This window comes from Dreissena polymorpha, chromosome 4 (assembly GCF_020536995.1).
Source record: "Dreissena polymorpha isolate Duluth1 chromosome 4, UMN_Dpol_1.0, whole genome shotgun sequence".
Taxonomy (NCBI): Eukaryota; Metazoa; Mollusca; class Bivalvia; order Myida; family Dreissenidae; genus Dreissena; species Dreissena polymorpha.
In genome coordinates, this window is record NC_068358.1 from 58,053,442 (window position 1) to 58,340,140 (window position 286,699).

General features: G+C 35.6%; 11 protein-coding genes and 2 long non-coding RNA genes across 36 annotated transcripts in view; 8 read left to right on the forward strand and 5 right to left on the reverse strand.

Annotated features, from left to right (window-relative positions):
• Positions 1 to 8,093: 8,093 nt before the first annotated feature.
• LOC127876439 (probable protein phosphatase 2C T23F11.1) lies at positions 8,094 to 72,885 on the forward strand. 8 transcript variants are annotated; one of them, XR_008047856.1, is made up of 13 exons: positions 24,907 to 25,302; positions 30,664 to 30,702; positions 32,883 to 33,069; positions 33,688 to 33,771; positions 35,822 to 35,857; positions 44,073 to 44,138; positions 46,719 to 46,784; positions 55,282 to 55,355; positions 58,659 to 58,800; positions 59,568 to 59,651; positions 62,341 to 62,486; positions 64,653 to 68,465; positions 68,611 to 72,885. XR_008047856.1 is itself a non-coding variant. In XM_052421722.1 (12 exons), exons 3-12 carry the CDS (start codon positions 32,967 to 32,969, stop codon positions 64,839 to 64,841), a joined length of 990 nt encoding a protein of 329 aa, XP_052277682.1. In that variant the 5' UTR covers positions 24,907 to 25,302; positions 30,664 to 30,702; positions 32,883 to 32,966; the 3' UTR covers positions 64,842 to 72,885. The 8 variants fall into 8 exon arrangements, 5 of the variants coding, with proteins under 5 accessions (XP_052277684.1, XP_052277686.1, XP_052277682.1 ...); XR_008047855.1 differs by having other exon boundaries at positions 64,653 to 68,166; positions 68,312 to 72,885; XR_008047857.1 differs by having other exon boundaries at positions 64,653 to 68,166; positions 68,458 to 72,885.
• LOC127878448 (craniofacial development protein 2-like) lies at positions 21,873 to 22,721 on the reverse strand. The gene has a single exon (XM_052424973.1). The coding sequence runs from the start codon at positions 22,719 to 22,721 to the stop codon at positions 21,873 to 21,875; it is 849 nt and encodes a 282-aa protein (XP_052280933.1).
• A 1,618-nt stretch (positions 72,886 to 74,503) lies between the features above and the next one.
• Positions 74,504 to 82,417, reverse strand: LOC127878906 (GH3 domain-containing protein-like). Of its 4 annotated transcripts, none has more exons than XM_052425444.1 (7): positions 82,366 to 82,417; positions 80,635 to 80,871; positions 79,182 to 80,088; positions 78,730 to 78,857; positions 77,452 to 77,597; positions 76,901 to 76,977; positions 74,504 to 75,910 (listed from the first exon to the last, which is right to left on the reverse strand). In XM_052425444.1, the coding sequence occupies exons 2-7, from the start codon at positions 80,859 to 80,861 to the stop codon at positions 75,680 to 75,682; spliced, it is 1,716 nt and encodes a 571-aa protein (XP_052281404.1). In that variant the 5' UTR covers positions 80,862 to 80,871; positions 82,366 to 82,417; the 3' UTR covers positions 74,504 to 75,679. The 4 variants fall into 4 exon arrangements, with proteins under 4 accessions (XP_052281404.1, XP_052281402.1, XP_052281403.1 ...); XM_052425442.1 differs by lacking the exon at positions 82,366 to 82,417 and adding an exon at positions 82,113 to 82,359; XM_052425443.1 differs by lacking the exon at positions 82,366 to 82,417 and adding an exon at positions 81,972 to 82,113.
• A 7,573-nt stretch (positions 82,418 to 89,990) lies between these two features.
• LOC127879227 (fucose-1-phosphate guanylyltransferase-like) lies at positions 89,991 to 97,631 on the reverse strand. Its single transcript, XM_052425948.1, has 3 exons — positions 97,504 to 97,631; positions 92,928 to 93,101; positions 89,991 to 92,561 (listed from the first exon to the last, which is right to left on the reverse strand). The coding sequence occupies exons 1-3, from the start codon at positions 97,550 to 97,552 to the stop codon at positions 90,916 to 90,918; spliced, it is 1,869 nt and encodes a 622-aa protein (XP_052281908.1). The 5' UTR covers positions 97,553 to 97,631; the 3' UTR covers positions 89,991 to 90,915.
• Positions 97,632 to 99,348: 1,717 nt separating this feature from the next.
• LOC127877834 (beta-1,4-mannosyltransferase egh-like) lies at positions 99,349 to 109,412 on the reverse strand. 9 transcript variants are annotated; one of them, XM_052424105.1, is made up of 4 exons: positions 108,905 to 109,163; positions 104,729 to 107,008; positions 104,242 to 104,387; positions 99,349 to 103,943 (listed from the first exon to the last, which is right to left on the reverse strand). In XM_052424105.1, exon 2 carries the CDS (start codon positions 106,936 to 106,938, stop codon positions 105,529 to 105,531), a length of 1,410 nt encoding a protein of 469 aa, XP_052280065.1. In that variant the 5' UTR covers positions 106,939 to 107,008; positions 108,905 to 109,163; the 3' UTR covers positions 99,349 to 103,943; positions 104,242 to 104,387; positions 104,729 to 105,528. The 9 variants fall into 9 exon arrangements, with proteins under 9 accessions (XP_052280065.1, XP_052280060.1, XP_052280066.1 ...); XM_052424100.1 differs by having other exon boundaries at positions 104,090 to 104,387; XM_052424106.1 differs by having other exon boundaries at positions 99,349 to 101,465; positions 101,635 to 104,387.
• A 4,417-nt stretch (positions 109,413 to 113,829) lies between these two features.
• Positions 113,830 to 114,449, forward strand: LOC127878449 (prostatic spermine-binding protein-like). The gene is made up of 2 exons (XM_052424975.1): positions 113,830 to 113,918; positions 114,143 to 114,449. Exons 1-2 carry the CDS (start codon positions 113,830 to 113,832, stop codon positions 114,447 to 114,449), a joined length of 396 nt encoding a protein of 131 aa, XP_052280935.1.
• A 923-nt stretch (positions 114,450 to 115,372) lies between these two features.
• On the forward strand, positions 115,373 to 128,417 carry LOC127875928 (heat shock 70 kDa protein 12A-like). Of its 2 annotated transcripts, none has more exons than XM_052420684.1 (7): positions 115,373 to 115,419; positions 123,591 to 123,732; positions 124,458 to 124,652; positions 124,874 to 125,092; positions 126,192 to 126,342; positions 126,661 to 126,772; positions 126,864 to 128,417. In XM_052420684.1, exons 1-7 carry the CDS (start codon positions 115,388 to 115,390, stop codon positions 127,813 to 127,815), a joined length of 1,803 nt encoding a protein of 600 aa, XP_052276644.1. In that variant the 5' UTR covers positions 115,373 to 115,387; the 3' UTR covers positions 127,816 to 128,417. The 2 variants fall into 2 exon arrangements, with proteins under 2 accessions (XP_052276644.1, XP_052276645.1); XM_052420685.1 differs by lacking the exon at positions 115,373 to 115,419 and adding an exon at positions 123,457 to 123,485.
• LOC127875932 (heat shock 70 kDa protein 12B-like) lies at positions 115,885 to 119,821 on the forward strand. The gene is made up of 6 exons (XM_052420690.1): positions 115,885 to 116,069; positions 117,934 to 118,128; positions 118,260 to 118,478; positions 118,972 to 119,122; positions 119,358 to 119,469; positions 119,587 to 119,821. Exons 1-6 carry the CDS (start codon positions 115,959 to 115,961, stop codon positions 119,819 to 119,821), a joined length of 1,023 nt encoding a protein of 340 aa, XP_052276650.1. The 5' UTR covers positions 115,885 to 115,958.
• On the forward strand, positions 119,956 to 121,039 carry LOC127875933 (heat shock 70 kDa protein 12A-like). The gene has a single exon (XM_052420691.1). The coding sequence runs from the start codon at positions 119,956 to 119,958 to the stop codon at positions 120,532 to 120,534; it is 579 nt and encodes a 192-aa protein (XP_052276651.1). The 3' UTR covers positions 120,535 to 121,039.
• A 1,792-nt stretch (positions 128,418 to 130,209) lies between the features above and the next one.
• LOC127875929 (heat shock 70 kDa protein 12A-like) lies at positions 130,210 to 240,628 on the forward strand. 3 transcript variants are annotated; one of them, XM_052420687.1, is made up of 6 exons: positions 130,210 to 130,454; positions 131,675 to 131,869; positions 132,180 to 132,398; positions 132,642 to 132,792; positions 133,087 to 133,198; positions 239,554 to 240,520. In XM_052420687.1, the coding sequence occupies exons 1-6, from the start codon at positions 130,344 to 130,346 to the stop codon at positions 240,503 to 240,505; spliced, it is 1,740 nt and encodes a 579-aa protein (XP_052276647.1). In that variant the 5' UTR covers positions 130,210 to 130,343; the 3' UTR covers positions 240,506 to 240,520. The 3 variants fall into 3 exon arrangements, with proteins under 3 accessions (XP_052276647.1, XP_052276646.1, XP_052276648.1); XM_052420686.1 differs by lacking the exon at positions 239,554 to 240,520 and adding an exon at positions 134,380 to 135,556; XM_052420688.1 differs by lacking the exons at positions 130,210 to 130,454; positions 131,675 to 131,869; positions 132,180 to 132,398; positions 132,642 to 132,792; positions 133,087 to 133,198 and adding exons at positions 235,066 to 235,248; positions 236,458 to 236,652; positions 236,964 to 237,182; positions 237,426 to 237,576; positions 237,871 to 237,982 and having other exon boundaries at positions 239,554 to 240,628.
• Positions 168,707 to 186,363, reverse strand: LOC127875936 (uncharacterized). 3 transcript variants are annotated; one of them, XR_008047521.1, is made up of 9 exons: positions 186,302 to 186,363; positions 185,726 to 185,863; positions 181,569 to 181,705; positions 175,969 to 176,203; positions 173,074 to 173,150; positions 172,375 to 172,497; positions 172,093 to 172,214; positions 171,454 to 171,558; positions 168,707 to 171,302 (listed from the first exon to the last, which is right to left on the reverse strand). It is a non-coding gene; the product is annotated as an uncharacterized LOC127875936 (long non-coding RNA). The 3 variants fall into 3 exon arrangements; XR_008047520.1 differs by lacking the exon at positions 171,454 to 171,558; XR_008047519.1 differs by having other exon boundaries at positions 168,707 to 172,214.
• A 16,672-nt stretch (positions 240,629 to 257,300) lies between the features above and the next one.
• LOC127875935 (uncharacterized) overlaps positions 257,301 to 286,699 on the forward strand; it is a 94,791-nt gene continuing 65,392 nt past the window's right edge. Inside the window, exon 1 of the long non-coding RNA XR_008047518.1 lies at positions 257,301 to 257,319. This is a non-coding gene — a long non-coding RNA (uncharacterized LOC127875935). The remainder of the gene's footprint in view (positions 257,320 to 286,699) is intronic.
• On the forward strand, positions 267,980 to 281,824 carry LOC127875931 (heat shock 70 kDa protein 12B-like). The gene is made up of 6 exons (XM_052420689.1): positions 267,980 to 268,183; positions 278,301 to 278,489; positions 279,840 to 280,058; positions 280,181 to 280,331; positions 280,953 to 281,064; positions 281,264 to 281,824. Exons 1-6 carry the CDS (start codon positions 268,073 to 268,075, stop codon positions 281,685 to 281,687), a joined length of 1,206 nt encoding a protein of 401 aa, XP_052276649.1. The 5' UTR covers positions 267,980 to 268,072; the 3' UTR covers positions 281,688 to 281,824.

The following is a 286,699-nucleotide window of genomic DNA, read 5'->3' on the forward strand; positions in this document are numbered from 1 at the left end:
CGTACACATGAAAAATAGTTCGCAAGTAAACAACAAACAATCAAATTTAAACGCAAATAAGTTAACAAAATATAAAAATAAATCCGAGAAATCGATACTTAAAATTACAATTTCTGCACTAAAAACATTTTTGAGAGTCATTAAAACACATAATATCGGAAGTATACAACCAACAATCAAAATGGCTGCCAATGAACGTTCGAAAAGAACGCGAGAAAGTATTTACAAAATAACATCATCAAAAATGATTAAAGTGAATGCTACTTCGCCGTTTTTTACATAAGTATACGATCTATTGAAAAACACTAGCATTTGACATAAACACACCCGTGGATATGGAAATAGACATCACGCGGCTCCCGCATTTTGCCTTGTGTACGGTTGTTCAGAAAACTTGGTAAGTGTCATTGTGTTCTTGAATTTGTCCGATGAGTTGAATTTTATATTCCATTACCATACGAGAAAGTTTTCAAACACATTTATTTCTTACGAAACTTACCTTGAAAAATAAACAACACAAATATTAGTGGCACGAACTGATAGTGGAACGAAACGACAATCAACCGTTAAAGTTCAAGGGCATAATTTGAATGGAAATACATGTGTTGAATATTGGATAAATTAATTGTTTTGCCGTTAAAAGGGTAAGTTTTTTTGGTTTGCTTTGCTTATTTTTTTTTATCAAAACACAAGTTTTATAGTTTGATTTCTGTACAACAGTTCAGTTAACGTTATATCTTGAATTTATAAATATCAAACTAGATGGCGGAGTTTGCACATTTCGGACGTTGCTATGCAAGTTAGTTCTCGATAGAATATACTGTTTTACCTTTTCGCATACAGTTGTGCAGCTGTTTTTCCATGTAATGATGCAATGTTTTACGTCTGGAATACCCCCTCGATGATTATAAATCATTAACTTCTCAAATTATAAGCATCGTCAACTTGACAAGGTTCTGTCAAGATTTAATATTTTTATTTAATTAATAATTACTAAATTAGTAGAATATGTAAAGCTGAGTAACATTAATTCAGACTGATGTCTGATTAGGGCAGTGGTTCACCTGATTTTCTCATAGGTTGACCACACCACAATTTATATCAGTACAAAAACAAATAGCTTGTAATTATAATATAATTGATAAATGTGAATGTTTAATTTATTTGTTTGCAACAATTTGGAACCTTTTGGTTTGAGCATTGTAAGCCTAGTGTATAATTGACCAGTCGCCAAATTATCGATCGCTCCGCCCACATAGTCACGTGGTCTAGTGATAAGAAAACTCCGACAAGCAGATCGCAATTATAGCGGATTACGTGAGCGAAATACTATATTTGTAACGAGGTATCATGCTTTTTTCTATAATATAAATTATTTAAAGCCGCACAGTAAACTAAACTGCTTTGTAAAACTTTAATACAATCATAAATGCATAGAGAAAAATGGCGTAATCAAAATAAATGAGTTAACGGCAGACTGACTATCAGAAACGTTTCTTATACATTATATAGGAAGTTGATAAAAAATCCGTTGTAAAAATGAGCATTCATTTTATATTGATTTTGAACTTGTATTAAATCGTCTGACAGTGAATCCGGTGGCTATTCATATATAATTTTGAAAATATTTTTTATTAAATGCAAATGACACATCAGGGGACAAAAATATTTATAAATGGCACTCGTCCTGCAGGACAAGTGCATTAAAATTTTCACTCGTCCTGCAAACACATGCACTTGTCCTTCAAATATGTGTGAAAGAAAGATTGCAAAGGACTGATATGACTAACAATGTTTCCTAAATCACTGCTAAAATGCTGCTTACTTAGTTATTCATGCCAGCTGATCACAGAAGAAATGTCAACTTACTTTATTTATGAGGAACACAAAATAAATAAATGAAGACAAATTTGTTTTTTCCTTTTTCTAATGCTTGCGTGCTTTCCATTTCGGATGGTTGAACATCGCTCCTGCCCCTTTTAAAGAACGCTCGTATGTCAGACATTTTTCAGATGAAATTCAGACTGGTTTAAAACCGTACTTCGCGGTAAAATAATTCTTTAAAAAATCAATACTTACAGTGAATGAAGTCAGATGGTTCCCTGTCAACATGGACGCGCAAAGTTTACCCCAAAAAGCCAATATTTACTCGGGACACTGTCTCGCATAACAACGCGCACCTGCTGTATGAAATTTACAATTACGATTTCCGGTTCATTCGCGTTCTACTTTCGGAATAGATATGCTTTAAGAAATGATTTTATTTAATGAAAAAGAGTCTTACTGGTCAGAAAATACATATTTTAACATCTTTTTTTTTCACTCGTCCTGTAGGACGAGAGCTTTAGGGAAATCCACTCGTCCTTTCAAGATTTCACTCGTCAATACGAGCGGACGAGTGGAATTTTTGTCCCCTGCACATCCATATCATGATGGGGTTTTTGTTTATTACAAATGTTTAGATCTTTGTTTTATTGTGTTATTTTTAAAAAGACACCGATTTTTAGCTCATCTATTTTTTGAAAAAAAATTATGAGCTATTGTCATCACCTTGGCGTCGGCGTTGGCGTTGGCGTTGGCGTTGGCGTTGGCGTCGGCGTCCGGTTAAGTTTTGCGTTTAGGTCCACTTTTCTCAGAAAGTATCAATGCTATTGCATTCAAACTTGGTACACTTACTTACTATCATGAGGGGACTAGGCAGGCAAAGTTAGATAACTCTGGCGTGCATTTTGACAGAATTATGTGCCCTTTTTATACTTAAAAAATTGAAAATTTTGGTTAAGTTTTGCGTTTAGTTCCACTTTTCTCAGTAAGTATCAATGCTATTGCATTCAAACTTGGTACACTTACTTACTATCATGAGGGGACTGGGCAGGCAAAGTTAGATAACTCTGGCATGCATTTTGACAGAATTATGTGCCCTTTTTATACTTAGAAAATTGACAATTTTGGTTAAGTTTTGTGTTTAGGTCCATTTTATTCCTTAAGCATCAAAGCTATTGCTTTCATACTTGCAACACTTACTAACTATCATAAGGGGACTGTGCAGGCAAAGTAATGTAACTCTGACTGGCATTTTGACAGAATTATGTGCCCTTTTTATACTTAGAAAATTGAAAATTTGATTAAGTTTTGTGTTTAGGTCCACTTTATTCCTACAGTATCAAAGCTATTGCTTTCATACTTGCAAGATTTATGAACTATCATAAGGGGACGGTGCAGGCAAAGTTATGTAACTCTGACTGGCATTTGGACGGAATTATGGGCCCTTTATACTTAGAAAATTGAAAATTTGGTTAAGATTTATGTTTTGGTCACTTTACCCCTAAAGTATCATAGATATTGCTTTCATACTTGGAACACTCACAAACTATCATAAGGGTACAGTAAAAGGACAAGTTGCATAACTCTGGTTGTCATTGTTACGGAATTATGGCCCTTTTTTGACTTAGTAACTTTTAATATATGGTTAAATTTTGTGTTTCGATCCACTCGAAGTATCAAGGCTATTGCTTTCAAGCTTCAAATACTTACATGCTATCATGAGGTTACTGTACCTGGCAACTTGAATTTTACTTTGACCTTTGAATGACCTTGACTCTCAAGGTCAAATTATTAAATTTTGCTAAAATTGCCATAACTTCTTTATTTATGATTAGATTTGATTGATACTTTGATGAAACTACTCTTACCTGACATACCACAATAGACTTCACCCAAACCATCCCCCGTGCCCTCCCCCCCCCTCCCCCCCCTCCCCCCCCCCCTATTTTTTTTTTTTTTTTTTTTTTTTTTTTTTATAAGATCATCTCACAAATGACCACCACACCCTCACACTATACCCCCACCCCACCCCCCCACCCCCACCCCCCCCCCCCCCCAATTTTTTTTTTTGATGTTTTTTTTTTTTTTTTTTTTTTTTTTTTTAAGATCATCTCACAAATTATCACCACACCCTCACACTATACCCCCCCCCCCCCGATTTTTTTATTATTTTTTTTTTTTTCGCTTTTTTGGAAGATAATGTAATAAATGTCCACAACCCCACACTATACACCCCTCTTCACTCCACTCCTCCCTCCTTTGTGATTGAAAATGAGAGTCCCTTCACCTTTGAAAAGAAAATAGATGAGCGGTCTGCACCCGCAAGGCGGTGCTCTTGTTTTTATTTAGATATAAATTAAATTTTGATTGTAACCATAATTTAATACAGGCCTAATTTCGTGGTTTCATTAACAGATAGTCTAATATGCATTTTATTTCATTTATTTTTAATGCGAACCTGTTACATTTCACTATCGAAAAATGAAATGTTTGTATCACGGTGCTGTTCACGAACATTCGAATTGAATACATTTAGCATATAATGCATGTCTTTATTTATAACAAGATGGCCCTTATATGTTAATTGCAATTTTCACATTTCTCCCCGTATCAATATATGTTGTATTATAAATGTTGTTATTGTATTATAAGCCGTACATTTTACACTTGAAGTCGCTTTAAGCTGGCTAAGCCGCGTTGAAATCACCTTTTTGTTGTTTTTACTTTAGTTAAAACAATATTTAAGTTAACAATTTATAATGATTTCCCTTGTTTATGATCCACTGAAAATAAATATATAATTGGAAATCATTTAAGTAATTAAATAGTTTTCTTTTCTTGTGTACAGTACCTGACAATGCCATAATGTTCCTTCATTCTGAGATCCACGCAACATACTGTCATTTATTAATCATCGACAATTACGCTGAGATTAATTAGCACGTGTGGCAATTATTATGTTGCCCAAACTGCTTAATAATATTGTGCATCAAACGGTATAACAGGTTTTTATAGAACACACGATTTATTGTGTTTGATTTCTCATTACTCGTTCATATGTTCAATAAATAAAGATAAAATAATAACCTAGTATGTATAGCACCTACAATTTTGAGTAATGATCGAACAGTTATGATCATGCATTTGATATAAAATCTGTGTAAACTCTTAAAAATTACATCCATTCCATATGAACGACACGCTTTGTTTGTCGGACAAAATGGCGGCCAGATAAGCGTTGCTGAGGGGTGTGTGAAAAATCGATATCTGATTGGCTGATCGACAAAATGTGGGCGGAGTTGGCGACTGGTCAATTGCCCCTTTGTTCAGCACACATGAATTGATATGAAATACAGCTATATCTCGTGTGGCGTATTTTCATTTATACTCTGGATTTTAATGACTACAAGTCAGTCGTGCAGTTAAATATGTTTTACAGCATAGAAAGAATCCAAAATTATTTTGGATTTTGTGTTTGCCATGCATAATTTTAATTTTCATAGGAATAAAATAATTTACAGCGACAGGATTACGGCTTTGTTATGTTAAGCATTTGATACAAATGTTATTAAGAATTAGTGTGGTTGTAAATAAATTTTGAGAAATGGAACGAAAAAAAAATCACAGAAAATGGAAGTGCGTGCATGTTACTGTATCTTGCAACTTTATTGTTTTAAGAATTGGATTAAAGTTTAAATTTAGGTAAGCGTGTCGCTTATACTAAATTTAGTTCTTTGTGTCTCCTTTGCTCTTATATGGTATGAAATGCGTATCTCGTGTAACGTAATTTCATTCAAACTCTGGATTTTAATGACGACAAGTCAGACGTGTTATTTTATTTAACAGTAAAATCTTTTTTAAAGCCTCAAAAGATTGTAAAAATATTTCCGATTGTATTTTTGTCATGCATAATTTAATCTTCCATAAGAATAAAATAACTCGCGTCAAGATTTCGGTTTCCTTTATCATGTTTTAGGTAAGAATGGTTAGCATTTGATACACAAATTTAAAAAATAATAGTGTGGTTTTTAATTAATTTTGACAAAGAGAAGGATGACCAAAATTGGAGGTTCATATCTTTGTAACTTTATTGTTTTAAGCAAAGGATTAAAGTTAAAATTGATGTAAATGTAAGCCTGTCGTTAATACTAAATTTAGATTTTTTTATGACTCCTTCGCTTCTGTATATACAATGTATACACTACGTGACCTGTGATTGTTGCCTAATTTGCGGAGTCAAGGCGGACAGTTTGCTTTTTGAGTGGTAAATCACCGCGATTTCACGTGATTCGCCACTCTGCCGTCACGCGAGAGCAAGAAAATCTTCGCCCTGATTCCCCTCAGTTTTGTGGTGATCGCCGTGATTGCAGTGGATATCGGTGACATCGATGATTCAGCAATTCATGCATATAAACCGAATTGTATCGATAACTGTCTAATGTTCACAATTATCAAATCATCCAACATAATTACAACCTCACTTACGAAAAAAATAATCTTAAACATTTATGTCGGTAAATATGCTTGAGAATTTCATTAACACAACCATATGACTACGCCATTTTTCAGAAGTGTAAAGAGTACAGTGCATAATGTGGGACGAGCGTATTTAAAAAGCTTATATCATATTTCTCGTAAATTACCGAATTATAAGTTTTGTCTAAATCAAATACCATGTATAGAGAAACAACAGGGTTCGCACAGGGCTTGAAAAGTGCTTGAAAACGAGTCCTAGGCTTGAAAAGCCCTTGAACAAAGGTTGGCCTTGAAAAAGTGCTAGAAAAATACTTATTTCATGTAAAAAAGCCTTGAAAATTTTTATTTTGTTCAAAATTACTTTTATCATCGCCATAAACTTAAATCGTTCTTAAGGAAAATATTACGAAAATTTATCATAAATTCCTTCGCGCAAAAAATGTGTACCAAAATATAAGTTTCGTACACTATTGGGTACGAAACATTAAGTGTACACGTCACAGATTATGTGTACTACGTCAGAGGTTCGCCATTGTGATCAATTTTCGCGAGTAAAAATTCAGCGATGGGGAAGTGTCGTTTCAAACCAGAGTGGTTAACTGAATATTCCTGGCGCTACTTTCTGGTCATAAACACCGATGATATGCAGAAAAATGCTTAAATAATTACAACTTATACGATACGTCAACATTCTTTAAACATGAATATTCATGGCGCTATTTTCTGGTCATAAAGAAGTTGTCAAAATGACGTTTGTCGTTATGTTTTGCGCGAAACTTATGAATGTTCATCGGAACAGAAAACAAATGACATTTGAAAAGCACATTGTTGGGTCTATATAAAGACCATTGGTGTCGGGGGGAATGGGTGAAAGCGCTTTGAAAAGCCACGATAAAGGGGAAACCCACAAAGAAAACATGAAATTGAGAAGCAAACAGGGGTCCTGCATTGTGCTTTTTGGTGAAACAGGAAGGTGCTATCGTTAAATCTGTGCAATCTAAAACAGACATTAACAACAACAGCTCTGTGAAATACAAAATGTTATAGTAACTGACTTCTGTTTAAATGAAATGAACTAGTCTGTTTGATGTGAGCATATAAAGAGACAGTGTGTTTGTTTGTAATAACTTTAAAAAGTAAATACATATGTGAGACTCATTGAGTTAAGGATGGATGACATTTATGTGTATGTAATAATTAGAAATAACACAAATGATTTATTGTGAAATTAGTTTAATGTGTTAGAGCAAATAAATGGTATATACTGTGTTAATCTGGCTTGAAAATACATTTTTTAAAGGAAACTAACATACGGTTCTCGGCCTTGAAAATGAAAATTTGGCCTTAAAAAGTCATTGAAAAGTGCTTGAATTTAGGTTTGAGATTTTTGTTTGAACCATGAACAAGGTATTTATAACCGACCAATGACGAAACACTATGCAACTTTCAATTTAGACAGTGCTACATGTATATGGCAACAATATGGAATTTGAAAAGTGGTAGTGTATTCGGGCCTGGAATATAATTAAATAATGTTTACATGTTATGTTCAATAATTATTGCATGATCATTCTGCGCTGTTATATTAATTTGGAGCCGTTAAAGCTTCCGACATTACTTCATCAAATTCATGTCGGAACGGGAGTATTTTAGCTAATACGCCCATTGTATACAACAACAACAAAAGCTTTATTATTGCAATGTATAATGTAAATGTATACATATATGTTACATGTACATGCGGTGATGCGAGAATTGCAGCAAAAATCACGGGTCGCGTAGTGTAGTATGAAATACATATCTCGTGTAACATAATTTCATGTAAACTCTGGACTTTAATGACAACAAGTTGGATGTACGGTTTCCTATATTGTGTTTAAGGTCAGAATGGTTAGCATTTAATACTTTTATTATTAAAAAATAGTGTGGTTTTAAATAATTTATGAGAAAGGGAAGGAAGAACAGAAAATGGAAGTTCATATCATTGTAACCTTATTGTTTAAAGCATTGGGTTAAAGTTAAAATTGAGGTAAGCGTGTTGTTAATAATAAATTAAGTTTTTTATGTCTCCTTCGCTCTTGTAAAGTATGAAATACGTATCTCGTGTATCGTAAATTCTTTTAAGCTCTGGATTTTGTGATCGCCTTTTGTCTGTCGTCTGTTGTTAGTCGTCAACATTTACCTTGTTAACACTTAAGAATGTAATGTATTGCAGATTCAGAGATGTCTGTTCTGTTTTGAATGTCATGTGAAAAATAAACATATGGGCTGTTTGCATATTTTAATAACATATAAATATTGTTCAAATCTATTTGTTGATAGATTTAAAATAGCTAACTTTCCTCTTACATGCCCTTGTATTTCAAGATAGAATACTTTCCTTCACAGAGGAAAGAGGTCTGAGTTTGAATCTCAGTGGGGGCTTCAGAGGATGATTTATTTTTAGAAAAATGATTATATTTGCTCAACTTTGTAAATGACTTAAAGGGGCCTTTTCACAGATTTTGGCATTTTTTAACTTATTCATTAAATGTTTTATATCGATAAATGTAAACATTGGATCGTAAAAGCTCCAGTAAAAAAACAAGAATAAAATTAAAAAAAGGAAAAGAACATTGCCCGGACCAGGTTTCGAACCAATGACCCTTGGAGTCCTGCCAGAGTCCTGAAGTAAAAACGCTTTAGCCTACTGAGCTATTCCGCTGTGTACACATACTGAACGTATTTTATACCTTATATAAGCAATCTTCGTAGTTTCACAAAATTTAACGACAAAATCAGAACTCTCCAAATTATTCAATCGTTTCGCGTTGCAACGCTTTATAATTTTTAGGTTTTAAAATCGTCAAAAGATGCATATAATGGCTATATTAGACCATGGTAAATGTTCAGTATTACTGTTTCCTCACAAATATCATAACTAAAACGAAAATTTGCGAATCTGAAACAACTTTTTTCAATTTTGTCAATTTACCAAAGCGTGAAAAGATCCCTTTAAAGCCACACACCTAAAAATTAACTGCATGGCATAGTAAATTTATGTATAAATAATAAACATATTTTTATCTTTGCCATTTAGAATATATCTGGTGATTACAAGGTAGAAATCAATCTTTTTTGCGCTTTAAAACTTAAAAATAATTGCATTTGTCGAAATAGACGTATATGTCTACAAATCCTACTTTCGGTTCCATCCAAGCGGTACCATTTAAACAATAATATATTACTTTCTAACTAGGCTATAGATTTAATTTTACTTATGCCAATTAGAATATACACATGTAAGGCTATACATGTAGATTTAATGACAATTTTGCACACCTTCAAATTGCATCTTTATGTATTGATTAACATGTATTTCATTTCAAAGTGTGTGGCTTTAACCAAATAACTTTGAAAATTTCTTTTACAGAATGAGGTTTCTGAAAATTCAATCATTGAAGAAACATTTATAATTTGAGTGTACAATAAGACAGCAAACTAAGAATAGACATCCATTTGAGTTTTTTTATCAATTGAATATGCAAAGAAGAAATTAAATATCAGCAATACAAAAGCCTGTAATATGTGCAGGGTGTGGTTTTTCTATCTATCTACAGTACACTCCACGCGTTTTCCCCAAAAAACGCGCTCCCTCCGCGGGTTTTTTCTGCTAGCGAGTGTTCACGCGGCGTTGGAAGAGCGAGGTGAACTCGATAAAACGCTCGGCGTTACGCCGCGTTCGCTAATTCCCGCGGCGTGTATTACTTTAGGCTTGTCGGTAAATGCAGACACTTTCCGTTCTTATCAGTGATCGCCGCGCAACGCCGCGTTAGCAGTGTGCTACTGGGCATGCCAAAAAATAAAAACATTGTTATAATAAATTGTTTAAATACTGTAGTACATGTATAAAAAAGATAATTGTATAGAAAATTAATACGTATAAAAATCATGTTTTTTAATTCACAGGTACGTCTACAATATGAATGAATATAATACATTTGACAAATTAATATTTAAATCATAACATATATGACACAAGAATAAATGTTCCGTAAAATTTCCAAATGAGAATAATAATTAGTAATCCGAAACACACTACGATTTTTAATTGTTAACACGACGTTTACAAATGCTTCCAATATACAGTTACACGTATATTTCCCGACAAAAGCGCGCGAAAATTATGCTGCAATGTACAAGGTCAAGGTACAATGTATACTCCTGCAAAGCGTGCGTGTATTGATTTTTTTTATACAAACTTTGTAGCGCAGAGAACATTGAATTTTGTTGATTTCGGTTAAAAGTTTCTTTAGTATTTATTAACGAAATTATATCGCGAATAAGTTGATATTTCCTCTAAAATAATTTCAAATCGAACACGCCGAATCTTTATCGTTACGGTATTTTAGTAGAGTAATTATTTAAACACTTATTGTACTGTAAACTGAATAAAGAAGACATCTGGGCGGAACTGGATTTTAAGTGTTTGACGTTATGAAAACACGCAAAGCTTGTCTACTGACCTATTGTGTAGACTGCTGTCTGCGATGTTTTGACAAAAGGGATTAACATGTGTGAATGTCACTCTGCCGATTTGGGCCATAATTACGTGTAAACATTGTTTAGAATGTCGACGCAACAAGAAGACAACTGTGAATATTAAATGCAATTATCAACTCAATAGTTACCACCTTTTAGCAATCAATGGAATAACCTGCAAACAAATATTGTGGCAATGTTCAACCACTTTGTGATCTGGAAAACCCTCAAATATTATTATTTTGTTACACAAACATATTACACATCTGTGTATTCCTTTTTCTATAATTAATATATTAAAATAGTCCTATTTGGATTCAATTTTTTAAACCACAGATCACAAAGTCTAAAGACTCCAACAAACCCATTGCAGTATATACTGAACAGTGGGTCTGGTAATGATGCTGCCACATACAACAGTATGTGTGTTTTCACCATCTTTACTTATAAAAATTGGGCTATTCTTTCTCTCTCTCCTCCTTAAAAAACAATACAAAGAATAACATACAATAACAACATCATATGAATGATATAAATTAATAATAAGTACAGTATACTAAAAAACAACTCCATGTTCTTTTGGATTAACTCATTCTTTTTCTTTCATTTATATTTTTGCATATAAACCATTATTGTTTACTTTTTCTTAAAAGTACAAAGTCAGCCGTGGGAAAATCTATTTTAAAAACGGATTGACCTACTGGCAATCCTTAATAAGAAATTTCGGCCAACCAGCGCCATCGTTGTATAAACGCATCAACCAATTAAAGGGATCTTTTCACGCTTTGGTAAATTGACAAAATTGAAAAAAGTTGTTTCAGATTCGCAAATTTTCGTTTTAGTTATGATATTTGTGAGGAAACAGTAATACTGAACATTTACCATGGTCTAATATAGCCATTATATGCATCTTTTGACGATTTTAAAACCTAAAAATTATAAAGCGTTGCAACGCGAAACGATTGAATAATTTGGAGAGTTCTGTTTTTGTCGTTAAATTTTGTGAAACTACGAAGATTGCTTATATAAGGTATAAAATACGTCAAGTATGTGTACTCGGCGGAATAGCTCAGTAGGCTAAAGCGTTTTTACTTCAGGACTCTGGCAGGACTCCAGGGGTCACTGGTTCGAAACCTGGTCCGGGCAATGTTCTTTTCCTTTTTTTAATTTTATTCTTGATTTTTTACTGGAGCTTTTACGAACCAATGTTTACATTTATCTATATAAAGCATTTAATGAATAAGTTAAAAAATGCCAAAATCTGTGAAAAGGCACCTTTAAAACGCCGCTTTTTTAACCGCGTTAGGCCTATTCACTGTATAGCACTGCGTCTTTTTAACGCTTCATATAAAGGTTATATATTTTTAAACCAATAGATTTTTATTAAGGCACCGCACCAACACTGCAAAGTTTTATATTTATACCAATGGTACAGCCCAGTAAAATCGGGCTGTCCATTTTATGGCCGTTTTCGGCTTTTTATGCAGAGTTCTATGTTAAGCAGTGTGCTCGGGCAATGGTTTTTAACCGAAGTCCCGAGGGTAAATAACCCCAATAGTCAGCCTACAAACAAAGAGAAAATCAATGCATTAGCGAGCAGAGAATTAACTTTGTTCCGACAATTAAAACCATTCCTTATGCATTCGTTGAACGTGTTTACTTGAGTAAGTTATGCCTTTAGACAGGAAGCGGCTTTTCTATGATTACGTCAAACTGTCAATTCACACAGATTTGCGAGATTTGTAGGGTCCTTGGTCATTTGTATACATGTTCAGTATAGAAAATCAGCTGCTAACATGAAAACTTTGGATTAAATTATCAAAATAAAAACAATGTTGCAAACTGTGTTTATATTAATAGGTAAGTATTAGTTAAAAGACGACGTTTTGTGTGTCGTAAATCAACGAGTTTTCTATACAACAACAACTACTTCTACAACCACGTCGGGATCGATCTATCTTGTTTTTTTTTAATTGTAAATATTATATTACATGTACATGTATGAACTTGTAATAAATGTAATTTTATTTGAAAATCAGGAAGTCAAACAAAATTAAATTGATCGTTATCTCGTAAAACGCGGAGTTTCCCCCGCGTTGCCAACGCCGAGGGCCGCCGCGTCGGCTTATCAGTTTTGCCGATCGTTTACCGCCGCGTCCAAAATCATGCAAACGCCGCGTATAGCGGGATTTTCTTAATCTCCCTCCAGGTCGAAACCCGCGGAGTATGGAGGGAAATTGGGGAAAACGCGTGGAGTGTACTGTATATATGCTCAGTCAAATTCAAACTAGGCAAATATTTACTGGACAGAAGGTCCTGTAAAATGGGAAAAAATACAGGACCCGCTCTTTTTTTATAGGACCTACTGGCTACAGAATATAATAGTTAGTAAAATAACTTGGTTTCATTGCCGGGATCAAGGTGTTTATGATATAAAATGATAAAATTATTGAATAGGTATTAATTTTAAGGTCACACATTTGTATCTGACGTTAAATAATAATACACGCCATACATGGTACTAGTCTTGTTGAGAAAAAAAAAATTTAAATGCTGAACGCATGTTAACAGTTAATATAAACAGGAATCGCTTCTTTGTAATATCTTAAAAACAATTTCCAAAACAAAAGTACTTTATACTTTTTTAACTAAGCTATGCTTAGCGCGCATGTCAGGTATGAGTCTGGTCAATACAGCCTAAACTTACAACCGCCTCGATAAATGACAACCGGCCTGTTTCACGCGTGGACATTGATAGCTAAGATAATAACGGTTTGAATTACAATGATCATTATTATACATTACTATTGCTATTAAAACCACACAAATTGATATCTGCATCATTTAAATTGTAATAATCAGATTTATGATTATCTTGTTAAGCCACTAGGCCGTCATGGATTTGGACCGTCCTGACCCGCATTTGTAAGATGCACATAAATAGACCAATCAGGTGCCCTCGGAAAATTCCGTCAGCAGAAAGAGCGTTGGCATGGAAAAGCACATGTATAAAGACGCTATTGCTATTTTTGCACCTCAGAAAATTTTCAGAGCCATAAACAAACCTATGAATTTGTTTTTGTTTTTTTTACCGGACAATCAGTCCTGTAAATTTGACAGACAGGCCGGACCTTACACAATTTTACAGGACGTGTCCGTTGGTCTGGCCATGTTTGGCCAAGACTGTATACTGTCTAACTCCCCTTTCGGGTATTATTGACAGGTAATAGATATGACAGAATACTCTGTAAGTATAATTGTGCACTCAAATTTTTTATGACAAGTTGAATTATTAGTATTGTATATACCATTTCCATGCGATAAATTTTAGAAACCCATTTATTTTTCACAAACTGGATTGAAAAGTAAACAACAACGGGGTTTGATTTTACATTCATGAGTTTTTTGGGGTGTTTAATACATGTATAGTCATTCAAATTACTAATGTTTGATAAGGTTTTATTAATTTTGGGTATAGTTAAAAATGTTCTGTCGGTTTAAAACCATGGCCGTTGAAGGCGTAGCAGTTTTCCTTATATGGGCCAATGGCTGTAGTAAAATCTTGTTACCACTCTAGAAATCACATTTACTGTGCATCCTTCAAGAAACTTGGTCAGGTCATTTGTTCTTATGATGTCTTGGCTGAATTTGAAAAACTGTTTCGCTTTCTTTAATTTATTCTCAAATCTTAATGAAGTTTGGTCAGAAGATTTGTATAAATTAAATCTCAGCCAAATTTGACACTGGGTCATTTGAGCTAACAAAATTGGTTAATATATTAAATAAACAAAATGCATGTTTATACCACAGAAGTCACACTGTTAGTCTAATCTTCATCAACATCGGTATGCATATTTAACTTCAAAACAAATATTGGACCAGGGATTTCAATAGAAGCAGAATCCTGCGTTTTGACGCGAGCAAATTAAAAATGACTCATTTTTGACGCAACCCTTTTTTCTGCCGTGCGTCATTTTGACGCATCGAAAATTTAACCCGTGTGTCAGTCAGTTAACATCTCCAGTTCCATGGTAATAAATCCCCCTGTGCTCCTAATCAAAATTAATGTTGCTACGTCTGACCTTTGACATTGTAAATGGCGGACGTATTGTAAATTAACATTAAACACGCGTTCAATTAAAAAATGGCGATTCAAACAACAACAACAATTCAAATTACAAGTAATGGTGATTCAATAATGGAGATAGCATTAACTGGATTTAACAAACATTAAATAAGGTTTGTTAAACCAGATAACAACAAGGAAATTTTGGATTAATAAAGTTAAACTACTACTGGTAAGGCATTCTTAAGTGTATATATTTCCGACATGTATAGTATTCGGATAAACAGTAATAGATATACTAGATGTTCAATGCATTTAGATTGTGTTTTTGTACAAAAGCTATCATAGGGATGATGATAATATAAGTTTTATAACAAGATAAATATGTGATGAAAAGGTGCTACAGGTACATATCTTAAATTACTTAAATGTGTTATGATGAAGTAGATTTTAAAGGTGCCTTTTCACAGATTTTGGCATTTTTTAACTTATTCATTAAATGCTTTATATCGATAAATGTAAACATTGGATCGTAAAAGCTCCAGTAAAAAATCAAGAATAAAATTAAAAAAAGGAAAAGAACATTGCCCGAACCAGGTTTCGAACCAGTGACCCCTGGAGTCCTGCCAGAGTCCTGAAGTAAAAACGCTTTAGCCTACTGAGCTATTCCGCCAAGTACACTTACTTAACGTATTTTATACCTTATATAAGCAATATTCGTAGTTTCACAAAATTTAACGACAAAAACAGAACTCTCCAAATTATTCAATCGTTTCGCGTTGCAACGCTTTATAATTTTTAGGTTTTAAAATCGTCAAAAGATGCATATAAAGGCTATATTAGACCATGGTAAATGTTCAGTATTAATGTTTCCTCACAAATATCATAACTAAAACGAAACTTTGCGAATCTGAAACAACTTTTTTCAATTTTGTCAATTTACCAAAGCGTGAAAAGATCCCTTTAATGAGCATTTATTGTTTTAACAAATAAACATAGTATAGTGATAGAAATAATAAAAGTTGTAAAATGAACATGTTTTGTTTTTGAAAAACTTAAAGTCGATATTGTTCGCACAAATTATTGATATTTTGTCCTTATCTTTGTGTACCAATTCATTAAAATATGTTGTGTTATGTATCATGGTATTTTTATTTAATAACGCAGTATTTTTTTTTTAGATATTGTGTAACTCTTGGAGCATGTTTTTATCTAAAAAAATTGAATAATACAGAAAAAACACAATTAACGCGCTTCAAAATTGACCCCAGAATTTTTCAATTTCACTCCTCAAAATTTCAGTCCAGGGGTCATTGACTCCTGGTTTTTATGGAATGAGTGCTATATTGACGTCATCATTTGAGGACGTTCAATTGAACAAATGATAATGGCGACTAAAATTCGATAAGCTCCAGCGTATAGCAGCGATTTGAGAGTGTTGAAACTGGCCCGACACTTGTGCTGAAATTTCTCATGTACATGGCGTTTTCGTCATATCTGGGAAAAATCCAGTTTTTGATAACATGACGAAAAAGTGGTGTTTTTTATTGCGCATTCACTATAAACACGTGGATAAGCCGGAAGTACATGTAGTGTTAATAGCAACCCCAAGACAATTCACCCCCACAAGACGATTCACCCGCTAGACAATTCAAAATTGATTTTAAATAAACAAATTCGTACCAATAATATTTCATACCCATATTTTTTTCGTACCTATTTTTTTGTACCCTTTTTTTTCATCCTCAAATTTTTGTGTACCCAAAATTTTTTTTCGTACCCATTTTGTTCGTACCCAAATGTTTTTTGTACCCTAATTTGTTCGTACCCAATTCTTTTTTTCGAACCCAACAGGGTTCGACACTAAGGCACGTCCGACAGACATTGTCTAGTAAGATCGGTGGTCGGGCTAGTAAAACTGTGGGCTAGCTTGTCCGACTGGTCAGACATAGCAAATCTATACTGATTCATATAACTATACCTAACCGAAAACCTTTTTCTCTTAATGTGTATAATAACTCTCGTATCCGTTATTTACATCAGAACAAAACTAGCGTATATATATAAACGCGGAGAATTCACATGATTCATCGCTATTTTTAGACGCGAAGGAGAGCTTCCCGCAGAAATTGCTTGTTTCCATTGGTCAAGTTGTCATGAATATTAATGATTTCCTGAAGTGTCTTAGAACTTTACATCATTTTTTTACGACTTCTATTGACAATCGGTATCATCAATGTAAACATTTTGGCGTAGCAGACGAGAGAATGTTATTTAAAGAATGGCTTTGTTCAAGATTGGATTTTCATCCGACAAATAAGTTAATAAAGAAGAATCCGACGGTAAAACTGACACAGATTATGCTGGAAAAAGGGCTGTGGTTGCATGGAGCACAGTGGTCAAGGAGGCCAGAATTTTATGACCTTGAATAAATGTCACCTGCTGTACAGACATCATTTATTTAACTGGTGATAAACAGTGAAATTATAACAAACAATTTATGTTGTTAAATAGTTTTATTTTATTTTTTACTCTTTGCATCAAAATGACTTTCTTGTGTTCACTAATTATTTACTGATAAATAATTGATTAAACAGTTACACGACACAATTGTGTTTATTTGTTATGTCATTTATGGTCTAGTAGACATCATATTCGGGCTAGTACATTTTAAGAGGAGCTGGTCCGATGGTCTGGCTGTAAAAAAAGTTAATGTCGAACCCTGCCAAATGTTTTTCGTACCCAATTTCTTTCGTACCCAAATTTTTTTTGTACCCAATTTTTTTTTTAACCATTTTTTTCATACCCAAATGTTTTTCGTACCCAAATTTGTTCGTACCCAAAAAAATTCGTACCCATTTTTTTCGTACTCAAATTTGTTTCGTACCCATTTTTTCGTACCAAATGTTCTCCGTTCCCAATTTTTGTCGTACCCAATTTTTTTTTCGAACCCATTTTTTTCATACCCAAATGTTTTTCGTACCCAAATTTGTTCGTACCCAATTTTTTTTTCATACCCATCTTTTTTGTACCCAAATGTTTTTTGTACCCAACTTTTTTCGTACCCAAATTTTGTTTCGTACCCATATTTTTCGTACCCAAATTTGTTTCGTACCCAAACTTTTATTCGTACCCATTTTTTTCGTACCCAAATAGTTTTTTCGTACCCTAATTTTTTTCGTTCCCTATATTTTTCGTATTCTAATTTGTTTTCGTATTCAAATTGTTTTTTTTTCCTACCCACATTTTTTTCATACCCATTTTTTTTCGTACACAAAGTTGTTCGTACCCAAATTTTGTTCGTACCCATTTGTTCGTAGTCAAATTTTTTTCGTACCCGAATTTTTTCGTACCTAATTTTTTAATTGGTACCCATTTTTTCGTACCTAAATAGTTTTTCGTACCCTTATTTTGTTTGTACCCTTTTTTTTTTACTCAAATTTGTTTTCGTGCCCAAATTATTTTTTTTTCATACCCACATATTTTTTCGTACCAATTTTTTTTCCAATTTGATTTGATATCTCCACTCATTCCATCACGCGAAACCCTTAAGGTGTCGCAACTCTAGTATAAAAGTAATCAGGGTCCACATTAACCAACCCATTCTTAGACTTAAGAATTAAGAAGAGACTTAGAAAAAGAAATATACAAACAGCGTTGGAATATATGTCGTCTACCAGTAGTAATTATGCCATTTAGAAAATGTTCTACATGAAGAATTAAGTGATAGAGTATGTTTGTGGCATGTTTGACTTAAAATTAAAGCAAGTTTTGATAATTTCAATTAAAAACATTCTTTATTCCATGACTTGAGTCTTAGAATTGTTTGGTGAATGCGGGCCCAGGAAATGTTTCATCAGCATTTTCCTGGACGGATCTCTGACACAATATAGCATATACATGTAATAAGTTCCATTTTACATGACATTTCCTCTTAATACGATATTCGTGTCTTAATTTTAAAATGACGTTTAATATCGTTTGGAGTAAATAGATATGTTAGTTCCTACTAACCCGACCACCCAAACGTTTTAATGCCTCAATATGTTTGCGATCCTACCAAAATTGACACTGTTATCGTTGTTTCTGAAGAGGAATCCTTCTCCACATCGGGTGAGCGGCGCTCCCTGGCCATCGAAGTAGCCGTTCTTAGACAGGAAGCCGGTTGTGAGCGGGACTTAAGCAGCGTCACCGTAACTCCGCCGTCACCTGATGGAAAGGCGACGCCCTCTTTGGGGACTGTGAATCAGAATGTATCCATAGAAGGCGACACATAGGACCTTATGATCTAGCCGGTGTTGGATGATAAATCGGTTTTGGTTTTCCTTGTTGAGTTTTCGATAATTTTTCTAAATTCACTAAAATAACTATTTAGAAAGTAATCATTTTTTGCTACAGTTGATCAAATTCAATAAATTTCATTAAAAAAACAACAACAAATGTACACTACCGGCGTACTGCGCTTTATTTTCATGTATTATACTTTTGTAAATAAATACAGTTCAATTAGCCATTACGTTACTGCGTACATCTGTTTAAAGTTGAACGTGACACGTATAAGATTCTGAAATACCCTTTGGCTTGGACAAACAAGGATGCAGAATATCAATAAAAAATAGTAAGCAAATTATTACTCTACGATCAGACATTCAACAAACATAATTTAAAATACGTGCATGCGCATATCAATCGTGTTTCTAGCGAGCGTCGCTCTCGATTTAAAATCGTGTGTGAAAAAAAATATAGCTTAAAATATTGGCAGCATGTTTACTCTGACATAGTCTGGTTTAGAATACCTTTTTGGTGAATGTAAGTCGCATTAAGAGGTTTGAAAAAAAATGCGTATTCACTTATTATAAGTGGTTAAATCACACTACCACACTGAACATATAATTAATGTACCGCAAACAGGTAAACAACAACAACTAAAATCTCAAAGCTTAATATGTTAACGTTTGTAATTCATGAGTTTGCTTGTTTTATGTTTACCTTTAAAGGCTGCCGATTTTTACATCAGTTAGTTTTTTTTTAAATATTAATTATCGTGCGATCTTACGTTCTAGTCATATCTATGGAATTCACTAAACTAACTCAGTTATAAATACTAACTTACTTATTCCCTTGAGCTCCTTGTGGAGCATAGGGCCTCGGCAACAGTCCTCCGGGGTACTCTGTTTCGGGCTGCTTTCTTTAGCTCTCCCCTTGACATTTTACAGTTCTTCATTTCTTCCTCACATGATCGCCTTTATGTGGTCTTAGGGCGGCCGACTCGTCTTTTGCCCTGGGGATTCCACTGTAAGGCCTGCCGGATGATGTCTTCTGGAGGTTTTTGCAAGGTGCGACCAATCCACCTCCATTTCCGCCTTGCGATCTGTTGTCCGATGGGATCCTGGTTTGCCTGTTTCCATATGTCGGTGTTCTTGACTTTGTCTGTCCATAGATCTGACCTTTAGGATGTTTCGGAGGCACCTGTTAATGAAGACTTGAATCTTGTTGGCCAGAGTGTTGGTGACTCTCCAGGTCTCAGAGCCGTGGAGGAGGACAGACTTGACGTTGCTGTTAAAAATCCGGAGTTTAGTGTAGATAGAGAGGGATGCTGCTTTCCAGACTGGCCTTAGAGTGTTGAAGGTATATCTGGCTTTTCCGAGTCTAGCCTTGATGTCATTATCAGAACCGCCTGTTGCTGACACAACGCTGCCAAGGTAGGGGAAGGAGTCCACCTCCTTGAGCTCTTTGTCCCCTAGGGTAATAGGCTTCTGTTGTTTCTTGTTCACGGCCATGGTCTCTGTCTTTTCGAGGTTAATTTGCAGTCCGGTTTTTGCTGCTTCTCTGGCAAGGTTGTCTGTTTTCTGCTGCATGTCTTCGTGGCATTGGGACATCAGGCACAAGTCATCTGCAAAGTCGAGATCTTCCCGGGTCTGTGTCAGGGTCCACTGGATTCCGGTCTTACCTGTTTTGGTTGTCTCCCGCATGACCCAATCAACCACAAGCAGGAAGATCATCGGTGACAGCATGCACCCTTCGTGAATTCCTGTAGTTACCTCAAAGTTCTCTGTCAGTTTGCCATTGTGTATGACCTGGCATGTGGCACCCTCGTATAGTTGCTGAATCAGGTTGACACATGTTGGCGGTATTCCATAGTGATGGAGAAGTCTCCAAATGGTCTCTCTGTCAACACTGTCAAACGCTTGGCCGAAGTCAACAAAGTCTAGGTACAGCGTTGACTGCCACTCCAGGGACTGTTCAATGATGACTCTGAGCGTTGCGATCCCGGTCGGTGCACGACTTGTCTTTTCTGAAGCCAGCTTATTCTGGTCTGAGTCTTTTGTCGACTGCATCTTTAAGTGGCTCCAAGATGATGCGGGTTAGTACCTTGCTCGGCACTGACAGTAACATGATGCCTCGCCAGTTTTTGCAGAGTCCGAGGTCTCCTTTCTTTGGAAGTTTCACCAGGTGTCCTTTTTTCCAATCTGCTGGAATTCTTACTTCTGCCCAGATTTTCTGCAGTAGGGGCAGCAGCATGGTTTCCGTAATAGAAGAGTCTGTCTTTAGTGCTTTTGGTGGAATTCCATCTGGTCCGGGTGCTTTGTTGTTTTTCAGTGCCTTCAGGGCTTTCTGTATCTCAGCTTTTGTTGGAGTGTTGGTGTTGACTCTGAGTGGAGTGTCTGCAGGAGGGATATCTGGTATCTCTGAGGGTCGTGGTCGATTTAAAAAGTCCTTGAAATGTTTAGCCCATCGATGCCTCTGGTTTTCCTCCTTAGTAATAGTATGTCCCTCGCTTTCTTTGACTGGTATGTTTTGGTTGGACGTCTTGGTAGAGAGAGTTCTGGTGATCTTGTACAGAGTGCTGAGGTCTCTCTTTCCAGCTGCCTGTTCTGCTTCTGTTGCAAGGGTGTCAAAGAAGACTCTCTTGTCTGTCCTGGCACTTTTCTTTATTTCTTTGTTCATGCTAGTATATTCTTCCTGGAGCACTTTCTTTTCATCTTCATTCTTGGTGTTGTTGTTTTTTCTGTTTGATGTCTCGCCTGTTTTGTATCAGAGTCCAGGTGTTTCCGGAGAGCCATTCTTTAAAAGTGTTGGCTCCTTTTCCCAGGACTTCTTGGCACGAGTCTTTCCATGTGTCCCTCAGGCAGCTCCAATGTTCGTCCAGTGGCATTTCGTCTGTCACCATACCTAAGGCATCAAATCTGTTTTTAAGAGAAACTGAGAAGGTATCCTTGAAGCCTGTTTCTTTGAGTCTTTGGATGTTGGATCTAGCCTGAGGTCTATCTGCTGTGTCTCTGAAGGCCCGTAGCTTGATCTTGATAACTCCCATCACTAGTTGGTGGTCTGAAGCTACGTCGGATTCTCTTTTGGAGACTGTGTCCTGCAGGCTGCGTCTACACTTTCTTGAGATAGTGATGTCGTCTATCTGGTGTCTTGTCTTGCCATCTGGTGATATCCAGGTTACTTTTTGGATGTCTTTGTGTTGGAACGTGCTGCCGCCAATGACCAGGTCATTGAAGGCACAAAAGTCTGTGAACAGTTCGCCATTTTTGTTCATATCTCCGATGGCCTGGGTACCCATGATCAATTCCTTACCTGTGTTATCTTTCCCTATCTTGGCGTTCATGTCACCCATCAGAAGCGTGATGTCTCTCTTGGGTAGTTCGTCTACTTCTGTTTGCAGTGCGTCGTAGAATGTTTCCTTGGTCTCTTCATCTGCATCGTTAGTGGGGGCATAGCACTGGATAATGGTCACCTTCCTCCCTTTAGAGTTGAATCTTGCTGTCATGATTCTGGAGGAAACTGGCTGCCACTCCATGAGTGCGTTAGCGGCTGCAGGGGACATCATGATGGCAACTCCTTCTGTGTGGTCATGGTTCTGTTCGGCGTGTCCCGAGTAGAGGATCTTCTCTCCAGTTGCTAATGTGGTCAGGCCGGATCCATTCCATCTACTTTTTCATATTCCTATTACTTGGATGTTGTAGCGCTTCATCTCATTTGCTACTTGAGCTGCTTTCCCCGTTTCATTCATAGTTCTTACATACTAAGTCAGGGCTTGAATTACTTTTTTTTTTCAACTCGCAAAAAATTGCTAGTTGTTAATATTTCAACTCGCATTTTTTATTTCCAACTCGCAATACAAGTTTTCATAATAATGCATCCTTTGGTTGATAAAAAGTGATTGGCGATGTTCACTAAGCACTGAAAGGATGGACCTATGTTTATTTTAACTAAAAACTTCAAAGCAACATTGTAACACAATTGAGTGTAAAGAGTATTTTTTTTTATATCAGTTATATCATCCAAAGTTAATGCCTCGGTCCATATGGGGCGACATCTGGCCTTTTGCTACTGTTGCCACTGATCCACCACCTATTCACAGCTCTGCGTGGCTGGAACCCCTCATTATCTCTGATAGAGATTCGCATTAATTGGTCCATCCTTTCAGTGCTTAGTGAACATCGCCAATCACTTTTTATCCTTTTCATAACAGAAAAGCATCTTTCACACTCAGCATTGCTGAGGGGGTAGAGACCAATCAGATGAATCGCAGAACATCTTACACACATTGCCGTCTTGGTCTCTCTCCGTGTTCAAAGTTATTTTTAGCTCGTCTTCCCATTTCTTAACTGTTTTGGCATTTCTTTTTATCTGGTTCGGCCTCGGCTTTTTTGTCTTCCACAGAGGAGACGGAGGAATTCGCCACAAAAAAGCTAGTTATTTTTTTAGTAGACGACATTTTTGAGTTTTTAAATCGTCTGCTAAACGTGTTCCGTCTATTTATAAGAATGAGGAATTAACGAAATGAGCTTCGTTTTAAAAAAAACTTCATACTGAATAACTATCGCCAATTTTCACTTAAGAAGGGAATAACATACTTTCAATTGCAATAATATAATTTTCAATGTTCTTTACTAACTATATCGGCAGAAAGATACAGTGCAGAGCGTAAATATATTTTAAAAAATATTTCGTAAAATTATTTCTGCTAGAACGGAAGTAACCGCTGAAATACATTATGCAAATTAGGGTAATTCCAATTTTCAGATCTATTTTTAGATCGAAACTAGACGGGGTTTAATTATTTTCGTACTTGGTCGGAAGACTTTCGATCGGCGAACAAATCTTGTATTTAATCCAAGATCTTTAAGCACCTTGTTTGTTTTTTCCCCAACTCGCAAAAAATGGCGAGTATCTAAATGTTGCACTCGCATTTTAGACGTGTTTTTTAAAATGTACTCGCAAATGGCCTGTTTGCGAGTGCTTAATTCGAGCCCTGTAAGTTCCTACTTTTGTTGTTGCTTTCATCAAAAGAAGTTGTGTCGGCAGGCTGGCTTCCATAAGGCTTTCACCAGCCTGCGCCATAGGTCTCTCTGCAGAGGCATCTTCCTGAATCGAGCGCTGGTTTATATTTACTGTTGCTTCGGTTTCTGTAGCGGGGTACTTTTTTCCGGGGTGGGGTTGCTAGCCCCACGCCCAACCTTCCTCCTTTTGCAAACTGGCTTAGGACCGTCTATGGCGGAGTTTCAGTTATAAATTATGAAACACAATCTCAGGCGTGAAAGGAACGCATACAATTTGAAAAACACAAACTTCTACACTTCAACTACTACAACAACTACCACCACCGCCGCCGCCGCCGCCGACACCACCACCAACGCCGCCACCACCGCCGCCACCACCACCACCGCCGCCGCCGCCGCCGCCGCCGCCACCACCACCACCACCACCACCACCACCACCACCACCACCACCACCACCTCCACCACCACCACCACCACCACCACCACCACCACCACTACTTACTACTACTACTACTGCTACTACTACTACTACTACTACTACTACTACTACTACTACTACTACTACTTCTACTACACCACTAACAACATCACCACCACCACCACGACTGGGGTTTTAACGTTATGATTTGCAGTCAAAAATGAAATTCGGTATTGGTAATAATTAGACAAAACAACATTATTTTGTATTCGTTCATTATCACGTGATTTGCAATGATTGCGATGGTTCAAACAGGGACATGTTCAAACTTTGTAGAGGTCCCTGGTCAAAACTAGTCGGTGAATTCTGCGCACAGTTTGACGCAACCATTGTATGTCGTTTCTCTCGAACAACAATTATGCATGGAGATTGAATTTGACATTGTTTAACCTTCGCGCAGAGATTTGACTGGAACTAGCATAGCTGGATCAAATTGTATGTGAGCGCAAGGATCGACAGCTCTGTGTGGAGATTGGACTTTGTTAAAAAATACAATTCGTATACTGTGTCCTCGTTTGCGATTATTATAACACTTATTTTCATTTTAAACCGAAAGTTCCACAGCGCCGTCTACTTCCTGTAACCATCGAAACATTTTCTTTCACCAGAATATTCAGCTGTTATGTGAATTAAACCGTCTTAGAAAGGTAATGCTATATGCATATAAGTAAGCTTTATATGATAATATTTGCAACGTGATTCACATATAGATATTCAATTAACAGACTGCTTGTAAATGCACATTCATCATTACAAATGCTGTGTTTCGTTTTTCACTGGATCTTTGCCCGATCTTAAAGTGTGATGTTTTGAAACGCGTTGATCAGATATAATTCCAATATTTATCAATGTTTATGTTAAATGTAGATATGTTAATAAGCTGACAATCAGTCATGTGTTTGATATCATCACTCAGAGACACATTGTTCTAGTTGCAATAATTCAACTCTCAGCTTTATAACCCAAAGGGTTGGGCCATCCTTAAAAAATTGTTTGTTTGGCATAACCCGACCCAGGTAAATTTGGGTGGGTAGGTAGGAAGGTAGTCCAAATTTTTGACGCTCTTAAATATTAACCTACTTTTTATATGGGTAATATTTGGAGCATACAAAGGGTGAAAGACCAATTAGGCCTAAATTAAAATTGAGTTTGTTTGCCCTTTACCGACCGACCCACTTTTTACCCCCCGACCCAAAAAATTTTATTGCGATTTCTGAAAACGTATTTTTTTTATTTTCGTTTTTTTTCGACGATGATAAAAGAGCCGAAAGCAATATTTATTCATGCGCGTATTTATATCCCTGGCTATTATTATCGCCCCTGACCGATCTAGGTCGCTCCGATGGTTGGAATTTCATACGCCCCAGAATAGACAGTAATGCAAGCGTCTATAACCAGCATCGCGATCGGCGGTGTTCCGTGAAAATGGCCGAACGACATCATACTTAACCATTGGTTCGCGAAAGTAGTCGGACATATACGACTTTACGTTCGTTGTACACATGTTGTTAACGTGATCCAAGATGGCGGACAATTAAAAGAAATAACGATGCTCAGCGAGAACAAATAACTATCGAATTTACGACGGACATCATATAATTAGTATCGATTAATGAAAAGAGCGTGTCATTCTACGATGGAGCATAGGTTTTAGATACAAATAAAACTCTCTTTTTTTTGCAAATGTATGAACTGAATGTCACAGAACAAGTGATGAAGTGTTTGAAAATTGGAATGCAGTCTACTCGCAAAGAAAAATACATCTAACAGTTACAGGATTTTTTTTTTCGAAAATGCAAAATAAAAGACAAACATGATTTGATTTATATGCAAGTGGATCTGTGTTTAATCAGATTCATGTGCATATTCTGCTTTATTATGTTTGCCACACTGAACAGTTTACTGTAATGGCATGTTAGTGAAATGGATATGTAAAGGTAAATTTATTTAATTTATTAATGTCTCTTAGCTAAATACATCGACAACACTCAAGTATATATGTTTAAAGCGTTAGTATATCCACAAACTGAAACTAACACCCTTAATTTATTTCCCCAAATCAAGTTTTCATGCTTATGTTAGTTGCAATAATACAACTCCCAGCTATTGACCCTCTGAGCTGTACGTATGTACTCATAAAAGCTCAGAGCATTCAAGAAAAAATAATGCTTTATAATAATGTTCAGTTTGCCCTTTTATGAATTTACTTTTCCATGCTGAGACTATGCACTAACCGGTCAAACACTTAAAATTGAGGCCTGTAAAAACTTCAACAGGCCTGTGAATTGTTTCTCCTGGTAGGCAAGTCTGGCCTGTAAAATGTGATGGTCTTTCGCCACGTCTGAATTTTTCCATTAAAGGCTTTAAGCTGTCTTTCTACACTCCTTCAATGCTTGTTGCATGCTAATTAAGCCCAATTTAAGGGAAAGGTTTAAGTTAAAAATAAAAGCTGTCTGGCTGTTAAATAATTACAGATGCATTTGAGCAATTAAAATCATATAATGAACAAATATTTGATGTAATAACACACAAGCATGCATTTGATATTAATATATGCAAGAAACAGCAAACAAGATAATGTTAAGCTACATAGGGCTTCGTACACTGCAACAGTTCTTTAATAAAAGTGTTTTAAATATTCATAGACTATTAGTGTATTAAAAATATAATTTCTCAAATAAAATAAAATAATTTTCCTACCTACCTACCCACCTGTAAAATTTAGGGTCGGTAAAGGGCAAACCAACAATATTTTAATTGTGGCCTTATGTGGTGGGAATTTTTTGTTCTTTGTCTATATTGTTGCGCAAGGAGTTTGTGCGCAACATTCAAGCCCCGATATAAGACAATAACAACGGATTGCAATAATATTTACATACCTGTGTAGATAATTCATTTCTCGATAATGTTCCGTAAAAATTATGTAATGACACTTTGAATTTTGCATGCCTGAGCAATTTAAATCCAACCACTATTCAATTTTTCAATATCTCTCGATTCGCTCGCTGTGTAGATATAAATCGATAACACAACCTCGATGTAAAGCATCTGGTTTAAAGTGGAAGAATAAACAGCGTAAAATACAGTTTGCGTTCGTCTGTTGTGGTGCAGCGCGTTACATAGTAAACCGATGTTATACTTTTCTGGATTAATTTAGCATTGTTTTTTTTTCTAAATTGACAATTTAAAAGTTCTGAAATAAATTACATCTTTTATTTTTATACTGTTCATAAATAATATTGATACAGATCGTACAGTATACCGTCCTTTGTAACGTAGAATGTAAGTACATAAAACAACACAGACAGATGTGCGAAAAAGACATGCATAAACACTTCCTGAAACTTAGAACAGTGAATAGAAACTGCACCATATCTGTTTTGAACATATGCTTATTAAATTGACAAAGTTTAGCATACTAGATCTAGTTACGTCAAAGTCGGTGTTAAAAGCTCATGTTAAATAAAATTACGCGTACACGTTACACCGTAATGCCTTCTTCTGATTGGTTCATATTTAAATCAGTTTCATGACATGGCTACAGGTCAGTGATTGTTTTGCGATTTAAGCAGAAGTTTAACTGAAGAATTTATGTCTTTCTAACTTCGAATCGACGATATTTGATGTAAAAATGAACTTCTGAATTAAAACTGAATGAGTTGGTAATGTTATTTTGCAATTTTACGCAAATTGATGAAAATTTAAACTTTCTGGTTTACACCACAAAAAAGGTCCTTCAACGATGAGACGTTCCAAAGAATTTAGCCCATATAAAAAGTATCTCTAAATTCTTTGCGCGTCTTATAAATGAGACTAGTAGGAAGGGATTTTATTTTTTTTAGCAATTTTTTTTTCTGACATTGAACTCCGACATATACCAAACTGAAAGGTAATTATCAAAAAAAGCTCCAAGTCTTCTGCCTCATTAAAGGAAATTGGTAAAGATTTTTCTGCACTGTCCGTATCACCGCACATGAGTCTATTTTTTTCTATAATGAACATCGAAAAATATTCGATGAAAAATACTTTATCCGAAAACGACAGTCCGAAAAATTGTACGCCGTTTGCACATGAAATAAAATGTGCATATCGTTTGACTACAGAATATGAAAACAAGTAACCTAGCAAATACTGACTACAGAATATGAAAACAAGTAACCTAGCAAATACGTCATTAATATACTATTTGGTTGACATATTACTTTATAATAGCATAGATTGTGAGTAAAAAACAAAGTAATTATTACATTTTAATTTCAATCAAGAACAGAAAGGTGCAACATCTTCGACATGTAACTATAAATTATTTAATTATCATCCTTTAATTCAGATCGATAGTCGGTAGAAATTTGTAAAGTGATCAGCTTAAAAATAATTTATTGAGTGTTACGCTTCTTTTCATTTGCTTATTTTTTATGCGACTTTGCCATAGGCCGTTACCATATGCGCTTCAAAACGTTCATGAAAACAAAGAGAAAAATAGTAAAAAAAACCACTATGGATTAAAATGGAGGGTGTTTTCAATGAAATTTAACGAGATTTAAGCATATTCGCTAATTATATTTTTCTAGAGCCAAATTCGCTATACTTTCGCAAATGGCGAATGACAATGCGAGCATTTATTCCAATAATAACACATTCGCAATGCTCGCTCTGTCGTTAACATTTGAGTCATTTGCGAAAATTTTTGAGAATTTGGCTCAAGAAAAATCTAAATTGAGAAAATGCGAAAATCTAGAAAAATTTCGTTGAAAACATCCGCCATTTTAATCCTGACTGGTTTTCTATATTTGTCTCTTTGTTTCAATGAAAGTGTGCGCAATTCGAACAGTTAACGAAACCTGGTCTGTACCCGATTAGACATCGCTTGACCTTATTGTTATTGAAGTGCACATGGTAGCTGGCCAATCAGCATTGAGCTCACTTACACATGACATGACGTTGTCAAATAAAACGTGAGATCGGATAATATTGGGTCATTCATGCGCAGATGTTTTATAATTTGAATACACATTAAATATTGCCGTCTGCCTCCAAAATAGCGACCGGTCGCAAAGTCGTATAAAGAGATAAGCAAATGAAACAAAAACGTGACAATACCAGGCAATAATATTTATAAGCTGACCACTTTTTATCTTTCTACCGAATATTTACCAATCTGAATTAAAGAGTGATAATTACATCATTGGTTATATGGCGATAATATTACACATCTCTGCCAATTGCCGAATTAAATTGAACGGTGATAATTAATGAATTTGTTTTTTTACCCTCAAACTATCCTGAACGACAGCAGCGTATTTTAATTAAAAGGATACGAGGAAAACAGGAGCGGTTTAATTGCATTTAAAGTCTAATTAATCGCATATGCATACAATGTATGTCAAATCAATATGCGACTCAAATAAATACGGGTACGTGTTTTGTTCATTGCTATTCTAGATATCCTTGAAAGAGCATTCAATTAAATGACGCAAATAACCGGAAAGGATAAACAGCGGAAAGGAAAAATTTAGCGGAAAGAATTTTCGGCGAGCAAAAAAATTTTTTTTGGAAAGTAACAAAAAAAATTCAGTTGGGCCGATTTTAGTGGGTTGGTCGGGTTATGCCAAACAAATGAATTTTTAAGGATGGCCTTGTTGAGAGTCGCAAAGCGCTGTCTTTTGTCCAAAGGTGCACAATTTTATCACCACTGAAAATGCTAAAGAACACTGATACTGCAAAAACGTATCAATGTCTAAAGCACAAACTCATGCAAATGGTACCATTAAAGCAAGAAATAATTGCTTTTATTAATTTTATTATTCTTTCATACACTCTATCCAACCATATTTGGAAACTATCATAATGTTGCAGACAAAAAGTGAGGCTATTGGTTAGGTCGCAGAACACCAATCTTTTGCATATTGTGATAAGTCAATAACGATGTTGAATATTTAAACTGTTCCAAATTTCAAAATGAAAATGTCAGCAAGAATAGTGTGTTGAAACATCGTCGTGTTTTTTAGGTTGCATGCAAAGGATAACATCTGTAGGCTGCCATTCAGGTAAATTTAATGTGTTTTTGAAGTTTATTCATCACTTTCCTTCCTTCCTTACAGACAACATCTGTTTATAGTGAAGCGCACAAAATCTGTGCGCAGAACTGCGATTGTCAGTATGAATAGGTGCATGTAATGTACTCCCAGAGCAGCCATAGCAAAATTTATAAAAGGCTCTGGGAGTGCGTTTATATGGACTAGTCTAGACATTGTTCTAAATAAGGTGGAAAATCCTCTGCAATTGGAGATTTAAGTCGATAACCATTTTCTAGTATTAAAACTGTTCCAAATTTCATCATAAAAACCTCTTCCATAAAGAGCTAGCACAACAACAAGGCTGTTCATGTGAGCTTATTTCACTACATTCATACCCATCTTAATGTTTCAAGGCCTAGAAATGTCTAGTACAAAAGCAGCACTACACAAGCGACAACCACATGGCCCTGAAACCATTACTTACCCAATTGCATATTAACAGTTTGTGTTTGCCTCGTTGCCATTAAAGTGAAAATTCCTATACTGCAATGAGGGATTAAAGTTTCATTAAACCCGGGTCTCCAAAGTGATAGTCTGACACTCTAACCACGTTGATAAAGAGCTAGTCCATCAACAAGACTGCTGGGTGTGAGTTTATTTCATTACAGTTCTAATGACTTTGTGATCAAATTTATTCAGTTGCTGAGTTAGTTGCAATACTCCAACTCCCAGCTAATGACCCTCCATGTCTCCGGGAGTTGCAACTAGGAAAGGCTTTATTATGTAAACTTGCAGCCTGAAATTAAGACAGCAATTTAAATGGTTATATGAGCATAATTAACTGTTCATGTCATAAATAAACACAAAAATAATATTATTCTGTCCAAATCAAAACAACTTACTGTGTGCTTGCAGAAAAATCAAACAAATCCTAGTTTCAAAAACGTAAACTTTTCCAGAAAATGTCTACATTTATGCAGTTGAAAATGCCAAGATATTCCAAACTTAACAAATTGAAAATGTTTCAATATACAGTAGAATTGCAATAACTCGAGCTAGCGATTTCTCGAAAACTGGCGATTACTCGAGCATTAAAGAAAGTCCCAAGCATTTTCCTTTAATGTCTATATAAAAATACCCGCGATAACTCAAACATGCGATTTTCGATAACTCGAGGTCGTGTGCCGGTCCCTGAAAGGCATTTCACACCTAATTAACTGGCAATTATTCGAGGACCCTTTCTCGTCTGGTCGGTGCTACAAATATTCTAGTTGTGAAAACAGCGCAATCAAGCAGACAAACGACGCTCGATTAGGTGTGAAGTTAGTTGCAGTTTGAGAAACACTGCAAATTGTCATCCTTTGAGAAGCAGATCAAAGCTACACAGTTTTAATGATAATTAAATAATTACCAGCAATCGATAATTATCGCGAAACGTCTTCCGCCATCAGTTCCGGGAAGCTAATGGGTTGCTACAATCTTCAATCATTAAATTTGCGCAACACAAGTCTGACTAATGTACATAAAATGCAATGTGTGCAGTGAGTATGTTTCAGTGTGGTTTTTTTTTTCATTCGCATGTACGTACCTTGTGTGCTTTTTAAAATAATTATGCTACCTGTACAGTGAATATTGATGAGATTTTTCTGATTATATTTATGTTTTGTGTGTATGTTGAAATAACTAAATGAATTTACGATCATCTTAATTGTTTTGTTTATTATACTGTAACCTTAAGCGATTTTTACAAAGCGTTTTTTCTCTAGCACCGTCTTACATGTAAATATAGCGTTTGTGGTCAGAAGTTATCATTATCAACCGAGACAGTGAAAAAAAATAATACCATGGATTACTCATAACCTGCGATTACTCGAGCATCGATGTCGGTCCCGTGCTTCCTCGAGTTATCACAGTTTTACTGTACATGTATTTAACCCAAAGGAAAAACTGCAGCTATATATTTTGTGCGGTATTTCATCACCATTTACCATTAAATCTTTAGCAATGAAATTTCTGCCATAGTTTGAAGCCTAAAAAGTCTAAATGCCAGTTTGTGTATGCTATTGCTACTGTGTTAGATTTGTGAAATGCTACATGTCAAAATTGTGAAATGGCCATCTGTAACCACTATTATAGAAGGAAAAAAAGCTTGGTTTAACAGAGTCCTTTATATTGTTGTCATAATTGATTTTCATATGTTGTCTTTTCAGTTATTTCAGGAATACAAATATTCAAATGAGGTTAAAAAGAGGTTGAGATATAATTCTGCATCCAGAAACCACATCCCATGAGGTATGGGTCAAACACTCTCAGAACCAGTGACCACAAAGGAAACAACCAGCTGTCAAAATGCCGCAGTCAGGGTTGGAGCTTCCTGCATGCAGGGATGGAGAATCAGTATCCTTGTGCTTGAATCAAATAATTGAAATGTGGACAGTGGTGGGAACGATAGTTCACAAGTGAATGTTTCACTGTGCTTTTTATGCCCCAGGATCGAATGATCTGGGGGTATATTGTTTTTTGCCTGTCTGTCTGTCTTTCTGTCTGTCATTGAACATGTATGTGTGTGCCCCAAAACTTTAACCTTGCTCATAAAATGAAAACTCTTGGGTCTATATTCTTTAAACTTCATATGTGCATGCATCTTATTGAGATCTACAATCAAACATGGTTTGAGGTCACTAGGTCAAAGGTCAAGGTCACTGTGACCTTAAAAATTAAAATATAACCTTGTTTCTAAAATAGCGCATGCCGTGGGGCTTCAAAGCGCAGTAGGGGGCATTGTGTTTACACAAACACAGCTCTTGTTATAGTTAAACTTGTATGCAGAATTTTCTCTAGGAATTGTGTCAGTCGCAACATCTAGGCAACAAGGAATTGGGTTTGTGCTGCAGGGGGTTGCACCCATTTGCATGTAGATCGTTTGTTGCATTCTACTTGTCAAAATCAACAGGAGTAAAACCCTAAAAAACTTTTAACCCCTGTTATCATAAATGAACCTTAACTGCTGGTAAGACATGGAAGATGCTCACACTCAGCTGCTCACACTACCAGGCGACAAAGACGCCATGTTTTTTGGAGTATTTGATGGTCATGGGGGTAAGTTTGTATATTCTTAAACAATAGCTTCTGTGTGTTTTTACCACATATGTAATCGCAGATTGGAATGCATGATACAATGGGGCATCCATTTTTTTTATATTAAATGTATACCTACCATAGTTATTGTCAATTTTCAGACACTCTGGACAACCTTCAAAAATATTCATTGTGTGGTGCCTTGTATTTCCTGAAAGCTTAATTAACTTACTTTAGGGACACCCAGATTTTCGCCTTAAAGTATTGACTTTAAATTCTCTATTGAACAGTTTGTTTTTACGAACATTACATTTGGCAGATGAGTGCGAAAAGTCAGCGGACCATTTCATTTGCGTAATTAGGATAAATAAACACTTACACCAGTGAAAGACAATGGTTTCACATGAAAGCTTAATGTGATCATCCAGTTGAAATGATAATAGTAAGGAACCATTATGTTTTGCATAATTTACTCACATTAAAAACCAAAACAATTTCAGGAACAACAGTTGAATGTAAATAGTTCCAATTATGATTATCTGGTGCATGTTTCTATTCAAAATTAGTGTTTTGTTTTATAATTATTTTAGTTATTGAGTTATTAAATATTTGAAGTGTTCCAAGAACAACAAGCATTTAACAAAGTAATTACACATGTTGTTTTAGTTTCATTTCAATAATAAAAGGTCTATACTACATTCCTATATCTAATGCTTATCTTTGTGGGAAAATAATAGCCTTGGCCATGCTGAGCCTTAGAGTACATTTCCATAGAATAAAATCAAATATATGAGTCATGTTCTGACAAAACTGGGTTTAATGCATGTGCGTTAAGTGTAGTCCCAGATTAGCCTGTGCAGTCCGCACAGGCTAATCAGGGACGACACTTTCCGCCTAAACTTGATTTTCGGTAAGGAGGGACTTCCTTGAAACTAAAAAAACCATAAAAGCGGAAAGTGTCGTCCCTGATTAGCCTGTGCGGACTGCACAGGCTAATCTGGGACGACACTTTACGCAAATGCATTAAGCCCAGTTTTGTCAGAACAGGACTCAAATATATGTAATGATAAAAAATTAACTGCAAACATATCTAAATGTTTGTCTTATATAATTCACTGAGGCATGTGTCATTAGAGAAAGGAAAGTAAATTAAATAGGGATATTGTCAGGGTTCCTCAAAATTTTTGGACACATTGAATATTTTTATGTCCCCTACAATAGTAGTTGGGGACATATTGTTTTTGCCCTGTCTGTTGGTCTGTTGGTTTGCGCCAACTTTAACATTTGCAATAACTTTTGCAATATTAAAGATACCTTGATATTTGGCATGCATATGTATCTCATGGAGCTGCACATTTTGAGTGGTAAAAGGTCAAGGTCATCCTTCAAGGTCAAAGGTCAAATATATGGGTCAAAATCGCTCATTTAATGTACACTTTTGCAATATTTCAATATTCAAGATAGCAACTTGATATTTGGCATGCATGTGTATCTCATGGAGCTGCACATTTTGAGTGGTTCACGGTCAAGGTCATCCTTCAAGGTCAGAGGTCAAATATATGTGGCCAAAATTGCTCATTTGATGAGTACTTTTGCAATATTGAAGATAGCAACTTGATATTTGGCATGCATGTGTATCTCATGGTGCTGCACATTTTGAGTGGTGAAAGGTCAAGGTCATCCTTCAAGGTCAAATATATTGGTCAAAATTGCTCATGTAATGTCACTTCTGCAATATTGAAGCTAGCAATTTTATATTTGACATGCATGTGTATCTTATGGAGCTGCACATTTTGAGTGGTGAAGGGTCAATGTCAAGGTCATCCTTCAAGGTCAAACGTCATATACGGGGACATAGTGTGTCACAAACACATCTTGTTGTGTCTTTAAACACATTTTAGCGTAGATAAAATAAATAATTTTCTAGTGTCTGAATAGAGTAGTTATGGTATATGCTCTGACCTGTGCCATGTGGTTTGATGCCAGTATATGCCTCAGAAGTTTAGACAAATCAGTTCATGTTTTAAAGGCTGTGTTTTTGAGATAAGGCTCAATTTTTACATCATTTTAGAAAGCACCCGTCCTAAAGATGGGATGTACACAGGCGGTATGTATTAAGGTCCTGGGAGAGATCCATTAGAATGTATTCATACATGTGCACCTGTTATAATTCTATAACCAGTCAGTGTTCCCACTGCTTTTTCATTAACTAGAAGGGGGCAAAAACAGACCTGAAACCTTGTGTGCCCCCAATCTGAAAGGCAATTAGCAAACATTTAATTTGTATGGGGCTTTTGCTTTAAATAAGGTATTATTTGTCAAAAAATGGGGGTTAATACTCCCCAAAATATCTTTTTGGGAACACTGCAAATCTGCGAATATATTTAGTTTCTTACATTTACATTTGTGTAGTGTATTTTTAACAAACATACCGTAAGTGTTCACATGTTTATGTGTTTGTGTTTTTTCAATATACAATTAGGTAGAAATGTATTGATATTTCTAATGATCTGCCAAACTTTCATACAAATACAAGTGAGAACATTTTTGTCATTTATCAATCATTCTCATGGTGTGTACTGGATTTCGTTTTAATATTTAAAATCAGTGTGTCACAATTTGTGATTTGCTAAATTGTGTGTTTTAAATACTTTAAGGAAACTTAAATGTTTGACACATTAACATAGTTTACTGGTCTCATACATTAATGATAATAGACTTTTACACTGTCTGAAAAGGCAGAGATGGCAAAGAAAGTATTTTGATTTTTTTTCATTACATGTACATTTGTTATACATATTTTGTTTTCTTATAATATTCATGATATTATTGTCGTAATAAGTAAATTGTAATTTTTTATATTGCGCTCATAAAAGAAAGGGAATTTTATATTATAAAGGATCTGCATTCTTGGATGAGGTCGGGTACTATTTAATTTCAACATATGTTGATTCATACAACTGTAGATTTTATTTGATTAACATCATATTTCAGTAATACTACATGTACATCTGTCTTCTCCCTCTTCTCTTGCTCTTAATAGTTTCTTGATTTTTTTGGCAGTAAGATTTGTCTGTAACTTTTTGGAAACATGTTTTGCATTCACAGCATTAATTTGATTTATTTCATGTTTACAGCATTGTTAACAGGACATTGTATTGATTTTAACAAGGCATTGTACTGATTTTAACACACATAGACTGCACTGTATACTGGACATACTAGTTAAAGCTTTAACACCTAACGTAAAGCCACAGGTAGTCAGCTTGCTGACAGCTAGTGTATTGAAGCCTTGGGTCCAAGTCCCATGAATATCATTTAGAACCTTCTGAATCTATTAACTATAAACCCTGTCGTGCGAGAACAGGTCTTAGGCCAGATGCAGCCAGGGTAGCTCCATATCAGCCTGTGCATTTGCTCAGTCTGGTCAGGAGCTACCCTGTCCGCTATAAAGTTACACAAGGTTTTGTGGTTTCACAAAATTACCTAAAAAGCAAAAAAGTATCCTGTACAATTTACATGTCAGATAAGGCTGTTCTGGTGCTACATGTACATTTGAACATGTATGCTGGCTGCGTATGGCATAAGATCCATTTTCAACTGACATGGGTTATATTATTGTCCTTAAATGTACATGTATATATATATATATATATATATATATATATATATATATTATATATCAGAGCTTAATATATACATGTACAAGTCATACATATTAAATGTAGGTGCAGTACTTGAAACTTACATAGGCTTCAGTGACAATTAACATTAAACCTGCATAAATAATGATTAGTTATTGATGTAGTACTAGCGTGATCAATAGGTGCATCAACGTACTTGCATGACTTGAAGTCAGTGCTCTATCCTAAGATCTTGCTGCCCTCATTATCCATGATTACTGGTCTAGACAAATCTTCAATGCAAAGAACAATGGTACATATTCTGATGGCGTAGATTGTTTATTTGTGTCTGGCTCAGTTTCTTAACTCTTTCAGTGCTGAAACCGAATTTTGAAGGCCTTTGCAAACAGTTTGGATCCAGATGAGACGCCACAAAACGTGGCGTCTCATGAGGATCCAAACTGTTTGCTATTCTGATAGTATTCTTTGAAAAAAAAATTGAAGAAAATGCTAATTTGAGAAATTCAGCAGACAACATTTTAGCAGATGACAAATTACCCAGCATGCAGAGGGTTAAATGTGGTCAGTGGTAAGATGCTTTTCATTCCGACGCGAGATCAACACTATTTTGTTGAGTTCAGAGCTGATATAACAGATATATGGGAGTTATGTACTTCAAACATTTTGCCTCAGTACTTAAAAAATTACAGTCAACAATTTAGCAATCATCAAAGTATTAAGACTTCAGAAAGCTTACGACATGCCATATCCAACATTTGAGAGGATTTCAAAGCTTTTCATATAAAACTACACACATTTGTTAGAATAATAATTCTCAGTATACAATTGGTCTGGAAATTAACCCTACATGAAAATTAGACTGTTATAGCTATTCAAAACGTCTAAAATGAATTATGTGAAAATTGTATTGAATATGTTTGTGCCGAATTATATTGTCAAGCATATCAAATCAAAACTTCCAAAATCAGAGGCCAGTAAGTTCAAACTTCCAATTTTGATAATTACAATAGTGAAATGAAAGCCCCGCTAGTTGCAAGTTACATTTCATTATTACTCATGATTATTTAATATACTTAGCTTTCTAAAAAGATAAACAACCCAAACACATGATTTGACTGATTTATGCCAAAAATTATCATTGCAAAGTGCAGGTTTTCATTAACTAGGTTTTAGCTGTTTTTGGAAACATTTTATGGAAAGTTTTGACTATGAATAAAAAATTCACACATTTATTCGCAAAAGTATTATATAGCAATTGTGTTTTAATACAAGTTATTGGACCTACAATGTGTATGCGGGCTGATCACTTCTATTGGAAGTGCTTTTAAGATAATTTATGTCCAGTTCATTATCGTTTAAAGTTGATGTTATACATTTATTAGAGCCACGCTAAGAATTTTTTTAATGCATCTTGGTATTGTCTCAGATTAGCCTGTGCAGTCCAGGGATCAAGCTAGACTCCAATTTTTGGGAGAAGTCACTTCTCCCTCAGCTCTGGAGAGGGAGAAGTGAGGCAGGTTTAGGGAGAAGTGGATCTTTTGCGATCACCAATGGACCAATGTGAACCATGACCCAGGGGTTTCACTGGCCCAAAAAAAGTTGTTGCCACTTTTTCTCAGTGTGAAAACTGGCTGTTATTCCAACCTTATTAATATGAACAATCATTTAGGACAATTATTGAAAGAAACCTTACTACATTACATTAATGTCATTGATTGTATTATCACTTGAAAAAGTATGGTAATACATAAAAAACTATAAGTACCTTCATAAGTCATACCTTCATAAGTCTTAATAAGCTTTATTTGTATTAAAATAACTTTTTTTCATCTTGATAAACAACACAGATAACCAAAATAATATAATAATGTTAACATCAATGTAACAGTATGCTGCATAAATGTTTAAAAATTAACTTTTTAATTTTAAACATAGAATCACACCAATTTACATCATTTGAAAGGGAACAAGAAAACATCAGAAAATAAAGCATCTCACTTCATATTGTTAAACAGTTATATTTGGTCATTTGGACATGATATACATCAGCTTTGACAGCTTCTGTTGTTAAAACGTTTTCTGTAAGTGGTGGATGATTTCTAGGCTCAAATAAATGAATGTTTTTCACGCATATTTCTTGACAGAAAGGCCCAGATAATTGCCACCATCCATTCTAGTTGCCTGAAATATCATAAAACATAGTTCTATAAACTATCAACAAAAAACCAACACATAAATGTCCCTATCTTAAAATGTCCGAATTTTTAACATATATGAAATATAGTACAACTAGTGAATGGTATACTTTTTATTTCCGAAATTGTTGGTTTCATAATCAAACTTTACCTTTCCCAAAATATTATAATAATGAAACTATTTAACAGAAATGCTCACAAATTCCTGTTGAAACAAGATTTCATGTGTTTTTGTGGAGAAATTGTTTTGTTAAATGCTTTTGTCTGGCCCATGGTATTGACAGTCACTATTGATTAAATGGTAAAGAAATAGCGGCCCTAATAATCGTTATAATTTTTTATCGTGGTGAGAGTTTGTCACAGTGTTACTTTATTTATTGCTCACTATCATAAAGGCGCCGTTCATTCGATTATAACCCCCATAAAACTTGACAACAGCAGTAAAAACACCATTTGTAACACTTACACGCTTCAGTGATTTCACTCTGCTTGGTCAAGAGATTCCTGCCAAATACCCGAATGACGAGTGCTGTGAATGGTTGCTTATCAATTTTCAATAGGTAATTAACTACGCCATTGGGCAGAGTTTCGTCGATTCGGTCAGTTGATTGACTTTGGCGTGTATTCGGTAATAAACAGAAGCCACTTACATAGCGCTGCGGATATGATAATTGCCAGATTTTAGGGTGAAGTGATATCGCTGGTGCTTTTGATCCGTGCGATTAAAGGGAAGCCACGGCGATATAATCACCCAAATTGCCCAGTTGCTTGATCCCTGCAGTCTGCGCACGCTTATCAGGGACAACACTTTCTGCCTTGACAGGATTTTTGTTTTAAAGAAATTTCATTTTAAACAAAAATTCCATAAAGCAATATGTGTCTTCCCGGATTAGCCTGTGCACAATCTGGAGAAAAACTTAATGCAGATTTTTTTTGTGGCAAATGGTTTTTAGCTCACCTGATTGCTCAGGTGAGCTTTTCTGACCGGTCTTTGTCCGTCGTATGTCCGTCCGTCCATAAACATTTGCTGGTAAACACTCTAGAGGCCACATTTCTTGTCCTATCTTCATGAAACTTGGTCAGAAGCTTTGTCCCAATGAAATCTCGGCCAAGTTCGAAACTGGGTTGTGCCGGGTCAAAAACTAGGTCACTAGGTAAAAAAAAATAAAAACTTGTAAACACTGTAGAAGTTACATTTTATGTTCAATATTCATGTAACTTTGTCAAAATGTTTGTCTTAATGATATCTTGGTTGAGTTCAAAAGTGGTTCCGATCCGTTGAAAAACATGGCCACCAGTGGGCGGGGCAGTTTTCCTTATTTGGCTATAGAGAAACCTTGTAAACACTCTAGAAGTCACAATTTTTGCCCAATCATCATGAAAGTTGGTCAAAAAATTGGTTCAATTGATGTCTCGGACAAGTTTGAAAATGGTCGAGATTGGTGAAAAAACATGGCCGCCAGTGGGCGGCGCATTTTTCTCTATATGTATATAGTGGCAGTTTTCCCTATTTGGCTATAGAGAAACCTTGTAAACACTCTAGAAGTCACAATTTTTGCCCAATCATCATGAAAGTTGGTCAAAACATTGGTTTTATTGATATCTCGGACGAGTATGAAAATGGTCGGGATTGGTGAAAAAACATGGCTGCCAGTGGGCGGGGCATTTTTCTCAATATTTATATAGTGAAAACATATGAACACAGTAGAAGTCACATTTTTGGCCCAATTTTCATGAAATTTGCTCAGAACATTTGTTTCCTTGAAACGGGAGTTGAGTTCAAAATTGGTTCCGGTAAGTTGAATAACATGGCTGCTGGGAGGGGGGCAGTTTTCTCATTATGCCCCCCCCCCCTTTCGAAGAAGAGGGGGTATATTGTTTTGCTCATTTCGGTCCATCCGTCCACCAGATGGTTTCTGGATGATAATTCAAGAGCGCTTATGCCAAGGATCATGAAACTTCATAGGTACATTGATCATGACTCGCAGATGACTCCTATTGATTTTTAGGTCACTAGGTCAAAGGTCAAGGTCACGATGACCCGAAATAGTAAAATGGTTTCCGGATGATAACTCAAAGACACTTATGCCTAGGATCATGAAACTTCATAGATACATTGATCATGGCTCGCAGATGACCCCTACCGATTTTCAGGTCACTATGTCAAAGGTCAAAGTCACGGTGACCCAAAGCAGTAAAATGGTTTCCGGATGATAACTCAAGAATGGCCTAGGATCATGAAACTTCATAGGTACATTGATCATGACTCGTAGATGACCCCTATTGATTTTCAGGTCACTAGGTCAAAGGTCAAGGTCACGGTGACCCGAAATAGAAAAATGGTTTTCGGATGATAACTCAAGAGCGCTTATGCCTAGGATCATGAAACTTCATAGGTACATTGATAATGACTCGAAGATGGCCCCTTATGATTTTCAGGTCACTAGGTCAAAGGTCAAGGTCGGGGTGACATGAAATAGTAAAATGGTCTCTGGATGATAACTCAAGAACGCTTATGCCTAGGATCATGAAACTTCATAGGTACAATGATCATGACTCGCAGATGACTCCTATTGATTTTCAGGTCACTAGGTCAAAGGTCAAGGTCACGGTGACCTGAAATAGTAAAATGGTTTCTGTATGATAACTCAAGAACGCTTATTCCTAGGTTCATGAAACTTCATAGGTATATTGATCATGACTAGCAGATGACCCCTATTGATTATCAGGTCACTAGGTCAAAGGTCAAGGTCACAGTGCCAAATAACATATTCACACAATGGCTGTCAAGGTCATGGTGGTTTCTGGATGATAACTCAAGAATGCTTACGCCTAGGATCATGAAACTTCATAGGTATATTGATCATGACTCACAGATGAAATAACGATGAAACTTGACCAGGATGTTTGTCTGGACAATATCTAGGTCAAGTTTGACATTTGGTAAAGATTGAATGAACCGACTCCTCTCAGGTGAGCAAACTAGGGCCATCTTGGCCCTCTTGTTTAAAGTGTCTCATGTTTATTTTTAAAGGGAAAAATTTCACAATTTTTTTTACCTGAGCACAGAATGTTTATCTTGACAATATCTAGGATAAGATTGAATCAAGGTCATGTGTGTCCGCATACTGGGTCACCAGGTAAAATCTTGTTACCACTCTAGTGGCCACATTTATGACTCAATCTTTCTGCTTCGTGGTCAGGATGTTTATCTTTACTATATGAAGGCCATGTTTGAATCTGGGTCAAGGATGGTAAAAAATTAGATCCCCTAGTTAAGTCTCAAACAATTTGCTTCTGTGAACACAGGTCAGCGCTTAAGTGCCACTATGGCCCAACTGTCAGTAATAATCTAATGACTTAACGCTGAAATATGATTTATGGTAACACTGTCCAGGTTTATGTGGTTGGTCGTCTGGTGGCCATCTTGTTGTTGTTTTTATATTTTTTATTATGTCCCCCACCCACTATAGTGGGGGACATTGTTTTTGCCCTGTCTGTTGGTCGGTACGTTGGTCAGTAGGTCTGTTTGCTCCAACTTTAACATTTGCAATAACATTTTCAATATTCATTCATGCATGTGTATCTCATGGAGCTGCACATTTTGAGTGGTGAAAGGTCAAGGTCATCCTTCAAGGTCAGAGGTCAAATATATGTGGCCAAAATCGCTCATTTTATGAATACTTTTGCAATATTGAAGATAGCAACTTGATATTTGGCATGCATGTGTATCTCATGGAGCCGCACATTTTGAGTGGTGAAAGGTCAAGGTCATCCTTTAAGGTCAGAGGTCAAATATATGTGGCCAAAATCGCTCATTTTATGAATACTTTGGCAATACTAAAGATACCAATTTGATATTTGGCATGCATGTGTATCTCATGGAGCCGCACATTTTGAGTGGTGAAAGGTCAAGGTCATCCTTCAAGGTCAGAGGTCAAGTATATATGGCCAAAATCGCTCATTTTATGAATACTTTGGCAATATTGAAGATACCAACTTGATATTTTGCATGCATGTGTATCTCATGGAGCCGCACATTTTGAGTGGTGAAAGGTCAAGGTCATCCTTCAAGGTCAAGGGTCAAAAAATAATAATTCAAAAAAGCGGCGCAGAAGAGGACATAGTGTTTCTGACAAACACATTTCTTGTTCAGTTTCAGGGTTCAGCAGATTTTTGTAAAACTTAAAACATATTTTAAAATAAGCATTAATCAGAGAATTAAGGGCACCTTTAAATGATTGAAGTAAACTAAAATAAATAAAACACTAAAAGTTTTGGCATAAAGTTTTACTGGTGTTCAAAAAATACATGTCCTTGGTAATTATAAACTGTGGGTTTCTATTGTCATCTTTCCATTCCTTAGTATTAATTAGTGTAGAAAGGAATGTTAATGAGGAATGTACTGACATTGGTGTTGAGGTGTATATTGATCATAGGGCACAGCTAAGAGTCATACAGAGGGCTTGCTGTTCTATTTCAGGTGCCAAGGTTGCACACTATGCCAGTATGAACCTTCACAAGAAAATCATCACACAACCTGCTTATGGTGAGTCACCTGTGAAGGATCCGGAAAAAATGATAAGATTATGTTTGCATATGGTCTTGTTCTGTCAACTTTTTGTAAAGCTGTGATATGCAAAAGCAAATTAATTAATCAGTAGTCTCTTCACAGTCAATGAAACCTTGAGTGTCCACAATGTACTGCATGCAATTCACCGTCAATGAAACCTTGCGTGTTCACAATGTACTGCACGCAATTGCATGCATGCTAACAGGCACAACTCACAATGCCTTATTAACCTGCAATAACAAGTTCATGGATACATTTGTTTGACGTTTAAGATATTACTTATAATGTGTCTGTATGGTGGCTCCTGGTAGAGTGATAAGACCTGTTCTGTGTTGCATGGTCTATGTTACTGATGATGTGTGTGTCCTTTACTGCTAGTACAAGGCAGAGAGAGAAAAAACAAGGTTTCTGTTGAGCATTTAATTTAGTCGTGTTCTGAGAAAACTGGGCATAATGCATGTGCATAAAGTGTCATCCCAGATTAGCCTGTGCAGTCCACACAGGCTAATCAGGGACGACTTCGTCTAAACTTGATTTTTCGGTAAGGAGGGACTTCCTTGAAACTAAAAAAACAATAAAAGCGGAAAGTGTCGTCCCTGATTAGCCTGTGCAGACAGCACAGGCTAATCTGGGGCGACACTTTACACACATGCATTAAGCCCAGTTTTCTCAGAACGCGACTCAATTTATTGACTCAGATGCAATAGTTTTACACGCTACATAACTTCGCCTCTGCCTGTTCTTATCGAACATCAAACAAAGGAGCCATGCTGTATTTTCACAGTGTACAATGTGCAGTTCACAGGCGAAATCAGGGAGGACATTTTCCTGTCTATACCAAGTGTCATCCCAGATTGACCTCTGTGGACTGCATAGGCTAATCTGTTACAACACTTTAGGCTCATGCATTTAGGCCAGTTTTCTCAAGGACCCTCTGAAATAAATTAATGTGATGTTTTAAGAGGTATATCACTAAGCAAAAAGCTCTTATGATTTGTAAATTTCAGTACATTCTATTCATTTTCTTTCAATCTTTCTCATGCCCTTTATTATAGGATCATTTAAATCATAAATGTCATTTTGTTGTGAGCAAAAAGTTCAGTGGTAACTTTAATTTGTTGTACAATGTATGATGTTTGTTTAAACAGGGCCTTGGAGATTAAAAAAGGTGACTTTTAAATTCTAGTTGTACATTCAAACTTGTGCACACAAAAAAGAAAAATCAATTGTTTCTAAAAACCTTTATTAAAGCAATGTTACTAGTTTGAACAAGATTAAGAGTTGGCTAATGTCAATTGCAACTGTAATAGTAATTAAGGATACACTGTAACATTTATAACTGTGCCTGCTTGAATTGAAGTCCTCACACATTGTAGACATTTGACACATGTTTTTACAAGACATTGCCATCAAACAGTTGTAGAACAGCTTTCTGTAGAGACCAACACATTGTTCATTTCTGAATATCACAATACTACTGAGTTCATATCTGACTATCGCAATACTACTGAGTTCATATCTGACTATAGCAATAGTACTGAGATCATATCTTACTATGGCAATACTACTGAGTTCATATCTGACTACATGTATAGCAATAGTACTTAGTTTATATCTTGACTATAGCAATATTACTGAGTTCATGTCTGTCTATAGCAATACTACTGAGTTCATATCTGACTATAGCAATACTACTGAGTTCATATCTGACTATAGCAATACTACTGAGTTCAATCTGACTATAGCAATTCTACTGAGTTCATATCTGACATTAGCAATACTACTGAGTTCATATCTGACTATAGCAATACTACTGAGTTCATATCTGACTATAACAATACTACTGAGTTCATATCTGACTATAGCAATACTTCTGAGTTCATATCTGACAATAGCAAAACATTCATATCTGACTATAGCAATACTACTGAGTTCATATCTGACTATAGCAATACTACTGAGTTCATATCTTGACTATGGCAAAACTACTGAGTTCATATCTGACTATAGCAATACTACTGAGTTCATATCTGACTATAGCAATACACCTGAGTTCATATCTGACTAGAGCCATACTGAGTTCATATCTGACTATAGTAATACTACTGAGTTCATATCTGACTATAGCAATACTACTTAGTTCATATCTGACTATAGTTATACTACTGAGTTCATATCTGACTACAGCAATACTACTTAGTTCATATCTGACTATAGCAATACTACTGAGTTCATGTCTTACTATAGCAATACTACTGAGGTCATATCTGACTAGAGCAATATTACTGAGTTCATATCTGACTAGCAATACTACTGAGTTCATATTTGACTATAGCAATACTACTGAGTTCATATCTGATGAAGCATAGTTTTTTTAAGTAAGATCTGGTTAATCAGAGCAATTACTTGTTTTATCACTTGCATGTTTTGCTCTTATTTTACAGCAAGATATCTTTTATTGAACATTGCCATGAAGTTAGAATGCTTGTGAAAGCTTTTGCTGTCAAGCCGGTTACGCGATTCAAATATGTCATTAATTTGTTTGCTTGTTTGCAGCACAAAACCGAATAAGTGAAGCGCTCAAGGGGGGTTTTCTGCAGCTAGATGAAGATATGATAAAAGGTATATACTTCATTGATATAAAACAATATTAATTTGTTATTATTGCCTGCTTGCATCAGAATTTCCTTTATGAATATGAATAGGCTCATTGGTTTTGTCATCTTTGTCTTGGTTAGTGAGGTTAGGTCAGGTTAGTTCAGTCAGCGGGAAAGAAAGTGAGTTTTGCAATAAAATGCTCATTATCAAGATATTGAAATCAGTTATAAACAGCCATGATATCATGACAGCCATGTCTCCTCTTGGGTGTGAGTTAATGTGTACATGTAACTTTTTCCTGCACACATAAGGCTTTCTAAAGGTGAAAACTTCCTTGATTTTGATGTGTTGTCAGCTTCTCAGACATGAAATGTAAAATAAAATATAAATAATAGTTTTGTTAAAGTTCTGTTTTGTCATTAGGTGATTGTATTCCAAATTGCCAAAATTTCCTTTTTATGTCCCCCACCACTATAGTGGGGGACATATTGTTTTTGCCCTGTCTGTTGGTTTGTTTGTATGTTTGTTTGTTTGCCCCAACTTTAACATTTTCAATTCTTTTGCAATATTGAAGATAGCAACTTGATATTTGGCATGCATGTGTATCTCATGGAGCTGCACATTTTGAGTGGTGAAAGGTCAAGGTCATCCTTCAAGGCCAAAGGTCAAATATATAGCTTCATAGCGGCGCAAAAGGGGACATAGTGTTTCTGACAAACACATATCTTGTTGGTTAAGGTAATATATATACAGGAGTAACTTTTCAGTTAGGTTTTTGGAAAATCATCAATATATTATACCCTCAATCTTGTATTAAGAGACCACTTAATGGAGTAACTAAAAGTGGTCACTTAATAAAATTGTCTTTAAAAAAATAAACCATTCTGCAAGAATGCAGACCTTCCATTTTAATCCACGTACAATTGTCTCTTTTTGCCACAATGATTTCAACTTGTGTTATCAAATGTAACTAAATATATGATGCGAGCATTTGCCATTTTGTGTATATGACTGCATTGGTTCCAAGGTCGGCTGCAAAAACTATAAGTTACTTCCAGACTTCCTTCATTTCAAACCCTGTTCCAACTTACACGCCTGGTAAACCAACTTATGAAATCCCAATAGGGATACGCTTAAAATCATAAGTTGTACTTCTGGGGATACATAAATTGACAGGAAAACTGCAAAAATGGAGCCTCAAGAGGTGAGTCGTTTTGATTTTTCACATATTTCCTCTACTTGGAGACCTTTTCTCCCAAAAAGCTCAATGCTATTCGACTGCACACACATTATTTATGGTAAATTTGTACTGCCTATAGATTATTCTTTTGAATTCGTCCCGAAATCGCTTTCCTAGTGGTGACCTAGATAGACAATGGGGTAAGCATTTCGCATTTTCATCGAAACTCTTATTTGTAACAGTCGGACATTGTATCCATTTTGTTATATTTTGAACATTTCATATTGCCAGCGACATCAGAATCTTCTCCTTTGTCGCAAATCGTTTTGGAACGGCCACAACTCACCAAAATCTAATAGGGATACATAAGTGGTATTAGGATACATAAGTTGTATTCGTAGTCAACATATCTCTTGCTCGTGTGAATTACTTTGGGGGTCGAGTTCAGAAAGAAATAACGGTTATTAGGTTTACTCGTATATTCTGATACTATCAGTGATGGCTACACCATCATTATTACTGCTGAAATTATTAGTTGATGGTTTGATATTTCATTCAAAATTTGTTCGTTAAAATCAATGACAATAAAATTTAAAAAAATGCGTTATAAATAGGCTGCAGTTACTCTACCTTTAAGATTAGCAAAGCTCAAGAACCAGTCAACGCTATGAATTAGCGCTGTGTGGTCTAACAATTTTCAAAAGTTACTTCCCTTGTAAGTAAAGTTGCTTCTTTAAGCGAATGTTTGATTATACCTCGACACATTTTATCGGAAATGTCTGAGGCCCGATGTCTTTCGCATGGGTTGGTAAATTTTTCCACTAATCCTAGTTTGGATGTGGTATCCGACTATCGATAGGGGGGCTGCTGGTTCCATGTGACTTTTTTTGTCACACAAGTAAACACGTTCAACCATCATAAGGAGTTTGTTTTAATTGTCGGAACAAAGTCGATTCTCTGCTCACTGATGCATTTATTTTCTCTTTGAAGGTAGGTTATTCCATTGATTGCTAAAAGAAGGTGGTAACTATTGAGTTGATAGTTGCAGTAAATATTCACAGTTGTATTCTAGTTGCATCAACATTCAAAACAATGTTTACCAGTAATTATGGACCAAATCGGCAGAGTGACATTCACACATTTTAATCCCTTTTGTCAAAACACCGCAGACAGCAGTCTACACAATAGGTCAGTCGACAAGCTTTGCGTGTTTTCATAACGTCAAACACTTAATCCAGTTCCGCCAAGATGTCTTCTTTAATCAGTTTACAGTACAATTACTGTTAAAATAGTTACTCTACTAAAATACCGTAACGATAAAGATTCGGCGTGTTTGATTTGAAATTATTTTGGAGGAAATATCAATTTATTTGCGATATAATTTTGTTAAAAAATACCAAAAATACTTTTAACCGAAATCAACAGAATTAAGTGTTCTCCGGCTACAAAATTTGTATCAAAAAATCAATACACGCACGCTTTGCAGGAGTATACCTTGACCATGTACATTGCAGCATAATTTTCGCGCGCTTTTGTCGGGAAATATACATGATGACTGTATATTGAAAGCATTTGTAAACGTCCTGTTAACATTAAAAATCGTAGTGTGTTTCGGATTACTTAGTATTATTCTCATTTGGAAATTTTACGGAACATTTATCCTTGTGTTACATGTATATGTGTTATGATTTAAATATTAATTTGTCAAAATGCTTGACATGTCGTATATTCATTCATATTGTAGACGTACCTGTGAATTAAAAAAACATAATTTTTATACGTATTAATTTTCTATACAATTATCTTTATTTTTATACAGTAATTAAACAATTTTTAATGACAATGTTTTTATGTTTTGGCATGCCAAGTAGCACACTGCTAATGCGGTGTTGCGCGGCGGTCGCTGATAAGAACAGAAATTGTCTCCATTTACCGACTAGGCTAAAGTAATACACGCCGCGGGTATTAGTAGTGTTTTTCCCAGGCCATTTTAGCGTGGCGAAAAGCCACGCCGCCCTCCCGGATCGCCACGCTGCCCTTTTCAAAGGCAAATTTCGCCACGCGCCCTTTTTTTCAAAGGCAAATTTCGCCACGGGCCCTTATTGATAACATCTTTATTGCCTTACGATCTAACTTGGTCTGCAAAATCAGCTTCCTTGATTGTCTGTGACGCTCCGACTGTGCTTGATTTACTCGAGAGACGTCAACGTCTAATCGACTATATTTAATTGAGCAGATTTAATCTATAACAGTGCTCGATTTATAGGTAGGTCTTACTGACTGCTCCAAAGCTGTGAATTAGTCATGCGTGAATAACCCCGTGTCAGTATCAATCGATAATGCCGGAGGCTGTGTTATACCAAGCGCACTTTTCGCTCGGCAATGTGTACTCCTCCACGATATAATCATTTCTTCGGAGACTTTTGATGAAAAACTCGATGTTATTCTCGTGACAATTGTGCTTTGCATGCATTATTCAGTTAGATCTATATCAAAACATATATTTTTTTACGCATAATTACATTTAAATTCACAAACTTTATCGTTTTCGTCTTTAAGATAATTAGATCTAATTATTGAAATAATTACTGAGACGTATACCAATTTCACAAATGCGAATCGCGTATACGATTTAACGTTGCTATGCGCACCTGTCGCTTACATCATTTGACATTTCATCAACATGGCGGACTATACAGAATTATGGTGGACGAACCAGTTATCGAACACCTAAGAAATTACCTTAAATTATGTTAACATTGAAACACTTAAAATGACAAAAACATTTTGTTTTAACAAATGACTAACAGTTTAATCATTAAATAACTTATCTGTAAAGTTTTCCAGCAAATATCCTTCAAGAATTCATAACAATGATTCCCTGGTTATTGTCACCTCTAGCAGACAAAACAAAATGGCGGCCGATGTAAACATGACCTATTACCCGACACTTCATAAATACTACTCTAGCATATACAAAGTCACATGACTATCACGTGACCCGGACTCGGCGAAAAAATCTGCGTCGGCTGCAATCAAAATTGCAAACGGAAATATGCTTTTGGTGTGTAAATGCACGTTTTGATAAATGCATTCAAAAAGTAATAGCAAAAAACACATAAAACCGTGTAAATAACAATAAATGCATTCCTTTAACCTGTTTTCAGCGCATTTGTTTCAAGCTAAGTAGGCAAGTAGGTCAGTCACTTTATGTGCGACCATTTGTTTATCAATGTGACGTAATGCGCACTTTTGCGCATGTGCATACAGAATCAAAACAAAACGTCCGATAATAGGTGCTGTTCGATAACAGGTACTTACACGATAAATTGTGACTCGTCAAAAATGGCAAATAACGTCGTAAACGATCGAATTAACGATGGAGATTATACATTAAGAAGGAATTAATGAAATGTCTGTGATAATCAACGATGCATAAACATGTTTTAGATAGCAACAACATTATCTATTTATTTGTAATCTACTAGGTGGATGTATGTCACGGAAATGAGTTTTCGCATATTGTAAGCGATCAATTTACTCGCAATTTTATTTTAAACATCTGTCGAGATTATTGTTAGAACATGGGATAAGACAAATATGGTTTCATTTATATGTTAGTGGATCTGTGTATAATCAGATTCATATCATATATTGCTTTATTATGTTTGTCGTGCTGTACAGTTTATTGAAACAGCATGGAACTTAAATGTACATTGCAAGGTAAATATATTAATATAAATCATAGTAAGTTAAATACATCTTTTACCATTAAATGTGCTTTTTTATGTTATTTTTTCCACAGCTGCTTCTGATGTGTTTAATGTTTCCCCGTAATTCAGGTATTCAGGGAACGTTTTTGCCCTTTTTTGCCTAAACTGCGCGCTAAAATGCCCTTTTTGAAAGTAATGCGCCATGCCCATTTGCCCTCCTGGGAAAAACACTATATTAGCGAACCCAACTGAACGCTGCGTTTTACCTCGTGTTTAAACTCCGCGTAAACACTCGCTAGCAGGTAAAAAACGTGCAGTGAGCGCGGTTTTTGGGGAAAACGCGTGGAGTGTACTGTATTTATGTAAATCTATAAATTTCAGCAGCACACAAGTTAATCCTTTAACAAAATATCATCATTAGCAAAGTGCAGAAAAATGGAAATGCATTTTACCTTGGTTTTTCAGTTTCTTTAATGTTAAAACTGTTACATGTGAGTCGTACACATGTTGCTTTGTGATATGTAATTTGATGTTTTAAACACTATATTTCAATACAGAAGTCAATTTATGAACTTATCTTACTTTATTATAACAGAAATATGTCATGTAAATGCATATATCAAGTTATTGAATGTTGTATTAGATTTCTAATATGTAGAGTGTTTACACAGATGTTTCGCTAGAAATAACTAATTTTTAATGGAATATGTGCAAATATTTATGAATATTCTTGTCATACATTTCCTACGCCAGAATCCATTGAAAAATGTTTTTTTAATCATCAAGATTTGCCCTATGAATAGTTGACATTTTAGAAGGATGAATATCATACCATTCCAGTTGGAAGTTTCCTTGTCATTAGCATGTTTACATTTTGTTAAGTGATTACAATGTGTACAAAAGTTATAATTTAATAACACTGACTCAAAAAGAGTTTAACTAGTTCATGTAAATATGTATGTTTGTACCACTTTAGTCTTAAATATTGCGTTTTTTTAATGCATTTCACCTTTTGTGACCAACCTTTCGCCATGTGTAAACACTCTTTAACTCACATATCCTAAACCAGTTGGCCATTTTAATGAACCTGCACAGGAATGATCCTTTTGTGGATCCATACAAATGTTGTCTAAGTAGTTCTGGTCGTCAAATATCAAATATGGTAATAATGCACTAAACAAATAAATTATCAAATATTCACAATATTTTTCGTTAAGTGTTGAATTGATTTTGACATTGACAAAAAGTGAAATTTAACGCTTATAAAAAGGATTTAACAAAATATAAATGTACCAAATTTGGCCATGAAAGTCATATGTGGCAGAGCCTATTAAATCAAGAAATACTTTGTTTGTTCAGCCTTACTACTGTTGTTTCTTTTACGATACATTTTATGTTTTGCTGTTTCTGTTAGTTTTATAAATTAAAAATACAAATGAATGACTCTTTCTGTTTTGTATTTTCTGAAATCAACTTGGACACATTTTACAAAGTTGACTGACCGATGTAAGCTTCAAACATGTTTGTTTGAAGTAACATGCGACAAATAGCAAATTACATAACTTACTGCAGTATATGTTTATTCAAATAATAAGAAATTGCATTACATATTACAATGTGATTGTAACATTTCAAATGGCACATCTTAAGTCTAAAATGAAAAACAATGCATGTTCATGTAGTAAAAAAGACGCAAGCTTAAATTACAAATCAAAGTTTAAGTTGCCTTTTATGATGAAGAAACAATAATGAACTCCATTTTGACAGGGGAAGGTGGTCCGAATACACCAAAACCACTACCCATGATACTGACTTCAAACACTTAGAAAATTCTCTCCCTTTAATTTGCAATTTAAAGGACTAACAATCAGATAAAAGAATCACCAAAATAACAATTTATTCAATATCATTACAATTTTAGCGTGGATAATGTAATTGACTTATGAAGGCTATCCATACAGATATTGTGTCAGTCACTTCAATGCCAAAACTTTCAAGACTTAGATAAAAAATGTTCAGAATCACAAGTAGCACCTTATAATACATTTTGTAAAGACAAGAAATGTTTGTGAAACATGTATGCCCCCCCCCCCCAATAAAATGCCATTATATACATACATCTGTAGAACATGAAAATATAAAGTTTAGAATGTGACTTATAGACATCAACTTTACCAATGTTGAAATAAAAGTGTCAAAAGGTACTTAATTTATCACTCATACACGATTTTCATATTATAGTAATATATTAAAATGCTACCCTGTGACCTTGACCTGTGGATTATTAACACACAAATAGATACAAGTCTTATATATATACATCAGTTCCCTTGCTGTGAGCCACTTTCAAAGTGAACTCAAACCCGTTTGGAAGTCAACACTTTTGCTTCATTTATTTTGTAAGCGTAACAGGATCTGGTTAAATCCAGAAAATGTAACTGTCTTTTCTTTGGACTGCTTGCCCTGGAGCCGTGCTTCTGTATCATAGTAATTATCCCTGAAACAAAGTTCTTAAATTAAGTTCATCTATTGTTAATCAGTGTTAAAGCAAGAAAAAATAAGCTGTTCAGGTAACATTGGTGAAAATTGTTGGGTTGATAGGTATGCTTTTTTATTCTTCAGACAGAGGACAACAGACACAAATACCCAAAATAATGACATATCAAACCATCAACTAATAATTTCAGCAGTAATAATGATGGTGTAAGTTGTAACCATCACTGAAAGAATCGGAATATACGAGTAGACCTAATAACCGTAATTTCTTTCTAAAAAGCAATATAACTCGAGCCCCAAAGTAATTCACACGAGCGAGAGATATGTTGACTACGAATACAACTTATGTATCCCAATACCACTTATGCATCCCTATTAGATTTTGGTGAATTGTGGCCGTTCCAAAACGATTTGTGACAAAGAAGATTCTGATGTCGCTGGCAATATGAAATGTTCAAAATATAAAGTGGATACAATGTCCGACTGTTACGTGTAAGAATTTCGATGAAAATGCAAAATGCTAACCCCATTGTCTATCTAGGTCACCACTAGGAAAGCGATTTCGGGACGGATTCAAAAGAATAATCTATATTCAGTACACATTTACCATAAATAATGTGTGTGCGGTCGAATAGCATTGAGCTTTTTGGGAGAAAAGGTCTCCAAGTAGAGGATATATGTGAAAAATCAAAACGACTCACCTCTTGAGGCTCCATTTTGGCAGTTTTCCTGTCAATTTATGTATCCCCGGAAGTACAACTTATGATTTTAAGCGTATCCCTGTTGGGGATTCATAAGTTGGTTTACCAGGCGTGACTTAGTTGCCCGATTTAAATACATGTATCCTTTTGTCCTGTTTTGTCCTGCATTGAATCAGTGACTTACCTTGACCTAATTATGCATAGCGTCTAGGAAAAAGGCCATGGCAAACAACGTAGACCCAGATGAGATGCTGCATGATGCGGCGTCTCATCAGCGTCTATGCTGTTTGCTAAATGGAATATTTGTAAGAAATATTCTAAATATAGAAATAAATACACTAGACATCCCTAATTTTGGAAATAAATTGATCCAATTTAGAAGGATGGGAGAGTCCACTAGGCATAAATGGGTTAATGTTGTTTGTTGACAGATGATACCATGAAGGAAGAGTTAGCAGGAACTACAGCCATAACCGTCCTGGTGAAAAACAGCAGAATCTACTGTGTACGTAACATGCTCTTTCTGGGTCGATACTCATCTTCATGATCTGAAACTTACCACTAAGGATATAGCGAATTCTACCATGTTAGTGTTAAATCTATGGGTTCATCAAGCAAGGCTTAGAAAACTGTTATCATAAGCTTTGGCTAGGGTTTAGGGTTGTTAGCTGAGCATTAAAAAAATCTGTATACACTGCAACTCCAATACATCACAGTCCGTTATATCGCGTTGTCCAATATATCACAAATCGGCTATGGCTCCCAAAAATCTGAGGAGCATAATCCCCAAATAAAATGTTTTAATCTGAGAATTTGATAAATTAAAATCCGTTTCAAGCTAGTATTTTTCCCTTTTTTCACCAACTTTTATCCAACATTCATAATCCAGTTTTGACCAGATTGTTTGCTTAAATTGTACATCACTTTAACACCTGTGTACTGCGATAAACAATAGCCCCTCTTGTCAAACATCACAGGTCATTTCGGGGTTACCATTCTGTATTGAATTTGCTTTGAACTGCCGAAACGCACCAGTGCACACATGAAGGTGTACACAATTATAACTGTAAATGTCACAAGTCAATACTGACCTATCTCAACAATCTGTGTGCGTTAGATACAGTGTAAACTACTTGCTTTTAATTTCAAGGTAAAGATCCCTCAGTTTGTCAAAATGCACTACTATTAAAACCCATGCTTTCCATGCTTTTCATGAGAATGAATGACGTCATTTTGTACATGGGTCTAATTTGTGCATGCTTTCTTGAACAATACAACTCGGCAATGTTTTTCAGATTACAAATTTAATTATATGCATTTGAAAATACTCACAAGAAATAATGTTTTGTGTTATACCAATGAATAACATATGGATATAACACATAATTGAATAAGGTAGGTAAATAGCGTGTTTTGAGATTGCATAACAATGCTAATGCATACATATACATGCATACATAACCTTACAATTTATATCGCGCGCCGGATATATCACAGTCGCGATCTTTGGACCCCTTCAACCGCGATATATTGGAGTTACAGTGTATGTCAGTTGTCAGGTATTCCATTTATCCAATCTTTTTTTGCGTTTTTAGCTCATCTATTTTTTGAAAAAAAATTATGAGCTATTGTCATCACCTTGGCGTCGGCGTCTGCGTCCGGTTAAGTTTTGCGTTTAGGTCCACTTTTCTCAGAAAGTATCAATGCTATTGCATTCAAACTTGGTACACTTACTTACTATCATGAGGGGACTGGGCAGGCAAAGTTAGATAACTCTGGCGTGCATTTTGACTGAATTATGTGCCCTTTTTATACTTAGAAAATTGAAAATTTTGGTTAAGTTTTGCGTTTAGGTCCACTTTTTTCAGAAAGTATCAATGCTATTGCATTCAAACTTGGTACACTTACTTACTATCATGAGGGGACTGGGCACGCAAAGTTAGATAACTCTGGCGTGCATTTTGACAGAATTATGTGCCCTTTTTATACTTAGAAAATTGAAAATTTTGGTTAAGTTTTGTGTTAAGGTCCATTTTATTCCTTAAGTATCAAAGCTATTGCTTTCATACTTGCAACACTTACTAACTACCGTAAGGGGACTGTGCAGGCAAAGTTATGTAACTCTGACTGGCATTTGGACGGAATTATGGGCCCTTTATACTTAGAAAATTGAAAGTTTGGTTAAGTTTTGTGTTTTGGTCCACTTTACCCCTAAAGTATCATAGATATTGCTATCATACTTGGAACACTCGCAAACTATCATAAGGGTACAGTAAAAGGACAAGTTGCATAACTCTGGATGTCATTTTTACGGAATTATGGCCCTTTTTTGACTTAGTAACTTTGAATATATGGTTAAATTTTGTGTTTCGATCCACTTTACTTCTTAAGTATCAAGGCTATTGCTTTCAAACTTCAAATACTTTCATGCTATCATGAGGTTACTGTACCTGGCAAGTTGAATTTTACCTTGACCTTTGAATGACCTTGACTCTCAAGGTCAAATTATTAAATTTCTCTAAAATTGCCATAACTTCTTTATTTATGATTAGATTTGATTGATACTATGACAAAACTACTCTTACCTGACATACCACAATAGACTCCACCCAAACCATCGCCCGTGCCCCCCCCCCAACCCCCCTCCCCCCCCCCCCCCCCCCCTATTTTTTTTTTTTTTTTTTTTTTTTTTTTTTTTTTTTTTAAGATCATCTCACAAATGACCACCACACCCTCACACTATACCCCCCCCCACCCCACCCCCTCCCCAATTTTTTTTTAAACGGTTAAAAAACAAAACTTTTTATTTTGATTATTTTATGTTTGAAATACCGTCCAACCATCGCACCCAAGAATCCCCCCCCCCACCCCCCCCTCCCCCCACCCGAATCCCCCCCCCCCTATTTTTTTTTTTTTTTTTTTTTTAAGATCATCTCACAAATTACCACCACACCCTCACACTATACCCCCCCCACCTCACCCCCCCCCCCCCCATTTTTTTTTATGAAACGGTTAAAAAACACAAATATTTATTTTTATTATTTTATGTTTGAAATACCGTCCAACCATCGCACCCAAGAATCCCCCCCCACCCTCCCCCCCCCACCCCCGATTTTTTTTTTCCTTTTTTTTCGCATTTTTGGAAGAAAATGTAATAAATGTCCACACCCCCACACAATGCACCGCTCTTCACTCCACCCCTCCCTCCTTTGTGATTGAAAATAAGAGTCCCTTCACCTTTAAAAAGAAAATAGATGAGCGGTCTGCACCCGCAAGGCGGTGCTCTTGTTATTTCTTTATTTAGAACATCAATAAAAAAGAATGTCTTGAAATACATAAAATGATGTCATGCATAATGTACAAAATGCCATCACTAAACTGTGCATGGTGGAAATACATCTTAGTTTAAGCCATGGAGTGTTATTGAGGTAAAGCATGAATTATGATGCGATGACAATAATTATTCTTGAAACTGTAAGGTTTTAAAAAAGTCTGTCTTAAATTTAAATAATGGTTCAGTTTAAATAAATACTTTGCAAATAGATACATGTACCTCATGAGATCATACAATCATATCAAATTGACTCTCTTATATGTGGTATATATTTACTAATCTGGACAGAATCAGAACAACTAATTCCCGATTGAAGATAGGTACCTTTTTACAAAAAAGTAATACAAAACGCCTGTTTTGCTTCTTTGGTCAGTACTGAAAGTTAAAAAACTGAAGCAACAGGGTGTATACTTGTGAGGTTGATTGAAATGCATTTTATGTGTTGAGTCTTACTCTGTGTACCCGGTATGTCAGGCAAACGTGGGTGACTCGAGAGCAGTAGCCAGTGTACGAGGTCGCGTAGACGTGCTGTCTAATGACCACAAGCCAGGCAACGAGGGAGAAACCAGACGAATCATTGCAGCCGGAGGATGGGTGGAATTCAACAGAGTAAATGGCAAGTGTCATCCATGCAGGTGTTTTTATGACCTCAAAGGGATGTTGCAGGCATATCGTGTTTTTGCATTTAATACTTATATAGCAAAAGGACTTTAACAAATCTTCTCTAAGTCATATAGGCAAAGAGGTTTGATATTTGGCTTGTGACATCATTTGGTTATGCTTCGGGTAGTTTGTTACTTTAAACATATTTATTTCTAATGGCAAGAATAATATATACAGATCTTACACAATATAAGAGAAAAGGATTGAAACGAAAGAAGCAAGTTCTTATATAGTTTCTCTCCTTAGCATTAATATTTACACAGGTGGCAGTGTTTAAAGACTACAAATTTCATGATATATGGGTAGTTTGTTCAAATCATTACCCTATTTTAAAGCAAAACTTGTATTTATTGCAAACACCATCATTCATGGATTATGAAATAATTTTGTGGAAATGTAAACTATCATAAGACGAAATGTCATGTTTAACGCCCTTCTTCCTACCTCGAAGGTCAATTAAACATAGAGATAAAAGGTCAATTTTGAAAAACATTCCTGTCTCAGTCATAACTTTGCCACAAATGGATGGATTTTTTAATAATGGATTTTCAACCCATCATGAAAAGATGGCTTTCTTACCACAAAGGTCAAAGTCACACTAAAAGGTAAAAAGTATTGTTTGTCATGAAATTCTAATACTTATTAAACATATTCCCAATATTTGTTTGCCGAATCTTTAACATAACATTAACCATTTATCTTGATTACTTGTATTTCTAGGTAATCTTGCATTATCAAGAGCTCTAGGGGACTTCATTTTCAAGAAAAATGACAAGAAAAAACCAGAGGAACAAATTGTTACAGGTAACAAAAAAATTGGCTCAACATGATCTGTTTAAAATTTCTGTGGTGATGATAGGAGATGGTCAAATGAAACCTGCCATGGTCATACTTTCGTGTGTATGATTTGTTCTTAATTTAACATCGTTTTCACCTCAGACTCTGCCAAAGCCTTTCCAAAACATGTTTTGATTGTTATTTAACAGTTTATATCTACATTTCAAGAATTTTTTTCACATACTCAGACAGTTTTGATCCACCATTGGTGAATCTTCATCAGATTGTGACTTCGTGGGAAGTGAACGTCACAGGGCGGGCTTACTGCTGGACTGGTTCCCAGCAGTAAACAAAGGCCTGTAGATGGGGCTTAGTTGGTAGTCCCCCTCGTCCCTGTTCATCACCCGTCTCTCCTTAGCTATTGCTAATGATTCCCTAAGTTTTCTGAGTGCGTTTATCTCACAAATTGAGTGTGGTAAGAACTCTAGTCGACAGATGTTTTACAATAGTGACTGATAAAGAGGATCAGAAAAGGGAACTTTACCACATCAGGGGAGCACTGAAAGTGTGTGGATATCCACAATTGACAATAAACAAAGTTGTTAAAGACACTGAAACAAAGATATCAGGAAAACAGGAGGGGAAGGGTTTTAGGAAGAAAGAAAGGGATAAAACCAAGAACAAGTCAAAGCGTATGGTAGTCATTCCCTATGTGAAAAATGTATCTGAGGCGCTGGCGCGAGTCTACAGAAAGCACAACATAAGTGTAGCAATGTGACCACACAGCACTCTCAGACGCTTTCTTGTACATCCTAAGGACAAGGCGCTGATGGAAGAGGTGTGCGGCTGTGTATACAAGAGCCCGTGCAAGAATTGTGAAACTGTGTACATAGGAGAAACAGGTCGCAAACTTGGTACTCGGATCAATGAGCACAAAAAAGATGCCCACAAGTTTTCACACGGTCAGGAAGGAGAGAATCGAAAACAACAGAACACTCCAGTGCAGTTACAAACCATATAGCTAGGCACAACCATGTCATTGACTGGGAGGGGGTGAAAGTGATAGATAGGGAAAACAACATTGCACTCAGAAAACTTAGGGAATCTGTAGTGATAGCTAAGGAGAGACGGGTGATGAACAGGGACGAGGGGGGCTACCAAATGAGCCCCATCTACAGGCCTTTGTTTACTACTGGGAACCAGAACGGCAGTAAGCCCGCCCTGTGACGTTCACTTCCCGCGAAGTCACAGTCTGATGAAGATTCACCAATGGTGGATCAAAACTGTCGCGGTATGTGATTTTTAGCTCATCTATTTTTTGAAAAAAAATTATGAGCTATTGTCATCACCTTGGCGTCGGCGTTGGCGTCGGCGTCCGGTTAAGTTTTGCGTTTAGGTCCACTTTTCTCAGAAAGTATCAATGCTATTGCATTCAAACTTGGTACACTTATTAACTATCATGAGGGGACTGTGCAGGCAAAGTAATGTAACTCTGACTGGCATTTTGACAGAATTATGTGCCCTTTTTATACTTAGAAAATTGAAAATTTGGTTAAGTTTTGTGTTAAGGTCCACTTTATTTATACAGTATCAAAGCTATTGCTTTCATACTTGCAACACTTATTAACTATCATAAGGGGACTGTGCAGGCAAAGTTATGTAACTCTGACTGGCATTTGGACGGAATTATGGGCCCTTTATACTTAGAAAATTGAAAATTTGGTTAAGTTTTGTGTTTTGGTCCACTTTACCCCTAAACTATCATAGATATTGCTTTCATACTTGGAACACTCGCAAACTATCATGAGGGTACAGTAAAAGGACAAGTTGCATAACTCTGGTTGTCATTTTTACGGAATTATGGCCCTTTTTTGACTTAGTAACTTTGAATATATGGTTAAATTTTGTGTTTCGATCCACTTTACTTCTAAAGTATCAAGGCTATTGCTTTAAAACTTCAAATACTTTCATGCTATCATGAGGTTACTGTACCTGGCAAGTTGAATTTTACCTTGACCTTTGAATGACCTTGACTCTCAAGGTCAAGTTATTAAATTTTGCTAAAAATGCCATAACTTCTTTATTTATGATTAGATTTGATTGATACTATGACAAAACTACTCTTACCTGACATACCACAATAGACTCCACCCAAACCATCCCCCGTGTCCTCCCCCCGAATCCCCCCCTCCTAATGTTTTTTTTTTTTTTTTTAAGATCATCTCACAAATGACCACCACATTTGTTTGCTTTTTTTTCGCATTTTTGGAAGATAATGTAATAAATGTCCACATCCCCACACTATACACCCCTCTTCACTCCACCCCTCCCTCCTTTGTGATTGAAAATGAGAGTCCCTTCACCTTTAAAAAGAAAATAGATGAGCGGTCTGCACCAGCAAGGCGGTGCTCTTGTTTTTTTTTAAATGTACATATAAACTGTTAAATAATTTCCAAAAACATTCCTGATGAATTTCTTTCGAGATGTGTTGATTGATTTAGAAATTGTGTCTGTGGTCACTTTTCTCCTACTTCTGAGTATGGTAGATAACAGTTTCTGTTATATGTACTTAGTACTGGTAAAGTGCTTACATCTGCTCTGCTTGCCCAGGAAGTGTAGGTAAAAGTCAACCAACCTTTCTGGTATGGCTTAAATAAAGTAAAAAAACTGTGGGAAAAAAAAATAGTGTAAAAATGTGTATCATGCAATGTTGCAGCCTACCCAGATGTACAGGAGCGGCAGTTGAGCTCAGATTTCGAGTTCATCGTGCTGGCCTGTGACGGTATATGGGACGTGCTGACCAACCAGGAAGTTGTCGACTTTGTGCGCGCTAGGCTTGCTCAACGGATGGAACCTGAAACAGTATGTTAAACATTAATATCATTTTATATAAGATTATTAGCCATTTTTCACTCTTATGATTTATGATGAAATCATGGGTGTGGTTGAAGTAATAATCTAAAAAAAAACAAGCTTGTAAAAATTAGAATAATCCTTATTCTGTTATGTATTTAAAAATAAAAAACGATATGTTTTGGTCAACATTTTTAACACCGTTTTAGAAATAATTATTTCTTTAATGTTACTTTTTGTCTAGTAAATACATTTTGCGATGAAATTACTTATCACAAAATCTTGCTCATGCTGCAAAAAATGTTCCTTTTGCGAAACGTTTATCACAGGGTTTTCTTGTACTCTGCTATACGCCAAATTATACAATGGCTTCACATCCGCTAATTCTGCTATGGAAATTCTCTTTTGCTAAAGCTTTTTCTTCATCCACCCACATACAATATTCAAAATGAATTCTGATATTCAAAGGGAATTTGGTTGACACACATTTTTAGCCAAGGGGAGCCCTGGTAGTGTTTTTCCCAGGAGGGCAAAGGGGCATGGCGCATTACTTTCAAAAAGGGCATTTTAGCGCGCAGTTTAGGCAAAAAAGGGCAAAAACGTTCCGTGAATATCTGAATTAGGGAGAAACATGTGATTGCATCAGAGGCAATTGTGGAAAAAAATATAAACAAGGACATTTAATGGTAATAGATGTATTTAACTTCAGTGATTTATATTAATATATTTACCTTGCAATGTACATTTAAGTTCCATGCTGTTTCAATAAACTGTACAGCACGACAAACATAATATAGCAATATATGCATATGAATCTGATTATACACAGATCCACTAACATATAAATGAAACCATGTTTGTCTTATCACATTTTCTAACAATAATCTTGACAGATGTTTAAAATAACATTGCAAGTAAATTGATCGCTAACAATATGCAAACACTCGTTTCCGTGACATACATCCACCGAGTAGATTACAAATAAATAAATAATGTTGTTGCTATCTAAAACATTTTTATGCATCGTTGATTATCACAGACGTTTCATTAATTCCTTCTTAATGTATAATCTCCATCGTTAATTTGATCGTTTACGACGTTATTTGCCATTGTTGCCGAGTCACAATTTAATTATATATAGTCCGCCATGTTGTATAAAATGTCAAATGATGTAAGCGACAGGTGCGCATAGCAACGTTTAATCGTATACGTGATTCGCATTTTGTTAAATTAGTATACGTCTCAGTAATTATTTCAATAATTAGATCATATTATCTTAAAGACGAAAACGATAAAGAATAAATTTGTTTGTGATTTTAAATGTAATTATGCGTAAAAATATATGATTTGATATAACTGAATAATGCATGCAATGCACAATTGCCACGAGAATAACATCGAGTTTTTCATCAAAAGTCTCCGAAGTAATGATTTTATCGTGACCACGGACTCTAGATTACTCCGTGGTATAACATAGCCTTCGGCATTATCGATTGATACTGACATGGGGTTATTCACGCATGACTAATTCACAGCTTTGGAGCAGTCAGTAAGACCTACCTATAAATCGAGCACTGTAATAGATTAAATCTGCTCAAAATATATAGTCGATTAGACGTTGACGTCTCTCGAGTAAATCAAGCACAGTCGGAGCGTCACAGACAATCAAGGAAGCTGATTTTGCGGACCAAGTTAGATCGTAAGGCAATAAAGATGTTATCGATAAAGGCGCGTGGCGAAATTTGCCTTTGAAAGAAAGGGCGCGTGGCGAAATTTGCCTTTGAAAAGGGCAGAGTGGCGATCCGGGAGGGCGGCGTGGCTTTTCGCCACGCTAAAATGGCCTGGGAAAAACACTACCTGGTACACGCTGTAAGTCAAGAAACTAGAAAATCACTAAATGAGCCTTGTTCTGGGAAAACTGGGCTTAATGCACGTGCTTAGAGTGTCACCCTATATGCCTGTGCAGTCAGCACAGACTAATAAGGGACAACACTTGCTAGTGAACTGGATTGTCTTTAAAAGAGACTTCTTTTAAATAAAAACTTCCTTAAAAGCAAAGAGTGTCCCAGATATTAGCCTGTGCGGACTGCACAGGCATATCCGAGATGGCATTTTATGGACATGCTTTAAGTCCCAATTTCCCAGGGTGCAGCCCAAATGTTCCCTCCATGTCAGATCTGTGAGGAGCTGATGATGCGGTGTTTGGCGCCCGACTGTCAGATGGGTGGACTCGGCTGTGATAACATGACTGTGTGCCTGGTGTGCTTCTTGCATGGGCGACCATACGAGGACCTCATACGTCGGTGTGCACAGCCGTGCATCGGCGGCCCTGTACCTCACCTGAACAACTATGACCTAAAATAATGGGGAAATTAGCGGTGGAGAAAATGTTGAAATTGCCAGTGTGTTTCTGGGATTGCAGGGATTTTTTTCCTTCTTTATTCAGTAGGGGCTTAATACAGTTGTAAGCCCCTTCTCTCAGTGAAAGGCCTCTTTTTCCTGGAGAATGTCTTGTAAATGATGCAATTTTATCCCAAATTTTAAGTTTATTTATAAAAATGTATTTATCTTTATTCACCTTTCTCAGTTTTGTTTATACCCCCTCTCCCAATTTAAAGGTAGGCCCTTCCATTAATCAAGAAATAAAAGTGCTGGGTATATTGTTTTGGTTTAGGGAGTGAATTTTTGCAGAAGAATGTTTGTGTGGTATAAGTGCTGTAAGCAGAAATCTTGTGATATACATATTCATGAACATTGAAGTGTTTATGGAGTCTGGTCATTAGTAGACTAGTAGACTGAAACTATATATAAATAGCACAGTGAATTTTACACTGTTATTATGTAAATTTAAATTTTGTGTACAGTTTTAACTTATAGAATGAGTTGTTTGGCAGTGTGTAATTTAACATTTTTGACGATTAACACATGTTCCATATTGTGTGTTATAATTTTGTTAAACTGTTAAGAATTGGCATAATGCTAAGACTGAAATGTCATTTGCTGTTGTTTTGTTTGCTCGCATAATAGTAATAACCATGATAGGGCTATTTGTGTGCTGAAAATGCATTATTTAAGGTAATGTCTTGAGTGTATGAAATGGTTTTCATCAGGCCTTTTCAAGGCTAATCTTTATAATGCATGTATCCATACATCAAAATAGTCATAGTTATTTATGAAATTTGTGTTAGGAAATGTTAGAACTTCACATAATTGAAAGATGTTTGTATGAACAATTGTGTACATTTTTATTTCATTAGAATACTGACAAAATAGTCTAATACCCTAAAAATTTGAAGCATTTAAAAATGCAGAATCTCCACAATAACAACATGTGGAATGAAATCTTAAGTGAAATATTTATTTGTTTATTCTATAACATTAGTATATACGAAACTAAAGTATTTCATTTGATTTTTATGATCTCAGTTGTTTTCTTTTTTTTATGTCCCCCACCCACTATAGTGGGGACATATTGTTTTTGCCCTGTCTATTGGTCTGTTTGCTCCAACTTAAACATTTGCAACAACTTTTTCAATATTCAAGATAGCAACTTGATATTTGGCATGCATGTGTATCTCATGGAGCTGCACATTTTGAGTGGTGAAAGGTGAAGGTCATCCTTCAAGGTCAGAGGTCAAATATATGTGGCCAAAATCGCTCATTTTATGAATACTTTTGCAATATTGAAGATAGCAACTTGATATTTGGCATGCATGTGTATCTCATGGAGCTGCACATTTTGAGTGGTGAAAGGTCAAGGTCATCCTTCAAGGTCAAAGGTAAAAAATAAATTTCAAAGCGACGCAGAAGGGGACATAGTGTTTCTGACAAACACATTTTTCTTGTTTGTTTTTAGAAAATATATCTTTTTTTATTATGTATTAATGTTTTCATTATTCTTTTCACATTAACATTGTTTTGACCCTGGAAGCATACCTTTAATTGTTTTTCTTTTTGTATTTATAAATTTTATATACTGTTATTTATTTTGCTCTATTATTATGGACTTCACTTAAGTGCGTTATCAAAATTACTTTTATTGTATTTCATATTTACTTTTTCAGTGTTGATTGTTTTAAAAAGTCATTTAACCAGTCACTAATCAAAACAGCTGTCTCAATCAAATTTACCATGTTTATCGAAAGATATGCATGTTTTGCTACTTTGAAATTTTTCTATATAATAACAATTATTATTTGTAATTATTTTCAACTATTGCATTAACCAAGGTAGTAAAAACCATGTATTATAAGTTACACCGTTAGTAAATGAAGGTGTATGAGATATACACCCTCAGTAATTTGGCTCTCGTATGGTATTAAATTGCTGAGGGTGTATATCCCATACACCGTCAGTTACTAATGTTGTAATGATTATATCTCGACCAACTACTTGATTACTCGGGTAGTATGGAAATTACTTGGGGTGTATGGAAAATACTCCATGGGCATGTGACTGCTCCAAGCCATTCGGATTAGGTCATTTTTGTAGGAGGTGAGATATATATCTTGTCATTTGACCGAGCTGTGGAACCTATTGAAGATCCTTGATGATTATTTGAATACCCGTTCTCTCAATGCGACATGCATTGTCGTAACTACTGGTATGCATTGGACTTGGAAAGTGTGGCAATAATCTGAGGCTCATAACAATATTTGTTCAAATGTCAATGCCCAATTTTTAAGTGAATGTCTGATGTCTGAGCCTTGCTCTGGGAGAAGAGGGCTTAATGGTCACACAGTCTGGGAGAAGAGGGCTTAATGGTCACACAGTCTGGGAGAAGAGGGCTTAATGGTCACACAGGCTTATCGGGGACGACACTTTCCACTTTTATGAGATTTTTCATTGAAAGGAAGTCTCTTCTAAACAAAAGTCTAGTCTAAGCAGAAAGTTTGTCGCTGATAAGCCTGTGAAACTGCACAGGCTAACCTGGGACGAAACTTAGCGGACATGCATTAAGGCCCAGTACGAGGCTCAAATCTTTTTCTTCTCTCTCTGAGTGTTTACTTGTATGTATGGGATGACTTCTCCATAAGAAAGGGTAAATAATTTGGAGGCTATAGTTTTTGTTGTAAAAAAGTGGTAAAATTAATCTGGATATTTTCTATGTTCAGTATTTTAGCATAGTTGAATAACTGGTATCAAAAGTGTGTGAGCGTGACAACACAAATCATAATAATGTGAATGAAGTTATAATTGAAATGCTTCTACTAAAGCTTTTGTTATGCCCCCCTTCGAAGAAGAGGGGGTATATTGCTTTGCTCATGTCGGTCGGTAGGTCGGTCGGTCCGTCCACCAGGTGGTTTTCGGATGATAACTCAAGACCGCTTGGGGCTAGGATCATGAAACTTCATAGGTACATTGATCATGACTCGCAGATGAACCCTATTGATTTTGAGGTCACTAGGTCAAAGGTCAAGGTCACAGTGACCCGAAATAGTAAAATGGTTTCCAGATGATAACTCAAGAACACATACGCCTAGGATCATGAAACTTCATGGGTAGATTGATCATGACTCGCAGATAACCCCTATTGATTTTGAGGTCACTAGGTCAAAGGTCAAGGTCACGGTGAACCGGAATAGTAAAATGGTTTCCGGATGATAACTCAAGAACACATTCGCCTAGGATCATGAAACTTCATGGGTAGATTGATCATGACTCGCAGATGACCCCTATTGATTTTGAGGTCACAAGGTCAAAGGTCAAGGTCACGGTGACCCGAAATAGTAAAATGATTTTCGGATGATAACTCAAGAATGCATACGCCTAGGATCATGAAACTTCATGGGTAGATTGATCATGACTCGCAGATGCCCCTTATTGATTTTGAGGTCACTAGGTCAAAGGTCAAGGTCACGGTGACCCGAAATAGTAAAAATTATTTTCGGATGATAATTCAAGAACGCATATGCCTAGGATCATGAACTTTTATAGGTAGATTGATCATGACTCGCAGATGACCCCTATTGATTTTTAGGTCACTAGGTCAAAGGTCAAGGTCACGGTGACCCGAAATAGTAAAATGATTTTCGGATGATAACTCAAGAACGCATATGCCTAGGATCATGAAACTTCATAGGTAGATTGATCATGACTCGCAGATGACCCCTATTGATTTTGAGGTCACAAGGTCAAAGGTCAAGGTCACGGTTACCCGAAATAGTAAAATGATTTTCGGATGACAACTCAAGAACGCTTTTGCCTAGGATCATGACACTTCATAGGTACATTGATCGTGACTTGCAGATGACCCCTATTGATTTTCAGGTCACTAGGTCAAAGGGTAAGGTCACAGTGACAAAAGTCGTATTCACACAATGGCTGCCAGTACAACGGACAGCCCATATGGGGGGCATGCATGTTTTACAAACAGCCCTTGTTTTTATGTCTGATATACTTGGAGATATAATTGAAAATGTTATGATGTAGTTTCACAGTGTTTTATCACATATTTGATAAACTCTTACCAAGTATGGTACACATTTTAACAAATATATTTTTTGTTTCAATAGTTGCGTAATAGGATTATCCGATTGATTTGTAATAAATGTTGTGTACATATTGTTTGTACATATTATTTACTCTGATAAAGAACTGTACAATTTATGTGTATTTATATTTAGGTTTATAAGATTCTGGGTATGACAGTTTTGTTGGAAGTATGTTATGTAGGATGTTGTATTAACATTGCATTGTTTTATTTGAAATGCCCTATTTTTGTATTGATTATATTCGCTATTTATTTATTCAATGTGTGCACACTGTAAAGTGAAAGTGCTATCAGATACAATATTTATTTTTGTAATCCCGAAAAGGTCGCCACTTTGTTAGTCTGACCGAATTTTAATTTTGATGGAATTGAGTTTGCATGGGTCTGAAACGAATTTCCAAAATAATGGTTTCATTTGTACTCATTTTCTGTCCGTCTATCACACTTATTTTTTCTGGGCAAGATTTCAGAATCTAATGATCCAATTAGCTGAAACTGTATATGCAGGATCATAGCTACAGGGTCGACATGTACGTCCTGGGTAGGCTGTCCAGTCCAATAATTGTTCAGGGAGTTAATTGCTCTTTGATTCGATTTTGCATGAGACCTTAGACACTTATGATTCTAATTAAAAGCAAATTGATATGCGGCATTCCTATTGGCCAGACATGGGTATCCCTGTCAGGTCTTGTTGGTCCCATGATTTTTCAGGGAGTTTTTGCTCTTCAATTATTAATATGGCATTTTAAACTGTTGCCCAGACTAGGAGCGTGTATACCAACCACTGCGCTTTATGGACAGCCAACTGACATTCAAAATTATTAAATGCACTTATCTTACAGGATGTACATGAGAATATTGTAATGCAGTTCTGCGACATTGAATTTCAGGAGTTATTGCCACTTAAACAATAATCGGGTGCAACCACTTTCATTCTCCAAGTAAAGGATTAAGAAGATTGTATTGACAATGGTGTCCCTTATTGTCATCATCCATTTGATTATTTATGTTAAAATGTAAAAGTCTCTAATAAGGGCTAAGTGAATAGCCAGGCTTGTTTTCCTATTGGTCCCACTCTGGGAAAGAGGGGCTCAATGCATGTGCATAAAGGGCCTTTCAGATTAGACAGTATAGTCCACAATCGGGGCTTATCAGGGACAACCCTTTGCTCTTTAATGGTATGTTTTTTATTCAAAGGAATTCTCTTCTTATCAAAAATCCAGTCAAGGCAGAAAGTGTGGTCCCTGATAAGCCTGTGTGGACTGCAACGGATAACCTTGGACGAACATTTACGCACATGCATTAAGCCCCCTTTGCCAGACTGTTGCTCATTTTGAATATTTCCAGATTCCCTTCATAGTGTTCCACTATTGCGGTGTTCTTTCAGATTGCACACGTTTGCTATTTGTTTGAAGTTTACCAAAAATGTTTTTGAAGTTTTGTGTTTGTTAGGTAATTGGACGAGACGATTTCACAAGGCACTGTTGCTGTTTCCATTGCTTTTGCACAAATGTTGATATGTTATGTGAAATCTAACATTGTAATATAAGTCAGTTAAGTAATTGTTGCTGATATTTATCCGATGTTATCTTATGTGCATGGAAGGTTGACTGGGAAGCTACTCTATATGCTTTACATTTCTTTATCAGATTCTGTGGTTTCCCTCCCAACCATCAACGTCATGTAATCCACATTTTGTTACATATATATGATTATTATTTTACCTGTACTTGTACCATGTTAAAACTAAATGTCAGGGACTTGTTCTTTAACTGCTTGCTTTTGACCCTAAAAGCCATCTATTGTTACATGCTTCTTGGCAGTAGAACCTTGCTGACTTCCTGTTGAAATCCCAGTTTACATCTTCTTGTATCGTTAATATTTTTAGATCACCTTAGCATGAAGTGCTGGTGGTTAGCTATTTTGGTCACTTCATGTCCGTGATGGTGCATTTTGTGTTATGGAATTTTAGCTTGTTATTGCACTTGATGAAACTTGTGTAGAATGTTTGTCTGGGATATATCTATGTAGAGTTAATAAGGGGGGGGGAGTGCATGCATCCAAACACAAGGTCACCAGATCAAATGTAAGAACAAAAAACTTATTTTCCCTCTAAAGACCATGTGTGTGACTCGATCTTGACGATTCTTGTTTAACTCTTTCAGTGTGGGAACCGAATTTTAAAGGCCTTTTGCAAACAGTTTGGATCCAGATGAGACGCCACAGAACATGGCGTCTCATCAGGATCCAAACTGTTTGCTATTCTAATAGTATTCTTTGAAAAAAAAATGAAAAAAATGCTAATTATAGAAATTCAGCAGACGACATTATAGCAGACGGCAAATTTCCCAGCATGCAAAGGGTTAACCATATATATGCAAAGTTTAAATCTAGGTCCAGTGCTTCCTTATACCTAGGTCACCATTCAATCCTAGAAAAACTTTGTAACAACTCAAGAGACCACATATTTTATGACTCGATCTTGATAAAACTTGGTCAAAATGTTATTTTGACAATACAGGTCCTCTTTTGATCTGAGTTACCCGTGTCCAGAAACTTTCTCACTAGGTCAACTTTTGACTTTTGGTTTACCTCGAACTCGTGTGAGCGCCTCAGGGACATCACGGCCCTCTTGTTTATAGGTCATGCCTGCCATACTAGTAGAAAACCATTATAGCAATACAAATTGTGAAAGGTGTACATAGTTTTGTGTTAAAAAATGTCTTGTTAAGTTGAAAGACTATTAAAATCCTGATCAGTTTGACATCAGTGAGACATTGTTGAATTACAAATGCTGGTGACTAGATTACTGTGTTATGAACATGCACATTTGCAGGATTTACAAATGCATTTGTATAAGTAGATTAGTTAAAGCATACTCAAGATGGTCAGGTGGCAATTATCAGGATATTAGAGGCAAGGTGAAGGCACGGACATTTTGATTTCAAAATGCTATATTCCTAAATTAATTGAAAGTCTACATAATGAACATCAATAGTCACATTAGAAGCTTGGTTAGTAATTTATGTACAGTGCTGATTTATCTATGGTAACGAACTGAAAATAATTTGTAAATGTTCTATGAATGACCTTTAACATAATATAAATCCTTTAATATGAATAGCTTAAAGCATTGATATAGATATTAAATTATGTGAACTTATTGCACCCACTTGATTGCTCTAAATTTGGACTTCATATGTATTACTTGTACCTTGGACTATTGAATAATTTAGCTGTTTTCTTGCTCGCTTTGCTTTACCATTGCAATAACTTTTGTTGAATGCAAAAATTGGAAAGAATTGCGAGATAACCTCAGTATTAATCCTATGTTTTTGTTATCAGAAGTTTATTAGCCACTTAGGATTCGAGTCTTGCCCTGGGACAACTGGATTATGGTAAATGCATGTGCGTTAAGTGTCATCACAGCTTAGCCTGTGCAGTCTGAACAGGCTTTATTAGGGACGATTCTTACCTCCTTAATGGTATTTTTCTGTAGACACTTGAAGCACATGCACCAAGCCTAGAATTCCCAGTGAAAGACTTATTTGAGCAGTGCTTTGTGATATAGGGGTTTAATGCATGTGCGTAAAGTGCCGTCCCCCATTAGCCTGTGAAGTCTGCACAGGCTAATCAGGGATGGCAGTTTCCGCCTAAACTTGATTTTTGCTAAGAAGAGACTTTCTTGAAACGAAAAATATCATAAAAGAGGAAAGTGTCACTGATAAGCCTGCACGAACAGCACAGGCTTATCCAGGACGACACTTTACGCAAATGCATTAAACCCCTTATCTACAGAACACGTCTCATTTGTTTTAGGAATGCCATGCCTTGTGTGGCAGCAGTTCAACATTGTATGCAAAAATTGTTATTACATAAAACCAGTTCTCGAATAAATATTGTACTGACAGAAAACAGTGTTGTTATCATTAATTCTTGCCCATCGTAATGTGTCTGCTGCTAAAGCTGTCATGTTCAAATCTGTTAGATACTTGTTGTTTAAAATTTATGGAAAGGAACTGAACATAAAAACTACCATAAATAACTATTTTCATTAAATGGTTCAGTCAATTTTGTACCGTCCTACGGCCATCATTTTTTAATGCTATGGGCAACCTTAATGCAGTCAAAAATGTCGTAATGTTTACTTTATTTTTTATTTACATGTTGTAAATGCGTATGGGTCATTTCAGCCTAATTTATGGTACTTCTGTATATTACATGTATCGGCAAACAAACTTTCCTTGATTTTCTTTATTTTTTATGAATGATAAAATTTCATATTGTGTATTGTTAGTTGAAACACAAATGAGACTTGCCACTTATTATTATCATAACATTTAAGGCAACAATTACTAGTATAACAAGCAAATTCGTTGAATTGTTATGTCCGGCCAATATGCTTCTGGACACAAAAGTGTTATATTTGAGACTCAGCTAAAAAAGCATTTTTTTAAGATACAAAGGGCCATAACTCCGTTATTAACAGGAGGTGTACAATGCCATTTGGCGTGCATCATCCTCTTATCCATATATATACTCATACCAAGTTTCAATGAAATCCGCCAAAGCACTTCCAAGATATGGCTCCGGACACAAAAGTGCTAAACGAACGGACAGTAAGATAGACTGACATCGCCAAAACAATATCCCTCCGCGTATGGCGGGGGATAATTAAAGGGAATATTATACCTTACACTACCGGGGGTATTTTGCATGTTCTTCACATATATAAACTTCCAAGATGGTTTTTTTTTTCAAAAATATTTGGGCGGAAAAACAATAAGGTTACATTCCATTATTCCCTCAGTGGTACAAATGAAATTAGTCCCCATTTTTAAAGAGTTTCTTTTTTCTTCTTGCATAAAAGTCATTTAACAATCTGAATCGTTGATGTGGTTAGTTCTTTTATCCTTAATGTGTATCGAGTATGTTGATGCCATTGATTGAAGACTAACTGAAAAGATTATCTTTAAGGGGTGTGGTTACTTTATTTGCGCTAGGTTTTGTTTATGCACATTTTGCAAGAGTTTAATGAAACAATTATGGTTTAATCAGTGAGATAGGCTTTAATCTACTTAAATGGTCTCTAGTAAGGAAACTTATTTATTCTTCGTAATAGTGCTTTAATATATTTACCTTAAACCTATTTATTTTAACTTGATTGCATAGAAAGCCTAAGGCTTAATTGAAACGCTCTTGAGTCCGTTTCCTGGGACTAGAACAAGTACTTAATGTCAAGGGGAAATCTTAAGTATGCTACCACAGTGGTGATCGAATCCTTGACCCACAATCGCTAGTCGGACACCATATCCACTACACAACTGCAACCTTTATATATTTATGGATAAAGGTCAGAACCGGACTAATATTGGCAAGCTATATTTGTGCACTTTAATATTTATTGCAACTTCTGTAAGTATAAAATGTTTATGCAATATCCTTACAAACAAAATACAGACAATAGAAATGAGATTTCAAAAAATGTTCAAAGTAAAAAAAGAGCCTCTGCATATTTAACAATAACATAATCTAATTTAAAGACATTTTATTATAAAAAACAACCTAACAAAATGCATATCAAATACATTTTAATTTATTACACCAACAAAATCTTTAAGTCCATATTTTAAACGAATCTCAGAATTTAGGTTTCAAAGACCACATACATCACATATTAATTTCTCATCAGATGAAATATTTTAAGCTAAAGCTGTGTTTCTTGATAGCCCAATTAAATGCCATTCAGACCAGTCATAAGAAAGAAATGCATCCAAAGGTTGGACCAGCCAAAACGGTAACACTTAATATAGTTATCCTAATTTAAACAAAATCACAGCACAAAAAGGATTATCATTTTTGCCATTACCACAAATGCATGGGCGAAATAATACATTGTGTTGTGCGTATTTGCACAGAACAGTGATTTCTTTTTGTTCGTTTCTGTTCATGCTTTGATATGATTGTTTTCATAATTCTTTTCAGTCATATTCATAAGCATATTTTCAAAATAAACAAAAAAAATTCAAACATGATAAGATAGAGTAGTTTGTTGCTTATAAGGTTTCCTTTGCCCCGCTTTATAAACTTATCTCTATTTCACACTAGCCTTGCATTTTATATGCTCAACGCCCACATCAATCAATGTCAGATATTTGATAACACTGTCCAAAAGACTTATTAATAAGTTTTACATCACAATGACTTCGATATCAACTAGGTAAAACATAAGAGATGGTGCAAGGCTATAACAACAAACATGTATGTGCACAAACATCTGCCCTATTCTTTCAACACCCTAGAATTAATTGACCGAACACATATATAAAGACGATTGATTGCTATAAGGTATAAAATCATACCTTTTCAATTTTATCAAACATTCAAATTCAAGGTCCTTCGTGTATAATACTTTTAAGTTAGGATACTATGTTTCAAAAGGTGAAATCCCTAAGCGCTATCCATAATCATTAGTATACCGGTACTTCAGCTTTTTATTTATTGTCTTCCATCTTTCACAGTGCTTTTAATATTATAGATAGAATCATACTTATCATAAATGTTAAACAAATAATTTTTTGTCAGTAAAAAAAGTCAGTCATAGCAAAAATATGTCGCAAGATCCTTGATAAAACAGGACCCCTGCTTTTGTGAAAGCCTTCAACTGCTTCAAGCATAATCAATTAAAGCACCTCGACCGTACACTCCCTCACAATAGGCAACTGTCCACTCTATCCATGAGAAACTTTACGGCGTCTGGTTTACGAAGGACTCGTGGAACTTTGTACTGATTGGGTGAGCCAGTCGTGTTCTCGATCATGTAGGTACGCAGCTCTGTAAAAGTTCCCGGTCTTACGATGTACACCTTGATTGGACTTATGCTTCCTTTACGACGGAACGACGCGTAAACGTATGATATGCTTTTCAATTCCTCATCAATCTGAAATTTGTTTTAAATAAAAAAAGAAGCTCTTAAAAAACACAATTATTTGCTGCTTTAATTTAAACTCCACAATTAATATTAAAACACATGTATAAAATGAGATTATACCGAAAGGCTGGGAAAATGTAATTCTTTACTGGGCTTACACAGGTGTTCATGGTATTTATTATGTCAGTTTATAATTAGAAATTGTACGGAATTGCATTTTCACTGATGACATGTTTTAATAATGCACCTTCTTATGAATTACCAAGGGCGACCACTGACATCCAAGTTTTCTAAGATTAAGATTGTCTCATTGCTTTAAAAAGCAGTGAACTAAAAGTCAAGGAAATATGTAGAGGATATTTGTTGGATTCGATGGAATATTGATTTTATTTCATGAGTGATCATAATACCGGTATGTATTTTTTATGATCACAAGTGAATTAAAATCAATATACCATCAAATTCAACAAATTTTCTTTTTATTTTATGCTTTTTTCACCATTCATTTACATTGTTAAAGAGTATATATGGATAATTTCGCTGGATTTTTGACGTCATTTTGTTAAAAAAATGACGTAATTTCACAGTAAAACAGTGAGAAATAACGATATTTTTCTAGTTTTTTTTCCACTGATATTACTCTATAAAACACCAGAAAGCATACAATAAAATGAGATATTAAAATATGTTGGCTATTTAATTCAAAGTCCCCAGTTTCTAAAAAAAAAGAGAAATTGTTTAATAAAGCAACCGATCTTTTAAATTTTTTTACTGAAGATATTTATGTAAATAAACAATTACATTATCAAACTGTGAATTTTAGATCTACAAATGTTTACATAGGCTTGGATACATTTGGGTCATTTTAAAACACTTGATAAACTTTTACTCATTATATTTTGGTTATTTTTCCTTTATTTATACTTTAAGTTATGAAGCTTTTAGCATTAATGGACATTTAAGTGTTGAGCTACTAAACCCATATGTATTTTTACTTACTGGGATCTGTATGTTAGTTGTCTCCCCTTTCTCCAGTTCCACAAACACATGGTAGCATGGTGTGGAGCTACTCTTGCCTGTAAATATCAGGTCATCAACATCTTCAGGGATAGTGGAACACACATGTACAATTCTACAAAAATACACTCACTTCACATATAAAAACTACGGTATGTAGTTATTATAAGATGATCAATGATTAACTGCATGTAAAGCATTAAAACACAAATTATTGGTTTTGCAGTGAACATATGTGACACATAACTGTTAAACAATTACATCAGTTTATTATGTTACCGCCTTCAAACGAGCATGATTTTTGCCAGCAAGTTACATGAAATCATTAAATACCAATTAATCCAGATTTACACCCTAGTCCACACAAAATAATCAAATACATAAAAAACGAAATTTGTTATGACATACTTATTTTGGCCAGTCCTATGTTCATTATAAATTTTTGCAAGATAACACTCTTACGAAAATATTTGTGGACTCTGACTTTGGGAACATTCTAGAAACTTCCGCAATAGCAAGAAGTCATACTATACCAGACTCAATCTGATCCACTATGACGCTCTCTGCACAACAGTAGTCCACCATCTTGACACCAGATCTACGTAGGGAAGCACTCAAAGCATGGTAGAATGTGTTCTCGCTGGTCTTCTCTGCTCGCACATTCAGAAACTGGCCTTGTCTAGATATTAAAAAATTGGGGACTTATTGCCAAACTGGTGTATGTGCTAAACATACCGAGCACCAAGTATTTTATTAAAAAGCATCACCAAAGAGTCGACAGATAAAGAACGGGTTGGTTATTTTTAAATGTTTTCAGCTGAAATAAAACAACCCGAAAAAACATCAATATTTTCCTCTTAAGTGACAGCTATTTACTTGGGGTCTTCATGTTATTGAAAAACAAACTGGAGAAAAATGTCATATTAAAGATTGGCTTGCTGTTCTGTTCAATCAAAAATTGTAAATTGGTTAATATTCTGATAGCAACAGTCATTTTAATATTGCATATTTTACAAACCAAAACAGTCATCTTTTGTTGGATTCCAAGCCGTACTGGCATACTTGGAAATGATAAACTGATGCCTTAACAAAAGAATCTCTTGATCCTCTGATTACAAATGTAAAGTTACCAAAATTGATTTTAAACCAGCTTTTAATAAAATAATCAAGTCAGAATAGCTTTCAATTTGGAATGGTGCAATTTTTACCAAAGTACATGAAATAAAGCCTACTCTGGAACATGGTTATGTCTTTCTAACAGATAATGTCAATTGCATTAACACGCTTTAGAATAGGACATATCCATTGAAACATTCGTACCATCTTGAAAGAAAAGAAGCACCTTATTGCATACCTCGTGATGTACATGTATTAGTTCTTTACTGGCATATACTAATTGGTTGTACTGAACTGGGAAATATTTGTGATGTACATTTCACAATAACATAATTCAAAGAGCTTTTCCAAACAATGCCCTCCCATATATCAATTCATTATTTAAGAGATAACTACCTGAATGTAGAAAAAACTTAAGGTTATACTGCCATCTCAATTTCAACATCACCATTTGTAAACAGCACAAGATAACTTATATGTGTTTGGTTGCATTAAAAACAACATACCTACATGTTGATTTCAACACGATTTGGGATTAGTGTACTGTTTGAAATTCCAATATTACAAGATTAGTTAATATTGATGAAAGAAATAGCATCATTTATTTCCACACAAAAAATCTGAAGAAAAACACATCAAATTGTTTTGTTTCCTACTGCAATTCTTTTCAGTATTGAATGCTCAAACATGTGTACCTGTACTGGAATTCGATGACAGGGCATGTGTTGTGATGTCCTACGACCGTTACAACATCCCCGAACCTGTAGCGATAGAGGCCGCTAGGGTTGGTGATCACCAGCTCATACGTCTTGTCCACCTCCACCTGGTCATGGGGTACATGAACATTAGTCTGCTCTGAGAAAAAGGGGCTTAATGAATGTGCTTAAAATTTCCTTCCAGGCTTATCAGGGGCGACATTTTACAAACATTCAACTCCTTTTCCCCCCAAGAATTTATGGATACAGATAATTGTTGAAGATTTATTTTATGGCTTTAGTATTATTTTTAAATTTTGGAAGACAGGTTGAAACATTAACTTTTTTTTAAATCAGTAAGCCGCCAAACACATTGATCATAAACTTTTATTCAGCTATTGTGGAATTTGCGCTATTCATTGGTGCTTCAACTATATTGTTTATATTTTTACCTGATCCATAAACAAAGTAGCTGGATTTTCCTCCTCAGCCGTCTCCACGGGAATGAACTCAAAGAACATGGAATATGGAGCGAGTAGATAGCGACTTGGTCTCTCCAGGGGCCAAATATTGATGCCCAAAAGCCCCTCAGAGGCGGCGTAGAGTGGTGAATACAATGGTACATCTTTGAAATGTAGATCTCTCAAGCGGTGACCATACATTTCAAACGTCCCTGAATCTGCCGTCATGACAAAGTTGAGCTTTGGCCAGACTCTTTTTGCCAGTCCCATCATTCCGTTCATTTTTGCACTTCGTAGTTCCTCAGCCCGTTTAGGATCAGGTGACATTGACCGGTTCAATTCTTTCCTAATATTATCCTCAATTTTCAGCGTTTCACTGACTTTACCTGACTCAATGTCCTTTACTAATAAGTCCCAATTCTCATCCATTGACCTGCATGCAGCATAGACCAAAGATGCAAAGTTAGCCTCCACTATTCCCAGGTTCTTGTCTTTCAGGCCAAACAACAAGTGCACATACATAGCCTCGGGCTCAGTTATGATTTCATACCCTGCCTTCGGAGTTGAATACATGCTCAAGATACGCTTCGAGTTGGCTGGAGACGAAGAGTTGGGACCAATTGGAATTCCACAATCAGCCATTCGCATTTGTGGCGTGTAGAAGAACTTCATATCTTTCTGTGAGCTACTCTGTTTTGGGAAGGCTTGCCTCATACAGTCGTATACAATGCTTATTCCTTGAGTGAAGAACGTATCCCGTTGCTTTTTGATCATTGGAATGATGGCGCTTTTTCCTGAGGTGCCAGAGGTGACGGCAAAGATGACCGGCTGATCTTTGGTAAGAATGTTTGTTTCCCCTTTCATCATTCTCTCAACATATGGCTCATAATGGCTATACCTGTTGGATATATACCTTATAAAAGTAAAACCTTCATAAAATGAGTTACATTTGATGAAATTTTTTGGGTCAAATTTCAAATCTACACTAAGTGTCCTTAACAAAAACATTATTATGGTTGGAGTCAGTAGGTGATGTAAGATGAATTTACATGAGATCATACAAATACTGATTATATTTATAAACATGTAAATGCTTATAAACAAGCATCATACAAATAGCGTCCAATACTTTTAGTCAGCGCAAAAGTCTGCCCGTCCTCATACAAACCCAGTAAAATTGCACTTAAACTAGGAAAAAAATCCATATGGCCCTCATGACTTGTAAAATATGCAGATTAAGAACCAATTTCTAGTTTACTGGTCAGTGTATTTGAATTTGAGCCAGTAATGGTTAGGAGATTACCAGACCTTGTGGCCAGTAAAGGATATGGGACTTTTGCTGACACTGTAATAGTCGCAGACCTTTAACCTCCAAGACATTAATTTCAAATGTATTGAAATAGCTAAAGCATTCGAAAGTAAAAATACTTCACAATGAACATACCTTGTCAATGGATGATGCTTGACAAAGTCATTGCGATCTTTGATCTGATCAAATTTGAACCTCTTGCCATATTCAGTGTCAGCATTTTCTTGTATCCGTTGCATGAGCGTTTCATGCTGAGCTTTCTTGACATCTCGTGTGGCCTCCTCTAGCTTCTTGCGCTTGTACCAGCCCAGCCAACTGACAGAGGTCACACTCAAGTATCGATCTACTGCGCTGAACACCATCTTTATTCACCTATAATATTGCTTTGCAATGTTTTTAATTGAATTCATATATCATCATTTGTGGCTAAACGGATTGATAAAACAAAGTTTACACAGGAATTGTGTAGATACCAACTTTTATAAACCATAAATACAATTTTCTGTCACAAAGTGATATGCTCTGTAAGTGTGTATTAAGTCAATGGATTAACTGTGATATTTGGTATTGAAACGTCTTTTTTTTGTGTCTTTAATATTTACTTTTTAAGAATTACACTGCATGAGATTGTTAAATTTTCTTTACATCCAGGATTCACAAAATCAACAGAAAACATTTTAATCACAGCACTATTAAATGTAACATACATTTATGGCAAATGTTTGCTTAGACCACTGAAAGTGCATAATTTCTTTTAGAGCTTCTTATACTTAAGGAATTAAGGGATTATTTATGTACTCAGTCAAGTGTTTAAGAGCAATTGGAAGAAATGGGCTATGAAAGCAATTAAGGATTTTGTAATCCATCAGGCATATTAATATAACACAAAACATTACAGTAGTTGCATAATTGTATATCCTGTGCAAACATGTGCGCCAGTGTATCAGGCCAATTTTGAAGCTTAATTCCCCCCTCCCCCATCCCTTTGGTTTGCAAAATTCAGAAGCGTGTGTAGGCAGTAAGCAAATATCCGACACGCAATACGCAAGAAATCCACTATTGTGTAAACAAAGATTTATATTCCTGTAATCATTACAGTTATCAACTTTATTCAATTAAGCCAGCAACAAACAATGCGTTGAGATAAGACAAGAAAATGTAAAAGTAATATAAGATGTGCTGTGCATGTTGTGATATTGTTTATAAAGGTTTCATATGCATTTATCACAATTTGTTGTTATCATTCCTATTAACAGGACGATGTGTTCTTGCTTTCAATAATTATTACCCTAAGTTTAAGAGTATATGTGTAATTATATTTTATCCCAATCTCATACAAGGATTATTGAAATCACGCCACATTTGATAAATTTTAAAGACAGTAATGTGTGTTACTATGTGCCCAGTATGCAGGGAAAAATAAAAGCAGGGTCAGAATAAGGCAAGGGGAGGGGGGTTCGTTGTAAACTCACTTATTAATTTGAAGTCAGTTAGTTTAAATGTTCTTAATCCTTTCTTGTTTAAATTATTGAATGAAATAAACAGATTGAAATCGTTATCACCACATTTTGAAGGCACTTTATGTTTTCACGCATGGGTTAACCTTCACTTACATAACTCTGACGCTGTTCGTCCGAATATCGTACTATCCGAAATCGGAACGATTATTTCAACATCCGCCTTTCCATGTAAATTAAGAGCTCTGAAAATTTTTAGCGCAGGATAATTATGACTGATATAAAATCACATAAACATGTCAAGAACTGTCGAGATGACAAAGTTGCTTAAGTTAATGCACACACAAATTAGGGATGTAGCCGGTAAAGGCAGATTTTTCCGCTCACGAACAAATATATCGGAACCGACCTCACTATCCGCACTTTCTCCTTTCTTCCGATAATAGACTCTTATGGTGTACCAATCGGGACACCTCGGACAATTCCGCCATATCGGCGACGGTGTGGTGTAGCCCACTGTCCGATGCGTTCAGATTGATGGTGTACATTACGCTCATAGAACTTCTAAAGTAAAGCATTATTGTAATGAGTGTTCTGATTGGTTGATATAAATAATACAGTATCGGACAGTTTAAACCGTCCCGGACAGTTTACTAAACTGTCCCGGACAGTATAAACCGTCCCGGACGGTTTATGCGCACGAACGGTCCAAAACTTTCCTAAATCGTCCCGGACAGTTTGTAAACTATTCTTAACTGTAAACTGTCCCGGACAATTAAGAATAGTTTTGGACCAGTTCATACACCATAGACTCTCTCTCTAAATAGAAGATTTTGTACCGGCGCCTATTTGTTAAAGGATGAAAGCTGAAAAAGGTGCTAAGTTCAATTTCGCCAAAATCAATGGACCGGCACGAAATTCATACTTCATCTGTACTTCATTATGTCAGTGACCTATACAGACCTATATTTGTTTGTATAGGTCCCTGATTATGTTGACTCACACGCCAAATATCAATATCGTTTAACGTAAAATGAAATGCAGGACAGACAAGACTGTCCGACTGCTATATGCCATCGTACCGGAGGCATAAAAATCAGCTCAATATCTGAAAGAGTTGCGTAAAAACCCTCTGAAAAACGGTTATTATATAGAAAAAAAAATCCAAGGGCCATAACTTTGCCAAAAATCAATGGGCCCAATCGGATTTCACACTTCATCTGTAGGTCATGTAAGTATAAACATGTACTCGCATATCAAAAATCAGTTCAATATCTAAAAGCGTGGCGTAAAAATCTCCACTGGAAAACGATAATTATAGAGAAAATTTATCTTATGTCGGAGTTGTAGATGATTGCGACGGTAAATATCTGTGTTGATGACGGTGAAAGTAAAACTGTGTAGTAGAGGATAAACATTTTGTTAGGAATTTACTTTGAACTTAATAGGAGGTTTGAATTCAAAGAGAAAATACTATCGTGGTTATCATTGTTATATGTCAGGCATACTTTATGATACATTTTTTAATAAAGTATTTTGATTTTTAAAGTGTGCTTTCCTTCTTCATCAACACCATACATTGCTGAAATCTAAAGCTTTAAACATTGATGTGAATTTCACACCAACGTTTTCAGCGTTTGACTTTAGAAAGGTGCCGATTTACTTGTTATATTCAATAAATTTATATCACAAAAAATATATAAAATTCAACTTGAAAAGTGCCAAATTAAAAAAAAAACATTCGGGAGGGTAGACTCTGGTTGGGTGTTAATAAAAATTTACTTACATGTAAGTGTCTACAGGGGTATAAGGGGGGCAATGACAGCCACAGGAGTAAGGGTTTTGAAAACTTCTACACTGGCTGCCTCATGGGGAGGGAATGCATTCCACTGGATAACTGTTCTTGGGTAGAATGATAATTTATAAGTCTTTTTAGGTTTGTATGTGTCTTGAGCAATTGTTACTGCTGAGTCTGACTCGGCGGTCGACCGGAACAAGAATATTATCGAGAGGAGTAATGGCAACTACATGGTGGATAATTTTATATAGCATTAAGGGGACGGAATCGTGTTCTGGGTGTTCCAATTCAGGGTGTATATCATATTAGTTACATGTGTACTTAGCTTGTGATGTGATAAATGTTTGCTACGATTCTGGCTGCATGTCTTTGTATTTTTTTCCAGTTGATTTATTTGAGCTTTTGTATGTGTGGGTGCCAATCAGTGGAGCACTATTCTAATTTATGCCTAATTATTGTTTTGTAACCATATTTTTTTTACTTTGATAAGCTAATTTTACGGTTGCGGCAAAGAAATCCTAGAGCTGATTCGCATCATTAGTGATCGAGTTAACATGTTTGAATATTTCCCAATATATCCCATTTGAGGTTACTTCGGAGTGTAAGACATATTTAGCGTGATATAGATATTTTGCATGATTTACTTTTTCAAGGAGTTGATAATGTAGTTTATATGTGAAGATTACATGATTTACTTCTTAAGTAATTCTGAGGATGTAACATTTTTCAAGGTGGAATTTCATTAACCAGTCCTGCTCCAATCGACCTGCAGCTTCAATATCTAGCTGGGCCTTATGGGCGTCGAAGAGGTTGTTGATATTTGTGTAGATGATGCTATCATCGGCAAAAAGTGTTAGAGAGCTATCATGCTATATTTTATATAATCAGCAGTGATGTATGTTGATCAGAAATAAGGTGGGCCCCAAGACAGTACCCCGTGCCCGTGGGACTCCGGAGGTTTATAATTCGTATTTCTAAAACGGTCAAAATGACGTAGACACCATCTCTGTTATGGCATTGATGAACATTCGCATCACGTTTGAAAAAGGGGCATACACCTCTTTTAAAATTGTCTTTATACCCGCAAACAATTTTACACAAAATCATTCAACGGCATATGCATGTGTGCTCTTAAATTACAACATATACATGTGCTGCCTGATGCCGTTCCGAAAGCTGTTTTTCTTCATAGTTTTTGATACAATGGTGCACATGTGGTTAGCGCGTGGCTATGACTTTAATTAATGAAAACATCATTTTGAATGATAAGTGATATCATATTATAACGAAAAATCAACTTTTCTGGAATAAAAATCAATATAATATATATATATCAGGCTGTCAAGTGACCTTTTTTCAAAAAGTAGGAAAAAATAGGAACTACTTTTGCAAGAAAAGAAGGAAAAAAGTAGGAAAAAGTAGGAACTTTTCCCTCAAAAGTAGGAATACATAATACTAATTTTTTAGCCACAGGTCCAGGAAACATAGCTGGAAACAGAGCAGGAGTGCCATCACATGTTCTGAATGGATACCCACTTGAAGCTACCTTAAGGGCCCAGATGATTTCAGCCTTTTGTATCTGTTCCTTGTGTGATGGATGTACTTGCATACAGAAAGATTTATCCCCACCACCCTGAGAGCTGCTTGGCTTTGGAGCACTTCCAAACAAACACTTTTGTGAATTATCATGCATGTATTTCATGTTTTCCTTGTGTTTTTGTCCATCTGCCTGACTTATCAGTTGATAAGCACCAGAATTACAACACGAGATGGACTTCATGCAGACAGTACAATATCTTGCAAACTCATTGCCGGTATCTCTCTTGCACCATGATCCAAGTGTTTTTCCACTGTTGTCCAACTTCTCCATCCATGAAGGGTAAAACTTTGTTTTTCCACTAGGCATTTTAGCACTTATAGTGTATCTATGATAATTAAGTTTCAAGCAAAGCTACCCTGATTAAGAAGTATAATTAGATGCTGTTCATTTTGGTGTATCATCAAATAAGTGGTTAGAGGTCTTCTGTGTATCGATATACAAATGGTAATATATTGTGCATGTTATATCCTTAGGAAGAAGACCAAATTTATTTAGTGATACACTAACTTGTTGTACAATATGAATACTAATATATAAAGCAGTGTCAATGCTCTGCTACAGCTACATCGTGAAACCTTTAAATTGACAATAGGGTGCAGTTATAATGACTTAAGTTACATTCAAAATGACTGGTCATTGCAGAGCAGATTATGCAACTGGAGATAGACCTTATCACCTGACATCTTTTATGACATCATTGATTGGGCAATGAAACAGTTGCACTATATTGTTTATTCCAGTTTCAAATAATGGTTTTTACATTATTGATGACTTCGCGGGAGTGTAATAATGCCGTTTAATAATTTTAATACTACGCTGTAACACCTTAAAGTTACCTCACTAGCTATGGCATCATTAGACAAGAATTGTGTTTGTCAGAAACACAATGCCCACTATTGCGCCGCTTTGAAATAAAATTTCAATATATCATTTGGCAGGTTTAGAAATTATCTCCCTCTTAAAGCTTATTACTTCCCTTGGATTGTATTTTTTGACTTTTTGAAGCTATATATATTTGACTTTTGACCTTGAAGGATGACCTTGACCTTTCACCACTCAAAATGTGCAGCTTCATGAGATACACATGCATGCCAAATATCAAGTTGCTATCTTCAATATTGCAAAAGTTATGGCCCATATTAAAGTTTTCGGACAAACACACAGACAGACAGACAGACAGACAAATGAACTGACAGTACAACTGCTATATGCCACCCTACCAGGAGCATAAAAATGTATCAGAGCATTTAGGCTCTGTGCATTTATCTTTAATTACTAAACATGATGTACCTATGATATCAATAGAACATCATATCCGTTGTCATGTAATACAGAATTTATTACATTATATTTGTAAATGATGAAAACTCGGCAAAGCATCATTTTATCTTTTTCAAATAACTTGTGTAATAAATTCCATATTACATAACCACTCATACAATACATGTATCTCTATATCTCTACATTCCAAACAGCAATATCATGTAAGCATGCATAAGGTTTGGTCAAATTGTTGTTAATGGAAACAAAATAAAACTGGAATAAACAATGGGTTCCCTCAGCTCTTGCATCACTGGGAACTGTGTAAGGTAGTGAAGTCTGCAGTGTACAAATGCTAAGGAAGTAAACAAGGCACTATTTTTACTTAAAAAAAAACTTGTTAATAATTTCAAAGGTTACATAAGAAATAAATATTTATGCTTCCTGAAGAGGTGCTAGCAGACAGTCAGCATGGGTTGTCAGGTCTCATCAGGTCTCATCTAGATGAATGCACATTAACAGGGATACAGTCATGCCATAGATTCATTCGTCCTGCAAGTTTACTAAATAAACTCTTGAAAAAAAATAATTCTCCATTGAAAATGAAAAAGTAGGAATAGTAGGAAGATTTGGTAAAAAAATAGGAAAAAGTAGGATCCTGATGAAAAAGTAGGAAATAGTAGGAAAAATTATGACCGCTTGACAGCCTGATATATATAACAAGGTATTCAACTCGAAATCACCAAATACAGGGTGCAACGCTTTGAATAACCAGCCATTACTTCATCAATTTTGCAGCGATTTTCACGATCTCGGTCTTATTCAACGCATAAATGAATTTTCTTTCTGATAATGTACATGACTTGCAATATTTTTACAAATACTGGGTTAACTTTTAAGAAATAACACGATACACAACTCGCGTGATCCACTTGACATCGATCAGACAGGATCTAAGACTGAAATCTTCACGGAGTAAAGGGCATTTTCCCTGCAAGGTTCACGGACCTCGATACCATAATTCAATTAAACGTATGAAAAAACATTCTTACCGTGCTTGCCGTTGCATTATGCATCAAAACTAACTATCCAGCGCCGTTTGAAACCTTTGTTTACATACATTTCACCTAAATGACATTTTAAACACACGAGTGATTTAATTGGTAGGCGGTGTGTCGTCTTTACACCTGGAGATTTCATTCATGAATCCTGTCTGATCGCTGTCAAGTAGGTCACACGAATTGTGTATCGTGTTATTTCTTAAAATTTGACCCAGCATGTATAGAAATATAGCAAGATATATACATTTCCAGAAAGGACATTCATTTCTGCGTTGAATAAGACCGGGTTCATGAAAATCGCTGCAAAAATGATGAATTAATGGCTGTTCAAAGCGATGCACCCTGTTTTCGGGTGATTTCGGGTTGAATACCTTGTTATATATATGATAGTGAATTTTTTTTTTCCTCAGAAAAGTTGATTTTTCGTTATAATATGATTATTTATCATTTAAAATGATGTTTTCACTAATTAATATCATAGCCACACGCTAACCACCTGTGCAATGGTGCTACATGACTGTTTGTATAGTCATGATCTTTGAGTGAGCAACAGCAGTTTGTGTACGTTTTTCCAGAGACGTAGATATCTACGTATATGTTTTTTCGCAATTCCGCTCCATCAAAATCTACGGACTTCATGGACCTGTTATTGTTATAATAATCTATGCGCCGGATTTTCCTGCAAACTATTGTGTTTCATAAGGACAAATTACGTGCACAACATGTTTATGATATACATGTACATTCTAAAGGGGTATAAGCATATACATGTAATGGGCAACAATCTTGTAAATTGAAAATCAGTTTCTGTCAATGGACAGACAAACACTCTGGTGTCCAGGGTGAATCCAGTGCATCCCCTGCCCCTAACTTTTTTTGAGGAAAGGTTGTTTGCTCAATATGATTTTTAAGTCCTTTGCACCAGTATTTCAGTCATAATATGGCGGTAAGTTAAGCCACCTACACAACTGGTTTACGAATACTTTGGGCACACTCTTTTTGGAAGGTAACAAAGTGTTATTAAACAAGGGCTGCTTGTAAAACTTGCATGCCCCCAATATGGGCTGTCAGTTGTAGTGGCATCCATTGTGTGAATACGTTTTTTTGCACTGTGACCATGACCTTTAACCTAGTGACCTGAAAATCAATAGGTTTCATCTGCGAGTCATGATCAATGTACCTATGAAGTTTCATGATCCTAGGCGTAAGCTTTCTTGAGTTATCCTCCGGAAACCATTTTACTGTGTCAAGTCACCGTGACCTTGACCTTTGATCTGAAAGTCAATAGGGGTCATCTGCAAGTCATGATCAATGTACCAATGAAGTTTCATGATCCTAGGCGTAAGCGTTCTTGAGTTATCATCCGGAAACCATTTTTCTAAGTTGAGTCACCGTGACCTTGACCTTTGACCTATTGACCTGAAAATCAATAGGGGTCATCTGTGAGTCATGATCAATGTACCTATGAAGTTTCATGATCCTAGCCATAAGTGTTCTTGAGTTATCATCCAGAAACCATTTAACTATTTCGGGTCACCGTGACCTTGACCTTTGACCTAGTGACCTGAAAATCAATAGGGGTCATCTGCGAGTCATGATCTATGTACCTTTGAAGTTTCATGATCCTAGGCATAAGCGTTTTTGAGTTATCATCCGGAAACCATTTTACTATTTCGGGTCACCGTGACCTTGACCTTTGACCTAGTGACCTGAAGATCAATAGGGGTCATCTGCGAGTCATGATCAATGTACCTATGAAGTTTCATGATCCTAGGCATAAGCGTTCTTGAGTTATCATCCGGAAACCATTTTACTATTTCAGGTCACCGTGACCTTGACCTTTGACCTAGTGACCTCAAAATCAATAGAGGGTTATCTGCGAGTCATGATCAATGTACCTATTAAGTTTCATGATCCTACGCATAAGCGTTCTTGAGTTATCATCCGGAAACCATTTTACTTTTTCCGGTCACCGTGACCTTGACCTTTGACCTAGTGACCTCAAAATCAATAGGGGTCATCTGCGATGCATGATCAATGTATCTATGAAGTTTCATGATCCTAGGCCTAAGCGTTCTTCAGTTATCATCCGGAAACCATCTGGTGGACGGACAGACATATGGACATACTGACGGACCGACATGTGCAAAACAATATACCCCCTCTTCTTCGAAGGGGGGCATAATAATTTCATATATAGTATACATAGTAGTTTAAATGATGTTTGTCTCTCCAGTTAACGAATACATAAATTATGGCATATAAAACATGGATTGTGATAAGGGAAAGCCAGTGAAAAATGCAAATGTGTGAAATATAAATTGTTTTCTTTAATTATCAAACCAATTGACCAATAAGTATATTATATAACATCATAAATAAGTTATCAACAAAAAATTAACAAACACAAATAAAGTAGTATGCAATGCCCAAAACCAAATTTCAAAACAACATCTGTATTTTATACACTTTTGAACAATAAAAGATCAATGTTATCAGATTTAAATGTAAATGTAAATACCATTAAAAAAAGGCTAAATTATAAATTATTATTTAGAAGACTACCATTTAAATGTAATTTTGTTTATTTATTAAAATATGATAAAAATAATAAAATATACGGTAACTAGCAAGAACCACAAGTATGCAAACTAAGTTTCAATGCATTGCACACTGGTGAACAGTATTTCCAGACATAATTTAATTATACAAGAGTTCAGTAAAATAAATAATTTAAACCTCCATCAAAACCAACAACTTGAATTATACATCAAGAAGTGTGGTAGAACTATTAGTCCAGCAAAAAAGCGCTCATCATTTTTTTGAAAAAACAAAACTCCCGGATTTGAATATAAAAAAAAAATCAGTGATTTTAAAATATATTAACTGTTTAGCAGTCCCTGGACAAAAACATCACAAGTCATCAAACAATCACTTGTTCAAATACAAATACAGATAAATGATTGTATTCCAAGCCGTCTTGATACTTATAAATTATAAAATAAAGTGACAACACAATATTGAAATATATAACATGAAAGTTGAAACAACAATGGCTTTTACTTAATTTTTAACTTTTTACACTCATATTGTAAAAATTGCCCTTGGCAAAGTAAACAGCATTATGTAATTTGTACTTAAGTAAACATCACCCACAATGACATCAGTAAAATCACCCACAATGACATTTGATATAAACACCTCTGAATGGATGTATTATTCAATCACTTTCTGATTTATTCAACAGAATCCGTGCTTAATATCTTGGTAAAGATCATTCCTTTTTTTCAGCATTTCATGAACATCTTTGGTCTTCAGCAAAGATGCCATGGAGAAGAGAGATTTGCCCTCCAAGGAAACTACTGAATCATCATCTGTTTTCAGTGCGTTTATGCAAAATAGCGCCAAAATAAAAGACTGGCTAGGTGTGGCGGCAGCTGGAAACAGGCTGGAGAACCACAAATTTACTTTGGATTTACCATCACTCAAGTCAGGAGCATCACTTAAAATGTTAGCATTTGTCACTCGAGCAAAGTCACTGATCACCTTTCCAAGAAATGGCAGATTTTGTATGTCATCACTGTTAGTGGATTTCTTCAAGTTCTCTTTTAAATCAAAGAAGACTGTCACAAACTGAGTTTCATTACAAAGCTGTACAGGTACAGTGTGCATGAACACATTGGGAGGGATAGATATACACTCCTTAGGCAAATCCTCGTCTGAAATTCCTAAGTGTTTCATTTCTGATGCACTTAGAGAAGTGAACTCACAGTTGCTAAGAATACAGTTTTGTCCTACTGTTACTGGAATAAGAAACTTGCAGTACTCGACAACAGCTGTGCGAGCAACAAAGGAGCTTAGTGGAAGTCGGCTATGCATTACACAACCTAAAGATGTGTCAGACAATCTGAACTTCTTGATTGGTGGAGCTTCATCACCGTGACATCTTTCATTGAGTTTGTCTCCACTCGGCCATTCTGCCCACATATTAAACACATCTTTCCCAAGGCCCAGTTCTTCTTGAAATTCGGCATCACAGCAGAAGTGTTCAATGTATTCTTTGGTTGTACCAATGTGGATGAACTTAGATGCATTCATGACCATTAACACTAATGGGGTTCCTTTCAGAAGCGTGTATATGCAGTCTCTTGTTTCCTTCAGCTTTGGAGTGCAAGCGCTGACGTTTGCCATATTGCTTGTGTACTCATTTGTGGAACCTGGTCCCAGAGCCTGTAAGAAATCCCCATAGGCATCAATTTCCCCTTGGATGGGGCCATTGGATTTAAGAAAGTTCAACATCAATTTTGTTACATCATGGGCAAAGAAAAATGAACTATCGGTGTAAGCAGCCTTTCCCTCAATTTTAATTCCTTCAGCAAAGTTCATATTCTCATTTTCCAAAACTGCGCCATTTTTAATCATTATTTCTATGCTGGGTTTCTGTAATACACGATGGCAGTTACAGCGCTGCAGTGGAATTCTCGGATCTATGAGGTCGACTTTATCAAACACATACACTCCATGTCCGACGCCTACCTCTAATGTTGAAGGATGCGCAAGTGCTGTGAAACCTTCTGAGGCAAACTCAATGCCTTCATGGTTGTTTCCAAGTGTATAAACCAGGAAATCATCGGCGCAAGTCACGAAAATCCCTGGGCACATTTTGGGAATTAATGGACAAAATGTTGCCAGTTTTATATCTAGCATTTCATACATTGAATGTTTGCCCTTAGGTATTGGAGAGAATATTTTTCCCAGTACACTTGCGCTTGGCATCCTCTGGCTTTGCCCACCGGCATGAATAAGTAGCACCCGAAAGTCAAACAGTCTCTCACTGTAGAGGTCATATAGGAACTGAAGACTGACAAATGTTGATCCACCGTTACCTGTAAAAATGCATGTATGCCAAACACCTTTAGTGAAAGTAGACTGATCAAATAACTATTGAATATGCAGGCTAATCAACATCAATAAATGCCCGTATAGTCAGTTGCAGCAGTGTTATCTGGATTAATATAAATATTTATACATGTATATGTATCTGTAACAGTTTGTATAGCTACCAGTTTAGAGCAATTTATCTTGAACTATGTCTTCTCAGGAAACTGACTTAATGAGCCTCTGTTGCAATGCAATTTTTTTCCCTATAATGTAAATGATTTTACAAACAGATTTATTTACAACACATTATAATTATGAATAAAACTTCCTGAATAAAACTTCAGTAGTATGAATCTTCAACCTAGTTTTACCTATTTTTGGACCTGGTGGGTCGGCAGTGACATGTATCGGCACATCAAATGGTAACTCCTCTCTCTCGTATTTGTACTTCAGCTGCTTATCATAGACTGCTTTTTGTTCATCATCCATTGCAGTGAGAACTATCACATCCCAGAATGGTATGCTGAAGTCCTTTTTGTGTTTGCCTGAAAAAGAATTTATTGGACTTTTATATTAAACAATGACCTCAAAAGGAAATAAGAAGTGACTTACAATACCCCTGCGCTGCTTGTAAAGTGTTCACCTTTCACCAGTTTTTTGGTCAACTCGTCCTTACCCGAAATACATAAATGTACAGAAAACAAGCAGGGGTTTTCCTCGCTTCATTGGGAAGAGGCCCTAGCCTATGGATTTTGGGAAGAAAGTGCTCATTTTGCAAACAATTCTCGCTAAAATTACTGCTTTGGGAAATGAAAAAGCTGGTGTAAGTTAGGATTTTTGGGAAAACTGCATGATTTGAAAGAAATTTTCAATTAAGAAGGGGCCTCTGTTATATAAGGCTGAAAACCCCTGACAAGAGCACTGCACAACGGGTGCCAACGCTCGGCTGCGGGTGCAGTTTTGAATAAATGAAAGCTTGTCAGAATTTTCTCCTTTTTTTTTGGAGGTCACACTGTCACAGTGAGATTTGACCTAGTGACCCAAAAATTGGTGTGGCATGGAGAACTCATCAAGGTGCATCTACATATGAAGTTTCAAAGTTGTAGGTGGAATCACTTTGATTTTAGAGCAAATGTAAAGGTTTTAGCACGACGCGGACGTTGGGACAGCGGACTTCAGACGGCGGACGACGAGCTGGCTATGACAAAACATCGGGTTTTCTTCGAAAACAGCTGAGCTCAAAATGTAGCATTGTCAGTTTTAAAGTCTTAATCAAAGAGTTGATGTCTTCTTTCTTTTCTCTTAAAGTGACCTATTCACGTTTTGATAAATTGAAAAAAAAGTTGCAAATTTTCGTTGTAGTTATGATATTATGTATGTATGTATTTATTTTGACCTTGCGGTCAAGGATAACCCATGAAATTGCGAGCACTTATTTCCAATGGGGTCCTTTTGTTTTTGCTGAAGAGAGCATTTGCAAGAAAAGAGTAATACTGAACATTTACCATGCACTTAAATATCCATAATATGCATCTTTTGAAGAAAAACCTGAAATATATAAAGCGTTACAAATGCAAAACAAATTGAAGAATTTTGAGAGTTGTGTTGTTATTGTTATACTTTGTGACATTACCAGGAATGCTTATATCAAGTATAAAACACACCACTCACTGTATGAGCACAGATGGCTGAGTATTTTATGTGCTACACTTAAAAGGGTGAATGGTTCGAGCCCAGTTGAAGGTTACTTTTTTTTCTTTCTTAAATTGTATTCTTGTTTTTCACTGCAGCGATTAAGTTCCAATCTCTTTATTTATCAATTTAAACCATCCAATGACAAACTTCAATACATGCCAAAATCTGTGAATAGGTCCTTTTAATATTTCCACTTGAAATATCTAAGCATAATTATTACAAGTTGTCTGCTGCTGTGGAAAATATGTTACGTATAAAGCTGGGAAAGTGTTGATGAAAATTGACACTTTTGGTCAATTTTTTTTTCAAGGATAATATTTTTAAAGGTTGTGAAAGGTAAGACAGATGTTATAGACAGAGTATATTAATTAATTGCCTGAAATTATTAAATTTAAATCAAATTATATTTTAATTCATAAATTTTACTCTAATCAGCATATTTTACACAGAAAATGGTGTTTAAGGTGTTATATAGGTGTTTACTAATTGCCTAGCATGATTCAATAATATTTAAATTAAACAATTTTAATTTAAAAAGCGTGTTTAAACAGAAAATAATCTAATAATGTCCTTTGTGTCAGTGAATTAGAAAAAATGAATAAGGTGTTGTATTTCAAGGTTGCTTATTAGTACATATAGGTGGACTGAATAGAGCATAGTTTATCATTTGTATCCATACATCTGTGCAAGTTAATACATGTGTAAAAGAGAATAAATGTGTTAAAGAGAATACATGTGTAAATTTTGTTGTAATGGAATATGAATGTGCTTTGTGTTCAAAGAAAGTATGCCAAGTGCAAGGGCGAAGAATGCTACAGGTGCAAAAAAGTAAACCTAGAACATGCAAAACAAGTAAAGTACCATTCATTCCACATATACTAAAGATGACATCATTGATGAGAACCTAAGAATTATATTTTCACTTTCATAATTGTCTTCACACAATATTTGTGAAATAAAATGTTACAAAGACAAACAGGGGTTTTTCTGCTATGTAAAAAAGGCTGTAAAACAGACCCGATCCCAAAGCAAACTGACCCAATCCCAAACCAAAATGAAAATAAATTCTTAATTCACACAAAAACATATTATGTTTTAGAAAGAAGTGACGTATGATTATTCTATATGAATTTTATTTTATAAACATCTCACAAACAGACAAAGTATATAACTACAATTTATAAGATTTCCCCGAATGGCCAGGAAAAGGCCTGATGTGTCATATTTGTTGATAAAAAAAATCCTGATTTGGCCCATTTGTCGAAAAAAAAATCGCAAATTTGCCATTTTATCGATGAAAAAAATCCCAATTTAATCAAACTCCTAAAACCAAAATGACTAGAAAAAACCCTGACAAAGCAGTAACAAGAGCACCCCATAATGGGTGCCACGCTCGACTACGGGTGCAGTTTTGAATAAATGAAATCTTGTCCGATTTTTTTTTTTTAAATGTCACAGTAACCTTTGACCCTAGTTACCCAAAAATGGGCATGGCATGTAGAACTCATCAAGGTGCATCTACATATGAATTTTCGAAGTTGAAGGTGGAATCAATTTGATTTTAGAGCCAATGTTCAAAACCTTAACAAAATGTTAAGGTTTTAGCACGACGCGGACAGTGGACGTCGGACAAACGACCAGCTGGCTATGACAATGTCTCGGGTTTTCTCCGAAAACGCCGAGCTAAATATAAGAATAAACATATAAGAATCTTCTTTCCACCTGTTATATTTAATTTTATCTTCTTTTTTTTCGGAATGATATATTAACCAATGTGCATAGTTAAAACTTATGATAAATGAGTTGTAACTTTATGAACTTTTCCTCCAAATGGTTATTTGGTAAAAGGAAAACACAAAGTCATAGGTTCTTTTTTATGCCCTCGAAGGAGGGCATATAGTGATCGGACCATCCGTCCATCTGTCTGTCCTTCCGCCACACTTTGCATTTAGGTTTCGCGTTAAGGTTTCGAAAAATGCTCATAACTTCTATGTCGCTACAGATAGCAATTTGATATTTGGCATGCATGTGTTTCTCATGGAGCTGCACATTTTGAGTGGTGAAAGGTCAAGGACAAGGTCATCCTTCAAGGTCAAAGGTCAAATATATGGCTTCAAAGTGGCGCAGAAGGGGGCATTGTGTTTCTGACAAACACATCTCTTGTTACTAATTATTTTGGTATAGTCTAGTGTAATAATATAAATTCAGGAAGACAATGATTCCGATCAGAAGAAGGAAACAATAGACGTCAAATTTATGGAATTTGGCGTTGCAGTACTTCTTCCATATCAGTGACTGCAAGTGATGTTACTCTAGTGTATAAAGATACTTAACAATTTAAATGTATGTATATAGATTAATAATATGAAGTCAACAGATGTTCACCCATCTGTTGATGTTTTAGCTCTGGAACGCAAACTCGTGAAACAATACCGTACATTACACAAAAGACGTAACCACACAAAAAAGGTTACATATGACTATATTAATATTATGATGGGAATCCACCCTGTCACAGAGTGACGTACGATGTTGCTATTCCTGCGCTGTTTTTAATGTTTTTTACAGTTTTTCACAGTTTAAGGTTTTTTTGTCATTGTTTGCATTTCTCAAAAACAGTTCTTTGAAGCCATTTGGGGTGAAAAGTAAAGTCTGAATGCAAGCCTTGTCAAAACAGCATTACTTCAGTACTGCCCGCCATTTAATCTGCTTTATTGCTTCTATAAGATGAGGCAAAGGTCGTGCTGAGGAACTTCAGCTAATAAGGTATTAGTAACGCCAGCGAATGCCCGTGCAAGACCAGATATCCTGGCTATGGAAACTGTTAAAAGTATCTGTGACATGACTGCCGAAACAGCTCAGCACGAAGTACAAGTAATTTGTTTTAAAAATACGGGGAAAAACTGCAAAATAACTGTCCATGATGTTAAAAAAAATGTGTGTGTTAAAGTATTGCTTTGCAAAAGCTGTATTAAACTTTATGGATGTGTTACGTTTGTTTGTGTGCCTAATTGTAAATGTAGTGTCTTGAACTCATAACCAAATGAATAGATTGAATAAAATATGAGCGAGTTGACTACGGTACGATTTGACAAACATAGGTATGATGTGACTACGGTTTCACTTTGTACACCATTAAAAATCCGAAATGAGACCATCCGAATTATATATACCTTAAATACGCTTTAAACAATTTGATGTCTTGCTTTGTAATGCAGTGTATTTAATTTACTGGTTCATTGCAATTACTACCTCGTATTCTGGCATAGGAAGAAATAACTTCTGAAAAATATGTCTCCATTGTGTTTGTGTCGTATCAGCAAAGTTTGTCAACAAAACCACGTCAAGCATGAGAACAACAATAAAGCGAAAGAGAAAGGGTTACACGCTTACTGTAAGCAAGTGCAATGTTACACTCCACTAAATGATTTGTTTGTATATGTCCATGATTAAAATGACCTGCAGGGGGCCGTTTCATCAAACATCGTACGACACGTTTAGAATACGATATGAATTTCAAAGAAACATTATTTTAAAAGACCGAAGCATATTTTTGTTTATGAAATTGAATGAAATTGTCTACGCTAGGTTTGTTCACGAGGGGATTCCAAAGAATGCTTTTGTGAGTATAAAAGCAGTAGAGCATACACACCCAGAGGCGGTTCTAGGGGCCATTGAATCTGCCATTGACACTATTGACCCAGGGTGGGATTGGAAGCCGAAACTGATAACAACTGGATCAGATGGAGCAAGCGTTAATTTAGAGAAGAGACAAAGTGTTGCCAAGATGCTCAGGGGCCAGGTGCCCCATTTTTTGCCATGCACCGTGTTAGCCACAGACTTGGACTTGGTGCAATATATGCTATGAGGGAAAAGGATGGACAGATATTCGATGATCTTAAGACAGTTTTAATGTCCCTACACAAACACTATCATTACAGCCAAAAAGCACTCCGAGAGCTTCAGTTATTGGCTGATGTCATGGACGAAGATATGGTCAAATCAGTCAACATGTCAGGAACAAGATGGATGCCACATCTCAGCCGTTGTTTGGATGTTCTGTTGAGTAAATACACAATCTTTGTTGCACACTTTGAGAACACACTCGAAAGCAGAACAGGATCAGTCGAAGTTCAAGGCAGGGCACATCTAATTTTGAACCACATGAAAGATTATGTACTGATCTTCTACATGCACTTTCTCAAAGACGTTCTGTGTATCTTAAGTGACCTGTCACTGATTTTCAGAAGGACAGTTGTGATTTGCCTGCAGCATCAGAGGCACTTGAAACTGCATGCTTGAGACTTGTGGCTCAACATCACCGCACTGGGGTAAACCTGCAGTGCTTCATAGATACAGTCACTGAGTAACACATCTACAAGGGAGTCCACTTAAACGCCCCGAGATTGAACCAGGAACAGCTTCGAAACAAGCACGATGCTTTGTTCGATCTGGTGATTGACCATATGACCAAAAGAGTTGGTGACATAGAGTCAAACCAGCTATTAAAATGTATGCAGATATTCTACCCTGTCAACATGCCAGACACTGATGCAGAGAGATCAGTATATGGAGAAGATAGCTTAAACAAATTATGTGACCACTATAACTCAGTTCTGACAAGGATGGGATGTGACATTGATCATGTTAAGAGTGCAGAATGGCCAGCACTGAATTTTCACATGAATCGCCAGTCAGGCAGTGCCACATCAAGTGTGTCAAACTTCTACCACAGATTGTTCACCAACCAGAATCTAAAAGATACTTTTAAAAATATCCTTATGCTGGTTGAAATAATCTTGTGCATACCAGTCTCCAGTGCAGTGTGTGAGAGAGGGTTTCCAGGATGGCCAGAGTTAAGACAGATTGGAGGTCTCGCCTGAACATTGACATTCTGAACTAGCTTATGGCCATATCAATTGAGGGACCAACGCCCTCAGATTATGATGGAAAAAGGGCCTTGGGGCTGTGGTGGCATGGAGCACAGCGGTCAAGAAGGCCAGAATTTGATGACATTGAATAAATATCACCTGCTCAGCTGTACAGACATCATTTGTTCAAGTGTTGATAAAACAGTGAAATGATTATAACGAACAATTTATGTTGTTAAATAGTTTTATTTTATTGTTTTACTCTAGTCTATGCATACAAATAATTGTTTGTTGTTTACTGATTACTTACTGATAAATCCTGATTACAGTTACATGATTAAACAGTTACCCGACACAATTGTGTTTATTTGCTATGTCCTTTATGGTCTAGTAGACATCAGATTCAGGCTAGTACATTTTAAGAGGAGCTGGTCCGATGGTCTTGCTGTGAAAAAAGTTAATGTCGAACCCTGCAAATATTTGATCATTTTGAAGCATATATAATTGTAAAAATGCAATTAAATGCAGACAAAACTCACAACATGACTTGTTCTTATCATCAAACTAGATTTTGCAGGTATTGGCAACAAATTAAACAATTAAAACTACGACAATTTAAAAAGAAAATCTATACAACCATGATAAGACATGACATTATTGTTTATTATGTATATAATGACCAGAATAGTGTTCAAATATTTTAAAACAGCGAGGTAATTAAATACACAGACCAATATACAACTTTCCACTTTGTTACTTGCATTATCCGCTGTAAGTATTTGTTAGTAAATGTATTTTTAACTGATACTCATCACTTTTAGTGTAAGTCAGGTGCTTGAATTTTTTTCTGATACACTTTGATAAGACTTAATACAATTGTAGTTAGTAAACTAATATATTCATATGTTTTATTATGTCATAAAATAGCATTTTTGTGATACCCTCTGAAAAAACTATTCTAGTAAGTAAACTAGTATGAGCAACGTCATGCCAAAATGGGTCTTATGCCACGTGAAGTCAGCATAGCTCCAGCCTAGGCTATGCAATGGTGTAGTCTGGTGAGGAGCTACTCTGTCCCCTATCAAATCACGCAAGATTTCATAGTCATATTTATCGACAAGGCAGTTCCTGACCAGACTGTACTGATATGATGGCTGGGCTGGAGCAACTCTGGCCGTATACGGCAGAAGACCCATTTTCGCATTAGGCGTCTCATTTGATAAGCGAAATTTACAAACATTCTGTACTTTTATACCAGTATACAGGACAGTGTATGAAAACAAACTCTAACAAACTTTTATACCCCTGGCATAATGACATCAAGTAATGAGGGGTCATAAAACTGAGATTGCTTGGAGCTATCAGTAAGCAATAAATTCAGTAACAGATATGAACCATTGAAGAGTGGTTTCAACATTTAATGTAAATATCAATTTCAAGACGTCGAATATTAAAATTGTTATTATAAAATGTTAAACATTCTAGGTACCTACAAAAACTGTAAAAATGATTAAAAATAAAAGAATGAGTATTTGAAAATTAAAAACTAAGCAGCATATTTTGCAACAGAAATGTTTTAAATAATGTAATTTTGTAATGATAACCAATAACTACCACTTAACTTGGAATTATTTTACACATTCTAGGAACTTAAGTACTGTGAACTTTATTGAATACTTAATAGAAGTGTTTCTTGCAAGTAATTGAATACATGTAATCATTTATTAACTATCTCTGTCTTTGCCTGACTTCCTGTTTCCTTTGTGACATAAAAAAAGAACCTAATACTGCTTCAGTTCCCTATTGACATACATCCTTTCTAACTTATATACTTTCAATGCTTTTCAAGGAATATAATATGGTGAATAGTCATCGTTTCTGCATTTTGAACTTTAACTCAGTTATTATGTTCCCTCTTCCATTTATACATTTGAACATGTAGATTTACTTGAGCATTTTAGTGAATATTCTTTCTTTCAAGTACCGGTAAAGAAATGAAATTGAAGACTTCAAAATATACAGAACAGAGGGCCATGATGGCCCTGAATCGCTCACCTGACTAACCAAATACAATCCCAACCCAGATTTCATCAAGATAAACATTCACCCCAAATTTCATAAAGATTAGATGAAATCTGTGACCTCTATTGTCTACACAAGGTTTTCTATTATTTGACCTAGTGACCTAGTTTTTTGACCCCAGATGACCCAAATACAATCCCAACCCAGATTTCATCAAGATAGACATTCTGACCAAATTTCATAAAGATTGGATGAAAACTGTGACCTCTACTGTCTACACAAGGTTTTTCTATTATTTGACCTAGTTTTTGACCAAGTGACCTAGTTTTTGACCCCAGATGACCGAAATACTATCCCAACCCAGATTTCATCAAGATAAACATTCTGACCAAATTTCATAAAGATTGGATGAAAACTGCGACCTCTATTGTCTACACAAGGTTTTTCTATTATTTGACCTATTATGTGACCTAGTTTTTGACCTAGTGACCTAGTTTTTGACCCCAGATGACCGAAATACAATCCCAACCCAGATTTTATCAAGATAAACATTCTGACCAAATTTCATAAAGATTGGATGAAAACTGTGACCTCTACTGTCTACACAAACAAATTGTTGACGGACACACGCACGCACGCACACACGGACGCCGGACATCAGTGTCACATCACACGGTCACATAAGCTCACCATGTCACTTCGTGACAGGTGAGCAAAACATAAGTAAATAAGTTCCTTTTAATAGCATACATAGTAAGCTTTATGTATGAAACACATGAAAATCAACAACTATATTAATTGAAATGATAATTTTGTCAAACATTTGAAACTCAATAGACTTTGTTTACATGTATGTACTTTGTGATAGTTATGGTATTTAAATAGTTATTTCTGTTGATATTTTAAAGTATGAAAACAATAAAACTTTTTCTACTTTTTTTCTAGACTAAACAGATTTATGAGACAGGTACCATGCCCCAAATCTAGCTCAAACACTTGTGATCCTTTTTTCAGTTAAGCTGATTGGGTTAATATCTTAACAAAATTGAGACTCTTAATTATGAATAATGGAATGCAACATTAGATAATAAAATCATCTATATTGTTTCGTTATGTTTTAAAGAATGAATAATGATTTCAAAAGCAAATATTATTGAAATGAACCTAATTATGAAACTTTTTCTATCTATAAACAACTGAAGTATTCCAAGTCTCATAAAACATTAAATGTTAAAAAAAATTATCAAACAAAAACCAGCAACAACATTCACATTAATAATCTACTAAACAAAGAAAAACACATAGGCAAATGTAACAAGCCAAGGTACACTATCTACCAAAGCAAAACATTAGAGACAACAAACTTGATCGGTACAATACATTAATACTGAATAGGAATACATTTCACTAAAATATATGGCAACAACTGGCATGCACATGTACATGTAGCTAGATATTACTGCTGTAGTTTAAAAACATGTCATTGAATACAACAACAAAAAATCAAAGAGTATGATTTTTCAAATATGTATCATATCTAAGTATTCTATAATCAACAGTAATACTGTCATCAGCCAAGCTAGCCTGAATTGTAAAAATATTACTTAAGACCATGAAAGTGATACAACCCCCCTATATAAACCAGAACATTTTAGCAGGCCTGGTTCCATATTATTTTTTGCAGGGCTTGAAGGCTTAGGCTTATTTTGATCGCTAATATTTGAAAATTGTATTTTGAAGGAAAAGAACTGATGCTCTTTACATAAAACTGCACAGAAACATACATGGATTATTACAATACAAACATTAAAGCTGTATACATTTCCAGATAGAAATAAGATAAATGCTTCAATATAATACTGAAATTATCGTCGAGACATTGCAGGTAAAATGAGAAAAGATGATTACAAGCATGAGCATGACAAAGTCATTAATGTATGTAAATAATAAGCAAAATATTTACTTTCTGCTAAAACATTCATCCTAAAAATAACCTTTTATCTTGAACAAACTCATTAAAAATATGAACAAACTCATTAAAAATGCAATAATAATGTGTGTTTTAAGTACATGTATTCAAAACAAAAAACACACAATACAATACATAAATCATGCCCATTTTATAGATATAAAGCACAAAAATGCTCCAAACGCAAGAACACACCGTACATATCCACTGCCCCTAAAAGTCCTTTCTATTATATTTATTAATATTATTTCTTTAAAAATGTGGGCATAGAGGTATGATAAACAGAAAAGCAGGTTATTACCATTGTTTTGTAGTACATGTTTATCGGGTCTTTTCAAATAATAATTACAAAGAATAAGGCAGTACCTGTAAAGTTTTATCTATATATATATATGAGCAACGTAATGCTTAAATGGGTTATACGTGGCAAACATAGCTAAAGACCAGCTGAAGCTTTGCACAGTCTGGTAAGGAGCTTTGCTGTCTGCATATGAGACCACACAACCTTGTCTGACTTTAGTATAGCCGATTAAGTAGCTTCTGACATAAGACCCATTTCTGCACGACGCGACTCATATCATTACCAAATGCTCCGAAATGGCTATCAAGTGAGTAAACACTGTACCTCATACAGAAATGATAAGTGGATACAGCAGGTTTCGCACGCAACCCCACGCAATGAACGAAAAAAATGCCACTAAATATGAGGCACCATAAAGAACTTTATGTTATGATTATCAAATATGAAAACAAGATGTGTTTGTGAAACACAATGTCCCCCTATATGATGTTTGACCTTGTAGGATGACCTTGACCTTGTGAAGGATGACCTTGACCTTTCACCACTCAAAATGTGCAGCTCCATGAGATACACATGCATGCCAAATATCAAGTAGCTATCTTCAATATTGCAAAAGTATTCATAAAATAAGCGATTTGGGCCACATATATTTGACCTCTGACCTTAAAGGATGACCTTGACCTTGACCTTTCACCACTTAAAATGTGCAGCTCCATGAGATGCACATGCATGCCAAATATCAAGTTGCTATCTTCAATATTGCAAAAGTATTTATAAAATAAGCGATTTGGGCCACATATATTTGACCTCTGACCTTGAAGGATGACCTTGACCTTTCACCACTCAAAATGTGCAGCTCCATGAGATACACATGCATGCCAAATATCAAGTTGCTATCTTCAATATTGCAAAAGTATTCATAAAATGAGCGATTTTGGCCACATATATTTGACCTTTGACCTTGAAGGATGACCTTGACCTTGACCTTTTACCACTCAAAATGTGAAGCTTCATGAGATACACATGCATGCCAAATATGAAGTTGCTATCTTCAATATAGCAAAAGTTATTGCAAAATGTTAAAGTTGGCGCAAACAGACCAACAGACAGGGCAAAAACAATATGTCCCCCACTACTATAGTGGGGGACATAAAAGGATGACCTTGACCTTTCACCACTCAAAATGTGCAGCTCCATGAGATACACATGCATGCCAAATATCAAGTTGCTATCTTCAATATTGCAAAAGTATTCATAAAATGAGCGATTTTGGCCACATATATTTGACCTTTGACCTTGAAGGATGACCTTGACCTTGACCTTTCACCACTCAAAATGTGCAGCTTCATGAGATACACATGCATGCCAAATATGAAGTTGCTATCTTCAATATAGCAAAAGTTATTGCAAAATGTTAAAGTTGGCGCAAACAGACCAACAGACAGGGCAAAAACAATATGTCCCCCACTACTATAGTGGGGGACATAAAAACACCCATTAAGGTCCTTTTTTCACCAACAAAGTATTGGAATTCTGACTTTAATAAAGAATATTCTCTATCAATGTCTGCAAAACATGAATTTGAATCTGAAATAGGATGCATCTACATTGTAGTTGCAATATTAGATCCTAGCCAGTGCTCCAGCTATGCCTAAATGGATGAGTACCCTACCTTGCCCTTCCGAAGCCCAGCCCTGCGCTTTGGATGACCAACCCTGCCCTTTTATTTATTTTTAAAAACAAAATTACTTTTTTCGACATATTTTAATTTATAAATCTCATATTACATTGATATTAATTAATTCCTCATAACAGACATTTTATTTGCATGGTTTAATAATAATTGAGATTATATATTCTAAGAAATATTAATAATATAAAAATTAATAAGCAACAGGGAGCTTTCTGGATACGACCGCCCACTGGAAAGTGCCTTTTTGACAAAATACTACATGCTCGAAAGTGCCCTTTTGACATTATAACACCCCATGCTCTTTGCAAATCCTAGCTGTAGCACTGCTAGCTATATGGGACCCTCTTTTTACGTATAATTCCATGAAAACAGGTGTTGCCAAACACAAATGACAACCAACAAATGCCATACAATAGTATTTTCAAACATGCTGAACAGTGTGAGCTGTGGATGGCAATACAGTTTTTGGTAAGACGGTCTGTTTGTCCACAATGTGGAATGATGTTTTCTTGGTTGTACACAATGCAGTCACCACACCAATTGTTTCTAACACCATCGACACTGGCACGATTATTATTGGAACAAAGCAGAGGAATACATACTTCGGCCATCCCATACGGCGTGGAGAAAATGACTTGATAGCACCAAAAATGAACAAGAAAAGCATCGTAGCACCCATAAAGGCACATAGAACGTTTACACACCGCCACATCGGCAGCGGAAACAGTGGCACTAGCACAATGTTCGGTACAGTGAATGGCATAAAAACCCACGATAACAACATGAGAGTGATACCACCTTTGTAGCGGTATGGTATAAGTGGGCTGAAGAACACATTGTATATACCCTGTACCCAGCGCTTTCGTTGATGAATATAGTCCATGGCTGAGAATGTGCTTTTCTCCCACATTTCTCCATCTACAAACCCGAACTGATGCCCTTCTTTCCAAGCAGTCAGTGCAAAGAAACAGTCCTCAGCAATGCTTCCTTCCAGACCAAAGTCGTAGGTAATCTGCTTTTCGACTCCAGCGTTTGATACAATAAAGCTTCCCTTCCAGCTGAAGACAGGTCTGTGTAGATACTTCAGGCAGAATCTAATCATACCGTAGTCCATTCCAACTCTAACCAGATCAGCCAGGGTTGTGACCCAGCTGACGATTTCCTCGTTAGCGTACGTTATCACCCCCTGTCCAAATTTATATGTGCCGTCATTGATAAAATTTACAATGCCAATTACTGATGACTCAGTTAAAAGCGTTTCTTCATCCAGATGCACAATCCAGTCATTATCTGTCAGCATGTTAATACCAGGTTCCAAACAGTAGTTCAGGGCTCTTGCTTTGTACAGTGTATGATTCTTGGTCTGGTATTTTGCTGGTACCACAATTTCTCTATGTCTTGGAGACTTTGCTAAGTTCATGACATTGTCAGTGACCACTTCAATAATATAATTGTCCAAACCAATCCTAGAGCACACTTCAACATTTTTTTCAATATTTTTTTTCACTAAATCAGGAAATGTACCTCTCGTCACAACACGAAAACATATAAATGGGCCAAAAAGTGTTGAAGTCTTCAGTTTTGGTTTGGGTGGGTGAGTATTGTACATCACTAAACCGCAAAAGTTGAAAATCGCCTGTGGAATAGGAATGAAAGTAAGGAACCGTAACAAGTACAGCAACGTGGTTGCCCACTGTCCATACTGGATAAAGGGGTCAAATCCAGCCATTCTGTCCGGTCCTAATCCTCCGGCAAGAATGCTGAAGATAAAAATGATGACCAGAAGCAAAAGTACCGTCAAAACATGGAGAATATGAGAGAATCCCTCCATGTTTGGTTAATTGTAGAGGTGTTCAATATGGTCACTGTTTACTGAGATTCTACAGGTATAATGGCAAGATCTGAAAAGAGAAAACAACATTATTAAGATTTATAGATTTAAAAACATGCACATACAAGTTAATCACCAAACACTGCAATCAGCTCATTGCTGACAGAGTACTCTAATTATTTGAAAATGTGTCATTGTTTGTACTATTTAAAAACTCAATTTCAAACAGTTGTAAACAAAAACTAAACAAGAAGTCTTTAGTTTTTTTCCAGGCTCCAGCGTTTAAATTACAATGTTACACATTCACTTATAATCTTCTACAATGTATGCATGTAGCATGGTTAAAATTTGCAATTAACATGCAAGATGGAATTCATACATGAAAACAATTTTCTACAACAAACCACAAAAAAGTGAAAATTTCACATTTCAACCACTTTTCTACATTTCAGTTTAACATGTTTTAACAATGCAAGACTTCATCACCCGAGTAAGATTTCATTTTCAATTGACAACCATTCATATTATAATGGATTATGCATCAACTTCCTCATTTGAAACCTGATAAACTTAGGCAATAATACTGAAAAGATTTCCTGCATCTTTCTCATTTTGTAAAAACTTATTATAAACTTATTATAAAATCACTCCTATTTCACTCCTGACATTTACCAATGCTTAAACCTTACAGTTTATCTTCAGATAGAGCTTAGAAATGTGAATGAACTTAAGATAAGACCAGTCTGTTGCTGCTTGACTAAAATCAATTGACCTGGTATTTACGATATCTTCAATGAAAATAACATTTAAGTATCTTTATCACTTATGGTGAAATTATACAGACCTGAAATTATAGAATGCTAACAATGTTTTTGCAGTTGCTATGAAAGTTAAAACTTATATTTTTTCATTACTTTTGAAAATATGTAATCATGAAAATTCTATTCGTGTATTCATACATTTGACATGTGATTTATTTCATTTTCGAACACAAACACAGTTCAAAGTTTAATCTTAATTTAAGTGATGCAGTTTTCAGTCCTTGCACTCAAGCACTGTAATAAATTAAGTCAAAATGTAACAGTATATATTTTCTTTAGTGATCATTCAAAGTTAATATATCACAATGGTGGGGCCTAAGTAGTAAATATGTGAGTGAACAAATTTCAGCACTGTGTGAAATATAACACATTAATCATAACTGCTTTTCTGTTCAATTAGATGATCATATATCTTACACAATTAATAATCTGAGTTAACAAAATCTTCATCTGCTTTTGAAAAAGACCCAATATCTTATGCAAACTGCCTTTTCAAACTAAATTTCTTCTGCTTCGTAATGGTTAATTCTAAATTCTCATACTATTGCCTACATGAATAAATGTATTCATATTAAAATAAAATTTTTGACAGATTCTTAAATACAACTTCAGCCTTAAGGATAAAACAGCTAATGCTAATGAATTTTATACAATTTTTACGTAACCCAAAGAAAAGTTATATTTATTAAAGAATTAAAGGGACGATTGAACTTTACCGGTACGCAACACTTAACATCAAACAGCGTACCCTAACCCTAACCCTTAACACCTAACACATAACAACTAACGCAACACCTTATAATACTTTTATCCTATATATTTCTTTAGTATCTGGGGCTACCGCCCCCAAACCCCCGCTTTGTCGATAGTGGTAAACAACTGCGTACCGGTAAAGTTCAATCTAGCCGAATTAAAAAAAATATTTTAATATAGCACAAATAATAACATACAAGAAACGGTAAAACATCATAATAAGGAACGAAATCTGTTTGTATCCGAAATTCGTAAGTATCCGAAAAGAATGATAGTGATGCTGCTTCAAAATTTAGTTAAGTTACAATCTATACATCAAATTGTGTGGATTCATTTCACAAAGCACATTCAAAACCTAGTTAATAATAGAGTAACATCATGTAAATTGTTACCTTTTTGTAGTGGTTTTGTAATTACTTTTCTTTGGCCCCTCCCACGGACTCTCAGTCAGTCACACTGACTCGGTATGACTCAGCTTCATTAATTTAAAGAGCATTAGGAGATGTGATTGTCTGATGATTCATTGTCATTGTAATTATTTTAAGTAGTGCTTATATGGTATTTTTCATACTCTACGAATAGTGTTTTTAAAATAAATTTGTTCGCATAAGTTTTGATGTTTGCATATATGAATTTGAAGATAAAATATATAACATCTTACCAAGACAAGATATAAACATAGAAGTAATCGATGACTCGGTAACTTCCGCATAAATTCGTGATAGTCCGGTTAAATAGGAGAAATCACTCAGATCGTCTGCAGCAAAGTTGCAAATATTATGTCACACGTGCGACTATGTTTTGCTCCTTAAAAACTGTATACATATGAAATTAAATAAACCAGGCCATCCAACATTATATCTTGTTTATGCTAGACTTTCTTTGTTAAATCGTGTGTTATCATTTCCTGTTAATTAAAGGTAGGTCTCCCGCGGTCGATCACACATGAGGTCGGTCTATCTGACACCCGATTTCAACAGCGATAGAGCGATGGTGCGGGAATGTTAGTTGACAGATGCATTCATCGATCTTTGCATAAAGATAAACTGCCCGTAATCGATTATCAGTATCCTGTTAAGAGGCCATTATCTCGCGAATTATCAAGATTGATAACAGTTAGATCATTGCCCCACATGCAGTTTGATGGTTGACTTTTCATAAGAACGTTCGCACATTTCGCACAACAGCCATTTCACTAACAATGGGTCAAGAACCAATTAAGGTTTAAAGACCATTGGTCAATTAAGTCTTATTTTCTCTGGTGTAGCTTCCTTTTATGCACTATAGGGAGGGGCAATGTTTCCAGATGAAAACACACACATCCCAAAACTTGTAATAATACCTAGCTGTGTCGGGTCGTTATTTGTATGAGTATTATTTTCGATTTAAGGTAAATTTTATTGTAAACATAAACCCACACATAGGATAGTATATTATTTGTATGTATTTATTATGTAAAGTCACAGAATACACATTACTGGTCCGCCACGGATAAAAAGGCACCTGGTGAGATGTTAGTAGCGCTTGATTTCAATACAAGCGCGATGGAAGATCCGGACCAAAATTACCCTGAGGTCGTATTCCAGACACATCTTAAGTCATTTCTTAAATATTTTCACTTAAGTTCAAAATTTCAATGTTTTGTATTTCTTTACTAAATAAAGACATGCATGTTTTTTTTGGTATTACTCAAATAAACTTGACACAATGATGTTATTTTGATGTAAATTTTCGATGCCTAACTAGATCTATTGCAGTATGAAATGAAACACTTAAGAAAAATTCCCAATTTAAGGATAGAAATAAAATTTAACTTAAGATGCTTCTGGAATACCACCCCTGATATTAGGCATGTTAGTCTGGGTGCAACTGAAAGTTAAGCGCTTGATTTCAATACAAGCGCGATGAAAGATCCGAACCCTGATAAAAGGCATCCTACAGACTCAGACACGGAAAGGCGTCCTCTTTACGAAAAGAGGTCTACGTGTCATGCATATCCATTCCCACTTGAGTAAAAATTTGGTGTAAATAAATTATAATGTTTCATATGGTAAATGGGTCTTTTCATTTTACAGAGACGTAGATAACGTCTGCGTCTCTGCATTTTAAAATACAAACTAGACCGCTAAGTTTCGTTTGAACATAGAATGTGATTGAACATACATAATAATATGTTTTTAAGGATTGTTTTGTGACTCGTAGAAGGATGTTGTTTTCATCTATTGCATAAAATACAAAGATGTTTACTGGAAAATAATAAATGATATTATATTGGCATTGAAAATCGACGGAGCAGTGGTTAAATGGTTTCGAGCGCCGAGAAAGGCTGTCGCTTATATTAAAATATAATGTATGATGACAAGGCGTTAATTACAAGTCACGTGTTTCATCGACCCGACCGACCGTATATTTTGTATGTCGTTCCTATAATAAAATAGCTTTAAGGTTGCGATTGTTTGAATTCGATCGTATTCGATAACTTTGCTGTACAGTCGTAAACATAACTAAAACATGTAAATAGAGATTGGAAAAACTTTCTGCATACAGGAAGGTTTCTTAAAAAGTTAACCAAAACAAGTTTAGCCTTTCCTAATATTTTGGCAATGTGCACATGAGTGGACAAAAATGATATTATCTTTTTGGCCTACGCGAAAAAAATATTTGTTTAAATATGCATAAAGCGTGGATATACTCTTAAATCGGGTTTTCTTGGTTTACCCCAATATACAGTATGCAAATTGTCTACCATAGCGAAATTTTATAGATTTCTTCACGTGTGCCTATATTTGAGCCCAAAGTACGCCCCTACTTTCCGCTATTGATAGAGACAGTAAGACCCGGTGTGTCTTATATAGATCTCATGTTCACATTATTCTTTTATGTTGTTTTTTTTCAAAAAAATATTTATGAACATGTCTGTAGTTTAAAGTTTGGCAATTTTCCCCCCAAAATACTAGTAATATAGACAATTACACAGGTAACTAAACATAAGCCGAGCATCCCTATATTGGATGCATCGTTCAACTCTATTAGCCAATTTACCATATTTAGCACGTTGATACATAGGTTTCTTTATAAGTATAATCATTAAGCAACCAGAGTTTTTCCGTCAGTTAGTCTAGAGTAGATTACCCACACACCTTCCATGCTGGTATAACCGCATACCGTCTACATGCGTCACGTGCACGTAAACAATTATTTGATTGAGCATTTTACGCTCTATATGGTCATTTTCAAGATAACAACCACACTGGCAGATTGATACAAACTCTATATATTTCCATACACATAAATAGTAAAATTTAACTTTTTATGTATGTCATCAGCGCACATCTTATGCTTTTTTACAATAAATTCCCATTACTGGAGGTATTGGTACCTGGTTTCAGACTCACATACCGTATAGACGTGTCACGTGCACATGGATATAAGCGTGTAGTAAACAGTAAATGGGGGACTATTTATACGTTAATTATATCACATGTTGTAAGTTGTGTGATTATTAATAAAAAATATTTGTCTTAAATGCGTTTATAACGACAGAGCATTTTAGAAAGTAGACACTTTGCATTATTAAAGATCACGCTAGCTACGGCGCTGTGGTGTTTCTAAGACAGAACTTAGAAATCCCTAGATTAATCTTTATTGCCACCAAAATCGGAAAATATTTGCATAGTGTCACTTTGTGGGTATTTTATTGCATGTTAGCAATGTGGCGATTGCTAGCATTCCTGCTTTGAAACCATTGCTTTATTCACTACGTTAAAGGGGCCTTTTCACAGATTTTGGCATGTTTTGAAGTTTGTCATTAAATGCTTTATATTGATAAATGTAAACATTAAATTTTAAAAGCTCCAGTAAAAAAATCAAAAATAAAATTTAAAAAAGGAAAAAAAAAGGAGCCCGCAGCAGGGCTCGAACCAGTGACCCCGGAATCCTGAAGTAAAAACGCATTAGCCAACTAAGCTATCCTGCCATGCATACATAGGATGCGTATTTTATACGTTATATACGCAATCTTCGTAGTTTCACAAATTTAAACGACAGAACTCTCCAAATTATTCAATCGTTTCACGTTGCAACGCTTTATAATTTTTAGGTTTTTAAATCGTCAAAAGACGCATATAATGGCTATATTAGACCATGGCAAATGTTCAGTAATACTGTTTTCTCACAAATATCATAACTAAACCGAAAATTTGCGATTCTGAAACAACTGTTTTCGATTTGGTCAATTTACCAAACCGTGAACAGATCCCTTTACAGATGAATGATAATGGCAATGTGTGTGTATTACTAAGTTTATGAGGGCCTTTCGTCCAGAGTCTGCATTGTGTGTGCATTCCGAGTGTGTCACAGCACTCCTACCTCATTAATTTATTAGACCCAAGAGCGTTGGAACACGTTTTGGAATTATAGCTGCAATTTTCAGCTTTTTCGTTGTTACTGAACGATTTTCATTTTTGTTGTGTTCTTCTTTTATCGGGGGTGGGGAAAGCCGGAGTACTCACAGGAAACCCCACCTTTCCGGTATGGTGACCACCAATCAAACTTAGGGGATCGGGAGTTTAACCTTGGTGAACATCGCTTTGGAGGGAGCGCAAACCGGACAGCCAGATAATGCCAGTTTATGACAGGACTAAATAGGGAGCTCCAAGGTGCAACAAAACCCCCAATATTACCCAAAGTTTGTTTGATTATATGAGCCTTGTTCTGAGAAAACTGGGCTTAAAGCATGTGCGTAAAGTGTCATCCCAGATTAGCCTGTGCAGTCCGCATAGGCTAATCAGGGACGACACTTTCCGCTTTTATGGTAATTTTAGTTTCAAGAAAGTCCCTCCTTACCGACAATCAAATTTAGGCGGAAAGTGTCGTCCCTGCTTAGCATGTGCGAACTGCACAGGCTAATCTGGGACGACACTTTACGCACATGCATTATGCCCAGTTTTCTCAAAACACGACTCATATCATTACGTCATGTCGCCATAACCGTATGAACCTTCTATGACGTCATTTCGCATAATCACGTAGTGACGGCGTTATAAAGTTTTCATAAATTTTCAAGAAGACAAGCGCAAATTTTCGATGATGACAGTTACGATAGAGATGACCATCATGATGGTGATGTTTGAGGTGACGATGGCAATGTTGATAGTTTATTTGTTATATGACGATGATATACATGACGCTATTGTTGAATATTATAAACATTACCATGGTAAAGAAGATGATACGGATTACGATGGTGATGAAGACGATAGAGATGACGATGGTGATGAAGATGATAGAGATGAAAATGATGATGAAGATGATATAGATGACGATAGTGATGAAGATGATAGAGATGAGGGTGGTGATGAAGATTATGGAGATGAGGATGGAGATGATCAAGATGACGATGGTGATGTGGATGATAGAGATGGCGATGAAGATGAAATAGATGACGATGAAGATTACGATGATGATGAGAATGATAATAGAGATGAAGATGATAGAGATGATGACGGTAATGGATAATGTGCAGATGACGATGCTGATGAAGACGACAGAGAGAACGATGATGATGAAAATGATAGAGATGAGAATGATGATGAAGATGATAGAGATGAGAATGATAATGAATATAATAGAGATGACTATGGTGATGAAGATGATAGAGATGACGATCGTGGTGAAGATCATAGAGATGATGATGGTGATGAAGATGATAGGGATGAGGAAGAAGATGATGATGATATAGATGGCGATGATTATGAAGATGGTAGAGATAACAATGATGATGAAGATAATAGAGATGACTATAGACCTGAAGATGATAGAACTAACGATGTTGATGAAGATGATAGAGATGACGATAGTGATGAAGATGACAGAAGAAACGATGATCGAGATGGTGATGAAGATGATAGAGATGAGGATGGTGTTTACGAGGACTGAACTTGAGATGAAAATAATAATTATAACGAAGTCGATAACTTAATTGAAAATGCTGTCATTGATGACAATCAATATACTGTATCGGACTTTAATGCAAAAAGACAATAAAGTCGATGGTGGTACGAAACAACAAGTGATAGCTATATTTTATTTTGCATTGGACACTATTAATATATATTACATTATTAACATACTTGTTTATTTTTTGTAATAACACTTTCTTCCTTGTTTATTTGTTTTCTGAAATTACATAAAAGAAAAATGTATGTATTATATTTGAGATTCATAGAGCGTTGTTGGTATGTAATTCTGTGATAATACCTATATCATATTCATTGAGGTAGGAAACCGCACTTTTAGGAAAACGGTGGCACGCTAACTTGGGAAATCTTCTATATTCAGATCCGGATTGGCAGTCCATCCTGGGGTCCGACAACAGTAGCACGGAACTCCACAAGCTTTAATACGTTATCGTATGCGTTCGTTTTGCAGACTTAAATAAATGAAAACGTGCATTTTGCAAGTTGGGATTACCCATATCTTATAAATTGTTACACACCAAGTGGTACCTTATTGAAATCATAACACTCACGATTGATTATAAATCAATACAATTTTGATTGTAAACCTCTATTAACGTAGATTTGAATATGGACCAAGATGAGTCATGTCATCGATGTAAATGTTAAAATCAACCATATGTTTATACATAAGACAACGTTTTTGCATGAATACATAATTCCCGCATATCAGTTACAAGTTTCTGCCACACCTGAGACTGCATAATGAAAGGTCCAGAAATGCGACCCATCACTTCTTTCTAAATAAACTTTCCAGAGACTCACGAAGGTAGACAGAATTTTAAAGCAGAGCTATATTTTTCAGCGATGTATTTTGTTTTTGGAAAGATATTTAATTCTGGTGTGTTTTTAGGTGCGATGAGAAACCGGAGTACTCGGAGGAAGGCGCTGTAGGTACCACCTTAAGTATTCAACACGCGATACACAATTCCGTGGCTTATCACAGTTTATGATTTTTTTCTACATTTGTCATTGAAATCAAACGCACTGAAGTGTAAACGCGTGTAACAGCCAATAGTGTACTTGTCCACCTAGCCACAGACATACTTATCTTTATAATCTATATTTTAGTACCTAAATTACTTCTTATTAAGGGAGTACTAAAACAATAGTGGAACAATATATGTAGAAATGGTGTTATATAATAATAGCCGATTCAACATTCCTATTTACAATTATACCGTGGACATTTTTCAGTCTGGCGATCATTTTCTTTATGGTATTAGTTTACGCGATTGATGACGTTGTGCTTTATAAATGTTAAACAAAGAGCATACGTAAGTTTTAATCAGGTGTTCCATTATCGATTTTGTGATACGATTAGCAGAATTTAATTCAAGTAAATAACTTCCTCTTTCGATTTAGAAAGAGGAGTGATTTGGGACATCAATTTTGAGATTCTATCAGATTAAGTCCACAAACGAGAATCATGTCAACCCTTAGGAAAGATTTTTTGGTTGTCGCTGCCATAGACTTTGGAACGGCATATTCTGGCTTTGCATTTTCGTCGATTCAAGAATTCAAGTCAGAGCCGCTGAAGGTATGCTATGCTACGAATATTTGTTTTCTTATACACGTTTGTTGTGTGTTAAATATTTAAAACGCATTCATGTAAAACAATAACAGTACTTATTCGACTATCTTTCATAACTACCCAATCGTATATGGTCTTTCGTTATTTTGTGACATGTTTATTTTGGGATATGTGCCATCCTAGCTTGTGATAAATATTTGTTTCTATTTTGAGCTTTGCCTTTTTCTTGTATTTGCCATGTGTAGTGTTTACGTAATGCATCTTGTTTTAGTTTGTTCGAGCCATTTCGTCCGTATGAAATTTGTTCGGTTTTGTTTGAGCCACATCTTCAATTATATATATTGGATATGATTTTTTGTCTGGTTAGAGCTTGGTAATCAGTCTTGTTTGAGATTTGCCATCCATCCTATTTAAGCTTTGTCATCCTTTGTGGTTCAGCTTGATTGTTCGTATTGCGTAAGTATTATTGTTGTTTTAGGTTTATCATCCGTCTTTCGAGGGTTTTGTCTTATTTATGTATTTGGTCCTGCTTTATCTATCTGTCTGTCTGTCTGTCTGTCTGTCTGTCTGTCTGTCTGTCTGTCTGTCTGTCTGTCTGTCTGGCTGGCTGGCTGGCTGGCTGGCTGGCTGGCTGGCTGGCTGGCTGGCTGGCTGGCTGGCTGGCTGGCTGGCTGGCTGGCTGGCTGGCTGGCTGGCTGGCTGGCTGGCTGGCTGGCTGGCTGGCTGGCTGGCTGGCTGGCTGGCTGGCTGGCTGGCTGGCTGGCTGGCTGGCTGGCTGGCTGGCTGGCTGGCTGGCTGGCTGGCTGGCTGGCTGGCTGGCTGGCTGGCTGGCTGGCTGGCTGGCTGGCTGGCTGGCTGGCTGGCTGGCTGGCTGGCTGGCTGGCTGGCTGGCTGGCTGGCTGGCTGGCTGGCTGGCTGGCTGGCTGGCTGGCTGGCTGGCTGGCTGGCTGGCTGGCTGGCTGGCTGGCTGGCTGGCTGGCTGGCTGGCTGGCTGGCTGGCTGGCTGGCTGGCTGGCTGGCTGGCTGGCTGGCTGGCTGGCTGGCTGGCTGGCTGGCTGGCTGGCTGGCTGGCTGGCTGGCTGGCTGGCTGGCTGGCTGGCTGGCTGGCTGGCTGGCTGGCTGGCTGGCTGGCTGGCTGGCTGGCTGGCTGGCTGGCTGCTGGCTGGCTGGCTGGCTGGCTGCTGGCCTGGCTGCTGCTGCTGGCTGGCTGGCTGGCTGCGGCTGGCTGGCTTGGCTGGCTGGCTGGCTGGCCTGGCTGGCTGGCTGGCTGGCTGGCTGGCTGGCTGGCTGGCTGGCTGGCTGGCTGGCTGGCTGGCTGGCTGGCTGCTGGCTGGCTGCTGGCTGGCTGGCTGGCTGCTGGCTGGCTTGGCTGGCTGGCTGGCTGGCTGGCCTGGCTGGCTGGCTGGCTGGCCTGGCTGGCTGGCTGGCTGGCTGGCTGGCCTGGCTGGCTGGCTGGCTGGCTGGCTGGCTGGCTGGCTGGCTGGCTGGCTGGCTGGCTGGCTGGCTGGCTGGCTGGCTGGCTGGCAGGCCGGCCGGCAGGCCGGCCGGCCGGCCGGCCGTCCGTCCGTCCGTCCGTCTGTCTGTCCGTCCGTCCGTCTGTCCGTCTGTCTGTCCGTCCGTCTATCATCATTTATTGTTGAATATAGTCGTCCACTTGTTTCAGCAAAAGGGCTGTGTATTATATAAGCAATAGATAATTCTCTGTTATATGTGTCGTTCCGATGATTTGTTCGTCTCATTTCGGCGGAGATGTGTTCACCGGTGTGGGTCACAATATTGTTCGTCACATCACCTGGTCAATTAGCTGTATATAAATATGAACACCGTGAAATTTGAGCTGCATTAATACTTAAGAAACTTTATTCATTAGATATCAGCGAATACTTGGATTGGTGGAAGTTTGATGTCCCAGAAGACTTCAACGTGTGTCCTGTGTGATAAAGACAAGACTTTTAAAAAGTTTGGTTTTGATGCCGAAGATGCGTATGCGGACTTGGCGATGGACGACAAACACAAAGATTACTACTACTTCAGACGTTTTAAAATGGAGCTTTTCAACAAACTGGTAAGGTGATAAAACTAAGCATCTCATTGTTCTTTCACATGACATGATTGTTTATAAATACACATGTATTTAGTTTATCATTTTTAATACTTCGTATCCCAAACAAGTCATCGATTTGCTTCCACGTTTAGAAACTCAAGCGACGATTCATGCTTGAAGACGTTTTGGGTAAGAAGATGCTGGCAATGGACGTGTTTTCGGCATGTATTAAGTTCTTGAAGGATGACTGCTTGGGTAAAATTCGGTTACAGCTTCCCGAAATACGTGACACTGATATCCGCTGGGTTCTAACAATGCCAGCGATCTGGAACGACGTTTCGAAACAGTTCATGCGAGAATCCGCTGCTAAGGTACATTGTTTCCAATATTAACAAAGTGAACCATATGTGGTAGAAACAGGAAAAAAACCTACTATAGCATGTTATCCTTTCGAAATGGAATGGCAATGAACCAATTTTGCCAAACCGTGAGATGCAAAACAGATGCGCTATACGAGAGACACAAATGCACAACAAACGCACACAAAACGGAATCAACACCGAAGCATTTGGGTTTGAAACCGATATGTTTAACTCCAAAGCTCACATCTTGCCATTATCAATTCACTTAGATGACACATTTCCACAAAAGAGAACTCGAAAAACATGCAATTTATGGTTTAAAACGGGTTTCAGGAGCTCTTCACATCAATCAAACACATGAACCGAACTAGGATCAATCGCAAGGAATAAATAATACATATTCTCAAACGAACTTAAGATATAATATGACAGTAGCCTGAGAATCTTAATGAACATAAAACGAAGTCACAACTGTCTTCAGATAGCGATATTTTTATTTCAGGCTGGCATACCCAACGAGAGTCTCCTGATCGCCCTAGAACCGGAGGCTGCATCGCTATGCTGTCGTCATTCGCCAATGACGTCATTGAAAGGTTCACAGAAGTTTATGCCATTTCAGCCGGGAACAAAGTACCTTATATTTGACGCGGGTGGTATGTAATAACGTGTTTCTACTTGATTTAAACATGACATGCTCATTGTAAAGGAAACATTAATGGAACGAAAGCATTAAGGCTAAGAATCGATGAACAAGAGTAATTGTCAATTGTGTGATGAACAACTTGTTTGCTTTACATTATTACTATAAATAATGCACACACAAACGTCGTGGATAATACAATGCTTTGTTTTATTCTTTTTATTGAAGATTTTATTTTCAATTTCAAGGTGGTACCATAGATATAACCGTACACGAGGTGATGCCAGGAGGAGGCCTTAAAGAGTTGTATGCAGCTAACGGAGGAGACTGGGGTGGGACGTTCGTTGACAGAGCCTTTAGGTTTGTTTGCAATGACGCCCAGTAACAATGATCTGCCATTGATTTCATTTGCGTGTCATTTACTGTTGGTAGTATACTGCAACAAAAAGATACGAGCGAAACATGTTCTTTTTTCAGAAATCTTCTTGCGGAAATTGTTGGAAATGACATTATGACTGGAATTGAAACTTCAAAAACGTCTGATTACATAGATATATTTCGTGATTTTGAGGTTATCAAAAGAAAATTTGCCGTTTCCATGTCAGATAGAGTAACATTCAAAGTACCGGCTGCATTGAACGAAATTTTCAAAGCAAAGTATGGAAAGGATATCAAAGATCACCTTCCCTGGCGAAGTATAAAGACAAAATAACATGGCTAACGGACAAGATTCGAATAGAAGCTGACGTAGCCAAAGGTCTTTTCAAAGATGCTTGAGACCAAGCATCAAAACATCTAGCTTCATTATTTCTGAAGGATGAAGTCAAAGGTGTTGACACGGTACTGATGGTTGGCGGATTTTCTGAGTCACCGATGCTTCAAAAGAGAATTCAGGAGTCAGTGCCGCAAGACAAGAAATTTATCATACCAAAGGAGCCGGGTCTAGCTGTACTGAAAGGCGCCGTTATATTTGGTCACAATCCGTTGGTCATCGAAGCGCGGCGAGCACGGTATACATATGGAGTTGGCACATCGGTGATTTTTGAAGAAGGCACGCATCCGGACTCAAGACGTATAACGAGCGTCGACGGTGAAGACTACTGTACTGACATTTTCGACGAGCACGTAACAATCGGACAAGAGCTGGTTTTCGGAAAAACAAACATGGACCGAGAATATTCTCCTTTAAACAAAGATCAGGAACGAATGACTTTTGCGTTTTACGCGTCTACTGATCCCAACCCAGCTTTTGTCACAGACGCAAACTGCACAGAAATTGGTCAGTTCACGGTAGACCTGGCTGATTCTGATGATGACCGAGCATTTAGTGTCACAATGGTATTTGGTGACACGGAGCTCCATGCCGAGGCTGTTGAGATGGCAACTGGTATGAAGACAAAGTGCGTTCTTTACTTTTTGGGATAAAGCACAAATTAGATATTTAAGCAGAAAGATGATATCGGAATGTAATAATGAACATCGTGGCTTTCATTCGGGTTTACGTTGAATATATTTGTTGCCAATTTATAATGGTTATTTTGCCTATTTTATGCTGACAGCAGTTTTTATTTTTATTTTTATAATTATATTATTTTTACACTTAAATTGACGTTTTAATGCGAACATATGTATTTTGTTCTGTTATTGCAGTACTGAACATATTATATTTCTATTTTATTATTGCAGTGTGTATTGTTTCTATTGTTATTAGAGCAGTGTTTATATTAAAGTGTCTTTTTAAAACTCTTCGGTAGAAACAAGAACTCTACAACACACAAGTCCAATAACCAGGTGGCTAAAAGATTATGCAATATTGTTTTAAACGTCAAGATAAAATACCAACCATAATCATTTGTATGAGCGTGCAAATTAAGTTGTGAAACAGAAATGTACTTTTATATGAAGCTTTCTTAATAAAAAGTTAGTGTTTCTCTATATTACGATGGCACGTAAAGCCTTTAGGCGTACCTGTTATATATATATATATATATAGGTCATTTCTTGCGGCACAAGATTTATAAGCGACTTTTAAAATATAAACAAAATAAGATAAAATAAGATATTACACTGAAAGTTCAATTATTTTATTCACATTTATTTCTTTCATAAATCTCGTGGTATTTAATGAACACGTTTATTACATATTTGTAGGTAAATTTTATCTTGTAACTTCGCCATGTGCTTGGTTTAGTTGATTGTATTTCTAAATACTGATATCACTGAAATTAATAAAAATCAAAGCGCGGAAGGCACTGAATTTGTTCGCTATTGCATAATCTTAGAAGCAACTCAGTTTTCAAACTTATGTTATAGCTTTTTATATCGCAAGTTTGAAATGAACACAACCCATTCAAATGTTAAAGAGTGTGTCTTAAAGCACAGGTCGAGTTGGTGTGACTGTTTATCCTCATATTTATGTTATAGAGATAACTTAGACAAAATAACAACAAAATGTCTTTTCACAACTTGTCGCTGCACTGGCAACCATCTTCAGAATTGTGGTTGTCTTGCTAAAGAATAACAAGCCTATAATCATGTACATGTTGTGATATGTGTATCTTATACTTTATCTATTTTGTTTACATTATTGAGAAACAATTTTGCCCACATGACAGACTTTAAATGCAGCATTAAGCCCCGTTTTCCCTGAAAGCAGCCAATATGTACAGATTTCAATGATAAACTTACCTTTACTGTCATCGCACAAGCTGTTTTAAACACTAGACTGGCCAATACGTCCACAAGCTCTTAAACCTATTTTTTTACATAATTACAGGCTGTCGTCTAATGCAGTGTACCAGTTAAGTATAAACAAAAACGCTTTAAGCATTATTTTTGTCGTCTGCTAAATTTGACTGGAGTTATCCACACAGGCAGTCATGGGTTACGTGCCTTCCGTAGCTAAGGCATACTGATTTGCAAAATTGCGTCTGCATTAATTGTGAGCTTCGCTCACATATAAAAATGTTTTGGTATTAAACAGCATTGTATTAAATTCTCAAGCAAAACACATTAAAACTTGAGCTACGCTGGTCGAAAGACCATAAGACTCATTTTCGCATGACGCGGCTATGAAAGTGTGATTCAAATGTTTGGAAAAACTGCATGTTAATAAAATATTAACATACGATATATTGCGATGATGGAGGACAAAGCATAATTTGTATCTACTTATACTAATGTAGATCTATGGTTTGCCCATTATAACACACATTAAATGCCGTAAATATGCGACTAACAAGTAAAAAAAACAACAACAAAATAACTTTTGTTTTCAATTAATTTATTTAGAAACAAAATTTCAAACTTTATTTTAAAAAACAGCAAGACTACCTTTTTAAAAGATAATTCTTGATATATTTTATTGTTTTTTATAATCGGTTTTAGCGATAATGAATCATTTTTTATGTTGTCTATCGTATCCCTGTACTAATTGTTGAACTCATGTTCAACGATTTATAAACTGAGAACCGTGAATATAAACAAGCGTAACCTATTGCGTTGTTATCACCCGTGCAATTGGACTCTCCTTTGTTTATCGACAGGCGCATCTATTAATAGCCTCAAATTACGAATGAACTTAGCAAAAATACTACGTCATGAAGACGTAGCAGAAAGTGGACTATTTTATTCATTCATAAACAATCTCTTCCGCGACAGGTATAATACAATCACTGTTTATTGATTCTTTTCTATATAAGCTCCGTTCGAAACTATTACATTTAACACGATATTCGTATAATGTTTCCATTTGTGAATGAATATAGTTGGAGAACTCAAACCTCTTTCATAAATTATACAACTCTTTCTCGCGCGGATACGGCATGTGTAAAGCGTAGTTAGGCTCCTCGTAGATAAGCCGAAGCGAATTGAAATTTTGCGTCTGCATTATTTGCGAGCTAACGCTCACAAATAAAAATCAATAATAACGTGCATTTTTACATAGTTTTCTTCATTAAATGCCAGTTTTAATATATGGAACAGACCTTCTTTTGGAGATCTTTTACGTCCGCATGCGTCCCGTTGTTTTATACCTGCTTAAACGAAAGATACAGACAACACATAGTGTATACAATTATTCAATGCACTGATGATACATTATAACGATACATATTTTTTCTTCAAGATCAGTACAGTTAATTGCTCTAAACTTTGCAATATTTGTTAAGTACCATTTATTTTGTTAATTTATGTTTTGCTTGTAGCAAAATATGTTTAGGAAGTTATCTTATTTTGTATGTGTACATTTAGTATGAATCCCGAATACAATGGCATTATGAAGTTATATTATTTTATGTAGATAATGAAGTTATAGTATTTTATTCATTTAGTTTGAATCCCGAATTAAACAAAAATCTCGAAATGTATTGTTATCTGTAAGTTCAATGTCGATCAAACTTTCGATTTCAAATCGGGATACGAATAGTTGACAAACAATAAAGATTAATATAATTTTACTTCCTCTTTCGATTTACAAACAGAAAGACGAAAGGAAACAGTTTTGTGCGAGAAATGTCAACTCTTAACCAAAACTTTTTGCTCGTCGCTGCAATCGACTTTGGCACGGCGTATTCAGGTTACGCATTTTCCTCAAAAGAGGATTTCAAGACTGACCCTTTGAAGGTATGCTGCTCGCATGTTTTTAACAAACCTGAACATTAAAATATTTATGTTCATTAAATGTTACATGATTACATAAGTAAAAGAAATAGGAAACACAATGATTTTTTTAATGTATAACTCTTATTGTACTAAACAGTAATAACATTCGAGTTTTTTTTTATAATATTTTAAGTATTGCAGTGTGAACGGAAAAAAATAAAAGCAAAGTAGTTTGAGTAAGATTTTATTTTCAAACCTATTGATTTAAGCTCGATCGCCTAAGGATAATTGGAACGCCACCGAGTCCATAGAACCAGTATTTAGTATATTTTGAGGAAATTTAAAGAACGCTCTCACTGTGAAGATCGAACCCGCGACCTCCCGCTTGTTAGGTGGTCAGCGTATCCATAACGCCACAGCAACCTGATTATATTTGACAATATTTTAGATTATGTAGTGTAAGGGAGGTAACCATGGAATTCAAACATAGCAATACGTTTATCGTTCTTTATTTCATCAGTTTATTTACAACCGAGTAAATATAATAGCATGGATTGCAGTGAAAATTGAATAGTTTAGATAAACACCTTTTGATTTTAAGCGATTTTTGCAAATTTTGAAATTTAGGTTGTCTTTTTCCAACACTAACAATCCAAGCTATGGTGATAAATACATGGTACATTGTTATTAAGGGGATCGATCTTCTTAATGGCCATCATTGGAACATTTCTTTTGAACTCTTTTAGATATCAGCAAATACGTGGATTGGTGGCACACTGATGTCCTTAAAGACCTCTACATGCGTCTTGTTTGATAAAGAAAAGAAGTTTTACAAATTTGGTTATGATGCGGAAGATGCTTATGCGAATTTGGCGCTGGACGACAAACACAATGACTACTACTACTTCAGACGCTTTAAAATGGAGCTTTTCAACAAGCTGGTAGGATTAGGATTGACAATTTTCGACTTGCATTTCTCGATTTATTTACGTTGGCATTCGTGACAAATTATTTTTGCGCAAAGCGTTTCAATCAGTTCATTTAGTTTTAATGCACACACTTATTTAAAGTGGGTCAGTTTTTTGCTTCTTACTGAACGCAAATTGTATGTACCGGTATATATTCCCGGTCCCGGTATGTCTTAATTTTATGCGCATTGCAGAAACTTAAACGACGATTCATGCTAGAAGATGTAATGGGAAAAAAGATGTTGGCAATGGATGTGTTTTCCGCGTGCATTAAGTTCCTAAAGGACGATCTAATGACGAAGGTTTGTCTGCAACTGCCCGACGCTGATGAAACTGATATTCGCTGGGTTCTCACCGTCCCTGCGATCTGGAACGACGTTTCGAAACAGTTCATGCGAGAAGCCGCTGAGAAGGTACGTCATGTTACACTGCCGTCTGTCTTGATTGACAAGTTGAGTTAGTTTTTCAAACAAAACCATAGCAATTTGGAATTAAGTGTGTTAAATACAATTTTTATCCAGTCTTGGAAAACGTGAATGGCATTTCATGACTTTTTATAGCAATTTTTGCCAGACGCGATTAATTAAATACGACCTTTTTGTAAGAACTACGTGTGTTTACAAATAAAGAGACACATGTTTATTAAGTGTGACCGACACTTATCCAGATTCTTTTAACGAGACGTTTGATCAAACTTGAACACAACTTTAATTACATTAATACTTTAATATCCATGTCATCATTGTTAATCGCTTTATTCCATAAAGGCTTAACTTTTATTACCTTAAAGGGATCTTTTCACGCTTTGGTAAATTGACAAAATTGAAAAAAGTTGCTTCAGATTCGCAAATTTTCGTTTTAGTTATGATATTTGTGAGGAAACAGTAATACTGAACATTTACCATGGTCTAATAGAGCCATTATATGCATCTTTTGACGATTTTTAAACCTAAAAATTATAAAGCGTTGCAACGCGAAACGATTGAATAATTTGGAGAGTTCTGTTTTTGTCGTTAAATTTTGTGAAACTACGAAGATTGATTATATAAGGTATAAAATACGTTCAACATGTGTACTCGGCGGAATAGCTCAGTAGGCTAAAGCGTTTTTACTTCAGGACACTGGCAGGACTCCAGGGGTCACTGGTTCGAAACCTGGTCCGGGCAATGTTCTTTTCCTTTTTTTAATTTTATTCTTGATTTTTTACTGGAGCTTTTACGATCCAATGTTTACATTTATCGATATAAAGCATTTAATGAATAAGTTAAAAAATGCCAAAATCTGTGAAAAGGCCCCTTTAATGTAGTTAACATAATATTAATGTAGTAAAGATATATAATATACAATCATCTAAGGGCGATGCCTAGTTATTTTCGTTTAATTTGGCATTGTAAATATGGATGTTTTGTCTGCAAAATACCATATTGTGCTGTTTTATACGAGTTTCCAATTTCAAACAATACCGTTAAACGACTTCATCATTTGTTATGCGAATTGTTCCTATAAATACAGGCTGGTATAGCCAATGAGAGCCTTCTAATGGCTCTGGAACCAGAGGCTGCTTCGCTATGCTGCCGTTATTCATCGATGACGTCATTGAAAGGTTCACAGAAGTTTATGCCATTTCAGCCGGGAACAAAATACTTGATTTTCGATGCGGGCGGTGAGTGTATGAAATAACATTTTACGTTTAATAAAAGTTAAAGAACACACGCGATTATATTTTTAGAAACGTAATTAATTATACATTTATTAAATTGCAAACAAAGCTTAATACTATATGTTTGCAACATCGCAATGGCCAATCGTAGCTGAAAAATATGTTATAATTTATTAAAATCCTTTAGTATCAAAGCAAAATACATTGCTTACATGAAAGCAGCATTGGTTGCGCCCATTACATGTTGACATAATTCTAAATTAACGCAATCTTATCTAGGTAAAATCGTATTACCGGTATCATAAATTTGTCAATTTCAAGGCGGCACCGTTGATATAACTGTACATGAGGTGTTGCAAGGAGGAGGTCTAAAGGAGTTGTACGCAGCAAATGGCGGTGACTGGGGTGGAACATACGTCGACAGAGCCTTCAGGTATAAAAAAACGTATACTGTGGCATACTTTTTACTTTTTATGAGTGTGGCATTTCATTAAAGGTTGACTTTGCTCATGTTATGTTTGCAGGGTTCTTCTTGCTGACATCGTTGGCAATGACATAATTACAGAGTTAGAAACAACTCACACGTCTGACTACATCGATATTTTTAGGGAATTTGAGACAATGAAAAGAAAATTCTCCGTGTCCATGGCTGACAAAATAACATTTAAAGTCCCAATTGCTTTAAATGACCTGTTTAAAGCTAAACACGGCAAAGATATAAAAGAACATTTGCGTTCTTTGCCGAAGTTCCAGGACAAAATAACATGGATCAGCGACAAGCTGCGAATGGATGCCGAGGTTGCAAAAGGTTTATTTAAAGAGGCATGTACAAGCGCTGCGTCGCACCTGGAAGCTTTGTTTATGAGAGCTGAAGTGAAGGACGTGGACACGGTTTTGATGGTTGGGGGCTTCTCTGAATCGCCGATGCTTCAGAAATACGTGCAAGACGCCGTTCCTTCAAGCAAAAAATTCATCATACCAAACGAAGCAGGATTAGCAGTTCTTAAAGGCGCTGTAATATTCGGACACAGTCCTTTGGTCATCAAAGAGCGCCGCTCGAGATATACGTATGGAGTACGGTCATCAATTCCATTTCAAGTTGGGAAACACCCAGAATCGAAGAAGTTCAGAAGTGACGACGGCAATGACTACTGTTCGGACATTTTTGATGTCCATGTTAAGATTGGGCAAGAATTGGTTGTAGGAGATACAAACGTTGTGGAAAAATATACACCAGTCAAGACAAAGCAACAACAGATGACGTTCAGGTTCTACGCTTCAACGGATCGTGACCCAACTTTCACTACGGACGGAAATTGCACCGACATTGGTCAGCTGACCGTTGATCTTGCTGGCTCAGGCACAGATCGCTCTGTCAGTGTTAAGATGATTTTTGGAGACACGGAATTGCACGTGGAAGCTGTTGAAACCGCGACCGGCAAACGGTCAGAATGTTCCCTTAATTTTCTCGTATAAATTGATCACTGACACTAAATTTGTCAGAAACATGTTCTTGCATGTGCACGCGCATGAAACTGTTTGTTATGTTATATTTAAACTGCTATGTCAGTAGCAACTTTTAGATTATGTAACGTGTATTCAATGATCGTTAGCGTACTCAGTATATCTTGATAATTTGAATGCCATTTATATTTTTTCAATAATTCAATTGGTCAGACAAAACAAATTACCCGTTCTTGCATATGATAATATAATGTTATGCAATATATGCAGGTGTTTTTAATCCGATCGACATTAAAATGATTATTGATATGTTACTTTATGGTTAAACAGTCCTTTTAGTAAAATATTTAAGCTTGCTATTTCCTAAAAATAGAATTATCAGTCAAATTTACAACCATGGGTCTCGCCTGACTGTATTTTCGACTTTTTGTATTTGTTTTATTTTATCAATAAATATTTTATTTCATAAAATTAATAAACTTATGTTTTTGATTGCATAGACATATTTTTTTAATCAAAATATAAAAAAGATACACAGATGATTTACGATTGCGTGTTTATTAATGTGTAAACTTGTTTCAATTGTTTTTCAAATACAATTGTGTCAATTTTTCCATTCATGTTATTTTGTTTGTATCATATTTGTTTATATACACTTCATGGTTTAAAAAAGACTATATAAAACTCACATATCGCGAGTACATAAAACGCAAATCTACCAGAACTCTCATCGTTTCTGGGAGTATAAGACCGGTACTTAGAATTTTAAGTCTGCAGTGATCATTTTACTATAGCTAAGCTCTATTGAAATTATAAGGTTTGATTATTTCAATATGGCTTGGTTCCAACTTTTTTGGGACAGTTTTATTATAATGTTGTAGCAATTGGTGCATAACTTCATCGTAAGTTAAAAATTTGATTTATTAAACAATAGAAAACAAATGACTTTTAAAACAAAAAATATATACATAAACTACAGCAATACAAAAATCAAAGCGTTACTTTAGAAGTGAGCGATATCTTTCTGATCCTATGCCGTTATATTAATGACACGAAATTCAATCAAATTTTGCGCATTTAATAAATTCTGAGTAAAAACTATAAAATAACAATAGATGTTTAAGATCGTTTTATCATTTATTTTTAGGTGAAATACTCATACTCGTGTCAATATGTTTTATATGAACACTTGTGCAATAATTCTTTTTGTCTTTCACTGAAATCAAGAAATAGCCCCTTAACGATTAGTTTGATTCATTTTTCACTGTAAATGACCAATTGCGCTTCAATTTGACAAATGACACAGGCAATGCCAAATACGGTGTCGGTGCAAAACATATTTTTAGGGGGTTGGCCGATTTTGGGCACAAACATTTGCACCTGTCCTTGATTTATTCACAAAACACATAAGTGTAAATAGAATCGCATAACCCTAAAACCAATATTGCGAATAGTCGTACAGCAATTGGTAATCAAACAGATTTTGGTATTGTTCGCCTATGGACTTTCACTTGAATTCGTCAATAAAAAAAGTGAAAAATATATTAATGCCAATATTATTCATTTTGTTTCCTTGCAATCAGGTAGAGTGCAGTTTGCTTGAACATATTGAATGGTGTATGACGTAGAAGAACAAACTTGCTTCCTGTTTGATTATATATCATATATAAGGAAAAAATTGTTAAACCAACTAAGCAAGCAAGCAGATGAAAAGTCGAACAAATAAAATGAAACAAGTTAAAAATATATTACGTACGCAGAGAAAAGCGGATGATAGTCATATAATTTATTAATTATTTAAGTTCTGAAATGCTAAGAACAATCAAAGAAAGTAACTCCAACAAATTCCATGGTATTTAAAGAAAATCTACATTATGATTACTTTTAAATATGTTATTACCTTGAGTATTAAAAAGATACTTCCATGTACATGTCTATTTAACTTTTTGGTTTTGTGAATGAAATCAGCAATTTATCACATGTTATAATGAACATGGGGAAAAGAGTTAAAACAGTAGAGCCGCTTATTTTAAACGATACATCTGATTGATTTTCATTATATTTATTTTAAAAGTTTGATTTACATTATATTTATTGTAAAAGTTTACTCATATTATTGTGTACCTACACACTGTCATTTACTTTCGTTGTTTTGATTAAGGGAAAGAAATGCAACTTGATTTATTTATATATATATATATATATATATATATATATATATATATATATATATATATATATATATATATATATATATATATATATATATATTTATTTATATATTTATATATATATTTATATATTAATGCGTGTTACTCAAATAAACATGTAAATGACTATCTAGATAACTGAATGATAAATACTGTGGTTATGAAACGTATACTGATTGAAACGATTCCTCGTATACCGAAACTACAAAACACCGGATCGTTATCCTTTATTACTTCCTCTTTCGATTTAAAATAAAGAAATATTAAAGGCGTTCAGAAGGAAGCATTTTGTATTTTTATGAATAATAAGTCATTCAAGAGAGAAATATAATGTCGAAATTAAAGGACGATTTTCTTCTTGTCGCCGCAATTGACTTTGGCACAGCATTTTCCGGATATGCTTTTTCTACAAAAGAAGATTTTAAGGCAAACCCACTCCAGGTAGGTATTTACTTTTAACCAATGTCTCTCATATATTATTATCTAAACAAGTATTTATTCGGGTAAAATGCAAAAGCTATTTTGCATAAGTCACCGCGTTAATTACAACACAGGGTTGATGAACACAATGCCGATCAATTTATAAGAAAAAAGGTTGAGAACGAAACCTGGACATGTTTAAACATGTTGGATACATTTGCTACCTTCAATATGTGTATACATGCTATTCTGTTATACTCAATCATGACAATATTAAACATTTCTTATTATGTACAAATTGGTATGCCAAATGTTTAAGTAACAAATCATGATTCGATGTAAGGAATATGTATAGAACGTTGTGTTATGTAACCTTTTGGTCAGATTTCACTGCAACCGACAGTTTCTTACAGATTTCACGTATGTTTTTGATTTATTTTAGTTGTGCGTCACAATGATCACTTTTCCATCATATACTTGTGGTTGGTTACTAACATGCAGAACTTGCTTGGGATTCTATTCACGGCAAGGCGAATCAATGCCTTTGTAACTAAAAAACACAAAATCGTTCAGACAAACAACTTCAGTTTGTAATGATGTGTTGCTCTGCAATAATATGTGTAGGCAGCGTACATGCAGATCAAGCATAGTATTGCATTTTGGACCACCTGAGTCAAGTTTCAGGTCGCTGTCACTAAAACAGAAATACTGTTGCCGCTAAAGAACTTTAATTAGGACAGAAGTATTGCGCTTATTGTTCGCATGACGTTTTGTATCATCCATATGGTCGCGTTCCTTGAATTATCATTTTGGAACAGTCAAAATGTTTTCCATTATTGTCGTTGTTACTTGTTTCCGTACAAGATTTACTTTTCGAAAATGTTAATGACAATGAAATGATATTTACTGATTAATTGCAGTTAAAGGCATCGTCGACTAATTCTTGTATTGAATAAGTGAATGGGTTAACTTGCTCCAACTTGATTCTAACATTGTTTTTGAAAAAAAGCAGACTACGCACTTTAGTGGCTATATATATATTTATTTCAGTCTGTTAACACTTCGCAAACAGACATAAGTGATTCATTTTAATTCTAACTTAAATTATTTGACATCGCATGCAAGTGGAGATCATAGAGAACTATGTAGTGCCATACAATTGGAAGCGCATTTATTTTGAAGTAAACAATTGAAACCCCTATTTCAGAATCCACTTCAATATATTATGTGTTTTCTAATAGATTCATTCAAACACATGGATTGGAGGTACATTAATGTCACTGAAGACCTCTACGTGTATCATGTTCGACAAAGACAAGAAGTTCTACAAATTCGGTTTCGAGGCAGAAGATGCTTACAGCGAACTTGCCGAAGACGACAAACACAAAGACTATTATTATTTTCGACGCTTCAAAATGGAGCTATTTAACCGCTTGGTAAAATATTCTTAATTCTCCATCCAATCAATTGATATTAATAAAGGTTCACCAAAGCGTAAAAGGAAACTAATGCATTTTTAGTCAACAATGATGAATGGGAAGACTATGTTCATGAACTTTTATTGTACGGCTGTGATCATAAAAAACATATATCATTGTTTTACGTTTAGGACATTAGTAATTTCAAATGAAGTTTCAATAATTAGACCAACACGTTAAAAAGTTTTAGGAAATTCAATAATATACACATACCTTATATATTCACCAATGCAAGTCCTCAACATGACTTTACTTTGCCCTTTTATAGAAACTGAAACGTCGATTTATGCTTGATGATGTGATGGGCAAGAAAATGCCTGCGATTGACGTCTTTTCCGCGTGTATAAAGTACTTGAAAGACCATCTCTTAGACCAGGTTCGTAAACCGATACCTGACGCCAGGGAAAACGATATTCGCTGGGTTCTGACAGTGCCGGCAATATGGAATGATGTAGCCAAGCAATTCATGCGTGAAGCAGCTGAAAAGGTATTGTTCTTTTGTTACATTTGTACATTAATGTAATGAGCATTAAGTTAATACGTTAAAATGTGTGTGCTTCGCTTTTTATTGTAGTCATACTACATTTTTACTTGTTTTCTGAACATAATTGCATATTCAATGTAATGAACAATATAACATTTGATATAATTTGAGTACAAAGCGTTGCTTCTGTAAAATAATGCATTTGCTAAATCGTATGTATAATTGTACTGTAAATGATTATTGTAGGCTGGTATGACAGATGAAAACCTATTAATCGCTTTGGAGCCAGAGGCGGCGTCATTATGCTGCAGGCATTTACCGATGTCAGCGCTGAAAGGAAGCCAGACATTCATGCCCTTTCAACCGAACACAAAATACCTCGTTTTTGACGCCGGTGGTACGTATTTTCTAGTAATAATAAGACGATTTATAATAATAATAATGAACCTGGTCATATTCTTCAAAATATTGTTTATAATTCAATGTTCACTTCTTACTGAGGACATATAAATACTGGAGTAAACGTGCCAATTGGCAAAATTCAGTTTCCATAAAGTAAATTGTTTGTCCGTGCAGGAATTTTTCATGGAAATGCAAAAGTCCTTTGTCATATCGTTGATTCCATTATTCAAAATGTGATATCCGTAAATAATACGGAAATAATTTCCATCATTATGTATGTTTCACACAGGCGGTACGGTTGATATTACTGTTCATGAAGTGACGTCTAGTGGTGGGTTAAAGGAAATGTATGCAGCCACTGGCGGAGACTGGGGTGGGACGTACGTTGATAAAGCCTTTAGGTACAAACGTTTATTCACTGTTGATGTACTTTGTGGCGATGATTATTCCTAAAGAATTTAACTGAATTGTAATGGTTTGCGTTGTCATCTCTCCTTGATGCAATGCGTCGTATAAACTAATCTCTCATTTCCGATATCAAGTACTGTAAGAGTTGCTCCCTGTGATACATCGAATCAATAGCGTAAAGGCGTCAAAACATGTGTATATCACCAATAAGCATACATTATTTGTATTACCCTCGCACTTTGAAGCTTCGGTTAATATCAATGCATTCGAAAATTATCACCTAAGTTAACAGAAAAAATAGACCCATCAAACATCAAACTTTATACTCTAATAAGTATACGAAGAAAAGTATGTATGTAGACATTTTTGTTAAAAACAGCGATGATGTACTTTTCAGCTATGTTGTAACGCGCACGTACAATTTATAAACTCCTTTTCTCATCAAGAGCAATACTATTTATTTGTTGTCTTAAATAAAGTTTGATTTATATTAAATTATATCGTAATATCAATATGATTTTATTAGAACTTATGTTTCATGAGGGTAGCTTCATAGCCGTCGAGCGCGTCACCAGTTTATTACTTCACAAATCGGTATGACACTGACCATGCTCATTACGTTATGAGTATCTTTAGATTATGACCCTACTTTTCACATTTCCAAACTAACCATGTGTTCAAACAAGATAATGATCAAACATTGATTAGACTCATTTAAGCGAGAATAAAACAATTAAATTACACTTACGTTTCTTTTGTCATGATTCTTTTATGTATACGTTTCCATGAGTCGAATGTGTGGTTATTTATATGAAATACACGTTCAATGGCCGTTATTCCCCCAATCATACCTTCTATCCACACGTAACGAATCTCGTTTTGGAAATATCGATATATTATTACGTCGTGATAATTGCTTGAACTAAAAGTAATGCGAAACCCGTCTATTGACAACTTTAATCTTCCTTATTAAGTACCAGAACTAGACACAGGCTTCTTTCATTCTGTTGTTTTATGAATTTCATTTACTTTAAACGTATATACAATAACTGTGGTATAAAACGTCGCACACAATTAGTTCAAATGATATACAAACATTACATGTAAGTCAAGATTATTTATTATTCATGATGAACACGGTTTGCAACATATATAACTTTTTTGTTTTGTTAAGGCTCTTCTTGGCTGAGCTATGTGGTAATGACGTCATGGCCGATCTAGAAGCGACACAGACAGCAGATTACATTGACATATTTAGGTCATTTGAAATTATTAAGAGAAAGTTCAGTCCTGGCATGCAGGATAAAGTCACAATAAAGGTACCGTCGGCTTTAAACGACATTTTCAAGGCAAAGCACGGGAAAGACCTCAAAGTACATATAAATTCAATGGCGGAGTACAAGGGAAAAGTAACCTGGATGGGTGACAAGATTAGATTAGAGCCAGCTGTTGCAGAAAGCTTTTTCAAAGATGCTTGCGAAAAAGCGGCTTCTCACCTAAAAAACTTGTTTTCCAAATCAGAATTAAAAGATGTCAAGACGATTCTGATGGTTGGAGGCTTTTCAGAGTCTGTTCTTCTACAGAAAGTAATAAAAGATGCAACGTCTTCAGACAAGAAGATCATCATTCCAAATGACGCTGGTCTTGCTATTCTTAAAGGCGCAGTCGTTTTCGGTCACAATCCATTAATCATAAAAGAGAGGCGATCTAGGTACACATATGGAGTTGGAACGTCGATTCTTTTTAAGAAAGGTTCTCACCCTGAAGCAAATAAGATAACAGGCAACGATGGGAAAGAATATTGCACAAACATCTTTGGCAAGCACGTTGAGATTGGTCAGGAATTGGTGTTTGGCCAAAACAACGTGGCCAAGTCATACACTCCAGTTAATGCTGATCAAACTCAGATTGGCTTTCGATTCTTCGCTTCGACGGACAAAGATCCGATGTACGTTACAGATCCTAACTGCACAGATATCGGCAACCTAACCGTCGATTTGGCAGGATCTGGTACTGACCGCTCAGTTAACGTTAATATGATTTTCGGCGACACTGAGCTACATGTTGAAGCGGTCGAGGTCGCGAATGGGAAGAAGTCAAAGTGCGTCTTGAATTTTCTCGGGTAGCGATGCGATGATGGAGTTCAGTCTTCGTATGAAAGAAGAATATACACGCATGATTTCGAGTTATATATAGACACAATTATTACAATACATTCAAGAGTTAGATTTTACATTAAAATAGGTAGCACGCTGAAATTTATCTCAAAACATGCATACAAAATTATTATTGTGCTAAAATGTTGTGTGTTTTTTTCATATAAATTTTCCATATAAAACATAATTCTATTTGGGAACTCTTGATTTTCTTCTCATTTAAATGACTAAAAATTATTCAATTTAAAATTATTTAATACAGTAGCTTTGCTTAACGTTTCGTATTTCATGTATATCGGATAAATCGTTTCGTTAATATCACATAGTTATAATGAAAATAGTATACAATAACTAGATTACTTTGACGCCGTCGAGCTTCAAAAGTCATATTATTTAGCTTAAATCTGTTTATTTGTGTTCGATTGCATCTCAAGCCTAAGGCTTATGGAAATGCTATTGGGTTCGTTTCCTGGGTAGAACCATTACCTGGTATCTATAGAACGTTCCCCCGGTGGGGATCGAACCCGTGACCTCCCAATTATACGTTTTTGTGATCGAATTGACAGTTGTGTTCATCACGCTTAAAATTTTGCGTAAATGTAAACTTTGCACTATTCGAGATAACTTTGTACACAGTGAGCAGGATCACGTGTCTTTGTAGGGATCCCAATAATGTTAATGGATGTAAACACAACGGTAAGAGGTGCTTTTTTTCTTGTAACTTTTTATAACAAGTTTTCTTAAGAATTTCATCGGGTGCATAAAAGACATATTTTATTCTGCTTATGGCAATTTAAAATACATCTGAATTATTTTATTTAATAAGCCTGTGTTCTTCTTCGAAAATTCTATTAATAATGCACGGCTATGCTTCACGCAACGTGAAATTTTGTCACCGATTTAAGACGTATTCAATGATTTATTCTTCTGCTTCAAGAAATCGGCACAAACTGCACTAAAGAGTAATGCAAATGTATTTCAATAACATGAGATATTTGCTAAAATAAAGTTCTTAACGATGTGTTTACATTCTGTCCAGCCCGTGTGAAAACCCCGTGGATACTGCACCCTGTACAAGGGTTGTCGCCATACTCTATTATGATGGTTGGGTATATAAGCAACAAAGGTTATCTTTTGGGTCCATACCAATTCAAACTTTTTTAAGTAGGAGCAATATTGCATAAATAATACAACAGAAAGCAATCAATTAATATAAAGATATACTTAACAAAAAAAATTTTATTTATTAACTGTAGTTTCACGCATGAATAAGCATGACTGGAAGCTTAAAGTTATTACTAGGTAGAATGTTAATGATTCGTATTCTTCTATTATTGGGTTGATTACTTTAATTCTTGTAAATAGTTAGGTTGCATGCATGTGATGAGTGTTATTTTGCATGACTATTGTATTTGTTAACGCATATTTTTTGTTTATGACCTTAATAATTGTAAACAGTAAAATATGCAAGGTCTACACTATAATATCCAAATGGCACAATCTTAAGAAATTAGAAAAAAACAAAAGACTTCGTTTCTAGTCCTGTTAATAACAATTTTGCCAGTGTTATCATAATGACGCAATGTTACGTGATGAAAAAGTATTTGTCTAATGCCCCAGTGACAAATAATCCGGTTGCCAGCCGATGTGTCCGATCTCCAGGCAGACTGGACACGTCGGAGCCGTCCGCCGTCCGATGAGTGACACAGTTTGATTACTCAGTCAAAATCTATATGAAAATACACGTTTTTATCAGAACGAATGAAAGAATATGTAACGTACGATAACCTAAGTCGTCATGCACCTAAAGTGGTCATTTATTTTAAGTATCGAGTTATTTCCCCCTGATTACCCCCGAGAGTTTGAAGCCCGCGTTCATTGAAAAGGTAAATATCTTCTTTTTTGCCTTTTAATATTTTTCAATGAGACCAGGATTATAAATCATTAAATTCTTGGGCTTTCCAATACCACACTTTTCTGTCTGCGGGTTGTACACGGGCGAATAATAAAGTGCTGCGACGGTGTGTTTAGGCGAAAGCCACGTGGGTCATTGTCGCCATTGTTTAACATGTCTGAATAAACCCAAAGGCACTAAATTACATGGAATAACCTAATAACCTCCCTTTAATAAGGTTAAAGTATACAAAGAAGCAAACAAAAAGATACATATGTCACTGACGACATTTGATACATTATGACGATTTAAGGAATAAGCATATGATGAAAACTGTTTGTGAAAAAAAAAACATTACAAAAATCAACTGAGTTGAGCATAAAGTTAAAAGTAAAGTTAAACATAAAACTGTCTAGATTTTAGTTTTGTGTAACAATATATATTGAAATGCATTACTAAAGCTCGAGAAATTACACAATTACATAATTCTAACATTGTTGCAGAAAATGGAAAATCGTCCATCACAATTACGAAAATGGTCTACTCAAAATATGATTTCGGCCTATAATGCCGTAAAAGGAGGCATGTCAGTTTCTTCAGCTGCCAAAAAATTCGGAGTGCCAAGAATGACGTTGTCAGATAGGATAAGTGGAAAAGTTGCACTGGATGCTAAAATGGGGGTCGACACGGCACTGACAACGGACGAGGAAGCTGCACTCGTAAGCTATATTGGGTACATGGCTAACCGTGGGTTTCCGCTATCAATCCAGCAATTAATTGGGTTCGCCTGGTGTATAGCGAAGGAACGTGGTAGAGGGGATGTATTTTCAGACTCAGGTCCATCTCGAAGTTGGTGGAACGGCTTTAAGTCCCGGCATCCTGGATTAGGATTGCGTCGCCCTGATTCATTGGACAGAGGGACGGCCTCATTAGGTAGTGTGAATGCCCTACGAGAGTACTTTTCTCTTTTGAAAGAGACACTGGAGAGTAATGAATTGACTGACAAGCCTGATCGTATATATAATTGCGACGAAGCTGCGCTTTTCCTCAATAAATCGGCTGGTCAAAAGGTCATTGTTCCGACAAGAAAAAGGCATGCCCATTCACTGTCTGTGGCAACAAATGAACATATATCTGTACACTGCTTCATGAACGCTGCTGGCCATGCGTTGCCGCCTATGATTATCTTCACCAACAGCTTGCCAGGAGGGCCGTACCATCGCCTGGGTCCAGTGAATGCGAGCTACGCCTGCTCTGACAGCGGCTTCATGGATCAGACCCTGTACTTACAGTGGTTCGAGAAAACTTTTTGGCGCATGCAGTATCTCAGCGCCCAATACTCCTGATTCAGGATGGAGCTTCCTCCCACATTAGCGTTCCGCACAAGTCAGTGCTGTTTTTAAGGTTATTTTTGAGAAAAGTTTCTCAATGGATTGTATCACAGAGGGCTTTCGAAAATGCGGAATATTTCCGTTAAACCCTAATGCCGTTGAAAAAACGTTGCTGCTCCGCTCATGCACTGATGCTGATCCAAACTCAATTGATCTCGAGGTTCCCACAACAGAGACGAACACGGACCAAGAGGTACAAGTAACTTAACCTGACACTGCAGTTCAGATGGAATGCTCATTCTCCAGTATTGAATCGTCGCAGATAGATGACATACTTTTTGACGTCAGCTTCACCGTTGGTGATGACGGAATACTGACATTGCAACAAGCAAGCGTTTCTCAGCAGTCTTTGAGCGACACGCAACCGATAGAAAACAGTGCCACCGACTGCCATTCAGAACTTGCACTTGCTGCGATGGAGTGTACATTGACACCCCGAAAAAACGCAAGTTTGAGCAGTGTTACAGTTGCAGCATCGACTTACAAGATACTGTGTTTCAACCATGGCGTCACCTTAAGGGCCAGGTTGAAAGCCAAGCAGCAAGTTCAAGTAATCCTGTAGAACAACATGACGTCCTATCTGTTGCAACTACAGCCGTGAAAACACAGAGAGAGTCGACTGTACCTACATGTACCGTTGTGGACCACCCTTGGTAAGGGCGGGCCTCATTCCAGAGGACCTAGTCAACGTTCTCGTGGTTCCAACGCCGACACAAAGATCGGTCAGCAAACGTGGGATTGGAAAAGCCAGGGTGTTAACAAGCAGAGAAGTACAGGAAGAGTTAGAAGAAAAGGAAAAACAAAAACAGCATCTAAGTGAACAAAAGGAGAAGCGCAAACGAGAACGAGAAGAAAAGCGACTTCAAAACGAAATTGAAAAACGGCGTAAACAGGAAGAAATGGAAGACAAAAAGCAACAGAGAGAAAAACTCAAGGCCGAAAAGCTGAAAGAAAAAGAAGAAAAGAAAAACGAAAAACAAATGAAGACACAACAAAACAAACCTGCAGACCAAATGAATACAGAACAATAAAACACGTAACCATAACATAGTGTACACATAACATCGTGACGTTAAAAGTTAACATTAAGCATTGTCTCGCCTTTCGGTAGTCAAGTTCACTCAACAGGAATAAACATCACTAAACCGAGTTCATATAACACTTTTGTCCTCTTCAGGTATACAAGTATGAAAAAAATCGTCATACGCAATGTGGGCATGCATCATTATGGTCGAATGGGCGCTTGAACTGCTTAGCACTTATCACGACGAACTGAAGCCAACTAACCCCTACGATTCCATGGCGGTGGCAGTATTTGATGGCCTCCGAAAAATTGGGACTTTGAAACGTGATTGCGCCAAGGCTGTGAATGAGATTTCTTTAAACAAAGGAAAGTCTAGGTACTTGTTGCGTCCTCTTGAAGAACCCATTGTACGCAATCGACGCACCGGGCCGCAACAGACATGTGCCATAGCCTTCAAGATCGACGAATCTGACATATCCATGGTAACCACGACAGCGCAGATGCATACATGCATCTACATCAAAGTAATGGAATTAAAATAATAAATGAACTCTTTATCAGTATCATACTATGTCAAAGTATAATTGTTACCGCAGCCTTAATATCACGATGCTATGTTAAGAGTATAACAGTTATTTTCATAGTTTTGTTTTGCGTTCGACAATTTCCATAAAGCTATTGTTATCGAAATGTTTAAAAAGGAGATTAAAATTAATATTGTGTGTGACTGTATAAGAGTAACGTTACAATTAATAAATGCCAGTCGTTTTACACCATTTCATGCTGTTAGACATTCATTATTTTCTGGTTTCAGTTCTCGTTAATATTATAATGACAATTAAGCGTATTGTCTTGAACGTCATGGTTGACGATTTTAATATGCTTTGTGTATGTATGCAACATACTCAGATTGGTTTTGTTAATTTCATGTTTTAAAACACTTACTGCATTAGGGAATTGTTTTGTTGTCTTTTATTTTTTTTTAACTCGGTGAAATGACGACATTAGGTATACGACTTAACAATAATTTTTCTGACGACACAATGTTTCATTAAATAAAAAGTTGTCAGACCAACCCCTTCTTTGAAAACCTATTTATTTCATCACAATCAGTAACAGAACGCACCTTAACTTGATACTTTGCGCTACGATATAGTTACCGCCACAATACAAGCCCAAACAAGACCAATGTGTATAAGACTGACGACTTAAGGTTATCGTACGTTACAATACCTACCGGGTATCTCATAGTTAGGAACGAGGTTATAAGAAAAGAGCTTTGTTCGTTACGGCTGTTGGTATGGAGAAAAACATGTTCAACAACTGATGCACAATGCTCAGAACCATAGTTATACTAAAGTTGATGGAAACAACATGCAACTAATGTTACGTAAGTATTCGCGTTGAAAATAAATCGCTTACAGATAATGTTGGAACTGGATGACAAGCGAAAAAATGAAATACTGGAACTGGATAAAGTAAAATAACTTGGCACTTGATATATGAATACACATTACAATTAATATGAAGACTAGTTCGTGTGTTCAGAACATTTTTATCGAGATGCATATCGTTTGTGTTCTAACAGCAATTACCATAATAAACGCCACACTGACGCAACCTAATATGGTTAATGCACAACGATTTGAAACAAGTTAAAAACACATTTTCATCATTTGTAACATTTAATTTGTCTAAAAAGCGTTCATTTTTAACATTGAAATTTAACTAACAAAAATAAAACGCTTACTGTTCCGTTAATGCGTACCCTGAAGCGAGTAAGATATAACGATATTAAAAATCTTGTATTTTGCCACATTTAACGTTTGCGAGCATCACCAATACAGTTTTGCTCTGGTACTTCAAATGGCTCGTCGTATTGCATGGATCTTGAACTAAAACCGTCTATTTAGTATAACCATATCAGAAGCACCAAAAGTTCAATTTTGCCGAAATGTACTTAAGTGTAGAACTTTTATTTTTATCCAGTGCCTATTACATTAAATATCCGGTGTCCGCATTTTTTTGAAACATATAATAATCGTTTTTCGCGTTTTTAGTTGTGAGCGTTAGCTAGGAATGATAACTGCAATTCTACTACGCTTACCTGCAGTAAAATTATTCAGACGACGAATGCTAGGAGCATCTGCTCTACTTCCACAGAGTGTGTATATTTAATCAGTAGGGTTTACCAGCTTGTAAGACGACATTGGCCAGTCTAGTGTTTATCATTTAAATCTGTATATATTGGCTGCGTTCAGGGAAAACGGGGCTTAATGCATGTCAAATACGATTAGCCTGTGCACACTGATTAGCATGTACAATGCGCACAAGCTAGTCAAGGACGACACTTTCTGATTTTATGGTGTTTTTCGTTTAAAGACAGTCTCTGGTACTGGGATGACAATTAATGCACACGCATTAAGCCCTGTTTTCCAAAAATGAAGCTTAAATTATCTTTTTTATTAATGATTTGCAACCCCCACATCTCAACCTGTGCTTTAAGACACACTCTTGATAAATTTGATTGGGTGTGTTCATTTAAAACTTGCGATATAAACATAATGTTGAAAAATGAGTTGCGTCTAAGATTATACAACAGCTAACAACTTCAGTGCCTTCAGCGCTTTATTTAATCATCTGTAATCACGATAATGACTTTACAAGAAAGAGGATACTAACTCAGAAGTATGAATGATTTTGGTGTTTTAATGAACACATAGACTTTACATAAGTATACATTGTCGTTAAACAATTATATTTATTACATGCATGCAAAACAACGAAACTTTGTGCACAAATGTATACAACCATCTTGAGTTCCAAATATGGATACGTTATTTGCAGCTTCATATCAATACTGAGATAAAGTTGTCGGAAAACATGATAGCCCCTTTGTACGGAATCCCGTTGTGTCAATCGCCAATGCATCGATTGATTTTAATAATGCGATGAGTCTGTCTCGAAATCACGACATTACACTCCCGATAACATACTGTACTATGATAACATCGCGATATTATGATGATGAAGACTAGATACTGCGTCAGTACGATTGTGGTAAGTCGATATAAGTTCGTGACTTGTTCATCGCACTGTGGAATTGTCGTCATCATTCTAACAGCGGTATTTTCGCGTTTTCTACATCGCGCTGTCCGTTATGAATGCGCATGCTTACAATAAACACAACGGACAAATACAGGAGGAATTTTTACTTTAAAATAAACGGTGGCCATATTCTCGTCTTCGTCATGTGACTTTATCAAAGACAGTTTTAAAAACCATTTTCGTATTGATTTAATGAAGAAACTATTGAAAAGGTTTTTATATTCCCTATTTAAGTTAGCAATTAACATTTAAACTCTCTGATGAACTTTCTTGTATATTTAAATTGGTAAAAATAAAATGTATTCACCAAGTTTTCGGACACTTAAATTGTATTTGTTTTATGTCCGAAAATGTAAAAGGTTGTTGGGTGAAACCATCTTCTCATCGGTAAACATAGTTATTAACCTAATAAAGCAAATGACTTTGTCAATTTTGTTAAGGCATTCTTCTGCCAGCTTTTATGACCTTTATACGGTTTTAAAAACGCACCAGATAAACGCAACAGGGCAGTTTTCTGGTAAAATATCATTGTAAAATAAACTGCCCGAAAATTAAGAGTTATGAATTATGAACGAAAACCCGTATGTCCGAAAATTTAGAGTCACCGAAAAAGAATTATTTTGGCTATAACTTGGGTGGCCGAAAATCAGACTGTCCGAAAACTTAGAGTAATTACGGTTAATATTATGTTCTAATGAGTCCATGTCGGTTGGCTATAATAACGGACACGCAGAGAATCAAATTATACATAAGTTTGAATTATGTCTGACGTAATAACGTTCATTAACATTTCACAAAATCTTCCATTTACAAGACCAACAAGTACATTATGACGAAAAGTGTCGGGGTCAAATTAGATACTGTGCATTTCTTCACTGTTTCAGTATAATAACCTCTCTTAGTTTTACAGTTGCCACGTATACAATATGGAATTGTTACTTTAATTCACAAAGTAATTTAATTGTCTCGTTAGAAATGATTTATTAAGCATTGTTATAACATTTGATATTTTTGGGAATATGTCTACAAAATCCTACATATATATTCGGCTCGTTTGTGTGGCAGTGAATGAGAAACTCATGACCGATAGTCTACGTAGAGTACGGAAGGCAATCGGTAAGATTCTTCAAACGCGAAGGGAATTCGTTAACGTTGGCAGTTTCCGGATCTTACCTTCCCGTTGCCTAGAATGCGCTCGGTTCGCCAGTATATAAAGACTCGCAAATTGGTAAATGCACACTTCTCCTGTGGAGGCAAGAGGGACAACTTTCGAAGAAAAGAGTACGATACTCTAAAGAACAGTTTTCTGGAGCATTTGGGTAATTAAGTTGACTTCAAACGGTGCTGCCTGGGCTGCATAGTTCCTGTTGCACGTGTAGCCGTTCTTCAGAGGGTAGGGGTCGTGTGAGGGAGTAGCGGAAGGTTCAACTAGAGTCTTTGAACGACTTAGAGCTACAGGTTTATAGTAGCTTAAAATTATTGAGAGTAGAAGCTTCGTTGAAGGCAATTTTTGTCGTATTTTATGCGAATCGATTATTTAAAGTTGCGAATCATAAAGCAGACAGCCTGAGGCAATTATTTGTATTTTATTTTATTTGTAAATGATCTTCCCAAGGCTTTGGAAGCCACATCGTGATTGTGAGTTCGCGCTCATAGGAAGTCGGCCTCGTGCTACACATGATATGGCTCGTGGTTTATTAAAAAATATTTCACTGGATTTTTCCATACGCAGCTCAAAACTTTATTTAAGAGTCAACTCGTGGCTTAAATGCCATGTCTTGTGTTAGTTTAGGAGGAGTACTCCCCCTGTTTCTTAAAATTACGGGTATCACGTACGGGAGTCCTGTATGTATTCGTAAGACTTAATAAAATATATTGTGAACTTGATGTTATCATGTTATTAAATAGAAATGACGGATGAACAAGTATCGAATTATGTGCGTCTTTCTTCAATAAATTTCGTTTTTTTTTCAACGATGTACACGTTACATGCCCACTGTTCACTATATAGTTATATACACACAAGCAACCTTATTCACATACACACATACAGACGTCCGAACGTAAGGACGCTCATATATCGGTCTCAAAAAGTTCGCAAAATATGATGTTCAAGAAAGCACATAAAAAAAAGACTCAAGCACTGAAATAGAAATAATGTCTTTGCTCATGTAAATAGATCCATGCGCGCACAGAATACATTGCTCACAAAACTCTCAACAAAAAGGGCACATAACAATGCTCACGTGTGAGCGTATAAGTGCTCAAGTAAAAAATTCAAAACGATTAAACGCTAAAATGCATATATAAAGAGGCTCGATTGCGTACATTTAGATGAGTAAGTGCTAACTTAAAATTACATTTTAAGTGTTCATTTAAATGTGTCTACGTTATGATACTCATGTTTGCGCTTAAAGGTGTTCATGTGCACACATAATGAAATTCACGCAAACACGTATAAATTTCCACGTGCGTACAATAATGTTCATATTTAGGTCGCATTTCTTAAATCATACTTTATATTGACATGGTCCATATTCAATAATGTATTGTAAACAAAATTCCACGGTGACAACACGATGACGATAAGTTAATAGCGGATCAGTGAGGTTGACAATGGCGCGACAATACGATGTTTTTTTTACACGAAATTATATCGGATTATCATCATCATCGTACCGTCGAAGTATTGTTTCTTCGTCATCGTAATGTTTCGTTATCATCATCGAACGGTTGCGTTATCTTCATCGTTTTTCCGTAATTTCGAATTATCATCGTCGTTCTTTGGAGCATAGACGTTCATATTAATACGTGGTTAAGGTAGCGCACCCATAATAATTTCCCGCGATTTCTTCTAAGGTTGAAGATCCTGTGTAAAATTGCAGTAGCCGAGTGGTTAAGGCGATAGACTAAAAATCTATTGGGATTTTCCCCGCGATGGTTCGAATCCTGCCGACGACGCATACTTTTTGTAGCGCATTTTATTTCTTTTCTAACGTAATTTGATTTAATATAGCATATAAGCTAAGTTTATTGTTAAATATGTTGCAATTTTTATGCACATTCTTCAATTTTTTAAATTAAAACAATGTTATGTCTTAACTGGGTGATTTACTGCTGAAAATACGAATCATGCATGTTACATTTTTATTTTTATTTAAAAAAAGTAAACGATAAATCTCTCTATTTCTTGGTACTTTTGCTGTATATAGTGTATTTATAAAAAACTAAGATCAAAATATTACTTAAATAATACTATGTTGAATTTTATGACACTTCGGTTTTTAACCAACCCAGTTTCTAATAGGCTGAAACCAATTACATTTAATGGCGCTCTTCCATAGATTACAAATTATAACAAATAAATGTATGTAAAAGAATACTTATTTCATCTTGTTTGAACTTTAAACACCTTTACTGTATCTGTACACGCCAGCTGCATGACCATATTTGGAAATGATATTTAAGAGACTTTTACACGGATGTTGTGTTTATTGGAAAAAAACACATATTTTTTAATACTCTTGACTATAAGAAATAGAAATTGAAAAGTTGAAAACAGCCTGTCCCAGGATTCGAAGCCGGGAACTCTGAGAGCAAACGTAATTGCGCACTCACGGTGCCACGTGTGCTGTCCCATTGGCCATTGAAACATAAACGTTGTATTCGAACTCAACGTAGTTTCCAATTTATCAAGGAAAAGAGTTTACAAACACTTCAGTATTTTACCGATTTTGAATGATGATTATCCATTAAATAAAACTATTTTATACACTTTTCTAGGTCAGGAGTGTTATATCGTTTGTTTAAACATGATCTAAACATTCTGTTTGGCGTACCCAACCTTCATCTCGTATACGTTTATACTAACATAAAAAGAACTGGATTTATTTCATTGATAAATTTAATTCACTAGCAAAATAGCGAACACATACATCTTGAAAACATGTACTTTAAAATTAAAGTTGACAATATATGTTTATTGATCATGCTTTTTTGGTCATAAAACTAAAATCATAGTAGAATAATATTAATAATAACTTAATAAGCAAGACACACGTTTACAGATACAAGCAATACAGAAGCATTAAAAGAAGAAGACACCTTTGGTTTAATGCATGCCATTGTTTTTATGCAAAGAAAAGTTTCCGTTTACACATGTTTATAAAAAATATAATATGTGTGGAAATAAAATGAAAATTTATGGGCGGGGTGGGGGTGGGTGTGTGTGTCCCGTTTCGGTTCCCCTTGTGGCGTGTTTATATAGCCCATTATGCCATTTATGGAAAAGACACATTTTATATTTCCATATACTTTGTGGCATTTTACAATAAATACGTATACGTAACACGTCACAATACAGATAACACGACGTCAGGGACATTTGAAGAGTTGGATAGTTTATTTACAAAGGAAGAAATACGAAAGGCAATACAATTATTGGGAATAAACAAATCTCATTCAATTGCTAATATTAAATATTAAATATAAATGGAGGTCGCCGTGGTGTAATGGATATAGTGTCCGCCTAGCGACCGAGAGGTCACGGGTTCGATCCCTTCCGAGGGAGCGTTCTTTAGATCTCTCCCAAAGACACAAAGTACTGGTTCTAGGCCCAGGAATAGGACTCGATGGCGTTTATATAAGCCCTAGGCTTTCGATGCAATCAAGCTTAAATAGATAGGTTTAAACGAAACTAATATTAAATACGAATATTTAAGGCGGGAAAGGATGTCCTTGATACACCACTGGAAATATTATTTAATTATCCTTGAAAAAGAGTCATTTCCCAAATCCTGGTCAAAGGGAGTAATTATACATATTTCCAAAATAGGAAACTCATTCGACCCTAACAATTATCGGGGCATAACGTTAGTGAGCTGTTTCGCCAAATTGTTTAGAGTCGTAATAAACGAACGGCTTAAAAAGTGGGCTATTGTAAACGATACGCTCACAGACGCTAAGTTCAAATTAAAAACTAACTACAGCACTGTGGATGCTATATTTCTACTGAAGGCTTTTATAGATAAACAACTTCGTACTAAAAAGAAACTTTACGGTTGCTATATTGACCTTCTTAAATGTTATGATTCAATACACGAGACGGACTTTGGTAAAAACTTATTTAGAGCGGAATAAACGGTAGATTGTTAAAAAATATTATAAATATTATAAAAAAGAAAAATAATTATTTCGAATCTGCCATTTGTAAACGTTGTAGCGACTATGGTATATAAACAGCATAATAGCCGTTGGACATCCGTGAAACTCGCTCTTATGCGTGCTTTCTCATTTTGCATATTTAATAAACTTTTCAAACAGAAATTACAGAGCCACATCAGTGCACTTTTATGTTTGATAATTCATTCGTTTGTTGGATATTGTTTTCTGTTTTAAACACATGTTAGGTCATATCGCGGAGATTTAGTTAACCTTACCATGTGCATGTTCATGGGCGAACTCACGTATTCAAGTACTCTTACCACTATGTGCTCATACCTACTTTCGGGAATCATCATGAAATTATTGCCGTACTTAACGAACAAACATGCCAAAGCTTATTAATAAGAGAAAAAACAATAATCAAAAGAGAAAAATTATATGTTCATGCACATGGGCATGTGAAATCACGTCCGTACACATAGCATCATTAACTTAGGAAAGCAAACAACGAAATATAAAGTTTGGTATGATATACATGTGAAATTAAAGAGCATGGTGTAATTATAGAGCACGTCAAGTTTTGAATTTATATGCTGAAACGTAATGTTATATCCCACAAACGTTTTACTGTAACAGAATGTTTTTTAAGATAAGTGGTACAGAAAATACACGTCGAATATCTTTTAAAAGACATTTCTTATTAGATTTGATCGAGAATGTAACTCGCCTCATAGTTTCGCTGAATGGGTCAAGTTCCCCACGGGTACTACTTCCCCGTACCCCCAATTTTTTTTTCGTACCAATTTTTTTTTGTTCCCAAATTTTTGCCCGTACCCACATTTTTTTTCGTACCTATTTTTTCCTACCCAATTTTTTTTTCGTAACCAAATCTTTTTTCGCACCCTATTTTTGTTGGCATAATTTTTGTACCTAAAATTTTCGTACCCATTTTTTTCCTACCCAAAATGTTCGTACCACAAACACAATTGTGGTGATGTAGATAAACTTAAATAGATGCTTTTATATCAATCCTCTTCAAAAGCATCGTCACACCAGTACTGTCAGTACTTTGATTATGTACTATTTTGGTCACTTTCGCATTACTATGCATGTGCTTATTGCTTATATATTGTCAGTTTTGTATATGTAACGTTGAACTGGAAATGTTCAAGTTATATGAATAAACTTTCTGTTCTGTTCAAAGCAAATGCTCTTTTAGCAATCAGTCATATTGTGGTTGCACCATCTTTCATGATAAACGACTCCGTCCAATTACTATCTAAGACAAAACATAATTTTTTTTATAGTAAACAAAGTGCATAATGCCCTGCAATAATTTTAACTGCAATTCTCGAGTTAATTGCATTACTTATGGAACAGGATATTTATCTAGTAGTAATTATTTTACACGTGTAATCCATCGCTTCGCTTATCATTTTAACAGGGAATAGCACTATGTATACTTTTGGGACATTGTTAACAATTACACTGTTGATATTTTTGCACATTTCAAACAGTACATATTATAAAGCTCTCGTGATTTTGTATAATTAAGAAACTTATTCGGACAGTCATGGTTCAGTAATCAGAATCAATACTTAAACATACATACTTAAAAGTTGGGTTCTTTTATCATGCTTACATATATCGATTTAATTATACTGCTTAAATCAAAGTTAAACTATTTCGGCACATGAAAAAGTATATTTTATTTATTCGAAATATTTTCATTAATGTACGGCGTTATTTGGGTTTTATATAAATAAATTGCAAGACATGGACTGGAGGCAATTTGCAGTCATTGAAAACTTCAACATGTGTGCTGTTTAACAAAAAAAACTTTCAACAAGTTTGGATTCGACGCCGAGGACACATATAGCGAATTGGGCGATGAACAGCACGACTATTATTTCTTCAAGGGATTCATAATGGAGCTTTTTAACCAAATGGTAATACAAATATTATCACAAATGTACGGAAAAATACGCTAACTTACATACGACAAGTTCTTCTCGGTAAATGTAGCCTTCAGTCATTGTATATATGCTTAATTAACTAATATCAGATAAATATATATTTGTATAAATATAAATATTTTTTATCTGATAATGTTTAATAAATTTTTCTTAATAAACATACGCCGCATTTACAATTTAAACGTTTGGTGCCCCTATTTTGCCGATGAATGACAAAGAAAAAGTTCGGAAAAGTTGTTATAATGCCAATGACCTTTAATCTCTATGCGTGGTTTTGACTTTCGATGTAGGTGTTACATGCGACACACCTTCTCCCCAATGTTGCCATTTTTGATAAGTTACTTAATGTTCATGTTGAATGATAAAGTTACTATCTTAATTGTATGCGCAGGCAGGAATATCAGAGGAAAAATTGATTATTGCTATGGAGCCAGAGGCAGCATCATTTTGCTGCAGACATTTACCGATGTCGGCAATGAATGATGGCGCGAGCTTCGTTCCTTTTCAGCCGAAATAAAAATATCTCTTATTCGATGCAGGAGGTATACGTATTTTTAAAATCTAATGCACGTATAAGACATAAGTTTTTTTGCTTAAACTTCCAAACAGAGCAATGAGTAGTGTTTATTCCCACTTCCGGCGCATTTCAGTATATTTGCTTGTCACCATGCAGAACAGGCGTAGTATTCCGGGTGTCCGATATTTTCCCCATCAACAGACCACACTTAAACTGTTCACGTTTAAATTCTAAATCTTCAATGTGAATATAAATGCTTGAGCTTTAAATTATGCTTTACAATAAATCCCAGTTTTCACGAGTTTAGTGAGGTGACTAGGTAAGAGAGCTGGTGCATTTCCCGGGTGCGCACCTAATGGATCTTCCTGACATTTAAGATTTTAGAAAATTTTACACATGTAACATAAGCTCAGGCAAGTTTAAAGTAAAAATCATTTTGAGTTCGTAGTTTTTTTACACACGTACGCACACAAGTACGCACACAAGCACATAAGTACACAATATCGTACACACGAACACACACACACGAACACACACACACACGAACACACACACACACGAACACACACACACACGAACACACACACACACACACGAACACACACACACACACACACACACACACACACACACACACACACACACACACACACGCACGCACGCACGCACGCACGCACGCACGCACGCACACACACACAAACACACACACACACACAAACACACACACACACACAAACACACAACACACACACACGAACACACGAACACACACGAACACACACAACACACACACACACACACACACACACACACACACACACACACACCACACACACACACACACACACACACCACACACACACACACACACACACACACAGCCAAACACACACGCACACACGCACGCACGCACGCACGCACGCACACACACACACACACACACACACACACACACACACACACACACACACACACACACACACACACACACCACACACACACACACACACACACACACCACACACACACACACACACACACACACACACACACACACACACACACACACACACACACACACACACACACACACACACACACACACACACACACATACCGGTTTATATCACATGGAGAGGTCCTTTGTTCCGTACCAACACACCGAGGTCTACCCCTATTTGATGAAATATTTGAATGATAAATATAGACAGGCAACAGTTTTGGTAACTTAAACCCATGCATCAATTGTATTTTTCAATATTTTGCATTTTAAGATACGAGTATTCTACATACATTGTGAGGTGCATACCTCGGGATGTCCCACACAGAGCACACATGTATCAGGTTATCATTTAGAGGTACCATCAAACAATGTTTTTATTACGTATTCTTCATCACACAGATGTATACCTTAATCAAATTATGCCTAATTCAATTAACAAATTTGGTGTATCACAAAGAAGACTTTTGGAGGTGTGTCGATCGGTCCAATTTTTTTTGTTATTTTGCCTTTAAGTGTATAGCCTCAAAATTTAATCCAGGAAGGCCCCCGAAAATTGGTTCGCAGCAATTTTTCGTGGGTCAGTTGCGTTACGCTTAACCATCTTTTTGTTTATTTAGGCCTTTTTCAATTTCATTCGACAGTATTTTGTGCTTTTTAATGCGTATTCTAATGTGTGTACGGACTAACTCATGAATATTAGTTTAAAGATATTAATATCTATAAATATAATCCACAATAAACGTCGATTTAAAACAGTTTATTCCTCCAAAAAATACTCCCAAACATTTTTATGACAAAAAGTAGTTTCAAAATGTATTTACACTTCGAACAATGTCAAGTTCAGACAATATCATCTGGAAACAAGAGTGCCAAACTGTCATAGGATACGCCCTTTTGAAGGTTTTGGACATCATCTAGACACAACTTCTGACCAAATTTGGTGAAGATCGGATCAAAACTACTTCAATTAGAGAGCAGACACCATGCTAAATGCTTGAAATGCACTAAGTGATCTCATGACCTAGTTTTTGACCCGGCATGACCCATATTTGAACTTTACCTAAATATCATGTACACAAAAAAACTACTTCAATTAAGAGAGCGGACACCATGCTAAATCCTTGAAAAGCACTTGGTTATCCCGTGACCTAGTATTTGACCCAGCATAAACCATATTCGAACTTGACCAAAATATTGTCTAGATACACTTTCTGACCAAATTTGGTGAAGATCGGATGAAAACTTCTTCAGTTAGAGAGCGGAAACCATACTTAATCCTGAAATGCACTAAGTGACCCCGCGACCTAGTTTTTGACTCGACATGACCCATATTCAAACTTAACCTAGATATTGTCTAGATACAACTTCTGACCAAGTTTGGTGAAGATCAGATGAAAACTATTTGAAATAGAGAGCAGAAACTGCTGTGGAAACCGCCCGTCCACCCACCGGCGGCGTCCACCCGCCCGCCAAGGGTGAAACTATAATACGTCCCGTTTTGAAAAACGGGCGTATAAAAAATCAAATTATAGATGTATATTATGAAAATCAAACACTTACTTTCTTCAGACACAAATTATATAGAAGAGTCAATACCACAACATGAAAACGTTTAAGCAAAATATATTCATACATGAAACAATGCCTTAACCCTCCCACCTAGAACAAATGTCAAGTTCAGAATATCATCAGGAAAAAATCTAATTACAATTGTATATTATAAAAATCAAAGACTTAATTTCTTCTGACACAAAGTATATAGAAGAGTGAATACCACAACATCAAAACATTTAAGCAAAATATCTTCATACATGACATGCTTTAATCATCACACATAGAACTAATGTCAAGTTCAGACAATATCATCTGGAAACAAGAGATGTGTTTGTCGTAAACACAATGCCCCTTCTGCGCCGCTTTGAAGTGATATATTTGACCATTGACATTGAAGGATGACCTTGACCTTTTACCACTCAAAATGTGCAGCTCCACGAGATACACATGCATGCCAAATATCAAGTTGCTATCTGAAGGGACATAGAAGTTATGAGCATTTTTTGAAACCTAAATGCGAAACCTAAACGCAAAGTGTGACGGAAAGACAGACAGACAGACGGACGGTCCGATCACTATATGCCCTCTATCGGGGGGCATAAAAATCAAATTAATATACATGTCACAATGCCTTAACCATAAAGAAAACATAACAACAATTGTGCAAGTATGATCTGTTAATAAAGAAAATGGTCCAATGTTACATACGTGCAAATGGTGCCAAGTCACTACACTACATTTTCTCCCGGAAACCCACTACCACTAGATCTAGCTATGCCAGCGATTTAATATTTGGAAATATTATGTCAAATGGGCTGCTTTACTGAACGATGATTTTATTATTTCAATTTAATGTATTTTAACAAACTTTTATTTTACCATGTTACCCACTACATACACGCTTCTAAAAAATACCGGGTGAATCACTACATTTATACACACTAGTTTGTCACTACATGTACACTCACAATTTCCCAGACAACTCACTTCTTGAAATAATCTCAAAATATAACTTCTGGACGCTATGGCTTTCAAGCAATACTTATTAGATTGATCAGGCAAACAAAGCCATTTATACACGCACTTGTTCAAAATCTCGATATTCGATGAAGTATAATTAGTAAATATACAGCTTGTTGTCAAACCGTTCCGATCCGAATACTTAATGCCTCGGGCACACTGTCACTAATCAGAGCTATGAATGAGCTACGATTGAATCGGCTACGAATGACTATGAAATTGTCACAATTCGTAGGCCGCTACAATTTCAGTACGGAGCACAACGATGTGAGTACGGATTTCGACGAATCTACCATCAAAATGTTGAAAAACGAACAAGGAAAGGTACGGACTTCTACTGATCGACGCGATTTAGTACGGAGCGCCACCAATCGGTACGATCAAACTACGAATCCGCTACGGTCTGGTACGATTACGTACGATGCTACGCGAATCAGTACGATCTAACTACGGGCCCGTTTCGGTCTTGTACGGGTAAATACGAACCAGAACGGTCCGCTACGAAGCAGGGGGAATTGCGACGGACTGTTCCGGACAGTTAGAAACGAACTACGATTGAACATTGCGACCACAGTCTCATGTATTGTCATACACAAAATGCCTCCCAAAAAGAGAACATCCAAGCGGCAGCAACAGCGCGTAACAGAAATAATGGAATCACCGTGTTTGGGAAAGAGTCTTTGTGGCAGAATAGACATTAAGTATCGGAATCGCTGAGAGAAAATACCAAAAGCATTATCCACAACTCTCCTGGCTCTAGACAGGCGATAGTTAAAAATTCGCTCGTCCTTCTCAAGGCCTCGTCGTGAGAATGACTTCATGAGCAATGTCCTCATGGCAAATGCATCAGCTGCGATGATATAGTATCCTATTGGTCTGTCGTGACCTGGAAGAGGTGTTGCTTCTGTCATGCCAATCCACCCCCTTTCGATTGTCAACTTGACGTCGCTTTGATTCCAGATTTGTGCGTCGGAACATCCTCCTTGCGACCCAATATTTACTCATATGAATTGGTAATCGGCGTCCACCAGAGCCATCAGCACAACAGAATGGTAACCTTTATAGTTATAGTATAATGAGCCACCGTTCTTGGGACATCGTTTGGCTACATGCTTTCCATCTAGAGCTCCAATGTCGTGTGGAAATTGCCATTTAACCGCGAATTGATCGGCTATGGCCTTCAACTCCTGAGACTCAGTAGGAGTCTGGATAACATCCCCAGCATATGCTGAAACTATGGCCTCACAAACGTCCTGTAAAATACTACATATCGTATTGTGTGCAACAAGAAACCCATACATTAATGAACGGTAACTGCCCCCTGTGGCCAAGAACCTTACGGTAATTGCCAACTTCAAATCTGGATTGATAGACTGTCTGAACCAGGTGTGGTTCTTCGTGATCATGGGACCAACGACCTGTAATAGCTAATGGAACATATCAGGCCCGATTCTGGTGAAGTTTCTAAAAGCCGCTTGATCTTGAGCCATCAGTTCGGCCATCAAAGTCTCGTTTTGGCCGAGAGCGGGTCGTCTTAAAAGCCAGTCTCTTATCCACCACCTCCGATAAAGTATGTAATTATTGATGTATAAATATAGATGATGCTTAGGAAAGTATGATTAATTTTGTATTTTATTATGTCGGCTATTAATTTAACAAGTATTAATTCACGTAAAAATTAGAGCAAGATTCAAAAGGCATATGAGGCAGTGACTGCAAATAAAATAAATGTATTACTAGTAAGTTCAAATTCTAATATTTTCTAAATACGCAACCTTTAGCACAAAGCTATACTAGTTATACGATATTGAATCATTATTACCTCTGTGCATATCGTCAAGCTGCTCGACTACGGCCTCTGCATTTTGTGCCATATCAATAGCCAAGTGTAACAAATTTATCGCAAACGCAATTTGCTGGCGGTTCATGATTGTTAACTTAACAAATGCGTGTACGGTTGTTTTATTTTCAATGATGTATTTCAGTAGCAATTGTAGTGGACCGTACATGTCCGTACTGTTTCGTGCTGAAATGTAGTACATCGTACAAGATCGTGCAAATTCCTGCCTACCCGTAGTACAACGTACTAGAACCGTGGCTTTCCGTAGTATATCCGTGGAATAATGGTAGCTATTACGTAGCATAACCGTACCGCTCCGTAGTTCTTCGTCTTAATCCGTAGAAATTCTTGAACATCTTTGGGCCTACGAAAAGGTACGGACGACTACGGTGTCGTTACGAACTAGTACAGATCAGTACGGTTTAGTACGGACTGCTACGGATACGCTACGGTCGATAAATTCGCAGCAATTTTTTGAACATGTTCAAAATTTGTCAAGAGTCGCTACAGACATCAAAAAACTACTACGACTGATCACGGATTAAGTACGGAGAGCCACGGTCCAGTAAGGATAGCTACGAACTGTGCCAAAAAGTATTCGTAGCTCGTTCGTAGCTCTTATTCGTGACAGCGTGACCGAGGCATAAATAAGAATGTTTGTATGAAACAATCATAACTGCAATACAAGTCTAGCTTTGATCACGACTAAATATATATATATATATATATTTATTTATTTACTTCCAGTTTGTGGATGATGTGTGGGGCCTATGGACGCATGGTATCGAGACACGTAAAACTTTCAACGCACAAGGAAATGAAATCAACCCTCGCATTAAACTCGAGCTCCGCTATTCTTCGGAAAAACTCGAGTTCCTGGACACGGTGACATCAATACAAAACGGGCGCCTTCAAACCGACCTATATACTAAACCTACTGATAAACATCTGTACCTACACAGGGATTCTTCGCACCCGGATTCTACAAAAAAGCGATACCATATGGTCTGGGTGTGCTTTCAAAACGAATTTGTTCAGAGGAGGCTGCCTACCGGTAGCACAGACAGGTGGTGAAAGCACAGCTCGTATACCGTGAATATGACGGAGAGCTTGTAGTGACCGAATTAATAAAGGTTAACAATAAAAAGAGAGAGGACCTTCTACGCGAAAAGAAAAACTTGGAACATAAAACGAGGATTCCGCTCGTGATTACGTTTTCGCGCGCACTACCGAACATCGGCCGTATCATCCGCAGACACCTACACACGCTGCACACGTCTGATCGAATAAAGGCAGTGTTCCTGAGCCCCCATTAGCAGCCTTCAGAAGGGATTGCAACCTGCAAGACATCCTAGTACACAAGAAACACAATAGGATGTTCTTCCGGAAGCCCAACATGAGCGGGCCCTGTGGGGCGCAGAGGTGCGCCACTTGCCCGTACATGATGACGGCGGACTACTTCACAAATCCCAGCGGCAGAAAGTACAGCGTGAGAAACAATGTTGATTGCAAATCATCCAATGTTGTGAACGCGGTCAACTGTCGTCGCTGTCGCAAGTACGTGTATGTGGGAGAGACCGGCGGAACTCTGTACCAGCGACATCTGTTGAATCTGTCGCGTATTCGCACACAGCAGTGACCCGGTAGCTGAACATTTCTACACAGACGGACACTCCATGGATGATTTTCAAATAGTGGGACTTGAAAAACTAAACGGGTCGGATGAGTATCGCAAGACCATTGAGCAATTATGGAAGGCAAAGCTAAGGACATACCGACCATATGGCATCAACGTGCAAGAATAAGAAGACATGAAAGGGCGCGAAAACAACGTTGACGCCGGAAATGCACGACGTCATATCCGTACATATTTGAAACATCTTGAAATAAAAAATGGCCGCTGATGAAGACCGTAAGGTCGAAAGCTTCGGCATAAAATAAATACAGCGTTTTGTTTAAATAAACAAGAGACTTTGTTATATATCGCTTTAATTGTTGTTTGTGTAGAAAAGTATGATCCGACAACATTGATCTGGCATTCATTTGCTTTTGTCGGTGAGTCGTGAATTACCAATATACTTGTGTAACTTAATGTACTTGATTAAAGCTCATACATGTATACAGTCATACTTATTAGTAAGTAAGCCAAGCGGTCACGCATTTGCTTGCAGATCTAAAGATCTTCATTTCGAGCCTCATTTTCTTCAATTGTTTTTTTTTTCGCAACTAAATGTTCTTCTTAAAATACTTTTATTATAAAAATATTTGATGTACATCATATATTGATAATCCTTGTGTTTGTTTCTTTAATCCAAAGTTTAGTTAGTTAACGATCATTTTGGCACCACAATATGAAATTACTACACCCCGATCAGAGATCTTTTAATTTGCGTTTGTTTGATGCCTATCCTTATCCTATGTGTTATAACTTGTCATGCGCGACTCAATTATGTATAAAGATTTTGATAAGATAACACTACTGTAAATTTTACAAAACAATTTGAGGAAAATATGTGTTTAAAATGAACATTGAATTCCGATTTTAGAACGAAAATGAATGGGCATATTTTATTCAAAATGTATGGTTGTTTTCACCTATTTTAGCAACATTTATATTTTGCTTTGTGAATTGTTGTAGTTTAATAATTGTATGCATTCATCGACATAAAATTTTGGTTTATGGTGACCATGTAGACACAAATTCTTTCCCAAAAAGTGTGTTAATTCTTACTATTAACACAGTTGCGATCTTTATTTTAAAATGAAATCTTAAGCAGGGGAAAGCCATGAATGAAAGATCGGGAAAAAAGGTATTCCATTCCTCATAATCATTGCGTGTAATATCGTGTTATTCCGGAGTATGTTTGAGAGCCATGGACATCACAAACAAAGCAATACTAATTCGTCTCCATGACGTTCTGTTTGAGAAGTTGATGTCCATCGCATACAGCCGTCTACCGATGTAAGGCGAACTAACGATCTTATTATGAATCAATGGTAAGCGTTTTTTTATTGATTATTCTTTTATTCAATCGACATACGTAGCAAACGATATAATCATGTTTCGTGTCTTATTACTGATCACTGAATTTCAAATTATTTACCGTAATAGTTTTTATCATTAAAATGCGTGTGAAGACATATTTTATTGTAATTCACGTTGTAAAAAGCTGCATAGCAGATCTCCCGATAAGTCGTTCTGCCAGCTTAAACAAACCGACGCATTCACTTAAAATTTTGCAAAACGTTGTTAAATGTTAAAATCAACACATGTTATACCACGCTGTATGGAGAATAAGGTAGACACCCACTGTATGTACATATATATGTTCGTATTATACAATATTGGCTTAAAGTTGTTAATAGTGACAATATTATCATGCAAACTGTGTATAACCAAGCAATCAATGTTTGTAATAAACGGTATAAAATTGGGTATCTTATGTAAAAAAAAGTTGTTAAATAATTATGGATTTTCTTATACATTCGAAAATGCAAATACGGTTAGTACAATTTTGTTTTTATGTGAATTAAAATGTAGAATTATAAATACATTTTAACAAGAATGGTTTGGCAATATGAATAATAGTTCAGTTTTAGATATGTATAGGGTACATATGTACACATCTCTTGAATATGAAACGTACTGAGATTTACTGCAAAAATAGAGAATTTCACTATATTACTGCCAAAACGTTTGCGTACATACATAGCCCAATGTAGTAACTGTTGTAGTCTAGCCGGTGTTATTAATATAACGTAAGGCGTATGTGGCTACATGTTTATTCATTCATACCCAAGCTACAAGTGTGCAACAAACTATTAAGCATATTCATATAAACACAAGATTAACAGTAGAGATAACTCTTATGGGATCTAGTATTTAGTGTAACGCAGTAATGTCCCTTTAACATATTTCATGACAATATGTAACATCTCCCTTCTTTTCAAATAAATGTTTTCCTGGGAAAATGTTTAATCTGTATCTCAATGGTGATCGCATTACAAATCGTGTGTCCCGGTATAACAAATGTTTCACATTAACGTTAATTGGTAAAGCGCTGATTACAAATCTCACACACTGCTGGCGAATGTTTACATCCTGATAACACTGCTCAAGTTCTCTCGAAAATGACATAGATTGTGGCGCTGTTCTAGCCTCATCTTAACATTGTTGATAAATCTAATTAACACTGTAGAAATATAATCCAAAATATTACTTTCTCACGGGAAAGAAATATATAGAAACTTAGCAAAATACACCTGTTTATTTCCCGATTTCTTAACACTTTGATACTTTCACAAAATAACTGCAGACTGCAGTATGAGAATATGATAACTTATACATATGAAAATACATATAAAAGTATTGTGATAAAAAAAAAACATGCACATATTATATTAAACATACATATTATAAAATCAAATCACATGTACAGTTATTTTACAGGTCTGTCCTCTGAGGCGGCTTGACGGTTCTGCCCGATCTAGTGACATATTGTTTATCTGCCTGTATTCGGTTACTACTATCTTTTGGTACCGATGCATTTTGTTGTAACTGCTGCTGTTTTTGTTGCTGATGTTGTTGTTGTTGCTGCTGTGGTTGTTGTATGTCACTATGTGTGATATTTTTGTGATTGTCACTGATAGGTAGTGATTGTGGATCGAAAATATGCAATGGTTTTTCATTTGTTTTTAACAAATGGCCACGATTTCGTCTATAAACCCTACCATCTTCAGTTTCAACAATATACGACCTGTCATGTATTTGTTTTCTTACAATAGCTGGTTTCCAACGTTTATCTTGTTGGATTCTGACAGTTTCGCCCTGTGATAAATGTTTGAGTGGTTTTGCGTGTTTGTCGTATCTTGCCTTTGAAGTATTTTGTGATTTTGACATATTGTCTTTGATCTGTTTGTGATTTTGTACTTTGGGCTCAAGATGTTTTTGTGTTACCGGCAATATTGATCTTGTTTCCCTACTCATGAGTAATTGAACAGGTGACTGTCCACAAGCAAGTGGAGAATTTCTGTATTCGAGAATTGCAAGATAAGGATCTCGATTGGCTTGTAAAGATTTTGTGAAAATCTTCTTGATTGTCTGAATACATCTTTCAGCAACAGCGTTGCCTTGGGAGTGTAATGGAGATGATGTGACATGCTCAAAATCCCAATCTTTACAAAATCTGTCGAATTCCTGGCTTGTATATTGACCTGCATTGTCACTTATCACTTTTAAAGGAATACCATGTGTGGCAAAATGACCCTTAAGTTTGTGTATCACTGTTTCACTTCTCATATTGTTCAGTAAACTACATTCAAAATATCTGCTGTATAGATCAACTAATACAATATAGTTGCAATCATTCCAGTGAAATATGTCAGTGGCGACAACTTGCCATGGTCCTTCAGGAATTTGATTTGGAATCATAGGTTCCTTTGTGTTACTGTTTCTGTGCTCTATACAAATAGGGCAATTGAGAACTCTGTCTTTGACGTCTTTTGTCATATTTGGCCAAAACATAACACTTCGTGCCCGTTGTGTGCATTTCTCAACTCCTAAGTGTGAGTCGTGTATTTTGTCCAACATCAACTGTCTGAGTTCCTTTGGAATGATGACATTGCTTCCCTTAAGCAATAAACCATCAATGAATGCCAATTCATCTCTAAAATTCCAATATGGTAACAAACATTTTGGACATTCCTGTCTTTTATCAGGCCAACCATTTAGAATGGTTTGTTTAAGTGACTGCATTTCAGAGTCAGATTTAATTTTGCTCTTTATCAGTTGGATTTTCTGATCACTCATAGAAATGTTTTTCATAATCGCATGAACATATGAGTCCATGTCTTGGCAAACGTCAGTCTGTTCGTCGGGCAAGAAATTGCGACTTAGCGTGTCTGCCACTGGAATCTGTTTTCCAGGTATATGCACTATTTCATAGTCATATTTGGTCAATTGCAATAGCATTTTCTGCAATCTTGGCGGAGCTGCTAGCAAACTTTTCCGTGTTATGCTAACAAGTGGTTTGTGGTCACTTTGGACTATTATGTGTCGTCCGTATGTCATTTGATGAAATTTCGTCATGCCAAATAACACAGCATAGAGCTCTTTTGTGATTTGCGCATAGTTACGCTCTGTCTCCGTCAATGCTTTTGAGGCAAAGCAAACAGGTTTGTCGTTTTGCAGTAAAACGCAACCAAGTCCATTTTGTGATGCGTCAACTTGCAACACAACATCAACTGTTGGATCAAAGTACGAGAGTATTTGTCCTTAGTTTTGAGTGATAACTCCTTTTATTTTGTTTAAGGCAGTTTCATGCTCCGGGTCCCACCGGAAAATACTGTCCTTTTTTAACAATTGTCTCAGTGGACTAGTCATTTCAGCAAGATTTGGTGCAAATCTTTGCAAATAGTTTACCATTCCAAGTATTGTCTCAAGATCAGACTTTGACTGTGGAGATGGCATTTCCCGAATTGCCCTTACTTTTGAAGGATCAATTTTCAGTCCATTTTCTGTCAGTACGTGACCAAAGAATGGAATTTCTGTCTGTCCGACTTCAGTTTTGTCAGCATTGAGTTTTAGACCAATCTGTCGACACCTGTCCATCAATATATCGAGATTCTTGTCATGTTCTAGTCTGTTACTTCCAAAACAAACAATATCATCAACAATTACCTTGATGCCCTGTAAACCTTCAAGACATTCGTCCATTTTCCGAACAAAAATGTCCTGTGCGCAGTTTATCCCATATGGTAGTCTGAGATACCTATATCTCCCAAATGGAGTATTAAACACTGTCAAGAAAGATGACTTTTTGTTCAATTTTACAGTCCAGTAGCCTGTACGTGCATCAAATTTTGAAAACACTTTAGCGCCAGTCAGGTCAGGCAAAATGTCGTCAATTGATCTTGATGGATAGTGTGGTCTCATTATAGCGTCATTGAGGTCTTTTGGGTCAATACACACCCGCAAAGCACCACTGGGCTTTTCAACAGTGACCGTACTGTTGACCCATTCGGACGGCTCAGTCACTTTGGTTATGACACCATCCTTAACCATTCTGTTTAACTCTCTTTTGAGTCTGTCTTTGATTGCTACAGGAACACGTCTAGGTGGGTGAATAACTGGAGCAGCATTGGGTTTTATGCAAATGTCAGATTCCCCTGGGAGAGTTCCTAGACCAGTAAATACATCAGAGTATTTAGATACAACCGTGTCTTTTGTGTAGAAATGTTTATGTTCAATTCCTGACACAAATTTGATTAGATTCATAGACATGCATGTGTCTAGACCTAATATGGGACTGGAGGGGCTGTCTACAATGTAAAAATCCAGATATGACTTTTTACCATCGTAGCTACATTGAAGACGAATCGTGCCTTGAACCTTAAGTGATGTTCCGTCGTAAGCTGATAGCTTGATGTGAGTGTTTTTGAGTGGACCTTTAATCCCTAACAATGCAAATTTACGTAATGGAATGATATTGACCTGTGCACCGGAGTCAATTTTAAACATTAGTTTTGTTTCTTTTGGACCAACATTCAGTTTAACATGAGCTTGATTCTTTTGCTTATCATAAATGACCGAATTGATAAAGTAATGATCATGCGTGTCACTTTGATCTGAGTCAGAAAAGTCATTTACCTCATTAACTCTGGCTTTATGTTTAGCTCTGGTGCTGTTGTCCTTAATCTTCTGGAAACACACTGACGCAAAATGGTTCATTTTGTGGCAATAATTGCAGTTCTTTCCCTGTGCCGGGCAAAGTTCTTTAGTAGGATGCTTGCTACCACCACAGTTTGCACATTTTCCCCTGTTTGCGTTGTTCGGCTTATGTCCCTTCCATTTCGGCTTGAAGCTGGTTGTTGTTGGACGTTAAGTTCCACTGGCACTGGCCACAGCATGGATACCACTATTGTCCATCGACTTCACCTGGCTTTTCGTCAACTCATATGTCCTGGCAATGTCCAGACATTTTTGAAGTGTCAGATCATTTCCTTCACTGATCATTCTTTCGCGGAGTTTTTGGGAACGGATTCCAAATATAATATGGTCGCGTATCATTTCATCTATTATTCCAGCAGGGTAATCACAGTCCTTTATTAATAATCGCAAATCTGTAGTAAATTGTTCGAATGTTTCTCCATCCTTTTGCATTCTTGTCTTGAAAACATATCTGGAGTAAATTTTGTTCGATTTTGGTTTGCAATATTGTTCAAATTGTTCAAAATGATGTTTCAAGTCTTTCTGCTGTTCATTTGTTAGTGTCCATGTACTGTAAATTGAACGACCCTTTTCGCCGACCCATAACATTAAATAATTACATTTGGTTTCTTCGTCTTTTCCTTTTAATGGACCTTTGAACATGAAATCACAGTGCGATCTGAACGATTTAAATGCTTGGTGTAAGTCCGGATTGTCCCAGTCCATCTTAGGTGTTTGGCCTATATTGTGTCCGCTATCCATCTTTTTAAAATGAGCAGAATGTCACAATTAGCACAAATTAATAAAATCCTGTAACTTATGATTGTATTAAAATCAAAATTCCATTGGTTTTATCCGGAGTTTGTTTTTAACTTCTGACACCATGTTGTAGTCTAGCCGGTGTTATTAATATAACGTAAGGCGTATGTGGCTACATGTTTATTCATTCATACCCAAGCTACAAGTGTGCAACAAACTATTAAGCATATTCATATAAACACAAGATTAACAGTAGAGATAACTCTTATGGGATCTAGTATTTAGTGTAACGCAGTAATGTCCCTTTAATATATTTCATGACAATATGTAACAGTAACTTCCAAAGTTTTATGCCAGTGTAGTGACTTGCTTAGTGTGTATGCTAAGTTCATGACTTACATAGTGTGTGTGCCACTGTAGTGACTTGCGTAGTTTGTATGCCTTATGTAGTAACTAACTTAGTTTGTATGCCAGTGTAGTGACTCGCCTAGTGTGTATGCCAATTGCATGACTAACATAGTGTGTTTGCCACTGTAGTGACTTGTATAGTGTTATGCCAATGTAGTAACTTCAACAGAGTTATGCCAGTGTAGTGACTTGCCAAGTGTGTATCATTGCATGCCAATTTCATGACTTGCATAATGCGTGTGCCACTGTAGTGACTTGCATAGTTTTATGCCAATATAGTAACTTCCAAAGTTGTATGCCAGTGTAGTGACTTTCCTAGTGTGTATGCCAATTTTATGACGTACTTAGTGTTCTTGCCAGTGTAGTGATTTGTATAGTTTGTATGCCAATGTAGTAACTTTCATAGTTTTTATGCAATTGAAGTGACTTGCCTAGTGTGTATGCCAATTTTATGACTTACATAGTGTATGTGCCACTGTAGTGACTTGCATAGTTTGTATGCCAATGAAGTAACTTCCAAAGTTTTATGCCAGTGTTATGACTCGCCTAGTGTGTATACCAATTTCATGACTTACATAGTGTGTGTGTCACTGTAGTGACTTGCATAGTTTTATGCGAGTGAAGTACGTGTAACTAACTTAGTTAGTATGCCAATGTAGTGACTTGCCTGGTGTGTATAACTGCATGTCAAATTCATGACTTACATAGTGTGTGTGCCACTGTAAAGACTTGCATAGTTTTATGCCAATTTAGTAACTTCCAAAGTTTTATGTCAGTGTAGTGACTTGCCTTGTGTGTATGCCAATTTCATGACGTACATAGTGTGTGTGCCCTTGTAGTGATTTGCATACATGTAGTTTGTATGCCAATGTAGTAACTTTCATAGTTTTTATGTCAGTGTAGTGACTTGCCTAGTGTGTATGCCAATTTCATGACTTACATAGTGTATATGCCTCTGTAGTGACTTGTATAGTGTGTATGCCAATGTAGTAACTTCCAAAGATTTATGTCAGTGCAGTGACTTGCCTAGTGTGTATCACTGCATGACAATTTCATTACTTACATAGTGTGTGTGCCACTGTAGTGACTTGTATAGTTTTATGCTAATGTAATAACTTTCAAAGTTGTATGCCAGTGTAGCGACTTGCCTAGTGTGTATGCCAATTTTATGACTTACATAGTGTGTGTATTACATACGCAGGCGATAGTATTAATTATGTTCGCAATAAAATTATGAGCGCACGCTTTAGTTACTAAATGAGACCGATATAGCTATTACGTGCGCATGCGATAGCTGTTACATGTGCCTGCAATAGTGATAACGTGCGCAATAATATTACCCACCGCTATTAAATGCATACACACATTGACAAGAGCTGTGATGTAATCTGTTTGTTATGAGTTCTTTTTAATTAACAGCGGTGACGAAAACCACTGGGGCCGCCTTGCGCAGACGCCGTACCTTTTCCGCATAGATTGCACTATCTGAGGGCAATATGATTTAAAATCACGTACTATTTCACAACTTAATAATTTTCCTAAATATACAGATTTTTTATTTAAGACTCAAAAGACTAATATAGCGTATATACAATTTTATTATTGTCAATAACATCAAATCAATCATAGTGTTGACAACACTAAGATGACCTGGTAGATTAAAACAAATTTCTAGCTTGAAGATGTCTCAAATTTTAGTAACTCGTATTTTAGTCGCGGATTCAGACTCTAAATGTTTGTGAAAAGGGACGCAGGACCCAAGAAAAGCTTATTTTTATTTTTTGGCAACCGACCACCGAGGACAGTGTGACCCATCACCGAGGACAGTGTGACCCACAACTGAGAACAGTGTGACCTGTCACTAATGACAGCGTATTACAGGTCGACATGTCTACATGTATTAAAAAAATAAGTTAAAACATGTAAATTTACATATGCATTTGCAATGTTGATAAGCTAGCTTTTAACAGACGCTTAATATATCCTTATGTATGTTGGTTTGGTGGCTGCTTTCTGACATCTTATTGGCATATAAGCAGGTTTGAAGGACGCAACACAACACGCCGATGGCTCCGATCCTAAACGTTTTCTAGCGCGTCTATACAGCGCCTGCAGAGATAACGATGTCAAAGATGTGTTTCTACGGCGTTTAACACGCACTCTCTTCAGTGCCTCTTGGAAAAGTCATATTTTATTATTTTGAAAGGCGACCCTATTTGAAATAAGGTCAAAGTAATCACGCCCACATGGCTTTCTGTGCCTAGTCACTGCGCCAAACGTTGCCGACGACTGCATAACGAGCACCTTTGCGTTCTGTGTATATCTTGAAGGTCGTAAGTGCGCCATGCAAAGACCGATGTGCTGGAACTGGGATTTAATGGTGCATTGACATTAAGAGAGCTATTTCATTAGTGATAGTAAATACGCGAGTAGGAGATAGTTATCACGTGCACACACTTAAGTTATTATGTGCGTTACGCTATTATAACATGCGCTCTTGATAGTATTACATACGCAGGCGATAATGTTGATCATGTTCGCAATAAAATTATGAGAGCACGCTATAGTTACAATGTGAGAATGATATAACTAATACGTGCGCATGCGATAGCTATTACGTGTGCACGTAAGAGTGATACCGTTCGCATGCGATAGCTATTAGATGCACACGCGATAGCTGATCAATGAGAATAGGTGTCTGATTATTCGTTAATTTTTACTTAAGCTTTTGAAGTATTTATAAAATGATTGCTTATCACATAGGGTACGATTTTATTAACAAAAGATTTAACTTCATAATTGTAAAGAATTGTTAATGTGACACTTCGAGTGCACAGAACATCATTTGCAGTAGAACATCGTTTTGAATGAAATATATATCTCGAAAAAATCGATTATCATTAATGGCACTGTAGTTGCGTATAGTTTTCATTTACACGGTTATTATAATAGTAAAATTCCAGTTCGACTGCAGACGTCTATCGCAAAAAAGACCTTGTGATTATTTTTTCCTTACGATACAAACTTTAAAACGTCTCTATATTTGAAGTACCCGTTAATTATATTAAAGATATGCAATCAATTAAATGTAAATGATAGATTTGGAAATATCTGGCATTCAGCGAGTGACCTTCATTTATAAACTTAACAGGCTGCATCGTCGAATGAGCAACCATTTGTACAAGATATATATGTACATTAATATACAATATAAACTTAATCCGTAATAACTCGTAACAATTAGTTACTGTAGCTCGATTGGTCACTGTCGGCTCGGGTACTACTAACATGTACCCCGGGTACTCTTAAGTATACTTACATGTACCCCGGGTACGGTAAATATACTTAATCGTACCCGGTCGATATTAGACTGTACCCGCCTAAAATCCGATGTCGTAAAACGCGCTACCGATTATCTTAAACAAACTTCTCTTTAAAAAAACTGCGTCAACATGCATTGTGAGTATGAGTTTCGATAATATAGAGGCCATTTTACAGAAAATTGACATACATGTGTATATAATTAATTTAAAAAAAATAGCCGACAACGACCGATTTAGCGTTAAATTTCCCGGGTACGTTTTAGTATATTTACCGTACCCGGGGTACATGTAAGTATACTTAAGAGTACCCGGGGTACATGTAAGTAGTACCCGAGCCGACAATGACCAATCGAGCCTGTAGCTCGAGAGTATTTATTCTTGATTTTCAGATATATGTAAATTTTTCGATTGTGTATATTAATCAGTAGAGTGCAATAATTGTCAAATAGTCAAATAATATCAATCTGTAATTCAATTATATCCACAATTGTATAGAAATAATGTATAAGTGCAAAAAAGACAGAATAGCCAAAACATCAATTATTATTCAACTAAAACCGTTTTTATTAAATATTAATTTATTGACTGTTAAATCACTTGAATTCGAATGAACAAAAATTTTGCGCAATACATATGCAATTGTGAAAACTAGTCCAGGAAGTTATACCTTACGACAAGAGATTTTAAGTTAAAAAAAAAATAGACAATGTTAATCTAAGATATCTGATTCATTTTAAACAGTCACTTTATACTACATATAGCAAAATGATTAGAAAAGTAGACTGTATTTGCTAACTAACTTACTTGGTGAAAACAGCAGCTAAACTGAACAGTCGTTAAACATAAGCTACACAAAGGAGTCACTGATTAGAATCGGGACATAATTTTTGTGCACACATTTAGTAATGAAGCTTCAATTGTGTTTCTTTAATGAGGCCAGCAGTAGTTGTACACAATATTTGATTCACATAATTTCATAGTTGAGCAGGTAATTTTACATTATGTATTTATTAAAGCAGTCAACAAAGCCTCATCCTTGAAAATAAGCAATTTAGTGCCATAACACTGGCATAAGGCAACAACACATTTTATTTTTGTTTAGATTTTTCAGTCATAATTATACAGTTTTGTTTAAATGTTTTATCACTGTCCATGAGATGAATTGCAAGTCTTCAACTTGACGTATACGCTCTGCACACTGATGTATTCCAGAAAGTAGGCTTTAAGGTGGTCGCCTTAAGTGCTGTTCAAGATGGGGAACTGATCATGTGAGTCAGTGGTTCCCATCTCCAGGGCGTCTTGCCTTTTCATGAGCGCTGGCAGTGACTTGGGCGCTACCCGTCTAGCAGACTGAGGAGTGAGCACCTGTTCCAGCAAGGTCGACTCCCTGCACTTTTCAAGAGCACTGCACATGAAAACTGACAAAATACTTCATGAAAATCACATTTTTTTTCAGTATTTGCCTTATATTAAGACACTCAAGATATGAATATCAGACTCTGTAGTAGGAACAAAGATGCACATTGTTGAAAACAAACCCTTTTCTTTTTAAAGCAAAAAAGGGTATTAATTATAATTAATTGCCAGGACAAAGTGATGAGCCTTTTTTGTAGCGTGGAACTAATGATGGTGTCTTAATACTAATGATAAATCACATAAAGTAAAAATACATATAAATATTGCATATGTGTGTGTGTGATAGAGAAAATCATCAAAAACTTAATATCTATTTTAATATGAATATTAAATATCATACACTGACAACACATACTATTCTTTGTATAATTTATATGTACATTATGCGAGTTGCTGCTGATATGGGATCCCCACCAGGATATGACCCTGGATTTCCTCTCCATATGGAAAGGTGTGTTTGCTTACACTATAAGGATTTTTCCAGTAACAGCAATATTGCTTACAATTATTTCTGTCATCTACATTAACTATTTCCATAAGTCTTGATACATAAATGTGTAAATACTTGTTTAAAGCTCTTTTAAACAAAATTCATTCTTCATCTGCTTTTGAAGGCAGATGTCACTTTATTTATGACATGTACCATAGGGGCTCGCCTTTAGAGCTGCCCTGGATCAGCATCTCGTGTGGATTCCCATCTCCAAGGCAACTTTTTTCACTACACATTTTTGTTAAAGAAACAATTAAATGCATTTCTTATTTTAATTGATTATTGTTCCGGATTGCAAATCACAACAGATAACCTAGCAGCGTGTTGCAAATTTGTTGTATTTATTTACATGTGTTGGTACAATTGAGGCAGTAAGAAACTGCAACAAATAAAACAAAACAAATATTTAAATAACTGTCAATTCTAGAGAACTACAATTGTATGTTTCTTATACTAGGATAGTAACAGAAATAACTCAACATGACACAAAGTTTGTGCAGCATAAAATATATTTAGATCTATATGACTTTTCAATATTCATATACAATAAGAGTTGTAACACTTAACGAGAATAATAGTTGGATAACTTGTACTGTAAGAAATATCACTTTTTAATTGATATAACATGCATTAAATAATCTCCAATAATTTAAACACAACACTATAAAATTTAATTGACTAGATTGACATGAACAGACACTAAATAGTATTGTGGAACAGTCATTTTCTATCAAATTATCAATAAAATTGCTACAATCATAGCGCTACACAGTTTCCAACTAGTATAACAATGTACAACAAACAGATACAACAAACAGATAAAGTCAAATACGTGAACATGTGTACAAAGAACACGTGCTTGGAAAGCGAAATCATTTTATCACAAATTTCTTCAAGAAAGAATAATGTACACAAAAATTATTTAGCTTAATAATAAAATTAACAATAATGTTACAGATATTAACACTTACATTATTCTATTTAAAGGTTCCATGATAACTTAATTAAGAATACATCAAAATTTACATTGGCTAAATGCTGTTACTGATGACACAAGGGAAATCAATTAAAAAGTTTCAACAACTAAACAGTTGCATGTACTCGTCACTATATACCTAGCAAGCAGTAAAGATGTGCTGGTTTATATTCGTCGGCTGAATGCCCGTTTCTTACATCACAAGCTGACTGTTGACTATCATCTTCAGTATGTAGCTGTAGCCTTGGGAAATCCATCATTGGTGGTTGAACCCGAGAAGTTAGCACACAACTACTCCAGCAGGGAATCCCCATACCTGTTACAAGTCAGGCCAGGTGGCTGGACAAAGAAGATGGGGCAATGCACGTCTTCTGTAATTGTTGAAGTTAATGGTTTATACAATATGAACATAGCACTAATAACTGAAATCAAACACAGTTTGAACTGGATATATATGTGTATATCTATGCTTGCTTATTTGATCTTAAATCCTGATAAAGTTGTTAGTGTCCAAACATTTACCAATCAAAAATGAAATAATTTCATGTGATGTTGGAGCTCAAGGAATCATCTGTATCTGGGATGTCTTCTGTGCCTTGAAGCCACAATTAATCCAACATTATTTTTCTAAAACAAATTGCCAGTTATAAAGTCTATGACAGATAAACATAATAGTAATTAATCATCTAAATGCTTAATACATTTTTAAACCAAACCAATGAACTTTTCTTATCAATACCTTATTACAGTACATGAACTAACTACAAGAACAGAACACATATAAAATAGCAACAACTAATATGAATACCAAACATGTTAAAACATATTTACAAACTCAACATTGAAGTTCTTCTTCGGATAAAATAAGGAAAGTGAAGTATATGCATTCAATCATATAGTACTGTACATATTTTTCTAAAATATTTAACTAATTACACATAGTATTATCAAAACAAACAAAAAAATGCTTACACTATTTGTCTTGAATCATAAGAAACATTAAAAACATTTACAAACACATGTTCCATATAAATGAAAGTACAATAAAACTGAGGTTGCAGTTCACTCTTATTAAAATGTAATAACATTATGAACAGCTCGATTGAATAATGGTGACACATGTATATAACAAGTATTTATTCATTTTGTTATAAAATGTACCTTGTGGGAATGATATGCCGCACTCTTTAAAAGGCAAACTATTGGCTGCTTGTCAGATCCGAGCCCAATCTTTGACAGCAGCTACATCATGACTCTCAATCACATCTCTGATGATCTGGCCTCTGACAAAGTGACACATACATTAATTTTAAAATGTAAACATTGTGACTGTCACTGTCATTCAACTTGATCATGTGAGGTTGATCAACCAGTTCCAAAATAATAGAACTAGCTAGATGTATATGTAAACCTTTTTTCAACATGTTTCACACCAAAGAATACCTTGCTTCATGCTGTTTTGCACCCCCATATGTCTTATTCCAGCATTTCAGACTGCCTGTGCTGGGCAATGTATTCAAACTACTTGTCCCAAGTTCCAACATCACTGCATATGGCAAACTCGTCCTGAAGATTTGAACATTGAACTATTAAGGGACATAGAAAATTTGAATTTATACAAATGACCAAATGTTCATCAGTATTGTGTGAATAAAAATTGATATCCAATCTTACTGACCCCAAAAAGGACAGTGTGAACTTATACTCAGATCAGTGTAACCTACAAATGGGAACATGTAGAAACACAATGAAAATAATGACATATATATTCATATTTGTTAACAGAATTAAAACTGTACACATTCTATTCTATTTGATAAAGGTAATTTAGGACAAAACAACAAAGCAAACCATCAGTATTTTGGGTTTCAAGTAATCATTCATATATGTAACAGTAGTCAGCACTCAGAACAAAATTGTGCTTGAAGTCCACAGGCAAAAAAAATCAACATTAATCATTTTTAATTTTACTGCTGCTTTTCTTGATTACAATTATACATTTAGTTGTTGGTAAATATAAATTCCTTCTTCATTTAAATCTAATTTGTGAATGTGGGTTTTATGGACAAATTCCCTGTCAACTGAACTAGCCTGAGGTACATGAAATCTTTTTCTTTCAAAAGGTTTAACATAAAAGAATACCTTGGTCCATGTAGTCAGTTCTGGATGTAGGCCATCTAGTTCAACATCTTAGTCATGGACACTGCAGTCATCAAGAACTGTATAATATAAAAAGTAATATCTAATCTAATTAGGACAGTGTAAAGTCAAACTGAGGTCAGTATAACATTCGAATAGGGACATGCAGCAATGCAATGAGGTGTAGTTCTATGTGACCCATCCTGTTTAATTGAAGTGAATTTGTGAAAAACGGCCATTCTCACAGAAGGAAAAAGCCCTGATTCAGCTATCTATGGTGTATGTTGTTTTATCACCATGATCCATACAAATTATTTATGCCTCAAATTCCTCACTTCTTTGAATATTGCAGACTGCCTGAGCTGGGTAATGTAGTCAAGTGGCTTTTCCCAAGCTCCAACATCAGTGTATAAATCAAACCTGTACTGAAGATTTAAACATTTATTATTAAAACACATACAAATACCAGTACTAATTAATACTCATAAACTTAATGAAAAGCTCGAAAACTGTATAGATGTACAATAAGTCAATTATGTTGTAAAAGCTTGCATAGTGAGTACTGTGTAGTGACTTGCATAGTATGTACTGGCTTGCATAGTGTGTACTGGGTAGTGACTTGTATTGTGTGTACTGGCTTGTTGCATAGTGAGTACTGGGTAGTGACTTGTATAGTGTGTACTGGCTTGTTGCATTGTGAGTACTGTGTAGTGACTTGCATAGCGTGTACTGACTTGCATAGTGTGTACTGTGTAGTGACTTGCATGTAGAGTGTGTGTACAAACACTCATGCCACTAAAGCCTGTATTGTCATGAGTTATCACTTTGGGATTTTGAAAATCATTTTGATTTTTAAGCTATTGTATGCACTATGGGATAATGCAAATTGGTGTTTTTTTATTATTTTTTTTTATCAGGACCAGTATATTCAGTATCAGACAAGTAGGTCCTGTGGACCATCCCCTCCCATCAGTTAAGTTCAATCCCTGTGCTAGACCATTCTGTGGACAGATTTACTAATGGCAAAGACAATCATTATGTGTCCTGCATCAAGATATCAGGGGAATAAAAAACTCTGTTTAAATAAAACTGTAACTTTTAATGACTTAACTTTGTTTGCTACCTATCAATATATGTAACATAGTAGCAAATATGACACAACAACTTAAATTTCTTTCTCACAAAATGACTTGAAGACTTTGATCACATTATAACTTCAATGTATTGTAGTTAGATGTAGTTCAGGTTCAGATAATCAATATTGTACTTATGAAGTTTTGCTTAAGTGGTATCTCTATAAAACCTTCAACAGGGTATATCTTTTGCTGTAATTCAAAAGTATTAGAAGATCCTTGAAATGACTGCCAAAATAAATGAAATAATGTTATGTACACATACTTTCCTATCAAAAAGTATCGATTGACCAATGGAAAACTGTTGCTATCTTCTCCAGTTCTTGTCTATTATCTCGATCTTCTATGTAATCGAGAATTGTTAACGTTTGCGTGTGACAGTATTACTCATAGCCAATTTTGCGATGTATTTGGTGTACAGAGACAGAATGACCAGTAGCGAAATTTAACGATTTATATACCGGTATACTGCCATTATTACCTATGCAGTGACACTAATTAGTTCTTTCTTAAGTTCTAAAAACAACCCCAGATGTGTGCAAACAACACTGTCACTAATCTACTGTTTTCACGCTTCACTGCGTGCCATAGTAGGCCGCAAAATATAGGGTGTTACTAGCTAGAACTGATTTTCTGCTTAAGTTAGCGAATTCTCAGATTAAAACATGTCATTTAGTTTTCATGCTTGTCGGATTTTCAGAAGCCATAGCTGAAGCGTGATATATCGGTCAGCGTGATATACTGGTCTGCGATATATCGGCGTTGCAGTGTACTTTAAACAATCTTGGTAGAGTTCCACCAGACGATGTTTCATGCCAAATATCTAAGCCTTAGACCTTGCAGTTTTTTAGATTTTTTTCCTTTCGGTTGGCATGGCAACCAGATGTATGCATGGTGAGAGGGGGGTATAATGTGGGGTGGGGTAATTTATTAGATGATGTTTAAAAGAAAAATGGGGGGGGAGGTTGGGGGGCTGAAGGGATTCTGGGTAGGGGCGTGGGGTATTGTTTGGGTGGAATCCATTGTGGTATTCAGGTAAGTGTTGTTTTGTCAAAGTAATAACAAAATGTGATCATTAATAAAGCAGTAATGGCAATTTAAGCAAAATGTTCAATTATCTAAGTGTAACAGGGGCCATAATTATGTAAAAATGATTGATACAGTGGTCTGCTCTTGTTTATAGGTTGGGGTCATGTTGGTAAACAAGTATGCAACATATAAAAGCAATATGTCAAAGGATATAGGAAATATTTGGGGTAGTACGCAAACTTTAACATAGATTTATCAATAATATGCATATTCCAAGTATAAAAGGGGCAATAATTATGACAAAATGCTTGAAAGAGTTGTCTGCTCTTGTTTATAGGTTGGGGTGCTGTTGGTAAACAAGTATGCAAAATATGAAAGCAATATGTCAAGGGACAATGAACATAAATGGGATAGTACGAAAACTTTAACATTTGCTGCATATTCTAAGTGGAAAAGGGGCCATAATTATGACAAAATGCTTGATAGAGTTGTCTGCTCTTGTTTATACATGTAGGTTGGGGTCATGTTGGTAAACAAGTATGCAAAATATAAAAGCAATATGTCAAGGGACAAAGAAAATACCGGTATTTGGGGTAGTACGAAAACTTACACATTTGCACGCAAACGCAGACGCTAACACCGGGGTGAGTAGGATAGCTCTACTATATATATTTCATATATAAAAGTCGAGCTAAAAAGGGCCATTTAGAGGAAACATTTCTTTATAAATAAGTACCTTTTGCCCCCATGGATATGGTTCTGCACCATAATTATACACAACTTCTTCTCTGCACGAGAGATGACGCTGGCACAGTCAACTGTAGCATCTGACCAGTGGCAGAATGTCACGGAGGGCAATGAGATATAAGCTTGATAGACCCTCCTCCTCAAAGCACTGCACTTTGCAAATGCAGTGGGTGGAGTCATTTACAAGCCTTCCAAAACTGCCATCTTCTGTAGTTCCATCAAACCTAATTGAAAGAGAAATAAACAATAAAACTTATTAGGATTTGTAAAAGTTAATCAATATATATATTTAACCATATAATATATAAAATATAGATAAATATTTAATATTTATATGCAAGTCACTACAGTGGCAAATACACTATGTAATTCATGAAATTGGCAAACACACTAGGCATGTCACTACCAGTCTCAGCCAAACATGTCCGGACCGTCGGACATGTCCTGTAAAATTCTGTAAGGTTTGGCTTGTCGGTCCTGTAAATTTACTGGACCAAATGTTCGTAAAAAAAGAGAACAATTTGTTAGTTTGTATTATTGTATAGTTTCGTTTACTTCTCTGAAAGTTTTCAGAGCTGCAAAAAAGCGATAGGGTCTTTATACACATGCTTTTCTGTGCCAATGCTCTTTCTGCTGACAGAATTTTCCGAGGGCACCTGATTGGTCCATTTTTGTGCATCTTACAAATGCCGGTCAGGACGGTCCAAATTCATGGAGGCCTAGTCGCTTAACAAGAATATCATAAATATGATCATTAAATGATACAGGTATCAATTTGTGTGGTTGTAAGAGCAAAAGTAATGTATAATAATGATCGTTGTCATTCGAACCGTTATTATCTTGGCTGTCAATGTCCATGCGTGCAAAAAAGCTCGTTTTCATTTATCGAGGCTGTCGTCGGATTAGGCCGTATTGACCAGACTCCTAACTGACATGCGCTCTAAGCGAAGCTTAGGTAAACAAGTAGCGGCTACTTTCGTTTTGGCAAATGTTCTTTTATCATAAACACCTTGATCCCATCAATGAAAAGTTATTTTTTCCTATTTAACAGGACCTACTGTCCTGTAAAAATATGCCGTGTTTGGATTTCACTGCACTACACTGGCATAAAAAGTCTGGAAGTTACTACATTGGCATACAAACTATGCAAGTCACTTCAGTGGCACGCACACTATGTAAGTTATGATATTGGCATAAACACTTGGTGAGTCACTACACTGGCATACACACTAAGTAAGTTACTTCATTGGCATACAAAGTATGCATGCAAGCCACAACAGTAGCACACACACCATGTAAGTCATGAAATTGGCATACAAACTATGCAAGTCACTACAGTGGCACACACTCTATATAAGTCATGAAATTGGCATACACACTATACAAGTCACTACAGTGGCACACACTCTATATAAGTCATGAAATTGGCACACACACTAGGCAAGTTACTATACTGCCTTTTTTACTGGCATAACACTATGAAAGAAACATTGACATAAAAAATGCAAGTCACTACATTGGCAGACACACTAAGCATGTCATGAAATTGACATACACACAAGGCAAGTCACTACACTGGCATGAAATGTATGTTAGTGACTACATTGGCATACAAAGTATGCAAGTCACTACAGTAGCACACAAACCATGTAAGTCATGAAATTGGCATACAACTATGGAATTTACTACATTGGCATAAAAACTATGCAAGTCACTACAGTGGCAGACACACTATGCATGCCATGTAATTGGCATACACACTAGGCAAGTAACTACACTGGCATAAAATGTATGGAAGTTACTACATTGGCACAAAAACTATGCAAGTCACTACAGTGGCACACATACTATGTAAGTCATGAAATTGGCATACACACTAGGCAAGTCACTACACTGGCATACAACTATGGAAGTTTCAACAATGGTATAAAAACTATGCAAATCACTACAGCGGCAGACACACTATGCATGTCATGAAATTGACAAACACACCAGGCAAGTCACTACACTGGCATAATACTATGGAAGTTACAGCATTGGCATAAAAACTATGCAAGTCACTACAGTGGCAGACACACTATGCATGTCATGTAATTGGCATTCACACTAGGCAAGTTACTACATTTGTTCACTGGCATACATGTAAATGTATGGAAGTAACTACATTGGCATACAAACTATGCAAGTCACTACAGTGGCACACATACTATGTAAGTCATGAAATTGGCATACACACAAGGCAAGTCACTACACTGGCATTAAATGTATGTAAAGTTACTACATTGGCATACAATATGCAAGTCACTACAGTGGCACACACACTATGCAAGTCATGAAATTGGCATACACACTAGGCAAGTCACTACACTGGCATAAAACTATGGAAGTTACTACATTGGCATAAAAACTATGCAAGTCACTACCAGGGCCAAAACACCAACTTTGGGGAAAGAGCCACAGTCTTTTTTTTGAAAAAAAGACACAAATTTCTGGCTTGGGAAATGAAAAATACTGAGGTAGATTGGAAATTTTGAGAAAAATGCATGCTTTTAAAGAAATTTCTGTAGGGGAAAGGGCCTTTTTAGTTCAGTGTTAGAAAAAAAGGCCCCTTGCGAAGAAGGTTTTTTTGGCCCTGACAGTTGCATACACACTATGTACGCCATGTAATTGGCATACACACAAGGCAAGTCACTACACTGGCATAAAAACCATGGAAGTTACTACAATTACATAAAAACTATGCAAGTCACAACAGTGGCACACACACTATGTAATATAAAGAAGTGAAACTCCAGCTGCTGGAGCAGTATTGAATTTTCATTAAAAACAATTAGTTGGTCCTTTATTTAAAGGGATCTTTTCACGCTTTGGTAAATTGACAAAATTGAAAAAAGTTGTTTCAGATTCGCAAATTTTCGTGTTAGTTATGATATTTGTGAGGAAACAGTAATACTGAACATTTACCATGCTTTAATATAGCCATTATATGCATCTTTTGACGATTATAAAACCTAAAAATTATAAAGCGTTGCAACGCGAAACGATTGAATAATTTGGAGAGTTCTGTTTTTGTCGTTAAATTTTGTATAACTACGAAGATTGCTTATATAAGGTATAAAATACGTGAAGTATGTGTACTCGGCGGAATAGCTCAGTAGGCTAAAGCGTTTTTACTTCAGGACTCTGGCAGGACTCCAGGGGTTACTGGTTCGAAACCTGCTCCGGGCAATGTTCTTTTCCTTTTTTAAATTTTATTCTTGATTTTTTACCGGAGCTTTTACGATCCAATGTTTACATTTATCAATATAAAGCATTTAATGAATAAGTTAAAAAATGCCAAAATCTGTGAAAAGGCCCCTTTAAGGCAAGTGACCGATTGCCCAAACAGTACAAAACAGCACAATAAAAACCAACATAAACACAAAATATGAATAAAGCTGGGGTGACTGCCTTGGAACGGTCAATGCAAAGCATTGGGGGTTTAAACCGGTTATAGAGCGCTCAACCTCACACTTGGCCCAACAATATTCATAATAAATTTAAGTGTAAATAAAATTTAACGTCATAGCATTGTAACTCAAATCAAACAATAATAAAAGGGAATTTAACGCATTCAATTTAATTACAATTGAATTACTCAATGGTATTGAAGATACCAGAGCAACAGAGTTACAACTTTTTGACGAACGATAAAATGAAACTACAAACAAGTGTCAACTACATTCCTTCTTTATAGAAAAAGATTTAAAAATATAGCGTCATTGAGTTAATAGTTCAGATAATCATCGCGCAAATACAGGAAGAAGAAGCAATAATGGGTGTAAAAATTCCATATTACATTGCTAGGTTGTTTATGTGACTGCAAAACATTATATCAATAATAATTAAATCAAAAAAGAAATGCCTATCAGAGAGAAAATATAAATAAAATTGAACGTTATAAACCCAATGACCAATGCATGTAGCTAACATGTACCCAGGAACAGAGAAAGAGTTATGACGTAATTGACAGGCGAAGATACAATGACGTGAAACAAATCCAGGGGCGGTACCGTAAAGTAATAATAAAACTATTAATGGGGGGGCTACTGCAAAATTGTACTTCTAATAAAACAAGTTTAGTTGATTAAATATTAAAGGGGCCTTTTCACAGATTTTGGCATTTTTTAAACTTATTCATTAAATGCTTTATATCGATAAATGTAAACATTGGATCGTAAAAGCTCCAGTAAAAAATCAAGAATAAAATTAAAAAAAGGAAAAGAACATTGCCCGGACCAGGTTTCGAACCAGTGACCCCTGGAGTCCTGCCAGAGTCATGAAGTAAAAACGCTTTAGCCTACTGAGGTATTCCGCCGAGTACATATATTTGAAGTATTTTATACGTTATATAAGCAATCTTCGTAGTTTCACAAAATTTAACGACAAAAACAGAACTCTCCAAATTATTCAATCGTTTCGCGTTGCAACGCTTTATAATTTTTAGGTTTTAAAATCGTCAAAAGATGCATATAATGGCTATATTAGACCATGGTAAATGTTCAGTATTACTGTTTCCTCACAAATATCATAACTAAAACGAAAATTTGCGAATCTGAAACAACTTTTTTCAATTTTGTCAATTTACCAAAGCGTGAAAAGATCCCTTTAAGAATCAAATATATAAAAATAGTAATTTCATCAAAGCGACATTATTGGAATCAAACAGTATATAGGTGTTTTGACAACTGACGACAGAAATGATTTGATGTACGATTTGAGTCCAAAAGTAGTTTTCATGCAGATTTGTTCATACGACAAAAAGACACAATTTTGTTCAACAGTGAAAAATGCCCTAATAAAACAAGTTTAGTTGATTAAATATTAAGAATCAAATATATAAAAATAGTAATTCCATTAAAGCGACATTATTGGAATCAAACAGTATATAGGTGTTTTGACAACTGACGACAGAAATGATTTGATGTACGATTTGAGTCCAAATGTAGTTTTCATGCAGATTTGTTCATACGACACAAAGACACAATATATATATATATATATATATATATATATATATATATATATATATATATATATATATATAAACCATTCAACTTGTTTAATTTTAAGGTACTAAATCAAATCTTACAGTACAATTTAAGTAAGACAGTAAGTACAATTATTGAACATATAAATTTAAACTTAACATTCTTGAAAAGCTGTTGAATCTTTTTATTCCACAGTGTCTTTATATGATTTTAAAAACACGTTGAAGAATCACAGCAACAAAAGTTGATGAGCATAGTTAGTGCGTTAATTAATTAAAGTCTTTTAAGATTATGGCCCAAGGGCTCCCTGATGCTTAAAGCGCCTGGGGAAATGCCTGATATCCCACCTAAACTTTGTTTGTGAGGGTATAATTTTTAAGTAACGATTACCATCACATAACAATATTTTTTGTAATATGATTATAACAGTAGTATGGTGTATGAATTTATAAATTTCTATGACAAAATAACATATTTTAATACACTACAGAAAAAGAACATGTTTGGCCATACTGGGTTTACAGAAAAAACATTATTTGTGTAAAAGATTTGTACATACCAACACTTTTTCCCCCTTGAATCGGAATTCAAACACATATGTGTCATTTCCAATCGGCTCCTTCCTTGTTAACATCCCTTCATATTTCAGAAAAATATCCCCCTGTTCGATGTGGGAATGTGTATGCACACATCTTCCTATAATTAAAGAACATGAAAACATATTATTGTTATAATTACAATCTAGGGCAGGTGTTAATCACCCAAATTTGTGATGAAACCCTAGTCTGATCATTTTGTGAAAATAAGCACGTTATTTTCTCAAAATTGTAAAATTTTAGAAACAATATAAACATGGTTGAGAAATAGGCACAGTACTTTGACCATTATCTTTATGATAACACACACATGCATTTTTATTGAGCCCAAGATAAAAGATCAAATACATGAAAATTTATACTCTTGAGTGTTCATTGAATTATTCCAGTTGAGAATGTTTAGCTCAGTATTGTGATAAAAAACACTTCTTTTTGGAATTGTGAAGTATTCTGAAATAGGCCTCTGTTTAATAAGGTGAAAACGCCTTTTAGGGGTCTATGGTTTAAAGGAATTATCCCAATAAATTTGGCATAGGTGAAAAATACCGGTAAGCATCCAGGAACATTGTAAATGCGCATCTTGGGGGAAAAACAGGCTGTAAACATCGTAACCAAGAAAATAAAGGAACAATAAAGTAATATTTTCCCCAAAATATAGGAAATTTTGAAAATTTAACACAGTCATTTACATTTGTAACATGACCATGTGGAGTTTTTCGGACTTCAGTGATTTTTCTTCCCCAATTGGGAAAAGTACTTGTACCATGCCAATTGAAAAACATTAGCGCGAAAAACCCTGAAGTTGGGAAAATTACCGTTGTGAAATGTTCCAATTGGGAAGTACAGGTTGTTTTAATTGCTTGATATCAAAAGAAAAAATCTACTCAAATATTGATTTACATTGATTTTCGCTTTAAGTGTTTAGTGTAAGTGCTAATTTTATTTGTTTACTTGCAGATAATTTTGGAACAAAATTGATGGAATATGCCTTCCTTTTGGGAAATTTTGAGCTAATAATTTGCATGTGTTCTCAAGCGTCGACACTTGTGCTGAGGTTTAAGTGGCCCTTTGTTTGGCAGATACTTACTATTAACACGGGTGTCATAAACATTAGTGACCCAAAGTGCCTGCCCCCCCTCTCAACAGGTGGCAATTGTCCAGTAATTATAAGCAAGATTAATAATGCTTTCACTTGTATCTTGAACCTTGAAAAATGCATGCAGTCATGCGTTGTTATATCACTTTCTTCATCTTAATGAATAAGTTTTATAATATTGAAGAAACAAAAGACAATAAGTTTTTGCATATTTCTAATACTAATCCAATAAAATGGTGGTTCAGTAAACATAAATGTTTTAATGCAATCAGCGAATGCTTGCACTTTTAATCATCATCAACTGCATCATCATCATAATCATCACCATCATCACTTATATAGTATAGATAACCTGTATCTTTCTGTTTTTTTTAAAGGATGACCTTGTAAGCATGTTATATAATTATTACGATCATTCTAGTTTCAAAATTATCCTTAATACAAACATAGAAGGCTCATCGTACATCAGGGTTGGCACCAATCAACCGCCCCCGGTTTTAACTGGCAGTTTTTACCGGTTAAAACAGCCGCGGTCAATACTCCCAAAGAGGTCATTACTGGTCGATTGAACTTTACCCCCAATTTTGATTAATATTCCATGCTTAATTAAACAATATTGATAATATAAATTAAACAGACATGTTGCCAATAATGTCTTAAGCTATTAATACCCACTATTTTATACCTGTTCATGTTATTTGTAGGCCAATCTCTCAAAATTGTGCGAATGAGTCAAGTTAGTCATTGGATTTTTCTAGTCGATTGGATTTTTTTTTCCAATTCTAACGAATTATGAATGCTCAGAAAATTCTGTGCTTGATTCAACAAGAACCTGTCAATTACTGTGTATTAGTTGTTCCTCATGCCCCACTGTGGAGGCCCCACTGTATCCACAGTCTTTCACAGTCTTCTCACCTATACAGGTTAGGGCACCCAAAACTGATAATAGGGCCTTACATGGCACCTTTGACACAACCCTTACTTGTCATGTATTCTTGCCTGGATTTCTTTAACAAAAAAAGTGAAACAATATTTTATTTTCCATTGATAAAAAAACAAAACATTATAAGAAATAATTATTAAAAGAAAGAAATTATTGAAAAGACGCGTCTAGAGTAGACCCACAATTGTAAACATTATTTGTTGCCAAAATCAAGAACTTTGATTGCTTATTCATTTGAAGACCAATTGAACTTTAAAATATGAAAACCCTCTTAATATAGAAAGGAGACAAGTTAGAAGTAACTATTAAATTAATAACAATAATAGCAAGTTATCTCATTTTGTTTGAGTGAAATGAAATAGCCTAAGGGCAGATTTTCTTCATTGTCACTATCAGAGCATGCATTTTATTACCAATAAAGGCTTAGGGGCCAGATCATTAATGACCCAAGAAACCACAAGAGTTCTGTTTGTCCATCAGCTTATCAAATAGATCTATCAATAGATCAGTGAAATACTATGGTAACTACAATAGCAATAATACTTCAGTAACAGATGTGATACACTGAGATAAAGATATTGCCTTAGTTCTTTTGTATTTGAGACTGTTTCCATAAATAATAAAGAAGTATTTTTACAGCTTTAAAGATTTTTTTTACAATAGATAACTCAAAAAAAGTTTATCAATTACAAAATAATGATTGATTTTATATAGAATAGCTTAAATTCTTCCTTTGTCATGTTTAAATGCTACAATTTTCAATCGACCAGTATTGACCAATAATGACCAGTATTGACCGGTTTTAACCGGATATTGACCGCCGGCCAGGTCAATACTCAATTGACCGGTCAATATGCCAACCCTGTTGTACATCAGTGGTATTTATTTTGATCGAGTAAGTTGTTGACACATAAATGATGAAATCATTGCTACATTTGTATATATGTGTACTACAATGCGCCAAATTTATATATATATTTATTTATTTGTCCATTGAAGGATAAAATAATGTTTTATATTGATGTAATTATTTTAATATGATGAATTATTTGACTTTTGTAAGTTCTTCTTCTTCTTTTATAATAATGTTCAATACTGATACATTATGGCCATGCGTGGGGGATTAAAAAGAAATAGATTGATAGCCTACCCGAGTTACTCAATCCACTCAGGAAAATCAACAGTGATAAAAAAAGGTGCAAAACCTAACACCTAAAGCCCTTAAGACTTGAGTGGTATTTGGTATGCCATGTGATGGTGATGGCGTGTGTGTCTAATGTATGGAGTGAATTGTGTAGGGGATTGACGTCAACAAGTACGAAAATTAAGAAAGAATATTTTGAAGGTCGCGAAAATATGTGACAAAACAAAGTGTGGCCCAAGATCTGTTATGGCAGTAAGAATAGAAAATACTGGCACACTCTGTGTAAGTTGCCTCAATACCAGATCTTACAAATAGGTTTAGGGTTTCTCAGCTGGAAGGAATAGTTAGTGAGTTTGTGTCTTCTTAAAACGAAAGATGAACCCAAAGCAGGTTACACTCCACTAGAGTTCATTTTACTCTTTAATTTACATCCTACATTTGTGTAATACAAATACACACTGAACTACAAGTATATTTGAACTAACAGAGCTCCAGATAAATACGGCTTTTTCATGAAGGTTTACGCATTTATTTTTATAATTTAGACGTACAATTACGATTTTAATATGCACAAAACATTTGACAGGGCTTCCAAGTTGAAGACCAATGGACGTTAAACCGCAATCATTTAGGCTAATTATTAAAAAAAATAACAATACAATTATTCCAAAGACTATGGTGTGGTGTGATATAGTTCTTAAATTCATTTATTGTGTTTACGCATTCATTTTAGAAGTTCTTACTTATTTTTTGATGAAAACATGACTAACTGCATATATTTTCCACATCAGTAACCAGCGCTTTTGCCAACCAGTGACTGTGCATGCGAGAAAAACTCATTGTAAGCAATAACAATCAACTCGTCTATATAACAATGAACTTGTCTATATGATGAATCTGCACACAATTAAATGCTTTCCTTCATTGATGCACATACCTTTTTTCTGGGTGCCTGGAAACACTTCTTCATCCCGTTTTAGAAACAAGTCCGTCCCACTTATCGCCTCAAGTTCTTGAAATTCTTTCTTTGAGGTCTCATTGCAGACATGATTTTATCACATGGAAGAAGAAGAACCTGATGGAAAATTGTAAATTTACCTATTGCACTAAACATTTAAGTCTGCAACAAAGTTGTTCAGCACCTGTACAATGTACAATGCTGAAGGGTACGAGCTTAGAATAGGTACGAACTGACAAGTTACCGATTATGATTCACGTTACTACAATCAATTAAATCGTATTTCGCAAATACTAATAGAAATCAAATATTTTTTATGTTTCCGATAACGTTGTCGTTGAGCTTTTTTCCACATCACTTAACTTGTAAAAGGTTAGCTTTGAAAATGTTTATTTTGATACAAGGGAATGACCTTCGTTAGTCAAATCGTATCCGTTTATATCCGAAAAGAAGCAGTTTAACAGACAACGTGCGCTTTATTTCATACAAGAAGAACATTTAATATTTAACCGCCTAATATAGCATTTATAATTAACGTATTCAGCATACAAATACCTTATATTTAATTCCCCATCTGAATCACGGTCTTGGAAGACATTTTGGAAGACACGCGCATGCGCACAATTAATGGAGCAAAATGTGTGAGACATGAAAATGGCAACATCGCGCAAGAGTGTACGACAACACACAATTGCGAATAAAAACCGCCAAGTCAATTCCATGGTCAAAATACATTTTTTTTAAGTAAATGTCAAATTTAGCAGAAAAAAGCAAAATGTCAAAGTCACTACCAGGTTTTGTGTAGTGAGTTGCCAATATGTAGTGGGTTGTTTGGTGTGTAACGTAAGACGGGTAGTGGGTTTCCACCATTTACACACACACACACACGCACGCACGCACGCCCGCGCGCGCACGCACGCACGCACACACACACACACAAAGAAGCATGTTGGCATGTAATTTTATTTCTTATACCTCAAGGACACCATGCGTGCGCTATTGAACATGTTTACCTATACATGCTTACATCATCAAATACTTTCACAGTCATACATACACACAAACATACATACATAATTAATCTTTATCAAATCAGTAAGTACAGTCATACATACACACAGACATGCATACGTAACCAACTACATCAAATCAATAAGGAAATCTTTTTACACCCGTGGGTTGAGGTATGGACAAATTGGCGAGTATGCCCAGCATCATCTCCATCATCGACCGTAGCTTCCTTATCTCTAGTATTAGTGCATGTGGTTGTCTTGTCTGTGCTTCCACCTGGTGCCGAATACTTTCGAGGTCACGCAGCATCATCATGTTGTTTTTGAGGATCAGGTTCAATGTTGACATCAGCCATTCATCGCTGGTGGTCGTCTGCGTCGTCAGCTCTGTTGAAGGTATGGTCGTTATTTCCTGGATCGTAGTCGTTGGCGTGAAATCGGTCGTTGGCTGGGTCGATGAAGTATCGGGAAGTACCTAAGTATGTAACTCTTCGTTTCCTGGGCTTTTTCTGTAAAGATTAATTTTTTAGCTTATGATGTTTGTGTTAATTCTAATATCGTTATCGGAAATTTGAACTTTTCTCTAGTTATATGATAAAGATGTTAGGTTTGTATTTTATCGAAAAGAAGCGGTACGCTTAAAAACAGCTCGATATCGTTACAATTCGTTCGAACTTCTAATGATTTTAAAGGAGAGACTTAAAATAACCACGAAAAAGAACGACATTTTGGGGTTAAATCATTATTTATTGTGCAAAAATAAAGAACTATGCCTCTTGCTGTTTTGGCATGGTTCAATCTACACGCAAACACTTAGTATTCCAGTAACGTTCTAAATCTTGTTTCTTTGATATCATTTTGTGTGAATAACAAAAACAAAAGTGTTTTATATTTCATTTAACGCGGCACCTTTAAGTCCGTCGACTCCCATGTAGAGATGATAATTACTTTTTTGTTATAAAAAGATCTAACAGTTTGTAATTATTTTCTGCGAATGCCAAATTATAGTTTCTTTATTTCCCAATTAACCTAATGACTATCTAAATATATCGCCGTCTTAGCGAGTAGATGAGGGTGTTAATATTTGATGTGATTGTAATAGAAATCAATCAAGTTTTTAATATGTAAATATGTTGGTATAGTTTTACATTGAACATAATAATTATTTAACTTTTAATAGATATATTTTAGTTTGATAACACTTAGTGTAATATATTATGTTATGTTGTATTTTATGTCAGTATTATAATCATATTGTGATATAAAGTCTCTCATAATTCTTTAAGAGTGGCAACATTCATACATCCTATGCGTCTTACATTGCAATTATTGTCATGATGAATTGTGGATGAGACTTAGATAAACAAATAAATTAAAAACTACCGTCAAAAGTGAGATTATGCGTGCAAATACCATATGTCTGGCCTGTTACGTGTAAATGGATGTAGAATCAAATTCTCCATCTTATCCATTAGATAAAAAGCCTGCATGACAAAATAACTGACTGTATAAATGGCAACGTTTATTACAACATAAGTATGCAACAAATCTGTTTAAATATTAAGTTAAATTCATAAAGTGCATTTACAAAACAAAATACATGTTACAGAACATAGATCTTCCTGTTTTCATTAATCAAATGTACATGAATCTAGCATCATGACTGATCATTTGTGGCGTGTTCTGAGAAAACTGGGCAAAATGCTTGTGCGTAAAGTGTCATCCCAGATTAGCCTGTACAGTCCGCACAGGCTAATCCGGGACGACACTTTCCGCCTAAACTAGATTTTCGCTAAGAAGAGACATCATTTTAACCAAAAATTCCATAAAAGCGGAAATGTCGTCCCTGATTAGCCTGTGCGGACTGTACAGGCTAATGTCTTGAAGTCACATCTGTCCATGTTGACGTCACATAACTCGCGCATGTATCCACAGCTGAGTTCGCCGTCGGCGCCGGCAAAGCAAGCTTTGTTCGTTGTACCGTCGATTTCGTCGAAAACGTGAGATTCCAGTTTGGATGTATGGGAATACAACGCGGAGTAACACAACGCCTTGTTACTAAGCTTCGATAAGCACCTCGTCGAGATGGTTTCGTCGGACAGGACTAGGCTGCCGTCGGTAGCGATGTACCCAATATTTAAGACGTCGACGATAGAGCGACGCCTGTCGTCAAAGAGGCGGCTGTCATGCTGCAGAAAACCTTTATCCAGGATAGAATTATGTGTATAACTAATGCCATCTTCCGAATCGTCCGTTCTGTCCTTCTGGAAACCCGATCGGAGTCGGTCAGATCGTGCAGCGGAAGTTTGCCTTTTGCAGCAGGTTCTTTCGCGACGGCAACATGACATTGACCTTTAACTGTATTTTGTTTTTTGAGTAGTTCTGATTCTGATGCAGACGGGAGTGTTGTTCAAGTTTCCACTTCGGCGTTTTGCGATAGAATGCGCCCGCTTTATTTTTAAAAAAGAATCGCCGTCGTCTTGTCGGCATCTCCTAGATACAGGTCGTTCCGTCGGCGCTCCCCGATCAAAGCATATAGTCCGACGACACGTCATCCTCGTTGTGCGTTTTGGCGTCGCCGTTTTAAAGTCTGACGTTCTGCTTCCGGTCGTGACGTCAGCAATTGCTTTATCTGTTTTATGCTCGCTTTTTGTATAATAATTCTCTTGCATATTCTGACTGCTTACTTTTATGCAGATATTGTAACACCGCTTTTTGCAGTGTCTGTTTCCAATCGTTTGAAGGAATTTTCATATGATCGTTGAGATTATTTTCTCTGTTGAGTATCGGCAAGAAATTTCTTTAGGATGGCTACTTTTCCATCTTTTGGTTCCAATAGCGGTTCACGTCTACTTGCATTTCCGGTTTGTTGGTTTCGAATCTTTCGTAGAGCTTAATAAAAGGATTTTCTGATTTTCCTTGCGACATTCATGTTTTCACCAGTGGTACTGCTTACAAATGGAGATTCTGGAAATATTTCTGAGTTTTATACTGGTAATCGAACGAAAATTTTATTCAAAATCTAAATTCGCACATTTGTATCTTGATGATTAAATCGTGTTCTTATTTTTAACTATACACGTGTTAAATCGGAGAGAATCTGTTTATTATTATTGTCACATGTTGTGACAATTTTACAGGACCCGTTCACAGGTGTGATATAGATCAGATTGTTGGAATGATAATATCTCGCATTTGTTCTTATTATCAACATTTGCTAAAGTGTGTATGTCGTTTAATTACTTAAATATTTACACAGCCATATCGGTAAGACTCTACACGAACTTAGACATTTTCCGTTTATATGTACCATGATAGCAAATACGACACATCACTTCATATAATAAAAGTTGAAATACTTGAATTTTAGCAAATATTGATAAAGAGAACTTTATCCTAAAGATTGGTTTTATTTTAAGCTTATTAAGGGATAGGACATTCTTGAACTAATTTCAATATAGAAGATATTCCTTTTTGTTCATTGTATTAAAGAAATTGTATTTCTTCAGAATTTCTTCAGTATGTGCAATATGTTCTAAGTTTCACCAAAAGAACTTTAAAAAGTAAAAAAACAAAACATTGTTGAAGAATGCACGACTAGTTGTATTGCATACTTTATTCAGACAAAAGCTATACATATAACAACCAAATGATTTTTTTGCAATTGTACAATGCATGTGAACCACGTCAAGCAAGAAATTGAGAACGCTATTTGCTGTTTGCAAATCGTGTCATTCTCAAATTAATGCGAACTTCGAATTCTTTGCAGCGGCATGTGCAGCGGCATCCATTGATGTTGAATGAGACTAGCATATATCCCTGTGAAACTGTCACACGATTTGATGTTAGAAATGATACAGAGTTGTCATTAATATAGACTGTCACACGAGTTTATGTTAAAAATGATGCGGAGTTTTCATTAATATTGACTGTCACGCGATTTGATGTAAGAAATGATAGATAGTTTTCATTTATAAAGCCTGTCACACTATTTGATGTTAGAGATTATAGAGTTTACATTAATATTGACTGTCACGCGTTTGATGTTAGAGATTATATAGAGTTTTCATTAATATTGACTGTCACGCGATTTAATGTGAGGAATGATACAGAGTTTTTATTAATATTGACTGTCACGCGATTTGATGTTAGAGATAATACATAGTTTTCATTAATATTGACTGTCACGCGATTTGATATGAAGATTGATAGAGTTTTCATTAATATTGAATGTCACGCGATTTTATGTAAGAAATGATACAGAGTTTTCATTAATATTGACTGTCACAATGATACAGGGTTTTCATTAATTTTGACTGTCACACGTTTTGATGTGAGAAATGATATAGTTTTCATTAATATTGACTGCCACACGATTTGATGTGAGAAATGATAGTTTTCATTAATATTGACTGTCACACGATTTGGTGTTAGAAATGATAGAGTTTACATTAATTTTGACTGTCACACGATTTGATGTTAAAAATGATGCAGAGTTTTCATTAATATTGACTGTCACACGATTTGATATAAGAAATGATGCAGAGTTTTCATTAATATTGCCTGTCACACGATTTTATGTGAGAAATGATGCAGAGTTTTCATTAATATTGACTGTCACACGATTTGATGTAAGAGATGATATAGAGTTTTCAGTAAAATTTACTGTGACACGATTTGATGTGAGTTATGATACCGAGTTTTAATTAATATTGACTGTCAAACGATTTGATGTGAGAAATGATACCGAGTTTTAATTAATATTGACTGCCACACGATTTGATGTTAGAAATGATACAGAGTGTTCAGTAATATTTTTTTTCTTTTTCAATGTTTTTATTCAAATAATAATTTATGTATATACAACCAATTTACAAAGACATGCACACGCCTATACTTATTTTACCATATGTCGTTCTTATTTTACCATATGTCGTTCTTATTTTACCATATGTCGTTCTTATTTTACCATATGTCGTTCTTATTTTACACAAAGAAAGCATGTTTACAACACAATCAATTCTTATTTTGATTCAAATATGCAAATTACAAAAAACTAAATCAATAAAGTAAACACAATTTGCAAGTTTCATGTATAATGATGGTTGCTAGGTTAACAGCATTTTCGAATGCAATTCTGAATTTCCTAATATAATGGGAGTTGTTATGTTAACAATTTGATGTTAGAAATGATACAGAGTTTTCAGTAATATTGACTGTCACGTGATTTGATGTGAGAAATGATACCGAGTTTTCATTACTATATTTTTTTCATCACGTTTCCAAATGGGTTGTTATTATAGTTTTCTGTACATATGTGGATGAATAAATCTTCTCTGAATCGCACTAATCGCCCGATTGTTTAAATAATGCGAAATATGTTGAAAAAAATACAACAACATATAAACCCCACTCACCCTGTAGAATTTTCCGTGAAATTTCAAAGCATTCGGTTTTAGCGCCGCCTCGGAAGTAGCATTGGCTCGTAATGTATGCAAAAAGAGGTGGCGCCCGTAATTACCGGCAGTGAAAGTAACTAAAAATAAAACCAATGTATAGGATTATGTTGTCTTTTCAATATTTTCTGAAAGTCAAGTATTTTAACTTTTATTTTATGAAGTGATGTGTTTTTGCTTTCATGGTAAATATTTATTAACGGAAAATGTCTTAGTTCGTGTAGTGACTTATCGCGCAAACTGTGTAAATATTTAATGAAATGATATACACACTTTAGCAAATGTTGCTAATTAAAACAAAAGCGAGATATCATCATTCCAACAATCTGATCTATATAACACGTGTCAACGGGTCCTGTAAAATTGTCACAACAGGTGACAGTAATCATAAACAGATTCTCTCCGATTTAACACGTGTAAAGTTAATAATAAGCACACGATTTGATCATCAAGATAAAAATGTGCGAATTTAGATTTTGAATTAAATTTCCGTTCAATTACCGGTATATAACTAAGAAATATTCCCAGAATCTCCATTCATCCACTTGTCGTAAGTAATAACACTGGTTCAAACATGAATGTAGCAAAGAAAATCAGAATATCCATATATAAAGCTATACGAAAGATTCGAAACCAACCAACCGGAAATGCAAGTGGACGTGAAAAGTTATTGGAACCAAAAGATGGAAAAGCAGCCATCTTAAAGAAATTTCTTGTCGATATTTTAAATAGAAAAAAATCTCACCGACGATACGAAATTTCCTTCAAACGATTTGAAACAGACACTGAAAAAAGCGGTGCTACAATATCTGCATTAAAAGTAAGCAGTCAGAAAATGCCAAATAATTATTAACGCAAAGCAAGCATAAAACAGCTACAGCGATTGCTGACGTCACGACCGGAAGCAAAACGTCAGATTTAAATACGGCGACGCCAAAACGCGCAACGAAGATGACATGTCGTCGGACTATATGCTTTGATCGGGGAACGCCAACGGAACGACCTGGATCTAAGAGATGCCAACAAGCCGACGGCGATTCTGATTTAAAGATAAATCGGCCGCATTCTTTAGCAAGACGCCGAAGTGAAAACTCGAAAATAGCTCCCGTCTGCATCAGAATCCGAAAGACTCCGCAAACAAAACACAGACGAAGGTCAAGGTCATGTTGCTGTCGCGGAAGAACCTGTTGTAGAAGGCAAACTTCCGCTGCACGATCTGACCGACTCCGACATGGTTTGCAGAAGGACAGAACGGACGATTCGGAAGATGGAATTGTTGACATTCAGAATTCTCTCCTGGACAAAGTTTTTCTGCAGCATGACAGTCGCCTCTTTGACGACAGGCGTCGCTCCATCGTGGACGTCTTAAATACAGGATATATCGCTTCGACGGCAGCCTAGTCCTGACCGACGCTACAATCTCGACGAGATTTTTCTCGAAGCTGAGCAACACGTCATTTTGCAACCCCGCGGTTTATTCAAATGTATCACATCCGGAATCCAGGTCTCACATCGACAGCGATTGCACTGCGAGCTCTCACGTTTCCGACGAAATCGACGGCACAATGAACAAAGCCTACGTTGCCGTCGTCAACGGCGGATACAGCTATGGATACATGCGCGAGTTATGTGACGTCACCATGGAAAGATGTGACAACGAGACATTAGCAAGTGACGTCAGCAGTTTTGAAGAGACCGGACACGTTATATGACGGGGCATATTATTTACTAGTATTTGATGTGCTGAATCTTTCGTTTAGGAGTATTACGTGCATGCAAATATATTGAATACTGAGTACATGTAGATCTATACCGAATTTTGCAATATTACAAATCCCAGACCAATGATCAGCCATGGTTCTAGATTTATGAACATTTTCACAGGAAAATATATGTTATTTTAAACGTGTTTTGTTTTGTATATGCACTTTATTAGTATAACTTTATTCAACTACATGTAATACCGAAAAATGTAGTTTATATTTAATATTTTAACAGATTGGTTGCATATTTTTGTTGTAATAAATATTGTAATTTATGAAGGCAGTCAGTTAATTTGTCATGCTGGCTTTTTTCCTAATGAGCCAACGTTCGTGCATAACACTGTTGTTACAAAAACATTAACAAAACACACGTCGTTGTTCACGGTGACCGGTCATAATTTATAAGAGCTTATTTGCATACAAAAATTAATGAGCTCCTACTATGTCGACAATAGTCCATTTTACCATGGATGTATACAAACAAAGTATAGGTCCCTGCTTTACTATATCGAATAAATGATGGAGAATTTGATGTTTACATCCATTTACACATAACAGACCAGAGCATATGGTATTTGCACACTTCTCCTCATTTCTAACTGTATTTTTTATCGCAATAACAACAAATATTCACACCCTCATCTACTCGCCAAGACTAATCAGGGATGACACTTTACGCACAAGCATTTTGCCCAGTTTTCTCAAAACACGACACATATTTGGATAGTAATTAGGTTAATTGGTAAAAAAAGAAACTCTAATTTGACATTCAAAGAAACTAATTACAAATTGACAGACCTTTTATAATAAATAAAGTAATTATCAACTCTACATGGGAGTCGACGGACTTAAAGGTGCCGCGTTAATGGAAATATAAAACACTGTTGTTTTTGTTATTCACACAAATTAATATCAAAGAAACAAGATCCCTATAAAAAAATGTAAATAAATGACAATGCCACAACATTTTTAACTTCTATTGATAACGAACGTGTTACAGGTTGTGTCTTGGATCATGAAAGTGCTGCATTGTGGATATATTTAAAACCGCTTCTAAGTGAATATTTAGAACGTTACTGGAATACTCTCAAATTGTGTTGCGTGTGGAATTTTGGAACCATGCCACTGAGAAACGGCAAAAAATGGCACACGCAGTCAACGGTAACGTAAATTATTTAACCCATTAATGTCTAGTGGACTTACCAATCCTTCTAAATTGGATCAATTTCTTTCTAAAATTAGGGATGTCTTGTATATTTATTATATATTTAGAATATTTCTTACAGAAATTTCTTTAATCAACAGCGCTGACCCGGATGAGACGCCGCATCATGCGGCGTCTCATCTGGGTCTACGCTGTTTGCCAATTCCTTTTTTCTAGACGCTAGGCATAAATGGTTTAATATATAATTAATAATGAATTACCCACAAAATGTGTCGTTCTTATGCGTGGTTATTTAAGTCTCTCCTTTAAAATCAAACGAATTTTATTGTAAACTGACAACGACGTCAAATGTCAGAAGCGGTTTGTTTTTCTAACAGTATCGTTCTTTCTTACTGAAATACAACCATATTACCGGAAAACAGTAGTAATTGTATTTCCGATCATGATTGAGCAATATTAGTGTTTACACCATCATTATAAGTAAAAACTAATCTTTACAGGCAAAGGCCAGACAACCAGCTAGGGTCATTTCCATGGTATCTCCAGCTTCTGCCTTTCCAGCTTCTGCCTCGACCCAGCCATCGACCGATTTTGCACCCACGACTATGATCCAGGAAAGAACGACCCAGACTTCAGCAGAGATGACGATGACCAACAACACCGATGAATGGCTGATGTCAACTCTCAACCAGATCCTCAACAGCAAAATGATTATGTTGCGTGACCTCGAAGAAAGTATTCGGCACCAATTTGAAGCACAGATAAGAGAAAAACACGCACAACTTATAGAGATAATGAAGCTACGGGAGATGGTAGAGACGATGATGGGTATCCTCGCCCAACGGGTGTAAATAGGTTTCCTAATTGAATTGATGTAGTTTGTTGCTGTATGTATGTCTGTGGGGTCGCCATTACTGTGCGTATGTATGACTATACTGATTGATTTGATGTAGTTAGTTACTGTATGTATATCGTGTGTAAGTAAGACTATCCTAATTGATTCGATGCAGGGACCTATACAAACAGAGTTTGTATAGGTCCCTGCTCGATGTAATTTGTTTCTGTTGTATGTCTGTGTGTATGTATGTCTGTGCGCATGTATGTATATATTATTGATTTAATGTAGTTTGTTTCTGTATGAACGTCTGAGTGTATGTATGTCTGTGTGTATGTATGTCTGTGTATATGTATGACTGTCCTTATTGATTTTATGTTGTTTGTTTCTGTATGTATGTATGTATGTATGTATGTATGTATGTATGTATGTATGTATGTATGTATGTATGTATGTATGTATGTATGTATGTATGACTATCCTTATTGAGTTAATGTAGTTTGTTTCTGTATGTATGTCTGTGTGTATGTATGACTATCCCTATTGATTTGATGTTGTTTGTTTCTGTATATATGTCTGTGTGCATGTATGATTATCCTTTTTGATTTGATGAAGTTTGTCCGTATTGATTGATGTTTGTTTCTGTATGTATGTCTGTGTGTATGTATGACTATCCTTATTGATTTTATGTTGTTAGTTGTTGTATGTATGTCTGTGTGTATGTATGACTGTCCTTATTGATTGTAGTTTGTTTCTGTATGTATTTCTGAGTGTATGCAGGACTTATTGATTTGATGTAGTTTGTTTCTGTATGTATGTCTGTGTGTATTTATGACTATCCTTTTTGATTTATGTTGTTTGTTTCTGTATATATGTCTGTGTGTATGTAACTATGTATGACTGTTCTTATTGATTGTACTTTGGTTCTGTATGTATTTCTGAGTGTATGTATGTATGACTATCCTTATTGATTTGATGTAGTTTGTTTCTGTATGTATGTCTGTGTGTATGTATGTATGACAATCCTTATTGATTTGATGTAGTTTGTTTTTGTATGTATGTCTGTGTGTATGTATGACTATCCTTATTGATTTGATGTAGTTTGTTGCTGTATGTATGTCTGTGTGTATGTATGACTATCCTTCTTGATTTGATGTAGTTTGTTTCTGTGTGTATATCTATGTGTATGTATGATTATTCTTATTGATTGTATGTTGTTTGTTTCTGTATGTATGTCTGTGTGTATGAATGACTGTCCTTATTGATTTGAAGTAGTTTGTTGCTGTATGTATGTCTGTGTGTATGCATGACTGTCCTTATTGACTGAAGTAGGTTGTTTCTGTATGTACGTCTGTGTGTATGTATGACTGTCCTTATTGATTGTAGTTGGTTTCTGTATGTATGTCTTTGTATATGTATGACTGTCCTTATTGATTTGATATTGTTTTGTTTCTGTATGAATGCCTGTTTGTATGTATGACTATCCTTATTGATTTGATGTAGTTTGTTTCTGTATGTATGTCTGTGTGTAGGTATGACTATCCTTATTGATTTGATGTAGTTTGTTTTTGTATGTTTGTCTGTGTATATGTATGACTGGCATTATTGACTGATGCAGGTTGTTTCTGTATTTATGTCTGTGTGTATGTATGACTATCCTTATTGATTTTATGTTGTTTGTTTCTGTATGTTTGTCTGAGTGTATGTATGACTGTCCTTATTGATTTGATGTATTTTGTTTCTGTATGTATGTCTGTGTGTATGTATGACTGTCCTTATTGATTGTAGTTTGCTTCTGTATGTGTGTCTGTGTGTATGTATGTTTGTCCTCATTGATTTTATGTTGTTTGATTCTGTATGTATGTCTGAGTGTATGTATGACTGTCCTTATTGATTTGATGTAGTTTGTTTCTGTATGTATGTCTGAGTGTATGTATGACTGTCCTTATTGAATTGATGTAGTTTGTTTCTGTTTGTATGTCTGAGTGTATGTATGACTGTCCTTATTGATTGTAGTTTGCTTCTGTATGTGTGTCTGTGTGTATGTATGTTTGTCCTCATTGATTTTATGTTGTTTGATTCTGTATGTATTTCTGAGTCTATGTATGACTGTCCTTATTGATTCTATGTTGTTTGTTTCTGTATGTATGTCTGAGTGTATTTATGACTGTCCTTATTGATTTTATGTTGTTTGTTTCTGTTTGTATGTCTGAGTGTATGTATGACTGTCCTTATTGATTGATGTATAATGTTTCTGTATGTATGTCTGTGTGTATGTATGTCAGTGTGTATGTATGACTATCCTTATTGATTGATGTAGTTTGTTTCTGTATGTATGTCTGAGTGTATGAATGACTGTGTGTATGTATGTCTGTGTGTATGTATGTCTGTGTGTATGTATGACTGTCCTTATTGATTGATGTAGTTTGTTTCTGTATGTATGTCTGTGTGTATGTATGTCTGTCCTTATTGATTGTAGTTTGTTTCTGTATGTATGTCTGTGTGTATGTATGACTGTCCTTATTGATTGATGTAGTTTGTTTCTGTATGTATGTCTGTGTGTATGTATGTCTGTGTGTATGTATGACTATCCTTATTGATTTGATGTAGTTTGTTTCTGTATGTATGTCTGTGTGTATGTATGACTATCCTTATTGATTTGATATAGTATGTTTCTGTATGTATGTCTGTGTGTATTTATGGCTATCCTCTTTTGATTTTATGTTGTTTGTTTCTGTATGTTTGTCTGTGTGTATGTATGACTGTGTGTATGTATGTCTGAGTGTATGTATGACTGTGTACATGTGTGCGTTTGTATGTTTATTGCGTGTAAATGAACTACAATTTTTCATCGTGTTTATCCTTGACACATGTACATGTATGCCGGCAATACAATCTCACCATAAATGGGCGTTTTTGTTTGCAAATTTGCATAAATTCTATGCGCATGTAAATTTTATTGCTCAGTGATTGGCATCTATCGTAGCGCCGTCATATCATATACTAGTATATAAATATATATGTCGTGTTCTGAGAAAACTGGGCAAACTGCTTGGGCGGTAATTGTCATCCCAACCGTGTATTAACGTCTATAATATATTTCTTTTTTTTATACTAAATTAAAGATGGGCACAGGTTTTGAGTCATAAAATCATACTATTTTGGTCCTTCACAAAAAATTATGAAGAACCAGCTTTCCGTTCTTATATTTTCATTGAATTGATTACGCAATTTATGACGTATCTCATGTGACGTAATTTAAATGACGAGACTAGCTAGACGCTTTGGATAACAACAAATCGGACTTAGAGTGGTTTTATTTAACCGTTAAATATTGTTTAAGCATTGAACGATTAGTGTGTGTGCGTGTTTACGATGGATTATTATACTTTTATGAATGTGAATAACAGTGTTGGGATATAAAATTGGAATGAAACTGGTGAGACTGCATTTTCGATTTCGTTAAAATGTCGAATTACGCGATGTTTTGTTGAATAATTGACTGATTAAATTTAAGAAAAGTGTAAGTGAATTGTTCTTAAACTGTTCGAAAGAAATCGATGTTGAATTAAAAGGGTAATTTCTTTGATGAATAAGTCGTTCCTTTGTCAGTCGATCAAAGAATGTCTATCCACAAAGAATTGCCTGCTTACATCCAGTGCTTTAAAATGGAAAAGGTGGATGGCGACGAAGAAATGTGTCCAAAATTTTAACTCGTCATGGAAGCAAATTAAACTTTACGAAAATAAACATGGATATTACACAACTTCGGTGAGTAGAACAATAACCTAGATGTTTTACTTTTTATGGCTAAGACTGGATGTGGACGCCATTTTTTCCAGTTCAACGTCACGCGCACACATTCTGAGGGCCGAATATAGAATCTAAATAATCGGCCCTAGGGCCGAATATTTATAATGACCCCGCAATGGTGATAATGGCATGAACAACTGTACAAATTTGTTACTATATATAGTAAGGTATGTATTATATATATATATATATATAATATTAATGTATACAATAAGTGAAACGCTACATGTTTTTATCACAAAACTAAGAATTTATAAAAGAAAACAAAATATGTATCGAAATGAACAAGTAATATGTAAACAAATGTTGACTCGCCAACATCATCAAATGATTTCGAAACATATTTAAAAAACACGTTTTCGAAGGGATCTTAATATTTTGATATTGAATAAATTAATACATGTATCGCGTTCTGAGAAAACTGGGCATAATGCATGTGCGTTAAGTGTCGTCACAGATTAGCCTGTGCAGCACAGGCTAATCAGGGACGACACTTTCCGCCTAAATTGGATTTTTGCTTAGAAGAAATTTTATTGAAACGAAAAATTAAAGCAGAAAGTGTCGTCCCTGATCAGCATGTGCGGACTGCACAGGCTTTTCTGGGACGACATTTTACGCACAACATGCATTATGCCCAGTTATGCTCAGAACGCAACTCACATGTATTAATCACAATATACATATTCCTTCGTATACGTTTTTTTAAAAATGTATCGCAATGGACTTGCGTTTTTGAACAAAGAACAGGTATACAAATATTTATATATATTTTAAGAAAAATAATCATTTTGAATCGAAATTTCTAAAGATATTTTTTTAATTTCTAACAGATGTTATGATGTATATACCCGTTGAACACGTTTACTCTTTTTGAGTGGTTTTGTACATATTTATAATGATTTTGTACTGCTTGTCTGTGTTTTTACGTAGACAAGTGAGAAATTAATAAACTAGTCTGTCTGTCTGTCATAGTCACTCGCTAACATGACATAATATGATCTTTTCGCATGACAATGATATAAACATATCACTGAATTTAATACTTACTACGGGTGTCTCGAACTTTTATTCGAATCAATACATGTAACAATAGAAACAGGAAATCACTAAAGTATGATATCAAGTAACATGTCACATGTTTATATGTCATTATTTTTGGCAAGCTAGATATGTACACAAACGTTTTCGAAATGTTAACAAAAAACATTCTTTAAATGAAAAAAACAAGTGAAAGTTCATGTGGACACAATAGAAAAAAAAACATGAAGTATGAAACGCAAACTATACTAACACTCGAGGTAAGACATGTTTGTTGTATAGGTCCCTGAATTATAGACACAGACATGCATACCGAAAAAAACTACATCAAATCAGGGTTAACAGAAGAGAAAATAATGGCGTTGTTTACGATGAAGTAATACATAAAACACATACGTGAACTTTGCAAACATTAAAGGTCTGCAATATCGAAATGTACATGTTCATTCACATTAACCTGTACCTGTATAAATCACCGCGAACCACCGAGACCGCGATGGTCCGACGTGAGATCGATTTCCAGATCACGACCGCGGTGCTCACCCACTGTCACCGCGATTTATCACAGTGGAAACATTTTCAGGGCCCGTATTCACCAACCAATTCTGAGACTCAAAGGGACTTGTTCACAGTTTATCAAGATGAGAATTTTTCAACTTTTTGTCACAGATTCAAGAAAAAAATGAAGAATGTACACCAGTGTGCATAATAACAATAATGCCGCAGACTTATACTGAAAATACACTTTCGTTTACGAAAAATCATCGTTAGAAATTGATAAAATCGTAAAGCGTCTCAGACGCGAAACGATCTAAAAAATTCGATTTCTTTTTTTATCGTTATATTTTGTTACAACACATGGATAGCTATACAAAGTATAAAATAAATGGCAACCCATCTGAAGACGGCTGGAGATTAAACGATGACCCGAACATAAACTCTGAATTACACACATACACACGTGAAGACGGATTGCTGAGTGGTTTCGGCGCTTGGCATTTACTCCATGGGTCAGTGGTTCGAGCCCTGGTGTGGTTAACTTTTTTTAAAACTTTTATTTACGTTGTTATATTGTTTTATCAATTTAAAGCATTTAATGACAAACTTCAAAACATGCCAAAATCTGTGAACAAGTCCCTGTAAGTCTAAGAATAAAGAATATTCTTTAAGTTGGAATATACAAGAATTGCTTTAATTTTGAGTAAGACTTGGCATTAACTGCCTCTATCTTCATCATTCGTCATGTATAATATTTTGTTGATGACATAATCACCAGTTTAAGCATGTATATAATCCAACTTAGTGCGTATTTTTCTTGGTACTAAGTCTATTCTTTATTCTTAAGTCTTAGAATGGGTTGGTGAATACGGGCCCAGGTCACGGTGATTGTCTACGCTGATGGCATTTGTCTACGGTGGGACTGTGTTTGAGACAGAAATCACGGAAGACGTACTTTGTTGTTTGTTTTGCTGTGTTCGGAGTACTTGGAGTACCTGGGGTATGGAGCCCGGGTAGCCTATGTGGGGAGCGCTTGTAACAACCATTACGCGAACCGGACAACCAATAAGCAAACGAATGACGACGTGTGTAATTCTGTTGTTGTTGTTGTTGATATTGCGCGTTAATATGTTGTTTAACGGGACGTGTTCACAGATCAAAATTCACAATTTTACTTTGTTTTGCATAACTGTCCAACAGAAAAAAAGGACATACAAAAATATCCGCCACATGTACACGATTTCCTCTATAATGAGAATGTCGTTTATAATTTATTATTAATTATGAAAACATAATCATCATCATGCCAATCTTAATGTATGTCTATGTTAGTTTTCGCTTTTTATAAATGATAATTATCAGATTATTGAAATCGATGCTTTAAACAGTTGCAAATGCCAATCTGTTGTTTGTTGTGTTTTTAGGGTTAAATTCCAGGTGCTTTCTCGTTAACGGCAACACAAAAAAGATAATAAATTGTTGTATATAACATAACGACAAAAAAAAAGTGTCAAGCTGTTTGTCCTTTCATTATCTACCTAATCGATATGATCCCTCATAATATACTACCGAAGTTCCCTTCGTGGGCATACGAATTCAAACAGACGGACAGACAGAGTGATCCGATACACATACAGACTAACGAAAGGGCAGTCGGCCGACCGGGGACCTTTTTTAATGTATAAACATGATTTCGATTTTAAGATATAACATTGGAGAAATAGTATCATGATGTTATAAACACGCCCTTTTTAAGCTGTACGCTTATATGTGAAGAACTATTGTACGTAGGTAATACATATTTAGCGACAGGTATTCTTTTCAAGTTCTAAGGAGTTGCCTCTTAAACACCGTTTTGTTTTAAAGCAACACAAATTTTGACAAAGACATTTTTTTCTATTTAATTAACGAATAAAAATTATAACATTTGTACAAAGCATAATATAATATGTGTTCATAATAATAATAATACTGTTTGTACATATGAATATGTTTATGACAAACAAATAAAATTGTACTTTTTTTCTACTTGACCTCGCTCATAAACGCTTCGGACGTTACTGGCGTTACGTTACTGGCCGACTTGTCGGCGTAAGCTTGATATCACGTGATGTGAGAACGCGCTAGACGCTGACTCCTTCTTCGTAGCCGGTATTGTAAGCTTTGTGTCTGTTACGTGAGAATTCGCGAGGTAGTCGCCGTTGGCTAGAAGACTCGCGAGAAAGTGAATCCCTTCAGGTATTATGGCTGTGAAACCATTGAAAATCTGTTTGTCCATTATTGAGAAACATATCGTCAGCATTTCGTTGGGGAAACAACGGATGTTCCGTCAGAAGATATGTGCCAAAATTGAGTTCGTCTGCAATTGAGCGCCGTTTGTAAAACAAACTGCTGAGGACAGGGCAGAGTTTTGCGTCACCTCAGTTCTTGCATGAGAATCGTTGGCTGATTATTTTTGTTCTTCTCGGCGTCGGTAATACGTTGGAGCGGAAGTACGACTTCTATATTGGTTTCTCTATTGACAACAGAAAATAGAACTTCGTCGGCGTTTGATGGCTGACTCACGACCATCCCCCTGGTTTTGTGTATTGAACACTTGTTTCATATGTGAGTTTTCATTTCGTCCTATTCGCGCGCTGCAAGAATGAGCTGACGGTCTTTTCCTATCATCGTCGTCAGTCTGTCTGCATCTGCTAGATCGACGTTTATCCAAACGAATGTCTTGGCAACCAGGCGTCATAACACAAAGACTTGGGGTCTCTGATCCACTGCCCGATGTTTCAATGCCGGACGCAACTTCAACATGCGGTGAATCACGCCAATTTGCGTGTCTCTGAGTTTGTTGGTTGGATTTCGTTTGATATATATGATCATGCACCTTTACGGTGTAAATAACGTTAACCAGTTTCTCGTCTGCGTATTTCACGTGTTTAAACGGGTTCTCGTACTGCCTGCGAGATTTCAGTCTTTTCAGTTTAGCCGCCAGAAATTTCTTTACTCCAGTTAATTTGCTGTGTTTCGGCTCGGGCAGCTCCTTATAACCACTGGTACATCCGGTTTTGTGTTTACGTATTTTGCGCACAGCTTTTGTTACTGATTTATTGATTTTGTTTGAAATGACCATTTTCACTGTCTCCTGTTGAATGAAGATATATTTTCTGACGTTTCTGTTCTTATATACGTTTTTTTTTGTCAGACACTTCTGCGTTATTTACATTACAGATTTTTATCAAAACGTTTATATGGCGTGTCGCTAATTACTCTCGTATGGTGGAGCGATATCCGTGTCTAATGATCGTCTCGTGGTGTGACAATTATATGGGGCTGTTGACACGTGTGTTGCATATCAGATAATGCGTAATCTCGCGATCTGTTTTGATGATATCTTTGATTCTTATTGACACGTGGGAAGGAGACTGGTGCATAGAGGATTATGATCATTTTAGCTCGATTTTTTTCGAAGAAAAGTCAAGCTTTTCTACTCGACCCGATTCGGCGTCCGTGCATTTTTATGGACGACCGCTTGTAACAGATACACCACACCAGATTAAAAAAAATAATTGCAGCAACTTTAATAATTATCTGTATATTATTAACAACTTACGCGATAGGCAAATCGATGCAAATCCTATTAAAGAGACGGACCACTATTTCTTAAGAGCCCACTCTTCCAAACCAAGGTTTTCGATTGTTTACTTGCACCCGTCCATTAACGTCCTATTAAATTATTATTTGCCTATCCCGAGCAGTGGCATTTATGATTACATGGCTATTCACCGAAGTTTAACGGTATATAAATTAACAGAAACAGATTTAGTAGTTGACTCGTGAACGTTATGTTTATCAATAATCACCATTTATAACCTACCGTCGCAATTAGTAAGCTGGTTGTATTGTGGAGGAATGTAATCCATATTCATTCCTGATTGGATTGTGATGGAATGTAATAAATAGTCATTCCTTGTTGTATTGTGGAGCAATGTAATCAATATTAATTCCAGATTATTGTGGAGGAATGTATCAAGATGCATTCCTGGTTTTATTTGTGGAGGAATGTAATACATGTTTATTCCTGATTGTCGAGTGAAGGAATGTAATCAATTATCAGTCCAGGTTGTATTGTAGAGGAATGCAATTCATGTTCATTCGATATGGTATAGTGAAAAACGGTAATCAATATTCATTAGCATGGAGAAAAGTTATTTATATTCATCCATAGTTGTAGAGTGGATGAGTGCAGTCAACATGTATTCCTTTTTATAAAGTGCAGGAGTAATAATAATAATTATTATTGGTTGTATTCATAAGAATGTAATCAATATTTATTCGTTGTTATATTTTGCAGAAATTATCAATATTAATTACTGGCCGTAAAGTGAAAGAATGTTATCAAAAAGTAACTAATATTCATTCCCGGTTTTAGAGTGGAGTACTAGAGTGCATCAATATTCATTCATTGTTGTAGAATGGAGACAAGTAATTTACATTAATTTCTGCTGGTATAGGAGGAGGAGTTTAAACAATATTCATTCCTGGTTGTAGTGTTTAGAAAGGTAATTTATAATATTCCTGGTCATAGAGTGGAGATGTGTAATCAATATTCCTTCCTGGTTGTAGTGTGTATGAAGTTGTGGTTGCTTTGGTTATAGAAACAATTAAAATTAAAATTGGAGCGTGCCATAACTAAAACGTACGTTAGCTCGGTTGCTGAAACTTAGGGAAGTCCTATTTTTTCTCCGACAACATTAACTCGTTGGCAACTGCTGCTTTGTCTGTGACAAACTCCTTGTAAAAAGTTCGACCCAACCCTTTTTATTTTAAATATTCATATGTTTGTGCGTTCAATTGATACTGTTTGTACTGATTTGTATTCATAGGTCATAACATTGATCGCAATAATATATTATTACACTGAAACGTTTATGTCATGTATAACAAATTGCGAGCCGCTATAACTTTAAAATGGCGATATTAAAGTTGTCGTTTTTTAATGCAGCAACTTAGAAAGGACATCGAACTCAAAGATAATTCGGGCAAAGAAATGCTAGCAATGGATGTTTTTTCTGCATGTATCAAATTTCTTAAAGAAGACTTGTTGCAAAACGTTAAGACATCATATAATTGGGCGACGGAAACAGACATTCGCTGGGTCTTAACAGTGCCGGCTATTTGGAATGATGTCGCAAAACAATTTATGCGTGAAGCGGCGGTAAAGGTATATTTAATTATAACAAAATGTAATAATAAAAAATAGTGAACACTTATAATTGCATTAATAATTATATTACAACAATAATACTTAATTTAACAACAACTATCTTAATTGTATGCGCAGGCAGGAATATCAGAGGAAAAATTGATTATTGCTTTGGAGCCAGAGGCAGCATCATTTTGCTGCAGACATTTACCGATGTCGGCAATGAACGATGGCGCGAGCTTCGTTCCCTTCCAGCCGAAATAAAAGTATCTCGTATTCGATGCAGGAGGTATACGTATTTTTAAAATCTAATGCACGTATAAGACATAAGTTATGTTTTTGGCTTAAACTTCCAAACAGAGCAAATGAGTAGTGTTTATTCCCACTTCCGGCGCATTTCAGTATATTTGCTTGTCACCATGCAGAACAGGCGTAGTATTCCGGGTGTCCGATATTTGCCCCATCAACAGACCACACTTTAATTGTTCACGTTCAAATTCTATCTCTTCAATGTAAATATAAATGCTTGAGATTTAAATTATGCTTTACAATAAATCCCAGTTTTCACGAGTTTAGTGAGTTGACTAGGTAAGAGAGATGGTGCATTTCCCGGGTGCGCACCTAATGGATCTTCCTGACATTTTAGATTTTAGAAAATCTTACACATGTAACATAAGCTCAGGCAAGTCTAAAGTAAAAATCATTTTGAGTTCGTAGTTTTTTTTACACACGTACGCACACAAGTACTCACACAAGCACATAAGTACACAATATCGTACACACACACACACACACACACACACACACACACACACACGCACGCACGCACGCACGCACGCACGCACGCACGCACGCACGCACGCACGCACGCACGCACGCGCACACACACACACACACACACACACACACGCATGTACACTAGCACGCACGCAATCGCATATAAGTTAGGTACATTATAAGTAATGTTTTTTATATAAATATATTCATAAAAATCATTGTGTCTTTTTTTACTTTCGCCTGAAAATTAGGTGGTACCGTTGACATCGCCGTCCATCAAGCCATCTTTGGAGCAGGCAAAAAAGAGATCTACGCAGTCAACGGAGGTGACTGGGGTGGAACGTATGTGGATAAGGCATTCGGGTATATCTGTGCTACTGAACGATTGTTGAAATGCTAGGAATATGAATAAATCAAACCTACATATGAAATTCACATATTAATTTTGTTCACATTAAAAATAGTATGCTGTAAATATATTTTACGTCTTTAACGTGTTAAATTATCGTTATTCAAATACAGTTTGACAAACAAATTTGTATGTGCAATCAATATATAATACACAGGCAATTCTTAGAAGAAATTTATGGAGTTGATATTATTGACGAATTCAAAAAGGAGCAACCATCTGACTACATGGATCTCTTCAGAGAGTTTGAAATTCGAAAAAGAACGTTTATACCTTCCAAGAGTGATGCATTTACTATGAAACCACCCATTGCATTAAACAAAATGTTTAAGAAAAAACACAACAAACATATAAAAGAACACATACAAACAATCCCACAGTATATTAACACAGTAAAATGGATAGGTGATAAAATTAAGATTGATCACACAGTTGGAGAAGGCTTTTTCGAGCAGGCTTGCGAACAGGCAGCACAGCATCTTCAAAAACTATTTTCAAAAGATGAATTACATGACGTATCAACTGTACTCATGGTAGGTGGATTCTCCGAGTCAGGATTGTTGCAAAAAATATTGCTGACGTCTTGTCTTCAAACATCTATATAATTACTCCAACGGATCAAAGTCTTTTAAAAGGTGCAGTGATTTTTGGTCACGATCCTTTTGTTATGACAGAGCGACGTTCTAGATTTACCTATGGTGTCAAAATGTCCATAGATTTTGTGACCGGCAGTCATCCAGAAACGAAAAAAATCACGAAAATCGACGGAAAAGAGTGTACAGATCGTTTTGACGTTCATGTTACGACTGGACAAGAAGTGGCTTTAGGTAGCAGCAACGTGGTCAAAACATACATCCCAATATGTAGAACTCACTCAGATATTATATTTGAATTTTACGCTTCGACGGACACAAACCCGTCCTACATTACGGATCCAAACTGTAGAAAAATAGGACATCTTATCGTTGACGTCGCTTCGTCTGGTGATGACCTTTCTGTGATCGTGAAAATGATTTTTGGTGACACTGAGTTACGCGTTGAAGCAGTCGAAAATGCAACTCAAAAGCCGTCGAGGTGTACTCCAAATTTCTTGGGGTAAACTATTGTATTCGTATCGATTGTTGCAACTTAAATGCTAACCGCATTATTGGGGCGTTTTAAAAGCATTGTCTGAGTCAATCAAGACTCATAAACACGAAAAGTGCACCTATTTAGACTTTTACTCACGTGCAGGGAAATTTAAAGTACAATTATGTGGCCAATTGATAACGACACGTGTATTATTATTTCCGTTCTGCATAGGTTAAGTAGGCATGACAAATTAAGATTAATATTAAATAACTGCGTTTAATAGTTTGAAATGTTTGCATGTGCATCTGATTTGTGTAATCTGACTTTTAAACGATGTGTTGCGACTTCCTACTGAGATAAACCATGTTGATCTGGATCGTGTACTATTTGATTCTGGGTTCTGAATTCTTGTCAACAAGAAGGGATTGAGCTGATGCTTATATGTGTCTTGTTCTGAGAAAACTGGGCTTAATTCATGTGCGTAAAGTGTCGTCCCAGATTAGCCTGTGCAGTCCGTACAGGCTGATCAGGGACGACACTTTCCGCTTTAATGGTATTTTTAGTTTCAAGGAAGTCCCTTCTTATCGAAAACCAAGTTTAGGCGGAATGTGTCGTCCCTGATTAGCCTGTGCGGACTGCACAGGCTAATCTGGGACGAAACTTTAGGCAAATGCATTATGACCAGCTTTCACAGAACAAGACACATTATTAACTTCATTTCATCTTACCTAAAAAAGTTGAACTTCAGTTGCTCTGGTTAATATTTAGCCATTGAGTACAGGTAATGAACTAAATTGAATATGTGTTCTCTTTTATTGATGTTAAATCGAATTATAGTTCATGTTTCTTTAAATTAACAATTGTCATTTTTATTAGTTGATTTCTTGGCGTTGGATTCGACATGCTTTTAAACAGGTTTATATTCACTTGCATCGCAATAAAAACTTCAAAAGGGGAAAAATTGTCAATCAATGACAGAGTTGATTAATAATTGAGTTTCAGTTTAAGCGATAAAAAAAGGTACATGGCAATTGTGTAATCAAATCGCGCCTTGGTCTATTTACGAGAGGCGTCCATATTAAAGTTAATTACGCAAAATAAGAATTGAATCAGTTACTAAGTAAGAGTTCAAAATGCGATCAATGACATGCGTAAATAAGCCTACACCTTTTTGGCCACGATTGGAGGGTCTTGTTAATAATATTTTGGTTCAGTTTTCTCAACTCGTCCTTAAAGTAACATAAATATTCAAAATCAAATAATATTTCGCAAAATGTTTTGTGAAATAAAGAAAACCCATTAACAACCAGTGTTCCTTATAGCAATAGCCAAAATGTCAACGCTAGATGTGCTATGGTAACATAGCTTTAACGAGATACAACATGCTCGTGTTTTTGTGGTACAATATATTCCATTTAAATTTCCTGCAACGATATCTATTTTATACGAAACACTTACATGGTACATGAACATGTGTTGAATATATTGTCCCACAAAAACAAAAAAGAGCATTTTGTATCTTGTTACCAGGCCACACCTAGCGTTGAAATTTTGGCTATTACTATACAGAGCATTGATGTTTTATGTGTTAACCTTTGTTTTCGAAATATTGTACGAAATATTCGTTGATTTTGAGTGTTAATAGGGCTTAGGAGCTTTTTTTAGACATTAAACATAGTCAACGTTGCGCTTCTGTAGAGGGCGTTTTAGGATTCGCTATATACAAATGTCCATTGGAGCACCATCCGGAGACTTCGGCATCCATTCTTCACGGTCAATTAAGTTCACTTTCTCCTTCTTACGAAACTGGAGCGTTTGTTTAGATGTGTGAGTTGAGCCACTGCCCTTATGGAACATTATTGACTTCCGATCTTCTGGAAATACTTTCCATATGTTACTTCGAAGAAACGGTTTATATAGATTGATATTAACTTAAGATCCGTTGTTGATACAACGAATCTTATTTTTTCTCTATAAGCGACACCATTAGCGAAAAAATCTTGCATAATAATTTTTATTCGCTCAAGAATAAACTGTCTTATTCAACGCAAACGCTATTTTTCTAAGGGATCGCCGAAACACGAACCCCAATTTTATAACCCATCCTACCCAGTCTACTCTAACACATAGACTCGTACACTAAGTATAATCAAAGCGCCGTAGGCGCTGAAGGCCTGGGGCTAGATTTAGGGTGCTTGGAAAGAAGTGTAGTGACTAAACTGAAGTAAATGTAAACGGATCCACGCTATTTTGCTGCCAGATACAGTGTACATGTATGCTGATGTAATGAAGTTGAAGGTTTAATATGTTAATCGTGCTCAATATGCCTATATAGTTTTAAACACTTCGACCTTTAAGCTAAGGTCATTCAATGGTCAAGGTCATCATAAAATAGGTCAGTGGGAAGGTCTTGTCAAAAGGGGAGTTATGGACAAAAATAAAGTAAATCAAATCATGAACCACAAAGTTATGGTGAATGTTAAGTTATTGGGTGCTTTGACTTTTGAGTTCAAGGGCCAAGGTTATCAAGAAATATGTGCGTGGGAAGGTGTTGATCAAAGAAGAGTTGTGTACAAATATCAAGTGAAAAAAATATTCTGTAGTATGGAAGTTATGGCAAAAGTATAATTTTTCGGACAGACAGTTCAGAAACCATATGCCTGCCTTTGGGGCATAAAAACAATGTATGTATGAACAAGTTTAAATTAAATATTAGATTTATGGTTGTATTTAACAGACAAACATTTTCAAGAGATGAAGAGGAAGATTCATAAGTAAGGCTAGGTTTCTTTAACTGAAGTGTTAATCGGATGTCAAGCTTCTCATTTATACTCTGGACAAGCAGTATCAAGTGTTGACAAGAGCACTGCCAACGGGTGCAGGACGCTGGAATATAAGTGCTTGACACAGACTAAGTTTCAAATCCAAAAAAGAGGAATAGTTTCCTCATGTCAATAGAAGAAGGTCATCACATAATCATTCTACAAAAGTGTTGAATTTCAAGTTGAAAGCTTTTAATGATTGAGAAATTGAAGTCGGAAAGGGGGAATAACTCTTACAAAATGTTGAATAGTTGTCTTCTGTTGTCAGTAGATGAAGGTGTTGATATTCTACAAGTGCATAGACTTCGAAGTTGAAAGCTTCGATCGTGTTTGAGAAATTGTAAGTCGGTAATAACGAGTGCTGTTTGTAAAACATGCATGCCCCCCCATATGGGCTGTCCGTTGTAGTGGCAGCCATTGTGTGAATACGTTTTTTGTCACTGTGACCTTGACCTTTGACCTAGTGACCTGAAAATCAATAGGGGTCATCTGCGAGTCATGATCAATGTACCTATGAAGTGTCATGATCCTAGGCAAAAGCGTTCTTGAGTTATCAGCCGGAAACAATTTTACTGTTTCGGGTCACCGTGACCTTGAACTTTGACCTGAAAATCAATATGGGTCATCTGCGAGTCATGATCAATGTACCTATGAAGTTTTATGATCCTAGGCGTAAGTGTTCTTGAGTTATCATCCAAAAACCATTTTTACTATTTCAGGTCACTGTGACCTTGACCTCTGACATAGTGACCTGAAAATCAATAGGGGTCATCTGCAAGTCATGATCAATCTACCTATCAAGTTTCATGATCCTAGGAATAAGCGTTCTTCAGTTTTAATCCGGAAACCATTTTACTATTTCGGGCCACCGTGAACTTGACCTTTGACCTAGTGACCTCAAAATGGATAATGGTCATCTGCGAGTCATGATCAATATACCTATGAAGTTTCATTATTCCTAGGCATAAGCGTTCTTGAGTTATCATCCGGAAACCATTTTACTATTTCAGGTCACCATGACCTTGACCTTTGACCTAGTGACTTCAAAATCAATAGGGGTCAACTGCGAGTGATGATCAATCTACCTATCAAGTTTTATGATCCTAAGCATAAGCGTTCTTGAGTTATCATCCGGAAACCATTTTACTATTTCGGGTCACCGTGACCTTGACCTTTGACCTTGTGATCTGAAAATCAATAGGGGTCATCTGCGAGTCATGATCAATGTACCTAAGAAGTTTCATGATCCTAGGCATAAGCGTTCTTGAGTTATCATCCGGAAACCATTTTACTATTTCGGGTCACCGTGACCTTGACCTTTGACCTAGTGACCTGAAAATCAATAGGGGTCATCTGCCAGCCATTATCAATCTACCTACGAAGTTTTATGATCCTTGGCATAAGCGTTCTTGAGTTATCATCCGGAAACCATTTTACTATTTTATGTCACTGTGACCTTGACTTTTGACCTAGTGACCTGAAAATCAAAAGGGCTCATCTGCGAGTCATGATCAATCTACCTGTCAAGTTTCATGATCCTAGGCCTAAGCGTTCTTGAGTTATCATCCAGAAACCATTTTACTATTTCGGGTCACCATGACCTTGACCTTTGACTAGTGACCTCAAAATCAATAGGGGTCATCTGCGAGTCATGACCAATGTACCTATGAAGTTTCATGATCCTAGGCCCAAGCGTTCTTGAGTTATCATCCGGAAACCACTTGGTGGACAGACCGACAGACCGACCGTGATGAGCAAAGCAATATACCCCCTCTTCTTCGAAGGGGGGCATAAAAATAATGGAAATCTTTATACTCACTCCAAAAATAGGAACATTTTGAATAACATAGTTGAAAACTACAATTTGATGGCATAATACTTCGTGCACGGGCACAGCATGTTGGACACAATGAAAACAATACAAAATACTTTGCAAACAATGAAAAACTTACAAACGAACAAAAAACTATACAGAAACTAGTAGTTGATGGCAAAGACATTACAAATAGAAGTCAAATACTAGAAGAACGCATATTTTTTAAACGATCTATAAACAAAAATGTTGAAAATAACACCCTCTTAAGAAATACACATCATGCTTTAATTGAAGAGGAACACACAATAATTTGATGTGCCTGCACTTCCAGCTTGTTAAGTGAACAATCAATCGTGTCACATGTTATCTCACATGATGACTCGAATAAACAGCCTCAGACAATGAACAGGAGCAAAATTTAAGTGTAAAATTTCGAGTATTGAAAGTCTCATTCTTTAATCAACCATAATCTAATCTAGAAGTAAAAGTGCACTTTTGCCTTTCATAGATAAACTTTCAAAAGGACTTTTCGGCACTACAACAATGGATCAGGTCAATTTCCTTGCTGATCACATGAATAAACCAACCATTTATAAGAATGGACAACTGTATGTCAGGTATTAAATATAACATGCTACCAAACACATTTATTGACTGTGGATTGCAATCAACATCCTCAAATATGCACCAAGTCATTGATAATGTTACAAGTATTCTTATGGATCAAATAAGAGAAACCAGTAGCATACATGATGAATTAGAAGACTTTAAGTTAGGAGTTCCAGATTTAATCAATGGAAAGACATGTACTCAATGAATGATTTTCTGTTTGCAAGAAATGAATCAAGCTTGTTTGTAACTTTAAAACTTCTAATTTTATAACTGAAAGATCCTTTGCATTTATACAAGGTCGATTCTTTTCCTGTACCTATAAATGCTACATCTCATGATCTGTAGATGAAACTCAAATATTAAATCTCCCTGCTTTCTTATTGATAACTAATGAGTGGCTAGACCCAAATAAACTGAATGTGTAGGGTCAAGCCTCAAGTATTGTAAAAATAATTTTGCCTAATGACTTCTTCATGTTGTATATTGGCAATCTTTGCAAATGACAAAATCAAGCAATTATATGCGTAATTTCAGGTATGTTAAAAATGCCATTATACCTACAGCAAACACAACTATATTTAAAACACTATGAATACATGTAAACATATCCAGGTGACATCAAATTAACAAAACCAAATTATTTTTTTTGCCCATTAAAAGTTTTTAAGACTTGTTACTTGAAAAAGAACAAGGGCTGTTTGTAAAACATGCATGCCCCCAATATGGGCTGTCAGTTGTAGTGGCAGCCATTGTGTGAATACGTTTTTTGTCACTGTGGTGGTAGTGGAGGTGGTGATGGTTTCATGATACCAGGCGTAAGCCTTCTTGAGTTATCATCCGGAAACCATTTTCCTATTTCCAGTCAACCATTTTACTGCCTCATTTCACTGTGACCTTTGACCTAGTGACCTGAAAATCAATAAGAGTCATCTGCCAGTAATGATCAATGCCTCTATGAAGTTTCATGATCCCAGGCGTAAGCCTTCTTGAGTTATCATCCGGAAACTATTTTCCTATTTCCAGTCAACCATTTTACTGTTTCAGGTCACTGTGACTTTGACCTTTGACCTATTGACCTGAAAATCAGTAGGGGTCATCTGCTGGTCATGACCAATGTCCCTATTAAGTTTCATGATCCAAGGCGTAAGCATTCTTGAGCTATCATCCGGAAACCATTTTACTGTTCCGAGTCACTATGCCCTTGACCTTTGACCTAGTGACCTGAAAATCAATAAGGGTCATCTGCCAGTCATGATCAATGTACCTATGAAGTTTCATGATCCTAAGCGTAAGCATTATTGGGTTATCATCCTGAAACCATTTTACTGTTTCGAGTCACTGTGACATTGACGTTTGACCTAGTGACCTGAAAATCAATAGGGTTCATCTGCTAGTCATGATCAATGTTCCAATGAAGTTTCATGATCCTAGGCCTAAGCATTCTTGACTTATCATCCGGAAACCATTTTACTATTTCGGGTCACAGTGACCTTGACCTTTGACCTAGTGACCTCAAGATCAATAGGGGTCATCTGCAAGTCATGATCAATGTACCTATGAAGTTTCATGATCCTAGATCTAAGCGTTCTTGAGTTATCATCCGGAAACCATCTGGTGGACGGACCGACCGACGGACTGACCGACATGTGCAAAACAATAGGGGGTCATCTGCGAGTCATGATCAATCTACCTATGAAGTTTCATGATCCTAGGCATATGCGTTCTTGAGTTATCATCCGAAAATCATTTTACTATTTCGGGTCACCGTGACCTTGACCTTTGACCTAGTGACCTGAAAATCAATAGGGGTCATCTGCGAGTCATCATCAATCTACCTATAAAGTTTCATGATCCTAGGCCTATGCGTTCTTGAATTATCATCCGAAAATCATTTTACTATTTTGGGTCACCGTGACCTTGACCACTGACCTAGTGACCTCAAAACCAATAGGGGTCATCTGCGAGTCATGATCAATCTACCCATGAAGTTTCATGATCCTAGGCGTATGCGTTCTTGAGTTATCATCTGGAAACCATTTTACTATTTCGGGTCACCGTGACCTTGACTTTTGACCAAGTGACCGCAAAATCAATAGGGGTCATCTGTGAGTCATGATCAATCTACCCATGAAGTTTCATGATCCTAGGCGTATGCGTTCTTGAGTTATCATCCGGAAACCATTTTACTATTTCGGGTCACAGTGACCTTGACCTTTGACCTAGTGACCTTAAATCAATAGGGGTCATCTGCAAGTCATGATCAATGTACCTATGAAGTTTCATGATCCTAGGCCCAACGTTCTTGAGTTATCGTCTGACAACCACCTGGTGGACGGACGGACCGACCGACCTACTGACCGACATGAGCAAAGCAATATACCCCCTCTTCTTCGAAGGGGGGCATAAATATTAAAATGGTAAGCAGCGCAACTTAAAGGCCAATTTCTTAAATTATGTAAACGGTCTCCAAACGGAGAGATACAGGTAAAACGTCAATTTATATTATAACCTTAGTCGATTTCGTCCGCCTTTTCAATTAAAAAGACCATTTATTGTATAAGCAAACCAAAAAGACTGATATATATATGATAAATGACCTCTTCGGTGATAGGTTTCTCTTCCGCAATGAGGTCTATCGTCAGGCACAACGGAATGATGGTTTGCATTTCATATGCAAACAGTGTGAGGAAAGAAACTGGCCAGAAATCACCGACACCGATGAAGATGAAAGAGCACTCACCAACACTGACCAACAATCGATGGGCAACTCAATTTACGAGAACGCTTCATTAATGATTATGAATTTCATAAAATGTGCTTAACTATATTATACTCGATTGCCATGTAAGATAATACACATATTTCCAGAATGCTAACAAGAGTTCCACATTCTGGCGGTGTAACGTAATGTTTTAACATATTTAAATTATTCATTAAAACATGGGACGACAATTTCAGCTTTTATGGAATTTTTCGTTTAAATGATGTCTCCAGTTAAGTTTAGGCGGAAAGTGTAGTCCCTGATTAGCCCGTGCGAACTGCACAGGCTAATCTGGGACGACACTTTACGCACATGCATAATTCCAAGTAAACCATTATCGTATCAGTCATTGAAATTCAGATTCAAATCTACAAGCAAGTCGGGCTAATACTATGGGAATTTGAACAAGCCCGAGTCAGATTTTACTAGCGCAAACATTTTTTTGAAAAATGCAGATAAACATAACAAAAAAAATCAAAAGAAGCATTCATTTATTCAATCTTTAGAATACAATACAAATCTCTTATTAATTTCATCCTCATCCAAGTTAGCTTCCTCGTCATCTGAGCCAGCCTCTTTCGAATCCTGAAATAAGAAGAAATTTATTTCACACACGGATATCAATAAAATTACAATTTTAAATATAAACATCAAGTTTAGGTAAAAAATTAGCAGAAATGTATCCCATATATCCATGTGAAAGAGGGAGCAAACCTGAACCACCAGAAAATTCTACAAAAAGCCAGTTGACAAATGCGTCAATCACAGTTACCTCAGATTCGCATTCCTCAACGACAACTGTTTGGCCATGGGTGGCGGAAAACTACAACGGGCGAGGCATGGTATGGTATTACGCAAGGGGGGGTTAGAGGGTTAGGGTTAGAGTTTGGGTTAGTGTTAGGGGTCGGGTTAGGGTTTGGGTTAGCCTTAACCCAACCCTAACCCTAACCCGACCCCTAACCCTAACCCTTTTTTGCGGTTATCACCCCTGACCATGCCTCGCCCGTTGTAGTTTTCCGCCTCCCGTTTGGCCATTACCCTCTGTGTCCCGAACGCAACACAAAACATTCATACATAATAGTAATCCGGGAACCACAAAACCATGTGCTTTATGCGCTGTAATCCATTTATCGGCTGACTGCCCAGCACGTGTGCGCAGTGTGTTAAAACATAAGCGGCTGTTGATTTAAGCGGCTCAAAACTTTGTTTACAAATATTGATAATGAAAGTGGAACTCGTTTTCTGTTTAATGAATTGTACAAGCATGTCGGGCTTGTAATATTGGATTTCCTACAAGCTCGCAAGAAAAAATACTAGTTTGTTGCTGTCGGACTAGTGCGAATTTCGACGACTGTCGTATTTATGTTTTGTAATAGGTCAAACAGCGTATCAAGGAACAGCCTTATGCCCGGGCAATAAAGGTGTAACATAAAGTTTTCATTAATTAATATAATAATCAATTAGAGAAAATTACTGGCCTTTGACGGCTTTGTTACAAACACGCTTACACGTTAAAGAGCGCCGTCTTGATTTTGTACACATGTTGGCAAGTTTGTAGCTTACATGTAGTTGTCATTTATATAGTAAAATGTTTAAAAGATAACACATTTCGTTATATCTATTGCTTCCCTGCTTTGATAATAAAATTTAGGGCGAACGGACCCAGGGCGAACAGGATTGAGGGGGAACAGGATTTAGGGCGAACAGAAATAAGGGCGAACGGACCCGGTTTCCACATTTTCTTTTTCAAAATGAAAGCAAATATGAGCCTGATTATGTGGTAAAAATCACTGACAGGGTGCACTTTTCCATAGGCGCTCGATGTCAATGTTTATATATATATTTTTTTATTATTATTATTATGTTTTTAGTTACCCGTAGTTTATTATAATACAAACACATACTAAATCAATAAAAATCTTCCGACAAAACGTCTGCTTAAAAAAGTTCGACTATGTACATAGAAGTCAATTTCTATGTACATAGTCGAACTTTTTATAAGCAGACGTTTTGTCGGAATATTTTTATTGATTTAGTATGTGTTTGCATTATAATAAACTACCGATAACTAAAAACAAAATTATAATAATAAAAAAATAAAAAATAAATATAAACATTGACATCGAGCGCCTATGCACTTTTCCTACAAAATCTACTTTACTCCAATTATGAATAATGAAACTGTTATACTTGAAAAAAAAGCAAAATCTATGTACCTTCCTGTTCCGAGCTTTGTGTTGACAGCAAAACAAGGCATTCCTTTCTTGAAGTTGAAGACTCTTCTTTACGTGATGGGTTTTGCCGTACGATAACCCGTTCACATGGCTACAGTCATCACACAAGCATAAATCCACTTTATCCCCTTTTACTTCTCACCAACAATATAAAATGTTGTAAGTGACACGGGTTCTAAACGTTATTCTTCACAGTGGTCAAAATTTTCAAGCGTTTCCAGGAATCTTTTTTTCATAAATATCAACACTGCCATGCATTAATTGACGTTTATCATTAACTCCAGTCACATTAATATGAACGATAATAACACTTTTATTAATCTTTCTCTTTCAACATAGCAAATTGCTTTTTCTTTAAACGACCAATCTGTCAAGTACAATGTCGGCCATATTTGTTGTCTTTGTATTAAGCGGATCCTACATTTAGTATTTATAGAATATTCGTAGTTTTCAGCACATTCCCGGATAACGTTCAGATTGACGGATATGTACGAAAGAAGGAGATATTGCACGAAGTTCATTAGAGTGCTAATACCTTAAAAAATGTATCAGAAAAAATTCTTCGTACTGTCTCCGTAGACACTCGTATATTTTCGGCCTAGACCGTCAAGTGAGGAACTTATTCTCGCATGAATATACCGTACCCAATGCTTAGGAATTTTGCTTCAATACTATTTTTTACACGTTTTATGACACTGTCATGTTATATAGTGATGTTCTGTATTCACAATGCGGGTTATTGAGAACTTCTTTGCAGGGACCTATTTGTTTGTATAGGTCCCTCTTCTTTGATTGCGCATGAATGACCGCCAAATGGTAAATCGGACTTTTCCAAATTCATTCATTCGTGGTTGTTTTGGCAGCCAGCCAAGTCAGCTTACCTCAAAAAACGGTATTGAGTACTTTGGCCTGGGGGCTTCGCCCCAGGCCAAAAACCACTGCCCGTGCAAATTGTCGCTCTTTTACTAGCTTGTCGCATCACAGGGTAGGTCGCGCTATGGTTTACAAGTTTACATTTTAAGCCACGTGGTTTCAAAAATTTGTCTTTAACTCTTTCTTTTCAACGGAGAACTTATTTACATTAAGAATATAACTTTCAGTATATATTTTGGTGAAGATATTAAATATTTAGCATTTTTTAGAATTCGGTAACACCGACCACGTGGTTTCATAAATTTAAATGGAGAACTTGTATAATTATGAGCAGTTGTTTCACTTTAGTGATTTAGTGAAATGTATATGTATAACATAAAAATCATTATAAATTATGGGAAAAGATGTTTAGTGTTGTTGTTGTTGTTTTTTAGAATTAAGAAAAACCGACTACGTGATGGTATTCTTCTCAAAATTGTGTTTTGTAAATTTTAATATTAAGTTTTCGTGAATTATAGGACAAAGCTTTATTCTTAGATATTTTATGTTTGCATTAATTTGAAGTTATGGTCTAATCATTGTTCTCTATCCGATTGTATTAACACAACAACTATTTTTAGCTCATCTATTTTTTTGAAAAAAAAAGAGCTATTGTCATCACCTTGGCGTCGGCGTTGGCGTCGGCGTCCGGTTAAGTTTTGCGTTTAGGTCCACTTTTCTCAGAAAGTATCAATGCTATTGCATTCAAACTTGGTACACTTACTTACTATCATGAGGGGACTGGGCAGGCAAAGTTAGATAACTCTGGCGTGCATTTTGACAGCATTATGTGCCCTTTTTATACTTAGAAAATTGAAAATTTTGGTTAAGTTTTGTGTTTAGGTCCATTTTATTCCTTAAGGTAGTGCACCTCTAATGATTTCCCGCGATTTCTTCGAAGGTTGAAGAGCCTACTATTAGGTGCCGTAGCCTAGTGGTTAAGGCGATAGACTAGAATTCTTTTGGGATATTCCCGCGCAGGTTCGAATCCTGCCGACGACGTATACTTTTTTGCGACGCGTTTTATTTATTTTCTAACGTAATTTGATTTAATATGGCATATAAGCTATATTTATTGTTAAATATGTTGCAATTTTTATGCACATTTTTCAATTATTAAAATTAAAACAACGTTATGGCGAAATTGGGTGATTTACTGTTGAAAATACGAACCATGCATGTTGCATTTTTATTTTTATTTCAAAAAAGTAAACGGTAAATCTGTCTAGTTCTTGGTATTTTTGCTGTATATAGTGTTTCTATAAAAACTAAGTTTAAAATATGACTTAAATGATACTATTTTGAATTTTATGACACTTTGTTTTTAACCGACCCAATTTTTACTTGGCTGAAATCACTTACATTTCATGGTGCTCTTCCATAGATAAAAATTTGTAAAAAATAAATGTCTGTAAAAGAATACTTATTTCATCTTGTTTAAACTTTAAACACCTTTACAGCATCTGTACACACCAACTGCATGCCCATATTTGGAAATTTGAATGAATTATGGAACTTTTATATACCCCAGGGGTGAAAATAAACTGGACAAAAGCCGAGCGTGGGGGTGGTTTTGAAAAATTCGGTATATTTTTTTAAAAAGCATGGAAAGCCTACCTACAAATTTGCATGTAGTTCAGTGAAATGATTCTGATTAAGAAAATAATTAATTAGATTATATTTGGATATGTGCCCATTAGAGGTGCACTACCTTAAGTATCAAAGCTTTTGCTTTCATACTTGCAACACTTACTAACTATCATAAGGGGACTGTGCAGGCAAAGTTATGTAACTCTGAATTAGTTTTTAGGGGTAAGTGGTTGCATATGCATGCATTATGTGACACGCCTCGTTGTTTTAAATGAATAGGACCCAAGCTATCGAATAAGGGGAGAAACGTCAAAAATATTGTTTGAAAGTCTGTAGAAGATTTATTCGGGTTGACAAACGGACTCGAAATATTGCTCGGTTTTCGACTGACTGTGAGTTAACGGCTGGACAGATATTTTTGAAGTTAACTTTTTTGGAAAGGTTGTCAAATTACCCATAGGCGGATCAAGGGATGCTTTGGATTAAAGCTATTTTGACATTTTTGCGGCCCGCGAAGACAGGTCTACAATAAAGTCTAGTTAATGACCTTGTTATGATTCCAATATCAGAGGGTGGGGATTTTTTTTCATGGCTCTTTGTCAATTCTTTTCTCATTAAATATGATTTAATATATTTATTTGAATATACTTGGCTCCTAAAAAAATTACTATCCAAAGTACGTTACTTCCACCTGTGGTTGATAGGTGTCTGTCGCAGCCGTTGTTTGTTTTTATGTTTTCGCTTCGTATACACTTATATTTGTTAATGCAGCATCTGCATATCAAAACAATATCCCGGAAAGAAAAAAATAATGCATTTGAACATCAGCCTTACTTTCGTTTTGACAAGTGGCGACAGCAATAATTCGATTTACTATGTGAATCTAAATTTGCTTTTAGTGCAGATTCGTTCATACGACACAAAGACACTATTTTGTGTTACGGATCATTTCGGATTTGAGGACTCACCAGTCATGTAAAATATCGAATATAATATATTTTTTATAAACAACTGGAAGCAAGATGAGTTGCAGATAATTGGTCAGTAACCAAGGTTTATCTAACTCATTTGACCTGATAATTCTTTTTATCCCAATTCAACAGTGAAAATGCCCATAATATCTCTTTGGATATACAAAGGGCGCCGAGCGCCATTCCGCAATAGTGTCAACACATGAATTCTGTAAAAAATTAATTACGGACTAGCTGTAAGAGCGCATAAATTATATCAGCGTGCATAAGAAATGTTTGAGGCGTTCTTTCAAATCACGAAGACGATTCCCGAATATATTATTTTATTAAATATCAGTCAATAAGATTTCCGAATATATTGCTTTTATAATCCGTCAATACGCTCATCCAACAGTAGGGCAACACAAAATAAACACCTTCCATTCTATACGCGAACATGCATAGTGCGTACAATTCTTTAAGGTTTATAACGTAGTCACGTCAGAAGAAATTCTCAAGTGTCCCATATCTCAATCCGTTTAAATGCTGCTCGAAAGATATAAATGTATTTATTATCGGTATGGTCATAGAGCTGAAATCAAGATTTCCACGTGCACCGATTTGAAGGGTAGAGAGTAGACGTAATTCAAATCATTTTATTTATTTATTCTCTGTTTGTTTAAAGGTTAATATTATGTTTTACGTGTTTCAGTATAATGGGAAATACTTGCGTACTAGTATGCATCAGTGCGTCAAAAACTGATCAATGCCGTAATGGTTTATTCGTTTGCATTCAGTTTGACCAACTGACCTTCGTCGTAACAATGCTATTTTAGTCTGGTCGATTAGGCCCACAAACAAAGTATGGGTGGAAATCTGACGCATGAAAGTTGTACATTCGTTAGAGGATATTATTATGCGCCAACAATCGGCGGATGCTAATTTTTGTTCTCGCTACGTACTCAATCGTCAAAACTATTAGATAGTGTGACGTTAATAAAATAAACACGAACGGGACATTACGTATTTTCTTCAGTATGGTTCCATGAGTGTATTTATATATATCGTAAAAAAACTAGGTTCATTTCTAGCCATATTAATGCATGTTGGCATTACACTTGGAGTCTGATTTATTAAAGTTAATATACTCAATACGATTTGTAAAGCAAAATTGCTTATTATACCTTGGTAAAAACGCATTTCCCGGGTCCCTATTGCAACGAAGACTAAACCAACAAACAACAAATATAATCGCAGCCTTAATTCAAAAATCACAGCAATCAATTGTATCTGCATACTATATTAATTGATGTGCGTTTGTGCGTATCTTGCAGCACTTGTAATATAATCCATGTAACAAAATTAATAATAATACTAAAACATACATATAATAGTGCTAATAATAACAAAATATAACACACCAATAACATAAAAATGTATTATATACAATAAATATATCGTTTGTGGTGCCCAAAATGTACGTCTTCGTGAATTTTTGAACTTGCTTAAATGATAACCTATGGGCTTATGTTTAAAAGACACGCACACAAATTTGATTCTAAGTAAATAATAGAATGGGGCTTAGTTCTGTGAGATCAAACAATCTGGTTATATTGGAATAGGTTCGGTATTTGTTGGGTTGATGGTACGCTAAAAGCGCCTCTGTATTTTCAAAATTATTGTGATTAAACGATTGCCGATAGGCTTATGATGATCAACGTTGGCTATAAATAAACAAATATCAGGTTGTTGGTAAATAAGCAGTTCCAGTGCCGTTACTAAAAACGGGACTTAATCCCAAAAGAAAAACAAGGTAGTATATATATATATACAATCGTATATGGTTGGTTGGTGGTGCACTAAAATGTGCTTATGTATTTTCAAAGTTATGGTGTTGAAACGATCGCCCAAATTGGCTTATGGTGAAAAGCTCGGTGATCACTTTTGGCTATAAGTAAATATTAAATAAATATCAAGTTCTTGGTAGATAACGCCGTTCCCGGGTCTCTACTGGAACCGGGACTTAATCCCGGAAGAACATTGTGGTGGTTATATATAATGGTACATGGTTGGTTGGTGGTGCACTAAAATGTGCTTATTCATTTATGGTGAAAAGCTCGGTGATCACTTTTGGCTATAAGTAAATATTAAATAAAATATCAATATAAAGAAGTTCTTGGTAGATAACGCCGTTTCTCGGGTCTCCACTTTAACCGGGACTTAATCCCGGAAGAACTTTGTGGTGGTTATATATAATGGTACATGGTTGGTAAATGAAGCGATAAATGGGCTTCTATATTTCCGAAATTACGGAGAATACATGATTACCAATTGGCTTATGGTAAAATGCCCGTTGATCATCTTTGTCTGTAAATAAATTGATATCCGGTTCTTGGTAGATACGCAGTTTCAGTTTTCAAGTTGTGGTAAAACGACCGCCATTTGGCTTATGGTGTAAAGCCTTGTGATGAATTGAATGTATTTAACACATCAATATATAATTCATAGATCTCTACTGAACTGGGACTTGCTCCCGGAAGAATAAAGGTCGTTATTTAATGCTATATAGTTACATATACTTGTTTATCAAATATTAAATAACAGTGGTGTATAGTAACCAAGTGGTCTACGTTGGAAAGCCCGACTTAAAATGTTTGTTTTTATCGATTCATGTACAAGTTACTTAAAAAAAACACGTACATACAACCGTAACATATATATGACCTACTGTTCTGTTATATTTCATAACTTAAGTTCGCCGTGGTATTTACTTGTAACATTTAAAAACTGTATTACGTGTCATTTTGTTGTAAGGTTTGAAACTCAACGGCCGAGTTCCTGGTGGTCTGAACCTGTATATTAATCGGGTATTTAAATGTCACGTAAGGAACGTATGAATAATCGGATAATCGATGATATGGGATGCTTATCATAGGGCAGTAGACGTGGCACACGGTTCTGATCTAGGCTTGCAATATTTAGGGATCAACATCACGTGGGGTTTTGAAAGACGGTATGCGCCTGGAACACATAGAATAATCCTATAATTCGCAAATGCCATTTAATCAACATATCAACATGCTGTACTTTTGACCACCACTTATGATGGTAACGAAATCGAACCCCGATCAATATTACACATTTCCCGTGATGATCGATACATAGTGGGCTACCTACAATAGCTTTTATCTGATGCAATCCAAGTTTACTCCTTAATCTTTCCGCGCATAAACTGGCGCTATGCTGATAGTAAACATAAATACAAAAATAAATAAGAAAACAAATATGGAATTCCTGAAGAGCGTTACTATTCCTAGATGCGGGAGGTTGCTATATCAAATACCCTGACATTGTTGAATCGCTTGTCTTTTTCAAATCCGATGACACGCACAAGTTCTAGTTAGGATCGTTATCATGTTGAACACTGTCCGGAGCAATCTAGCCTTTTATTTGAGCAAGGTTTCGTTTTTCCAAACCCGATTAAAAAAAAATCGTTATTGCTTGTCATGGTTGGCGTGTGTTCGTGGCCGCTGTGTGACGGAAGGCCCACTTCCTGCGGCCGTGGTCCTTTTTGGCATAGTTTCCACGAACACACTTCCCGCTTGTTACGGGGGATAGACATTATGTACTTAAATTTCCCGCCGTTCTCGGGGGAACCTGTAAAATACAATTTATCCGAGCTTTGACATTATTATGCCAAACCTTTAAGAAAATAAATTGCGTGGTTAAACTGTTTGGCGTTTGTCGTTGAATAATAATGTTTATTCGCTCAAGAATAAACTGTCTTATTCAACGCAAGCGATAATTTCCTAAGGGATCGCCGAAACCCAAACCCCAATTTTATAACCCATCCTACCCAGTCTACTCTAACACATAGACTCGTCCACTAAGTATAATCAAAGCGCTGAAGGCACTGAAGATGTTCGCTATTGCATAATTTAACACCCAATTCATTTTTGAAAATCAATCGCAAGTTTGAAATGAACACACACAATTCAACTTTATAAAGTGTGTGTCATAGCGCACGGGTCGAGTTTTGTGTGCACTTTTTATCATCCTTATTATTTCATAGAAATAACTAAGACAAAATAAAAACAACATGCTTTTTGGAAGTTCTGAAAGCATAGAAAGTATGATAAAAATGGTAATGATATAAAGAAAATTTGCAGTCACCATCATATTAAAGGAATATTTTTTCTAATATCAAATGACTATCTCACCAAGAATATAAAGTCATAATGAAAGTTTCGTGTACAAAACTTTTGATTTTTGACACCATATGCAAATTCAAAATATACAATAATCTTCGTATCTTGTATATGGAGGATTAAATGTATATAAACATTGCTGTTTATGCTTTACTTGTTACCCGAGCAGTTCACACGATGTCAACAACGCTAACATAGACATAGGTAAAGAGCACTAATGCGCTTTTAGGCATAGCTGTTTCAGTTTTCATCTTAGTGACTTTTACATAACGCCAACAGACACGCATGAATATTTTCGAATATTGAATAAGCTGATTCGAGATACAACCTCTGAATTTTTGCTACATCACTGCGTATGTGCTCAATTGACCAGTCGCCAAATTATCGATCGCTCCGCCCACATAGTCACGTGGTCTAGTGATTAGAAAACTCCGACAAGCAGACCGCAATTATAGCGCATTACGTGAGTGAAATACTATACTTGTAACAATGTATCATGCTCTTTTTAAAGAGCACTAAACTAAACTGCTTTGTACAACTTTCATACAATCATAAATGCTTTAGAGAGAAATGGCGTAATCAAAATGAATGAGTTAACTATCAGAAACGTTTCTTATACATATTATAGGAAGTTGATGAAAAATCAGTGGTAAAAATATTTCATATTGATATTGAACTTGTATTAAAACCGTCTGGCAGTGAATCCGGTTGCTATTCATATATAATTTTGAAAATATTTTTATTAAATGCAAATGACACATCCATATCATGATGGGTTTTTTGTTTATTAAAAATGTTTAGATCTTTGTTTATTGTGTTATTTTTAAAAAGACACCGATTTTTTTAATTTAGATATAAATGAAATTTTGATTGTAACCATAATATAATACAGGCCTAATTTCGTGGTTTCATTAACAGATCTAATGTGCATTTTATTTCATTTATGTTTAATGGGAACCTGCTACATTTCACTATCGAAAAAAATGAAATTTTGGTATTACGGTGCTGTTCACGAACATTCGAATTGAATACATTTAGCATATTATGCATTTGTTTATTTATAGCAAGATGGCCCTTATATGTTAATTGCAATTTTCACATTTCTCCCCGTATCAATATATGTTGTATTAAAAATGTTGTTGTTGTTGTTGTTGTATTATAAGCCTTACATTTTACACTTGAAGTCGCTTTAAGCTAGCTGAGCCTCGTTGAAATCAACTTTTTGTTGTTTTATCTTTAGTTTAAACAATATTTAAGTTAAAAATTTATAATGATTTCCATTGTTTATGATCCATAGAAAATAAATATATAATTGGAAATCATTTAAGTAATTAAATATTTATTTTCTTGTGTACAGTACCTAACAATGCCTTAATGTTCATTCAATCTGAGAACCACGCAACATACTGTCATTTATTAATCATCGACAATTACGCTGAGCTTAATAAGCACGTGTGGCAATTATTATGTTGCCCAAATTGCTTAATAATATTGTGCATCAAACGGTATAACACGTTTTATAGAACACGCAACTGGTGTGGTTACACTATTTATTGTGTTTGTTTTCTCATTACTCGTTCATATGTTCAAGAAATAAAGATAAAATAATAACCTTTTATAAAGTATGTATAGCACCTACAATTTTGAATAATGATCGAACAGTAATGATCATGCATTTGATATAAAATTTGTGTAAACCCTTAAAAATTACGTCCATTCCATATGTACGATACGCTTTGTTTGTCGGACAAAATGGCGGCCAGATAAGCGTTGCTGAGGGGTGTGCGAAAACTCGCGATCTGATTGGCCGATCGACAAAATGTGGGCGGAGTTGGCGACTGGTCAATTCAAAGGATGTAGCACTGTTCAGTGTAAGGAATTCCGGACTACTCTCTGTATGCTCAAACGACACAAATTGTGGCCCTGTTACAATTACGCGTTACAATCCATCTCGCAGAATTTCACTTTCGCCTCGAAGACAAGAAAACAATCATTAGCGAAATAGTATAGTGTCACGATAAGAGAAAATCGTTTAATTATCATACCACAGTGTTTGCCGAACTTGATCAGCACGTCTGGAAATCATTCCTTAATGTGTGGATAGGCTGCCATTATTAACAAGTTTGCTATTTTGACTTCAGTTTTGTATCAAAAAGCATTGTTCTTAAATGTGGCATTTTCAATTTGCAATGAGATTTGTAATGAACCTCGTCATGCGAAAATGGGTCTTATTCCATATGCGCCCATCATATAAATAGCCCACTCAGCTATCCCTCCTTCTGGTAAGGAGAAACATAACATATTGAGTGATTTTAAAGCGAACAGCATCGCCTATGGCCTGACTGCGCAAAAGCACATGTTGGGATTAACAAACGCTTGCCGAAACGCATAAGACCCATTTTCGCATGACGGCGCTATTGACGTGTGATTTAAATGTGTCGAAAGAAAACTGCGTTTAAATCAAATATAAACATACGATATATTTCGATAGTGAAGAAAGATACTCATAACAAGGCATATTAGGACACATATGAAGTGCTCTCCCGTAGTATATTTTTTATTTACTCACACTAATGCGTGGTTTGACAATGCTAACACACATTTTATGCGGTGAATATGCAGCTTACAAGTGAAAAACACAACACAATAGTTTAACTTTTGTTTAATTGTATTTAATTATTTAGAAAAGTAAATTGCTAACTTTATTTCAAAGTCAGCGTATACGCCGACTACATTTTTAAAAGACATTTATTGTTATAAATATATTTAATATAATATATTTAGTTGTTTTCGGTTTTAGCGATTATAAAGCATTTTCGAGGTTGCCTATAGTATGCCTGTAGTAATTGATGAACTCATATCCAACTGTCTATGTATTGAGAACTGTGAATATAAACAAGCTAAACCTTCTACTAACATTCTACTATTGCGTTGCTAGCACCCGTAAATACAAAAGATCGCCGCTATCTGTTAAGAACCAAAGAACGTTTTCCAGAAATACCCGCTGTAGTAGCATGAACGAGGTTATGAAACAGGTCATTCGTATTATTATAATAAATTGTTTGTTATATTCGGGTTAAGCGATTATGAAACATTTTTGTTTTGTTTTTGTCTATCGTATCGCTTAAGTTATTGTTGAACTTATGTTCAACGTTTTATAAATTGAGAATATAATTAAGCGTCAACTTTTTCCCGAATCTCTCAATTTACGACCTGAACTACGTCATTGAGATGTATGTGAGAGCGTAAACTATTGCGTTGTTATAACCCGTAAATTTTCCTTTGTTTATCGACAGGCGCATCTATTAATAGCCTCATATCATGAATGCCAAAACACCCGCGAAAAAATAACCACCTGACCAAATAGGACGCTAAACGCAAATACCATGCGACTACGACTTTTATTATGTAAGAACTCTCCGCAATTCCTTTGAAGCCGGAGCCTTGTGATTGCTATTACGTAAAGAATTGACCTCTAACTGAAGTAAGCAAAGGAAACGCAGCACCTTATTGACCCATTCCTTCTATGTGCGAAAGCAGATTGAATTTTACTAAAGTATGATTTGCCTATTATAACACACATTATAATGTGGTAAATATGCGACTAACAAGTAAAAAACACTATAATTAAACTTTTGTTTTGAATTAAGTTATTTAGAAACCAAAATTCCAAACCTTATTTCAAAACAGCAAGACTACATTTGTTAGAGAATATTCTTGTTATATTTAAATGTTTTTTAACAGTTCAGCGATAATGAAACATTTTTTATGTTGTCTATCGTATCCCTGTAATAATTGTTGAACTCGTGGTCAACGTATTATTAATTGAGACCTGTGAATATAAACAAGCGTAACCTTATACTAGTGCGTTATTCTCACCCGGACTCCCCTTTGTTTATCGCCAGCCTCAGAGTTATGAATGAGATGAGCGAAAATGCTACGTAACGCAGACGCAGCAGAAAGAGGACTATTTTAATCATCCATAAAAATCTCCTCCGCGACACGTACAATACGATCATTGTTTTTTTAATTCTTTTCTATAAAACACCATTCGAAACTATTGCATTTTACACGATATTAATATAATGTTTCCATTTGTGAATAAACATAATTGGAGAACTCAAACCTCTTGCATAAATTATACAACTCTTTCTTGCGCGTAGTAAGCGGGAATTGGGTTAATCATACCTAGGCCGTACCGACCTGAATTTTACACTAAGCACTTTAGACGGTCGCTAAAGCGACCATCTAAAAACCACTGCCCGTGCAAATTGTCGCTCTTTTACTAGCTTGTCGCATCACAGGGTAGTTCGCGCTATGGTTTACAAGTTTACATTTACCACCCACCCTCCCACTTAATTTTTATTGTAACACGATGCTTGCCAGATTTTTGTTATATTCCAGTGTTGTCGAGAATTACGAGCTCCATTAGAAACCCACATCGTCATGGCTGGGACTTAATAGCGTACGGCCCACCGTCAGTCTGTCCAATGGTCTACTTAGTTCGACCCCCGACGACAGGTTCCTGCGTAATTGACTGTACCAGTGTTAGAGAATTTGCTAGACTTTGATCAGTAAACTTTTGTTAATATTGGTTGTTTTCGGGTACAGTTTTCCAGAGTTATTTTACCTTCAGTGAAGTTTTATCTCTGGTTTTTACTCTGGCCTTGAAAACACCATTTTCGGATAACGAATAGAAGTGATGTATAGGCATAGTTTCCACGAACACACTTCCCGCTTGTTACGGGGGATAGACATTATGTACTTAAATTTCCCGCCGTTCTCCGGGGAACCTGTAAAATACAATTGATCCGAGCCTTGACATTATTATGCCAAACCTTTAAGAAAATAAATTGCGTGGTTAAACTGTTTGGCGTTTGTCGTTGAATAATGAAATTAAGTTTGTGGCTTAATCTTTCACCTTTTCTTAAGAAGCAAACATTGCGTCGCCTATCCGACCCACATATCTAAAACATTTTTCATCAGACGTAACAAGATTTCTTCAATCTTCAACATCTTAAATTCATCTATTACTGCCATTATCTAGCCCTCCTTTTCTTGATAATACGCTAATGAACTTTGCCTCACTTTTATGCCCCCCTTCGAAGACGAGGGGGGATATTGTTTTGCTTGATGTCGGTCGGTCGGTTGCTCTGTCGGTCGGTCGGTCTGTCTGTCGGTAGACCAGTTCGTTGCCGATCAATAACTCATCAACGAATTGACTGATTGGCTTGATACTTGATACCGTTGATCTTTCTGGCTCAGACAGAGATCGCTCTTTCAGCGTCAAGATAATTTTCGGAGACACTGAATTGCACGTGGAAGCTGTTGAAACCGCAACAGGCAAACGGTCAGACTGCTCCCTTAATTTTCTCGTATAAATTGACTACTATCACTAAGTTTGTAAGAAACATGTTCTTGCACATATGTGCACGGGCATGAAGCTGTTTGTTATATTATATTTAAAACCGTTATGTCAGAAGCAACTTTAAGATTATGTAACGTGTATTCAATGATCGTTAGCGTAGGGAGTATTTCTTGATACTTTGAAAGCCATGCATCTTTTTTCTCAATAATCGTTTGTTATGTTGTCTCTGCTATGCTTTGAAATATTAATTCAATTGGTCAGACAAACACAAAATTACGCGTTCTTGCATATGATAATATAATGTTATGCAATATATGCAGGTGTTTTTAATCCGATCGACATTTAAATGCTTATTGATATGATATTATATGGTTTAACAGTCATTTTAATATTATATTTAAGCTTGCTATTTCCTAAAAAAGAATTATCAGTCAAATTAACAACCATGGGTCTCGCCTGACTGTATTTTCGACTTTTTGTATTTGTTTTATATTATCAATAAATATTTTATTTCATAACATGCCTTAACTTATGTTTTTGATTGCATATAAATATTTTTATGAATCAAAATTAAAAAAAAAAGATATGAAGATGATTTGTGATTGCGTGTTTATTAATGTGTAAACTTGTTTTAATTGTTTTTCAAATACAATAGTTTCAATATTTCCATTCATGTTATTTTGTTTGTACAAATGTATAATATTTGGTTATATACACTTCGCGGTTTAAAACAGACTATATAACACTCACATATCGCGAGTACATAAAACACAAATCTACCATAACTCTCATCGTTTCTGCAAGTATAATACCGGTACTTCGAATTTTAAGTCTGCAGTGATCATTTTACTTAGCTCTATTGAAATTATAAGGTTAGATTATTTCAATATTACTTGGTTCCACATTTTTTGGGACAGTTTTTTTATAATGTTGTAGCAATTGGAACAAAACTTCATCGTAAGTTAAACATTTAATGTCTTAAACATAAGAAAACAAATGATATTTAAAACAAAAATATACACATAAACTTCAGCAATACAAAACTCAAAGCGTTATTTCCAACTTCAGAAGTGAGCGATATCTTTCTGTTTCTATGCCATTATATTAATGAGGTCAAATGGCACGAAATTCAATCAAATTTTGCGCATTTAATAAATTCTGATTAAAAAAAACTATAAAATAACGAGACATGTTTAATATCGAATAATCATTTATTTTAAGGTGAAATGCTCATACTCGTGACAATATGTTTTATATGAACACTTAAACAATATTTCTTTTTTCTTTCACTGAAATCAAGAAATAGCCCCTTTATCATAAGTTTAATCATTTTTCACTGTAAATGACAAATTGCGCTACAATTTAACAAAAGCCACATGCACATGCCACATACGGCGTCGGTGCAAAACATAATTTTAGGGGGTTGACCGATTTTGGGCGCTAAAATTTGCACCTGGCCTTAAATAGAAATAGAATCACATAACCCTAAAACCAATATTGCGAAAAGTCGTACAGCAATTGGTTATAAAACTGATTTTGGTATGGTTCGCCTATGGACTTTCACTTGAAGTCTTCAATGAAGAAAGTAAAAAAAATATATATGCCAATATTATTAACTATGTTACCTTGCAATCAGGTAGAGTGCAGTTTGCTTAAAACAAATTGAAAGTTGTATGACGTAGAAGACCAAACTTGCTTACTGTTTGATTATATATTATATATAAGGAAACCAGTGTTAAACCAACTAAGCACGCAAGCAGATAAAAAGTCGAGCAAATAAAATGAAACAAGTTAAAAATATATGACACACGCAGTGAAAGTGGATGATAACCATATGATTTATTATCCCCCGTTCGAAGAAGAGAGGGTATATTGTTTTCCACATGTCAGTCGGTCCGTCGGTCCGTCCGTCCGTCAACCGAATGGTTTCCGGATGATAACTCAAGAGCGCTTACGCCTAGGATCATGAAACTTCGTAGGTATATTGATCATGACTCGCAGATGACCCCTGTTGATTTTCAGGTCACTAGGTCAAAGGTCAAGGTCACGGTGACTCGACACAGAAAAATGGTTTCCGGATGATAACTCAAGAGCGCTTACGCTTAGGATCATGAAACTTCGTAGGTATATTGATCATGACTCGCAGATGACCCCTGTTGATTTTCAGGTCACTAGGTCAAAGGTCAAGGTCACGGTGACTTGACACAGAAAAATGGTTTCCGTATGATAAATCAAGAACGCTTACGCCTAGGATCATGAAACCTCATAGGTACATTGATCATGACTCGCAAATGACCCCTATTGATTTTCAGGTCACTAGGTCAAAGGTCAAGGTTACGGTGACTCAACACAGTAAAATGGTTTCCGGATGATTACTCAAGAAAGCTTAAACCTAGGATCTTGAAACTTCATAGGTACATTGATCATAACTCGCAGATGACCCCTATTGATTTTCAGGTCACTAGGTCAAAGGTCAAGGTCACAGAGACAAAAAACGTATTCACACAATGGCTGCCACTAAAACTGACAGCCCATATGGGGGCATGCATGTTTTACAAACAGCCTTTGTTAATTATTAAGTTGTGAAATTTTTAGAACAATCAAAGAAAGTAACTCAAACAAATTCCATGGTATTTAAAGAAAATCTACATTATGATTACTTTTAAATATGTTATTACCTTGAGTATTAAACAGATACTTCCATGTACATGTCTATTTAAATTTTTGGTTTTGTGAATGAAATCAGCAATTAATCACATGTTATAATGAACATGGGGAAAAGAGTAAAAAAAAAGTAGCGCCGCTTTTTTTTAAACGATACATCTGATTGATTTTCATTATATTTATTTTAATTCGTGTTACTCAAATAAACATGTAAATGACTACCTAGATAACCGAATGATAAATACTGTGGTTATGAAACGTATACTGATTGAAACGATTCCTCGTAAACCGAAACTACAAAACACCGGATCGTTATCCTTTATAACTTCCTCTTTCGATTTAAAATAAAGAAATATTAAAGGCGTTCAAAAGGAAGCATTTTGTATTTTTATGAATAATAAGTCACTCAAGAGAGAAATATAATGTCGAAATTAAAGGACGATTTTCTTCTTGTCGCCACAATTGACTTTGGCACAGCATTTTCCGGATATGCTTTTTCTACAAAAGAAGATTTTAAGGCAAACCCTCTCCAGGTAGGTATTTACTTTTAACCAATGTCTCTCATGAATTATTATCTGAACAAGTATTTATTCGGGTAAAATGCAACAGCTATTTTGCATAAGTCACCGCGTTAATTACAAAACAGGGTTGATGAACACAATGCCGATCAATTTATAAGAAAAAAGGTTGAGAACGGAACCTGGACATGTTTAAACATGTTGGATACAATTGCTACCTTCAATATGTGTATACATGCTATTCTGTTATATTCAATCATGACAATATTAAACATTTCTAATTATGTACAAATTGGTATGCCAAATGTTTAAGTAACAAATCATGATTCGATGTAAGGAATATGTATAGAACGTTGTGTTATGTAACCTTTTGGTCAGATTTCACTGCAACCGACAGTTTTCACGTATGTTTTTGATTATTTTAGTTGTGCGTCACAATGATCACTTTTCCATCATATACTTGTGGTTGGTAACTAACATGCAGAACTGGCTTGGGATTCTATTCAGGGCAAGGCGAATCAATGCCTTTCTAACTAAAAAACACAAAATCGTTCAGACAAACAATTTCAGTTTGTAAGGATGTGTTTCTCGGCAATAATGTGTTTAGGTAGCGTACATGCAGATCAAGATTGGTATGCATTTTGGACCACCTGAGTCAAGTTTCAGGTCGCTGTCACTTAAACAGAAATACTGTTGCCGCTAAAGAACTTTAATTAGAACAGAAGTATTGCGCTTATTGTTCGCATGACGTTTTGTATCATCCATATGGTCGCGTTCCTTGAATTATCATTTTGGAACAGTCAAAATGTTTTCCATTATTGTCGTTGTTACTTGTTTTCGTACAAGATTTACTTTTCGAAAATGTTAATGACAATGAGATGCTATTTACTGATTAATTGCAGTTAAAGGCATCGTCGACTAATTCTTGTATTGAATAAGTGAATGGGTTAACTTGCTCCAACTTGATTCTAACATTGTTTTTGAAAAAAAAGCAGACTACTCACTTTAGTGGCTATATATATATTTATTTCAGTCTGTTAACACTTCGCAAACAGACATAACTGATTCATTTTAATTCTAACTTAAATTATTTGACATCGCATGCAAGTGGAGATCATGGAGAAATATGTAGTGCCATACAATTGGAAGCGCATTTAATTTGCAGTAAACAATTGAAACCCCTATTTCAGAATCCACTTCAATATATTATGTGTTTTCTAATAGATTCATTCAAACACATGGATTAGAGGTACATTAATGTCACTGAAGACCTCTACGTGTATCATGTTCGACAAAGACAAGAAGTTCTACAAATTCGGTTTCGAGGCAGAAGATGCTTACAGCGAACTTGCCGAAGACGACAACCACAAAGACTATTATTATTTTCGACGCTTCAAAATGGAGCTATTTAACCGCTTGGTAAACTATTCTTAACTCTATATCCAATCAATTGATATTTATAAGGGCTCACCAAAGCGTAAAAGGAAACTAATGCATTTTCAGTCAACAATGATGAATGGGAAGACTATGTTCATGAACTTTTATTGTACGGCTGTGATCATAAAAAAACCCATATATCATTGTTTTACGTTTAGGACATTAGTTAGTTCAAATGCAGTTTCAATAATTAGACCAACACGTTAAAAAGTTTTAGGAAATTCAATATACACATCCCTTATATATTCACCAATGCAAAGTCCTCAACATGACTTTACTTTGCCCTTTTATAGAAACTGAAACGTCGATTTATGCTTGATGATGTGATGGGCAAGAAAATGCCTGCGATTGACGTCTTTTCCGCGTGTATAAAGCACTTGAAAGACCATCTCTTAGACCAGGTTCGTAAACCGATACCTGACGCCAGGGAAAACGATATTCGCTGGGTTCTGACTGTGCCGGCAATATGGAATGATGTAGCCAAGCAATTCATGCGTGAAGCAGCTGAAAAGGTATTGTTCTATTGTTACATTTATACATTAATGTAATGAGCATTGAGTTAATACGTTCAAATGTGTGTGCTTTGCTTTTTATTGTAGTCATACTACATTTTTACTTCCTTTCTGAACATAATTGCATATGCAATGTAATGAACAATATAACATTTAATATAATTTGAGTACAAAGCGTTGCCTCTGTAAAATAATGCATTTGCTAAATCGTATGTATAATTGTACTGTAAATGATTATTGTAGGCTGGTATGACAGATGAAAACCTATTAATCGCCTTGGAGCCAGAGGCGGCTTCATTATGCTGCAGGCATTTACCGATGTCAGCGCTGAAAGGAAGCCAGACATTTATGCCCTTTCAACCAAACACAAAATACCTCGTATTTGACGCCGGTGGTACGTATTTACTAGTAATAATAAGACGATTTATAATAATAATAATGAACCTGGTCATATTCTTCAAAATATTGTTTATAATTCAATGTTCACTTCTTACTGAGGACATAGAAATACTGGAGTGAACGTGCCAATAGGCAAAATTCAGTTTCCATAAAGTAAATTGTTTGTCCGTGCAGGAATTTTTCATGAAAATGGAAAAGTCCTTTGTCATATCGTTGATTCCCTAATTCAAAATGTGAAATCCTTAAATAATACGGCAATAATTTCCATCATTATGTATATTTCAGACAGGCGGTACTGTTGATATTACTGTTCATGAAGTAACGTCTAGTGGTGGGTTAAAGGAAATGTATGCAGCCACTGGCGGAGACTGGGGTGGGACGTACGTTGATAAAGCCTTTAGGTACAAACGTTTATTCACTGTTGATGTACTTTGTGGCGATGATTATTCCTAAAGAATTTAACTGAACGGTAATGGTTTGTGTTGTCATCTCTCCTTGATGCAATGCGTCGTATAAACTAATCTCTCATGTCCGATATCAAGTACTGTAAGAGTTTCTCCCTGTGATACATCGAATTAATAGCGAAAAGGCGTCAAAACATGTGTTTATCACCAATAAGCATACATTTTTTGTATTACCATCGCACTTTGAAACTTCTGTTGATATCAATGCATTCGAAAATTATCACCTAAGTTAACAGAAAAAATAGACCCATCAAACATCAAACTTTATACTCTAATAAGTATATGAAGAAAAGTATGTATGTAGACATTTTTGTTAAAAACAGCGACATACTTTTCAGATGTGTTGTAACGCGCACGTACAATTTATAAACTCCTTTTCTCATCAAGATCAATACTATTTATTTGTTGTCTTAAATAAAGTTTGATTTATATTAAATTAAATCGTAATATCAATCTGCTTTTAATAGAACTTATGTTTCATGAGGGTAGCTTCATAGCCGTCGAGCGCGTCACCAGTTTATTACTTCACAAATCGGTATGACACTGACCATGCTCATTACGTTATGAGTATCTTTAGATTATGACCCTACTTTACACATTTCCAAACTAACCATGTGTTCAAACAAGATAATGATCAAACATTGATTAGACTCATTTAAGCGAGAATAAAACAATTAAATTACACTTACGTTTCTTTTGTCATGATTCTTTTATGTATACGTTTCCATGAGTAGAATGTGTGGTTATTTATATATAAATGATGTTGTTAGTAACAACATAAATCGTCTGTGTAAAGAAACTTACTGGATACATAGACTTAAAACAGTACACCCTAATGGTATGAATAACAAAGTTCTTCTTAACATAACAGACTAGCTCTTCAATTTAATTAAGCTTACTTTTTTTTTTCCTATTAGTATTTTTATATATAATTTTATACGAAATTGTGTATTCTTGAATCCGAAAGTTAAGCTTAATTTAATTAACGTTCATTTTATTGACGTACATTTTCCCGCATTTTAATGTACGTTAAGTCAATGACGTAACATCCGCTTTCTGTTATTATTTGTATTATCCTGATGAAGGCGTAAGCCGAAACGTTGATAAAAAAGGAAAGAAAAATATGTGTTTTTGTTGGATTTATCATACTGGTTATTTATATGAAATGGCCGTTATTCCCCCAATTATACCTTCTATCCACACGTAACGAATCTCGTTTTGGAAATATCGATATTACGTCGTGATAATCGCTTAAACTAAAAGTAATGCGAAACCCGTCTATTGACAACTTTAATCTTCCTTATTAAGTACCAGAACTAGACACAGGCTTCTTTCATTCTGTTGTTTTATGAATTTCATTTACTTTAAACGTATATACAATAACTGTGGTATAAAACGTCGCACACAATTAGTTCAAATGATATACAAACATTACATGTAAGTCAAGATTATTTATTATTCATGATGAACACGGTTTGCAACATATATAACTTTTTTGTTTTGTTAAGGCTCTTCTTGGCTGAGCTATGTGGTAATGACGTCATGGCCGATCTAGAAGCGACACAGACAGCAGATTACATTGACATATTTAGGTCATTTGAAATTATTAAGAGAAAGTTCAGTCCTGGCATGCAGGATAAAGTCACAATAAAGGTACCGTCGGCTTTAAACGACATTTTCAAGGCAAAGCACGGGAAAGACCTCAAAGTACATATAAATTCAATGGCGGAGTACAAGGGAAAAGTAACCTGGATGGGTGACAAGATTAGATTAGAGCCAGCTGTTGCAGAAAGCTTTTTCAAAGATGCTTGCGAAAAAGCGGCTTCTCACCTAAAAAACTTGTTTTCCAAATCAGAATTAAGAGATGTCAAGACGATTCTGATGGTTCGAGGCTTTGCAGAGTCTGTTCTTCTACAGCGAGTAATAAAAGATGAAACGTCTTTAGACAAGAAGATCATCATTCCAAATGACGCTGGTCTTGCTATTCTTAAAGGCGCAGTCGTTTTCGGTCACAATCCATTGATCATAAAAGAGAGGCGATCTAGGTACACATATGGAGTTGGAACGTCGATTCTTTTTAAGAAAGGTACTCACCCTGAAGCAAATAAGATAACAGGCAACGATGGGAAAGAATATTGCACAAACATTTTTGGCAAGCACGTTGAGATTGGTCAGGAATTGGTGTTCGGCCAAAACAACGTGGTCAAGTCATACACTCCAGTTAATGCTGATCAAACTCAGATTGGCTTTCGATTCTTCACTTCGACGGACAAAGATCCGATGTACGTTACAGATCCTAACTGCACAGATATCGGCAACCTAACCGTCGATTTGGCAGGATCTGGTACTGACCGCTCTGTTAAAGTTAATATGATTTTCGGCGACACTGAGCTACATGTTGAAGCGGTCGAGGTCGCGAATGGAAAGAAGTCGAAGTGCGTCTTGAATTTTCTCGGGTAGCGATGCGATGATGGAGTTCAGTCTTCGTATAACAGAAGTATATACACGCATGATATCGAGTTATATATAGACACAATTATTACAATACATTCAAGAGTTAGATTTTACATTAAAATAGGTAGCACGCTCTGAAATTTATCTCAAAACATGCATACAAAATTATTATTGTACTAAAATCTTGTGTGTGTTTTTCATATAAATTTTCCATATAAAACATTATTCTATTTGGGAACTCTTGATTTTTTTCTCATTTAAATGACTTAAAATTATTTAATTTTAAATTATTTGATACAGTAGCTTATCTTAACGTTTCGTATTTCATGTATATCGGATAAATTGTTTCGTTAATATCACATAGTTATAATGAAAATAGTATACAATAACTAGATTACTTTGACGCCGTCGAGCTTCAAAAGTCATATTATTTAGCTTAAAGCTGTTTATTTATGCTCGATTGCATCTAAAGCCTAAGGCTTATGGAAATGCTCTTGGGTTCGTTTCCTGGGTAGAACCATTACCTGGTATCTTTCGAACGTTCCCCCGGTGGGGATCGGACCCGTGATCTCCCATTTATACGCTTTTGTGATCGAATTGACAGTTGTGTTCATCACGCTTAAAATTTTGCGTAAATGTAATCTTTGCACTATTGGAGATAACTTTGTACACAGTGAGCAGGATCACGTGCCTTTGTACGGATCCCAATTAAACGTTAATGGATGTAAGCACAACGGTAAGAGGTGCTTTTTTTCTAGTAACTTTTTTATAACAAGTTTTCTTAAGAATTTCATCGGGTGCATAAAAGACATATTTTATGCTGCTTATGGCAATATGAAATACATCTGAATTATTTTATTTAATAAGCCTGTGCTCTTCTTCGAAAATTCTATTAATAACGCACGGTTATGCTTCACGCAACATGAAATTTTGTCACCGATTTCAGACGTATTCAATGATTTATTCTTCTGCTTCAAGAAATGGACACAAACTGCACTAAAGAGTAAGGCAAATGTATTTCAATAAGATGAGATATTTGCTAAAATAAAGTTCTTAACGGTGTGTTTACATTCTGTCCTGTCCGTGTGAAAACCCCGTGGATACTGCACTCTGTACAAGGGTTGTCGCCATACTCTATTATGATGGTTGGGTATATAAGCAACACAGGTTATCTTTTGGGTCCTATACCAATTCAAACTTTTTTAAGTAGGAGCAATATTGCATAAATAATACAACAGAAGGCAATCAATTAAAATAAAGATATACTTAACAAAATATTATTATTTATAGACCAGTTCATTGTTATTGTTTTGATTCCTGATTTTCGCGCATGCGCAATGCACTGGTAGTCAAAAGCATTGCTTACAGCTAACGCAAAGCATATGGATAACGAGACTTGTTTAGTCAATAAATCGAAAAGAAACTAAAAAACAACACCTTAATAATATTTAAAAAATATAATATTTAGTGCCAAAAGAATGCATTAACACATTTATTTGCATTTTAAAAGAACGCGTCATTAGCATAAAAGTAATTAAGATTTTCTGAAGACTGAACGACAGACAATTCGACACAACAAAGAGCTCTATGCATTAGCCGCATAATTATTTGCAGAAAAGCTTCAATAAAAATAATGATACATCTAATTATAAAATTATAATAACCAATTGCATGTGTAAACTAGAGTAATCAAACATTAGTGATAGCTAGAATGTGTCAGTGTTCCATTGAAAATAAACGTTCTACAAAGCCCTATAAAAAGCGAAGTTCATGACGGTATTTACATGTAATTTTAATTTGGATGGGTGTTGTTCAGAGAATGACTTGAGGAATATTAACAATCAACCGAAACACACAACCTCACATGATGCAAATTGAACTGTGTATTCATGTATTTTGTAAACTCGTTACTAGTGATCGAGTATGAGTGACAACTATCTAACATTTAACACACACACACAAACACACACGCACATACACACACACACTCACACAACAAAATATATATGCATATATAATATAATATATACATATTGTTTCATTATTATTTACCCCCATTGATGTCAAACGTAATTTCTTGTTTTTATGATGTATTTCATGCATTGCCGTAACATTACATCTTCATACGGTATGACGTATTTATAATTACCGATGCCCGCTAAATGCGTTAAATATTTTTTATTTACATTTTATAATTCATAAATACTTCATTTTGTTATAAATAAAACGGGCTTGTATCTTTACCGTGTTCAATTTCCGATAATCTATAGACTTCAAATTTGTACAATATGTAACATATCTAATTTTAGCAACTGTTAAGTATGTCGGCGGTAAATTTATTCAACCAAATGCCTTGTTACTTAATACTACCAGAACGAAGACATGGTGGCATCATCAATTGCGTTTAATGACCAGACTGTCATCTGCCACCTAGTGTGATTTATGACACCATGTTGTTAGTTAGGTCTGGGCAATATCTGATCAAAACGAGATAATCGGATTAGGCAGAACAAAGGGGCAATTAAACACCGGAATACAAAGGCTTAAACGATTTTAAGATTGATGCAAACAATCAAATGAAAACTATTGCATTTAATTTAATTAAATGTTTATTTAATGTGTCAACATGTTAGTTTTCCCGGACCAGGGTAAAGGTCCCTACCCAGACAAATACCATTATGGTTAATTTGTAAATGTTTTTTATTTGAAATTGATCTATTTATTCATTGTGTTCAATCTTATTTGTTTCAGTAACGTAGAACTACTTGTTGGCATGTTATAAAAAATAAAATCTAAATATAATCGTTTCAATTTAACCGATCACGCTCTATTTCTTCCCATTGATTGTATCTTTCTTTTGACTACCAATATAGCCCGGATGTAAACACGCAGGTGCGCGTGACGTCATGCGTGAACTGGTCTATTAACTGTAGTTTCACGCATGAATAAGCATGACTGGAAGCTTTAAGTTATTACTAGGTAGAATGTTAATGATTCGTATTCTTCTATTATTGGGTTGATTACTTTAATTCTTGTAAATAGTTAGGTTGCATGCATGTGATGAATGTTATTTTACATGACTATTGTATTTGTTAACGCATATTTTTTGTTTATGACCTTAATAATTGTAAACAGTACAATATGCAAGGTCTACACTATAATATCCAAATGGCACAATCTTAAGAAATTAGTAAAAAAGAACAGACTTCGTTTCTAGTCTAGTTAATAACAATTTTGCCAGTGTTATCATAATGACGCAATGTTACGTGATGAAAAAGTATTTGTCTTATGCCCCAGTGACAAATAATCCGGTTGCCAGCCGATGTGTCCGATCTCCAGGCAGACTGGACACGTCGGAGCCGTCCGCCGTCCGATGAGTGACACAGTTTGATAACTCAGTAAAAATCTATATGAAAATACACGTTTTTATCAGAACGAATGAAAGAATATGTAACGTACGATAACCTAATATTGCTGCAAATTTGTTAAGCTTTATAACATCTAACTTGCCACAACTCATAAACAGAGGGTTTAATATACAAAAATGTTCGTCAGGGTCTGTAGATTTCAGAACAAGATGTCGTTTTTCTGGAAAGTGCTGGAGGGCTTAGAAATCCAAGATGGCGTCCTAGATGGCCGCCGTTTTATGATTCAATTACTAATAAAGATGAATTGAATACGTCTATTGAATACCTATATGTACTGACTTTAATATCTGATAGAAGTAATCCATTGATATAGGGCTTCTACCAAACAGATCACCAAGGTCACCAAAGGTCAAGGTCAAGGTCATTTCATGACCAAAATGGAAAAATAAACGATAGTTTGAGTATTGACATATCATTTTCTTTTTTAATTCAAATGCTTTACATTTGCTGTGATAACTAACCTCTTTATTATATAGCCACATTTACAAGCTTCATTTTAAACAAAAGTAAATGCCTAAAATTGTGTTGGTTACCATGGTAACCAAGACTACATACGCTATGTGGCCGTTTTCCTGGTTCGTGGAAAGTCATTTGGCATTATAACCATCAAGTTTAATAAGTTTGCTTTTAATCTTTAAAAAATACTTTAAGACTTATCAAAGCAAATGTAAAGAACAGCTATGCAGTGTTCCATGTATAATATTTATTCAACAATCAAATCTTACCAGGTATGAGTGCTTGATACAGACTCATAAACGTTATTTACAAATGTTGTAAATTATGAGGTTTTACATTGTATTTACTAATACAAATGATGCAAATAACAAATTATGTTTTCAAGTTTCAAACACTGAAAAACAACTCCTGTAAACCAGGAAGTGACTGACTGTCAAACGTCCTACTTGTTGCTTTCGGAAGTCGTGGAATCCTCGTTGAATCGGCTGGCGCACTGCTGACCAACATGCTTGTCATCGCATGAGTCGTCCTTTTACCATCAACTGTTCGCTCATTCAGATTCCAGTTATCAGCAACTGCCACTACAAGCTCCCCCCTTTGGTCTCTAGGTAGTATATTGTCTGGTACAATACCACCAGAGTCTGTTATTTTGTGTGATGCAATGTTCTGTTGGGCTGCTGATGTCAAGAATAACCGAAGATCTGGATATGAGATGGAATAAACAAGAAAGTAAATATCTTCAATCAGATGGCGGCTGCCAAACTCGTTGTTGAGGTGTATCCCTAAGCCCAGGTGTTTAGGGTATGGGTTTTACGTGACAAGTGTAGTTAGGTCACAAGCAACAGCTAGACATCTTGTAATGGTCCTCTCAGAAGCTTCCTTGTAGTATTTTTGTCATGTAACCAACACACTGCCTTGTAAAGAAGAGGCTCCACAAACTGCTTCTGGTCTGACAATTTGATTTCTGCTGGCGCGTTAAAGAAGTCATCAAATTTAGGATTAATCTCTATAATTCGTTTTCTCAAAATACCCATTGCCTTATGAACTACAGCTTCATCTGCGTCGTCCTCTGACTCTGGTAGTTCATCGTATGAACACTCATTGTCATCTTGAATGACCTGCTCAATCTCCTTTGACTTTCTGACAGCATCATTAATAGTCAAACTAGACGAACAAACTAGGTCAGGCTTTTCATGCTGATGAATAAAGGATACCTCTGGCCATAATTTTTCAAACAACCTTTTCAAATTGGAACTTTTATAAGAGTTTGCATCATTTGAACATTTTTCTGATTCAGCAATTTCAACAAAACGTTTTTTTAATGTAGGAAAGAAGAACACCTTTTTATCAACAACAATAGAATGCTCAAATTCATTTTTAATTATCTCATCAATTATTGTGTATGAAATTGTTTGGTTTTCAGAAGTGGCCTTATTGGGTGTCAGCCCGGAAAATGCATAAGTATTACACTGGTAGTATTTAGTCAAACAACCTTTTTTCTATGATATCGAGCCTCAATGGCTACAAGATCACCATTTGGAACACTTGCCAATCTGTCAATAATGGCTACATCATTTATTGCAGTAGCAATATCTTACACTTTGCGATATATAGAGTAAGAGTCTGAAGATATAGAAGTTTCAACTAGGCCAAACAAAAAAAGATGTGTGTTTCGGGTAACCCGACCCTACCTACGATTTTGGTCCCGACCCTACTTGTTTTCGTCTTGTAAAAAAAAGATATCTGAAAAAAATAGTGCCCGAAAATAACCGCGCATTTGCCACTTCCGCTATCGTTATCAATCATCCGATTTTACGCCCGGCAATAATCGATTGCACACTATAATCCAGCGTAGAATTTCATAAATTTCAAAGGATACGCATAGTTTTGACGATTTTGACAGACACGCTCCATTATCCGCAAAGAGTCGCTCTCGCACATTTTAATCCCTTTTGTTGAAACATCGCTGTCTACACAATAGGTCAGTAAAACCGCTAAGCGTGTTTTTTAATGGACCGGAACTTATTTCATACTCGACCTTCAAATCATTAGAACTAATGTTCTGAGCAAGTTTAATGATCATTGAACAAAATGATATGTGTTTTTAAGTGTTTACATGGTTTCCCAGACGCAAAAGAAGGAAAACCAGACCGGAATCATTTACAAACTCAGCCGAGATATCATTAAAAAATGTTCTGATTGAAATTAATGATGATTGTCTTCTAGCGCGTCAACAATATATCACTATAGCCTCGAACAACTGCCTCACTTCCTTTTTTCACTATAGCCACATAAGAAAACTGCCCTACCCAACAGCGGCCATGTTTTTAAAAGGACAAGGGCCATTTTCAAACTATGCTGATATATCATTAGAAAAAAAGGTTCTATGCAAGTCTCATAATGATTGTGCAAAACATCAGACTTCTAGAGTGTCACAAGGTTTGACTATACCCATGTTATAACAGCTGCTACCCCCCTCCCGCAGACAGCCATGTTTTAACGAACAAAAATCGTTTCCAAACACTCTGCTGATATATCATAAAAACACATGTTCTGGGCACGCTTCATGAAGATTGTGTAACACATGTTTCTTCTGAAGTTTTCATAAGCCCTTTTTTAATCTGACCTAGTGACGTTGTCCGAAATATCATTGCGACAAATGTGCTGAAAAAGTTTCGTGAAAATTGAGCAATCCATGTGTGCTCTGAAGTGTTAATATGGTATATGATAACGAACAGACGACGCACACAATATTGTCACAAAAGGTCTTCGTGAGCAATGTGTACTCAGATAAGATAAAATCATTGTGCACACATCAGCAGTGAAAACAAACAGCTTGGCGAAGAAATCAGAACATGATACCGGTAGAAATCACTTGATGGGGATAATTGTCTTTACATTTGTACAGAGTTAAGATTTCCCACACTTAATGATAATATCCTTGTTTTTGGAGAGCTTTTCAAACAAACTTCTCACAGTTGGCCAAATTGTTTTACCGCCGAGGGTAAGTTTTATGACTTTTATCATTTTTTTTTGTCTGACTCAGGAATTAATTTCAAGCAAGGATGTATTTGGACACAACTTAAAATATAAGTCTGGGGAAATTACAGCAACATTTACCGAACAGCGCCAACGAGCAGAAGCACACTTTTAGATCTACCTTTAATCCAATTCCAAACACACTTGGAAAAAAAATGATTAAGATGAACACGTTGATGCAAAAAAACGCATTGTAATCGGTAGAATAACGAACACTTTGCTATAATTAATTGCATAGATAGAATTATACAAGCGATTGCGCTAGAAGCCTTAAGAGTTAATCGATTAAGTATATACGCAAAAATAAGTAAACATATATATCGCAGCAAGCGCTTTTGAACAGACACATTTTTTTTCTTCAAACGAAATTCGTTTCCATGAAATAAAAGACACTTTGTTTTATAAGTACTAATTATAGTTTAGCAAGACTCTTTTTTCAAACGTACTACGTATATTTAAGCATGCATTCTGTACTGTGACACGCGTATCATCGAAGTTGCAAACTGTGACCTATTTCGGCTTGAATCAGCAAGCTACGACTTATTTTAGCTTGGGTTATCAAGCAGTAGAGGGCTATAAGTAAGCTATCTTCACCCTCGAATATAAACGAGTTCACTCGCATTAAGCTTTACTATTCGAATACAGTATTACTATGGGGGAAAGAAACACACACGACAGAATTGCAGATTATTATGTTCATGTATATATGGCTTTTTCAGATTGAAGCCGAAGATCTGGGAAAATTTTTGCAACAATTTAATTTGTCAACCAAGTTATACAAGCAATACAGTTAACCGCCCTATAATAATTTTTAAACTGAGCACTTTTAGATTACAAGATAAACGCGTTGGTTTCTGTCCACTCGAACAAATGTAGCTGATAATTTGCTCAACTGAGGACTCTCCATATCACGTATGATAAATAGCTTTTCATCTTTGTTTACTTGTCAGGATTACGGTATCCACCGACGGTTTTGATCTTAAAGTGAGTAAGAATTATCTGTAAGTATCGACTGTTTGGGAACAATATCTTGTTGAGAACATGGATGTGTAGAATCTTGCAGAAATGAACCACTTTGTAGCATCTTTTGACATCAATGTCAAGCAGGTTTATACTTGGAGATTAATCTCCCAATATTAGAATTGTGCCTTATTCATGATTAAATTACATGTGCTGATATATATGTATGGAGTGTCTCATTTAAAAAAAATATGCACAGTTTTTGCAAGCATAATATAATAAGTACACAGGTTATCAGATAATTTGCAAGTAGAATTTTACAAGGTTTATTTAAAAACACGTTCAGGTTAAAAGTGGCAATATGAATTATTTCATTTATGTTAAATTAAAGTCAATATATCTGCCCATTAAACTCTTAACAATTGTTCCATGATTTGGAATCGGGTTAAAACTAATTAAGTTTAAACTTCATGATCGTTATACGTGATGCATTTTACATACATAAACTACAGCTTTGTCACAAACATGACTTAACATACCCTCTCACCACTTTGAAACAGCAAACAAAATTGTGTCTTGAACATCATACACTTCATGTTATTGCCATATTTCAAGTTTCAATTCTTTCGCTTGAGAAATATGGAAAAAGATCACTTCACAAACGGAGAAAATTGTATACGTTTGCCATAATAGGTTTACTATCAAGGCTAAATAACTCAAGAACGTGTGGATCACTGCTCATGAAAAAGTGTCTTGCACATCTTCACTTTAAAGGGGATTACACATTCCAAGTTTCGATTCAATAGCTTGACAAATGAAGTCGCTCAACAAACTTTAAACATTTGATTCGGACAAACAAACAAACCAATCAACCGACCAACCAAACGACCGACCGCCCAACAGCATGACTCCTACATAACTCCCTGTCAAACTTCGGTGTATAATTATGTCAATCTGTTGTTGTTTTAAAAAAATAATATAATTAGCAATTAAAAGCCCGCATATAGATCTATGAAATTGACACAAGATATGGTCAACGTACCGCTTATAAGACTTTTTAATAGTGTTATTTGTGTTTTTGTTGTTATACATCAACCACTATTTTTTTCATAATTTTGTTTTTCTAAATGCTTTTTTCGCAGATAAAAGTGGCCTGGTATACGTATACAACTAAACATGAAACCCGGTTGACGACGACCCCTATTGGTACATACGAGCTTGACACAAGATTGTCACTGCACAGTTTATATTTTGTCTCTAATATATATATATATATATATATATATATATATATATATATATATATATATATATATATATATATATATATATATATATAATGTAGTGATACTAATGTGAGCATGTAATATACAAAATGTTTATTATTGCTTCAAACAGGAAAATTGTGAATCGAATTACGTGTCATTGTTTTTCGAACAGTTTGAATAACAGTTATGAAGGGGGTTTGTTCCGCTATGGAAGGGTGTTTCTTCCGTTTATGCAAAATGTGAAAGGAGGTTTCTTCCGCTATGCTGTTTTTAGGGAAGGGTGTTTCTTTCGAAGGGGGTTTATTTCGGGATTCGTTTTGACAACACCCAACACTTAATCCAGTTTCGTCTGGATTTTCTGTTGCACCAGTATACAGTACAATAACTGTTTCAATAGTGACTTATGTAAACGTCCGTAACGATAAATATACAGTGTGTTTGATTTGCAATTAATTTTGAGGAAATGTCAAATTCCAAATCATTCGCTATATCATTCTGTTAAAATTTACCACGGAACATTAAACGGAAATGTAATGCACCCACGCTTTCCATGCGTTTGACGTGACGTTGTTTATGTAGGGAATAATTTGCGCGCGCTTTTCTCGAGAGAAAAGATTAAAACACACTGTACATTTACAGTTTGTTTGAAGAATGTGATAACGTCGAGTAAAAAATAAATAGGGAAGAGTGTTTCGGATTACAAATTTAATTATGCGCATTTGAGAATTCAACAAGAAACGGAATGTGGTCCAACTTTTAGGACGCGCATACATCGGTACGATGTTTTTTTTCCGGATATTTCCATTGCAAAAGCATGTGAGCCATCGCAAAGACCAGAAAAAAATACCTACCCTACCTAAAAAACATTTCAGCCGTTTCCCGAAACACACAATTTTTTTTTGTTTGGCCCTAGGGACCAACTTCTGCTAAAACCTCTTGATTTATTGTCTTTATGACGGCTGCACTTTTCGCCACAAATGAAGCAATATGATTTCCAGTCAAACTTCTCAAAAGTGGACCTCGTCTTAAAAAGGTGTTCTTGTGTTTTCCTTGTCATCGATTTTTGAGTCATCATAGGACCATCTGGGCCTAAAAAACAGAAATACATATGAAACCCTTTGCAGAAAAATAGAGAATTTGAAATGACATTAATGTTCTACTCTCAATGATCATGTTTGAGAGAAATCAAACTATGATATTTATGAATATCATTATCATTGTCATACCAGACCAGGATCACCACATGGTTGTCATATATGTCTTCAGTACACTCCTCTGCTTCACTTTTTTTAAGCAAACAAAAATCATCTTTCATTTAATAATAATTATAACCTGCCTGTGTTCTCATTATAAGTACATTTATATCTAACTATTTAGTATACACAAACCTTTTTAATAAATGACTGTAAACTGGATCAACAGAATTACAATTAACAATACATACTTTCTTACTTTGCAGTCATAGTAGATCTTTAAGCTCTCTCCAGATGTAGCCATGTTTTCTTCCCCGAAGACTGTGGTATTCCATTGGCTGATGTAGTTCTTTTGTCGAACCTATTAATATATTCCAAACAATAGTTTAGAATAGGCAGAAATTAACATATATAAGGCATACACAATAATTCATCAACAGAAAAAAAATATAAAAAATTCAAATAAGTTAATTTACAAGATAATAAAATGAGTGAAAACAATGTCCGCTTACTAGTACCTATCCGAGTACTACTCAAGTTTTGGAAAAACAAATATTAGCACCTCTTATTAAATACAAAGGACAGTGTAGGTTTCATGTTAGGGTTTCAAATGTTCACGCACACTACTTTTGCATGTATTCAAACGGATTTTAGTAAATATATGTGATGAATAACATCAATGACATTGCAGACAAATTTCCTTGTGGTTATGTTTGAGAAAATGTTTTATCAATTAAAATCTATAAACATAGCATGTAGTTATAAAACGAACAATGAATAAACATGTTAAATACTTACCATATTAGATGTACATGGAAATGAAAACTGTGAAAATGACAAAACAAATTTGACATTGGTGTCTGCTAACTTTTATGTGTATGGTAAATATATATCAAAGGGGAGTAACTCAACAAATGTTTAGTATCTAAAATCAAATAATTCTTTATATTATTATAGTTGTCATAGCTTTCAGAGTTTAAAGTTGACTCAGTTCATAAACATGGTATATAATTTCATTTAAATGGATAACATATAACTGGTATAAAATCATTATTTAAGTTTTAAGCTATGAATTAACACAATGTATCAAATGAATGTACAGTTACAAATCACGTCATCAATTAAAATATTATTTAATGATATCTGGATCGTATTCTTGACCATAAAGTTTTCTTTTTCATTTGTTTTAAAGGATATTAATACACTTATGAATTTTACCTGATTTTAAGTACATTTTAATCAAATACTTGATAGTTATACATAAAAATATTAGACTTTGCCCCCAAAATTGGAGCATATTTTGCTGATTTTCAGTAATATATGCACAAAAATGCATTCCATTACATGCTTATAGGTAAATAAAGCATTTAAGATACACACCCCTTTCATTTAATGTTGATTTAGAAGGAGGATAGCAATTTTCCCAACATAAAATAAAAATTGTAATGTATACAGTGAGTAGGACACATTTGGCGGCCATCTTGGACGCAATCTTGGATTTTGAAGCCCTCCAGCACTTTTCGAACAAATGAAATCTCATACCATAATCTACAGACCCAGACGAACATTTCTGTATATAAAACTCTTTGTTTATGATCAGTGGCCAGTTACTCCCCTAAATAAGCGACCTATGTGTGCCTGTTTGCAGCACTATACTGGTGTCGTCATGCACCTAAAGTCGTCATTTATTTTAAGTTTCGAGTTATTTCCCTTGATTACCCCCGAGAGTTTGAAGCCCGCGTTCATTGAAAAGGTTAATATCTTCTTTTTTTGCCTTTTAATATTTTTCAATGAGACCAGGATTATGAATCATTAAATTCTTGGGCTTTCCAAGACCACTCTTTTTTGTCTGCGGGTTGTACACGGGCGAATAATAAAGTGCTGCGACGGTGTGTTTAGGCGAAAGGCACGTGGGTCATTGTCGCCATTGTTTAACATGTCTGAATAAACCCAAAGGCACTTAATTACATGGAATAACCTAATTACCTCCCTTTAATAAGTTTTAAGTATACTAATAAGCAAACAAAAAGATACATATTTCACTGACGACTTTTGATACATTATGACGACTTATGGAATAAGCATACGATCAAAAAACTGTTTAAAAAAAAAAAAACATTACAAAAATCAACTGAGTTAAGCATAAAATTAAAAGTAAAGTTAAACATAAAACTGTCTAGATTTTAGTTTTGTGTAACAATATATATTGAAATGCATTACTAAAGCTCGATAAATTACACAATTACAAAATTCTAACATTGTTGCAGAAAATGAAAAATCGTCCATCACAATTACGCAAATGGTCTACTCAAAATATGATTTCGGCCTATAATGCCGTAAAAGGAGGCATGTCAGTTTCTTCAGCTGCCAAAAAATTCGGAGTGCCAAGAATGACATTGTCAGATAGGATAAGTGGGAAAGTTGCACTGGATGCTAAAATGGGGGTCGACACGGCACTGACAACGGACGAGGAAGCTGCACTCGTAAGCTATATTGGGTACATGGCTAACCGTAGGTTTCCGCTATCAATCCAGCAATTAATTGGGTTCGCATGGTGTATAGCGAAGGAACGTGGCAGAGGGGATGTATTTTCAGACTCAGGTCCATCTCGAAGTTGGTGGAACGGCTTTAAGTCTCGGCATCCTGGATTAGGATTGCGTCGCCCTGATTCATTGGACAGAGGGACGGCCTCATTAGGTAGTGTGAATGCCCTACGAGAGTACTTTTCTCTTTTGAAAGAGACACTGGAGAGTAATGAATTGACTGACAAGCCTGATCGTATATATAATTGCGACGAAGCTGCGCTTTTCCTCAATAAATCGGCTGGTCAAAAGGTTATTGTTCCGACAAGAAATAAGCATGCCCATTCACTGTCTGTGGCAACAAATGAACATATATCTGTACACTGCTTCATGAACGCTGCTGGCCATGCAATGCCGCCAATGATTATCTTCACCAACAGCTTGCCAGGAGGGCCGTACCATCGCCTGGGTCCAGTGAATGCGAGCTACGCCTGCTCTGACAGCGGCTTCATGGATCAGAACCTGTACTTACAGTGGTTCGAGAAAACGTTTTTGGCGCATGCAGTATCTCAGCGCCAAATACACCTGATTCAGGATGGAGCTTCCTCTCACATTAGCGTTCCGCTCATACGATCAGCTATAGCAAACGATGTCATCCTCATGTGTTTGCCCTCCAAGACAACTCACATTATGCAACCCTTGGACGTTGCAGTGTATCGAAAAATGAAAATCAAAACAGCCAAGATGGTCAGCCAAGCCAAAATGATCAAGTCAGACGTTTGGATTTAAAAAAAAACCAAGTCAGTGCTGTTTTTAAGGTTATTTTTGAAAAAAGTTTCTCAATGGATTGTATCACAGAGGGCTTTCGAAAATGCGGAATATTTCCGTTCAACCCTAATGCCGTTGAAAAAACGTTGCTGCTCCGCTCATGCACTGATGTTGATCCAAACTCAATTGATCTCGAGGTCCCCACACCAGAGACGAACACGGACCAAGAGGTACAAGTAACTAAACCTGACACTGCAGTTCAGATGGAATGTTTATTCTCCAGTATTGAATAGTCGCAGATAGATGACACACTTTTTGACGTCAGCTTCACCGTTGGTGATGATGGAATACTGACGTTGCAACAAGCAAGCGTTTCTCAGCAGTCTTTGAGCGACACGCAATCGATAGAAAACAGTGCCACCGACTGCCCTCCAGAACTTGCACTTGCTGCGATGGAGTGTACATTGACACCCCGAAAAAACGCAGGTTTGAGCAGTGTTACAACTGCAGCACCGACTTACAAGATACTGTGTTTCAAACATGGTGTCACCTTAAGGGCCAGGTGAAAAGCCAAGCAGCAAGTTCAAGTAATCCTGTAGAACAACATGACGTCCTATCTGTTGCAACTTCAGCCGTGAAAACACAGAGAAAGCCGACTGTACCTACATGTACCGTTGTGGACCACCCTTTGGTAAGGGCGGGCCTCATTCCAGAGGACCTAGTCAACGTTCTCTTGGTTCCAACGCCGACACAAAGATCGGTCAGCAAACGTGGGATTGGAAAAGCCAGGGTGTTAACAAGCAGAGAAGTACAGGAAGAGTTAGAAGAAAAGGAAAAACAAAAACAGCATCTAAGTGAACAAAAGGAGAAGCGCAAACGAGAACGAGAAGAAAAGCGACTTCAAAACGAAATTGAAAAACGGCGTAAACAGGAAGAAATGGAAGACAAAAAGCAACAGAGAGAAAAACTCAAGGCCGAAAAGCTGAAAGAAAAAGAAGAAAAGAAAAAAGAAAAACAAATGAAGACACAACAAAACAAACCTGCAGACCAAATGAATACAGAACAATAAAACACGTAACCATAACATAGTGTACACATAACATCGTGACGTTAAAAGTTAACATTAAGCATTGTCTGGCCTTTCGGTAGTCAAGTTCACTCAACAGGAATAAACATCACTAAACCGAGTTCATATAACGCTTTTGTCCTCTTCATGTATACAAGTATGAAAAAGATCGTCATACGCAATGTACAAGTTGTGGGCATGCATCATTATGGTCGAAGGGCGCTTGAACTGCTTAGCACTTATCACGTCGAACTGGAGCCAAATAACCCCTACAATTCCATGGCGGTGGCAGTATTTGATGGACCCCGAAAAATTAGGACGTGATTGCGCCAAGGCTGTGAATGAGATTTTTTTAAACAAAGGAAAGTCTAGGTTCTTGTTGCGTCCTCTTGAAGAACCCATTGTACGCAATCGACGCACCGGGCCGCAACAGACATGTGCCATAGCCTTCAAGATCGACGAATCTGGCATATCCATGGTAACCACGACAGCGCAGATGCATACATGCATCTACATCAAAGTCATGGAATTAAAATAGTAAATGAACTCTTTTTCAGTATCATACTATGTCAAAGTATAATTGTTACCGCAGCCTTAATATCACGATGCTATGTTAATAGTATAACAGTTATTTTCATAGTTTTGTTTTGCGTTCGACAATTTCCATAAGGCTATTGTTATCGAAATGTTTAATCAAAGTACTGACAGTACTGGTGTGACGATGCTTTTGAGAGGATGGATATAAAAGCATCAAGTTAAGTTTATCTACATTACCACAATCACCACAATTGTGTATGTTGGTACAAAACAAAAATTTGGTACAAAAAAATTGCGAAAACAATTTGGGTATGAAAACAAACTTGGGTACGAAAAAATATTTTGGAAAAAAATTGGGACCGAAAAAAAATTGGGTACGAACAAAAAATTGGGGATGAAAAAAAAATTGGGTACGAAAAAAAAATTGGGTACGAAAAAAATTGAGTACGAAAAATTTTAGGTACGGAAAAAAAAATTGGGGGAACGGGAAAGTAGTACCTGTGGGGAACTTGACCCACACTCGCACATTTTCGGCCCTTTCCGTCAAACATCAGATAAGTTCCTCGAAGGCAATAGTATGAATACACATTTCGGAAGCGGTAATGCGGTCCTACCTACGCGCGTCAAAATGTAAGCGAAATATGTACACAAGTCTGTCAGGAATGATTGAATTAACGAAGAAAATCGTGTATTGATGTAAGTTTTTTGAAGAAATGTGCAGAAAATATATTAAACAAGAGCTGTGTTTGTGAAACACAATGCCCCCTGCTGCGCAGCTTTGAAGCCATATATTTTACCTTTGACCTTGAAGGATGACCTTGACCTTTCACCACTCAAAATGTGCAGCTCCATGACATACACATGCATGCCGAATATGGAGTTGCTATCTTCAATATTGCAAAATTTGACCTTTGACCTTGACCTTGAAGGATGACCTTGACCTTTCACCAATCAATATGTGCAGCTCTATGAGATACGCATGCACGCCAATATTGAAAAAGTTATGGCCAATGTTAAAGTTTTCGGACAGACAGACAGACGCTTTATATTTGACATTTGACCTTGAAGGATGACCTTCACCTTCACCTTTCACAACTGAAAATGTGCAGCTCCATGAGATGCACATGTATGCCAAATATCAAGCTGCTATGTTCAATATTAAAAAAGTTATGGCCATTAAAGTTTTCGGACGGACGGACAGACTGACACACTGACTGACTGACTGACTGACATTTCAACTGATATAGGCCACCCTACCGGGGGCATAAAAAGCAATGGCGATATTTTTCTCAGCCACATAATTGTTAATAGTTTGATATCACAAAATGAAAGTGAAAGTAGAACTGTCAAAAAATGACAACCTGTCAACGTGTTGTTTTTGCTGGCACGAGAGGGCGATTACACTCAATGTGTTCACATTTTGACCATAGGCTTTGTCAATGACCTTTATAGTATGGGTAGCTTTGATATTATTTATTGCTATCATGTAACTGCATGATTGTGTATATGTTTACAATACACAAAGCATAAATAATGATATAAATATACTGATTGAGCATTTAAAGGGATCTTTTCACGCTTTGGTAAATTGACAAAATTGAAAAAAGTTGTTTCAGATTCGTAAGTTTTCGTTTTAGTTATGATATTTGTGAGGAAACAGTAATACTGAACATTAACCATGCTCTAATATAGCCATTATATGCATCTTTTGACGATTTTAAAACCTAAAAATTATAAAGCGTTGCAACGCGAAACGATTGAATAATTTGGAGAGTTCTGTTTTTGTCGTTAAATTTTGTGAAACTACGAAGATTGCTTATATAAGGTATAAAATACGTCAAGAATGTATACTCGGCGGAATAGCTCAGTCGGCTAAAGCGTTTTTACTTCAGGACTCTGGCAGGACTCCAGGGGTCACTGGTTCGAAACCTGCTCCGGGCAATGTTCTTTTCCTTTTTAAATTTTTTTCTTGATTTTTTACTGGAGCTTTTATGATCCAATGTTTACATTTATCAATATAAAGCATTTAATGAATAAGTTAAAAAAATACCAAAATCTGTGAAAAGGCCCCTTTAATAATCTGAGAACTATAGCCAGGTCAATTAAGGACTTAAAATACAATTTTGTGTCCTGATTTCATGAAGAAATGACCATGCATGTCCTAGATTTCAAATTCAAGGCCCTGGTGTGACACATTGGTAGCATTACCGTTAAACTGTTACCAGGCTTATGAAATTAGTTTTTATTGAACTATCTAAGGAAATCTAAATCAGGCACTGATTTTTCTTGTTTTAATACAGTCATAGATCAGTTGTGGCCTCTGGGTAATGACCAATTGTTGCTTACTTGTCACACCCTTAAAACTTTCCACACGTCTATAATAGCAAATCTGGATTTAGGTGATCTTCAATGGTACATTTAAACTTTAGCTCTGTTACAAGAGTGCTGGTAAAGTCCAGTCACATATTTAAATCTAGGCAATGTCAAAATCAAAGTGTCAAAGACAAATGAAAGATGCGTTCATTAATTATTGTCCAGTTGTTTACTATTGCTGTAAGTTTTTATATAATATGACTGATGAACATCATGTGAGAGAAAATTCACATTATCATTGTATATCAGGTTTAGCAGCCTTTTAGATAGCAAAGTATGCTAGTTTTCAATGTCGCTTCTGGGGATCAAACCCGTAGGGCTTTTAGGAAGATTCTGAAATTTTTGATCCCTCGAGAGCAACCAAACCAAAAATTAAGTCAAATATTGCCGACTCGGTTTTTTGAGTCGGTTCATGAGGGATAATGGAGCTTGATTGGTCATTGTCGGCTCTGGTACTACTTACATGTACCCCGGGTACTCTTAAGTATACTTACATGTACCCTGGGTACTCTAAGTATACTTACATATACCCCAGGTACGGTAAATAAACGTAATTGTACTCTTCCATATTAGACTGTACCCGAGTTGTATTCGCGACCAAAATCCGATGTCGTAAAACGCGCAACCGATATCTTAAACACACTTCTCTTCAAAAAACACTGCATCAACATGCTTTTTGAGTATGTGTTCCGATAATATAGAGGCCATTCTACAGAAAATTGACATAAATGTGTATATAATATTATTACAAAAAAATAGTCGACAACGACTGATTTAGGGTTAAATTTCCCGGGTACATTTTAGTATATTTACCGTACCCGGGATACATGTAAGTATACTTAAGAGTACCCGGGGTACATGAACGTAGTACCCGAGCCGACAATGAACAATCGAGCGATACTGGAAGGTGCAACATCTCTCACGCCCCCTAGCATCGCCTTTAGCAGTATTCAATTCTCAACAGGAAAGTGCTGGAGTCATTGATCCCGAGGGACAAGAACAACAATTGATTAATGTTCGAAATAAATAATTTGATTAATGACAATTCTATTATTTGAGCCAGGTCACAGGAAAAGCGCAGTCAAATCAGTATCCAATTAAACTATTTGTTATTGTCAGAAAAACGCTTTTAAGCAAACAGCTTTCAAGCGACTGCAGGCTGATCTAGATCCAAACTGGCAACAATCGCCTTAATGTCACTTTTACTGTGACACAGTTCATTTAACTTAAAAATGATAAAAAGTACTAACACTAAGAAATAGTACAAACCAGTAAAGAGTTTGAAATCAATGTTGAATTTCAGGACAGCTTGGTGATCTGCAAATCCCCGATGAAATGTTGATATCGGGTATCATAGTAATTCAATAAGTCGCAAAATGCTCGAATACAATTTATAAAGCACAATATGACTTATATTGATAACTAAAAATACCAGTATGCCAGTTTTGCCGTGTCAAGCTGATACGATCCAGAAAGTCCTTCATTCACATCGAGTATATACTCTTCGAATTCCAACTATTGTTGTCATAAGCGGAGATTTAGTGAATAAATAATTCATATATCCTAAATGACAGCTTCTAAATAGCGAAACAAGCCAATTTATGTAGTAAGAAAGTTTTGAATCGAGATTCTCATGGGGGCGGCCATTGTTGAATGTTGAAACACGAACGACAACTCTGCTAGGAGAATGTTATCAATGACGAGCAATATCCTACGCAGTGGCGAATGCAAAAGGGAAGTAACTGAAAAATCGAGTTATCTCAATCGGACTGGCTCGGTCTTTTACATAGGTCGCCATTGTGAATTTTTCTTTGATGGTTATCATACCTTATGAAAAAGGAGATTAAATTAATATTGTGGGTGACTGTTTAAGTGTAACGTTACAATTAATAAATGCAAGTCGTTTAACACCATTTCATGCTGTTAGACATTGATTATTTTCTGGTTTCAGTTCTCGTTAATATTATAATGACAATTAAGCGTATTGTCTTGAACGTCATGGTTGACGATTTTAATATGCTTTGTGTATGTATGCAACATACTCAGATTGGTTTTGTTAATTTCATTTTTCATGTTTTAGTTTTAAAACACTTACTGCATTAGGGAATTGTTTTGTTGTCTTTTTTTTTTAAACTCGGTGAAATGACGACATTAGGTATACATGACGACTAAACAATAATTTCTCTGACGACACAATGTTTTATTAAGTAAAAAGTCGTCAGACCAACCCCTTTTTTGAAAACCTATTTATTTCATCACAATCAGTAACAGTACGCACCTTAACTTGATACTTTGCGCTACGATATAGTTACCGCTACAATACAAGACCAAGCGGTAAACCGTTGCAAGTATATTACAAGCCCAAACAAGACCAATGTGTACAAGACTGACGACTTAAGGTTATCGTACATTACAATACCTACCGGGTATCCCATAGTTAGGAACGAGGTTATAAGAAAAGAGCTTTGTTCGTTACGGCTGTTGGTATGGAGAAAAACATGTTCTACAACTGATGCACAATGCTCAGAACCATAGTTATACTAAAGTTGATGGAAACAACATGCAACTAATGATACGTAAGTATTCGCGTTGAAAATAAATCACATACAGATAATGTTGGAACTGGATAACAAGCGAAAAAATGAAATACTGGAGCTGGATAAAGTAAAATAACTTGGCACTTGATATATGAATACACATTACAATTGATATGAAGAATAGTGCGTGTGTTCAGAACATTTTTATCGAGATGCATATCGTTTGTGTTCTAACATCAATTACCATAATAAACGCCACACTGACGCACCCTAATATGGGTAATGAAAAACGATTTGAAACAAGTAAAAAACAAATTTTCATCATTTGTAACATTTAATTTGTCTAAAAAGCGTTCATTTTTAACATTGAAATTTAATTAACAAAAATAAAACGCTTACTGTTCCGTAAATGCGTACCGTGAAGCGAGTAAGATATAACGATATTAAAAATCTTGTATTTTGCCACATTTAACGTTTGCGAGCATCACCAATACAGTTTTGCTCTGGTACTTCAAATGGCACGTCGTATTGCATGGATCTTGAACTAAAACCGTCTATTTAGTATTACCATATCAGAAGCACCAAAAGTTCAATTTTAGCCGAAATGTACTTAAGTGCAGAACTTTTATTTTTATCCGGTGCCTATTACATTAATTATCCGTTGTCCGCATTTTTTTGAAACATATAATAATCGTTTTTCGCGTTTTTAGTTGTGAGCGTTAGCTAGGAACGATAACTGCAATTCTACTACGCTAGGAACGATAACCACTGCCTGTCTGCACTACCTGCAGTAAAATTATGCAGACGACGAATGCTAGGAGCATCTGCTCTACTTCCACAGAATGTGTATATTTAATCAATAGGGTTTACCAGCTTGTTAGACGACATTGGCCAGTCTAGTGTTTATCATTTAAATCTGTACATATTGGCTGCGTTCAGGGAAAACGGGGCGTAATGCATGTCAAATAATATTAGCCTGTACACACTGATTAGCCTGTGCAATGCGCACAAGCTAATCAATGACGACACTTTCTGATTTTATGGTGTTTTTCGTTTTAAGACAGTCTCTGGTACTGGGATGACAATTAATGCACATGCATTATGCCCTGTTTTCCCAAAACGAAGCTTAAATTATCTTTTTTATTAATGATTTGCAAACCCCCCACATCTCAACCTGTGCTTTAAGACACACTCTTTATAAATTTGAATGGGTGTTTTCATTTCAAACTTGCGATATAAACATACTTTTGAAAAATGAGTTGCGTCTAAAATTATACAACAGCAAACAACTTCAATGCCTTCAGCGCTTTATTTAATAATCTGTAATCACGATAATGACTTTACAAGAAAGAGGATACTAGCTCAGAAGTATGAACTATTTTGGTGTTTTAATGAATACATAGACTATACATAAGTATACATTGTCGTTAAACAATTATATTTATTACATGCACGCAAAACAACGAAACTTTGTGCACAAATGTATACAACCACCTTGAGTTCCAAATATGGATACGTTATTTGCAGCTTCATATCAATACTGAGATAAAGCTGTCGGAAAACATGATAGCCCCTTTGTACGGAATCCCGTTGTGTCAATCGCCAATGCATCGATTGATTTTAATAATGCGATGAGTCTATCTCGAAATCACGACATTACACTCCCGATAACTTACTGTACTATGATAATAACGCGATATTATGATGATGAAGACTAGATACTGCGTCAGTACGATTGTCGTCATCATTCTAACAGCGGTATTTTCGCGTTTTCTACATCGCGCTGTCCGTTATGAATGCGCATGCTTAGAATAAACACAACGGACAAATACAGGAGGAATTTTACTTTACAATAAATAGTGGCCATATTCTCGTCTTCGTCGCGTGACTTTGTCAAAGACAGTTTAAAAAAACATTTTCGGGTTGATTTTATGAAGAATCTATTGAAAAGGTTTTTATATTCCCTGTTTTAAGTAGCAGTTAACATTTAAACTCTCTGATAAACTTTATTGTATATTTAAATTGGTAAAAATAAAATGTATTCACCAAGTTTTCGTACCCTTAAATTGTATTTGTTTCGTGTCCGAAAATGTAAAAAGTTGTTGGGTGAAACCATCTTCTCATCGGCAAACATAGTTATTAAAATAATAACGCAAATGACTTTGTCAATTTTGTTAAGGCATTCTTCTGCCAGCTTTGATGACCTTAATCCGGTTTTAAAAACGCACCAGATAAACGCAACAGGGCAGATTTCTGGTAAAATAGCATTGTAAAATAAACTGCTCGAAAATAAAGAGTTATTAATTATGAACGAAAACCCATATGTCCGAATATTTAGAGTCACAGAAAAATAATTATTTTGGCTAAAACTTGGGATGCCGAAAATCAGACTGTCCGAAAACTTAGAGTCGTTACGGTTAATATTATGTTAAAATGAGTCAATGTCCGTTGGCTATAATTTCGGACACGCAGAGACTCAAATTATACATAGGTTTGAATTATGTCTGACGCAATAACGTTCATTAACATTTGACAAAATCTTCCATTTACAAGACCAACAAGCACATTATGACAAAAAGTGTCGGGGTCAAATTAGATACTGTGCATTTCTTCAATAACTCTCTGATTATACTCCTTTAATTGACGTTTCGGCATAATGCCTTTATCAAAACATTGGAAATTATATGTGAACTACATTTTTACATCTTTTGACTGCACAATTTAAATAACAAAGAAAAATGTTTTTAAACGTCAATTGACGTTATACATGATGACGTCATAAATGGCGTTATTTAAAAATGCGCCAAAAAATGTAAAAATTCGCCAAAAATGAAATGACGTTAAACACTTACATATTTTGTCTTAATCTTATGTTAAATGTGTGCTTTATATATTTAATAAATTGATATTTCACAATAAAACAATCATCATCATATGTAATTATAATCGACCTAAACTTATTATCATTAATTAAATAGGTTAAACTTATTTAATGACTTTAATTATTTCAATCCATATCTATGTAAAATATTATAATGATATTTGATTAAATAATCATATATACTTGCTATTCTTTATAACATATACACATTATGGATAAGATACATTGCATAAAGTACTATTATTTTTACATACATTTAGGTTGATGATTAATATAAAATGTTTTTCACATATATTTTTTACAAGATAGTTTCCCGTAGCAGGACATCAAGTTGATTTTTTGTATTAAGTCCATTTGGCGATTGTGTTTGAAACTTCTTTATGAATTCCAGTTCTTTAATAAGTCTGTAATAATGGGAACTGTCTCTTATTTGTGTTAACACTGATACACCCATATCCTGCACTCTGTGGCCAGCACCATTGAAATGTTCTGAGATTGGTTTATCTCTTCGTAGCCGCACGTCAGCCTCGTGTTCTTTGGCACGTTCCTTTAATGATCTGCTTGTCTCTCCGACGTATACCATCTTTTGGCATTTAATACAAAATATACCGTACACCAAGTTATAAATGTTACAGTTCTGTTTTATTGCTTCGTTTGGAATTTCGCTTTTTGGGTTGTTATGAAAACCTCTTTTCAACATTTTACAGACTATACAATTAGTCTTACACGATTGTGGTATTAGTTGAGAACGTTTGTTTATTTCTTTATTTGTTTTTCCATGAACTAAAATGTCACCGATATTCCTATCTCGTCTGTATGCAACTATTGGTACGTCTGGGAATATATTTTTCATTCTGTCTGATTTATATAGTTTGTCGGTATGTTTTCGAATTATTGAGTGGATATTTGGAAGGTTGTTAGAATAAGTTATAGCTAGTGGTACTCTCTTGTTGGCTGTTTTATTTGTTTCTTTTTTCTTAAGTAAGTCTTTTCTATTTAAATTATCAACTCGGGATAATTCATGGTTTACAAATTTATTTGGATATCCTCTTTTTTGTAGATTCTGTTTTAGTTATTTTTTCCGATGTCTGTATTTGTTTTCGTCAGAACATATTCTTTTTAAACGTATTCCTAATCCATAGGGTATTGCTTTCTTCACATTTGTTGGATGGTCTGAGTCATATTGGACATATTGATGCTTATCGGTTGGCTTTGAGTATAAATATAAATATAAATATAAATATAAATATAAATCAGTTGTTAATGTTATTGCGTCAGACATAATTCAAACCTATGTATAATTTGAGTCTCTGCGTGTTCTTCAATGTTACAGTATAATAGCCTCTCTTAGTTTTACAGTTGCCACGTATACAATATGGAATTGTTACTTTAATTCACTAAGTAATTTAATTGTCTCGTTAGAAATGATTTATTAAGCATTGTTAAAACATTTGATATTTTTGGGAATATGTCTACAAAATCCTACATATATATTTGGCTCGTTTGTGTGGCAGTGAATGAGAAATTCATGATCGATAATCGACGTAGAGTACGGAAGGCAATCGGTAAGATTCTTCAAACGCGAAGGGAAGTCGTTAACGTTGGCAGTTTCCTGATCTTGCCTTTCCGTTGCCTAGATTTTCTCGGTTCGCCAGTATATAAAGGCTCGCAAATTGGTAAATGCACACTTCTCCTGTGGAGGCGAGAGGGACAACATCCGAAGAAAAGAGTACGATACTCTAAAGAACAGTTTTCTGGAGCATTTGGGTAATTAAGTTGACTTCAAACGGTGCTTCTTCAGACGGTAGGGGTCGTGTGAGGGAGTAGCGGAAGGTCTTTGAATGACTAAGAGCTACAGTTTTATAGTAGCTTAAAATTATTGAGAGTAGAAGCTTCGTTGAAGGCAATTTTTGTCGTACTAGTATTTTATATATTTGAAGCGACTCGATTATTTAAAGTTTCGAATCATAAGGCAGACAGCATGAGGCAATTATTTATATTGTATTTTATGTGTAAATGATCTTCCCAAGGCCTTGGAAGCCACATCGTGATTTTGATGTCGCGCAAATAGCGCTCGGTTGCGGCCTCAGGAAGTCGCCCTCGCGCTACACATGATATGGCTCGTGATTTATTAAAAAATATTTTACTGGATGTTTCCTTACGCAGCTCAAAACTTTTTTTTTTAAAGAGTCAACCCGTGGCTTAAATGTCATGTATTGTGTTAGTTTAGTTGTAGTACTCCCCCTGTTTCTTCAAATTACGGGAATCACGTACGGGAGTCCTGTATGTATTCGTAAGACTGAATAAAATATATTGTGAACTTGATGTTATCATGTTATTTAATAGAAATGACGGATGAACAAGTATCGAATTATGTACGTCTTTCTTCAATAAATTTGTTTTGTTTTTTTAACGATGCACACGTTACATGCCCACTGTTCACTACATAGTTATATACACACAAGCAACCTTATTCACATACACACATACAGACTCCGCACGTAAGGACGCTCATATATCGGTCTCAAAAAGTTCGCAAAATATGATGTTCAAGAAAGCACATAAAAAAAAGACTCAAGCACTGAAATGGAAATAATTTCAATGCTCATGTTAATAGATCCATGCGCGCACGGAATACATTACTCACAAAACTCTCAACAAAAAGGGCACGTAACAAGGGAAGAGGACAATTACAACGAGCGAGGCATGGTATGGTGGAGATAACCCTGGGTTATGGTTAGGTTAGGATTAGGATTAGGGGTCTGGTTAGGGTTAAGATATGGGTTAAGGCTAACCCTAACCCGAACCCGAACCCTAACCCTAACCCTTATCCTAACCCACTAACCCCCCCCCATGCGCATTACAATACCATGTCCCGCTCGTTGTCGTTGTCCGCTTCCCACGTAACAATGCTCACGTGTGAGCGTATACGTGCTCAAGTAAAAAATTCAACACGATTTAACGCTAAAATGCATATGGAAAGAGGCTCAGTTGCGTACATTTAGATGAGTACATGTAAGTGCTAACTTAAAATTACATTTAAAGTGTTCATTTAATGTGCACACGTTATGATAATCATGTTTGCGCTTAGAGGTGTTCAAGTGCACACATGATGAATTTCATGCAAACACGTATAAATTTCCACGTGCGTACAATAATGTTCACATTCAGTTCGCATTTCTTAAATCATACTTTATATTGACATGGTCCATATTCATTTATGTACTGTAAACAAAATTCCACGGTGACAACACTATGACGATAACTTAATAGCGGATCAGTAAGGTTGACAATGGCGCGACAATACAATGTTGTTTGTTTACACGAAATTATATCGGATTATCATCATCGTACCGTCGAAGTATTGTTTCTTCGTCATCGTAATGTTACGTTATCATCATCGAACGGTTTCGTTATCGTCATCGTTTTTCCGTAATTTCGAATTATCATCGTCGTTCTTTCGAGCATAGACGTTCATATTAATACGTGGTTAAGGTAGCGCACCCATAATGATTTCCCGCGATTTTTTCGAAGATTAAAGAACCTGTGTAAAATTGCCGTAGCCGAGTGGTTAAGGCGATAGACTAGAAATCTTTTGGGATTTTCCCCGCGAAGGTTCGAATCCTGCCGACGACGCATACTTTTTGTAACGCGTTTTATTTCTTTTCTAACGTAATTTGATTTGATATAGCATATAAGCTAAGTTTATTGTTAAATATGTTGCAATTTTTATGCATTTTTTTAAATTAAAACAATGTTATGGCTTAACTGGGTGATTTACTGCTGAAAATACGAATCATGCATGTTGCATTTTTATTTAAAAAAGTAAACGGTAAATCTCTCTATTTCTTGGTATTTTTGCTGTATATAGTGTATTTATAAAAACTAAGAGCAAAATATTACTTAAATAATACTATGTTGAATTTTATGACACTTTGTTTTTAACCAACCCAGTTTCTACTTGGCTGAAACCAATTACATTTCATGGCGCTCTTCCATAGATAACAAATTATAAAAAATAATTGTATGTAAAAAAATACTTATTTCATCTTGTTTAAACTTTAAACACCTTTACTGCATCTGTACACGCCAACTGCATGACCATATTTGGAAGTCTGGATGAATTATGGAACTTTAATATACCCCAGGGGTGCAAATATACTGGACACAAGCCGAGCGTGGGGGTGGTTTTGAAAAAATCAGTATATTTTGTTAAAAAGCACGGAAAGCCTACCTAAAAATGTGCATGTAGTTCAGTGAAATGACGCTGATTGAGAAAATAATACATTAGATTATATTTGGATAGGTGCCCATTATGGGTGCGCTACCTTAAGCGATGGCTCTAACGGGATTCCGTTCCTGAAATATTGATTGCTATGTGTTATCAATGTCACGTGGGTTTGTGGTCGATATGAATGTGTTTTACGTCATTATCTTCATAACAACCAAATACGAAACTTCCTCTTTCGATTCAACCCCATTCAGAACGTGCAATCACGACTGAAAGGTTGTGTGCATTTTAACACTGCTAAGGAAAAGAAAAGAATGTCTAATCTCAGTAAAAATTTCTTTATTGTGGCTGCCATTGACTTTGGTACATCTTATTCGGGATATGCATTTTCCACAAAGGATGATTTCAAATTAAACCCTCTAAAGGTAAGACGGTTTTTTTAATAATCTTAAATGAAATGATATTTAAGAGACTTTTACACGGATGTTCGTGTTTATTGGGGAAAAAAACGCATATTTTTTAATACTCTTGACTATAAGAAATAGTAATTGAAAAGTTGAAAACAGCCTGTCCCAGGATTCGAAGCCGGGAACTCTGAGAGCAAACGTAATTGCGCACCCACGGTGCCACGCGTGCTTTACCATTGGCCATTGAAACTTAAACGTTGTATTCGAACTCAACGTAGTTTCCAATTTATCAAGGAAAAGAGTTTACAAACACTTCAGTATTTTACCGATTTTGAATGATGATTATCCATTAAATAAAACTATTTTATACACTTTTCTATGTCAGGAGTGTTATATCGCCTGTTTAAACATTATCTGAACATTCTGTTTGGCGTACCCAACCTTCATCTCGTATACGTTTATACTAACATAAAAAGAACTGGATTTTTTTTTCATTGATAAATTTAATTTACTAGCAAATAGCGAACACATACATCTTGAAAATATGTACTTTAAAATTAAAGTTGACAATATATGTTTATTGATCATGCTTATTTGGTCATAAAACTAAAATCATAGTAGGATAATATTAATAATAACTTAATAAGCAAGACACACGTTTACAGATAAAAGCGATAAAGAAGCAGTAAAAGAAGAAGAAACCTTTGATTTAATGCATGTCATTGTTTTTATGCAAAGAAAAGTTTCCGTTTACACATGTTTATAAAAAATATAATATTTGTGGAAATAAAATGAAAATTTATGGGCGGGGTGGGGGTTGGGGGTGTGTGTCCCGTTTCGGTTCCCCTTGTGGCGTGTTTTTACAGCCCATTATGCCATTTCTGGAAAAGACACATGTTATATTTCATATACTTTATGGCATTTTACAATATATGCCATTCCGCCCATATCAGGAAATAATGTTATATTTCCATATACTTTATGGCATTTAACAATAAATACGTATACGTAACACGTCACAATACAGATAACATGACGTCAGGGACATTTGAAGAGTTGGATAGTTTATTTACAAAGGAAGAAGTACGAAAGGCAATACAATTATTGGGAATAAATAAATCTCATTCAATTGATAATATTATATACGGATATTTAAGGCGGGAAAGGATGTCCTTGATACACCACTGGAAATATTATTTAATTATATCCTTGAAAAAGAGTCATTTCCCTAATCCTGGTCAAAGGGAGTAATTATACATATTTTCAAAAAAGGAAACTCATTTGACCCTAACAATTATCGAGGCATAACGTTAGTGAGCTGTTTCGCCAAATTGTTTACAGTCGTAATAAACGAACGGCTTAAACAGTGAGACCGTTCAGGAATTTAGTAATTACCCAATTATCTCCCCTGAATACTATCCGCGTCCGCCATTACACTACCATTCTATACATAGATGGTGACGTCACTTCGTTATTGTCACCTCTATGCTAGGACGCATCACATTCCCCTGATTTGGGGATTTGTGCTTCCGCCAAAATAGTTCCGCGTAGAAATGAATATTTTTCTATAATGAGAAAAACGGTGTTAAATATAGTGTTTAAAATGGAATGTTGTTTAAAGAAATGTTATTTAGTATGTTTAAATGCAATTTTGAATCTCTATTAAGACTGATAGCGATTTTCAGAAGCACGTTTACTTGATTTACTTTCGCTTTTACTTTTCACTTGTAAAAGAAGTGCTACCCTCAATTCCTTGCGCGTTAGTACACAGGTCAGTAAGACCGGTGTGTACACAATGTTACACTACTGCCTAACAACCGGTAACATATATAAGACAGCGCCGGACCTCAAAGACCTCGTGAAGAGGCCGGTAGGACCTGTAAATAAACTCTGATTAAAAAAAAGGGAGGTTTGTGTGTGACGTCACAAGAGGGGTTTTCCGTTACTAAAAATAGATTAGCCGTCAACTTCTCGATCGCGACCAATTACATTGTATCAGAGTAAAGGTTGTCGGAAGACTTGATACTTACACTTTCACAAAACAAAACTATAAATACCCGTATTGTTTTTTTTTAAAGTAAGACTTTAATAAATGATATTTCAAAAATAATAAAACATATAATAATTTGATTATTATTATAAGTGGTGTGGATGCGATAGTGTTATTTTTTATCAGCGATCGAAATTTAGAGCTTTAGAGGTGCATTGAATCAGTTATAAAACAAAGCCCTTTAATAGCGCAATACATTTAAATCTTCAAATGCAGTTTTAATTTTCTTTTACATTGAATGAATTTTCGTTTCGTTTACATTGAATGAAAATATTAATAAATTTAAGCATTCAAATTGAAAAAACACCTGCATATATTGCAAATTGAACTGTCATTGCATGTATTGAAAACTCGTCTGTAGTGATATTGAGCGATACAAATCTAGAATTTTATGATACCATAAATCTATACATTTAATTTATTTTACGCAAGTATTTTATATCCCTATTATGATCAAACGCGATTGCTTGTTTTCATTATAATGTTTCGAACACTGCAGTAACGCACGAACTTTACACATTATAGCGGAGTTTACATTTGCAGGTACCCGTTAAATACGTTAATTGTGTAGCAGGAAATTTGTACAATATTTTAAATGTATAGTTATTTAACACTTTATTGTTATGTTTAAACTAGCTAATAAATATACTTAATAGTTCCTGTAAATCCATAACGGACAAATATCTATTTTTTTAAAAATATTTTCAAATATTTTATTTAAGCAGCTGTTAAGTTTTTTTACTAAATATGCCAAGAGATGACATGGAGGTATCATAAATTGTATTTAATGACCAGACACATGTGGTTTATGCAGAGGCCCCATACAGAGTCATACAAGGATAGGTCCCTGAGTTTATGACACACGGTTTTTTAGTAATTGTCTGGACAGTAACCGATCATGTCGAGATAATCGGTTTGTGATGAACAAAAGGGCAATTAAACGCTTGGTTAAAAATGCTGAAACAAAAAGTGTCAAAATTGGTGTGAACAATTAAATAAAAACATTTTAATTTATCAAGAGGATTTAGTAAATCTGTAACAAGGTAAGTTTTTACAGACATAAAGGTTCAAATCAGTTTCTGTATGTTGATTACATAAAATAAATCAATTTGTTGTTTGTTTTCGTCCTTATTTGTGTTCGTTCATTGGATTTAATTAAATCTGAAAGAATTTCAATTTCTGAATAATTTTTTTTCTTAAAAGGGTCACGAATATGATTGTAACCTTATCACGATGCGGTTCATCAAATGCAAACAATAGCAGACTGGCCGCAGCTTTGACGGCCAAAATTTGAGCATGCGCAAAAGTGACGTCATTATCGGAATCCCCAAAACCTCCTATTCAACGGATGAATTTCTTTCTTTTTGTAAAACTTTTTTGTTTGTCATGCAAATTGTATGAAATAAAGTTTTTCTGCTAGAGGAGATGTTAAGCTAGTGTTATAAGAGAAAAATGATTGAAAAATATGCATTTTTTAGGTATTTGTCTAGGAAAATGAACACGTTACCACATTAAAAAAACATTTAATTAAATTACATGTAAATGCAACATTTATCATTTGATTATTTGCATCAATCTTAAAATCGCGTAATCCTTTGCATTCCAGTGTTGAATTGCCCGTTTGTTCTGCATAATCCGATTATCTCGTTTTGATAAGATATTCTCCAGACTTAACTAACAACATGGTGTCATCCCGGGGTGTCATAAACCACACTGGGTGGCAGATGACAGTCTGGTCATTAAACACAAGTGATGATGCCACCATGTCTTCTCATTCTGGTAGTATTAAGCAGTCATTTGGTTTAATATTTTACCTCCGACATACTTAACAGTTGCGTACATTAGATATGTTATGAAAAAAAAGTATTTGATGATTATAAAATTTACCTTAAAACATAGCATTTAACGTATTTAGCGGGTATCGGTTAATTAAAACTACGTCATTTCGTATGAAAATTTAATGTTACGGCAATGCACGAACGACATCATAAAAACAAGAAATTACATTTGACACAGACGGGGGTAAATAATGTTTAAAAAAAAATGTATATAGATATATGTGTGTTAAAATGTTAGATATTTGCCACTCATACTCTCTAGTAACGAGTTTTCAATATACATAAATACACAGTTCAATTTGCATCATGTAAAGTTGTGTTTTTCAGTTGTATGTTAATATTCCTCAATAGCGTCATTCTCTGTACAAAACCCATCAAATTAAAATAACATGTAAATACTGTCATGCACTTCGCTTTTAATAGGGATTTGTAGTACGTTTATTTTCAATGCACCCCTTACACTTTCTATCACTCACGTGTTTATCACACTAACGTACTCATGCCATTCATAATTATATTTTTATAATTAGATGTATAACTATTGTAATTTATTGAAGCTTTTCTGCAAAAAAATACGGCTTATGCATAGAGCTTTTTGATGTGTTGAATTGTCGGCCTTTCAGTCTTCAGATAATCTTTACTTTGATGCTAATGACGCGTTTTTTTTAAGATGCCAATAATGTATTAATAAATTCTTTTGGCACTAAATAATATATTTTTGAAATATTATTTAGGTGTTTTTTTTTCGGAGTTTCGTTTCGATTAATTGACAAAACAAGCGTCGTTATCCATATGTTTTGCGTTACTGCAAACACTTATAAAATACATTTTTTAAGATGTTTAGCTTTATAGCTGTTAAAGTTTAAGTATAATCTGCTTGTTGTTGCGGCTTTTAAAATCAACACAACAATACATGCGTGAATTGTTTGTAATAAGTAAAATGTCTAATCAAAATAATATGAGCGACTGAACCGGCAAATTTTCGCCGATGATTACCACTTGTTTACACACACACAAAAGACAAACACACAAGAGCATTTTAATTTTTTTATTTGTAACAATCAATCTCAACTTCAAACAATCAATTTAACAACAAAAAATGTGATAATCGCCTGAAAATAATTCATTAAGTAATTTATGTATCCGACATCGGCGAAGCGGGTATTCGCTACGTCTTTGGCTTTTGGAATCGCTGACTCGCAGAAGCTGGCAGTAGTGTAATGGCGGACAGTCACGTGACTGACAATATGGCGGCGGTAAATTTATCGATTCTGGAACGGTCTAGGTTACGCATGCGCAATTAATTTCCTTCTATATTACATATAAAATAGTTGAAGTTCGATATCAATTTTTACCATGATCAAGCAATGACCCACTATATCATCATACATCATTGGGAAGATAAATGCATAATCTTTTGAAAAAATGGATGTCATTAAATTCTATACATTGTAACTCAAAATTTTCACCTTAGAATAGGCAAACCAGTTTTGACAGCTGTGCAGGCGACCATTTTGGGCTCAAATAGTATGACCTACTTTCAAAGCCGGGAACCATCACCAGAAAAAATAGAGCACAATAATGACTTTTTTCTTATTGCTTACAAATATACCTTCAAATTGATACCAAAACATTCCATTTGCAATGTATTTTACAAATCCTAGGCAGCATGCACTGAACAATGTGTGCTAAGTTTCAAACTGACTGCATGTAACCCTGCAAACAGGAGTTCCGGTTTGGGGTTATGTGACCTTTAAGAGAACCCAACCTCTTCAAATTTAAATTTAAGGCACTTTTCCCACAGGTATAATCTGTTTTGAGAAAGATCACAAAGTTCCGGTACAATGACACACAGAATAATTCATAAAAGTTGCCGTTGAAAGCGCCATGCGTAACAGCGTTTCGCGTCAAGAATTAAGGTAGAAAAGCCAAACTTGGTTACATCATACATGCAGCACTTAGACTCCATACAAGGCATGACTTTCGTTTCTAATAGGCAAAGCTGATCTAACATATGAATTAATAAGTGAAAAAAAATCATCAATGGCAATATTTGTGCATCAAAGCAGGTTTTGAACTGGATTCGAACAAACTTTTTTTCCTTTTTTTGCACATTTTTGGTAAAATCCATGTAGAAGCAGCAATTCTGATGTCCTTTGACCCAACAAAAGGGCTTTCTTGCATGGAAAAACAACACACTTGACTTCCTGACTAAAAAAAGTCATCGTCAGACATGAGCTTTAAGTCTTTTGTCACACCTGGTCCTATGATTCCTCGGCTCGAGTTCCGTCTCGGACAGGCGACGGAAAGTGTCAGTCTGGCCCGGGTGCTCAATTCCGTGTAATCTGAGAAAACAAAAAGGTTTTTTTGTGCACATTTACCCATTACGGTGCCAACTAATGTAAGTTAGATACAATTAGAGTAAGCTTTCAATAGTCTTTATTGCTTTATTTGTTGCAAATGGTTAATTCACCACGCCGGCATCACATTGTCGGGCATACCGGCAAAGCTATCGCCACAGAATGTGGTTTCAGAGCTGCAGACAATGTAAAACACCCAATTTTCCTAATTTTGGTGACAAAAGTGTGCCAGGATATCAAAGAAATCATTTTACAATAGATTTAATTGAAAATAACGGCGTACAAAGACAAAGACACCGATCCTCTCGACACGACTGGGCGAGTGTTGAGGGCCGTCTCCGAATCAGTCATGCTGTACAGTTTTTAATGGCCTGTCACTTCAGCCGGACTTGTAAACCAATTGGACGACAGTTAAGGCAGAGCTATAGACCCATATCGACACCGCCTACAAATGCACACTTAGGTTTACGCATAATATCGAGGTCACTTTAATACAGATTCCCTGGTGTTTATCACGCAGGGTCTATCACAACAACATTCTTCCAGGAAAGAAAGCATAATATTATTATCATTTTTGTGTTTTCAGCTGAATACTTGATTTTACTTGAACTCAGCAAGATATCCAAACAGGTAAAATAAGGCAAAGTAGTGTTATTTTGAGTAGATCTGCCTGACGGGGTTGAAGGCGAATGCAGATAGAAGTGTCGGTCCAAAATTGGCGGGCATTTTTAACAGTAAAAGGCTAAAAAAGTAAACAATAATAATAAATACAGATGAAATAAAGACATGCATTAGGTTCATTATTGAGATTGATGCAAATTAATGTCAAAATGGCACTGAAAAACAATACCGAGTGTTTAAGTAGTCTTAGAATATGTCTCCGGAACAGGTTTCGGTGTGATTTTCCACATTTACCACCCTTATGACCCCAAGTGCCATAGCCCAATTGCAAACAGCCCTTATTAGGGTCAAAATGACATCTGGCAGTTATGTTTTGCAATACAGAGAGTTTTTGATGGTCAAATGTCAAAATTCTGGCAAACGACTTACTTGGTCGGATGTGCTTAAAGGTTACGCATGCGCAATTAATTGCCTTCTATATTACATATAAAATAGTTGAAGTTCGATATCAATTTTTACCATGATCAAGAAATGACCCACTATATCATCATACATCATTGGAAAGATAAATGCATAATCTTTTGAAAAAATGGATGTCATTAAATTCTATACATTGTAACTCAAAATATTCACCTTAGAATAGGCAAATCGGTTTTGACAGCTGTGCAGGCGACCATTTTGGGCTCAAATAGTATGACCTACTTTCAAAGCCGGGAACCATCAACAGAAAAAGTAGAGCACAAAAATGGCTTTTTTTCTTATTGCTTACAAATATACCTTCAAATTGATACCAAAACATTCCATTTGCAATGTATTTTACAAATCCTATGCAGCATGCACTGAACAATGTGTGCTAAGTATCAAACTGACTGCATAAACCGTGCAAACAGGAGTTCCGGTTTGGGGTTATGTGACCTCTAGTGAACGATACGCTCACAGACGCTCAGTTCGGATTCAAAACTAACTATAGCACTATATTTCTACTGAAGGCTTTTATAGATAAACAACTTAGTACTAAAAAGAAACTATACTGTTGCTATATTTACCTTATGAAATGTTATGATTCAATATATCGAAACGGACTATGGTACAAGCTTATTAAGAGCGGAATAAACGGTAGATTGTTAAAAAGTACTCGGTCTATGTATGATGAAGTGAAATTATGTGTAAGACATATGGGAACGTTGTCGGATTTCTTTAATTGCGAAGTTGGATAATTGCAAGGGGAGACAAGCTCACCTATACTATTTTCTCTGTTCGCTAACGACATCGAACTCTTTTTGAGTAATAACATGGAAAACATGATCACGTTAGACCAGCTATCTATTTATTTGTTATTGTTTGCAGATGATGCTGTAATTTTTTCCGAAACACCAAAAAGGATTGCAAAAATCTTAATATAATCTCTACGAATATTGTGAACGATGGAAGCTGAATGTCAATGTAGAAAAAAAAGTAGTCATATATAAAAGGGAGGAAATAATTCACAGAACGAGCCAATTTGTTATAACAATGAGCAAATAGAAATGGTTCAATCATTTAACTATCTCGGCATTGTACTATCAAGTGGTGGGTCATTTATACAAACTACTCAAACTTTATCCGATAAAGGCTTAAAGGCTATGGGGTCGCTTTTTGCAATCACCAAAGACATGCATGTTCCTATTAAAATAATGTTAAATTTGTTCGATTCTTATGTTACTTCAATACTGTGTTATGCGTGTGAGGTTTGGGGGTTTGTAAATGCTGATGATATTAAAAGAGTCCATAGAAGATTTGTCAAACGAATACTTGGTGTCAAAATGAGTACCCCTGTGTACGGGGAACTAGGGCGATACCCATTATATATAAATCGCTATGTACGAATTATAAAATATTTTATAAAATTGTATACTGTTAAACGAACTAATTGTATATTATATAGTACACTATTTTATATGAAAAATGGTGCTGAAAATATAATACGATGTAACAATTGAATTACCAAAGTGCGGGACTTGCTTAAAAAGACTGGTTTTGTAGATGTTTGGATGTATCCAGAATCAGTAAATGCAAATGTATTTATTCCTATATTTAAAAATAGACTTATTTATATGTACATAGGTTTGTGGCTAAATGATTTAAATGTTAAACGTTCATTAACTTTATACAAAAAATTGAAACATCGATTTGAACTATCTGATTACCTTAACTTTACCCAAAACTTTAATTTAAAAAAAATACATATCAAAATTAAGACTTTCGTCCCACATGTTAAAAATTGAATCTGGGAGACATATACATATTCATAAAAACGAACGCAAATGTAATATGTGTAACTCAAGTGATATTAAAGACGAATACCATTTTGTAATTGTATGTCCTCTTTATACAGATATAAGAAAAACGTATATTGACAAATTCTATTATAACCGATCTAGTATGCATAAATTTATTCTTTTGTTAACAAATACTAAAACCAAAGTCCTAAATAAACTCGCGATATATTGTAAAAATGCTTTTAAAATGAGAAATGATAAATTGAATGCAAACGTTGAGTAATATGATAGCCTAAGTGCATTTTTAACACCTTTGTATGTACTTTTTTGGTCACTTTCACATTATACTGCATGTGCTTATTGCTTATATATTGTCAGTTTTGTATATGTAACGATGAACTGGAAATGTTCAAGTTATATGAATAAACTTTCTGTTCTGTTCTGTTCAAAACAAATGCCCTTTTAGCAATCAGTCATATTGTGGTTGCTCCATCTTTTCTGACAAACGACTCCGTCCGATTACTATCTAAGACAAAACATAAAATTTCAATAGTAAACAACGTGCATAATGCCCTGCAATAATTTAAACTGCAATTCTCGAGTTAATTGCATTACTAATGGAACAGGATATTTATCTGGTAGTAATTATTTTACACGTGTAATCCATCGCTTCGCTTATCATTTTAACAGGGAATAGCACTATGCATACTTTTTGGACATTGTTAACAATAACACATTTGTTATTTTTGCACATTTCAAACAGTACATATTATACAGCTCTCGTGATTTTTTTAAATTAAGAAACTTATCCGGACATTCATGGTTCAGTAATTAGAATCAATACTTCAACATAAATACTTAAAAGTTGGGTTCCTTTATCATGCTTACATATATCGATTTAATTATACTGCTTAAATCAAAGTTAAACTATTTCGGCAAATGAAAAAGAATATTTTATTTATTCGAAATATTTTCATTAATGTACGGCGTTATTTGGGTTTTATATAGATAAATTGCAAGACATGGACTGGAGGCAATTTGCAGTCATTGAAAACTTCAACATGTGTGCTGTTTGACAAAGAAAAAAAGTTTCAACATTTTGGATTCGACGCCGAGGACAAATATAGCGAATTGGGCGATGAACAGCACGACTCTTATTTCTTCAAGGGATTCAAAATGGAGCTTTTTAACCAACTGGTAATACAAATATTATCACAAATGTACGGGAAAATACGCTAACTTACAAACGACAAGTTCTTCTCGGTAAATGTAGCATTCAGTCATTTTATATATGCTTAATTAACTAATATCAGATAAACATATATTTGTATAAATATAAATGTTGTTTATCCGATATTGTTTAATAAATTGTTCTTAATAAACATACGCCGCATTTACAATTTAAACGTTAGTTGCCACTATTTAAAAAGGGTTAAAATTGTATTATATTGTATTATATCCAACTATAGATATATTTCATTAATCAGTCGGGTGTGCAAAATATTTAAGGGTATCATGTTTAAAAAGATGTTATAATTGCTACCTTCAAACCAATGATTGTATAACCCAATAAGGATTTTTACCTGGTCACTGAACAGTCCACAAACGTAAAACCAACTTTGTCAATCAGTCAATGAAAGAAAATCTTCTTGCATCGTATTTTGTGACATCAGTCGATCGATCTAGGCCTCATAATTAAACTTAAACAAATGAGATTATGCGGTTATCTGATTAATCGGACAATGAGTTATGTATAATAAAACAGAAATCAAACATTGTTTATATTTTATCTGAGGTAGGGGGACGAAAGTTTTACGCGACTCGCTATATCATCATAGTATTAATACGTAGTAGGGTAAATAAAAATTTGCCGATGAATGACAAAGAAAAAGTTCGGAAAAGTTGTTATAATGCCAATGACCTTTAATCTCTGTGCGTGGTTTTGACTTTCGAGGTAGGTGTTACATACGACACACCTACTCCCCAATGTTGTCATTTTTGATAAGTTACTTAAAATGTCCATGTTGAATGATAAAGTTACAGCCTGGACAATCTGTGAAGGAGTTTAAACAATATTCATTCCTGGTTGTAGTGTTTAGAAAGGTAATTTATAATATTCCTGGTCATGGAGTGGAGATGTGTAATCAATATTCCTTCCTGGTTGTAGTGTGTATGAATTTGTGGTTGCTATGGTTATAGAAAAAAATGTAAATTAAAATCGGAAGCGTGCTATAACTAAAAAGTACGTAAGCTCGGTTGCTGAAACTTATGGAGGTCCTATTTTTTCTCCGACAACATAAACTCTTGGGCAACTGCTGCTTTGTCTGTGACAAACTCCTTGTAAAATCGTTCGACCCAACCCTTTTTTTTAAATATTCATATGTTTGTGCGTTAAATTGATACTGTTTGTACTGATGTGTATTCATAGGTAATTACATTGATCGCAATACTATATTATTAAACTGAAACGTTTATGTTATGTATAACAAATTGCGAGCCGCATACACTTTTAAATGGCGATATTAAAGTTGTCGTTTTTTATTGCAGCAACTTACAAGGGACTTCGAACTCAAGGATATTTCGGGCAAAAAAATGCTTGCAATGGATGTTTTTTCTGCATGTATAAAATTTCTTAAAGAAGACTTGTTGCAAAACATTAAGACATCTCTTAATTGGGCGACGGAAACAGACATTCGCTGGGTCTTAACTGTGCCGGCTATTTGGAATGATGTCGCAAAACAATTTATGCGTGAAGCGGCGGTAAAGGTATATTTAATTATAACAATATATTTAATAATAAAAAATAGTAAACATTAATAATGGCCTTACTAATTATATTACAGCAATAATACTTAATTTAACTACAATTATAATTATTGTATGCGCAGGCAGGAATAGCTGAGGAAAAAATGATTATTGCTTTGGAGCCAGAGGCAGCATCATTTTGCTGCAGACATTTACCGATGTCGGCAATGAACGATGGCGCGAGCTTCGTTCCGTTTCAGCCGAACTCAAAGTATCTCGTATTCGATGCAGGAGGTATACGTATTTTTAAAATCTAATTTATGCACGTATAATACATGAGTTATGTTTTTGGCTTAAACTTCCAAACAGATCAAATGTGTGGTGTTTACTTCCGGCGCATTTCAGTATATTTGCTTGTCACCATACAGAACAGGCGTAGTATTCCGGGTGTCTGATATTTGCCCCATCAACCGACCACACTTACATTGTTCACGTTCAAATTCTAAATCTTCAATGTGAATATAAATGCTTGAGATTTAAATTATGCTTTACAATAAATCCCAGTTTTGACGAGTTTAGTAAGTTGAATAGGTAAGAGAGCTGGTGAATTTCCCGGGTGCGCACATAAAGGATCTTCTTGACATTTTAGATTTTAGAAAATCTTACACATGTAACATTAGCTCAGGCAAGTGAAAAATATAAAATAAAAATCATACACACGTACGCACACAGGTACGCACACACGCACATAAGTACACAATATCGTACACACGAACACACACACGTACGCACGCACGCATGCACACTAGCACGCACGCAATCGCATTTAAGTTAGGTACACTACAAGTAATGTTTTTTTTATAAATATATTCATAAAAATGATTGTGTCTTTTTTTACTTTCGCCTGAAAATAAGGTGGTACCGTTGACATCGCCGTCCATCAAGCTGTATTTGGAGGAGGCATAAAAGAGATCTACGCAGCCAACGGAGGTGACTGGGGTGGAACGTATGTGGATAAGGCGTTCGGGTATATTTGTGCTACTCAACGATTGTAGAAATACTATATGAATAAATCAAACCTACATATAAAATTCACTTATTAATTGTGTTCACATTATAAATAGTATGCTGTAAATGAACATTACGTCTTTAACGTGTTTAATTATCGTTATTCAAATACAGTTTGACTAACACATTTTTATGTGCAATCAATATATATTACACAGGCGATTCTTAGAAGAAATTTATGGAGTCGATGTTATTGACGAATTCAAAAAGGAGCAACCATCTGACTACATGGATATCTTCAGAGAGTTTGAAATTCGCAAAAGAACGTTCATTCCTTCCAAAAGTGGTGCATTTACTATGAAACCACCTATTGCATTAAATAAAATGTTTAAGAAAAAACATAACAAACATGTAAAAGAACACATACAAACACTCCCACAGTACATGGATGCAATAAAAGTGATAGGTGATAAAATTAAGATTGATCGCACAGTTGGAGAAGGCTTTTTCAAGCAGGCTTGCGAACAGGCAGCACAGCATCTTCAAAAAACTATTTTCAAAAGAAGAATTACAAGGCGTAACAACTGTACTCATGGTAGGAGGATTCTCCGAGTCAGGATTGTTGCAAAAAATGATTGCTGACGTCTTGTCTTCAAACATCCATATAATTACTCCACCGGATCCAGGTCTTGCTATTTTAAAAGGTGCAACGATTTTTGGTCACGATCCTTTTGTTATGAAAGAGCGACGTTCTAGATTTACTTATGGTGTCAGAATGTCCATAGATTTTGTGACCGGCAGTCATCCAGAAACGAAAAAAATCACGAACATCGACGGAAAAGAGTTTTGCGCAGATCGTTTTGACGTTCATGTTACGGCTGGACAAAAAGTGGCTTTAGGTAGCAGCAACGTGGTCAAAACATACGTCCCAATATGTAGAACTCATTCCAATATTGCATTTGAATTTTACGCTTCGACTGACACAAACCCGTCCTACATTACGGATCCAAACTGTAGAAAAATAGGACAACTTATCGTTGACGTCGCTTCGTCTGGTGATGACCGTAGTGTGATCGTGAAAATGATTTTTGGTGACACAGAGTTACGCGTTGAAGCAGTCGAAACTGCAACTCAAAAGCCGTCGAGGTGTACTCTAAATTTCTTGGGGTAAACTATTGTATTCGTATTGATTGTTGCAACTTAAGTCAATCAAGACTCATAAACACGAAAAGTGCACCTATTTAGACTTTTACTCACGTGCAAGGGAATTTAAAGTACAAGTATATGGCCAATTGATAACGAAACGTTTATTATTATTTCCGTTCTGCATAGGTTAAGTAGGCATGACAAAGCGATGTGTTGCGACTTCCTACTGAGATAAACCATGTTGATCTGGAACGTGTACTTTTTGATTCTTGGTTCTGACTTCTTGTCAACAAGAAGGGATTGAGCTGATGCTTATATTAACTTCATTTCATCGTACCTAAAAAAGTTGAACTTCAGTTGCTCTGGTCAATATTTAGCCATTGAGTAGAGGTAATAAACTAAATTGAATATATGTTCTCTTTTATTGATGTTAAATTGAATTATAGTTCATGTTTCTTTAAATTAACAATTGTGATTTTTATTAGTTGATTTCTTGGTGTTGGATTCGACATGCTTTTAAACAGGTTTATATTCACTTGCTTCGCAATGACAACTTCAAAAGGGGAAAAATTGTCAATCAATGACAGAGTTGATTAATAATTGAGTTTCAGTTAAAGCGATAAACAAAGGTACATGGCAATTGTGTAATCAAATCGCGCCTTGGTCTATTTACGAGAGGCGTCCATATCAAAGTTAATTACGCAAAATAAGAATTGAACCAGTTACTAAGTAAGAGTTCAAAATGCGATCAATGACATGCGTAAATAAGCCTACACCTTTTTGGCCACGATTGAAAGGTCTTGTTAATAATATTTTGGTTCAGTTTTCTCGACTCGTCCTTAAAGTAACATAAATATTCAAAATCAAAGAATATTTCGCAAAATATTTTGTAAAATAAAGAAAACCCATAAACAGCCAGTGTTCGTTATAGCAATAGCCAAAATGTCAACGCTAGATGTACTATGGTTACATAGCTTTAACGAGATACAACATGCTCGTGTTTTTTGTGGCACAATATATTCCATTTAAATTTTCTGCAGCGATATCTATTTTATGCGAAACACTTACATGGTACATGAACATGTGTTGAATATATTGTCCCACAAAAACAAAAAAGAGCATTTTGTATCTTGTTACAAGGCCACACCTAGCGTTGAAATTTTGGCTATTGCTATACAGAACATTGATGTTTTATGTGTTAACTTTTGTTTTCGAACTATTGTACGAAATATTCGTTGATTTTGAGTGTTAATAGGGCTTAGAAGCTTTTTTTTAGACATTAAACATAGTCAACGGTGCGCTTCTGTAGAGGGCGTTTTAGGATTCGCTATATACAAATGTCCATTGGAGCACCATCCGGAGACTTCGGCATCCATTCTTCACGGTCAATTAAGTTCACTTTCTCCTTCTTACGAAACTGGAGCGTTTGTTTAGATGTGTGAGTTGAGCCACTGCCCTTATGGAACATAATAATATTGACTTCCAATCTTCTGGAAATACTTTCCAAATGTTATTTCGAAGAAACGGCTTATATAGATTGATATTGACTTAAGATCCGTTGTTGATACAACGATTCTTAATTTTTCTCTATAAGCGACACCATTAGCGAAAAAGTCTTGCATAATGAAATTAAGTTTGTGGCTTAATCTGTCACCTTTTCTTATGAAGCAATTTTTGCGTCGCCTATCCGACCCACATATCTAGAACATGTTTTCATCAGACGTAACAAAATTTCTTCAATCTTCCACATCTTAACTTCATCTATTACTACCATGATCTAGCCCTCTTTTTTTTGATAATACGCTAATGAACTTTGCCTCACTTTTATGCCCCCTTCGGAGACGAGGGGGTATATTGTTTTGCTGGATGTCGGTCGGTCGGTTGCTCTGTCGGTCGGTCTGTCTGTCGGTAGACCAGTTCGTTGCCGATCAATAACTCATCAACGAATTGACCGATTGGCTTGATACTTCACATCGACATTGGTCTTGAGAAGATGACCCATATTGCAATTGGGTTCACTAGGTCAAACGTCAAGTGTCACAATAAGTTTGAAAATCGTTTCCGATCAATAATTCGTCATATGCCTTGGACAGTAGATGACCCCTATTGAAAATGTGGGGTCACTATGTCAAAGGTCAATGTCACTGTTATAATAAGAGTGAAAATCGTTTCCGATCATTAACTCGTCACGAATCGACAGACTTGCTTGATACATTCCAAGAGCAGTTGCCTTGGACATTAGATGATTCCTATTTGAATTGGGGTCACTAAGTCAAAGGTAAAGGTCACTGTCACAATAAGTATTAAAATCGTTTCCCATAAAAAAAACTCGTCAACAAATTGACCGATTGGTTGATACTTCACATGTGCATTTGCCTTGGATGGTAGATTACCCCTATTTAAATTGGGATCACTATTTCAAAGCCGTGTTTGGGGCTCATATGTCTCCGACCGCGGAGCTTTTGTATATAAGGTTAGCTCCCAATATTTTTTTACTTATGTTAAATATGTATACAGTTTCTAAAGAGATGTCTAGCATAGACGAGATTTCACGTTTGGTAATTGGATTATCTTTGGAGATCATATAATTGATTTTTCTAATGATGTCCAAAGTGGCCACATTTCGACCATATCTAAGAGTCCAGCACTGATATTTTGGCGTTAATGTCGAATATTATCACGAATGTTCTTGATGGAGCCTAAGGAAATTGAATATCCCATTGTTTTCAACTCATTTTGAATTCCCCTTTACGTGCGTTTTGTATACAGAAGTCCAACGACTATTCCCTCCACTTTCTCAATTAAGTTTTGACGCACCATGCTATGAATGACCAAAAGCAATCCTGAAACATCAAGGTTATGATTGTTCGTGATAGAGTAAAAGCAATCTGCCAGGATTTTTCACGCGGTACTGACTTAACTTCAATACAGATTTTGTTTAAATATAACCTGGGCGCCTCTCGCACTTGTTAACATGTTTACATGTTCCATGATTTTCATTCAACTTTCCACTCCTAATCGTAATAACCTGGACAATTCATTTTGAGAACCGTATATGAATCAGTTTGGACTGCTTTTGAAGTTTACTAAGTACTATTAATAAACAGTTTACACGGTAAAATTTACCTGATAGGTTCATTACCAATCAAAGCCAACTTGCATAGACACAATTCCGTATTTATTTATTAGGAGCTGGACTTTCTAAAATATTACACCGGTGTTATGTATCAAAAATATTTAAGTTTATTTGACGTCCCAAAAAATGAAATGGTTGCTTTGACGGGTACGCTCAATGCATACGTCATGAGTAATAATGTTTTGTTAAAACATTTGAGTTCTTATAATAAAACCATTTCATACATTGAATGGCACATTTGTAAAAATACACTCCGGTAAAAAAATCCTTGTTAGCGAAATAATAACAAAATTACCATTTTTTGTGGATATTACGCATAACTCTAACTGGTACCAGGCAGAAATAATTTATATTTTGTGGATCAAATTTGTTATCTCTTTAACACAAACAAATAATCCTGCATCAATATGTCAATTATGTTTAAAGGACAATAATTCGGAAATGTGTAGATAAGTAAGATAACTAAGGATTGAGGTTTAGGGTTGAAAAAGTAAATTGCACATCTACGCTTCATAAACATGAACTAGTATTTTACAATCCCAAAGATAGCTATATTGACCGCAAATATTTGCTGGACCTTGAAGTGATGACCTTCATTTTGAGTCTCGTGACTTCTAAACATCTACTTATTTTTAAAGCGGGAATAGAAGATATGTAGTAGATACTAGAACAATAAAGGCTGAACTATTGATCTTCCAGTGTGATATTAGCCTGTCTTCTACACATCGTATTAGTGACCTAAGCATATAAGCTTAATAGGATATGTAGAGCAATCACAAGAATGATGGCACAAAATTATGACCTTGAAGCATGTTTGACTGATGCCTTCTTTACTTCGTGTACATAACCTCAACAGTGAGGCTATGTTTTATGAAAATCCTTTAAAAGGTGTTGAAGATATGGAGCGCAAACAAAAATGGAGGCTCAACAGATTGACCTTCAAAATTGGCATTGACCCCGAGTCAGCATAACTAGCGCGTGCCTTCTGAATATCGACTTAATGAGTAAAAGTTTATTTATTTAGTGGTTTTATAAAAAACTTTAAATGGGCATAGAGGATATATATCAGCCATGAAAGTAGAGGCTGAAGCTTTTGATCTTACAGTAAGAACTTAACCAAAGCTAGAGTGACTGGTTAATGCCTTATGCACACCGTCTAAATAACCTCAACATTTTAGCAATGTTGAATAAAAATACGTCAAGTGATGAAGGATAACTCGAGCTGAGATGAAAGCAAAGATATTTAGCATGAAGCATGACATTGACCTAGAGCCGGTATTACTGACTATGGCCTAAACATTGTGGCCACGTTCCACGAAAATCATTCACTGGTAATAGGGATCCGACATAGAGACTAAATAGAGACTCAAAC

Excerpts from the sequence above, each read along its gene's own strand:
- LOC127878448 (XM_052424973.1), bottom strand. The coding sequence starts at position 22,721 with ATGATGTCCCCTGCAGCCGCTAACGCACTCATGGAGTGGCAGCCAGTT.
- LOC127876439 (XM_052421724.1), top strand. The coding sequence starts at position 32,967 with ATGGGTCAAACACTCTCAGAACCAGTGACCACAAAGGAAACAACCAGC. Across the intron at positions 33,070-33,687 it reads CATGCAGGGATGGAGAATCA|ACATGGAAGATGCTCACACT; the intron begins GTATCCTTGTGC and ends ACTGCTGGTAAG. Across the intron at positions 46,785-55,281 it reads AGATGAAGATATGATAAAAG|ATGATACCATGAAGGAAGAG; the intron begins GTATATACTTCA and ends GTTTGTTGACAG.
- LOC127878906 (XM_052425444.1), bottom strand. The coding sequence starts at position 80,861 with ATGGTGTTCAGCGCAGTAGATCGATACTTGAGTGTGACCTCTGTCAGT. Across the intron at positions 78,858-79,181 it reads CTACTTTGTTTATGGATCAG|GTGGAGGTGGACAAGACGTA; the intron begins GTAAAAATATAA and ends CCCCATGACCAG. Across the intron at positions 76,978-77,451 it reads AGTGGATCAGATTGAGTCTG|GCAAGAGTAGCTCCACACCA; the intron begins GTATAGTATGAC and ends TGATATTTACAG.
- LOC127879227 (XM_052425948.1), bottom strand. The coding sequence starts at position 97,552 with ATGGAGACATATTTTTCAGAAGTTATTTCTTCCTATGCCAGAATACGA. Across the intron at positions 93,102-97,503 it reads TTCCTATGCCAGAATACGAG|GCAAACACAAAAAGGACTTC; the intron begins GTAGTAATTGCA and ends ATTCTTTTTCAG. Across the intron at positions 92,562-92,927 it reads CCCACCAGGTCCAAAAATAG|GTAACGGTGGATCAACATTT; the intron begins GTAAAACTAGGT and ends GCATTTTTACAG.
- LOC127877834 (XM_052424099.1), bottom strand. The coding sequence starts at position 106,938 with ATGGAGGGATTCTCTCATATTCTCCATGTTTTGACGGTACTTTTGCTT.
- LOC127878449 (XM_052424975.1), top strand. The coding sequence starts at position 113,830 with ATGACGATAGTGATGAAGATGATAGAGATGAGGGTGGTGATGAAGATT. Across the intron at positions 113,919-114,142 it reads ATCAAGATGACGATGGTGAT|AGATGACTATGGTGATGAAG; the intron begins GTGGATGATAGA and ends TGAATATAATAG.
- LOC127875928 (XM_052420684.1), top strand. The coding sequence starts at position 115,388 with ATGAGAAACCGGAGTACTCGGAGGAAGGCGCT. Across the intron at positions 123,733-124,457 it reads TCAAGACTGACCCTTTGAAG|ATATCAGCAAATACGTGGAT; the intron begins GTATGCTGCTCG and ends GAACTCTTTTAG. Across the intron at positions 126,343-126,660 it reads CTTGATTTTCGATGCGGGCG|GCGGCACCGTTGATATAACT; the intron begins GTGAGTGTATGA and ends GTCAATTTCAAG.
- LOC127875932 (XM_052420690.1), top strand. The coding sequence starts at position 115,959 with ATGTCAACCCTTAGGAAAGATTTTTTGGTTGTCGCTGCCATAGACTTT. Across the intron at positions 118,129-118,259 it reads TGGAGCTTTTCAACAAACTG|AAACTCAAGCGACGATTCAT; the intron begins GTAAGGTGATAA and ends TTCCACGTTTAG. Across the intron at positions 119,123-119,357 it reads CCTTATATTTGACGCGGGTG|GTGGTACCATAGATATAACC; the intron begins GTATGTAATAAC and ends TTCAATTTCAAG.
- LOC127875933 (XM_052420691.1), top strand. The coding sequence starts at position 119,956 with ATGGTTGGCGGATTTTCTGAGTCACCGATGCTTCAAAAGAGAATTCAG.
- LOC127875929 (XM_052420687.1), top strand. The coding sequence starts at position 130,344 with ATGTCGAAATTAAAGGACGATTTTCTTCTTGTCGCCGCAATTGACTTT. Across the intron at positions 131,870-132,179 it reads TGGAGCTATTTAACCGCTTG|AAACTGAAACGTCGATTTAT; the intron begins GTAAAATATTCT and ends GCCCTTTTATAG. Across the intron at positions 132,399-132,641 it reads TGCGTGAAGCAGCTGAAAAG|GCTGGTATGACAGATGAAAA; the intron begins GTATTGTTCTTT and ends TGATTATTGTAG.
- LOC127875931 (XM_052420689.1), top strand. The coding sequence starts at position 268,073 with ATGTCTAATCTCAGTAAAAATTTCTTTATTGTGGCTGCCATTGACTTT. Across the intron at positions 280,059-280,180 it reads TGCGTGAAGCGGCGGTAAAG|GCAGGAATAGCTGAGGAAAA; the intron begins GTATATTTAATT and ends TTGTATGCGCAG. Across the intron at positions 281,065-281,263 it reads TATGTGGATAAGGCGTTCGG|GCGATTCTTAGAAGAAATTT; the intron begins GTATATTTGTGC and ends TATATTACACAG.